At 45.8% G+C, this 282,424-nt stretch overlaps 2 protein-coding genes and 1 long non-coding RNA gene across 8 annotated transcripts; 2 read left to right on the top strand and 1 right to left on the bottom strand.

Annotated features, from left to right (window-relative positions):
• Positions 1–24,457: 24,457 nt before the first annotated feature.
• On the bottom strand, positions 24,458–129,560 carry LOC144931564 (drebrin-like protein). 3 transcript variants are annotated; one of them, XM_078855539.1, is made up of 16 exons: positions 129,392–129,560; positions 111,110–111,165; positions 82,048–82,160; positions 79,371–79,445; positions 67,076–67,222; positions 65,988–66,065; positions 60,598–60,749; positions 51,821–51,875; positions 50,376–50,450; positions 48,783–48,891; positions 46,732–46,824; positions 36,239–36,618; positions 35,802–35,991; positions 34,779–34,888; positions 27,947–28,103; positions 24,458–26,347 (listed from the first exon to the last, which is right to left on the bottom strand). In XM_078855539.1, exons 1-16 carry the CDS (start codon positions 129,472–129,474, stop codon positions 26,208–26,210), a joined length of 2,013 nt encoding a protein of 670 aa, XP_078711665.1. In that variant the 5' UTR covers positions 129,475–129,560; the 3' UTR covers positions 24,458–26,207. The 3 variants fall into 3 exon arrangements, with proteins under 3 accessions (XP_078711665.1, XP_078711664.1, XP_078711666.1); XM_078855538.1 differs by having other exon boundaries at positions 35,802–36,006; XM_078855540.1 differs by lacking the exon at positions 111,110–111,165 and having other exon boundaries at positions 35,802–36,006; positions 129,392–129,532.
• Positions 129,561–148,728: 19,168 nt separating this feature from the next.
• On the top strand, positions 148,729–240,967 carry LOC144931566 (rho-related BTB domain-containing protein 2-like). 4 transcript variants are annotated; one of them, XM_078855544.1, is made up of 14 exons: positions 148,729–148,863; positions 172,088–172,198; positions 198,588–198,777; positions 202,506–202,609; positions 216,446–216,631; positions 219,120–219,306; positions 219,806–220,609; positions 222,041–222,277; positions 224,055–224,187; positions 231,323–231,441; positions 234,130–234,280; positions 235,615–235,703; positions 236,949–237,054; positions 237,920–240,967. In XM_078855544.1, exons 3-14 carry the CDS (start codon positions 198,595–198,597, stop codon positions 238,141–238,143), a joined length of 2,523 nt encoding a protein of 840 aa, XP_078711670.1. In that variant the 5' UTR covers positions 148,729–148,863; positions 172,088–172,198; positions 198,588–198,594; the 3' UTR covers positions 238,144–240,967. The 4 variants fall into 4 exon arrangements, with proteins under 4 accessions (XP_078711670.1, XP_078711671.1, XP_078711668.1 ...); XM_078855543.1 differs by lacking the exon at positions 148,729–148,863 and adding an exon at positions 161,308–161,448; XM_078855542.1 differs by lacking the exons at positions 148,729–148,863; positions 172,088–172,198 and adding an exon at positions 161,196–161,448.
• A 25,414-nt stretch (positions 240,968–266,381) lies between these two features.
• On the top strand, positions 266,382–277,270 carry LOC144931292 (uncharacterized). The gene is made up of 6 exons (XR_013636552.1): positions 266,382–266,533; positions 267,901–268,009; positions 271,748–271,845; positions 273,512–273,583; positions 274,185–274,323; positions 274,560–277,270. It is a non-coding gene; the product is annotated as an uncharacterized LOC144931292 (long non-coding RNA).
• Positions 277,271–282,424: the final 5,154 nt, after the last annotated feature.

A 282,424-nucleotide genomic window follows, 5' to 3' on the forward strand; every position in this document is an offset into this window, starting at 1 on the left:
TTTTCTCCTACAACATCAGAGTGCAGCGCCATATTAAATACGCACTACAATGACAATAGTTTAAAGCGATTTGAAGCATGGGGGGGGGGGGCAGAGCTTTGTGACGTCATATTTGAGGGGGGGTCTGACTTTTGTGACGCCGTGTGACGAAGGGGAGGGGGTCAAAATCGTTCAAAATCGCGTGACGTCATTTATGGACGGCCCCTAAAAAAAAATTCGGGACTTCTGTTCGTATGTATGTTGAACTTCTTTTGCACCGTTCCGTACGTAGCCAGCTGTACCAATCGGAGGTTTATCTCTTCAAGAGCAACCAAACGCTGGGAATGCTCCGTGCATGATGATTGAGCGGGCGTCTTAAGGACCGTGTTGTTCGTCACGTCTCGGATAGTGATTGACCTCTAATAGGGGCAGTCCATAAATGACGTCACACACCTAGGGGGTGGAGGGGGGTCAGACATTTGTGACGATGTGTGACGAGGGAGAGGAGGGGGGGGGTTTGAGAAATGTGACGTCACGTAAATATGCGCAACTTTAAATACATATAAACAATATAATTGTTATAACACTAATTTTGATTAATTTTAATTATTAACTATTTGATTATTTAAATTTGCTAAGGTCACCTTTTATTTATTCCATGAAGGAGCAGTTTGCTTCTCCATGGGAGAATTGAGAAGCATACATTTTTTATTTTTTTCAATGATTGTTATGAAACATTTTGATTCTAATGATTCTACCAGGGCTTTTCATTCTGTGGAATGAATATGTGATTGTTATAATTGTACTCTCCATTTTGCTTCGTTCTACTACAAAGGTTCAAGTATTTTTTTTTATAGTTATAATTACTTTTAATATTTTATAATTATAAGATAATTTCAATATAATATTCTGAACATCTGCAGTTTTAGTTAGACGTTGAATATTTTATAGTGAATTTGATGCTAAATTCCAGCTTTCCAACGCCTCCTTTTTAATACATGTTTCTCCTACAACATCAGAGTGCAGCGCTATATTAAAAACGCACTACAATGACAATAGTTCAAAGCGATTTGAAGCATGTTTTATTTTCAAAATGGAAATATGGTTTTGGGGGGGGGGGGTGGCAGAGCTTTGTGACGTCATATTTTTGGGGGGTCTGACTCTTTGTGACGCCGTGTGACGAGGGGGGGAGGGGGGTCAAAAATCGGCCCAAATCGCGTGACGTCATTTATGGACGGCCCCATACCACACCTGAGCGCAGCCTCAGACTTTAATAGCCGCTCCGTTGTTTTCAAGAACTGAACACCAAACCCTTGGCCAATTCGCGGCCAGGCGGTTGCGTTCTTGAAAATCGCCGCGATCCGCAAAACTCAGAAGGCAAATGGGGAAAACTCGAGGGGGGTGTCTGGTTCACGGTTCGTGATACGACACCCAACCACTCCTTGTGTGTTATGTTACCCTACATGAACCCAACACATGAATCAATACAAAAATGCGAGTAATATCAATCTTGATTTGAAGCTTTCGTGACTGCAGGAATCCATACTCTTTGGTTCTTTCGGTAAAGTCACGTAGGTAGAAATAAACATTTTAATTTTAGAAAGAAACTTTTTTATTTTATTTCTAACTACGTGACTTTACCGAAAGAACCGAAGAGTACGAGTAATATCTACCGAGTGTTAAATACAACTTGGGACGGTAAATTAGAGTTAGAATGTCAAACATTACGCAGTGCACAGTACAGCGTGGTCCAGATGTCTTGTGCCCCCCCCCCCCCCCCATTTAATTATCTACTTTTTTAAAAGGTTTATTTAAAACATAAATGAATATGCAAAGGAAGAACATGTTAGGGGTCAATTAATTGGGGGTCGCAAGGACGAAAAATCATTGCGTGGCTGAACCTCACTGCCTCCTGACTGGAGGCTGGGAACACCGCGTGGCCTGGAGACCCGCGATGGGCCACTTGGGAGAGACGAGATGGAGACGAGACGGAGATGAAACGGGGACCAGACGCAGACGAGACGGCGCCGCGTGTTGTTCTTCCCCGACAGCAGCATCATCGCGAGCAGTGCAGTTGCGATGCATCACATGATTACAGGAATCTCGCGGTCAACCGCGAATGGTTGAGCCGCAGGGGCACGATCGGCAGCAGCAGCATCGCCAATAAAAGTGAGCGATGATGCGAATGGTCAAAGCAGAATATGGGCCCAAGTTTGAATCCTAGTTGAGTACGGATCAGATTTAGAGTAACGGCGTTCATTCTTCACTCTCGATGTGGGATTAGTGGGGGGGTTTGGATGGGGGGTGGTGGGGGGAGATTCCAACTTGCATCAAACGGCGCCCCCCCCCCCCCCCCGATCATTTAACCAGCAGCGTTCAGCGCCTTGTATTTGTTCTATACTTGATGCACAGAAAACGCCGAAGACGAAATCACCCGTCAGATCTCGGAAGCTTCATTTACTCCTTCTTCTTCGTATGGCTGATGTTGAGCAACATCCGTGATGTGACACTGAGGTGTTCGAGCCAGATGGTTGCGTCAGGAGTCTAGCGGAGCAGTGCGTCGGATGTCACGACACCACCTTCGTATTTGTTTTTTTTATGAATCAAGGCACTCGAGTCGCTATAGCTCGTGTCGCCATGTGTTTCTGCGTGAATACATTTTCGGTTTTTATTCTCCGTTTGTGCACCATCCAGAGTCCACGTCTGCCAGTGTTTGTGCGCGGATGCGGCACGGCCCGGTTGTGGCCCTGTGTCGCACGAGATGGAAGATCGCGAACGATCTTCCATTGGGTCTTTCACGAGGAGGGTGTTTTGTGACTTCTTGTGAACTCCGTTTTCGGATTTCCGAGCGCAGTCACCGGGGTTTTGAAGTTGCATTTTCCAAAAGGGCTTTGCTGTTCGACTTCAAGTGGCGGCGGTTCATCTTTTATCCTCCCACCCCATGTTTTTGCACTCCAGCAATGGGTTTGATAACTGGTTATAGGGGCACCTATAGTTGTCTCTTTGTAAGCACTGAGGAACGTTGCATGTGCGTACCATAAAATTATTTCGCACCGTACGTAGCCGACCGTGCTAATTGGAGGTGCGGGGGAAGGACAACGATCTGAATATAAATCTTGATCGAAAGGTGCATCGCTCCAGTGGCTTCCGAATATGGGAAGGAAGAAGAGCGTTCCAGACGGCCGCAGAAGCGCATCTGCAAGCGCGCGATGGCAGTGACCGCCGTCTGTGTTCGATGGCCAGCAGCCAAAAACAGCCGCTGCCGTGAGGATAGCCGGATTTAGATTTTAACGCAAAGCCTGGAACCCGCATCACCCTCGCATGAGCCCCGTGGCGAATACAACTACACGGTTCTATAGAGTGATTGTGTCCACCGCCAATTAGCATTTGTCCCATTTCGGCCCTGTCTCTCTCTCTCTCTATGCCAAACTAGGCATGCCTGAACAGAAGGGCTGTGAATTTTTCACGAGGGCTGTGCATGCAACACGCAAGGCAGACCCGTGCCGTTATCGATGAAGAAAGGCCATTGATTATATATTTTTTTATTTTAAGGCCGCAGTCTTGTTGACGAGTGTGTTGAGTTTTCGTTGTTGTTGTTGTTGTTACTATCCTCAATGACTAATTAACCACAACAATTCTCATAAATAAGTCAGCCATCAGCTGGTGATGCTGAGTAAGGCAAAGTGGTAAATTGAGAGGAACGTGGCAGCTGACTTCATCACGGTGGTTACCTTCAAGCGCTGTCGAAATTCTGCCTTGATTTCTCCTTGTCGCTGTAAAGATGAAATGCTGGGATTAAAATTAAATCTAATTTTTAGTGTCTGGCCATGGTGGTAAAAGTATCGGCGGCTAAACGCTATCGGAGAGCAATTCCTGGGAGAAGCATGGGTGGTGACGCTTCCTCCTTCGAACAAAATGTTTTACGGATTATGTCCGGAAAGGAAACTATGGCTATTTTAAGACGACAAGGGCTTAATTTCACGCATGTTTGTTTCGTCTCGAACCATTGTCTTCTACTAAACCATCTCGAGCGTTAACATATCGCTTTGCAGATCTCAAAAATTGGTGCGTGTGTAAGGGGCCGTCCATAAATGACGTCACGCACCTAGCGGGGGGGGGGGGGGGGTCAGACATTTGTGACAATGTGTGACGAGGGGGGGGGGGGGTTGAGAAATGTGTTTGCGTCACTTCAAAATGCACAACTTTAAATAGAGAATTGTTATAACAACACTAATTGTTATAACAACACTCCTACAACATCAGAGTGCAGCGCCACATTAAATACGCACTACAATGACAATAGTTTAAAGCGATTTGAAGCATGTTTTATTTTCAAAATGGAAATATGGTTTTGGGGGGGGGGGGGGCAGAGCTTTGTGACGTCATATTTGAGGGGGGGGGGTCTGACTTTTTGTGACGCTGTGTGACGAGGGGGGGGGGGACAAAAATCGTCCAAAATCGTGTGACGTCATTTATGGACGGCCCCTAGAAAGAAGCCAGCTTTTCTGACCTTCTGTAAGATCCTACAAAGGAAGCAGTTCCCACACAGCCAGTGATATATACCGTGGCAAAGATGGAGAATGTTTAGCCATGTTTGCTAACGCCATTTGCACAGCACAGGCATACGCAATGTTTCGTACACGCTGTCAATTGTCGACTTTCGGCACAAGATATAAGGCAGGTCAACATTCACATCAGGATAACATGTACATCCATATTGATTTAAAGATTTCGTAACTGCAGGAATTCATATTCTTGGTTCTTTCGGTAAAGTCACGTAGAAGGGAAACAATAAAATAATAAAAAAACATAAAACAATCAAATTCTCACGACGTTTCGCTGACCGTGGTGCTAACGTTAAGACAAAAACGCCACTTTTTTCAAATTTTCTTGCTGTGGTTTTCACACCTGATGACGATTGCTTGTGTTGCAGTCGAAACGTCGTGACAATTTTATTGTTTTATATTTTTACTAGCAGTAGTACCCGGCGTTGCCCGGGTGAAAAATATATTTCTTAATAACCTTACATATATACACACCCTCACCACTCACCCTCACCATTCACCCTCACCACTCTCCCTCACCACTCTCCCTCACCACTCATCCTCACCAATCACACCCTCACCAATCACCACTCACCACTCACCCTCAACACTCACCCTCACCACTCATCCTCACCAATCACACCCTCACCAATCACCACTCACCACTCACCCTCAACACTCACCCTCATCACTCACCCTCACCACTCACCCTCACCACTCACCCTCACCACTCAACCTCCCCTCACCACTCACTAATCACCACTCACAATCGCCACTCACAACCGCCCTCACCATTATATTTTTGCCCCAGTCAACGCCGGATATTTCCCATTCGTAGCAGTTTATATCAACTCTATAACCAACTTATATTAAACAGGAAGCGCGATCCTAAAGTAATTTACAACCTTCGATTAGTCCTTTGTGCGATTCAAAGAATCGATTCCTGGCATGTTGGGGGTTTACATTTTGAATGATAGAGTTTCATTTTCATTGTTATTTTATTTTTTTATTTTTTCAGGAGTTTTAATTACATTTTTGCCCCGGTCAACGCCGGATATTTCCCGTTCGTAGCAGTTTATATCGACTTTAAGCAACTTATAGTAAACGGGAATCGTCCGAATCTAAAGGAATCTACAACATTCGATTCCTTTGCGCGATTCAGAGATTCGATTCTTGGCGCGTCGGGTTTAAAAGTAATTACACAGTTGTTTTTTCATTGGTATGTAATGTTTGAAAGTTTTCATAAGATTTTAAATGTATTTTCCCCCCGGGCAACGCTGGGTATATCGAGTTTATACCACAAAGTCGTCGCTTGACACGGGTGGGGTGTCGAGGCCTAGTACCGTGCAGAGCCTCCGGCCTCGCCTAGATTGCCCATCCGGCTGAGGCTGGGTACCGGGGCCGTTACGCCCCCCCCCCCACGCGCTACAATAATACTGTGTAATCGCTATAATCTTATTATCTACCGACCCTATAATAGTAATTGCACACATTGTGGTGGGGGGGAGTGAAGAGGACGTGAAACTTTGATGAATTTACCTCAGAGTCGCGTGTTAATGCGTGCGCATATTTTTTAACGGGAATTAAAAATGGCGTCCACCCCGCAGCGAATGTGTCGCTACCCGTTGCCAGGGGCAACCGCCGTCCAATGAAACTGCGTATGGTCCGGCGACACACAGACACACACAGACAGACAGACAGATTTGCGATTTTATATATATAGATTATTTTATTGTTTCCCTTCTATGTGACTTTACCGAAAGAACCAAGAACATGAATATGTACATCCATATTTGGAACTGCAACACCATGTAATGCCTTTCATAAATAGGACTAAATATCATGATACTTTTATAAGCACGGATGTTTTACCTTCTTATCAGAACATTTAGTAATGATGTGGAATGCCCCTAAACAGTGCAAACTATCGGTGTCACTTGATATTACTCCCTTTACTTGCAGCAGTATGTCTCGTTGGGCGTACACAGACTTAATTTTACATGTTGACATTCGGAGTTACTCGATGGAAAACTCATTTAGAGCTGATGTTCATATTGTTTGTTGTCTTCCCCCGTCCTCCGATTAGCACGGTTGGCTACGTACGGTGCGAAAGAAGCTCAACATACACACATTAGTAGAATGACTCATCACAACTTATAGCAATACTGTTTTAAAATTACGTTTTAAGAGCGTTGTGGAAATGATTTCAAGCAACGGCCAATGCCTACTGTGGGCGATATGCACAGAGATTGCCACGACTCGTGCAGCTGATGCAGCCGCAAGGCCCCTTGCAAGATAATATCAAAAGGCCCTGAGCGTGGCCAAGTCCACACCGCATAGCTGAATGCAGTGGCTCTCAACCGCGGGTGCGCGGCGGACCTCTGGAGATATGTGGCAGTCTCAGGGGGTACATGAGGCGATGTTTAACACATTCCTGCGGAGGGAGCTGGTAGGAACGTTGGGTTGCTCGGTCAATGGACAGGGTCAACGGCGGCGTGGTGTATTCCGCAAATATGGCCGACTGTGAGGGCGGGCACAAGCCGGCGTGAGTAGGTTAAACGTTGAGTTTTATAAGGGCACCACGGGGTGACCAGCCCCTCCCCACCCAGCCACACCCCTCCCCACCCAGCCTCACCCCTCCCACCCCCCACCCTTTCCACCCAGCCCCTCCCCACCCGCCCCTCCCAGCCCCTCTGTCTCTGTCTTTTCTCTGCATCTCCACGGGCAGACTGCTCATGGTTCCCAGGGCTGGCTTATCGTTACAGGTCATCCCGAAATCGCTTTCATGTAATTACGAGTTTCAACAGCCATTTACAAGAAATTAACTTCAGACTTCATTCAAACTGATGATAATCTGCGACCACCGCGTGACCTCTGTAACAAAACCGTGATGTTTACACGCAGCTGCACTCGATTAGGTTGGCAGCTCAAGATAACCGGGGTAACAGGGGCATTCCATGGCTATTTGAAGCCCGTCCTGTTAAATTCGACACTTTTTTCAATGCGAGCGAGACCTTTCACTTTGGAAATGACAATTGTTTCCAGATCAGCCAATTGCACACCCACTTCCGAAGTGCGTGCAATTGGGGAAACGCAAAGACCTGTTAATAAACAACATCGACAGCGTAAACGTGGACAGAGACAAAAACAAAGAAAACCCGACGGCAATTAAAAGAACAATATATTATATAATGCTTCCGGTCGACAACAATGGCACTTGTTACGAGAGGGCATTTAGGGGGTGAACCAAGAAAAAGCTTCTGCAGACGCGATTTTGGAGACACAGGATGATGCCACCTGACTTGCGATGGTGGGGTGCGGGGTGGTGTGATGGACGAGGCTTTTCTAAACTAAAAACTATTTATATGTATTTAACAAGGTAAGGCCCTTTTAGAATTTTTCATTCCTTCTTGTATCCCTTCCATAATCTGTCACCTTCAGTAGTTGTCCTTTGGGAAGAATGGGCCCCTTCCGTCACAATGTGGAATTCCCACCACTGATTCGGGGCTCTTGATGGAGATGCGGTAACTTCCCCGTGCTTCTTTAACCTTTGAGACACCTTGACCTCCTCTGCATACGACAGGGCTTTCACAAATATCCAAACACGAGAAGAGCAAGGAATTACTTGGCGGTGTCTTGTTCTCAAAATATTTTCCCCGTTCGTGAAAACGAATGCCTGTCTGCAGTACTGTATATGCATGGGGAGCGGTAGGGTCGCGTTAGCCAGTGCGCTACGAACCCGGCGACTCGAGTGCGATTCTCGCTCACGGCCAGCAACACCAGTGACGATCATCTAAAACCGGTCCAGGGGCTTCCCTTAGGTCGACTCAGCCTCAAAAGAGTACCTGATGTGTAATCATCGGCAGTCGGGAGACAAAGGCGGTCGGGCGTGGTGCTGGACCAACCCACCCCTCGTGTGCAACGTGCAGGCTTTCATAGGCGCTGCGCACTAACAGCATTAACAGCCCCAACAGTTTGTGAAAGCCATACGGTGGATCTTGATATGAATTCGTTTAAATGCAATAACATTGGCATAATAAAGAGTGAGTTTAACGAGTGATCGCAAGAATCCCAATGCGACTGTGCAGTTCTACTTGTGCTCACCCTCTTATTGCCATGACGGCGAAGTAAATAGCCATATTTGACTACGCGAGACATCTGCCCCAGAGAATAAGCTTTTCAATGAGATGCAATTCAGCTCGGTTATTTCTTAACATACGGACACAAATTGCGATGAAAGATGCTAAAAAACGCTAATTTAAGGCTGTTTTCTTGGCGAAGTTTGTTAGTTTTTTCGATTTTAATCATCAATTATTACCAGAAACTTTGTTATTGTTATTAATTGTGTGCATGTTATGAAAGTTTACAATTTATAGAAGCAAAATATCAAAAAAATATCAAAATTGACAAACTGAACAAAACTCTTCTTGGTTCTTTCGGTAAAGTCACGTAGAAGGGAAGTAATAAAATAATAGAAATAAAACATAATAAAATAATTCTCACGACGTTTCGGCCACAACGCAAGCAGCCGTCCTCAGGTGAAGACCAGGTCTGTCGGGGAGACAGCGTCTGAATGAAATAAGCTGGGTTGGAAGGGGGGAAGGGCGCCCTGACAAAATAATTTGCATATCAAGAGGAATTTAGCATATTTATGGGAAATGCAGGTATGTGATTAGTACTACTTGTGAAATGCGTAGTAAATTGAACAAAACTCATTATATTTGCCTGTAGTACCTGGCCTTAACTACTAATCTTAACAGGAACATTAACAATACATTGAGGGTAAAGTTAGCACTTCAGATATCTTCACTGAACAGAAATAATTCAGAACCACCAGGACTTGTCTCACCAGCCAGTAAATGATCATGAGCAAACAAGCTGCGAGAAACAGAAAGAAAACAGAGCGCCAAATCTATTCCAGACTTCACCAAGTCACTTTTATTGAAGAACAAGCGTGCATAAATGTAACAATATGTATGAAATACATGCCTTGGGCACAAACATCCATTTTGTAATTTTTTTTATTGTCTTAATTAACAGCAGAGGTGTTGGAATGTTTTATTTGTAACGTCCGGGCAAATAGGCGTGATTGCGATAGGTGCAAAAACAGGTTTCCTGTGAGAAGAATTAAACAGCTGCTCATTTGGAAAGGTTATCGTGTATTATTTTACTTCTGTTGGTGTAACACATAAATTGGCACCATTGAAGTGTTGCCACCTTGGATGGGACCGATATCTGGTCTGGCCCAAGGACTACTTGCGCAAGCAGTGGCATGAGCGAGCTAATGAAGGGCTGCCCCTTTGATATGTTAGCGAGCACCTGAAGGCCGGCACGGCACACAAGGGGGTGGTGGATGGACAGCACTACGCCCGGCCGCCTTTGTCTCCCTAGTGGCGATGTTTACACACTGCACCAGGTACTCAATTGAGGCTGAGTCGACCTAGGGGAGGCCCAGGACCGGGACCGGTTCAGATATAATCGTCACCGGTGTTGGCCGTGAGAGAATCGAACTCGGGTCGCCGGGTTTCTAGCACAGCGCACTAACCGCTGCTACACTCCACTCCCCATGAAGACACTGATCCCCCGTATAGCCTGAACAGACTGTTGGGGCAAGTGCTGTTAGCGAGCACCTATGAAGGTCGGCACGGCACCTTTTACTCTCACACACACCGTTGCTAAGACACGCGTCCCACATTGGAGCCGTGTCCATGAGTTTATCAGCAAACGATGCCACGGCTCATGCCTTGCTGTCCTACCATTTACAGAGCAAATTCAGAAGAAACTGTAATACAACAGAGCCCTGTTACCCCCCCACCAACCCCGCCCGTTTTTAAATATTTATGAAAAAAACAGTTTCCAAATGCTCTCCCATTCCCAAAGGTGTGCGAATTGACTGCGGTATGGTCACAGAACTCGGCCACTTTGTATCATTGGCACTGGGCCACATTTGTATCTGGCGCTGGGCCACGTTTGTATCATTGGCGCTGCAACATTTCAATCGTTGGTGCTGGGTCAGAGGAAGTCGTCCACGGTTTGCAAGGAAACACGCAATTTGTTCACAAAGCCCTCTCTCTGTTTTCTTCTCAGTTTAATGGGCGACGAATTCGACTTAGTCGAGTTACTTACGATGCATCGGTGGCGGTGGCGGCGGTGGCATCTCTCCAGTGGGAGCGCTAAAACCCACGGCGCCAGCAATGCAAGAGCTTACAGCCGGGGCGCGTAGCGCAGCCACAGCTGGGATTGCGAGGCGACGAGACCACTCTGCAGATGACGACGACGATGACGGTGACAAGAGACCCACGCACGCCTCGATGCGTTGGATGCAATGGCAATAATTGCAAGACAAACACACGCATATTCCACATAGGATTTCAAATGACATTAAAATATTTATGGAGCTAATTGAGTGTTAACGGCAGGTTGTTGTTGTTTTTATTGAGATGTCTCTGGAATGTGATGTGGGGAAAATATTATTTTGATGTTGGTGGCTTCTCCTTTGGCAAGTCAGCAGAATTAACGAGAGCAATACATAAAATGCACGCGTGCTCCCTCAATGCATTCCATTAATCGTATATTTTATATTTATTTCCCTTTAAGTTACAAAACATCACCCCTTCGCTAGGACCCATGTTCTGTGTGGCTAAACAAAACAAAGCGAGAAGGAAAATACCACTCCAGCGAGCACTGAAGCAACAACAAAGGAGAGTTTGAAAAAAACAAATCGAACTTAACCATCCCTACATTTTACGTGAGGTTAATCATATAATGCTCACTTAACCATGCTAATGAAAGCAGTACCCAGGCACAGGCAGTGTGTAAATATCAGAATATATAATGCACCCAAGAAATTCGCATGCTCTTTGGATATTGAGAAGTGATATATTTCTTGTCGCGTGTGTGCATTCCTAGCGAGCCACTGACTCAAGAGGGGGGGGGGACGGAATCGCTTATGGCACGCCGTATTCGACTCTGCGTGCGAGTGATATTGTAAATCCGTGAGGCAGGAAGCTTGAGCTGGCCAGCAAGAGAGTGTTTTAAGTGAACATTCCTGCCAAGTCACAAACGCAAACAAATCGCTCCCTCCAAGTTAGTAGGAGTCTTTGCCAGAAATGCTGTGTCACTAAATATACTAACAACTCGCACGACATTTCAGAGGAGGGGAAACAACACGGTATGTTTATGCTACTTGAAAAGCATAAACATCATGACAAAAGTGATCGCTAATGTACTGGCGGATAACAAAAAACACTCGATGTTTTTTTAGGCCAAGGTTGAACAACATCTTAGTGAGCACAGACTCGCTCCACAGCACTGCAGATACTGTGGTGGAATACGTCTGGGACATATGCACAGGAATTGAAAAAAGCAAGACTTCTGACATTACTCCTGGAGTGTAACTACCACTAACGGATTTTAATGACTTTTGCATTGCAATGAAGATGATTAGTCGCCATTATTATAATAATTGCTGTTGTTGTTACAATAATACAAATGACTGAAATGATCAAAGCCACGGTTGATTTGTGGAGCACAATCGAGTTATAGGGCCAGTTTACACCCTTGGGAATAAGATGCACACACACATATATATAAAGACAGTCGCCATCCGCTGATCTGTCTGTGCACATTAAATTGAAGAAGGACCAGCAGCAAGGACACGCCAGGCTATTGCGACAGGATCAGTGGCTCGATCTTTGCACGATCCACCAACCCCACCCTCTGTACTACAGACGAGTGGCAATCAACAAGCAACTCATACTCTTAGTTCTTTCGGTAAAGTCACGTAGGTAAAAAATGAAATTAAAATTAATAAAAATAAAACAATAAGATCAGCGTCTCGAGAAGCTGTGACTTCTTGTCTCGTTGTCTGTTAAAAATTCTCGAGACGCTGACCTTATTGTTTTATTTTTATTAATTTTAATTTAATTTTTTACCTACGTGACTTTACCGAAAGAACTAAGAGTATGAATCCTTGCAGTCACGAAAGCTTCAAATCTAGAATCAACAAGCAACTGTTCGTTATGGATAAAAAAAAAATCAGACTCGACAACCACACTGCCTTAAAACTATCTATATATCATCATCGGTGACATTTCAAGCAATGGCCCTTCGTCGTAACATTGATGAGCTATGCAGCATTTACGAGTTATGAAGACGAGCCAGTTGGCACGAAACGTCTCAGATTATATTATTTTTCTTTTAAGGTCACAGTGTTGTTGACGACCCTGTCGAGTTGGTTTTGTTGTTGTTGTTAATTGTGTTTGTGCACCACTGCCAACGCACAATCGCCAAATACACCGTTAGATCTGGATGTCAATTTACATAAAAGGCAATAACATTACGTACGTGTATTATTTTTTTTGCACGTGTCTGGCAGTGCACGTTTAATTACAGCTCAACATTTGCTCAGCTGGCGGCGGTGACGAAAGATCGGGTGGGATGAATCTCTTCCACGGACGCATGCCCATTCATCGACGAATGCGGTGCTAAAGCGTCGACATTACTAGCGCCAGACACGGACTCGTGCCCAGTCAAAAGCACAAGAATAAGAGAAATAATGTCATGCTAAGATGAATTAACAAAAAACGCAACAAAGGTACATTTTGGTTTAATTCTAAACCGCTCGCGTACACATGGTTATGACAACAATTTGTTTTAGCCGCAAGGCTTTGTACATTAGCTGGGATATCTTGAGTTTCTGAGATCGACATCATTTACAACTCAAACCATCGTTTCAAAAATACGCCTAAGATGCCATTGCGGTTTTCCACACAAAGTTCATGGAAGGACCTAATTTTAAAGTGTAGTTAAAAAAAATCACCTTTCAGATTACCTTAAGATTTATACACGTCAGAATTTTAGCCCCAGGGGTGTAGGCTTCACCTTCTATTCTAAAAACAAAAGATGGATTACTACAAAGACTTCAACGGTATTGCTGTCACAAACTCCAATGTTTAAAACAACATCTACATCTGTTAAATGGTGAATATTATTCGCCGCTGTACGTGAATCATGAGGTGACAAGTTGGTTGTGAAACGTTACGTTGACAACACATTATGTCTGATAGCAATAACAGCAAATGTGCTATCCATCAATCAAAGGCTTACAAATGCTAGTCACTTAGATGTTCCGAACAAAGTTTTGTTCACTTTCTTTCAAACAAAGTTTAAAATTCCCAATATGTTTTTGTTATATATACTAGCCAGCATTCATCTGTGTATAATGGACATGCAACACCTATCATCGCCACCAAGGCCACAGCCATGGAGTCAACATTGGGGGGGGACCAAATCTTCCAGGGTGTCTGGGGGTCCAAACCCAGAAAAAGATCTAAATTTGAAAACTAATTTCCTGCCTAAAATATTAAAAAATTCACTAAAACATGGGATGGACTTTTTATTTATTTTTTACAATAATGTCTAATAGTGTATTGTATTTAATTGCTCTGTTTTAACTTTTTTACCATTTCTTGTTTCATTGTATGTAATGGCAGAGATTATGGATAAATAAACTACAAACATAACCACAATCATATAAACAGAAATCTATGCGTTGATTTATATGAAGACAAATCCAGATATTGTGGCCAAGGTTTAGCAAATTGTTCTTTTTATTTACATAGCATAGCAATTATTATTTTTATAGCAATATATTGGGGGGGACATTTTGAGCATATTTGAATATATATTATAATTACGCCCTTGATCGCCACCCCCTACATAACAGAAATTGGAAGCTCAGTAAAAACAAAATATGCACTTCTTTAGTGCTGCCTAACGGCGTGTGCGACTTCACGATGATATTGGTCCCGGTCTAGCACGGCGTGTAGAGTTTGTGCTGTTGTTAATTGTAGCCATGTTTTGATGTTACTGAGCCATGTCGCTATTAAAGCAAATCCTTCCAGGATTTGCTTTAATAGCTGGTATTTGTGGTCGTTTCGGGCAATGTGGCCTAGGTAGTAACACTTCCTGCTAATGATGGTCTTCAGCAGTTGCCTGTCAGTGCCCATATCTTGCAGAACTTGTGTATTGGTGGTTTTGGCTGTCCATGGGATTTTCAGCATTCTTCGATACAGCCACATCTCGAAAGCTTCAAGCCTTTTTGTTGTTGTTGTTGTTGTTGTCAATGTCCACGTCTCTACTCCGTACAGCAAAATTGACCAGATGTAGCATTTCAGTGCGCAGTTTCAGTGATGTACTCAAGTTGCGGTCTGCAAGGAGTGTTTTCCATTTAATAAATGCTTGCCTTGCTTGTTCAATTCTGCTCTTGATTTCGACTTCATGGTTCAACTGATCGTCAATGATTACACCAAGGTATTTAAATCGGTGTACTTGTTCCAATTTTTCGCTGCCAAGCTTGATTGTTATTTCGCTTGTAGTTCGGCTGACCTTCATAACCTTTGTTTTCTTTTTATTAATTCGTAAGCCCCATATTTGACTCTCTGTGGCAACCTCGTCCAAGATTTGTTGTAGGTCTTGTTCCGAATCGGCCAGCAGTGCAGTGTCGTCGGCATACCTGATGTTGTTGATGTATTGTCCATTGACTTTAATACCAATGTTTTTATCTGCTAGTGTTCGATCAAAAATCTGCTCCGAGTAGATGTTGAAAAGACTGGGTGAAAGTGGGCAGCCTTGTCGTACACCTTTTTGTATTGGTGTTGGATCTGTCAATTCGTTGTCATATCGGAGTTGGGCTGTTTGCTTCCAATAAAGAGCAATGATGAAGTTGATGTCGTTTTTATCTAGTCCCAGTTGTTTTAATAGAGCAGCTAGTCGGTCGTGGTCGACTGAGTCAAAGGCTTTCTCGTAATCTATGAAGCAGATGTACACTTCTTTCTGATGTTCGTAGCATCGCTGTAGTAGTATCTGTAGACAGAAGATTGCTTTTCTTGTGCCTAGTCCTTTGCAGAAGCCAAACTGTGTGTTCTTCAATGCATTTTCGCATGTGGAGCGTATGCGCTGTTGGATCACCTTCAGGAAGACTTTCAGCACGTGGCTCATCAAGCTTATCAGTCTGTAGTCCTCGCATTTCCGGCTTGTTGCTTTCTTTGGTATGGCCACAAAGATGGATTGTAGCCAGTCGGATGGAATTTTATTGCCATTGTATATTTGATTGTACCAATTAGTCAGTTGTCGTATGTTGTTACTGTCTAATAGTTTGAGCAATTCTACATGGATTGTGTCGGGCCCGCACGCTTTGCCTGACTTAGCTGTTTTGATTGCATGTTCTACTTCTGATGTTAAAATGTGTAGAGCGTCTTTCGACATCTGTTGGTCTTTTTCTGCAGATGTTCTCGCGGCGCCATAGAGCTTGTGTATATAGTTTGTCCAGGTGTCCATTTTTTCCTGTTTATTTAGGATTGGTTGGTTGTTGTCCGCATACAATGTAGCTGTTGAGGCTGGTCTGTAGATGTTACCAGCTTCTTTGAGCTTCTTGTGCAGAGTAAAATTGTCATGTTTTTTAATTAGTTCTTCAATCTCGGCGCATTGTTCTTCCATCCACTTTTCTTTTGCCTGTCGGATTGCTTCTCTGATCTTCTGTTGCATTTGTTTGTACTTCTCCAAGTTGTTATTTTTGTACATTCTTCGTTTGCTCATTAGATCGAGAATACAATGTGTCATCCATCGTTGTTTCTTTTTCGGTGGCTGATGTCCCAGCATGACTTCTGTTGTTTCTGTGATGCATTGTTTGAACGAGCGCCAGTACTCCTGAACATCTGCTGTTTCTGTTGTTATTGAGCGGATGCTATCGTTGAGATGTTGCTGTACTTGTCTTTTATCGGCGCTGTTCTTCAGTTTCTCCAGGTCTGCTCGTCTCGTCTTTGTACATTGTATTGATCGCAATTTGAGTCTTATTGTAGCTGTTACTGGGTTATGATCTGACGATATATCGGCTCCAGGGTAGGTTTTTGCTGTAATCACACTGGAGTTAAACCTGATGTTAATTAGGATATAATCGATTTGGTTCCTGACGATGTTGTTGTCGGAGTCTTGCGGCGAGGTCCACGTGTACAGTCGTCGAGGTGGTAATTGGAACCACGTGTTAGCAATACTGAAACGTTCTTCTTGGCAGAATTGAACCAGTCTGTCGCCTCGTTCATTCCGTGTTCCTAGTCCGTGTTCTCCGACAATGTTCTGCATTCGACCGTGGCCAACCTTGGCGTTGAAGTCGCCGAGGATTATAGTGATGTCTTGCTTCTTCAGCGGCTTCAGCGTGTTGGTTAGTTGCTCATAGAACGATTCGATTTCATGATCTTGTTTATCTGCTGTTGGAGCATAAACCTGTAGAATGTTCACGTTGACTTTGTTGCCTGCTAATTGTAGTAGTGCTATTCGTTCTGATACTGGGGTAAAGTTGTTGACTTTATTCGCTAATTTCTTGTGTACTATAAAGGCGACACCGTATGTTTGTTTGGTGTTTTCTTCTCCTCCGGAGCAGAAGATGTAGTGTTCACTCGATATAAACTTTTTTGTTCCAGGCCATTTAGTTTCGCTTAGACCGATTATGTTGATTTTAAGTCGGTCCATTTCTTGTATGACATTGGCTAGTTTTCCTGCTTTAAGTAAACTTCTAACGTTCCAAGTTGCTACTTTGAAAGGGTTCTTTGACACAAGCTCGGAGATTCTTAGCACCCCTGTCCTATTTAAAGGACGCCGATACTCAGGGCCTTTGTTGATTTTGCTTGTCATCATTGAAGTTTTCAAGGGAGAAATAATCCAAGTAGTTTCCCGTTGCTTTCTTGGATCACAATTTATTTGAAAAGGTTATGTGGGGACCTTTCGAAACGGGTTTTGTCTGACGTCTCCACTGAAGTCTTCCCGCCTTGGGTGACCCTTCTGAGAGCACTAGGCTCTCGACGGTATAGCGATCAGCTTCTCAGACGTACACAAACTCTCTCGCCGCATTAAGGCACCGTTTCTCGAGAGAAATATGCACAGAGAGCGCAATTACCTGTCCCTGAACTCCACCTGCGTTCTCGACAGACCCACACACATCACAATCGAGAGCCCTCGACTTGTCCGCCTGGATGCAGTTCCATAATGAACGCGAGACCCGTCGTCCATAAACCCAAGTCCGGATTGTAAATACAAAAATACAGCTCTCATAGACAACAACAGGGGGGCCTTCGCGAGGACTCGACTACGGTTTTACGCAATTCGTGAAAATGTACAAAGCACCCCCCCCCCGATTTAATATCGGTTGAATGCCTCTCCGCACACCGGTCTGGCGGTCAGAGGCAGTCGCGCTCTGCTCGAACTCCAGCGACGCCGCTCAGCCGACGATGATGGGCCAAGGTCTCGGATAGAATTCACCGTTGACGGGGGAATGCAACCCCTTTGGTTGCATTCCCCCGTCAAAGTCAGGCCCCCCCCCTCGAATATGACGTCACAAAGCTCTGCCCCCCCCCCAAATATAAAACATGCTTCAAATCGCTTTAAACTATTGTCATAGTAGTGCGTATTTAATGTGGCGCTGCACTCTGACGTTGTAGGAGAAAAGATGTATTAAACGTCTATTTAATTAAGTAGAACGTGTTGTCTATATTTATTTAAAGTTGCGCATTTTTATGTGACGGCCCCTTACCAGCACATGCACCGGAGTGATTGGTGCGATGTGGTTCCAGTGAAATGAATGCAACCCAAGTAAAGTTCCAGGCGTTGAACAAGACGGCGCGTGTCAGCTCACTCAATATATCAACAGACATCTGGAATTGCCAGATGAGTATTTGCAGTGGAGGTTCGATGCCTCTCAATATAACAGGACCCCGAAGCGTTAGGAATGCGCTATATAAAATGGTTGGGAGGTCTTTTTTTTTACCCGAAGATTGAATAAAGTAGCAAAACCCCCAAATGTGTACGCAACACGCAATGGTTGCGCCTGAGCGCAATGGCGTTTTGTCGTGAGGTCTGCTGGGCGGTTTTTTTCTCTCACGTTCTTTGCTGCTGCGTAAAATCTACGCACTCCGTGAAGAGTTGGCTCACGATGGGCAAGATTCAAACACAACTGATAGAACAGCCTTGGTGGCGAATGGCTGATAAGGCAACATGGGTGGCGGCGTTAACGAGAGAATATCGACTGCAGTGAGCTTTGTGAAAATATTCCGGCGAGATGGGACGAAGCGTAATCATTTACTCGGCAACATCAAAATAACCTTCAGGCGGCGTCTGCCACATTGAGGATATTCGTGGGACGGAGCCAGCGAAGAGAACGACTCGGGGGGGGGGGGGGGGGGACACACACACCTCCAAGCAGATCGGACACACAGAATCCGCAATCAACTCAGTAGATGATGGCAGCTGGCCTCGTGGTGTGTGGCACATCGATTTACGCGTGCGTGCGCACAAAGACCCCCACTCCCCAACAGCCTGTTGGGGCAAGTGTTGTTAGCGAGCACCTATGCAGGCTGGCACGACGAACGAGGGGGTGGGTGGCCAACACCACGCCCGGCCGCCTTTGTCTCCCCAGCGGCGATGTTTACACACCACACCGGCTGTTCATTTGAGGCCAAGTCGACCTAGGGGCAGCCCAGGACCGGTTCAGATAATCGTCACCGGTGTTGGCCGTGAGCGGGAATCGAACTGGGGCCGCTTCCCCCACACACCATGAAACTGACCTCAGCAATCTGCTGTTGAGGGATCACACCCCTTTATAACATAATGCTACAGGCCCCGCACTAGCTTAACCCGGCACTGCCTCCAACCCCCCAATGTGTGCTCTCGGTGTCACCACCACCACCATCTCTGGAAGTCCTTCCCATGGGCACCGACCGCTTGGTTGGTGCTGCTCACTTGAATTCTGGGTTGAGAATCATCGTCCGTTATTCCACGTCCGTGTGGCATCTTGCAGGAGGGCTGTGTGTGTGTGGGGGGGGGTGTGAAACACGTTTCCGTGAGACGACCAAAATGAACGTGGTGGTGGTGTTTGCGTGCAAAGAAATATCCAACCGGCACAGGGGCAAAGGAGATGTTGTTTGTTTGGTAAATTTCCAAGAATCCGAAGTTAATTTCAAAAGTAAAACCCACTAAGCTAAGAAACTTCCCCCCCCCCCAAGGGCGACTCGACTGGCAGACAATTTTCATCGTCGATAGATTGGCAAAAACTTTGCGGCTCTGGACACGTAACTTGACGGGAGTCACTGATGATCAACATATCAAAGGTGTCGCGCACTTGTACAGACATTTCGAAGACACACATACGGTGGTCTTTCCGCTTCGTGCTAAATTGCGACTTGATTTCTCTTTTGGGATGGGGTGGGCGGGGGGGTCTTACGGACACGTGACATTGCCGGGCAACGTGCTGACACTTCGCATTCACATACACTGGGGGTGTTTGCTTGCAAATCAGCATCGCTAGCGTTGAGCTGTCCACTAAAAGCCCAGCTCGTGCACTGTAGGTGACAATTTAAGTGAAGCAATGAAAAAAGATCAGAGATGGCAAAAGATGCGGACTACAAAAACAAACTTTTTTTTTAAAGGACGGAATCCAAACCGTACTTTTATCTTCGGCCTGTGGCATACATGTGTTCCATTGTCACGGCTCACGTGCTGCTCACACCAATGAATGCTGATTCGTGAATAACCTGCCTGCAAGTTCATTAATTACAAATCATTACCCCGCCCCCCGCGAAACGCATCTACTCGCGTCCTCCGACTCGCAAATTAATTCCAAAGCAACTGTCAATTTAATTAAATTGCATATCAATTTGTAAACACATCAGCTCAGAAACTCACCCAGGTCTGGAAGAGCGCTGGCGGACAGTGGGACGATGCAGACGTCCAGAAGAAACAAATCGAGACCCGAAACATGGCACCTCCTGGCTTTGACATTCCTCGAAGACACCGGTAGTGTACCATAACACCAGCATGCCGATGAGCACGCATCCTTCGCGAACGTTCAATTAAAGACCCCCAAGCCACAGCGGTGCGATTGTGGCCATGCAAGCCACACTATGGACCACGCCGTTAACCGCTGTGACCGGCGTTCCTTCAATGTAGCAGGAAAAAACAAATCTACACGAACTCTCTCCTGAAGCCTTCTTGTCGTGGCCGGCAGACCTCGACAATGCCATTTTGCTCCTAAATATATCGCCATACGCAAGAACAGAATTTCAACATGTCAATAAAGCCTTGGAGAGTGTTTACATTGAAAAAAATAAATAACTTGCACCAATTTTCAACCTTTGAACAGAACCAAAAGTACGTATTGGTGTCGAACGAGCATCCACAATGGGCACTAACAGCTTGGCCAATAGTATAACAGTAGGAAAGCTAAGAGAGTGAAAATGAATGGGATGACGAACATTGAACGGCGATGGGACAACAATGTGCCCTCTATGATATGAGACGTTTATAGAACCCAGGGGCTGGTTTTCACCATGTGAATTCGGGTATGTAATACAGTAACTCCCAGAGACTCTAAAGACAAAGACTCCCCCCACCCCGTATAGCCTTAACAGACTGTTGGGGAAAGTGCTGCTAGCGAGCATCTATGAAGGCCGGCACGGCACACGAGAGGGTGGGTGGCCAGCACCACGCCCAGCCGCTTTTGTCTCCCCAGTGGCGGTTTACACACCGCACCAGGTACTCATTTGAGGCTGAGTCGACCTAGGGGAGGCCCAGGACCGGTTCAGATAATCATTACCGGTATTGGCCGTGAGCGGGAATCGAACTCGGGTCGACGGGTTCTTCACGCAGCGCGCTAACCCTGACGCACACAGACTTGGGTTGACCTCTGTCGCCAAGATGGGCAAACACATTTGTGTGTCCTTGAGCTACTGCCAGTGCAGACATCGTTGGTCAACCATCTCCCTGCTCAAGCGCGAGTGGGGGGTCCTGTGGCCCCATCTTGTTCGTGGCACCGACTCAGTGGCTGTGGGAAAAAAATACACATTCCTTTGATGGGGGACAAGGACTGGCGACTTCCCGCTGCGACGCTTATTTTACCGAGTCCTCCCTGGGTGGGGGACGATGATGACCCAAGCTGCTTCTCGACTGGAATGTGGACTCGTGACATTCAGGTTAAAATCCCGCGCTTGGCTCTCCCAGCTGCAGCATACTAAGAGACATCGCCGGCAGGACGTGTTGCCTGTTCTGTGTGGGCTTGTCCAAAAGTCAGGACAAATATGGGGGGTTTCACATTTATTTTTAAACTGCCTTCGAACCTTTTTAAATTGTTTATTTCAAGTTAATATTTTGTCTTTGATCATCATTATTACCGTCTATGTTTCATCTTGCCTTTCAGATGACATTTAAACAATATGAATACAAATTTTACTTAAAGATGAAGGCGTTCAATTAGTTTGTACGAATGCTGAAGGCAGCTGAGATCTTAAAAAAAGGTCCAAAATTAATTACAAAAGAGAATTCATGCATGCATTAATGTTCATGGAAGTCAGTTTGAACATTTGTTTAAAATACATTAAATATCCATGTCATTTGTTAAAATAAATAAATATAACCCTGCTTGTTCTGACTTTTGGGCGACCATGTATATTTTTAATGCGTCACGGGGGAGCAAAAAGAAAAACAAACACATATTTCTACATGACGACGTATACATATATTGCTTTTTAATGAAACATTCCAACGCCTTAATTTTTTTTTATCAAGGAAGATTCTCATTGTGTCAATGACGTTTTAAGGATGGTTCTATGATGTTGGGAAGTTTGGCCATTTTCGTAATGAGCTTGTTGCTACGTTTGCAAAAAAACCCAGAAATGCCTGGAAGAAAGAAATGCAAACAAAAGAAAAGCACGCGAAAACTTTTGCAGAAAAAAAACCTATCTGCTGTACTTCCTCCTCCAGACACATTGACTAAACGGCGACGTGGCTGTCCTGCACACGCTCTCAGTGCAAACTTTCCCAGCTGCTGGGCTCACGAGGAGTGAGCAATATCCAACAGCAGCTTAAATAACTGCCAGACGCTTATCCGAACCACCCAGGGCAGAGACTCACAAAATGCCGTGTGGAATGAGGGTTCAAGAATCGATTCCCTCGCGTTCGCTGTCATCACAAACCGTACAATGCTTATCACTCATGAGTATTGTTAAAAACAAGCCGTGTTCACGACACAGCTAATTAGTGGACTGCATCTGAGAAAGAGCATTCGAAATAATACGCGTATACATGTAGAATGATGGGGTGGAGGAGTTTTGTAGCGGTTCGCGCATTGTGCTACGAATCCCGATACACGAGTTCATTACCTGGCCGTGGCAACCATCAGCGGAGAGCAATATCTGAACTGGTACTGGGTCATCCTTGACCTACCTGCACGAACCAGCGTGGTGAAGTATGGTCAAATAAAACCCATGACTCTCATGGCATGGAGAGGGCTTTATCCAGCAGCGGATTGACAAGGGTAGAAATTATTATTCGTATCATTTACTGATATATAGTTACATGTGTTAGTCTACCCAAACTAATCATTGCCATCAAAGCCCGCTGGAGTTCACATCGAGCATGGGTGTTGGTTGGCTTGGTCTGTTATTTTTGTGTCCTTTATAAAAAATGAGAATCACGGTGGGAAGTAAACAATATAGTTATCCTTTCGAGATGACGACGATGCATTCCATGGGGAAGTGGCTTTCCCATTGCTGGCTCTGAGCATTCAAGAGACGAATTCTATCGCACTGCTGGCCTGAAGTGCGTCGAGACACCTCGACTTGCCTTTGGAATTTCGATTGCAGTGTTTGGAGGATTTACATTTGAAATTCTATCCTCACGTCTCGTGAACAGCCTGGCATCTGTTTCTGGTGCGCCTATCTCAATAAACAAAAATGAATGTTTATTGACTTGATGGGCCTGTCGCATCCCAAAAGACCATTAGCAGGGAACAAAAATAAAAAGATAAAAGTTAATGGATTTGGCATTTACAACACGGTGAGGCATGCACCGTTTCCTGTGTGCCACACGAAAATACAAGTTTCGTAGAAAATCTCCAGAGAGCCTTTAAGGAAGTGTTCACAAAGTTCAGCACGGCTACAAACGACAACGGAAGCCACACAATCGGCTCGAAGAGTGAAAACTATTTCACGTGCAAGCTTCGAGGTCTTTAGAAATTGCCCGGTGTCTAGGCCATGCTGCATATAAAGGAAATAAATTAAATTATAGAAAATACGCCGTTACACAAGCGGACAGAGATAACACAAAGACACACAGAGAAAGACACAAAACAAAATTGCTACATTTTGTTTTCTTAAACTGCCTATTTCTCTCTCTAACATTGACCAGGCTCTCATAGGTCCATTCGATCTTTCTCTCCCTCGGTCGCTTCGGGGTGGATTTCCACACAACTCTCTCTAAAATGTACCAGTCTTGTTGGGTCTTTCATTGACATTCTAATTTCTCTGCTCCAGCAGCTGCCCCAGCAGACCCACCTCTCTCTCTGCCCCCCCCCACCTCTCTTTATTTAAAGCCTCGACACAGGCATTGAGTCTCTGTCTCTCTCTGCTTGTGTGTCTCTCTGTGTCGCCGTGTTTGTGTTTCGTCTCTCTCTCTCAAATTTAGTTCTACCTGATGACCATTGCTTGTGTTGCAATCGAAACATCGTATTCTATTATTTAATTTATTTTCTTTATACGTGACTTTACCGAAAGAACCAACCAACAATTCCTGCAGTCACGAAAGCTTCAAATCAAGTTTCATGCTGCCTATGTCGCAGTGCCAGAAGAAGTGGTCTCGGCGCACAAAGGGGAAAAAACCATCTAAGTCCAGTATCGGGTTTCACACGCACTGCACCATTGAACTGTATTATTAAACACCAGGCATCCTTCGTCTTGTGAATGTTCTCGACGCAACCAAAAGCCAGAATTTCATAGCAAGAAGCGGACTTCACTTGAACCTTGGACACAAATAAAATGTGAGGCTGAATGATGGTCGACAGACGGAACATTGTACAAAAGCCATTGCTTCATTTTCAAAAAAACATACCATTTAAAATGACACACTCGCAATGTTTAGGAATATTAAGTTGGAGTAATACATTCCGGGGTGGTAACATTAACCCTAACAAATGCAAATTGATACATCTTAGAATCTGAGAAGGAAGTCAACTTAATGTGTTGTACATCGTGCATGCTATCGCTATCGGTATATATCGACAATGCGTGGAGGGGGCATGAACCACTGAACCTGGTCAAACGCCACCTGCAGTGAGTGGATGCTGTAGCACGTGAAAAGCGAACGTGTCCTAACATAAAGGCCAGGAAAGTAATCCAACGTCTTTTCCACTGAGAATAACATATTTTATACAACAAGACCACCGCTCTGAACTTCAGTAACCAACAAACAAAACAACGATTCAATCTTAGGAAAACTTTTTTCTGGTGATGTAGGTTCAGAGACCATCAAGCCCAGCACCGTTATTGTAATGGCGAGCGAAGGCATGTCATGGCACGGGCAGCGAGACTTGTCATTCAAGCTACACACCACGCAGCTGAATCGTCCGTCGGTACAATTGGCTGAAATAAACCCAAGGCGTATTGTAATTAGAAATGTATAGTACGGCACAAAATAGCCTTCGCCACAGCCTTGTTCATGCTGCGCCAGTGTTGCTTTTCACATGTCAGTCACCCCACAACGTACGTTCCCAAATGGTAGCCCCCCCCGCCACGCCCCCCCCCCCCATAGATGATCAAGGCCAAATGTAGTGGAAGCTTCTACGGTAGTGATATCCACGCGGCTTGACGGTTAGCCCGATCAACCCCGCAGGTGAGAGGCTACGGAAGGTTCTCGTTGGCAGCTTGCGAGTTGAATTTCCGATTCGTGGGAATCGACTCGGTCCACCACTCCTCTGTGGACAATGAAGTGAGGACCACTCTCTGTGGTTAGAAGTGTTCATCCCACGGAGAAAAAAATGGCCCTCTGCCATGTAAAATGTGCAATTTCGACCACCGGCTTTGATCGATTACCACTGGCCCAATGCTTGTTTGAGCAGGGACATACTTAGACTAAGTCACCGTCGTTGTTGACTGGGCTGTGGCGAGCAACTCGCTGCACTTGGTAACCTGGCGTAACCGCCAGGGGGCTGGGATTTAAACCAGGAACCCGATAGTGACAACGCAGCGCACGTGTGCAATGGGCATTAGCCTCTGAGCCACCTCCCCCCCCCCCGATCCCCCCAATACCTTCTCTCCAAAAGCAAACAAAAAAAATATTTAAATGCATAGTGTTGTTTAATTATTTGGCCATGGAATTCATACAAAGACATCATCAACAATCAGGGCCACTTACGTGAAAACACTTAAAACGGAGTGGGCGTAACACATTTTATATATGAAAGTAAAGTAGAAAAAAAATACCAACACACGAGCCAGAAAGTAATGCCAGGCTCAACAATTAAGAAAACGCAAACCGTAGCGGTGCGCGCCGACACTAGACCCCAAAAACAAGCAAGCGGCAGCCGACAGCGTAAAAATAACACAATTCTCTACTTAACCGCCGTGGAATGTGACGCGTCGGAACGATTTAACACCGGCTTGGATTGCTTGCGACGAACTCGGCTTGCCCGGGGCTCAGACCATGCTTGCATGCCGAGAGCATCGGAGCAGAGTAACAGTTTGGTCGTGGCGGCGTCGTCGTCGTCGCGCCCGTTTACTATTCTAGGTTTCTCATACGCCGACAAAAGCCGACTTAATTGTTTAACTTAGCGTGTGGCCGCCGCGGTGAGGGGGGGAGGGGGGCAGCTCAGTTGAGGAGTTGGACGTAGTTCGCTGGGAAGAGGCCGTAGCGTCCGTCGGGCCCGTAGCCGCGCCACCAGCCCTCGTCGATCTGGTCGATGTGCGTGATGAGGTCATCGGGGTCGAAGGTGATCTCCGTCTCGTCCGCTGTGCGTGAGCGACGGGGAGGCACGGGGAAGGAGACATCACGCGACGAGGGAGACATCCTATCGGGCCACCACTTTCTCTTGTCCCACTATTACGTCGTGCAAATATAAACGCCTCTTCCTTGATTCATGAGAACGATGATGATGATAATAAAAACATATTATAGCCGTTCTCAATCCACTAATGGATGAGGGCCTCCCCATGCAACGTAGGTTTGTTTTGTTTATCATACTTCACCACGCTGGTCAATGCGGGTTGGTGAAGGCGGGGAGGGCAGGACCAGTTCTCACATCACGCGCCACTGATGTTGGCAGTGGCAGGCAGACGAACTGGGGTCGCCGGGTTCATAGCTTGGTGTACTAACCTAACCACCGTATCACCGCTCCATCCAATGAGAACAAATATTTATTCAAGTGACGTAATTCAACTTTGTTGCCATTCTCGAATGAACATTCCCCAGCGAGCGATCTTCTCCCTCCAATGATGGCACTGAGCCAGTATTAAACATTCCACAAGGGCCAGCCTAATTATGGGGATGGAGAGTTGCCACCAGTGGTGACGAATGTGGCAGCAATACCCACTGTGAGCACAGAGACGCCATGGCCGACTTCAATTTCATTTCCGCTGACGCTGCAGCAGAGCGGAATGGTCATCATTTCAATTCCCGTTTGGGTAACACTCAGCACCCCCCCCACTCCCCCCCATCATCTCTACGGGTTGATACGTATGACTATGTGGGAAATCTAAGAGCTTCTTTACATACAGAGAAACGGACGCCAAAGAGAAAAGTGCAGAAATCCAACCACAGGCTCAGGGCTGCCGATGGAAATGGCCACATGCGGAGATGTGACATCTGTGTTTACATACAACTTATAGGAATATGCAGCAAAGGGAGAGAAAAAATAATCCCGAATAATAACTGTCGTATTGCAGATGCCGTCTGCTTCACAGTGGGGGGTTAAAGATCTCAACGACGTTATTTCACGAGAGGGCAGCAGGCCATCGGTGTGTTGCTGGCATCACAGGCAAAATTTGCCAGATTTGAATAATTGCTCGCAAATTACTCAATTGGATAAAAGCACGTGTAAAATCGCCCCCTACTGGTGGATGGGACTCGCCCCTGAAACAAAGCTCCTCCGTGAGAGCTTTGCACCGTAAGATTAGCATGGTTGCCTACGTACGGTGCGAAAGAATTTCGCACATACATACACACAAGAATGGCATGAATACCAAATCTACTGAACTAATACTGACTAAACTAAACACATTTTTATTCTATCAGGCAGCTCATTTTCAGGGGTGACCTGGTCACACATGATATTTCATCGAAGCAACGTATATGATCATCATAACACACGTGCGAGTTTATAGTAGCAGCCAAATAATAGAATCGAAACTCGTGTTGTTTCTAAATGTGGAGGTCGAGCGGGGGCGGTGGGGGAACTGGAGAAACCCGGAGAGAAATCCACACGGGCAGAAAGAGGACACGTAAAACCCCAAATATACAGCAGCAGGCATCGCCAGGGTCTGGGATTCAAACCCATGACCTCCCGCATCAGTGGCTGTGGCGACTAGCGAGGGGGGAGGGCGAGCACGCACCAGCCTGGTAGTCGTAGAGGGCACGGGCGCACTGCCCTTTGCCCTCCAGGTCGTACTGCTCCGTCGGATAGCCGTCGGCAGACTCCTGCTGGTAGCCGTCCTGCTGGTAGGTCGGCTGTTCCTGGTACTGCGAGTAGTAGTAGCCGGACGGGTCCGTCTGCAAAACGCAACGGCGAGAGGGGCGCCATGGGCATAGAATGTTGCGAGCGCTCACACACCTACGTCTGAGCAGACGGGGTAAAGGAATGCTTACCAACGATACACTCAACGTTCAATCTCACAACACATTAGATATGCCAATAGGGTTAAGGCAATAAAGAACCGTGCAATACCGTCGTACGAGCACAGCTCCCTTCGTCAATTCACTGCTGGATGAGGGCCTCCCCATGCCACGCGGGCCGTGGGGAGTTGGCTACGCTGGTCAGTGTAGGTCGATAGGTGTGGAGTAGAGACTTTGGGGCACAATAAAAGTACAGTGCAACAATGGATCTTTGCTGCCGTGCCCTCTGCTGTAGACCGCACTTTCCCACAACCTATGACACCTGTCATGCATGGCGGTTGCTCGTCCAAGCACGATCAACCCAGCTTAGCTTCTTAGTTGTCTATGACCAATTTACCCAGAATGCAACTGATACCATTAGACCTCGGAAGAAATCACAACACGCTTTGCCAAAACCATGAAAGCTACAATGAACCAATTAAAAACCACACCTACCGATGTACACCATGACCCTCTTCCACGGTGACAGTCGTGACAATTAAAGCTTATTCTTGGCCAACTGCTCCTACAGAGCATAAACCATCACGCGAACTCCGGTTATCCTCGTAAGAGCGGCTTTTGGAGAGCAATCGAACGGAGACGGTCACCGCATCTCCCGCTTTCAGATGCGCTTCTGCGGCCATCTGGAATGCTCTTCCTTACGATATTTGGAAACCACTGGAGCCATGCACTTTTAAAACTAGATTGAAAATTCATTTCTTTAGAACTGCCTTTTATGCTTAGTTTGTTGGCCTTCCACGCACCTTCGATTAGCACGGTTGGCTACTTAGGGTGCAAAAAAGTTCAACATACAAACAAGACAAAGAACCCCCGTATAGCCTTAACAGACTGTAGGAGCAAGTGCCGTTGGGGAACACCTTTGAAGGCCGGAACAATACACGAGAGGAAAGATGGCCAGCACCACGCCCGACCGCCTTTGTCTCCCCAGTAGCGATGTTTGCACATCGCACCAGGTACTCATGTGAGGCTGACTTGACCTAGGGGAGGCCCAGGACCGGGTGAGATAAGCGTCATTTGCATTGGCCGTGAACGGCAATCGAACCCAGGATGTCGGGTTCATGGCGCGCTGCGCCATGAACCCGCCATGAACCACTACCCTACCGTTCCCCACACACAGACACGACCTCCTACACCAGCGGCAGGTGGCCACGCTACAACACACGGAGCTCACGGGGATGAGTCGTCGGCGACTGACGTGAGAGCGCCAGGCATGGAAGGCGCTGCTCACGCGACCCATGCGGCACTGCGATGACACTGGTACGTTGTTGCACGTGAGCTGAGCATGTATGTATGTATGCATGATGAACTTGTTTCGCACCTTACGTAGCCAACCGTGCTAATCCGCCAAGCTGCGTCGGTGAAAATGTTTGGGATTAAAAAGATTACCATCCTTGTGCTACTTTAAATCACTTTCGGACCTCTGATTTCCTTTCATAAGCACGCGGAATTCATCGCTCAACTTTGCAGACTAAGTTTATAAAACGTGATTCTTTTACGATGTTAACTAGCTCGGTGCTGTTTTACGCGCAACATTTACTATAGGCGATGTTGTTTTACTACCATTGTTATATTCATTATGCTGCTTGTACCATGCATTTGGACCTTGACTGCATACAATTGTTTTTAAGAAGTTTTGTAACTGTTTTCACTGTATCCAGTTTCCAATTGTGCGACGACGTCCCCATCGGGTGTTTGTCTGTGCCAAAAAATAAACGACCAACCAAACAACCTTTGTACACAACCACTCAAGACCATTTTGCTTTCTTTTAAAACTCGACATCGAATCTACACCTACTGAGGTTGGCGCGGCACGTGCAGGCAGGGGCCAGCAATGCATAGAGCTACCTTGGTCTCACGCGCACGGCTGGCGACGATATCATGGCACGAGCTATTTGCAGAGACGGCAATCAAGACGCCTTTACGGCCAATGTCTGTTCTCAATTTCCTACCCTCCTGCATCCAGCACATTTACTTTGGGCTGCATCGACCTCGGGCAGAGGCCCACCGCACCTTGCCGATCATTCAGATACGAGCCGCAATCGGCGCGTATCATCGGGAATAGAACCCAGGGAGCCGGGAGTTGTGGTTCAACTCACTAACCAGTGGCAAGGGAGGCCCAGTGCTTAAATGTCAGCACCACAGCACCCTTATACCACACACAAAGACAAATATACCCCCCTCCCGCCCCCAACTGCATAGGGACATACAAACTGTTGTGGCAAAGCGCTATCAGCAAGCATGCGTGCAACGCTAGGGGTTTGTGTGGTCAGCACCAAGCCTCACCACCTCTGCCTAACCAGTGCTGATGTTTATACACGGCACCAGGTACTAATGTAAGGCAAAGTCAGCCCAGGTAAGGCCCAGTGCAAGTGCAGATATCACTGGTCACTGACGTGAGTTAGCGGTGTAGTTGGGAATCAAACTCAGGTGAGATGGGGTCTTAGTGCAGTGCACTTAACCACGGCCCCCTCCCCAAGTACACAGATGCACGCACAAACGCGTACGTGAACCTTAGCTTGCTGGCTGCGCCTGAAAGACGCCTCTCCCTGCTATTGTATGCATTGCAAAGTGTTTGGCTTGGCCAAGGCACATGTGTGACTTCAAATGAAATCGGAGCTTATCTTGGTGTGGGAGAAAGCGGGGGGCGGCACGCACTTTATCTTATCACAAGCAAAGGCTTCACTGACTCGCATATCCCTGCAACCGATAGGACGAGACCTTGGATATGGTACACCCTCGTAAAAATATTATTCGCCGATAATGACAGAAACTGATGGTAGGTGAGGCTGATTGCGAGCGTGCCGTTTGACGATAAGGTGAAAACAACAAATGTAAGGCTGTCCTTATGAGATACGAGCCAGAAGCATGGCTCTTAAAACCAATTGTCGTAAACAGGGGGATGTGCGGCTAATCGTGACAACTATGACATCACCCAGCGCGGCAAGCTATGTTTACAACAATCCAATTGTGTCTTTGTTTTATTTTTAAAGATGTTTTGTGAAATGTAAGTCATCTGACGTGTGTCAAAACACACTGAATGGTTGATATTCAAGTACGGCTACAATGCTACGTTTGGAATCTCAGTAATTATAAAGATGTCCAATGTTTGAATATGCTCTCAGTGGGATATTCCTGTATTTAGTTCATTTGGACATCGTTTCAACGTTTTTGTTTTGTTATCGTGCAGTTATTACTACCGCCACACTTCTCTCTCACTCCCTGCTGTCTGCCAGATCTGATTTGCACAGGCGACAGCCAATTTTACGACTTGCTCCTAAAGTACGGCAAAGTCCTCCTAATCGCGTGTTGACACTATAAAATGTTTTTTCTTTAATGGGGTTCATATTCTTGGCTCTTTCGGTAAAGTCACGTAGAAGGAAAATAATACAATAATAAAAACAAAACAATTAAATTCTCACGTTTCGATTGCAACACAAGCAATCATCAGGTGTGAAAACCACCGCAAGAAAATTTGAATAAAAAATAAATTTTTGTTGTGGTTTTCACACCTGATGATGATTGCTTGTGTTGCAATCGAAACGTCGTGAGAATGTAATAGTTTTATTTTTATTATTTTATTATTTCCCTTCTACGTGACTTTACCGAAAGAACCAAGAATATGAATCCCTGCAGTCACGAAAGCTTTAAATCGAAATTTAATGGGGTTGTTTCTTCTATTGGGGAATACTTTGTGCGCAACGCGGAACGCGCAGCGTTATATAACACAGTTTATGAGCGGTCGACGATTAACTACTTTCTTGAGCTGTGCGGCCGAACAATGGGGGAATTCTGGGTTTTCGCGCGGAGTGATACGGTATGCGGCGCGTACTCTCATCTCAACCCTCTGTTCTGCCATGGGATATCTACAGGCTGATTTTATAGCGCAAATGTGCTACAAATTTGCATCGTATATATTCATGCCCTGTAATGTATATACAGTAATTCCTTGCTAAACGTGGCACTTTTCGGGGAGCGCATCTGCCTGCGAGTAGCCATGACCATGTGCATGATAACGTTAATTTTGGGTTAGTACGCGTAAATATTAATGTTTCGTTAACCCACCACCACCCGACGCGTCCAAATAGTAAGGTTTGTCACGTAAACAAAACGTTCCAATGAGTCACGACTTCAGCACACCAGTTGTGTGTTGAAGAGTAAACCCAGAACATTTACAATTCTAGTACGACCTTTCGCTGGCGATTACAACCAGCTTCATCAGGCGATTTTCCAGAATTGTGAAGAAGATTTTCCGTTTCTGTCTTAAACAGAGGAAAGGCGACGTCATCACCGCGAGCCTAACAGGTGCGTATAGACCACGACGATGTGGCTTCAAGGTTGCGCTTGGTCGTGGGCCACTGGGTGCAACTCGGACACCAGTCTCGGTCACCCGCCATCACCCCCCCTCCCCCCACCTCCCCCCGGTCCTCTACACAAGACCCACGCCCGTTTGATCCCCGCTTCACGGTCACGCCCACAATGCTTTCACGCGCCGCTCCAAACGTTCAAGTGGCCTTCCGTCACCTCGCCCTGCGTCGAAACTCCGAGCGCCTCTCTGTGAGGCTTTGAGGCTCCTTTTCTCGTCGCTTGGTTCAAGGGCGGCCCCCCCCAATAACCGCCTTTCGACATCCCCGAGCCACGCGGGGACACGGTGCACTTCACACTCACGCGATCCGATCCCAAAATCGATCTCGAATCGTAATAATTCGTCGCGAAGGTCTACGTACGGTACGTGTTAAATTTACCTCCGACGAAAAGTTTACTGCGGTATTATTTCCCATGTCGAAGAGCAAATCAGATTTTTAAATCCTTTATATTAAGTTTGCTTGCTTGCGTGCTTGCTTGCGTGCTTGCTTGCTTGCTTACGACCGTGCAAATCTTTCGGTCGTTTTTTAACCTACTTCCCGTGATCCAATCGAGCTGACATTTTCCACACAGACTCGTTGTACGAGACAATTAATGTTCGTGAAAAAAAATTCTCAAAATTTTACACTTTTTAGGCAAAAAAAAAATATTTTACATATATTCAAATAGAACTTCTTCTTGGTTCTTTCGGTAAAGTCACGTAGAAGGGAAGTAATAAAATAATAAAAATAAAACATAATAAAACAATTCTCACGACGTTTCGGCCACAACGCAAGCAGCCTGAGGACGGCTGCTTGCGTTGTGGCCGAAACGTCGTGAGAATTGTTTTATTATGTTTTATTTTTATTATTTTATTACTTCCCTTCTACGTGACTTTACCGAAAGAACCAAGAAGATGAATCCCTGCAGTCACGAAAGCTTTAAATCGAAATCAAATAGAACTCATTCATGGCTTTGGCTGAACGTCACAGTATAAGAGCCCAGAGCGTAACCCCTCCACAGGCCGTGGCGGAGTAGCGCAGTTGGTAGCGCCCTCGCTTCCCATGCCAAAGGTCGCGGGATCGATCCCCGCGTCCTCCACAGGCGAATATATTTTTAAATCCTTTATATTAAGTTCGCTGCCACGCATATAAAGGATTTATAGTGAAAAACTTTGTTTTTACGGGTTATACTTATTCGTGTGTCTCTTTCGCCCTGTTGCTTGGTTTCGTATATACTTCCGTTAGTATGTTAGAGACCGCGTGTTATTTATTTACACGCCACTTTGTTGTTTATAAACATAATCGCTCAAGACACGCGCCACTGTTCGGTGTGCACAGCCGCGACAAGCAGATCCCCAACTCTGCCGCACTTGCCGTGGGTGCGAATCAAAATTGCCATGATCTCAGCGCAGTGTGCCAACCACTACACTGCACCACACAAAACAAAGACAACATCAACCCCCCCCAGCCGTATAGCCATATAGACTGCTGGGGCAAGTGCTGTAAGTGAAAACCTATTCAGGCCTGCATGGCACATAAGAATCAGAATATGCTGGAGGAATCTGATGAGCTATTAAGCTCTTTTTCACAGATGTCTAGTAGGGGGCTGGTGTAGCCAGCATCATGCCCAGCCGCCTTTGTCTCCCAAGTGCCGATATCTAGGTACCGGTACTCATTTAAGGCAAACTTCCCCCTCGAGGGAGGTTCCAGAACCAGCTCAGACGTCACTGACGTCATCTGTGGCTGGAAATGAAACTACCGCTCACCACACACAACGATCCCCCGTGTAGCCTGAACAGACTGTTGGGGCAAGTGCTGCTAGCGAGCACCTATGAAGGCCGGCAAGGTACACGAGGGGGTGGGTGGCCAACAACACGCCCGGCCACCTTTGTCTCTGCAATGGTGATGTTTACACACAAGGTACTCATTTGAGGCTGATTCAACCTAGGGGAGGCCCAGGACCGGTTCAGATAATCGTCACCGGTGTTGGCCGTGAGCGGGAATCGAACTCAAGTTGCCGGATTCGTAGCGCAGCAAGCTAAACCGCTACACTACCGCTCCCCATATACACGCGCACACACATTCACACACCCAGACGTTTGCAAAGACAGCCGAGGGACAGCACTTCAAAAAAGGAAAGCAGCACCGCCAGACTGGACAGGCACGCAGGCTTGCGTGGGGCAGCAGGAAGCCAGGTGCGATCCCTGACCTGTGCCGTGTCCTGGCCGGGCTGCTCGACGTGCGCGGGACGCTCCGTGCCGTTGTTGTTGTTGTTGCCGGCCTGGTGCGGGTAGTACGCGTCCGCCGCCGGCTGGTGCTCTGCAGGCGGCACGCAGCGGCGCATCATCCGTACAGCCCTCCACCACGTCCGTGCAGAACCGCCCAGAGCCAGAGGGGCAAAGGGGACTAGTTGCCCCCTGGGTCTCACACAAAAGAGGTGCCCCCCCCTCCCCCCACACACAACGTAGTTGATACTCTTTGGTTCTTTCGTAGGTATAAAATAAAATAAATCACGACGTTTCGGGCGCAACACAAGCGTCCATCATCAGGTGGGAAAGCATGGTCTGCTGCATGCTTTACCGAAATAACCAAAGAGTATAGATTCCTGTAGTCACGAAAGCTTCAAATCAAGATACATGTAGTTTGTTTGTGTTTGTGAATAAGGCCTCCCCCCACCCGCCGTGGCGTTATACCCTGGGGCCTCCATCTCTGGGTCTCCAGGAAACTCTGGGCGGCGCTGGTCACAAACACAAAGTGCAGAAGCTGCTCCCGATGTATGTGTGTGGGGCTGGTATGGGTGGACGTACGTATGTATATTGAACTTGTTTTGCACCAAACAATGCCAACCTTGCTAATCGGAGGTGCAGAGGAAGGACAACAAACTAAACACAAAAAGCAGTTCTAAATAAATTAGTTTTCAATCTAGACGATGATTCAAAATTGCATAGCTCCAGTGGCGTCCTAATATCAGAAGGGCATTCCAGACGGCCGCAGCATGCGCATCTGAAAGCGCACGATGCGGTAACTGTCTTTGTTCGATGGCTCGCCAAAAGCCGTTGCGAGGATGACCTAACTTCGCGTGATGGTTTATGCTCCCTGACTTGCGTGTTTCTATGTGTTTGTGCGCGTGGAAAGCGGCAGCGCAGCGGGTTAGCGTGCTGCGCTACCAATATCGGTGACGTTGCAGCGAGCAGGCTCTGCTTGTGCCGTCAATCAGGCCGCATTCCCTCACCGTCATCCCAGTCGTTGTCGTCAGGCCGCTCCTGCTCTTCCTCCTCGGGCCTCCACAGGGCCTGGGCCTTCTGCAGCACAGCCGCTGTGCCCGTGCGGCCCGCTGGCGACAGTGGCGACGTCTGCGGCGATGCTGGAGGGCCGGCAGCTGGAGGGCCGGCAGCTGGAGGGGCGGCAGCTGCTGGTGTGGCCTGCGATGGGAACACCTGCTCCGGGGTTAACGATCTCACTCCACTTATCTTCCTCGCCTGGTATGCAGGAGGTCGGGGGTTCGACCCTGACACCTGTAGATTTCGTGTTTGCATGTCTCTCTCCCCGTGGTTGTGTTATTGACGAGCATGCCCCAGGCTTTGGCCGTCCGTGCTTGTGCACCCCACTGCCGGTGCAGCACACCGATTTCTCGTTTTGCCATTTCGACTTAACTTTGGTGTCTATTACCTGCTCGTCGTTGATCTGCGGAGCACGTGTCGGCGATGCCTTCTGCTTCAGTGGCTGCTGCTGCGGCTGTTGCTGCTGCTGCGGCTGTTGCTGCGGCGGCTGTTGCTGCTGCTGCGGCAGCTGCTTCTTCGGCTGCGGTGGCGACGGCGGAGGCGACGCCGATATCGACGGTGGCGGGGAAGCCGCCCTCTTCTCTGCCGCCGGGGCCCGGCTCTCGGAGCGACTCTGCCACGGCGGAGACGCAGCAGCAGTAGCAGCAGGAGCCGCCCGGGGAGGGGACGTCTGCCGGGCCGAACGCTCCGGCGACGCCGCTTGCCGTTTGTCGGCCGGTCGGTGCGAGTCCACGTCCGTCGATGCCTCGAACTCAGGAATCTCGAACACTGTGGAAGAAACGGGGCCGGATTAAGAATCGTCGTCTTGAAATGGACAACGGAGTCAGAAGTTTGTTTCCCACCAAGTAAAGCTCATACAGAGCTAAGGAGCTCTTTTTTAAGGGGGCGACTCAGCCAGCAGACGATATAGAAGCATAGAAAGGTTTACACTTGTTATTGAGTCGGAATTCTCGGAGGCACTCTTTGTGAATGAAGCTGTTGGTAAAGTATGTGTTGAGCATACTTTTAATAAAACACTATAACGGTGGTGCAGTGGTCAGCATGCTGAGCTGAGGTGGCTTACTGGCCAGTCAACCGGGACAAGTGATATCTCAATCTGTCACTAACCCGGACTGACCAGCATGGTGAAGGATGGGAAACATAACCCCCATGACCAATGTGGGATGGGGAAGCCTTCATCCAGCAGTGGATTGACAAAGAGCAGTAAATTAGTACCATATATTAACACAGTAACTCGCCTATCTTGGGTAGGGTGCTTAATTCACCAACCAAAAGGTTGCAAATTCAAATTACTGTTAGCAGCCCACACAGATGGTAGTCTTACGGATGAACTGGTCTTCACCACATTAACTTAGAGTAAATTGAAAGGATTTGGCTGCAATACATTTGCACATGATAAGTCACTTCGCTGACCTATCATTTGTGGCCAGGTCGCTTCTGAAAGAGCGCTATATAGCTCAGTGGGGGCCTTACCCGAAAACATTTTAATTGTTTATCGAATACACACTTTTCCACCACTGGCTCACAGCATAGTCCCACGTTCAACTGACAGCACAAAGACGAAATGTCCTCCTGCCATGTCACAGTATCACCTGATCCGTTTACGTAACACCGACTTGCATTGTAAGATTCATATCTGTTAGGGACGTGCTGCTCTCTGGGAGTTCAAGTTCTTGTCCTGAAGAGGGACTGGACTCGGCCAAAAGAACGCGGAATAAAATCATTTGACTCGGGACTGGCAGGCGGAGATGGGCACCACTCATTGTTCACTCCCCGAGAAGGGGGACAACTTGGATTTGAGGAATTGTGGAATTTGCAACTTTGCTGTGAAAGAAGATTTTCACGAGATTGATATTTTGGTGCCACATATTTGCACGAGTTCACGAGCACTAACGGCATACGGGGGGGGGGGGGGGGGGGCCTTCAAACGTTTAAGGCCACAGTCAACAGACAATCGCGTGGCAATTTCATTGCACAGTGCACATTTGTGCTATCGTTGCAGCGCTGCATTTGGGAAACATAACATGAAAGTAAAGTCTTAAAGTCACTTTATCAATCAAAATAATAAATGTGATAAATAGCTGTTAATAGTTTTCACTCGCTGTATATCAAGCATGACTGAAAGACAAACATCATGAAAATAAGCACCCTGTGAGAGGTTAGCCTGCCATAAAAGATCACACCCAAATGTATAAATATCTGCAGGACAATCTGGCTGAACGATGGACGGCAATAATATTTATGCCTGCTCCAAGTCGGTGTATTTGACACCCAGAGTTCAAAGCCTCGAATTCTGATAAATGCAACCAGAAAAACAAGTAGATTTTATTTGACAGATTAGTTCGTCGAATGTGTCGTGTACTAGGTTGTCGAATGTGTGTACCACGATGGCAGAGGTTGGAGCTTTTTTTAATGCTGAACAAAAACTTTCTTTAACCAGGTAAAACCGACCGAGCTACGTAGCTCTTTTTCAGAAGTGACCTGGCCACAAATAATAGCTCAACGAAGTGGCTTATCATGTGCACATTTATAGCAGTCAAATGATCTAAATGCATGTTTCTAAATGTGGGGGGGGAAATCTGAAGACACGGAGAAAAATCCACGTGACCACGGGGAGAACATGTAAACTCAAAATATACAAGTGTCAGGGGGTTGGGATCGTACCCACGACCTCCTGCGTACCAAGCGAGGAGATAACATCTCGCCACCACGGCACCCTATAGATGCGTTTATAGATGTCGCCAGGAGCAGTGGAGTGCTGTCACTGTATTGAAATTGTATTTAGAGAACAGGAGTGAAATTGGAGCATAATTACTACTCGGATGCTCCTGACTGGGATTTTAATAGCTTTTTATTCCGTGAACAAAGCTTAAAAGTTACGTGTTGAATAGGCATGAGGTGCGTGTACGTATCTCCGAGTGAGATTATTGTTTTATGGGTTGCCTCTTCGTAAAAAAAGTAACAAAAATCAGAGGCGGTGTCTCTGTGCTCAATTGAGGCTCAAGCGGTAATCGTCTCCTTTGACAATCTTTTTCCTCGGGCCTCCACAATGTTGACATCCGGCAAAGCGCTTGTCAACTGATTGACTTTGGAGTGATAACCAGAAGACTCGACACCACCGACCGACACTGTAGACTGGGATTGGAAATTGAAAGCTTCCAATTGTGAGTGGACAATTTAAAACAACAGACTGTAAACATTGTTTTACTCAGATGAAAATACAATAGAAACTAAAAAAGCCTCAATGTGAGCACAAAAAATACAAAATTCTGGATCGACTTTAGTTTAGAATTGTTGACAGACCAGTTACATAATAGGAGTTTTTAGGTAAAATTTGTGAAGAAAATGTGTCGTCAAACCCGCCACCACCCTACACAGCTAATTAATAAGGTTTGTAAACAAAACGTGCCAATTCGTTACTAATTCAGTACACCGGTGTGTTGGAGAGTAAACCCACATTTACTATTCGAGTACGACGTTTCATCATTAATTCAACACACCGGTGTGCTGTACTAGTAACGAATTGGCACATTTTGTTCACGTGACAAATCTTACTAATTGGCTGTGTTGGGTAGTGGCAGGCTCAACGACACATTGATATATTTACGCGATCTAACTCAAAAACCTCTATTGTGGATATTGGTCGTGAAAGCCCCACTGCGTGTTAAACCTTACACTCCACAAAACACCGAATAATGCTGAAGTAGAGGACCCTTCTGCCAGCAGTGGCATGAGCAGGCAATTGCAGGACTGCTCCTTTACCTGCTACACGCACTGCATTTGCCTCGTACTTTAGTCCAGGTTACCCTTGCAAAAGAGGTTCATCTCGAAAAGGCCGTCACGTCGTTATGATAATGTTTGTATGCAGAACTTATTTTGCACCATACGGAGCCAAACCGTGCTCATCGGAGGTGCTAATTGGCTGCCAAACCTGCCATCGTTATAAATGTAAAACTGAATTTGTAGCAAAATCTCGCTATTTTAAATTAAACGTGCATAGCTGCTCTGCCCAAGTTAACGAGTCGGCATTTTTGTGGCTGTAAATTCCGCGTCTGGTGTGTGCCTGTCGTGCCGGTCAGTTTATTTGCTTTAAGGTGGTCAAATTAGATATGGCCAAGCAGGAAATCCGCAAATATTGCCGAACAATAAAAACTACCGTTCCTGCCACGCATCCGCCATCCGCCACCAGGCCACGTGTTTCTTTGCTGCTGTCTCTTGATGTGCGACCATCGCTCTCAGATCCTGGCTGCCAGCAAGCTTGGAAATCGGGATAAATCAGCAAGCTTGTCAAATTCTTCGTGACCTTTCAAAAATGTGTGACTTCCACACGGCTTGCACTTCCAAGAGACTTTGCTCATTTGCAACGCCCGCCACCGACCTTGAGAGAAACAGTAAGCTTGAACACGACAAAGGCAAAAGGAAAAGCCGTACAAAGGTAATCAAAAGTAAAACATCTAGCTTAAACTAGATTTTATTTTTATTCCGTTTTTGTACACGGTGTACTTTTACACAGCAATATATACCCAAGGTCTGCTTTGGACACTTATTCACTATTTCCGCTTATGTGTTTGTCTTCTCATCAAGAGAAACTGACGATTATACCCACACATCGGAGGACTGACTCACCCCATCATAATCTCACCATGGTAAAAAATTACCACTTTGTGGAAAATAAACATGCAGACAAAGCGCCTCCTTCACATATCTGTCCCTCCACATAAAACAGTTTCAGCAGCATCGCTTCAACACAAGCACACCCCTGAAATCATTTAAACATAGTGTCTTATCGGCAGTCAGACTTGAACCAACGTTGGCCAACTGCCAGATGCTTGTATGTACGTATGGTGAATTTCTTTCACACAGTACGTACCCAATCAGGCTAATCGGAGGTGTTCATAGGCAAGTAACCACAACAACGTTGATCATCATTCCACACTTTGTGGGAACTCGATGAGAGTCATCTAATGAGACGAGTGACCCTTGCTACAGAACGTGGAATTCCCACAACTGGCTTAGGGAGTCAGTATACGAGACACTGTCCCACAAAGTCCTATTTAAATTGTGGTTTATTATAAGACTGATGACATCCAGAATCAGAATCTTTATTCATCTTGGAGGAGAAATCCAATGAGGTACAATGCTCTTTTTCACAGATTTCCAGAAGGGGCGGCTCAGCAAACTTCAACAACAAAAATAAATTAAGGATACAAGAGTCAGTTAAACAACAATAATAACTTTAATTTTATAGAGTCATTCATGCAAAAAGGATCCCATAACGCTGTAGGTTAATCTATATATATAAAAGGTTAATTTGTGAATGTGTGTCTGTTCCAAAAAATACACTTTTGTATTTTGGGGGGGGGGGGGGGGCGCAATAATGGGTATATTTTGCACGGCAAGTGAGCTGTGACGTCACATCTGTGATGTCACCCGCATGCGGCAGCGTCACGCAGTGTGCCTGCTGACGTCACGCACCCCCCCCACCCTCCGCGTAGGCCGTGCATTAATCCAAGACAAGAATCCAAGTCTCTGGCGAAGCCGGGTAGTAAAGCTAGTTAAATATAAGGACCAAATCCATTATACAGTCACTACCGAAGCAAATGAAAATCCTACGAGCAAGGAAAACAAACACAATTAAGGAATGTCACCAAAACAAAAAGCCCAAACAACAACAAAAAGTTATCACAACAAAGAAACGAGTCCATGAGGTGGTCTACGACTACACCACGTCGCAGACCACAATCCCAACATTCCAACCAAGGCAGGAAACCGTCACAATTGGGGCAGTGGTGGAGAGGCCAAAAAGTTACGACTCATTTAGACCAATCGGTCAAATGTCCAAAAAGTTGTTTTCAGCGTATGCCTGGATGAATAAAAAGACCTTTGGTTCAGATGTGAATAATAACATTATGGAGTTGATTTATCGGATGTGGAGTGGGGAATGTATTCCAGAAAGCTCCTCCACTGATGGTTTTAAGTAGTATTTTTTGGGGCAGAGAGCAGAACCTAGAAAAGATGAACGGAGGAACCCAGGGAGAGGAGTAAACTGAAATCAGAAGGGAAAGATAGGCAGGGGCTAGCACATGAATAATTTTGAAAACAGGAAGTGTGCAATCTTGAGAAAAGTTAAGAGAGTCGCTTAAAAATAAATAAATAAAAGCGAGGAAGTACAAATTGCACGAGTAGGGTAGTCCCTCGGTTAACGTTATTAATCCGTTCCACGAAAAATACTGTTAACCGAAATAACTGTTAATCGAATAAAGGAATTACATGTTATAAGAAAACATTACTGAGTCTGCAAGAGAGCTGTTTCCACTGCCAATATAGAAAACACAATGTAAACAAAGCCAGTCGAAGTATAAACGCTCATAGATGGGCGTCACCGATTGGCTGAGGGCATGGCACAGCCCCACATGCATATAACCTTAATCTAAATTTGAACGTTAGTCGAAACCATGGGGTCCTACTGGAGGCGAAACATTCACCGAAAAACCATTTAACCGATGTCACTGTTAACTGAGGTACATAAATCCCTGCAGATTTGTCAACACCAAAAACGTGCTTTGGCGACTCCCTGCAGGGGTGTCAACTGTGCGAACGCTGGAACCAAACTTCCAAATCCCTCGCGAGTAGCCGTCGGCGGTGAGCACAGCAACCAACAACATATCCAGGCCACGTTCACATCCCATTGCCTGACACTGAAGCTCAGCAATAGAACGCGTACGAGGGGACGTCTACAGGAGAGACGGAGCGATGAGATTGGTCCGTGTCCCGGATTCTAGCTGGAACGTTGCATCGCAGGATCACGAGTGTGGCGGCCGCGGTGCTGGCGGCTTGGGGAGGCCTTCATCCAGCAGTGGAATGATCATGGCCTGATGATGATGAATATAGACATTTAAGAGGTGCCATGGATTGTAAGTTGAATAGTCTGCAGGCAAAATGTATCTGCCAGTGAATCTTAGAACGTGGGAACCCGTTGGCCGACTGTCATGCGCCCTGTTTGTGCAAATGTTTATGCTGCTGATTTGCAAGTGCAATGACGTGTCCCGGAAACGTGGCAAGGCCAGTGAATAAACAATCTCTTATTTTAACCATACGTGGGGGCAATTATGGTTTACGGCAAGCATAGTTCAACATTTGTTTTTGTGAAAGCAATTCGTTGAATAAAAGCGCACCAGATTACACGAATCCCAAGGTTACAAACGTGAAACGTCACAATGTGGGTCAATCGAGGACATGTGTCTGTGTTCATTTGCGCCAGCAAATCTAGCAACGTCTTGGTAGACAACAATGATTCATTTGGACCTAGTGAGTTGGCACAAGAATAAACAAAAGCCTCTCACTTAATTGCCAGACACGACACGTATGTTTGTGTTGGAGAGAGCTGGGAAATGCCCAGAAAAAAAACGTCCAGACCGTTTGACCAATGCAGAATTCTGTATGTCTCCCCGAGAAACATCTGCAAGTCGTCACAGGTCAAATTCACTGCTAGCTAATGAATCACCGATTGGTACAGCGTTGTATGTGAACTCCCTCGCCTGGTATGCAGGAGGTCGTGGTTTTGATCCCAACCCTGACGCCTGCTGCTGTATACTTGGAGTGTTGCATGTCTCTCTCTCTCCGCTTCCCACCTCTATTTGCTCAACAACGTGTACACTGCAGTTAGTCGACCGTGCGGTGGGGGTTAACGCGTCGGTATGCCCAACTCTTCCAAGGCGTGGAAGAATAGGCCAAAACACCATCTGGAGGTGCTCTCTAGAGCTCCCTCTCGTGGAAGCCCTGTCGTCAGTATTAGCATGAGCAGGCAATTGCAGAACTGCCCCATTACGTTCTACTGTACACGTGAGGAGGCGTTGACAGCATTCTGGGTATTTCCCATAAAAGTGTGCAACCTAAACCCCTCACCATTAACTTAGCGTGAATTACAGAACATGTCACTAATCAGAAGCCAGATCATAATCGAGCAGTGCTCATCTATACTGACCATTCTGGGCCAGTGGTAGAAATGTCACTCTCAGTGCAGCCTCATGCTCCTGAGCACAATGGGATAAAGGGGACAAAATCATCCATTGCCATTATGTGAAATTGGCGACCTCGATAATAATGAACCCAGTTTTATAAAGCACCTTTTAAATTGGTATTCTCAAAGTGCTGTACATCAGAGGTAAAAGAACAAACGCTTATAAAAAATTTAAAACACTGACACACCAGTAAAAACCCAATCACAATACAACAAAACCAAAACTAAATAAAAAACAAGCTACGATAAAAACTGGTCAAAATGTCACAATCTCCATGAAACCCATTCAATCAGAGACAAGGCAATGAATGAAATAAAGGTTTTTAGGCTTGATTTAAAAGAAAGGAATAGCGCTCCACAGACTTGCTGCGAAACAACAAAAGGCACGGTCCCCTAGTGTACTACGCCTCAAGCAATCCGCAATCAAGGGAGCGAACATTTGCGGACGAGCACAGCTGTTCCACCTACGTAGCGCGAGCCAAATCAATGAGCGCCAAGACGCGAGAGCCAAAGCGGTCCCAAGCCACGCACGCCACACGGACAGACGACGCATTTGGGGGGCGGTCGACGTCTCACAAACAGAGGGTTTTTGACCCACGTCTGCCAAAACAATCTTTCTCCACAGCAGACGCCCGCCTCTGCCAGAACACCGCGCCGTCTGTGCGTTGGCGCCGCGGCGCGCTGCGTCGGCGGTGCACGCCCTCGCGTGGAGAGGGCACCCTCCTCGGTTACACCGCTGCCTCCCCGAGGGTGTGGTGGCGGGGCGGGCGCTGCCCAGATTACGCGCAGCCTTCACTAAACGGGTTCCCTTTGACTCCGCGATCGGCGGATCGGCTAACTTCGAGGGCTATTCAAACGCGAGGGCTGTGCCCATGGGCGGGCGTGGTGGCAAATAAGATTGGCTGGCAACCCGCGAAAACACCGCATGCCATTTCCATTCTCCCCCCCCCCCGCCATGCCGTGTAGTGATCGTCACTGCCGTACGCTTTATCACGCGGCGAGCGGCTGCGTGGATTTCACGGTGGTCGTGGTGCGGGATTCTCACCGTCAAATCAAAATCAGCAGTACGTTCGGTATCTGCATCATTCTTATAGGCCTTATGTTTCACAGAGGAGTATAGTTTGCCAGTAGTGGCTAATGTTGCAACGTGGTTTTAATCAATGAAACACATTTTATTTAACATATCTCTTTTTCAAATTTGGACATATTTGGAAAAATATGGACACATTTTGCACGAGATGGATGGTTGTGTTCCCTCAACTGCCCGACCGTGTATGCAGGGAATGATTAAAGCGTGCCGTCTGCTCACTTCGCAGCAGATGCCCACATATTCCATAGCAACTTTGTCGTAGACAACTAGAGTCGCTTTCTGTAGACTTCTATCATGGCCAAGAGCCACGAATTTTAAAATTATTTGCAACCAATGCACAAAGAAACCAGTAAGCGAGTGCAGTTTTTCGATTCCCGCAGACCAGAGACCGTTTCTGCAATCGAAATATTTACGTCGCAAAAGAAACTCTAGTGACACGCCAGTAAATGCGTTCCCTTCACTCCCAGGGACTGCCGCACCCGCTGTCCAGCGAATGTCAGAACTGGGCGGTTTTTTTATTGCACCAACTGCCACGGTTCCGCCGTGACGCAACCGCACGCTACGCGCACACACAAAAGCCACCTCTCGAAATTAAAACGTTGCACTTTTCGAAATGCATCGTGGGATGACGCGCGCCTGCCGGGGGTTACAAAACTGGTGACCGACGGATGAGAGTAGGAGGAAAGAGAGGATGAACATCCCCCTGACATTTTGCACAGAAAGAGAAAGGCAGACTTTACAAACAAAGCACTCCTCGACCGAAGTACCAAAGGAAGCGCTAACGTACGGCTGCGATAAGATAGGTTCATCACGCAGACATCCACCAAAAAGTAGTCCCGTGGTGTTTCGCTCAAGACTGTCCACAATTGCGAAGTTGCACCCCTGCTCTTCGTAGGGAGTTACGAGAAAGGATGCCTCTACGACTCAAACTGAGGGAATGGGGCACGCTATCGTACTTAATTTTCTATAATACATATTAACGACTGCAAACCCTTTGCCAATGCAGTGCTGGAACGAACGCTGCGCAATTCGCAACGCGCTGAGGTGTGTATACATTCAGATGTTGTCAGCCCATGATGAATGAGTATTTATACTTGTGGGAGAAAGCCAGAGCACCCGGAGAAAACTCACGCGCGTGAGGGGAGACATACAGATGGAGCAGATGGACATGAGGCCACACTTTGCTGTAACCGCCTTCTCCTGGTTCAGCCAAGGCATGGCACCTCGACGCCCACGGGGAAGGGAGTTTCGCAAGATGGTGCAGTGAGCCACCAACCCTCGCTGCTACCACAGTGCTGGATCACAGGCAGCCACGTGTAGCACGGCCGCCACCACTGCCCGACTTCCTGACAGTGTTTACTATTCCAGTGAGAGGCTCAACACTGAACACCCTCTAAACTGAAGCCCGCTGAGCTATTATCTCTTCTTCAGAAGCGACCCGGCCACAATTGATCACTCAACGAAGCGGCTTATCACGTGGAAATTTTATAGCAGCCGAATGATTTAAATGCGCGATGTTGATTTCTAAATGTGGACGGAAAACCCGGAGGTCCCGGAGAAAAATCCATGCGACTGCGTGAAGAGAGACATGCAAACTCTCAATATACAGGTGTTGGATTTGGGATTGAACCCACGACCTCCTGCATATCAGGCGAGGGAGATAACATCTCTTCATCACCTCCACAACGTACTGCACTCACCGGCCACCAGGTGCAAGAGCGTTGCGTGTGTCTTTTCTGTAGAGGGCAGCTGCGGGCAAGCGAGTGAGTACCTGTAGGAGAGACTTTGCCCGTGCCGCGTGGCGCGCTGCACTCCCAGGCTGGGAGGCTGCCCTCCTTCCGCAGGAACGGGCTCTTCAGTTTCCCTGCGCACAGCACGCACACACAAAGACAAAGATCACCCGTACAACCACACAGAGTGTTGGGGCAAGTGCTGGGCGGGGCAAGTGCTGCTTGCACCTCCGATTAGCACGGTTGGCTACGTACGGTGCAAAAGAAGTTCAACATACATACGTACATAGCAAGTACTTATGAAGGCCTGCAAAGCAAACGCGGGGGCTGTGTGGTAATAAACACGCCCGGCGACCTTTGTCTATCTCCAGTGCTGACGTTTGCACACCGCACCAGGTACTTATTTAAGGCCGAATCGACATAAGGGAGGCACAGGACCGGTACAGATATCTGTTACTGATGGTTGGCTTTGAGAGGGAATAGAATTCAGGTAGCTAGGTTCGTAGCATAGTGCGCTAACCCCTACACGCACACAAACACAACATACATGCCCGGCATTGACTCTTTTGAGTGTGATGGTCTAAAACAAGGCTGTGTGCATTGCACGCGGAGTTTGATGATGCCACGAGACATGCACGGCACGATTAGAGAGCCACAATAATGTCTTCCGCCGTCTATAAAATTAACTTTTTCATTGACTTATTCCTCTCATTTTATTTTCAGTTTGCACCTCCCTATCTGTCTGAGGAGTTTCTCGCCATTCACATGCATTGCTGGAATTGGTTTTGTGAAGATCCCCCTCTTTAGCCTTCTAGACTTTTGTATGTATGTATGTTGAACTTCTTTCGCACCGTATGTAGCCAACTGTGCGGTTAGCGAACACCTATACCAGATATCAATTGAAAGCCGAGTCAACCTAGAGAAGGTCAGACAGGGTTACAATCCTGTCTGTTTAATTTGCTACTGGTGCTATGCATGACTGGGCATTACACTTAGGCCATCTGGTTGTGTAGCACAGTGTGAACTCCTGCTCAACAATTCCACACACACAGACACAAATGCCTCGCTCAGGCGCACAAACATCCACTAATGCCACTCCAGCCCTCCCTAAAGATACACACAATCATGCAAACGATTGAACAGCATTTTCAGGCAGTATATAAATTACACTTAAATTTCGATTTAAAGCTTTCGTGACTGCAGGGATTCATCTTCTTGGTTTTTTCGGTAAAGTCACGTAGAAGGGAAGTAATAAAATTATAAAAATAAAACATAATAAAATATGTTTTATTTTAAATAATAAAAATAAAAAATAATAAAATATGTTTTATTTTTATTATTTTATTACTTCCCTTCTACGTGACTTTACCGAAAGAACCAAGAAAATAGATTACACTTACCCAGGGCGCATCGCAACAAAAGAGTAATACACTTCAACCACCATGGAGCAAGCACTCTACTGGAATAAATGCTATCAGAATAAGGAAGACCAATTTCCCTGTTTAATATGAAGAGAAAATATTAATTTTTACGATAACGAAGTCTCACATTTTCCGAAACGTGAACGCAAATCTCCGGTCATCCTCGCAGCAGCGGCGGCGGCTTTTGGCTGCTGGCCATCGAACGAAGACGCTCACCGCATCGCACGCCTTCAGATGCGCTTCTGCGGCTGTCTGGAACGTTTTTATTTTTCCGTTATTAGGAAGCCACTGGAGCTTTGCACTTTTACATCATCTAGATTGAAAATTCAATTCTTTAGAACTGCTTTTTGTGCAGCGTTTGTTGTCCTTCTCCCGCACATCCGATTAGCACGTTTGGCTACGTATGGTGTGAAAGAAGTTCAACACACATACGTACACAGGCAAAACCCATCACACCTTCCTCCTTCCACTGCATACACCCCCCACAGTGCGACATACATACACCCTACACACGTACAGACCCAAGGCATTCGGGGCACCAGCCGTGCTGCGTATGAGCCGCTTCGCCCGCCGTTCCTTTGCGCTCAGTAAAGAGGCGCTAAAACATTCGTGGATGCTCTCTGGAGTAGCTCGGATTTCCCCCGCGTGGTTGAAGGGGCCCCGGTACTGACCGGGGGAGTAGGGGGTCGGCGTGGTGTGGTCGTACGACATCGCGCGCTCCTTCTGCTTGAAGATCTCGCGCGGGTTCAGCGACCTCTGCTGGATGACCGTGGCTGCTTCCTAACGGAGAGCGGTGCAAGAAAACTAATAAAATGGAAGTAAAACGAGCGTTAGCCACGCAAGCTTGCCCTCTTGGAGGCCAGTGTCTCACACATTCTCCCAGTGAAAACATCACCCAAGCGGGTGCAATTAAACACCTTTGTTGTATTACACATCCTACAACATTCACTCTGTCAAGCTTGCTCTAGCCATGGCTGGAGGTAGCTATAGAGAGCCTTTCTAGAGGGTATTTGGCCTACGCTGGCCAGACATCCTGGAAAAAATCGGGAGAACCCACATTTTACCCTACCACACTTGGGCATCGATTGAACCGCCACTCGGGGAGGTCCGTGCAGCGACCTCTGGATTGCATGCACAGTGCCGCGAACCATCAGCACACCGCACTTGCATTCTGTTCAAATAGAATCCAGAGGGCCTCAGTGCTCACAGAAACCCAGCGAGACAATCATGTGGAATTGACTGTCCTGACCCTGTGGGTGCAAATTCCACATTCCTACTGCGGGCCATGTCTCTTCATTACAATGCCCACGATTGACTCCCCATTGAAGTGATGTTCATTTTCAGGATCATAATCTTTATTTAGGCCGGAGGAATCACTCCATTTCTGGTGACCCCAGAGAGACTGCGGTGGACTGAGCTGGCCCCTGACCGGGATATGAACTCACAACCGTCCCCCGACTTCACCCGGAGTGCTCTTTACCATGGTGCTACCTGGCCAGGTAAGTAACACGTGTGACCAATATCCTTCACTTCACGTTCTGAATTTTAACATCTCAATTGCATTTTATGCCGACGGTATCATACGGAGCATGAGGCCCGTGGGATTAGTGTCACAAAGCGGCATTGTAAGTACAGTCCAATGGCTTCACACAACCCGGATGGAAGGCCATAACCCTACGTGGCAGCAATGTAGTAACAATCACTGATATGTCGCACTGGGTTTTGCTCTTTGTTAGGAATCATTGGCACAACCTTGTGTGCTTCTTACGGCCAGTTTTCTTCTTTCATACGGCTGACGTAGGTGCAGGGCACCGAATAACAATGTCACGTGCAGGTGTGTCAAGCCAGCATATAACCGCGTCAGGGGCAGCTGGAGTGAGTGCATCGCTGCGATGTCTCCTTCGTATTTGTGGATCGGGGCATTGCGTCGTTATACGTTGTTACGGTCCGTTCTGGGGTAGTGATAGGGGTTGGGGTAGCGATTGGCGTAAGTATTTTCTTTCGTATAGCTGATGATGTAGATGCAGAGCAACAACTAACAATGTCACATCCAGCTGGTCAAGCCAGCAGGAGCAGCGGAGTTGTATCGCTGTAAAAATCTTGCCAGTGTGCACGAGGCACTTTACCCCGGGGCGGCTGGGCACCCTCTGCTGTATGCGCCCTGCTACTGCACGCAATCTTCGGTCTTTCAAGTCTAAAGTCAGCTGGGTAAACGTCCTTCTTGGCTCAATATGAAAATACAAACGGGCACAACCACCACTCACGGCTGCTTTCTCCACCGATTCGCTCTTCTTGTAGCCACGGCGCATTCGCTGCTGATAATCGTTCTCCTCTTGCTCCTGCCAGGGAGACACAACAAAGATCCACCGTGAAGCCTAAACAGACTGTTGGGGCAAGCTCTGTTATAGCGAGCAGCACCTATGAAGGCCGGCACGGCACACGAGAGGGGGTGGGTGGCCAGCACCACACCCGACCGCCTTTGTCTCCCTATTGGCGATGTTTACACACCGTGCGAGGTACTCGTTTGAGGCCGGGTCGACCTAGACGAGCCTGAGGACTGGTTTAATCATCACTGTTGTTGGTCGTGAACGGGGAATCAAACTCGGGTGACGTGGTTAGCAGCGCTGAGCGCCAAATCTCTAAGCACCTGCTTTGCAGAGAGACAAAACAAATACAGGAGATTGACACTAACCACAACCTGGTCAATGAGTCTAAACCCCTGGATATGGGACACGCGCATGGCTAAACCAGACAAAGAAAGTAATCATCTAAAACTCCGCTTGTCAAAAAATTGGATTTTCCAATTCTACACGGCGATTGCAGTTTTGTGGCAGCTAATTGAATGCTACGACACTGAATCAGTCCGGGAATTAGGTCACTGTATGCTACTCTCACAGCCTGGAACCGGGAACGTGGCATTTAGCTGCAAATGTTCATGGGAAAAAGTACATTTTGACCAGGTTTCTCATTTAAAGGAGATGCAATCTATTTTTATGGGTTTTCGGATTTGTTAACCGATGGGAAGAAATGGAACTTTGAACACTAAACCAAATGCAAAGGGCACCGAATGGAATTGACAACACTTGTTCGCATGGAGACTCTCTTTTAACGGTGAGGGTTGGAAATTCCAAAATTTAATATTTTTTCTCCTTGTTCGGTGAGGCGATGAAAACAAAACCCCCACTGGCTTTAATTGACTCCGCGGGTCGGCCTTGGCCTTGTTTTATACGGAGGCAAAAAAAACAACAAAAGTGCCGCGAAACAACCATCAAGTCCCGCGCAGGGCAATTTCACATTTGATGTTCAATCACGCCCGGTTCCCCCGCGGTTAAAATTACTCGTCCAAACGCACATTACGATATCACCGCGAGCGAGCGCGCGCGCATGAAACAGAGCGGCGCACTCCAGGGGAATGTTAACGACTGCAAGGACAGCGTGCGCAGTCGGGCACGGAGACACCCTTACGCTGGGACTGTGGGGCGAATGTCGTCGTACGGAACTCCCTCGTATTGAATCTTGCTTCAAGAGCATCCAAAGTTGGTATCGCTCAAATCATTGCACACTCATTTGCAGGGCATCGCTAATCCACGGGGTTGCTTGTAAGAAAGGCAGCAGAGCAAGTTGGCCGACAACCTATCACATGTGCACAGAGGGCTGGATTCATTGCCCCGTCAGTTCACAAGAGTAATGCGTGCGCAACAAGACTCACCCATTTCTGTTTTTCTTTACTTCTGTCCTCTGAATCGGCCTTTTCTTGATATTTCCTGCCGACCACAAGCGCAACCATATTACTCCGCATACACCGCAAGTGTGGCAGTCCCCCTCTTACACACCGTGCTTTTGTTGCACACCGTGTACAAACGTGGACACGTGCATGAGCCCCACGTTTTGTGAATGCACGTTTACGTCAAATGCTGCAAGAGCCAGCCGTTATTTACTAACGTGGACCTTGAAGTGCACGCCACGTCATTTCACTCATGCCGTGGACAGTGGCACTCGTTTAGCCCGTACCGATCGGACCTGCATCTCCCCAAGGTCTAACTTTCAAAGGAGATTGTGTTTACAGTATCTAGAAAAAGGTTTTATGTAAGCAGAAAAATAACTAAACCATATCACAACTGTTTTCCTCAAGGCATGAAAGGGAATAGTGTAAAAGTGGATGCAGTTAGTGATAAATATTGAAGCCGTGGTTTAAAATAAATACAAGTAGTTTACAGGCCTTTGGCAATCCACTGCTGTATTAAGGCCTCTCCATGCCGCATGGCCATGGCGGTTATACCATCATACCTCACTGAACTGTTGCCAGGTGGTGAACTGTGGGGTGCTTTGGAAAGCGGATTTTTTTTTATCATGAAAAGCAACAGAGCAGTGCGGAGTGAAAAAACGGTTTCCCATCGGTGCACGTTCCCGGCTATGACATATAGATAAATTTGCAAGGACATTCACAAAGAAAATGTACAAATGTGGCCAATATGTCAACGTGGAAATAAACCACCAAGATTAAAGTTGTAGTTGTCAGCAAAGATATAAATGAAGCCGAAAGCAAATGATGATCGTAAGTAAAATGAACGCCGCTGAGAAACGAAGACCGTTCACTAAAGGAGTTAAACCTGCACCAAATTCACAGTGGCTGTGTGGGACCTTAACCATTTCCCATTCCGATGCCGTACGTGTATGTACTTGTACGTCATCAGTTTTCCTTCCCATTCCGTTGTAATGACGTGCGTGTATGTGTACATCATTGGAAGAAAAAATAAAAATCTTTATCGGTAAGTCGTCAGGTCGGAAGATGTACCGAGGCTCCTACAAAGCCATGCGGGAGGGCGTGGCATAGTTTGGTGCCAGCTATCGTAGAGTGCGGTTCGTGTGGCTACGGTTCTCTGCGATGAGCGGTGCACGGGACCCACCATGCAAACTGCAGACGTCTTGGAACGGGAAAGGGTGAACAACAACAAGGATTGCTGCTGAAATAACCTAAGCACTGTTAATGTCACGAGCACTTAAAAGATTGCGGTTATCGCTTCGTTACAACTGGCTGTAGTGTGGAACGGTTTTTTAAGTTATTCACAGACATGTCATGTGGACAAAATAATTCCTGTTTTAAAAAGTGACTTTGTGCAACAGGAAGTTGTGACTCTCATCCAGCAGATGGCAGTACAGGGTAAAGAGAGGGTCTTCACTGCATTCGTTTTACTGTCGTTTGTCGTAAATGCAAAAAGTAACACAACAATCATACACATAAGGCACCCCCTCTAAATGTATAAAGCCAGGAGAATGACACTCGAAAAATAGTTTCCAGCCATTGCATTGTCTAATATTGATTTACGTTTGCAATATGTTTGATTCCACACGTGATAGTGTTTTCGTTTTGTTCCGATTTCGATTTACTTCATCGCTGTACTTTCTTTTATTTGTTTTGCCTTTGTAATTTTGATGACATAGATTCTCTTGCAAATGAGACTACGCCGGTTCTCTTGAGTTTTCACCTGGTTAAACAAAACAAACTTGAAACGTGGCCACCCATTAAAGAGCCCTAAGTACAAAGTACATACCACGCACGCACATATCGTTTTACTTCTACAGCATGGTATTAATCAGCAAAGCGGAGCGGTGGTGCAATGGTCAGCGTACTGCACTATGAACCACAGGAACCGGAGTTCAATGCCTGGCCACTGCCACCGAGTACAATCATAAACCGTGGGCCCCGTTTGGTGGCATAGGTCTGCGATTCGTCACGAAGGAGGTAGAGAGTTGGTGGATTCTATTGGATAGCCAACTGTGAAGTACCATTGGAGGCAGCACAGAAAGCGGGCTGCTGCTCTGTATGAATATGCATGGAATCTCTGGTTTCTTGGCACAATCTAAAATAGTAAAAAAAACAAAGTACCACACCGACGGAACTTTTCCAGCAGGGCCCTCTGGGTAAAAGGTAAAGTGAGACTATTGATAAAATAATATTACAAATCTTTAAAATACCATAACTTAGTTGTTGGTATTTGACTTTAATTAAACATAAAGTGAACACGTGCAGTAAGTGCTTTTGTGTAAGTTCGAAAGATGTATTAAAGTGCTAAAATTTTTATTTTTAAGTTGAGTGTTTTAATACCTTTCTAATGCTATTTAGATTACCGTTTCAGCAGTCATTTAGCTACTTTATTTCAAAATCACACGAAGGTGTTCCAAAGAACATGGTCATACGGAACGCGACCATCCACATCGATACCTGGTTATGAATTCCAAACCCACTTCAAAACTCGTTTCGTAAAGTGGTACTGAAAAGTTTCGATGATCATTGCACACTATTATAGCATTGAATAAAAAAAAAATTTCAATAAAATGTATCATCATCCGTTCGTAGACTGGGTGTGGTAGTGCATGCCTGTATTTCAGCACTTCTGATTAGCATGGTTGGCTACGTACGAAATTAGTTCAACGTTATTTAGATTATTTTGCGGCTATAAATGTCCACAAAAGCCATTTTGTCGAGCAATCATTTCTGGTCAGGTCGCTTCTGAAAAATAAGTTAATACCTCAGTGGGCTTTACCTGGTTATATAAAAAAATTGGTTTACTTTTATTAGTAAATGTTTTCAAGTGATTTGTTTACCTTTGTGATACTTTTCACTCCTATCGTGTTTGTGCACTGTGTGTTGTTGTAACGTTCTGACTCGCCCCTACTGGAAATCTGTGAAAAAGAGCTTTATAGCTCATCGGATTCTTCCTGTAAAAATAAATATTCTGCTTCTGAACGTACATACAATATACTTTCGAAGGCAAGATTTTGGTGGAAAACAGGGATTTAAATGCGCCATAAACGTTGGAACTTGCTGTACTGTAAAGTGGCCAGGAGATGGCAGTTGCAGCGAAGGGTTTCATAACCCATCTCAAGAATGTTCTGGGCTGGTCGGTGCTGCTGCAGCGACTGGCGTTTGACTCCCGGTCGCTTTAATCTGCGAGTTAAGACTCCTGGTCGGGGTGTATCCCAACTCATCGTTGTCCCTGAAGTTAACAAAAATGAGTTCCACGCTGTCAAGTCAATGATGAAGACGGTGCACAAGCCATGAGAGTGTGGGGGGGGGGGCAGCCACGTTTGGGAGTTGGTGGCGTGCCGTTCGGGAATGCTTCCCGCTGGGCATTGTTTAGATTACAGACAGGGTACGTGAAAAACAAGCATAGGTTTGACCCTTTCTGGAAATAAAACAGGAGTGAAGATGTTCAAAAGACATCAGGACTGCATTAACCACACATACCTCTGGTAAAACATGCACCCCATATCCAGACACCCATGCCTTGCAAAAGGCATCTATTTGGTGTTTGAACATCCTAACACCTGCTTTATTGCCAGAAAGGGTAAAACCCATTCTTAATTTTCATTATTTTTGAGATATTGGCAAAAAGGTCCCACCGGGTACGTGAAGCTCACCCCCATATTCACCACACACAACAGTTCGCGACTGAACTGTGTTTACAGTGTCCGAGTCCGCGCCACGGAAGGACCAGCGCTCTCTTCGGAGAGTGGAGGCACCACGTCACCTTTGAAAGGCAGCATCGTTCACAACGACGATCAGACCCCAAAGCCAAGGCTCTCACTCTCGTCTTGGTTCATCGACCTGCATCGGTGGAATAATAGATATCTTGTCCAGCGGCGTGCCAAACTTTTTAAGAACACTAAATTACAAATCAAGTTCAGTTCAATCAACGACTGTATACATACAATCACTCGGTAAATAATTTAACTCTTAATTGGTTACCTTCCCCGAGGGTTGTTTTTTATGGCATGAAGGTCATTAAGAATTATATTCTAATCATTTAACAGCCCTGATGGAAAACAGATTTAAATGAGAATTACTTGTTTGTCGCCTTTAGGACCCAAATAATTGTAATTACATGGCTGTTAAGCTTTTTGCGTTAAACTGTGTTTTTTTTTAAAGGCCTAAAACTGTTGCAAAGACTTCTCCAATCAGGTGGAAAAATACTTGACTCACAACCAGAAAGCTGCAATTTAGAATCATGAGCGTTACAGGAATAGTTTTCAATTAAAACAATTGGAGAAGGAAACGAACAGGCCCGTCAACCTACAATGCAAGCAGTGCAGCGTAGTCAAGACAAATATATTGCTGTAGTATGCATGGACCCTCTAGTTTGCTCTCCGCCTTGAAAATCCCGCACTGATCGGTAATATGAAGTTTGGTTAGACAATCTCCGCAACCCACACCATGGGCTGCAGCACTTTGCGTTAAACAGTGGAAATGTGGAGACACTGAAAAAGCAAATGAGTAACACGATTACCCAGACCTGCATTTTAAAATCGTCAGAAATTACCTTAGACAATGTCGAGAACTATCGTGGTGAGGTATCCAAGCCAACCATCTAGAATTAAAAGTCCCCACACATTCCCATCAGCTTGGAAACCCATAATAATACCAAGGATTGGTGAATATTTTGACGGCAACCCTTGCGGATCCACTGTTTACAAGCGGAAACCAATGAACTGCAACGTGAAGTTATACGGTAAGAGGTGTGTATAATTGCTGCTCGCACTTGTTCAACCACCATAAAAAATGTATTGCCAAATTACACAAACTGCAGTGTCATTAATTTGTAAGCGTGGCTCTAAAAAACAAAAGCTGAGTGCTGCTGGATTCCTAGGACTCAAAACCACATTAAAATTACAAGTGGCTCTAGGTCTTGTGATTGATCTGTCCATGATTCTACTATTATTATTATCATAATTCTCATACCTAATATAATCACAATCGCATTGTGAAGGCTGGAAAAAGGCTTCCGCACGACAGCTGACTGGCAAGTCGGGGGTATGTGGATAATGCTCGCCAATGGAGGGCAATCCCAGCGCAGGATTCGTCGAGGACTTTCAGAACCTCCGGGAAAAAAAAAAGCCTCGATGAAAGTCCCACGACCCAACCTTGGGATCGAGTACAAATCTAACGAAAGAGGCACACAGGGGAAAAGCAACCTGGGACCATGCCAATGTCGACAATGAACGCCGGACCACTGACCCGGTTTCAAGCTTATCCTGCAAGCATATGGCCGGCACTGCACCATGCATTGAGATTATTTAGATTATTTTGGTGCTATAAATATCCAAATGATGGGCCACTTTGTTGAGCCATTATTTGTGGCCAGGTTGCTTCTGAAAAATAAGTTAATACCTCAGTGGGCTTTGTCTGGTAGGATGGGGATGGTTCAGTTGTATTTATGTGTTTTGGGTGATTTGTTTACCTTTCTTGTACTTTGCACTCCTAGCGTGTTTGTGTATTGTTTGTTGTTGTAACATTCTCAGTATTAATACATATTCTGAACCGCATCGGAGCATCACACGGCAGGTCTGGCCATGTCCTGAACGGATGGAGAGGTTGAGAATTGCCCACTCTGGGAATGCAGTCACCAGTCCTCAAACCGTACCCGAAGCTGTGTAAGTACGCCACTGCCAGCTGCAGCTGCCGGTATAATACCTACTATAATCACCCAGGAATGTCCTTAACGCTCGTGACGTCACTCCACATCGAACAGCCCCCCTCATTAATATTCATGAGCAGGTGACGTCAGTCAACATTGAACAGCCCCCTCATCAATATTCATGATCAGGTAACGTCCTCTAAATGGACACCCCTCCCCCCCCCGCATTATTATTACCTCCAATAATGAGCCAATAATGTCTGTGTGCATCGCTCGTGACGTCACTCCACGTCGACCAGCCCCACTCATTAATAATCATGAGCAGGTCACGCAACTCCACATCGAACAGCCCCCCTCGTTAATAATCATTATAAAATGACGTCCTCCAAATGGACACCCCCCTCCCCCCATTCATAATAATTAGCGGGTGACGTCACTCCACATGGGGGGGGCGAGGCGCCTCCTCCCCCCTCCTCGGCGTCAACTTACAACCCTCACTACAAAGGCAGAAGCCTCTAGCCACACAATCTCCGTAACGCTGTTGAGACATCAAAGTAAAAAGGACGTCATGATGAACACGGGATAATAACCTGAAAATGAAATAGGTCTGTGTCACCGCGCCCTTACAAATTGCACACGAATGGATGCAATGAATATCACGTCGCGGTCGGCTTTTAGCTTGCAAGTTTCAGATTTACTGCAATACACCCGTCCGTCCTTGGACGGGCAAAAGGCGAGTTATCATATAAATCACCACGGTACTCCCAAGCAAAGGTCCAGCTCCTCTCAGGAAGGGGGGGGGGGGGTGTGCCCAGTAGAACTATTATATGGAGGGGGGGGGCACCCCGTTACACTGATATACCACCAAGGGGAGAGTGAGCTGGGGTGTAGTGGGGGGGGGGCAAAGGGACGTGTGAAGGCACAGGATCCAGCCCACCCCTAGCGCCAGCACCGAGAACTCCTGAAGCCTTCCGCTGATTTGCCAACCTTGACACAAACACGTGACCGTTGATGGAAAATCTCCGTACCATATGAAAGGAATAAGAAACGCTGGAGCGTACAAGTCTCTCTCCCTCAGCTGAGGGTTTCGACTGACACGTGGGGATTTTCTTGTTTAAATTCACCTGGTTGAGGGGTTCAAACTCAGCTCAATATTCCCTGTGAGGTCACGTAAACGGGTGCAACTTTGAGAGGTAACCCCGCCACGCCACAGGAACGTGGAATTTCCACAAGATGAGCACCGAGACACTTTGACTTGACATGAGACGCATCAGAAATAATTATAAATTAGTTATTCTGGAAACAAAAAATCAGCCTGCTGTTTAAAAGCCGTACTGCAATTGAAGTGATAAGCCAAAGTGCCTCCCTGCTGAGAGGAGCGTTCTGCACGGCTCATCTCTCTCTGCTGGCAACCCCTAAGCCAATGGGTCGAAATTTCTGCATTCATTAAATAGGTGAAGGCATAGTCTATTTCCAGGGCAAACCCACAGCGCGACAGAACTGTGATACTTGCACTGGCAACGATGCACAACCACAAACAACAAAACCTGACCACACCCGTCAATAACGGTGTCCTTGAGAAGAATCAAAAATATGACGGGCGACGTTTCAGAAAATAGTCCATCCACTCTCCTCCTCCTCCTCAGTCTCTACTATATAAGGGCCACTGCCTGAAACGTCACCTATTGTGTATATAAGATTGTGTATATCCTATTGTGTTAATCACCTATTGTGTATATCCTATTGTGTATATCCTATTATGTCAAACACCTATTGTGTATATCCTATTGTGTATATCATATTGTGTCAATCACCTATTGTGTATATCCTATTGTGTCAATCACCTATTGTGTATATCATATTGTGTATATACTATTGTGTCAATCACCTATTGTGTACATCCTATTGTGTATATCCTATTGTGAATATCCTATTGTGTCAATCACCTATTGTGTATATCCTATTGTGTCAATCACATATTGTGTATATCCTATTGTGTATATACTATTGTGTCAATCACCTATTGTGTCACTCACCTATTGTATATATCCTATTGTGTCAATCACCTATTGTGTATATCCTATTGTGCCAATCACATATTGTGTATATCCTATTGTGTATATACTATTGTGTCAATCACCTATTGTGTCAATCACCTATTGTGTATATCCTATTGTGTCAATCACCTATTGTGTATATCCTATTGTGTATATCCTATTGTGTCAATCACCTATTGTGTATATACTATTGTGTATATCCTATTGTGTAAATCACCTATTGTGTATATCCTATTGTGTCAATCACCTATTGTGTATATCCTATTGTGTATACCCTATTGTGTCAATCACCTACTGTGTATATCCTATTGTGTCAATCACATATTGTGTATATCCTATTGTGTATACCCTATTGTGTCAATCACCTACTGTGTATATCCTATTGTGTCAATCACCTATTGTGTCAATCACCTATTGTGTCAATCACCTATTGTGTCAATCACCTATTGTGTCAATCACCTATTGTGTATATCCTATCCATCCGGAACAGCTCTGAACAAGGGATGCACATTGCAAAGGACTCCGTGCGTCTCCTGACCCCTCCCCTGTCCCCCTCCCCCTCCTTCCTTCCTCTCACCCAACCCCTCCCCCCTCCTCTCCCCCCCTCCTTTCATCCTTTCCTGTGTAACGACAGTTCAATTTTAATGTGCAATTTAATTGAAGGACTGTGTGTTGCCTTGGTGTGGTCTTGGACTGTTTTTGCTGTTGTCTTTCCATCTTGCCAGAAGTTTAGGAATTGGCGCACTTGTGCAATTTGAACTTCTATACTTAATCTATTTTACATATTTATTTTTACTGATTTTATTACCTTTCCTGTTGTCTATGTACGGTGCGAAAGAAGTCCAACATACATACTTTGCATTCCTATTGTGTTTTTGTATCCTTTGTCGTTGTAACTTTCTGACCCCGTGCCCCAACTGGACATCTGTGCAAAAAAGAGCTTCATAGCTCCAGGATAAATCCTGATTTCTCTCTCCTCCCCCCCCCTCCCGTGCGTGCTTCTGGACCCTCACTTGAGCTCGTCGATCTCGCGCGCCTTCTCCAAGAAGCGCCGCTCCCGCTCGCCCGCCTCCTGACGCTCGCGCTCCTGCCGCTCCTCCTCCTCGCGCTTGCGCTGCTCTTCCGCCCGCAGGCGCTCCTCTTCCTTGCGCAGCTTCTCCTCGCGCTGCTCGCAGAGCCGGGAAACAAAACGACCGTGGTCGATCAACTCCCATCGCGTGGCGGTGCCGCGCGCCCCATTGCATCGTCGTGAGAACCCCAGCTCGGAGGAGATGTGGGCAGCGCTGGCCTCCGTTGGTGGTAGCATCGAGCCGGTGATGAATATTCTAGACCGCACGAACCGTAACGTGCGCACTGTCTGCTTCACAGTGGACGTTTAAAAGATCCCGAGACGTCACAAGACAAGAGCAAGCCACGTGCGCCGCAGACACGCTCTAGAATTTACTTAATTCGTAAAAATTATCTGACTAAAATCACTTAATTGGGTAAAACCACAAAGCAACATCGCCCACTGCCGGCGGACTATAGCAGTCTGTGAAGTATGGCACCTTTTTTGAAAGTCTTGGGCTAGAAAAATGGCGTGAAGGCCGAATGTGCCAAGTTATCTTTCAACAAATTATTTGCCCAAAGCACAATGAACCAAAAAAGAAACTGAAATTCGTCAATAAAATACAAATATAATTGTCAAAGTTTCTGGTAACGGCCCTTCTTCATAGCACAGAGAGAGGTCAGAGGGATCGAGTGGATATGGTTTGGAGACAGCCCTTATCACGGTGCGGCCTCATGAGAATTACATTTTCTGATGACCAGATTTTAAACAGGCACAGTAATAGTTACCAAAGAGTAGTTATTTATTATCATTATTATTATTATTTAAAAGATGGGGGAAAGTCTCTCCACGGGGCAGGCAACTGTTGACGTCCCACGAAACGGTACGCATTTTTATTGACCCTGCCGAGATGCCAAAATGGGGTTTTACTCGGAATCCGAACTCGCAAGATTGCAGTAAAAAAAACGCCCATTCATCCAGGAAAACCTCTTTTGTTTTTTTCAGAAGTGTCCCCCTGCAGTGGGATCTTGTCGCCAAATCCTTTGCGGGAAAAACGTTTTGTTCTGTGGGAAGGAAGCCAGGTAAGGTAGCTGAGGGGGAAAAAAATCCACGTACACAAGACAATGACTCGAAAGGATTTCCACAGATGAGTTGTTATCCCACTATCTCTACTGTTGTCGCTTGGCCACCTTTCAGCTCAAGCGGGTTAGAGGGGTTACACAGCGCCCAATAAAATCTGCGTGATTCGCCATCCATTTACCTTGACGGATAACGGATTACAAGGCACGAACCATCACGCGCCTCATCAACTGGGAAACCAAGTTAACAATGGCCACTTGTTGTTCACCAGGAATGCCTCACCGAGTGAAGACTTACAGTGCCATGTGACGCCACCTGTTTTGGAGTGTGTTAAGGATTTCATCAGCACATATTGATTTTGGCTTTGGGTGTTAAATAATGTATAATCTACTACCGTTTTCCAGAAAAAGCAGGCAGACTGGTTAAGCTTCAACAAAATGTAAATGAAAGTCGAAGTGAATTAAACATATTGCTATTTACAGCGTTAAAACTTTAACAAAAGTGATATTGCTGTCACGGTGATGCTATGGGGACGTGGCGGTGAACAGGCGAGCACACTCCGCTGCAGTCCAAGCACAGCGCCTGTCTGAAGCTGGTTTGGATTCCTCAGAATAAGACTTTCTGGGACCAAAAACCGAGCACTGTGTACGATCATTGATGTTCTATTTGTCTAAAGGTTGAGCCTCGTGTTTTAATTCATGACATCATGAGTATCACAAATGGGCACGTATGTATTCATCATGCACAAAGACAAATTTCCCCTGTATAGCCTTAACAGACTTTCGGGGCAAGTGCCTGAGCGAGCACCTATAAAGGCTGGCACAGCATACAAGGTGGGTGGACAACATCACGCACTGCTGCCTTTGTCTCCCCAGTGGCGATGTTTACACACCACACCAGGTGCTCAATTGAGGCTGAGTCGACCTAGGGGAGGCCCAGAACCGGTTCAGATAATCGTCACCGGTGTTGGCCGTGAGCGGGAAGCGAACTTGGGTCGCTGGGTTAGTAGTGCAGTGGGCTCACCACGAAGCCACCAACCCCCCTTATGTACGTATACAAAGGCATAGATTCCCGGTATAGCCTTAACAGACTGTTGGGGCAAGTGCGGTTAGCGAGCACCTACGAAGGCCGGCACGGCACACGAAGGGGTGAGAGTGGCCAACACCACAAACGCACGAACACACAAACGCACGCACGCACATGAGATCACAGCACTTTACCCTCTCTGGGGGGAAAATAAACAAGTTTTTGTAGCTAAAATAAAACGTTATAAATTATATTTCTCGTAGCGGCTTTTGGCTGAAAGTGAGGAAGGTGGGGAGCGGGGAGGCGCGTGTGTGTGCGTGTGCACGTGTGCACGTGTGCACGTGTGCGCGTCTTTGAGGCGTTTGACAGTGGGGAGCGGCAGTGTAGCGGGCAGCGCACTGCGCTACAAACCCAGCGACCCGAGTTCGATACCCGCTCGTGGCCAACACCGGTGATGATTATTTGAAAAGGTCCTGGGCTTCCCCTAGCTCGCCTCAGCCTCACACTAGTAGCTGGTGCGATGTGCAAACGTCACCACTGTGGAGACAAAGGCGTGGTGCTGGCCACCCACCCCCTCGTGTACCGTTCCGGCCTTCATAGGTGCTCGCTAACGGCACTTGCCCCAACAGTCTGTTAAGGCTACACGGGGGTGGGTGGGGGGGGGAGTCTTTGTCTTTGTAACGAGGCGTCTGACCTACAGCTGCCTCATCGCCGCCGGGCTCCATCAACGCGGGCGATTTAACGCGTCGTCGACTCAAAACGCCTCCCCCGTCGCTCACACGCGGCCCCCCCCCCCCGCTCCGTTATTTATTTGTGTTACCGCCGGGCTGCTCAAAAGGCGCATGGCCAATTCTGGGCCAGAATGTTAAACCGGTGGAGCAACACCGGCACAGCGTCCTCATCGGTGCCGCCCTACCGACAAAGAGGTCGTCGTCTGTCCCATCGAATGGGCGATAAGGCGCGACACGTTTCAGCAGCCATGAAGAAGGCTGCTGTCTCTGGTGTAGGCCAATCGGCTTCAAAGACAATGCCCATATAGTATCAGAGGTTGTTTGTTTGCATGTTCACCACAAGTACTGTGTGGTTAATGCAGGACTTGATTCCTTGCAAAAAGGAATCTATTCGGTGTTGGAAAATCTGAACACAACTCCTGTTTTATTGCCAAAAAGAATAAACACTTATTCTTATTTTTCGCACTTTTCTTCTGTTGGCAGCTCCGAGCCACTGGTGGCAATTGCACATTCCCACGACGGAAGTCAGTCTCCGTAAGTCAAACCACTTCTGGACGACCTAGAGAGCAGCAGCGACGATGGGCCGAGTCAACCAAAGGGCTGTAAGGGTTAAACAGCTTAACTGTTACGTATGTTTGTTTGCATGTATGTACGTTGCACTTATTTTAGCCAACCGTGCTAATCAGAGGTGAAAGGAAAGGAGAACTAGACGCAAAGAGCAGTGCTAAAGAAATGAGTTTTCAATCTAGATTTTAAAAAGTGTACAGCTCCAGTGGCTCCCTAATAAAATCGAACTGAGCAGTTGGAAACTAAGTTGTTGGCATTTTAAGCACTTGCGTCTGAGAAAGATGCTGGGAATTTGGCGTTACAACAGAATAAGAAAATAAAAATAAGTAATAATTTACATTAGCAAGGGGCATCCGTAGATCCCAATGCGCCACCACGTGTGGAAAGCAGGAAATAAACAAAACCTGCAGGGTAAACGGCCATAACCAGCAGGGAGGGGGGGGTAAAGGCCAATCTAGAGAGGTGAGTTTTCAAGACAGACTTAAACAACAGCTCTCACAACTCTTATTGTCTTGTTAGCAAAGGCAAAGCGTTGTGCCATAATCTGGAAGCTCCACAGTGGTCAAAGCCTGATCACCACCTCAGGAACAGAACCTTGACCTCGGAGTCGTTAGGAGAAACTAAACGATAAAATAAAACTATTTTATTTTACCAGGTAAGGCCGACTGAGCTAGAAGTGACCTGGTCACAATTGATAGCTCAACGAAGTGGCCTACGTGTGGAAATTTACAGCAGCCAAATACTCTAAACACGTTTCTCATGAATTTTCTTCTAAATTTCCACGTTATAAGCCACTTAGTTCAAGAAAGATCCAGAAGTGATGGTGGCAGGCAAGTGTTGTAGATATGAATGAGCCAAGAGTGGGTCGCGCTGGCTTGGGAAACGACGCAGGATGGGGGAAGGGCCGTTTGCTGAGACAGGCACGAGTCCAGAGACCAAGGGAAAGGCCTAATAGCAGCTGGCAGGAGACAGTCAGGGCAGGTCTTATGGAGGTCGCTTATGTGTCTCTGACTGCGCAACAGCTGCGGGATCTGGGAGACGATAGAAAAGCACCGGGCGAGGTGTGGTGGGGCATCGACGGCCATGGTCCGGATGACGTCGTGGTCACGGAGCCATTTTTACACCGGGAAATCACCACATGTCAACCATCTTCAGTTCTCGTGGTGTTTTCAGAAACCCTCAAGCAAAATTTGAAAATGTTTACAATATTTTCCCCTTCGCTCTTTTCTGGTTCACTGAAACCGAGCCGACGAAGCCAAACGGACGCTTGAAAATAAATGGCTCAATACTGCCATTGACACGGGCGTTATTTTTTTACGGCAGCGCTTCTGAGCGTACAGCGTGATGCAGACTTTCCAGTGAAAGCTGTCGAGTTGACATGAATTGGTAAAGTTTTTGCATTTAACCTTAATTGAATCTTTCACCCCACGGAACTGTACACGCGGCAGCTCTCCAAGCGAATCGCTACAGCGCACACGCGCACACACGCGCACACACAATAAATACAAATCTAACGTATTTATTGCTTCAATGTGCAGTTAATAATTTTCCCAGTGAAGTTACACATCGGGGGGCGGCAGGGGAAACCGATACGTTTCTTACTTGAGTTTTTAATGAAAAAGAAAAGAGGGCACCGAGGTTTTGCTAGGAACCGGCAAGCTTTTTTTTTACAGACTTCTCGTCTCAGTGGGAGATGTCACTTCTGGCTATGAAACGAATCTCCCTACCTACTGCGATTTGACTTCACGAGGATGTAACGAAGGAACGCCTCCTTCGTTGCGTTTTGTGCTGCTCATTAGCGCAGCACATCATCGTCGTCGTCATCAACGCGGACGGTGACATCGACGGGCCCTTATAAGGGAACACTCAAACAAACGTGGCTACTCAACTTCCCCCCCACCCCCGCACGCCATACACGGAAGAAGCAGGAGTTCCTGGAACCGTTACGTACCTCTGCCCTCGCCCAGAAGCCGTCGTTTTTCACCCGTTTGATCTCCACAGCAGCATTGGTCTTCTGATAAACAGAGCCCTGAAATTCGATACAACAGAAGCACATTGATAAATAGCAAAGCCATCCCACCATTGATTTCCATTCGTCAATGTGCATTGCCCCTCATGGTAAAACAACATCACGTTGCCTCCGTAGTGCTGGATTGAAAGCATGAAGTTACCATACTGGGAATAAAACCACAAGAACACTGTGAACTTTGGCACGAGGCGATGTTGATGGCTGTGCCTTTTCCAACATAGCATTAATCATTTATTTATTCCTATTATTTCCTGGAATGGTTTTACATACTAATGGCGTGGGTGCTATAGTGTAATGGATTTATCACACTGGACTTGATAGCCAGAGGTCGATTTCACGTCACGGTAGGACAAACAATCCACCCTCCCCCCCCAATGCCTCTGTCCATCGGCAGTTCGCGTTTGGTGGGGTAAAGTTTGGGGATGTCCATCTCTTCGAAGACGTTAGAATGGCTCTCTAGAGCTCCATCTAGCGGAGGTCCTTCTGCTAGCGGTCGCGTGAGTGAGCTATTGCAGGGCTGCACCTTTAACCTTTACGCATATAAATGCAAATAATCGCAAATAGGACGAGCAAAGCAATGAGAAATCAACCTCTTGGTCTCTTAATATACGGTACGTATTCGGACAACCGCCCAGGGCCTTGCAGACCACCGGTTGGGAAACACTGCATTGGGCACTCAGTGAGAAAGCTGCGATGGATGGGGCACGTATGTATGTATGTTGAACTTCTTTCGCACCCTATAGTGGGCAACCGTGCTAATCAGGGGTGCGTGTGCAGGGAGGAGGAAGGCAGGTTAGCAAGACGACGGCCACGGGAGTGGCACCCAGAGGTCACTGACCAATGGGAAGAGCTTAATGCAGACATTGTTGATTTTAGAGTCAAAGCGTATCTTGGCAGTCAGGTGTCAACTGTGCAACAGATAAGATAATCTGGCAGAAGGAAGGAAGCGACGACAGCGTAGGGTCGTTAAGACTTGTTGACATCGATTTAGAAATGTTAAAACGCCTTACCACGGGCTTCCGAGGCGCATTGTCCACGAAGCAGGAGTTCTCCTGCTGGAGGCCGAAGGTGACGCCGGCTGCTTTGCCCACCTTCTCCATGATCACCTCTGGCTCCACGTCCTCCTCCGCGCGAGCGTTTATCGTCACGTGAGCCCCCTGTGTGACGAGCATACACACACGCGTGCGCGCAATCATAGGTGGTTCCTGTGCAGCAGCACACACGCACAATCACGTGGGGCTCCCTGCAGAGCAGCACACACACACAATCACGTGGGGCTCCCTGCAGAGCAGCACACACACACAATCACGTGGGGCTCCCTGCAGAGCAGAACAAAAACACACACACACGAGCAATCAGGGGGGGGCTCCTGTACTGCAACGCACACACACGCAATCACGTGGGGCCCCTATAAGGCAAAAGTAAATGCTCACGACGGAACATGGGATAACTAAGTCAGGCATGCACAGTTGGAAAGCAGACTGTGTAAGATGTCGAACGCACCTCCAATTACCATGGTTGGCTACGTACGGTGAAAAAGGAGTTCAACAAACATACACACATATACGAATGAGTACATGGGTTCCACCATGAATTACTATGATTTAATGATAACTCCCACGCCCTCCTAAACCATAGTAACATACTGTGGAATTAATTTACTGTGCATAGTATACTTGAATTTAGGCACGCCGTTTGGAAGCAAGTGCCAGTGTGCTTATATCCAGTATCTACTGCAGTGACGTAACGATTCAGGAAATGGTCATGGTTGATAGCAGCGCACACAGAACCATGGGACTTGCGCCTATTTAAGTATGTTGAACTTCTTTCGCACCATACGTAGCCAACCGCGCTAATCGGATGTGCGGGAGAAGGACAACAAGCTAAACACAAAAAGCAGTTTGAAAGAAATTAGTTTTAAATCTTGATTTAAAAGTGCATAGCTCCAGTGGCTTCCTAACATCGCAAGGAAGAACGTTCCAGATGGCCGCAGAAGCGCATCCGAAAGCATGCGCCGATGCGGTGAACGTCTTTGTTCGATGGCGAGCCAAAAGCCGCTGCTGCGAGGGTGACCGGAGTTCGCGCGCCGATGTTTTTTTGCTCCTTAGCTGTAGAATGCGATTGGCAGAGTCCACGAGCCAGTGTCACCGTGCTTAGTGAGGTAGGCCTCACTAGCTCGCTCACGAAAGGAGGCAGTACACATCAATACCCCGCTTTAGATCGGCTCGCGTTCCTGAAAGGTGCGATGGCGAATATTGAAACGACGTCAATCAAAGCGATTTGACAGGGTAAGGTGGTGGAGGCGAAGGCTGAGAGGTGACGGACACGAGAAAGGACAGACGATGATGTCAGCGACGTTAAGTGTGGGTTGGTTGAGGCGGCGGGAATCGGGTGTTACACAGAGCGATGACGTATTTGCAAAGCGACATAAATTCGGGGTGTTCCTGTATCCGTGGTATTACTGTATTTGTATCCGAGTTTTAGTGTATCCGAGTAAACAAGCACTCCTGACTTACGACAACACGGTAGAGGAAGATTTTACTCTGTTTTGATGTAAACGTATGGGGCGGTTGATTCCAGTTGAAGGGTTCAGTTGGGTAAATACTATTAAAGCAGCGATGAAGGACGAAAGGGGGAAATGTACGGGAGTAGATATAACTACTTTGGATATATTGCAGATTAGGGAGAGTTATTTCAAGGGTATGAGGCGGATGTTATACTTTGGTGATAGAGTTATTTTTGTACACGTGTAATTAAATACCACTGAGCTGCAATACGTTTTTTTTTATTGTTCAGAGTTACAAGAACCTGGGCCAAAATGCAAAAACTTGACAAATGGTTGTGAATTATAATAATTATAATGTTGATTATTTTCGGACAGTATTTAAACAGGGATTATATTGCATTTCACATCCAAGCTACAGTGACAAAAGATGTATTATCTTGTCATTGACATGGAAAATAACTGCTAACCAATAGCGGAACACATCAGTGAAGAGAATCCGACTTGTGCGCAGCATTTTAAAATGAAATTGATAAAAAAAATAAACCTCAACCATACAAACGTACATTTTTAGTGTTCACAAAAAACCAGCCGTGTGTGCAAATGCACTGTTAACTTGGAAATAACATAAATGAACAATAACGACCACGTTCAATAAAAAAAACTATCTCTGCACATTTTAAAGGGAATCATTCAAGTAAATGCAAAACGCGAAACAGAGAGGGAACTTGCAATCATCCCAAAGTATGAATCATGCCCTGGGTCACACACAAAGGCACACACGCAGTCAACACTCAATCACGTTGCCATTTTTAATAACAGCTTTTTGAAATTACAAAAACATGATCGCTGTGTGTGCACGAAGCCATTCATCTAAACGACATCAGCACACGGGGCGGTTGTTTTCACGACGTGGGCTTGGCAGCACTTTCTCGTCGCGCCGTTTCATCGATTCTTTTCTCATGCCACTGCTGGCCAAAGGGCCTCTCTCTACTCGAGGGAACAGAGGGGGTGTGTTTTGGCCTACTCTTCCACACAGGCCGGACGTCTTGGAAGAGGTGGGAGTGTTCACACTTTACCCGACCGGTGTACCAATGTGTGCTTCTCGGTGGACAGAGAAGCAGGGGGCGATTTAAGAAACGTTCCCATTGTGCCGGGACAACGACACTAACCGACGACCTATGGAGTGCCAGCGTATTAACCGCACCACGGCAGCATCCGTTTATTTTTTCTTTCTATTTCGAAATAGTTATGGTTTCAACCATCATCGGGATTCATCCACATATCATCTTACAAAGATGAACAGCTGCCGTCGGCAAACACCCTTTCAATTTGCATCGACCCGCTGGTGAATTTTTAGTCAAGCCCTTGGGATTTAGGCCGCCAGAAAACAAGGCCACTTTCTCTGGCACCAATGCCATGAAATTCTATTCTTGGAGACAGGATTTGTGGCCAAAATTGGTGGCCAAATTTTTTGCTCAAAACAAGTTAGATTATATATATTTATTTAATATCACCAGGATAGTTGTATTGCTCAGCCAATGATGTCTCAAAATCTAATCATAAATCCAGGTCTGGCTGGTTTGAAAAATAAGTATAACCCGTAAAAACAAAGTTTTTCACTATAAATCCTTTATATGCGTGGCAGCGAACTTAATATAAAGGATTTAAAAATATATTCGCCTGTGGAGGACGCGGGGATCGATCCCGCGACCTTTGGCATGGGAAGCGAGGGCGCTACCAACTGCGCTACTCCGCCACGGCCTGTGGAGGGGTTACGCTCTGGGCTCTTACACTGTGACGTTCAGCCAAAGCCATGAATGAGTTCTATTTGAATATATGTAAAATATTTTTTTTTGCCTAAAAAGTGTAACATTTTGGGAATTTTTTTTCACGAACATTAATTGTCTCGCACAACGAGTCTGTGTGGAAAATGTCAGCTCGATTGGATTACGGGAAGTGGGTTAAAAAACGACCGAAAGATTTGCACGGTCGTAAGCAAGCAAGCAAGCACGCAAGCAAGCACGCAAGCAAGCAAGCGAACTTAATATAAAGGATTTAAAAAGCAGCAGTTGTTGAGAAGACAAAAAGAGCCTTGCACAGGCTTGAGAAACATTTATTTCACTCAATTTGGCATGTTTTAGAATTATGATGTTTTTACTTTGCTGTTATAGTGAACCGTATAAACTGCATTTTTTCAGATAACCCCCTTTAAATGCTAATATGCATTGAGGCACTTTATTCCGTCATCCGTAGGAATATTTAATGCAAACCAAAAAAATAATAATTTCTGATTCAGTTTCGGAATTATGCCAGAAGCCGGAAATCGAAGCCCTCCTCTAAAAGCTGGCATACCGAATACAAATTTCAAACTGTGCAGTAAGCACGTGTGCCTACCACTTAATGGACTTGCTCTAAACGTTTATTAATTACCAGTTTCCTGCTGCCTGCCCAAATTTAATTAAACTCAATGTCTCTCTTTTTTTTTACCTGGGTAAGAACCAAAGCGAGATAGATTCACTTTCTCTTCAAAGGAAGATCGAGAGTAAGTAGACAAACAGAAAGATTAATAGTTTTCCATGCGTAGATATCACGTAACAATCAAGATGCTAGAGAACATTATTGAAGTAACACTTTGCGTGAAAAGCGCTCAAATCACGACGGAGTTCCAATTAGAGCTAGGGGTTGATTCAACCCATCATTAAAGTGCGATAATTTAAATTATAACTATTTTGTGGGAAGCCAGATGTCTGTAAACAATCGACAAAATGCAGTGTTCGTTAACGAGAATGATGATGCAGCATTTGCAGTCTGCCACTTCTCCATCACTACCAATGCTGTCAATAATATTTTTTGGATAACCATGGCCACATGTGCTCAAGTGTCTCCGACCTAAAACAATGCAGCGATAGTGCCAATAACACAATTGGTGGCAATGCCGCAAAAGGGCTCAAGACGATGTACGCCAACAAAAAGGTTCCAATGTTCTTCGCAGACAGCACAATTAAATGAGTCCCAATCTAAATTGCCAGGCAGCTCATGGATAAAAAGACTAAACCAAAAACCCCATCAAGCTCCCACTAAGTGGCTAAGTGGCGACCACACTGAAAGCAACGGTGCAATAAATGCCCAACCGCTCTCTTGGCCTGATTTAATTTCGTGGACCGACCTCTGGTGGGGTTTGCCGCGCCAGTGTATGAAGGGCGGTGGCGGCACCACGCACAGGACTCGAGTGGCCTCCGCACAAGAGGGCATTGCGCGAGCCACGGGCTACAGCCTCAGCCGCAGCGAGGTTTGACGGCAGAGAATCTCCAGGCCCGCAAGGGTGGCCCCATCTGGCCCTTTATTTCCTATTGTCTTTGGGTAGAGGTGCATGAAATTATTATCATGATCATTATTATTTGTTCAATCTTCTTCGCTTACGTGAAGCGCACTTTGCTAGATGGCAGCGCTTGACACCGTGGTCATTTTATAACTGTGAACGTTTCCACTCAGAGCGTTTTGTAACATTTAATTACCAAGTGGTCTCTTTTTTTTCCTATTGCATTTTGCTGATTTCCTTTTCGTGTTTTATTTTCAAATTTGCAGATTGCGATATGCAAAACATTATTACCCAAAAACGATCTTTAAACTTGAAAACAGAACAGTGTTTATTATAATTGGTGTAATAAAAAATGGCACTTGTTATAGTTGGACTGGTACAAAAAAAGTATAACCAATTAATACATCTATCAACTTAGGTCTGAGCTTCGAAATACTTTTTGTTAGTAGGGCCCTGCATATGAGATATTTGCTAATATCGTAATGATTTGTTTGCATGTGAAAGAGGAAAACTAGAAAACTCAGAGAAGACTGAAAACATCCGGACAATGCTCGCCAGTGAAGCCAGCTGCATCTGGGAATTGAACTCGGGTCGCCGGGCTCACAGCACGGTGTGCTAACCACTGCACCACCGCTCCTTCCACCAACTACGTATGTTCCATGCATGTTGAGAACAATGTAAGAATCACGGCGACTATAAAGCAAAGGAACATATGTCAGCAGTTTAACAACGCCTTCTTAATTCAATTGTTTTTTAATAAAAAGAGCTTTCTTTGCGCAGCTAGAAAATGCTGGGCAAAAGAAAATGTGAACTGGAAATGGAAACTTGATTACACGTGATTGATTGTCAAGGGCTTGGCAGCAATCACCGATTCTCTTTTATTTCAAACATCCACAGGCTAAATCACCGAGTAGGAATTTCACAGCATCCGATTGGAAGAAAAATAAATGACTCAACTAACATACATTACAAAATTCATGCTCCTTCATCTCACCCATCAACATCGTCAGGCACGATCTATCCACTGCTGGCTTGCTAAGGGGGTTTCCTGCTTTCAGAACGCGGGATGTGGGGGCAGCCACCATTGTCAATAGGGGCCCAAAAGCAATCGATCGCAAAAAAGTAGTGGATTATGATTTTTGGTTGATTACTCGCCTTAATGGACGGATGGTCTCAGATCCAATTGGCAGTACCGCCAACAACAATACAGTAGAACCCCTCTCACAAAACCGGTCACTGAGTGATTTTGTCATTAAGCGATTATAGGAAATACATGTTAAAGGCTTAATTCGTTCCGATAGCATCGAAAGTTAAACATTTTCACACAAAAACTACTTTATAATATTTTAAAAGTGAAAATGAATACATAAAGATACTAACAACATTATAAAGACGTAATGTGAATTAATATTTACTGGACCTGCAACAGCCCGTCGTTAACAGGGGATTGATCTTCTTGGTTCTTTCGGTAAAGTCACGTAGAAGGGAAATAATAAAATAATAAAAACAAAACATAATAAAATTCTCACGACGTTTCGGCCACAACGCAAGCAGCCATCCTCAAGTGAAGAACAGGGCTGTCGGAAAGACAGCGTCTGAATGAACACCACCAAGCTTGGCAGCGTATATTTAAGCTGGGTTAGAGGAGGAGAAATTTAATAGGGGATTGGTCGGTAAGCGAACACATTGGGCTCTATGGAGGCACTACACTACTATACACTACACTATTATACACTATACTATACACTACACTATTATACACTATACTATACACTACACATTGGGCTCTATGGAGGCCCATCGTTAAGCGAATTGTCATTAACAGGGGTGGTCGTTAAGAGGGGTTCTACTCTATCATGGTCATCATCATCATCACCACCACCATCGGCCATGTGCCACATATTGCAACACAAGAACCGAATGCAAATGTAACCACCACAACTTCTAGTGGCAAACAGTCCAGTTTCCAAAAAACCATGCTGTCAGATGCCTGCTGCTCCAGAGCTAAGGCTCCTCCTGGCTGGAATCCTAACGCAAACCAGACTCACCACCACAACTAACGTACTCCGCAGGAATGTCGACCCTTCAACAATGAATCAGGGTACTGACTAAGGGGCCGTTGGTTGGAAAGGGCCTGGTGCCAAAGAGGCTTTGCAGGCAGATGGCCAGGCAGCCTGCAATGTTGTTCACACATTTGAATGCATCGCTACATGGAAACCAATAAAGACACTCAACCGACAGCTATAAATACACTGCATAAACGCTCCCGCTGCCAGCGGCACATTGCAGGTGATCTTTATTACGCCAATCTCAAAATGCCGCCAGCATCATCAGTTGAGATGATGGACTCAAACAGGGCTGAGAAAAAAAAATCTCAATTTGGTTTACGAAGTCTCCACTCCTTCATTTCCCCCAAGCAGCTCGCGTTGCGTGCACTACGGCGTACACCACATTGCACCACACGATTCCTGTATCATCCGTAGGAAGTGTTATGAGAGTGGGGAAACGCTCGTTTGCACGGCTGTGCATTTAAGCTGCAGTCATCGCAGATTTCCCGCTGCTGGCATGCGAACCTGCCGTGACACACACAGAGGGGCATAATCCTTGACCTTGCGACGACCTCGCGTGATTTAAGTGCGTGGGCTGACGTCACGCGCACGGCCGACGACGTCACGTTCAATGCTGCGGACGAGCGATAACTGGGGATGTTTGGCGCCTACACAAATAGGTGTGCGCCGGCGTGCATTGTGTTCTTACTGCGGAGCAACACACCACACACAATTCTGCACGCGCACATTCCACTCTGAACGCTGCTGCCGCTGCCATGGTGGCATTGTTCGCACACAACGCTGGACTTGCAATCCAGAGGTCGCCGGTTCGATCTCCCAGCACGGCAGTTGAAAGAACGGTGAAAGTTTCATAAATCCTGCCCCCCCCCCCAGCACCTCTGTCCACACGGCAATATAAATTATTACACCACAGTTAAGTCTATTTGGTAGGTGGTGGGGTAATGTTTGGCCGAGGTGGAAGAGTTGGTCAAAATACCCTGTCCTAGAGGGGTACTCTAGAGCTCCCCAAGTTGAGGCCCTTCCACCAGCAGTGGCACAAGCAGGCTATTGCAGGGCTGCCCCTTTACCACTTTTACATTCCATGCTAGGGTGTGGTTTTCAGGACCCTTATTAGCCCCAAGTGAACTCGGTGAGCATCCCCGCCCCCGTGACCTTTGGTAGACTTTTAAAAGGCTCCAGTTCCCTCATTATGATTATTAGAACCATGTTGTATTTATTTGCTTCGAGGTGGCCAAGTGGCCGAAGGGATTTTTCACAATGCACTGAGCGATCGATCCCTGCTCGCCTGCATTCAAATCCAAACAGCCAGATCGTTGTACGGCACAGAAAGAGAGAATAAGAAGAACAATTGTACATTCTTATTCACTGCTGGATCCAGTGCTGGATGTTGATTGACCATGATGCTACTTTTTTTCATTTAATTTAAAATATTTTAACAATTAAATGTATCCATAATACAGGTTTTTCTTTTTGGGTGAGATCGCGTAAATATATAAAAGTGTCGTTAAACCCGCCAGCACTCGACACAGCTCATTAGTAAGGTTTGTCACGGAAACAGAACATGCCAATTTGTTACTAGTACAGCACACCGGTGTGCTGGGAGAGAAAAGCCACACCATTTACAATTTGAGTAAAATATTTCACCAGTAATTACAACTAGCTTCATCAGGCAACAGCCAGATGTGTGGAGAAATCCTCCCGTTTCGTTCCTTAAATATGAAGTTCAAAGAAGGATGAATGGAAATGTGGTGGATACACACTTCGGAGGCCAGTTAGCAGCAGCAGCAGCTGATGCTGGGCAAGCGAGCGTGACTGATGTGCCTCCAGGAATCATTCTGTGGCATCATCTTCCAGGGCGCACTGTGATCACCGAGAACTGACCAATACAACGTATAACGACGCAATGCCCCGATCTACAAAACATGAAGGAGACATCACGGCGATAGAACTCCGCTGCTCCCGACGCGGTCATCTGGGCTTGACCACCCAAATGTGAATTTGTAGTCATTGCTCTGTATCTGCATCAGCAGCCGTACGAGAGAAGAGATCTTCCAGGGTCGTTCCCTGGCGTAAGGCGAGAGTTCGCTAAAGGCGTCGCGAACCTCTTGTGCCACGGCACAAGTAGCGCAATTCGATTACGACCGGTAGAGTGCATAACAAGTTTGTTGTTTTTTTGTCTCTCCCCGAGTTGGTGACAACTGTGCTACTACATCAGTCACGTCAAGAGACAATTAATCCATTGAGAATGACCCAAGTAAGATTATTTTCACCGTAATAATTCAACAAAAGAATTCCAATTTCCTTTTTGTTCATATTTTTTCTTACCCAGTAGGGGGAGCACTTTCCAATGCACTCTTCAATAACATTTCCGTACGACAGTGGGGTTTTTTTTCTTCTTCTTCTTCTTCTTCTTCTCAGAGCTGGGATTTAGCCAAATCAAGTGCTAAAATAGCAAATTTAATCCGATGGGGTTTTCTGTGCAGTCATTGGTGACTGGGCCGCGACAATCAACTCGCAACGCTTGAGAACCTGGTCTCACCGCGCAAGGTGCCTGGATTGAACACCCAGGATTCTCAGTGTTGCTGGCTCAGCTCCCTGACCTCTGAGCCACCCAGCCCACATTCTATCTGGGATATTATCTGAAACTCCCTCCAGGCGGAAGATCCTCACGATGGGAAACGACCGTATATACAATAACAGGGCAAAATAACACTTCCCGTGCCTCTCGTTAAGCTGCTTTTTTTACAATCATAATGTTATAATAATCATAATAATGTGGCCTTGCAAGAAGACTTGCAATTGGAAGATGAAATCAAATCCCAGTGCCCTGGACTCAACCCATTACCCCCCCCTCCAGAGTTGATAAAAAACTATCACCACACGTTGTGAAAAGTCAACAGTAGTTGCCGTCCTACGGAGATACTGCCTCCTGCCATAGGCGCATGGAATTTTCACGATTGGTCATCAGAGCCAGGGGACACTTGTGACTTTTTTACTCTGGGGGGGGAGGGGGTGAGGGCAAAGATCCACGACAATTAAATTTTGATCCGCGCTTAATTAACTTGATTTTTTTAAAGAAAAAATAACACACCAAGTTTAAAATATACCCGGTTCACGTTTTTGCACAAAGGGCTTTAAATATCGGCTGACCTTTAAAGCTCATCGCGACGTAAAAAAAAAAAATTCGACCTTTAAAACTTGTGGAGCAGATTGCATGGAAATCTGTTATATATATACCCTTTCACAACAAGCAATTATCCCCATTAAATATAATTGGCTTAAAAGAAAAAAAGAAATTATACGTTACTTATCATTAAATATGTAATAATACAAGTGCAATTATTCTGTATTGTCAAATTAACGAGCAAAAATCATGCACATACCAAGAAAATGTACCTAATTGCTTCCGTAATATTATCCAGATCTTAAACGGGCTCTCTTAAATTCACTCCAAAACATTTCAAAATACCATGGCCTCATTAAAAACAATGATGGGTTCATGCAAGAACAGCGCTAGATGATGCCGCATAAATAAACAAAATATTGCACACGCTGCCAACACACAGCTCTCTCATGCGGTTCACATTCACCACTGCATCCGATAAGCCAGAGAAATGATAAGCCACTCCCGTTTAATTATAATCCAATGCACATGGTCGGTCCTAATGATCTTAATCAATGTTTGACGCAGAAAGTAAAACAATGAGAGCAAACACATACTAAGCACACTGTAAACTCATTACTGAGTGACCTGATTTATATGTATGTGCAGACTTGCTCATCCAATTGTAACATGGAGGGGAAAATTAATAAAATAACTCTCCGACCGACCGTACTTCCAATGTAATGCTTCCTCTATATATGCCTATAAATAAATCACCCAAATTGCACCCCATCTTGTCAAATCTCGGAATCCATGCCTGGTTGAGCCTGGATTGCGCTTCAATGGGTGGCCGCTATGCATAATAGGCATTATAGACTCAACGTGGTTGGAGGAAGCGGTTCAGTGCAGCAAATTGAATTGCTGTACTATATTTCTGTGCTCCCAATCGATGGCCCCTCCGCTTTTGCTCACCTGCACTTGCCAGTGCGATGAAGCATGGTAAAATAACCCAAGTTGTACGTGCACAAGAATATGTGTTGGTCTTATCTTATTCTACATTATTATGGATGGCCTTTGATCAAGGCGTTAAACATCATTTAAAAAAAAGTGTAGAAACAAATACATTATTTGGATGAGGAATGGGTGGACAACGATGGAGGGCGTGTAGGGGTTAGGGGAGGGAAGGAGTGGAGGGGAGGGAGGGAAGAGAATGGGCAATGGAGAAGAGGTGAGGCTTTGAGAGATGATCGGAAGGAGGTTACGTCTGTGCCTCCAGCTCAGAGGGCCCATCGCAGTTATTCGTGACAGGGGGGAATGAGCGTGCAGAGTACGTGGCACTGCAGTCAGAAGCGATGTTTCTTCGATGGATTTCAAGACATCCCAAGAAAAAAGTGTACACGGAAGAACACCCCCAATGGGAATTAATAATAAATATTGTCATTTCTTACCTAGAAATGCCTCACTGGCTCTTAAGACTTTATTTTCAGAAGGGTCCTGCATTGAGATATTTGGCCAATTAAATTATCGAGCATTTGGAATGTGGGAGAACCCGGAGAAAATCCATGCGCACGAAGGGATTTACACTCAAGCATTATCATCTCCCAGGGCCACCTCACGAAGCTCCACGCCTGCTTTAATGACCAGGCAAGGCCTGGTGGGCACACATCCAAGAACCAAGCAGGCTTAAAAGCTTGCTTGGCTTCCACGGTGCGATAAAAATCGCAACGCATGCACAGTTATTTTCTCCCATTGAGCACACGCAACACTCGCTCGATCGTACGGGGGACGCAAGGAGCAGTTAAACGGTTCGTTTACGAGCAACGTGTGGGGAAATTTGAACGAAATTATTTAGCGCGTGTCGTGTCGGGCACGGCGAGACCTGACCGTGTCCGTCCTGTGCTCGCCGGGCTGCATTGGATTACGAACCAATAGGTTTTAAGGTCGCGCCCGTTACACACAAAAGTGCAAGCCACAAATGAACCGCAATACCTCGCTGATCTTGTCAAGAAGCATAAACCATCACTCCAATTTGGTGATCCTCGCAGGGCCTTTAGGCTAACGACTGAACAAAGACGTTCCTCGCATCGCACACTTTCAGACGCGCTTCTGCTGGGGTCTGGAACGCTCTTCCCTTCTGACACTAGGAAGCCACTGGAGCTATGCCCTTTTAAATCATTTAGTTTGAAAACTAATTTCTTTAGAACTGCTTTGATGTTTAATTTGTTGTACTACCTACACACCTCCGATGAGCTCGGTTGGCTACGTACGATGCAAAAGAAGTTCAACATACATACATACAAAAGCCTACCTTGAAGAAGTTGCCCACGGAGTTGACGTGGTTAGCACAAGTGCCCTTCCTCCCATCGCTGACTCCCTCTCCGATCTGCCAGTTGGCAAAACGGCAACAGGAAGGAGGCAATTACTCAAGATGAAAACACAGAGAGGGCGCCCAGGGTCACGGTAATGAGCCACAGAAGCAAGGAATCTGCTGAAAACGCCCGCTTTTTCCTGGGATCATCCACAATTACTGTTATTATTTGGCTTTCACGAGCATGCAAAAATGTATCTCTTGATATAAGAATATAAGAAACGATTTTACCCTTTCTGGCAATAACACAGGTGTTAAGATGTTAACTCACCAAACTGAAACCTTTTGCAAAGAATGTCTGCATTACCCACATATACTTGTGGTGAACATGCAAACAAAAAAAACATGCTCTGATATTATATGCATTGTCTTTGAAACTGCATTATTGAGGTCAAATACGACGCGTTGGAGATTACAGAACAATAATTCGGTAAACCCCGACTCAGTGACCCAAATATTCACATGTCTGTAACGATATCGCTGCCACCAGCACAATGAATTAATAAACGCACTTAAGTTATTCACGACACGGGGCTAAGAGCTGTCAAGAGGTATGCAGCTGAGAAGTTCACATGGGGATATCATTCTACCGCATGAAAACACGAGAAAATACTGCAAATAATCATTTAGAGCCCTCGGCCCATCTACTGCTAGACTAAGTGGTAATTTGTTTGACTATTCTTTACCCAGTGCAGGTTATTAAGTAGAGGCCCAGGACCGGTTCAGTTTGATTACTCGCTACCACCGATGTCAGCCATGGCTAGGTGTTGAACCCGGGTCGCTGTGGTTCATAGTGCAGTGTGTGAATCCGCTACGCCACTGCAACACGCCAAAACAACATACAGCAATAGCCCGGTTTACGTCAGGGATGCTTTCCTGAAAGGTGCGACAATGAATATCGAAACGACGTCAACCAAAGCGATTTACAGGGTAGGTTGCGGAGGCGAAGGCTGAGCGGCGACAGATAACGAGAAAGGACGCATGATGACGCTGTCAGCGACCTAAGTGTCGTTTGAGGCAATGCAAATCAGGTCGTGGTGTTAATAATAAAGTGACGACGTGTTTGCAAAACGCCGTAAAAGGGTGGCATGCCATTGGTGGTGGGGGGAGGACTGCAACCTGCCACCTTTGTCTCTCCAACAATGGTGCTGGCGACTCATCCATACCTTGTACCCATTTGAGGTGGAGGCAACCTAGTAGAGACCCTATTTATAGATTGTGCTCCGTGATGTTTGCTCACGTTATGGGCGCAATATAATTGCCAATAACATTATTATTAGTTTTACATGACGAGCACTGCCCGCCCATTTACATGGGATACACGGCCGGGGTGAAGGGTGGGTGTGGGGGGGAGGTAGGCGTGACGTTAACGCCATTACGGGGATATGTGCGGTGACATCACCTGTGCGTCAGCCAGCCAGCCAAATTTTTTTCTAATACAGTATGACAAGCGATAAAAGATGCCAATGACACTGGTGTTGCGCACGACCAGGTATCAAACACAGATCTCTGGGGTCACATCTCAATGTGTTGCCCATTTCAATGCCACTTATTACAAATATGACTCCCAACCATTACCTGTACGGTGTTGCTGCAAGTGATGCTAACGATCGCCGAGTGAGACTGCATGAGAGGGGGTTTGTGGTCAGCACCCCATGCCACACTGCCCTTGCCTACCCAGTGTCATGTGAGGCCTTAACGCACAACACAAGGTACTCACTCGAGGCCGACTCGACCAAGGGCCAGCCCAAGCCAGTTTCTGTTTACAATTGCCTACTATGAGAATGAGTTTTTCCCCTTTCATCTGGCAACTAAACAGGTGTTAAGTTGTTAAAACACCAAACTGAAACCTTTTACAAGGATACATGTCTGCATTAATCACAATACTTGTGGTCAAAATGCATTGTCCTTGAAACTGATTGGTCCACACTAGAGACAGCTTTTTTTTGAGCCTCGTCTCAAATGGTGTGAGGTCAAAAGGCGTACAGCAATCAGTTTCAAAGACAATGCATATATTATCAGTGTTTTTTGTTTGAATTTTGACCACAAGCATTGTGGTTAATGCAGACATGATTCGTTGTAAAAAGTTTCAGGTTGGTGTTTTAACAACTTAACACCTGTTTTGTTGCTAGATAAAACAGGAAAACTCCTTCTCATATTTAGGTACTGGCAAAGGAGGGCCCATGATGTAAATTGCCAACTACTCGTGTTGTGCATGGCGAGGAATTGAATGTGGGTCACTGTGACTGTACAACAGTGCGTGAACCACAAGCTTCATTGCACGGTGGCGAGATGTTAACTAACTCGCCTGGTATACAGGAGGTCGTGGGTTCGATCCTGAACCTGATGCCTGCTGTTTGTTTGGATTTAGCATGTTCTCCCCGTAGTCGTGCGGATTGTTCTCCGGGTCCTCCGGTTTTTTCCTCCCCATTTAGAAACATGTGTTTAGAGTATTTGGCTGCAATAGATTTCCACATGATAAGCCACTTCGTTGCGTAACCCTTTGTGGCCAGGTCACTCCACAGCTCAGTGGGCCTAACCTGGTAAAATAAAGATAGTTTAGTTTAGTTTAAACTGCGCATACTGTCGAGTAGACGCACACACTCGGACCACTCACCCAATTGATGAGGACGTATTTGCAGAGGCCAGCCTTTGAGTCTTTAACCTTGCAGAAGGCGTACATCACCTTGCCGCTATTGAGCTCCTCCACCATCTCCTCCAGACCGTTTGCTGCGCACGGCAAACCAACAGACATGTGTTTTCACTTACCACGTGCGTGTTCACAGACAATATTACGATCCGGAATTATAATTTTTTTGGGTCAGCCAATGTAACTAACTGGCCAAATGTGTGTCGTTAAGACCCTGCATCACCTGGGACGGCCAAACAAATTAAATTGTCACGTGATGGACAAGCGTTGAACGGACCAAGTACGATTGTTTCGCTGGAATCTACGCCAAGCATGGCAAGATTCAAGAAGTCGGGAAATAAAAACAAATCCAGGAAGTGAAACAACATGTTTTTTGGAACAACACAACAACACCAAACTATTCGAGTCAACACGGTGACTCACGACAAAAAGATTTTAGTTTTTTGTAAATGCTCTGTGTGATAACAACAAACTGTTATTTATGTAGACGTGAATTCACTTTTTGGACGGGTGGCATCATAGCATAGCTCAAAAGACGAGGCTTGCGAATTTAAATTCCAGTCAGAAGGAGACTCTGCTCATCATTCTGTCAGTTATTAAAATTATAACGGCTTTGTGAGAAGTTAACAGTGGACATCAATGGAGGGACTGTCGCCAGCCATGGGAAGATGTAATTTTTCCCCAGGGACACAAGCTAGGATGTATAAATGTATGCTGGACCTCTTTTGCACCGTACGTAGCCAACCGTGCTAATTGGAGCTGCGGATGAGTACCACCCAATATTTATTTGAGTACGGATATTTTTTTGTTTACTTCAAACTTTAACACACTTTCATGTTAATAAAGCTGCATTGCACCCATGACTCTGAGTCAGGCTCAATGAAACTCACGACTCCCATTCCCAGTCGGCAGAGCATCTTCACACGGCAAAAGAACAATTCGTCTCTAGGTTGGACATTTATCAATTTCTTTTTGCTGTGCAGAAAAGCAACTGGGAGGAAGACGCGGCAATACTGCCGCACGATCTTTTATTAATTTATCTTAGAAATTCCACAACCGAGCGTTCGTGTATCCTGAGCCGATGGTATTGGTCTGCGTGACACAACACAGGGTTTCTGGGGAGTTCCACAAGTTAGGTAACGTCACGGCAGAGGTCGCAATCGGGTACCCGATACCCGTACCCTACCCGATACCCAGCTACCCGTACCCAGCCGGGTACGGGTACCCGTTTGCGACCCTGGTGCGGCCGGGTACGGGTACGGGTAGGCCGTGAGTCACTGGTGAGTATCCGTTTGTCACTCATTTCCCAACGTCTTGTCTCTTCTCACAATTCAAGTTCCTAGAATCAACCCACCCGCGCCTGCAACATGGCTTCATCCCAGAGGTCGCAATCGGGTACCCGATACCCGTACCCTACCCGTACCCGGCCGGGTACGGGTAGGGTATGGGTACGGCCGGGTACGGGTACGGCCGGGTACGGGTACGGGTACCCGTTTGCGACCCTGGTGCGGCCGGGTACGGGTACGGGTAAGGAATCAAAACCCGTTTGCGACCTTTGCCTCACGGTCAATATTTCAAAACCACCCTAACAATTCATAATAAAGGTTTTTGGGTTAGATTGCATAAGTATAAATGTGTCGTAACCCTCCACCACCCGACACAGCCAGTAAGGGATTTGTCACGTAAACAACGAGGCAATTAGTTACTACTTGATCCCACCAGTGTGTTGGAGAGTAAATCCACAAAATGTACAATTTAACATCCAGCATTATCAGGCGATTTTCCAGAATAGTGAAGCAATCTACCTGCTCCCGGTCTTAAATAAAGCAATATGACGTCATCACTGACCCTAACAATACACATAACAAACGGAGATATAATATTGACAGCAATTATCTAGAACTCTGAGAAAATTTGGCTCACGTATTGAAAAAGTCAATTGTTTTGACAAAAAAATAAAAAGTGAACTGAATGCACCATCTCCATCCCAGCGTGGCTGGGGAAAGTCAGTTCATCCGTGTCCGCCCGGCACAGTGGTATTTTAGGAGGCATTCGGAGGACTAAAATGTGAATTTCCATTCCCTCAGAGATTCTGGCACAAAAGGCCAGGGAGGCATTCCATAGCTGATGGATCGATGGCAAAACAATCAACGATATGTGGGGGGGAAATACTGCCATTAATCTTGCATGCGTGGTTGATACAGTTGCTTAAAACAGAGAAATAAACAACACAGATAATAAATAATATACAAAACCAAAAACGCCGCAATTTCTGGTGTAAAGAAAATAAGACATTTAATTTAAACATAGTAATGTTTGTAATAAAAGATATGTGACAATAGCTTAATCGTGATTTGCGACTAACAGTAGCACATGCCGGATGCCGAAACAGAAATCGTTGCTATCTAAGGGTTACGTTTAAAATAACATATATAAACAAGTTTTTTTTTGCAAAAGATGAACGTTCGAGTAAACAGCGATTACGTGCGACGATAGATCGTCGCTGGGTTGATAAAAGAGAGAAAAAAAACGTTTTGGACGAGGTCATGTTTATTTCATTTAACGTTTATATAATCTGAGACTTGGGTCAGCAAATGTCAGAGTGGGGCCTTCTGTAATAACACGCTACGTGCCCCGGTCGTCGTCGGCCTGAATGCAAATACGAGGCAGTGGAAATGTGCACGCGATTAGCTGCCATAAATCCCAACGGAGGGAATTGCTGTCACGATTTTCTTAAGTGTGCTCAAACGAACAAGAAAGAGACGTCTTAGTGAATTTTACTGGGTCAAAAGCTATGACGCAAATACGCATTTCCCCTCCTGCCTGCTGCCCTCTGTCCACAGACATCAAAGCTCACTGCCCCAATGCTGTTAAATCCCACTGCATCGCCACGCCTCTCTCACTGGAGGTCTTTTCTCTCACTTTCTGACGACGTAATCACGAAAATCACTTGAGCTCTTGACATATAAATCAGTGACACATTTTACACAATCCGCACCACTGTTGTGTTTTTGAGTTTGTAAAGCTACACAGTGTGCACACAAACATATATAAACAATAAATCAAGTGTTACATGGCTTTATAAGTGGTACACTCAAATTGGTATCACTTCATAGGCAATCTACAGTTTGTTTTCACATGATGATACTGGCCAAATGATAGGAATGTGGCACTTCCAGCAATGGTCTAGGCCTACCAAGAGATGAGCACTTCTGACACTGAGGTAGGGAGACACTTTGACGTTTGACGAGCCATGAATATCAAACAGTGCACAGTTATAGCAAGCTGACAAGCGACTCTACAAAGGACGCTTCGCTTTAGTTGTTGGGGGAAGGGGTCGCAGGTCTAGAGGTGAACACACAAAACACGAGCAGTGGCACAGACGCATATGCACGCCAGGCACGCCTTATCAAACCCTTACACAGCATGACACAATTAAACAAGAATATATTTTTTTTGTTAAGAATTCATTTACAATCTTACCAGAAAGCTTTACAGATCTGGGCACTGATATTGGTGAGCTGCATGGTAAGTTTTTGGAGTGACTAGTCCAGGGGGTTTTGAGACTTTGCCAAGAAGTAGTCTTGTTCTAGATTTGAAGCTTTCGTGACTGCAAGGCTTCATATTCTTAGGTTTTTCAGTAAAGTCACGTAGGTAAAAAATTAAAATTAATAAAAGTAAAATAAAAATAAAGTGATTTTTATTTTATTTTACTTTTATTAATTTAAATTTTTTACCTACGTGACTTTACCGAAAAACCTAAGAATAAGTAGTCTTGTGACCAAACATTCTGAAGCGGCAACCTACGGAAGATTAGTCCTGAGGCTCACCAAGACTTTTCAAACCGTACAAAGAAATAGCAGAATTATACAAATTTGCTGCATACACAAACACGCGCACACGGTCACCTACATCTTCATTCTGCTGTGTTTAGGAGTGGGGAGACTTTTTTTTACACGCTGAACAAAATACTACTGTACACTGTTTAGACTATGTCTGTAAATCCCGCCCGTGAAATGTGTTCACCCACGACGTGGAGTGGAAAGAAAACATTCTCTGCTGGACTCCGCCCAGAGATTCCACCTCCACCATTGAACAGCTTCAGGAATCTCCACAGCACTGTGTGGGGGTAATTTCCTCCAAAGTTTAGAACCGAGAACATGTAAATCAGGAGTAAGCAGTAGAATAAAAGTGAGCTGAAATCAGAGGTCGCAACCGGGTACCCGATACCCGTACCCTACCCGATACCCGGCTACCCGTACCCGGCTGGGTATGGGTACCCGTTTGCGACCCTGGTGCGGCCGGGTACGGGTAGGCCGTGAGTCACTGGTGAGTAACCGTTTATCACTCATTTCCCAACGTCTTGTCTCTTCTCACAATTCAAGTTCCTAGAATCAACCCACCCGCGTCTGCAACATGGCTTCATCCCAGAGGTCGCAATCGGGTACCCGATACCCGTACCCTACCCGATAGCCAGCCGGGTATGGGTAGCCGGGTATCGGGTAGGGTACGGGTACGGGTACCCGTTTTCGACCCTGGTGCGGCTGGGTACGGGTAAGGAATCAAAACCCGTTTGCGACCTCTGGCTGAAATGCCACACTAAACAAAATTAAGTGAAGGTGAAACCGTGCATTTACTGACTAACGCCACTGCTGTCGGAGACGCCTACGCTAGAGGGAGTTCTGGAGAACAATTGGCTTACTCTTCCAAGCCAAACATCTTGGAAGAGGTGGGAGTACCCATGCTTTACCCCCCCATCTGTGAAAACTACAGCTTCATAGCTCATCGGATTCCTCCAGTATAAATACAAATTCAGATTCTGACCTGTGCCGTAACAACTTCTGCTGCTGGGTGGACAGAGGCTGGGGTGGGAGGAGGATTTGAGAAACCTTGCTGCATTGTTTCAACTGCAGCGCCGCGCCGCGAGGATTGAACCAGTGGAACCTCTCGATTCCAAATCCAGTGTGCTCGCCAATTCAGCACGGCGGCAAAAACAGTAAAGGAATTAAATTCGGCAAACGGAATTGCTCACAAGTGTGTGTCACGTATGAAATCTAAATGTGCACCCTGTTTGCATTTTAAAGGTTCAACGTGCACGAGCCCCAACCTTCTGCCCTTCCCAGATGCCAGGAGTCCTGAGTTCAGGCTTCGGCCTACGCAATGTCTGTGCCTTTTACCGGGGCTCTTATCAACTAAAAAAAAACATTTAAAAAAAGTTCAACCTGGACACGTACAGCTTACGGTGGTTATGATCAGAAGCAAATGACAGTTGGGCCTTTTTTTAATGAAGGCGGATAACGAGAGCGCGTTGGTATTCGTCTTGATGGGCGGCTGCACAAGGCCGTTTGATTTCCAGCATTGTTGCTTCGCACCGAGGTGCACTTGAGATGTTGCACAATCATCAAAACCTCTTGACTTAAAAAAAGCTGAGATTCTCAACGAGCCCGTATATCCGCATGGTTTACCAAATGAACGTGGTAATTTTGCATGTGCTCGGTGTGACATTGTCATGGGTGGATATCTTGAGGTAATTTAGCTGATATTTTGGAAACACATACACACGTACACACTTTGTTGTGAAAAAGTAGCACCAGGAATATTTTTTTTTAATTAAGTTTAAACATTTGTACAACAAAAAATTCACGCAATTACTTCACTATTTAATTGATGAAAAACAAATTTTTAACGAATGATAAATGGTTTTACATATAACACCATGGAGTAATAAAACTATCAACTTCTGATTTATCCTATTATAAGAGATGCTACCACGGTGTAATGGTCAGCACACTGGACTTGCAATCCAGAGGTTGCCGGTTCCGTCTCCCAGCGGGGGAGTTGAACCAACGTTCACAATTTGTTTAATCCTGGCTCTGCCAGTGGGTAATGCAGGGGGAAGGACAACAAACTAAACACAAAAAGCAGTTCTAAATAAATGAGTTTTCAATATAAATTTAAAAGTGCATAGCTCCAGTGGCTTCCTAGTATTGGAAGGCAAGAGCATTCCAGACGGCCGCAGAAGCGTATCTGAACGCGTGCGATGGACCAATGAAAATGCAAGCAGGGTGCATTAGGGTTACATGCCATTCCTACAAGTGCTCTCATATCCTCCTTCAATCTACCCACTGACTTGTACCTCCGCCTTGTCCCGGTCTTGGCAGCAATCACCTACTTTGTATATTAAAAGTATTGTACAGGATATACAGGAATAGTGTGTGTATGGATTGTTGTGTGTATCAGGAGCAGTTGCCATAGAGATCAATCCTGGTGACCCTGGCTCAATTCCTGGGCGTGGACGACAACCCCGTCGATAATTGGAATCTAAAACCTTGCCTAGGCCTCCCCAAAGTGAAATGAACCTAAAATGAGCAATGGGTGTGCGGCGCATTAACATTAGCGGTGGGAAGACAAAGGCGGTCAGGTAAAATACTGGAGAAACCACGATCTGCACGCCGACAATACTTTTGTCCTTTTCGTGTTTGTGCAGACATCTGTGCAACTATGGTAACAGCACCCAAAAAGTTATTGTTTATTGTTTAAACGAGCACAGCTCCATAAAAATATATTGCCAAGCCCCCCAGGGCTCTACGATCTTACTAACAAAGTGCATGGTAAAGCTTTCACTCGGAAACAGAGGTTGTTTTGTATACAGCTGCATAAATCAACATCACAATGCAAATCATAAACACTGGAATGCAAACAAGAAAACTACCTGCCCTGCGACCATGCACTCCCTTCATGGGCGACCAAGCCCTTGAGAATCCAAGATTGCATTTGCAACCAGATATGAGTTTCCATGCGCAAAAAAAAACATATTTTTTGCGGCAAACAATTGTGAATGTGCTTGCATATCCGTGCTTCCAAAATACGATTGCTATTAGAGAGTGGCATTAAGATCGGATGCTCGCAATCACACGACGCTACGTGAAAAGCCCATGCAGCTGCGCGCAGTAACTACATTTATCAGCTCGGTGGGGTACGACAACAATCGGTCAAGTGGGCCCCCCCAATATTGTATTTGTCTCACACGATCGCACCAAGGCTATTATATATCCCGGCTCCTCTTTCCTAAATCACATCGTTACGCTCACGGTCTCGAACATTTAACGCTGTAGGGACGCTCCGTCTTCGCAAAATCAGTTGTTGTTCTTTTACACTGTTGTTGAAAAATCTCTCATGGTGGTTATCAAGGGGGTCCCCCCAACTCGTAGCTTTGTCCACGGGGGGGGGGCAAGGCACCCCCTGCCTGCCCCCACGCTGGCAATGCTGCTGAGCCCATGTGAATGCGGTTGGAACTATGTCTCTCCACGTAAATAAATACATGTTTTAGTGCAACAGTCAGTCAATTGGCTTTGCAAAGCATAAGTCTCCAGCAGCGATTGTTTAAGCAAGTTTTAATCAACTGGGTCTTAAAACTTGAGATATGATCTTTTGACCGTTGCAAAACATATATATATACGGTAAATGTGTATTTTCCAGTCATAATGCTGTTATTTGATATATTGAGAACTACAAAGGATCAAGCACCGTGGAGGCGAGGGTTGGCGGATCACACGAATGTTGTGAAACGCCCTTCCCGCGAGCGACAGGGAACCATACCCTGTCTTTCGAGGAGAATGCGATACAGCAAATGTGGACTTCATCTGTTCCATCCATAACGGGATAGAGTGTTGTACCCTCGCATGTGTGTCTTTTCCCCAGGAGCTCCGGTTTTCATCCCACATGTAAACACACTCATTCATTGGCTGAAAACAATCTTAATATCTAGAGGGCAGCAGAGCTTGGGTAACTGTAGTTTCTGGCTCACCACGTGGCCACTGGCTGCTTGTCTGCGGTCCCTCGTGCCTCTGGATTGTTCTCTCTCTCTCTCTTTCTCCAGCGAATACTGTGCCGCGCCTTTACAAGTTGCAATTAAAAACGAATTGAAATTACGGCTCTTGAAATAAGTAAAAATATTCATATAACTTCCCTTGTTAATTAGGCTACAACTACAGGAGCTTATTCAATTCTTCCCCTCCGCCCCCCAAGGATGTATCGTAAGGGCTTTAGGGCTGAAATATAATTCGTGTAGTTTCTGCAGCAGGCATCATTTATTGGTCTAATCGGCTGCAGCAATGTTCTGTGAAGCTCACTGGAATATGCACATCAGGGAAAGATGTTTAAAGCCATAAAGAAGCCAACTTGTCCTGACAACTTTGCCATCCCAGACTGTTATATAATTCATCGCACTCATTTGACGTTATAACTTCGTCAACAGTTATGAGAAACACGGTCATTTACGAAAAACAAATTGAACCAAAACATTTTTGCAATGTGCAAAGAAGCGTGGAGAGGTGATAAGCCTGTAAAAATTACATCGAGTGACAGAAAGAACACCTGGATTCGAGAACATACACGTAAGGCTTCTGACGTTCAAAGTGATGAGAAAGGTAAGTGATCGTGGGCAGAACACGTCGCTAAACTATTTAAAAAACTAAAAAGCAGATTTTTATTTTATTTTACCAGGTAAGGCCCACAGCTATATAGCTCTTTTCAGAAGCTACCTGGTATATCACACATGATAGCTCAACGAAGTGGCTTATCACGTGGAAATTTATAGCAGCCAAAAAAATCTAAAACGCATGTTACTAAATCTGAATGGAGAAAACCAGAGAAAAATCCACGCGGAGAAAGCGATAACATGCAAACTCAAAATATAAAGCAGGCATCAGGGTCGGGATCGAATCGACTACCTCCTGTATACAAGGCGAGGTAGTTAACATCGCCACTGCGTCGTTAGAGAAGGGATGCTGGCCGACGGTCAACAATAATTTTCGATTGAGCCTCGTAAATGGAATGGAACGCATCCATGGAGAGAAATCTAGCCGTGACATCAGTTGGTTTGCTGGTGCCAGGTGGAGTATTAACATCGCAGCATTGTAAATCTATGGGCAGTGGCTCTTGTTGGCCTTCATCCGGCAGTGGCTTGACCATAGCTGATGATAAATGGCTGATGCCAACCTCTTATTGCTGAGTAACAACACAAATAACGAACACGTTTATTACGAGGTGTTGTTTATTCACTGCCATGAGGCAATTCAAAGTACCATGGGAAGGATCGGCCTGGCACACATCGCTCGGGCCGCTGCCGCATGCGAAGGGCCTTTCAACAGACATCCAGCAAACCCTCGCACAGCACCCAGCTGGGCTAACACAGAGAGGGGAGGAATTATAATGTAATGGCCATTAATAATAAAGCACAGGCGGGATATCGCTCAGTCGACGCAACAGGAGGGCCCCCAATTCATGAGATCATGGGGTTAATATTTTGGGCACAGTTGGCTCGGCCACCACTCTCATAATCATCATCTCTGTGGGGTGGATAAGCGATCACCTCCCCCTGGTGAGGAGCCACAGCAAAGGGTAGCTGGGCACCTCAACAGGGAGAGAGGTAAACGAGCAAAGGAGCAGCCCTGCAATTGCCTGCTCACGTCACTGCTCCAGAGAGCACCTTCCAGAGGGTAATTTTGTCTATTTTTCCTACACTGGCCAGACATCTTGGAAGAGGTGAGAGTATCAACACTTTACCTCGCCACACATGCGCGCCCTGTTGACTCAACCATGCTGTGGGCCGCCTCCCCCACCGCTGTCTCAACTGCCACGCTGGGAGGTCGAATCGAAACGGAGACGTCTGGATCACAAGTCCAGCGAGCTAATAACCGTCACGCCAATTGCAGCGTCCTAGGAATGATACTCTTAGTTCTTTCGGTAAAGTCACGTAGGTAAAGTGATGCAGCAAATCTGGCTGTGACGGTCCCACCTGATGACGGAGACTTGTGTTGCCTCCGAAACGTCGTGATTTTTATTTTATTAATTTTAATTTCATTTTTTACCTACGTGACTTTACCGAAAGAACTAAGAGTATGAATCCTTGCAGTCACGAAAGCTTCAAATCTAGAAGCGTCCTAGGAAGTCAGCAGAGGTGTTGGCACTGACAGAGTGGTCCCTTCATGGGCTCTGCGCAAAGCTCGCGGGAGCAGTTTCGACATGGGAGAATCGGTGAGGCAACACACCGAGATGGGCTGTCAAGTAAACCTCCGTAACCACCTAGTTTGCAAAAACACGGTGTTTATATGAAGCGTCGACTTCTAAACCGATACATCTATCGGTTACGGAAGATCTTGGCCAATGTGTTGTCACCGGAAGATGGCATTCTATGTAACTCGACCAGAAAAAAAATAATAAATAATCACGAGTGATTGCAGTCCCGAGTTGATTTTTTTCACGAAAAGAGGTAGTTTTTTCATACCAATCTCAGTTTCGCAAAAAAGAGCAACTCCCAACACTGCACAACCTGTGGGTCTACCCCAAAACAGAATATTTATCCCACATTGGGGGTAGCCTGCCAAAGTCAACTCTATAACAAAAAAAAATACCCTTTCCACGTGATTCATGATCCAGCCCCTGTCGATCTCTTATGCCACTCCCATCATGGACGTGTTGCATCCTATCGCCTCTTCTGAAGGTCCTCGAGTGGCCACTGCCCTTCTACTCATTTATTTATTTTCCCGGTAAAACCCACCGAGCTGCGTTTCAGAGGCGACCTGGTCACACATGATAGCTCATCGAAGTGGCTTGTATTATCACATGTTGCAATTTATAGTCGGAGCCAATGAATCTAAACACCGCGTGTTTATAAATGTTTGAGGGCAAAACCGGAGGAACCCAGAGAAAAATCCGCGCGACCACCACGGGGGAGAGAGAACACGCGGACTCCAAATATTCCACAGAAGGCATCGTCAGGCTCCGGGATTGAACCGACGACCTCCTGCATGCCAGGCGAGGGAGATAACTTCTCCCTGCCGACATATTTTATTCTGGCAGTCTAAACGCTTTGTCTCCTGCACCGTAAACCATGCCGCTGAACTTCAAAACTCGTTACCCTCGATTGCGACTGCCTGTTCGTCTACCATTCCCAAGTCCTCCATTGCCGATGGTTATGAGGTTGATAGTAGGGTCTAGACCAGGGGTCGGCAACCAAAATAACAAGAAGAGCCATTTCTTTCCAATTCGGTACAAAATTCAGTATTTCAAGAGCCGCAATGCATCTGAGTACATACTGTACATACGTACATATCGTCAAGAAGCAGCCCGTAAAGAGCCGCATGCGGCTCCGGAGCCGTAGGTTGCCGACCCCTGGTCTAGACCTTCTGTCAGAACCTGTCAACACATGGGAACAGCTGCCTTTCCTCTTTAAAAAAGAGAAACCTCACCACCCGCGGCTGCCTGCCCACCCCCCACCAGACAAAATATCAAGCGCAGCTATCGCCATCCTAGAGTCGGGGGAATACTACCCCATCGCACAAAAGCAAACTTGCATCCATGACTGGCGGGCTGACGTCTCTCCCAACAACGAGCAATGACGCCCGGGGCGTGCCACTGTTTTATTTGGGGCAGAGGACTGGGTGGGGGGCACTGCGCAATCACGCTTTCCAACGACACATTTCCATCTGTTCCTGGAAAATGCTTAACGATAAGTGCAGACGTGATTCAGGACGGGGGAAGGAGGGACAAGATGATGAGACACTGCAAAGGGGGGGGGGGGGTGGCAAGCCACGCGGTGCCTGTCTTACATGTGGGTCGAGTCATATCTGCAGCCACCTGATAATTTTTATCGATTGCTCATTCATGGTATGTCTGTAGATGATTTGGACGTGCCAAACACGAACGATGGTTTATTTTTATTTAATTGATGAGCTCTGATGCGCCTCTGCCGAAATAATGCTTTGCGAACTAGAAATTATGACTTTGATAATAGGATAAGATGACAGTGCAAGGGAGGAAATCTTCAGGCAGAATGAGGCCAACAAAATAGCAGGCAGTGTTTTGGCGTGGAACAAAAGAAGGGGGAAAATATCGTGGATAGTGATTAGCGAGAAATCGCCTCCGGGGAAACAGATTGTTTGGGAGGAGGGGGGGGGGTCAGGGTTCAAATCTTGCCCCCGCCGAGTGACACCGCGGGACATCGTCCAGGCGCCCTGAACACGACGTGAATTGTGGCATCGGCAGGGGGGGGGTGCGAGGGTGGGGGGGCCCAATGCACTTCAGTTGAGCGACTCAAAACGTGAAATGCGAAAATCACAGCACGATAACCAGGCACCGTTATTGAAATTATTGAACGTGTGACTTTACCGAAAAAACCAGAGTATGGCCAATAAAGGGCTATGCTGGGAAGCATGAGGGTAATATGTAAGGAAGATGATTTTTCACACAAACACTGTGCAGTCACAGCCAATGGGGATTAAGTCACTCATAATTAAATCGTCTAATGAGCATTTCCACGGTATATGTGGCAGTCTCCAAGTGTTAACAAACGATTATATTTAACCTGACATTGGGGGAAGAGACTTGCTCACAGTCGGTCATCACTCGGGTTTGTAATTTACTGTACTTTTATTTTACCAGGTAAGACCCACTGAACTGTTTAACTCTTTTTCAGAAAAAAACGATAGCTCAATGAAGTGGCTTGATTCTAAATGGAGGAAAAAACCTGGAGAAAAATCAACACGACCACCTAGAGTCTGCGAGAGCGGGGGCGGAAGATGACTCATCGACTGACAACATGGTAACGACTGGACCGGAAACGACTACGAGTAATGAGAGCATAGCACAAGAGAACACCACAGCAACTGTCACAAGTTCCGCTGCAACAGCAGGCCACAAACAGATGCAGGTATGTGTCTGTGGTTGGAGGAAAGTTACATCACACCATGGGTTGAGGATCCACCAGGGGAAGAAGGGGTGTTTGGGTAAAGAGAGACAGAGGCCTCGCATTGATTACTTTCTGCGAAAGCGATCAAATCAGTCGAATGAAGCACAGCAACTGGACGCAAACCATAGTTTGCAGTGCATCAGTACCACTGTCATGGAGGACGTAAACTCAAGCACCGAAGTAACAACTGAGGTGGAACCAACAACAGGAGTGGAACTCACCCAGCCTCCCAGACCTGCAGTCGAGAGGAGACTACCAGGGCACAGACCGTATGTGAAGTGGCCTGGCGCCAGTGACAAGAAGTTGTGGGAAACAGTGAATACTGACCTTACCTTGACCCTCGAGAAACTTCGAGGCACAGTGGAGAAGAAGTTGGAGAGGATGGGGGACATCATCTATGAGTACGGGGCAGAAAGCTTTGGAGTGCAAGAGGCAAAAGGCGGGAGAAAGGTACCAACCCCACCAGTTTGCAGGAGGCAACAAGAAATCAAGCGCCTCGTTCAAGAAAGGAGACAGCTTAAGAAACAGTGGAAGAAAGCCTCGGAAGTGGAAAAGGAGGGCATAAAGGCACTTCAGGCTGACATCAAAATCCGGTTGGCATCCCTCCGTAGAGCAGAGAACCTACGGAAGCGCAGAAGGAAGAAAGAACAAACTAGAACTCGATTCTATAAAGATCCCTTCAAGTTCCTTAAAAGTCTCTTCACGAAGGAAAACAGTGGAGTTCTAAAAACAACAAAGATAGACCTAGAAGAGCACCTGAGAACAACAAACTTTGACTCAAAGCGACATGAACATCTGGCCATCCCATCAGATATCCCACCCATTGAACCCCCGGAACATCATATTGAGACCAGCCCTCCGACATGGAAAGAGGTGGAAAACACAGTTCGAAGGGCAAGAACAGCATCAGCCCCGGGACCAAATGGAGTCCCGTACAAAGTGTATAAGAACGCACCAGACGTCCTGAAGTTCCTCTGGAGGCTCATGAGAACAGCTTGGCAAAAGAAGATAATACCCAAAGTGTGGCGTAGGGCAGGCGGGGTCCTGATCCCTAAGGAGAAGGATGCAGTGAACATCAGCCAATTCCGCCCAATCTCCTTACTGAATGTCGAGGGTAAAATCTTCTTTAGGATCATTGCCCAGATGATGGCCGAGTACCTGCAAAGGAATGTGTACGTGATACATCTGTACAGAAGGCAGGAATATCAGGGTTCTCTGGCTGCTTGGAACATTCCAGCATGATCTGGCACCAGATCCAAATGAACAAGGTAGAGAAAAGGGACCTCCATGTAGTCTTCCTCGACCTCGCCAATGCATTTGGCTCAGTGCCCCATGAACTCCTGTGGTCTGCCTTCAGATTTTTCCACATACCGGACACCATCACAACCCTGGTGAAGTCATACTTTCAGGATCTGCAGTTCTGCTTCACCACCTCAGAGTTCACCACCTCATGGCAATGCCTGAATGTAGGTATAATGGCGGGATGTACCATTTCTCCATTGGCATTCATAATGGCAATGGAGGTTATCATCAGATCCTCAAAATGGGTTGCTGGTGGACAGCGAGTCGACTCTGGTTTTCGCCTCCCTCCACTCAGAGCCTACATGGACGACATTACAACATTGACCACCACTGTCCCATGCACCAGGAGACTGCTCAGAAAACTCGAGGAGAACATCAGCTGGGCCCGTATGAAGATTAAGCCATCCAAATCACGCAGCATCTCGATTGTGAAGGGAGTACTCTGTGACCTGAAATTCTTCATCGGAGATGACCAAATCCCAACAGTGTCTGAGCAGCCGGCAAAAAGCCTTGGAAGGTGGTATGATGCAAGCCTGAAGGACAAAGACCAGGTGCAACAGCTGCGCAAAGACATCAGTAGTAGCCTACAGTCCATCGACAACACCCAGCTACCTGGAAAGTTAAAGGCCTGGTGTCTGCAGTTTGGTCTCCTACCCCGGGTGTTGTGGCCCCTAGCAGTGTATGAGGTTCCAATCTCAACAGTGGAGAAGATGGAAAGAGGAGTCACGAGCTACTTAAAGAAGTGGCTCGGAGTTCCACGATGCCTTACCACCATAGGCCTCTATGGAGATGGTGTCCTCAAGCTGCCCCTCACCAGTCTAACCGAGGAATTCAAGTGTGCAAAAACCAGGCTCCAGATGACACTGAATGAATCTCGAGACCCAGTGGTGAGCAACAACGCGCCGACCTTGGCAACTAGGCGCAAATGGGGGCCAGGAAAAGCAGTCCAGGAGGCAACAGCAGCCCTCAGACATGCTGACATTGTGGGTCATGTTCAGCAAGGGAGAGGAGGCCTTGGGCTAACTAGCCATGCTGCGTGGAGTAAGGCCACTGCACCAGAGCGGCAGAAGATGGTAGTGCAGGAAGTACGCCATCAGGAGGAGGCTGCAAGGTGGGCCAAGGCAGTCTCTCTTGCCAAACAGGGACAGTGGACTCGATGGGACAGTGTGGAGAAGAGGAAGATCAGCTGGAAGGATCTGTGGGCCATGGAAGCGAGGCGGTTGAGTTTTTCCATCAGAGCAACATATGACGTCCTTCCAACACCAGTTAATCTTCACCAATGGTATGGTGAAGATCCGGACTGTGCCCTCTGTTCCATGCCAGCCAACCTCAGGCACATTCTCACAGGGTGTAAAACAAGCCTCACCCAAGGACGCTACACTTGGCGTCACAACCAAGTCCTTAAAAACCTTGCGTCCGCCCTGGAGGACAAGCGAGCTGCCACCAACTCCCTACCACCCCCCAGCAGCATCACACCCCTTACGGACGACCTTTGTCCGCGAAGGGGCTAAACCACCGAAGAGCGGCTCTACACCAATAGAGCGAGACCAGCTGCGCTTGGCCCGCGACTGGAAAATGCTAGCTGACATTGGCCGGCAACTTGTGTTTCCTCCGGAGATAGCAACCACCACCCTAAGACCTGACATGGTGCTTTGGTCCCGTTCGCTCAAGAAGGTCTTCATCATTGAGCTCACAGTACCCTGGGAGGACTCAGTAGATGAGGCTTATGAGCGAAAACATCTGCGCTATGCCGATCTAGCTGCCGAAGCACGGCATCATGGCTGGAACACAGAAGTCCGACCAGTGGAGGTGGGCTGCAGAGGTTTTGTGGCAATATCTACAACCAGACTGCTTAGAGACCTGGGAATTAAGGGCCAGAGCCAGCGTTCGGCAATCAGAGCTGTATCAGAGGCGGCAGAAGGCAGCAGTCAGTGGCTCTGGATGAAGAGGAAAGACCCCAGCTGGGCCCCAAAGTGAGAGGGCCAGGAGGTATGCAGTCAACAATGCTTGACTCAGGGAGGAGGACACCCCTGCCATGCATAGTCCCATGAGATGTTGGCTATCAACAACAAGGCAACTCCTATGACTAATTGGGAATGGGACGCAAGCGTAGGATTGATCACCCTGTCGCTGGCCGCCTTTGGGGAGGGTGTATAGTATGAAAGGCCGAAACACCCTAGGAACCAAAGGTTCACTACTGACGATGCGCTCCCCAAATTTCACCAGGCTCACTGTTCATGAACTCTTGGAAGTGCTTGCACAAAGGAGAGTAACATCTCATCCTGTGTTCTTTGGAATCTAAATGGAGGAAAAAACCTGGAGAAAAATCCACACGACCACAGGGAGAGAGACACGCGGACTTCAAATAATACAGGCGACAGAGTCGGGTTGGAACCCACGACCTCCTGCATACCAAGTGAGCTAATTAACATCTCGCCACCGCCGGCGCCCAAATTACCTACAACCAATTCACAGCGTGATAAATAGGCACCATAAATATGTTATTAAACCACAGTGTTCGTAAAACTCCCCTCCTTGTATATAACAAGCATAAGGTTTACCATTACAAACAAAAACTGGGATCTCGATTTAGATATTTTATATAATGCACGTAGTAAATACCGAAGCAGGTATTGGTGGGGTTGAATTGCCTCTATTGGCCCTTGAATTTAACATTGAGATATGAACTCTGTAGTCCTGCATTGGTGTCATTTGTCAATGAGCGAGTAGATGGCCCAGTATCAAAACGGTATTACCCAACACAGCGTACAAAGACATAGTCAATACGTTTGGAATGCCCATATCCAGTAAAGCCATGCGATGCAGCCAATTTCAAAATATTATGGTCCAGAATCAACCACATTTCCATTTTAGTGTGATTGGCATCCGAATACAATTACATTCATAGCACTTCTCAGATCGTTGTAAGAGTAACGCGATACAGGGGCTGCAAGCATTGCCAATCCTGGTGTCGCATGCGTTTGATAAGATACCTTCAAGCATCGCTGAACCCGAGTGTTAAAACTCTCACTGGTTTCTACTCAAGGAATCAATTGCTTATGATGCATACCTCCACACGAATGCAATATACACGTAGTTGCCTTAACTGTGAGGATGCTATGCCAATGAAGGTGTCTGTATTTTTATAAGCACTATTAAGTATACAGAGAAGAGTGGCAGTGCAGTGGTTCACCGACTGTGCTCTGAATCGGGCCATTTTTCTTTAACCAGGTAAGGCCCACTGAGCTATATAGTTCTTTTCAGAAGCGACCTGGCCACAAATGATAGCTCAACGAAGTGGCTTATCATGTGGAAATTGATAGCAGCCAAATACTTTAAAACGCAAGTTTCTAAATGTGGAGGGAAAAACTGGAGAACCAGAAGAAAAATCCACGAGACCACGGAGAGAACACGCAAACTCCAAATATATACAGCAGGCGTCAGGGTCGGAATCGAACCCACGACCTCCCGTATACCTGGGGAGGTAGTTAACATCTCGCCACAGTGATGATGATGAGAGAGAGGGGCACGCAAACTCAAAATCTACAGCAGGCGACACAGTGGGGATCGGACCTATGACCTCCCGTATACCAGGCGAGGTAGTTAACATCTCCTAGCCACCATGATGATGAGAGAGACACGCAAACTCCAAATCTACAGCAGGCGACAGTGGGGATCGGAGCTATGACCTCCCGTATACCAGGCGAGGTAGTTAACATCTCCTAGCCACCATGATGATGAGAGAGAGAGACACGCAAACTCCAAATCTACAGCAGGCGACAGGGTGGGGATCGGACCTATGACCTCCCGAATACCTTGCGAGGTAGTTAACATCTCGCCACCGAGGCAAGTTCATTTCCGGCCACGACTAACATAACTGCAGAGTGATGTCCGAAATAATTTTCAGGCCCTCCTTCACCAACCCACTGTTGTGGTGATGTATGATAAAACCCCCTCGATAAACCAACACAGTGTGGGGGCAGGCCTTCATCCAGCAGTGTACTGGCACAGAGCTGGAGATAGATTATATCAAGCAAACACTCTAATTATAGTCCTTACGGAGCAAACACACCCCCTGCAAAACATACCACGCAGGGACAACTTCCAGCAGAGTTTCCGTTTCACGAAAATAATTTTGCATGCAGCGAGCGCCACGCATGCCGTGCGTTCCGCGAAACGCGACGCGCAGCAGAGGAACCAAGGTCACGGCGGCTCACCAATTTCCAGATGCGCAAGTTGGCATTTTGTCGGCGAGAAAAACCACACTTCTGCCTCTGCACCTTTTTACTTGCCCATTGCTACCGGTCGGGTTGCAACGTGACCCCTTGATGGTGTAACCATCAACCGCATCAGAAGATCAATAGGCCGATGCTCACACCTCCTTCGTGAATGGAAAATAGTGGTTGTGGCCATGCAAACGAAGCTATGGATCATATAGTAAACACAGAGACAAATATAAATACAAATATAGACTCTTAGAAATACATATATTCATAGACATACAAAGACATACATTAAAGACAAGCCAAAGTAGTGCAATTGTGGCCATGCACCCACACTTGGTCCATATTTTAAAACCACTGTCCCTCCTTCAACGGAGGGATAGCAAAACTACACAAATTGTCTCTCCGAAGTCCTCTCATGGCGAGGACACCTCGACACTAGAATTCAGCTCCTCAACATATTGTCATGCGCACGAATAGAATGGAATGTTACCTCTTCACTGATATTGCATCCCACGGGATTCTGTGGTGTGTTACATCTCACAGACAAAAGTCAGCGAGGGAACGGTACTGCACTCTTAGAGACCACCTTAGCAAGTCCGTACCACGTCTAATTTGTTTTAAACCTGGATTTCAATGTCGTTTCTTATGTAATTAGGCGAGAACCCACCAAACCTCAATGACTATCTTGAGGAAGATCTGGATGGCCAATTTACTGTGCGAATAGTTCTTACATTTTTGCAGGTCACTAAATTGTGCACGTAAATTTGTTTTAAAATTTGTGATATCTTATAACAGTGGCAAGTAGTAAGCTTACTCGAGTCTGTGAATGATGAGAAAACAGCATCACTATAACAGAAAAATCAGCGCAGGCTCGCAAACCATGAATTTCAAACAACAATCAGAAATACGTACAAAAAGCACTCAACCTCGTGCATTACGCAAAAAATATCAACAGATCCTGAAGAACTGTATTGTGGTCATCTGCATCCTGGTTGGTAGAGGAGCATAACGCAGTTAAATGGGAACTGTTGACTTGTAAACAATGCCCCATGGTTCTTAAAGTCCACTTTATAGCAGTGAATATCTGGTTATTCCACGGCTTCTGCGGGACTTGGTACCGTCCATTCTGTGGAAACCTGTAAAGACGTGATGACCACTGGGTTATGGTGATATCACGTGCCATTAGGCCTCGGCAAGGTAAGGTAATTTACCCTTTTTACCGGGTAAAAGGGTAAAGAGGTAAAGGTGTTGACATGCCAAGGGGTAAGGTAAAGGGTAGGGTAAAGGTAGCGCGAAGTATTACCCGGTAAATACGGTACCTTGTTTACCGCTAAAAGCTCCGTGGAGCAGTCCGTGGCCTCCATTTAATAAGTTATATTTAAAAAAATATAACTTTTTTAAAAACAAACTTTTATGAAATGTACGAGTAATGGCAGAACTCCACGACTCCAGGAAGTGGCCCCGAAGCTTGCCATAACGTAAGAGACCGTGGCCAATTACAGCCAATGTGAGTTGACCGTGGACAAATAGACCAAAGCCCTTCTTCTTCTTTAGTGCTGCCTAACGGCGTGTGCGACTTCACGATGATATTGGTCCCGGTCTAGCACGGCGTGTAGAGTTTGTGCTGTTGTTAATTGTAGCCATGTTTTGATGTTACTGAGCCATGTCGTTTTTGGCCGTCCTGGTCGTTTTTTCCCTTCGATTTTTCCTTCCAGGATTAGCTTTAATAGCTGGTATTTGTGGTCGTTTCGGGCAATGTGGCCTAGGTAGTAACACTTCCTGCTAATGATGGTCTTCAGCAGTTGCCAAAGCCCAAACATAACATAAAAAAATAATGTTTAAAAACAGATATTTGTTATGATAGAATATAGTGTTGTCATCAGTATGACATGAGTATACCAAGTTTGCAGTCTATACCATATTGGGAAGTGGGTTAAAATTGAGTTACAAAATTTGAGGATACAACAACAACAGACAGTGAGTTCAAAGAAAGCGTGTAAAATTGGAATCATCGAGAGTATTCTATATGAATAAAGCGCTCTACCTAGCATTTACCGTTATAAACCTTTTTCATGTTTAGTACCCCAGTAATTACCCTGTAATCGGGTAATTTGTATGGGATAAGGGTAAAAGGTAGGGTAAAGGTAGGCTCGTTGCTTTTTACCTTTTACCTTACCTGCTAAAGGGTAAAAGGTAGGGTAGAGTGATTGTATTGTGGTAAGGTAAAAGGTAGGGTAAAGGTAGGCTCGTTTTTCTTACATTTTAACTTTTACCTTACCTTGCCGAGGCCTACGTGCCATGCAGCAGTGCAGCATTCTGTGCAAAACTGTAAAGACGTGATGACCACCGGGTTACGGTGATATCACGTGCCATGCAGCAGGGCATGATGGGAAGACCCATCGAGTGCTCACAATTACGGATTTCGCTGGACAGAGAGTCCTCGCTTAACACGTGTTCACACAAGGCGCTTTTGCTGTAACACGGTTATTCCATTAGGGAACACTTTGCAACACAGAATATGCCCCCCGTTATAATACGGTTTGTGGGCGGTCGACAAACTACTTCCTTGAGCCGCATGGCTGAGCGATACACGATACAGGATGTGGAATGAAACAGCAGCGCGGCGGCGTACCCTCAGTTATGTGTCCCACCATCTTACTGTGTGTGCGTACATCGTATCTCGCTAAACTTTATCCTCACATTATTTCTTATGGGGAAATTGCTTTCACTGAACGCGTTTTTCGCTTTAATGCGGCACTTTTCAGGAACGCATCTCCCGCGTAAATCGAGGACTCGGCATTTCTGTCTAAACGAGTTTCTCATCTAGTTTGCGATGACCACGAGGTTACCCAGCCACCAACAACGATGGTCAAGGAAACCATACAGTACTTTGACGTCTCAATGTGGGCTGTCATACTTCTAAAAAGTCTTAAACAGAAACCGCGGCTTTAACATCTGGAATGCACCTTCTAGAGCTTAAGACAGGAGAAGGGATGGATAAGCTGCGGTATTGGGAAAAAAACAAAGCAAATGTATAATAACCAGCAGAACTGGTTTTTGCCTATGAAGACCTGAACAAATAAAACAGTGCAATATCAGTGCAATAATTTGAACCTGCACCATCGATTAGCACGGTTAGATACCTATGGTGCGAAAGAAGTTCAACATACATACGTAAAACCGAGAGCAAAGGCAAAGGGTGCAGCCCCGAAATCGCTTGCTCATGCCACTACTGGCAGAAAAGTTCTAGAAAGTCCCTTTGGGCTACTTTGCCATGCCGACCAGACGTCTTGAAAGATGTTTGAGTACCCACGCTGTACCCCAACCACATGTCGATCTGGATTTGGGTTCCGAATGTTCCAAAATAATCCTTAAATACATGTGGAATATCATTGAGAATGAATTTCAATACAATTTTTAAAAAGTACACAAAACTCGTGTTGTGTTGAGCCTACGCATTTAAAAAGTGTCTCTGTTCCGGCTGTGTACCGCTGCTTGTTAAAGTGTCTCCCAGCCACTTCACGCAATGTCAACATGTCGGGTTATGGGAGAAGTGGCCCCGTCAAAAAGGGGTTCCAAAACGGTTTAAAAAATATGTACAAGGCTCGCAACCTCGTCCTCTTTGTCCAATGCCGGGGGTACAATAACAAAAAAACCTACATATGAAAAGGAGGTTTTGTACCTTGGAATCAAACACGTTTATCGAGCTGATGTCAGCGTACCAAAACAACGAGCAGAGCGCGTCTCTGACTCCGGTCCTCGTGATCAGTGATCAGTTTTGTGAACGAAATCAGTGACGAAAAAAATCGTCAAAAAAGTTTGGTTTTCTTTCAGTTTAGTCAAAGGACAACCGAGCGGGCAAAAATCATCAAGCGTGGCGACGACTACGACGACAAAGCAAAGACCAAAGCACGAGCCACTTCGACGAGACACATTTAACCAGCGTGATTGGAGATGCAAGATGCACCCAGCGTTAATCGTACTGCATCATCACAACGAGAGTCATCATGACCCCATGTTACAGACAGGACACATGAGCAGCGCCAATGCATAAACGCTTTCAACCCGAGTTGGAAAGCCTGAAAAACCACGACCGAGGCTGCGCAGGTGCCGCACAACACAAAAGGAACATCTGCCCAGGCAGCCCAGATGCAGGGTTTGTATACACGGTAGAGCATGCCGCTTCATGAGGGGCGGGGATGTTTGGGCATGCTTGCCCAGTTTAACAAATGAAACTCCGCTCCGGTGACTGTGTTTGCATCATGCGCGTAGCCGACGATCCCACGGGCCACACTTTTGCAGGCCCAAACTCGTTACGATGAGGCGAGCAATTCCCACGGCCGCTGTGATCCGCACCGATTATGCGTTGTGACGTCAGGCCTGGATGCGTGCTTGGCGTTATGAGTGGAGCCACAGTGGCGAGATGTTAACCACCTCGCCTGGTGTGGCGAGGTGGTTAGATTTAAAACACATTTCCTTAGAACTGCTTTTTGTGTTTAGTTTGTTGTATATAGTTTAGTGGGCCTTATATTGGTAAAATAAATAAAAAAATACCTTTCACAGGAAAGATAGCTATGATTTACACAGTAGAGTCCATGACGCAAAAGTCTATGTCAGCCAAGATCTGGATGGTAACTTGACAGGGTTGCCGCTTTTGTTTGCAGAGGTTTGCGGTTCGAGCCCAGTGGCCACCCTGGCTAACACTGTCGGGTGTGTCAACCGTAGACACTACGTATCGTCTGCTCCACAATGAACGTGTAAAAGATCCCATGACGTCATCTGCAAACGAGATGGCCGCGTGTGCCGGTGTCGCAGTCCAAATTGCTACATTTAAAACATTACTCGCAAATGACAGTGCAGCCAATTCTCCTATAATGACGCGTGTTTTTTTTCACAACACGAATTGGATAGAATGCGATGAGTGTAATAGGGAACATGTTTTTTATAACACGAATGCAAATTGGATATAACGCCATTGAGTGAACAGAACTAAGTCGCGCGAGTAAGAATAAGCAGGTGTATGGCTGCCTCGGCATGGCATCACACAAGGCGGGATGCCTTGTGTGAATCAATGAAGGTGCGTGTTTTGCGATAATATTGCTAAAGGTTAAACACTGTTTTCATCCTTCAATATCTGCAATCCATTACAACTTAAGCTCACCACGAACTTTCTTACAGCAGGGGCAATGCCCGAGACCGCACCATAAACCCCGTGTGTGACCTTGATAGCGTATGCCACTTTAAAATTGTAACATGTCAACACTGCGAGTGATAAACTAAAGCTGTGAAGACTGTGAACCTTTCACTACGCCAGCCACTATGCTAGCTCGAGAACTGCTCTCCGTCCGTGGTGGCAAGATGTTATCTCCCTCACCTGATATGCAGGAGGTCGTGGGTTCGATCGCGACCCTCACGCCTCGAAATTTGGAGTTTGCATGTTCTCTCTATGGTCACGTGGATTTTTCTCCAGGTCCTCGGCGTTTTCTCTCCACATTTAGAAACATGCGTTTAGATTTTTTGGCTGCTATAAATTTCCACATAAGCCACTTTGTTGAGCTCTCATTTGTTGACCACCTCCGATTAGCACGGTTGGTTATGTACGGTGCAAAAACAGTTCAACATTCATAGATCTATGGCCAGGTCACTTCTGAAAAAGTGCTAATAGCTCAGTGGGCTTTACCTGGTAATTAAAATAGTCTAAAATAGTTTGTCTTTAGTTTAGTTTATTTAAAATAAAACCAGCTCAAGGAGAATGCAGGTGGCGTTTCAGTTACAATAGCGGCTTCCCGTCCACACAGGAAGCCGGTTTCTTGTTTGAGAGCCGCGCAGTGCGGCCAGGAAACCGCATGGCAAAGCCGGACGGCAACTGGCCTCACGCTCTCTGACGGTGAGGCCACAAGCCGCAAATCGCTTCCTGTGGGGGGGCGGCGGTGGCGGCGCACAGACCACGAGAACCACCACCCCACCCTCCCCTGGCTTCCCCCGACCCGGCCACAGAAACCGTCTGCCAAGCGGGACGGCATCAAAACGCGCAGTCGGGCGCCAACTCCTCCTCCCCCGCCTGTGTTCGCTCCGCTTCACGGAGCGCCGTTGTGTCGAGTTACGACGCACGGACGGGCATCGTAATGCGGTGTCGCTCCGAGTAGATTTAGGCGTGCGTGGAATCGCTCCTCGACACAAACACACCACCAATCCTTCGTTATGCAGCACCTTTAACAAAGCTAAAAAAAAAAAGAATGTGATTACCGTGCCTAGTTTGTACATTTCTAATTGGAGACTTGCTATGATCATCTTCGTCAGCAATGATCAACCCACTGCTGGATGGATAAAGCCTCCCGAATGTTGCCGCCATCTCTCACTATGCTGCGTGTGATATTAGGGAGCACTTCGTTCACAAAAATCAATGTAACTATCCATAACGATACGAGCAGTCACATCGGACTCCGAACCGCAAATTAATGAATGAGAACACCTATTGATTGATACATTTAATTCTAATGCTCATGATGTATGCAGTGATTCACGTGTGTGTATTCGTATATTATATGTTCTATGTTATTTATTAACATTAACAATGGAGTTCATATAGCAGTGGTTCTGAATCTTTACTGCAGCCTTGCACACCGTTGGCTCTCAATTGTAAAAAAAAAATGTATGTTAATACATACATAGGTTTTATGAAACACAGTAGTTGCACCTACGTACCCAGCTCAATTTGCGTTTCGATTATTTACCTTCAAAAAAAATGTGGCCATGTCTCGCACCACCCCAGAAAGGGCATCTCGCACCCCCAGAGGATGCGTGCACCCCCAGGTTAAGAAGAAGAACCACCGATCTAGAGGGTCTACATTTACTCGCCCTCATATGGCAGCAGCAGCAGCAACATTCTCAATCTACTCATAACCCACAACCGCGGCAAGTCATTGACAACGAGGTGGGAACACGATTACTGTACCCGCCCCGTGTACAATACATGAAGATCCATTTCTTGAGCCTGATAAAATGTTGGGCCAAGAGCCATTTGAAGACCTGCAGTATCAAGGTCAGCGTAAGTATGTCTATAACAGGCGCAACTAAATTGATTCTAAATTGGCCCAAGGGAGATGCCAACCGGGTTCAAAAATTTACAAAGGCAAACACTCCCCTTATATCCCTAATTTGGGAGAGTGCAGTTATTGAGCACATACTGAGGCAAGCGTGTCACGCACGATGGTAGTGCGGCCAACAACACCGCACCAGGATGTCTTTGTAGCCCCCAGATGTTTACACACTGCGCCAGGTACTTATTTAAAGCCGAGTCAACCTTTGTAAGACACGGGACAGGCTCATGTACCATTCGCTGCCAACGCAAACTGGATTACAGTGCCGTATGCCAACCACTGCGCGGCCACCGTTCCCCCAATGTGCAACGATAAAGACCCCAAAGACAAATATCCCCCGTATAGCCTTAACAGAATGTTGTGGCAAGTGCTGTTAGCGAGCACCTATGAAGGCCGGCATGGCACAACACAACGCTCGGCCGCCTTTGTTTCCCTCGTGGCGATGTTTACACACCGCACCAGGTACTCATTTGAGACCGAGTCGACCTAGGGAAGGCCCAGGACCGGTTCAGAAAATCGTCACTGAATGTTGGCCGTGAGCAGGAATCAAATTCGCGTCGCCGGGTTGGTAGCGCAGCGTGCTAACTTGCTAGACTACCGCTCCCCACACAAACCTATACACACACATGCAACTACACACACACAGACATGCAGCCTTGACTCATGGTAATGAGTCAAGTGATTGTCAATTCTGCATTAGCTTGCGGGATATTTTTACAAGTCTGTTTTCACCGAGGCAGCGGTGCAGTTCAGGCCCACAAGCTGTATAAACACACCGAGAGGAGAATGTGTCTGCACATTCACACTTGCAGCAACGCTAGGAATGTGCAAGTGTTAGGCACCGACCGTATCCTGACATGCACCCACGAGGAGACCTGACAAACAAATATGGCCCCACGCTCCTAATGGCACCTTATTTTCACGTGGTGGCCGCGACTGCTGTTAATTACCATCGCCCCCCCCCCTTCCATGCGTAAGTTTTCAAGGGCGGCGGATGCCTCTTCAGATTTATTCGCTGACCTGTGAATGAAGAAGCAACTCCGTCACGGTTTGTTCGAGACTCTACGTCAAGTCCTGCCGAGACGGGTTGGCTGGGAATGCCGCTGCTCTTTTTTCGCTTACAAACAGCGCACTGGCATTGAAGTACGATGGCTAGCCCTGTCGGATACTGCTTCCAGCAAGACGTTCATTATTTGCTCCATTATCTTTGAAGAATGGAAGAATGTACTGTAATGCCATTCATGACATCTTTTGCAAAATAGATCCGAGGCAAATCGTGACTTAAAGCTTTCGTGACTGCAGGAATTCATATTCTTTGGGTCTTTCGGTAAAGTCACATAGATAGGTTCAAAGAAAATAACAAAAAACTACGACGTTTCGATCGCAACACAAGCGGTCGTGATCATACGTGAATTTACCGAAAGACCCAAAGAATATAGATCCGAGACAATTGCAGTTACGTGGGGAGCAGTTCACTTACTTTTAAAGATGCTGAGGCTCAAATTCAGGTTAGTTTAACCATCTTTATTGCTCCAGGCTCAACAAAGCAAGTACCACTTTGTTCAAAGTCAACAGTGGTTGTCACATTCATGACTACTGGGCGACTGCCATGGTAATGCGGAAATTCCACCATTCGCTCAAGACGGCAAACAGAGGACGAGCACCGCCCATGTTTACTTGAGCATGGAAATACTTAAAACGAGGTAAATTGGCCCACAGTGCCCGACTCTTGCAAACTATGCCAAGGCGTATTTAATATCCACGTTACAGCTTACTGCACCCGTTACATTATATTATCATCATCATCAGCCATGATCGATGCATTGCTGGATGAAGGTCTCCCCATGCCATCGCCATCGCTCATGGCCCCACGATACAACCGTCCATCGAGCAACTGCACGCAATTTAACGCCTCCGTCTCCCTGTGGCGGACGTCCTCTTAAACGCATTCCCCTCCTTTGGCTGCCACACCTTCGTTATTCTCACCCCGCCGGCTAACGTCCCTTTGAGCGACGCTTCCTGCCCATGCCCCACTCACCTTTCTTGGGCACTACGTTAATTATCTACAGACGTTACCCAACAGCTCTGTGGGAAACCTGTCAACCCCATGTAGACTGGCTCGGTGAAGAGCGTGCCATTTGAACGTATTGGCGGTACACCGGTGCAGCATAACACACCGGTCCTCAGAAAAAAGGTGTGACGAAGTCGCTGTTGCCCTCGAGTGAGCCGCAGACTCTCCATCAGAAGTTGCCCTAGATTCAGCAGCTGCTTTACCATTCGGATGTGTGACACCATGAGTCGTAATTTTTATATGCAAGAAATTGTTCCGGAAACCCATTGAGGAACCGTCCAACCAAGTCTATGGCAGGAGGCAAATCTGCCTGTGCAACATGGAGCCAATCGTCATCAGGCTGGGTGCTATATGGCAACAGACTGTGAAGCTTAGTGCTCAGCTGCACGTAACAATCATCTTCCGACTGCTTCAACATCACGAGAACTGATTTTGACGCATTTTCTTACCGGGGTTGCGAATCGGGGGAAAATAAAGTTATTGCAAAATTGTTCTTTTTTTATACTGCGCACCACCGGTGTACCGCCAATACGTCCAATTGTAATTTGGCAACAGGCCGCATAATTTACATTTAGATATTTTACATATCAATGTAAAACGAAAAACAAATAAAACGGCACTTTGCATATTACGATAGCAGTGGACTATTTTTGTTGTAATGAGCATGTCCCGAGCAGCACATTCATATGGAACCGTTCAGCTGAGCTAAGCAAATGCACACTGCACCTTGGCTTCTCTCTCGAGCAGCAAACATTCACGCACTGCAAAACATTTGTAAGGCACACACGGTGCTACTACAAAGCTTGAGAAATACCGTCGCAAAACTTGACACCAAACGCCCTAGAGCAACACAATTTCAGTTGTACAAACGTGAAAGTGGTTCCTTTTGTGTCCTCAATGCCAACTTAAATATTTTTTTAAAATCAACATATAAATGTAGACAATCGTTTCTACGGTCATTGATGACCGGGCTGAGATCATCAACTCACTACACTTGCATAACTATTCTTCAGTCATGCGTGGCGGTCTTAGAATGAAAACTCCGAATTTCAACAGCGCTGGCTCAATTCCCTGACAAGGGAATAATCCCCACGCAACAGCCACTCACCAAGCTTATTCTGACAGTGTCAGCCCCATGAGCCACAGCACCTCACCCACACCTCGAATGAGCAATGCACTTTTTCTAATAATAATAATAAAGCGTAGCTCAGTTTGCCCAGGATCTATATAGCTGGAATGCTGTGCGGACCTAAATGGCCGAAGGAGTCGCATCGTGGTGTGGATGTTGTGCTGAAACGTTTGCGTCAAATCTGAACTCTCATTCTGGTCAGGGAAACTCAGTGTCTCCCGAGCTGTTTCACGTCTGATGCACGTGGCAGCCCCCACACATCACTCAGTGCGCTTCCAGTCACGGACGCTGTGGAAAATCAGTGGGGGGCTTTACCTGGTTAGAAATAAAAACAAATGAAAAAAACCCCGACAAGGCAAATCTGACGTAGGCCAGAACATTCTATTTCTCTGCCCGCCCCGCCTTGTATGTCGTGCGAAAAGATCGTTCTCTTGAGTGTCAAATCCTTACCTCCGCACATAACCAGCTTGAGGTCATTTGTATTCCCTTCATAACTGAAGAGAGCCCTACAACGAAAGAGACAAGACAAGGCACGCGCCATTAATGGACCATTAATGATGCATGGAAATTGGCTTTGACATTTACAGCAAAAGTTAACGAGGCATCGAGCAGTAATCAAATCAAACAATGTAAATATTGCACCTCAATTAAACCAGCGACAAAAGCAATTGAACACCCGAGCTGTGACTTGTTACGGCAACCCTAGAAGCATCAACCGCTTGTGACAGACAGCATCGTTAAAGTCCACTTGTAACAGTTACAAACAGGGGGCCCTGGGCAGTGCTGTGCTGTTAGTACTGTGCGAGGAACTTCCTTACTCCTCTTCATCCCCTATGGGACATAAGGCTACAAGTGCTGTGCCAGTATGCCGTCTCATATGATTGTGTTAGAACGTGAAAAGCTAAACACACACACAGGCCCAATTTGGCTCCGGCCACAAACCGATGTCGCTTATCGTCAATTTAGTCACGGCTCAAGTTGCGTTTTTTGAGTGAATCCTTGAACGCTGATGTAAAAAAAATATTCCATTTTTTATCTTACATTTATTTTCAATTTAAAATCAGTTTAGTTGCGGCAGCCATTAAATTATGTATCACAAGTAATGTTGGTGCCAAATGTTGGTAGATTTTGCGAGTCATCGGGAGATCGTAATCTTGTACAACATTAGAGTACCATAATGATAATTATAGTGATAAAGTAACAATTACATAGTAAAAGTGTAGCATTATTTAACTGGCCAATACAAGCTTTGCTTGGGAAGCAAGAGGGTAATATGAATAGAAGATGATTTTTCACACAAGCACTGTGCAGTCACAGCCAATGGGGATTAAGTCACTCATAATTAAATCGTCTAATGAACATTTCCATGCAACCTGACATTGGGGAAACAGACTCGCTCACAGCAAGTCATCACTCGGGTTTGTAATTTACTGTACTTTTATTTTACTAAGTAAGGCCCACTGAGCTATGTAGCTCTTTTTTCAGAAGCAACCTGGCCACATAATGATAGCTCAACAAAGCGGCTTATCACGTGGAAATTTCTAGCAGCCATTACACTCTAAACGCGTGTTGTCGATTCTAAATTTGGAGGGAAAACCCGGAGGACCCGGGGGAAAAGCCACGTGACCACGGGAAGAGCAAGCGAACTCCAAATAGAGAGGCGTCCGTGTTGGGATCGAACCCACGACCTCCTGTATACCAGATAAGGTAGTTAACATCTCATCACCGTGGCCGTCCATTACAATCTGCAATCACCCAACTCATCGTGGATTAATGGTGGTGCCCAGATACACCGTTTCGTCACGGGGACAGGTCTGGCTATTTTGAGAATTGGTCCTTTGGGAGCAGGTCTAGACGTTAAAATAGCATAAGCATTCTTTCCTGTACTGTACTCCATTGATGGAAATGAAATGTATCGTGTGAAGTGCACATGTGGTTGGAAGACAATTCAACGGTTTGGTTGTTTTGGGTCTTTTTTCCTCCTTTTAAAGCTTTCAAAGTAAGAACATATACAACGTTTGCCGCAGCTGTTGGATGTCTAGGGACTGAAGCAATGTGAGACCGGGGATTTTTAGCTTTGCCCGTCAAAATTATGTCCTGTTTTTAGTTACTTAACACCAGGCTTGACAACCGTTTACCGTCAAACATCACAACTTTAATTCAAACACATTTTTCCAATATCTGGTAAAATTGCACGGATATCGTTTGCAGGAAAAAACTTGATCATTTACATTCGCAAAAAATTGGACAGCAAAACAATGATTGCAAAGTTAATTGCGGCACTATTGCTCACAATATCACCACCTCACTACGGAAGTTGAGAGTTCAAGTCCAAACCCCATCATTCCTCCTGGGTCGACAAAGTGAGTACTCATTAAATGTGGAAGGACAGTAGGAGTTGTTTAAAGGCAAGACCAGTCCCCATCAAAATAATAGAAAAAAACGACTGTGCCCACTGCTCGCGTACTGCGGTTTGAGATGCGGTCCAATGTAGATGCGATATCCATCTCCAAATTGCAGTTTTTACATCATGTGAAATTTGCAAGAGGCTCAGGACCGCCCTATGGTGATAAGCGCTGCCCATTGCTTGGTGAGCGTGGAAGACAATTTAGATCAATTATGTTCCTGTGTGCTATTGTGGATAACTTGAATTGCATCAGTAGATTGAGAATGGTCGGTAACTACAGTAAGATGGCAACACTAGAACATGACAGCTGAAATAGGCATCGCACAAGCACCACATAAATGTGATAAATGTAAAATCTTATTACCCAGAGCATAAATGCCAATTTAAAAACGTATATATTATTTTAGGGTTGAAGCAGTGACGTATTGGCTGGCACAACTGCACTATCAACCCAGAGACATAAATTTGCTTCCCAAACAAGGCCAAAGTCAGTGACAAACTGATATTGCTCTCCGAATATTGTTATAAACGTTATATGTGTATTATCATGTGCATCCACGAATCACGGCGAGGTCAATGTTCCATTAAGTGTGTTGGGCAATGTACACAATATACAGAGACAAATGTAACAATGTTCACCTTAGTTACTTTAGAGAAAATGAGATAGATGGGGGGAAGAAAAAGGACAGCCCAAGCCGGTGTAAGCCGGCTCAATAATCGAGTTTTTTCTTTTCATGATTCTCTTCCGGTTGAATGCAAAAGAATGAATGCATTCATTCACACACAAAAAAAACAACAGGTGCATGTATAAAACACATGACTGCATTCACATCCAATAAACCTATGGATGGGAAAATAACAACACTGCGGAAACACCAAATGCTGCCAATGAAAATACATTTCCCAATGTAAAAAACAAATGATCGCAAAAGCATCAAAGCCTCCACAGTTCGAAAAGTTTTCTTGGCAAAACCGGCGAAGAAGAGACACTGCTGCACACAACAAGGACACTGTTGAAGCAGGGATTTAAGTTGACGGTTTAAGGGCTCTCATTGACTGGTCTTAACCCACGTGATGGAACGAGCCCCATGCTTGCCAGGCTTCCACCCCCAACAAGAATCGACCCAGAACTGCCTCCTCCCGAGCGAGCCGGGTGTTGAACCGGCCGTAGCGGCTGCTACGAACAGATCGCTGCCTTCACCACCCTCATATAAAGCTGGTTTCCAACGTCAACACAAACCGAGCACAGCAATGGCTGACCCCTCCGCCTCCGCTGCTGCCCATGACACTGCTTGGCATCGTGGCCTGCTGCGGGAGTTAGCCACAATCATCGGATGCCGTTCGACTGAACGCCTAATCGACGGGATGCTCAGAAACCGTACTTGCAGGGTGAACACCTCGCTGGTGAACACAGCTGCAAGAGATGTATGAAGAATAGCCTACTCCCTCAATGCTCGGTAACCAGTACCGTCACTATTTAATATTCACATATAAGTGACCTGCCATGTACATCGTCTCGCAAGTTCATATATGCAGATGCTGCATAGGTTACAAACCTCAAGAATATTGTAAATAGTCTAAGAGATAATTATCTAACTTTATTGGAGACATATTTCCGTTCACGGAGACTCCGACCACATCCCTCCAAAATCACAAGCGCTTCCCACTTGAACAACCGTGCAGCAGAAGCCACCCTTGATGTGTCCTTCTGTGGTAGCCCAGTGCACTATGACCCCATTCCAAGATATCGCGGGGTCATCATGGACAGAAGCCGAACCTTCAAGCCCCACATGAAACAGATCTATGAAAAGCTTAAAATTAAGAATCGGCCTGCTGCACAAACTTGCAGGAACGACCCGGGGGGGCACCTCAGCTGATGCACCGCGAACTGCCACCACCCTATTCTTGGTTCTTTCGGTAAAGTCACGTAGAAGGGAAACAATAAAATAATTAAAAGATTAAAACATTTTTAGAAGGGAAACAATAAAATAATAAAAAGAAAAAAAATTATTTTATTGTTTCCCTTCTACGTGACTTTACCGAAAGAACCAAGAATATGAATCCCTGCAGTCACGAAAGCTTTAAATCAAAATGCCGCCACCCTCTCGCTGATCTACGTGGTGGCACAGTCACTGCGCTTCCAGCTTGGTCCGCAAGCTCGAACACAAAAACTGCTACACGCACAATTAAATAACGCAATCCGCCTCGTAACGGGAACACTGCAACCGACACCAATCCCCCTGCTTCCTGTTCTGACACCTGCCGCAGGTTTGTCTCCAGCGATCAGCCACTGCTGTTGCCCAAGTTTCGTTGACATTAGTTAAATGTAGATTTGAAGCTTTCGTGACTGCAAGGATTCATATTCTTAGGTTTTTTCGGTAAAGTCACCATGTAGGTAAAACATCAAAATAAAATAAAAAATCACGACGTTTCGGAGGCAACACAAGTCTCCGTCATCAGGTGGGACCGTCACAGCCAGATTAGCTGCCTCACTTGATGCAGCTAATCTGGCTGTGACGGTCCCACCTGATGATTATTAATTTTGATGTTTTACCTACGTGACTTTACCGAAAAAACCTAAGAATATTAGTTAAATGCATTCAAGTATTATTTCGGCCAATCATGAAGCCACAGCGAGGCCTATCGGAAAGACAAACACAGACAACTCTTCATACCCATGACAAAAGGTCAAGAAGTCAACATGCCCACTCATATGGCCAGCGACACATATCTCGCCTTTGTTTCCGTCTGGCACAATCTGGAACTACTGTGGAGTTCACACCTGTGGCATTCAAGGGTCTACTCATACAGTATATCCATCCTGTGCTAGGTCTTCCCAAATGCTCGTCTCTGCCCCTGTTTGTGAAAACAAACGTGCTTGTGGCTCGCATTATGCACGTGACTGACTTGGGCCAAGAGGTGCGTCGCTTAGCGTGCATGCCATTGGTCCATGGCAGGAATTGTGTTTGACCAAAGTAATAAATAACGTCAGTGTCCAAATATAGACACCACACTAAAATAAAATGGAGAAGTTCTAGAGAAAACACAACCTTATAATTCAAAGCCTCTCCAACCAATCTCAATTCATCAATACAATATTTGTACTCTCTCCTGCCACATTACAACACAATTCAATTTGGTTTTAGAGCAACATGAAAACAAAGAGTGGTCTGGCTTGCCGGTTTGCTAATGTGTGCTCATGCTCTCGAGCGTACGTTCAGTCTAGCCACAGGCAGAATCAATACCACATGGCTGGTGTGTGTAGTTAACAAATATTTTCCGAACGCATTTGACTATGGAAAAAAAATCATCCTTAAGCAATGCGCTAAAAAAAGACCAGGGCCTTTGGAATGTATTTTTTTTTAAAGGCTCTAGAAGGAAATATTCCGTGAATTCCTATTTCTAGCGATCACCATACTTTGCGTAAACTGCAATGCCAAGCTCATGAAGAGACCAGCATTCACAGAGACCAGGAAATATACCCAGAAAATGAGCGGTAAGAAATATAACTTCACTCTTAAAGATCGATCTCCATGCCCAATGTCGTTTGTAAGTCACAGAAATAACTCATTGCAGACAGGCAACTTGGAAGAAAGTGCAATTTTTCAAGAGCACTACTTTAACACAGGGCTCCTTAAATATGGACTCATGCAGTAAACCACTGTAATCTGTGCACTCCTTCAACAGAGGAGGAAAACTAAAATGGCACGAATGTTCTCCTGCAGTCTTCTCGTAGCTGGCAGGCCTCGACTTTGGCATTTAGTTCATGAACATATTGCTGCTACCATCATGCACAAGAACAGAATAAGGATCCTTAAACATAAGTTTTCAACAAGAACCATTCCAATATTTTTCTCGTTCCATTATCAGCCACAATCAGATGCATTCTACAGGGTGAGCATGAAGTCCCTTTGCATGAAATCTGTTCTCCAGTGCATTATGCCCTAGCAATTGCAGAAATACTTGAATCAGGAAATAAGTGGACCACGAACTGCGAGAGGATATGATTCGATGTGGCCGTCCTGAAGCCCAGACCTGACACACAACACGTGACAATAATTCCCTTTGGGAGGTAATTAGTATCACACGTTGTGGGGAATTAATCAATGAGAATAACCTGACACTTAATATTGGCAATGTTGGGAAACTCAAAACAGCTGTGCGGAACTGCTTTTGTACGGAGTAGGCAGCCATTTACTTTGAAGAATCTGTCGAGGACAAGTTGGGCACGAGTGTCCAGCTGTGCGCTCAGAATGGAGGGCCACACAAGGAGGTTACCCCCTTTTTAATAGGACGCCACGGTGGCGAGATGTTAACTACCTCGCCTGGTATACAGGAGGTCACGGGTTTGATCCCAACCCTGACGCCTGTATATTTGGAGTTTGCATGTTTTCCCCGTGGATTTTTATCCGGGTCCTTCGGTTTTTCCCCTCCACATTTAGAAACATGCGTTTCAAAGTATTTGACTGCTAGAAATTTCCACGCAATAAGCCACTTTGTTGAGCTATCATTTGTGGCCAGATCGCTTCTGAAAAAGCTATGTATATCTAACTCAGTGGGCCTTACCTGGTAAAATAAAAACATTATTGTATTTTAGTTTCATCCAAAGGCACACTTTGTGGCCACCCTGTAGAATAAAGAGTTGTCGCCAATCGGCGACATAAAACTATTTAAGTACTGGAGTTTTGAGGAGATAAACCACGTGAAATTGTAAAGAACTAAGAAGACCTGTGGGCGGCGACATTGATGTATAAAATATGTAACCAGCTTTGTTAAATATATTGTATTGATGATCAGTTTAGGGTCGTTTTAATAAACGTACCCATGAGAAGTTTATGCAGTTTTAAAAGCGTTACTTATTAACCTGGAGAGAGCGGTGATAGGGCAACAAAATAGATGTTTGCCTAAATTCCAGTGTCATTCAATTGGACGATAGAAATATCGATAACTTCAATGTTTGAGTATTTCAAACAATCAAAGCAGCACTGTTTGGGAGGCCCTCGTCTGAAAACAAAAGTTATACATGACAGTATGATCGAATATCAAGCGCCACAACAAGTTAAAGATAGCGTCTAAAAACAAACCGCTCGTTTACTCTGCGATCCACCTCTACAAGACTGTTGCCTGCAATCCTGAAAAGGAAGGACTTTTGTTTTTAAAATCAGAATGTTATTGCCATGCAGTCCACAGCTTCCTTGCTCGCAGCAGTCCCCAACGCGGAATTGTATTGCTGCCCAGGTGACAAACTGACCCTGACTACGCCCATTGCTCGGCTCAAAGGAAGTCCGCCATGTCTGTATTTAATGTTTGTATCGCTGGCACAAGTCTCTCCATTTCAGAATCCTGCATTTTTTAATTTTCTTCTTCCAAAAACTTGTGGCCAAGCGCAATACTCTGCCTTGCCGACAGCGTACAGGACGGGGAAAGCCATAAACAACATATATATTTCATATATGCGTCAGTATCCTTTGCTTAACAATGTGAAAGAGCACTGAGATTGTGTTATACCGAGAACAAAGTTGACGCCAGTTATGTATATAGCCAGTTACTATGTTTGCAGAGCATATTATTATTAGTATTTTAAAGCGAGGTGATCCCTGTAGCTCTTCCGCTCTTGACAACCATCGCCAAGAGCCCTGGGCATTAACGCCGAACCCTAAGAACCCTAACGGTGCCATAGCCTGGCTCTAAGCTTCGAACATTCAAACTAAACCATAATAACCTGTAAGGGCCTTAAACTGGCTGTCTGAGCCTTGGTAAATAAAACAAAAATGTCGACCGTCTGCTGTAGACCCAAAAATACCGCAGGAGGGTGCCATCGACTTTCTGGTGGCACACACAACTTGTGACTACCGCTTTGGTACCAGATGGGTTATGGACACACCGGGATACGAGCGGTAATATTATTGTGGAACCACAGGGTCTTTAACGTCGCCGGTACGGTAGAAGGCCGAGGAGGAACCTGGTCGCTGCCACAATGCTTGGCCCTTTGCGAGAGCCGGATGCAAGGGGGTTAAAGCTCCGAGCTCGACAAGAGGGCCACGCAGGGCATTGTTACAACGTGTGATGATGCACCACACCACCACTCGCTTTGTTAGGCCACCGAGATCTGCTGTTGTCATGAACACAATTATCAACAAGTGAAATGGCAACGCAGTGATGTGCTACGGACCCCTGAAGCTAAACAACAACCAGCATCTTCAAGACACTTCAGTGAAAGAGAGGACGATCTAAAGCTTTTCGTTAGAATACTTAAGAGTAGCTCTCGGATGGCAGGGGCTGACTGCACAAGACTCGCAGGATCTAACAGAGAGAAGCAATGGCGAGTGTGTGGTGATGGCATCGGCGGCATGAACAGCATCAGGCCTTGGGTCAAATACAACTGTTACGATGGCATTTGTGATGAATTTCAATTGCAACGTAATATAATTGTATTTTTAGCTAACAATGCTGTTCTACTACTGTAACTAATCACAATTGACCACAGGTCTGAACTGCTTTTGGCCACGATGACCTCTTGACCTTTAAAAATCTAATTCATTGCAGCGTCTAGCTATTCTCCTTATTTATCCACCGAATGTTGGCCGTTAATAAAAGTAAATTCCATTTGGTAGTATAACAATAATGCATAAACACTATGTATATAGACTCAAAAGCTGTCTGTCCATGTGTGGGGTGTATGGCTTGCTTATGAAAGTCAGACAATGGGTTTGGCGCAGACAATTCTTGGGAGGTTAAGGGTGGAATAAATGATAAAGTGTTTGTGTGGCCAAGGTTGAAGGGGATGAGAGGAACGGCAGCTGAAATATAAGCACTTAATCGTGAAGAATTACCACTGAAGAATTATCAATCGTACAAATCACATTCTAAATGTACAGTGCCTGAATGTTCTATCAGAAACAGGGTACAGTTTTCCTATAATGCTAATATGTAAGGATATCAACAGCAGCAAAGCGTGATGTTAAACATGTGCATGCGTACACACGCCATTAATGGGCATGGCCCCTTAATGCAATGCAATGGGATAATGTAATTGTCCAATAAAATGTTACGGTCTCATTGCACTGTGCTGAAAAAAATACATCCACCAATCCATTAGTAAACCTCACTCAATGTGCAGAATGGAAAATGTTGAGAGCTGGGGGGGGGGGGGGAATCACACATACGATTGATAAAACATTTGGCACTGATTTTCGGATCAAGCAGCATTATGGCTAACGTCACAATGCAGCCTTGGGAAGGCCATTGACTGCAACAGACAGCCTCAATCCGAAAACAGGCATTTTACAGACAGTTGTGTAAAAGACTCGAGGCGGGGGCAGCGTCAACAATGAGCGTGCACTTTTCTGCTGTCTCAGCAAGTGTGTGGGCCAAATAGGTCACGGCAAAAGCACGCAAAGCGCTGCACGTGTCTCTGGATGTGCAGCGCTGCAGCGGGCCCGACTTTCCACCTCGGCCCTTCCTTTGGTCGTCTCACGTGAAATAATACGATGCCACTCGAGCGTGCGGGAGAACGTGGGGAATTACTTGGCTTCGAGACGTTGGAGGCTAAAATCTAAGTTGCCAACACAAATTGGATTGGGCCGAGCTCTCAGATAGACAGCTTATATTTTTAAGTGGGTGAGGGCGCATTTAGACTAGAAGGCACTTTGTTAAGGAGGGGGAGCCCGGGCTGTAAAGACAAATAAAATACAAAGGGTAATTCCACAGGATAATTACGCGCAAGCTATAAGAAAAGCTTAAAACGAAATAAATCAAAATAGGTGAAATATTAACACGAAACAAATATCGTGTACGGTACAGCCTTGACAGGTATAACAATGCATTTGCTCTCAATCTGCAGTCCACTTCCTCATAAAACACCGATTGACAACAGGCTGACGATTCCAACAAGAACAGCAAAAAAAATCCAGCAGCCAAATTGTTCCAGAGTTTTGAAGCGTCACCGGATGAAGGGAAGAACTCTCCACATGCGGTGTTACTGCACCGCTCCAGATCATATAAAGACGCTCCGGAGAGTGAGACGCACCACAAAACTTGCGCCCGGTGCGGTCACGAACGACTCCCGTTTACACGGTGGTCGACAATATGACTCCTGCCCCCCCCCCACTGTTCATTTCTATGCAAAGTTTCCACTGTCCAGTTGATATCAAGGAACCGCTCTTGTCGGTCTCAAAGCTCGAAATTTAACCGCTTGTTGCTTCACAGCAACAGTTACCAGGGCTGTTCTTTCAATAGGTAATACATTTAATTGGGTGAATACCTAATTAAATAAAAGGGACATTTGACTGTACCCATTTCTCAACCGGTCTTGATACTTGTGACATGTGGACACTTTTACAAGAACACCTGCTCTGGCTTGGTTGGCCTGTCTACAATCCATGCTGGCTTTAACCGGGCAGAATTGTCTGAAGAGCTCCCAGCTTCTTGAAAGATCTAGACACATTCTGATAAGTGGGCTCCTCTGGCAGGCACAAATGCGTAAGCTGGGTCCTGTAGGCTCACATTCACAGCCACCACATGCCTAAGCATTCTTGAGATGGCCCGATTAGGTAGAAATAATTGGAGCAGAGTGGACTTGGCTATGGCTGGTACCAGTGGTGTGTAAAGACTGGCCTCTGTAGAAGGGACTGGTGAAATACGCTACTGGGGAGTTGGTGGCAGCTGCCTTGCACTAACAACTGGGGAGCGGTAGTGTAGAGGTTAGCAAGGTGAGCTCCAAACCGGGTGACCAGAGTTCGATTCCCGCTCACGGCCAACACCAGTGGCAATTATCTGAACCAGTCTTAGGCCTCCCCTAGTTTGACTCGGCTTCAAAAAAGAACTTGGTGCGGTGTGTGCTGATGGCTTCCTTTCGATACATTTAATTTTCTCTATGCAAGCCACCCACTTTTATTGAGCACATCAAATTCGATTCATTCTGGGGTCGAAATAATGAATTTTCTACTTTTGAGTGCAAATAAAAGTGTGCGCATTGAGAAGCTCGTTGTTTACCTAATTGTTTTTCTTCTCCACGGACCCATTTTTTCTCAGCACGCCAACACAATGCTGATTGCCGCAAAGCGTCGTGCTAATCCAAAAATATCACATTCCCATATGTACCACTTCAACTGAGGTATTATGCGCCGACACTCACCGATGTGGAAACATCTGTAATTAAACGGCAAAGTATCGCGATGAAACTAAAACGGATAATGATAGTGCTTAACGTGCATTAAAAAAATTATTTCGATCCCTGCTGTTGGAATAGAAAATAAAAAAGTAGAATTCACGGATGGTTGTAAAACCTTATTAAGAAAATAGAAATAAAATAGCATTATGCTGGAAACCGCTATGGTAACAACTCTCTACTTGATTAGCACGGTTGGCTACGTACGGTGCGAAACAAGTTCTACATACAGACTACAATACTTGCAAACGGAAACTGGTAATTTGAAATCTGGGTTTGAGTTCCTGCTGCCCATCAACCTCTCTCTGGGGGTTCGGTAAATGAACACCACCAATGCGCAAGGTCTATTGCATCTGTCCTATGCGGATCTAAGTAATCGATTCCCCCTAAAAATGACTTCATCACAACTGTCAGCCGAGTAATCGACAAATTGCCCCAACTCTAGAAACATTTCCAAGCATTTTGGCTCCCACCCCCTTAGGCACCAACCCCAATCCTGACTGGCTGTGGCATTTCACAACTTCAACCCGAGTGAACCTCGCATCGTACCCCCCGACGTGCCAGTCGAGGCTTCAAAATGTGACACCGTTTCATTACGTGAAGGGAGTATGGGCTGGTACCCAGCTTGTGTACATGATAAGAAACTTCATTTTTCGTAAACGGGTCAGGCTTGATTCATGCAGGAGCCATTATCCGTTCTCCTCGGGGTGTGCGGCTGGAATGTCCACTGGATCCCTACGTTAATTTAAAATACGTTTTCCGACCCAGTTTAATAAACATTCCATGGCTGTTACCAGTGTAATATGCATCTGGTACAAATGCACAATGATGACTAGATGCGGTCAAGGGATTGTCAACCATGTGATGTATGCTCATGACCTGGTGATTGATGCTTATTCTCGAGAATTTGGAGAATCTGCTGCTGAACAAGCAAGTCAAGTGCCTGTGTGTGTCAATGCATGTATACGTGGTGCCCGTATCCAAGGCTTGCAGTGGTCTGTATTTGCACGGTCCGTATTCTGACCCCCCCAACAGAGAAACATTGAGCGTTTTACGTCTCCTCACGTTCATGCGTTTTCTCCAGGGAACTCCACCATTCAATCAAATCAATCGATATTTATTTTACGTGCCAATATTGCCCTCAACATAGTAGGCATTGGTGCACATTACAGTGAGACGGTAATGGTACACAGGGTGTAGAGCAACAGGAATTTTAAAAAAGAAAGCCGTCAGGACTTCAGCGTCTAGCATTCATTCAAAACGAATTTGTAACACAATTCAAAGCGGGACTGCCCTGAATATTTCTTGAGACTCACCAGGCTTTCCTGGAATTTTTTTTATAATATCATCATAATTTGTACATGCAGCACATGTTTTTTTTTTATCTTCGATGGCAAGCAGGGTAGGAGAAGAGGGGGATGAGAAAAACAGTGGTGATGCAGGGGTCGTGGCAAGAGACAATTCAGCTCATGCTAATTTGCTTATGGCAGTCATGTCATTCATAAACACGCGTGGTGGGCGCATGCCTTGGGAGTAGAGCATTCCCATCTCCTGAGCCAGTTGTGGAAAATACATATTCCTAGGGCAGCATCCCATCGTCTATTCATAGGACATACTGTTGAGATTCCAGTGTAGCCTGGTCAAGATGGTGAGCCGTGCTGAACCCATAGGAATTCATACTCTTGGGTCTTTCGGTCAATACACATGAATAAAAAATAATAGATCACGATGTTTCGATCGCAACACAAGCAATCGTCTTCAGGTGAGAGAGAGAAAGCTGCTGAGACAAGGTCTTATATAGGCCTGATGCACCCTTCTCAGGACAGGCTAATCTCTCACAGTACAAAGGCCACTGCCCCAGCCTCCGTTGGTTGGACCATCTCTAGCTCCACCCACCTACCTTGATGCACCCATCTCTGGCCTATACAAGACATTGTCTCAGAAGCGTTCTCTCTCTCTCTCACCTGAAGATGATTGCTTGTGTTGCGATCGAAACGTCGTGATCTATTATTTTTTATTTACGTGACTTGCCCGAAAGACCCAAGAGTATGAACTGAGCTGTAGCCTAGGAGGACTGTAATAGACACGATCAAGAATTCCCTTTATTAATCCGGTAGAGGCTTGCTAAGTATCAAGACTTTTTCCAATAAGAGTTCAGCATTGGGATGTTTGGCCACTTCCATCGTGTGTACTTGCATGTGGGAGAGAAACCAGAGCGCCCAGAGAAAACCATTCCACAGGAGTAGGGAACATTCAAATCTCCACTAAAGATTCAAGAATCAATTGCTGTACTGTAATTTCCTGGAAACCTCACAAACCCAAGCCTACAAAGCCTGGAAGCCCCAGGCAGTCTCCCATCCAAGTACTAACCAGGTTTCAAGCCTTGCTTAGCTTCAGAGATCCAAAGGCAATCATGTGTATTTAGGGTGTTGTTTTAAATTAAATGTAGTCGAATATTCTTACTGAACCCTCTCAATCCCACTGGTGGTGGTTCTTTTCACCATACTTCACCATTCTGGCAAGTACGTATTGCTGAAAGGTGAGAGGTTCACCTCCAGTTGAGATATCACTCGTCAACGGTGCTAGCCATGGGCAGGAGATGATCTCAGGTCAAAGTGCAGAGCAGTAACCACTGTACCACCAATCCACCCCTCGATATATATGCGTACAGTATTACTCCTGCATATGAAGAACATGTCCCATAGCAGTGGCAAAACTTTTTCAGGAAGGGCCTCCTTTGGGATATTTGGCCATTTCCTTGACTATTATATTTTTGTACGGCAGGAAACCGGAGTGTCCAGAGAAAGACTCGCACATATACGGGCAGAGAACAATTAAACTGTGCCGCATTCATGGCCTGTAATATTAATCGAGCATGCCGAGCGAATACAGATCACCTGAAATGCTGTATAATAAATGCCTAATGCATGTACACGTGTCCTCATGTGCATCATTGCATTGTTGCTCACAGTCTTTGCAATAGAACTAATCATGCTTCAGGTATATATATAGATACTGCACACACCACAGTTGCGTAGTATGCATGACCTTGTGTGTTAACCCTGGTTAAAGACCTGATAGAATAGTGGTTAGCGCACAGTTTGATTCCTGGCGAAGGCTAACATGCGTGTTGATAATCTGAATCGGTCTTGGGCCGCCCCTTAAGTTTGTCTGAGCCTTAAATGAGCACCTAGCGTGGTGTATAAACATCAACACTGGAGATATGAAGGCGGGCCGGACATGGTGCCGGCAACACCACGCCAGTGGCAGGCCTTCATAGGCGCTCGCTAACAGCCTGCGTAGGCTATAAGGGGGATCTCTGTCTTTGGTAAACTCGGTGGCGCAATGGCTGGTAGCACAGGTGGTGAAGCATCTGCAAGGGATCTCACACAGTCCGTTAACCTATAACACCTGGGCCTGCCCCATGGCCTTCTGCCAGCGAGGCTTCGGCACTTCACCATGCAGCCTCAAAGTGCACCTAGCCTGGCACGAACGCTGTGCTGACGTCAACGCCACTTAACGACGGGTCTTGTCAATAATCTGGTGCTCGTTAAGTTTGCATTAGCAACCATTGGATATCCACTGCTGGATGAAGGCCTTCTCACGCCATCGCCATCCCTCCAGTGCTGCTGACACGTCTCACTCCTGCAGATGAACCGATCTCATCGCTCCATCTCTTATCTAAACTAACTGTTTATTTTACCAAGTAAGGTCCACTGACCTATATCGTGCCTTTTCAGAAGCGACCTGGCCTCAAATGATAGCTCAAGGAAGTGGACTACCATGTGGAAACACTATAAACGCATGTAGTTTCAAAACGTGGAAGGAAAAACCAGAGGACCCGGAGAAAAATCCTCGTGACCACGGGGAGGACGTGCAAACTCTAAATATGCAGGCGCCAGGGTCGGAATAGAACCCACGACCCTCCTCCATACCAGGCGAGGTAGTTAACATCTCGCCACTGTGGCAAAAAGGCCATCCCTATGCGTGCCCCACCATCCGTATATGCTTTAATACAATACACTAAGAGTTATTCATGGAGTGGAATAAGTTCAACATACATACGAGAGAGCCTGGCTGGGAGCATATGTCACAATATCCACCGGGCATGACATAGCAAGCGTAAGTTTACGCGTGAGCACATACAGCAGTGTTTGCGTGTAGAATTATTGAGTAACATGGTTACTGGCAACAATTGCCAGGGAGTCCAATTACCATTTGGCTACACTGAGAAATACAGCAAGAACAGGAACACTTCCGTCGAGTGTCCACTATCTATGTTTATCTATATTATGGTGTTGTATAAAGGTGTGTGTGTGTATATTGTGGACTGCCAGGGCAGTAAGACACTCCACCCACTCGAAAATTATTCATAAAAGCAACTGTAAAAATATAGTCACGCTGTGAGCACCATGCCCTATTAACCAACGCTGCTAACATCGCCACCGTCACTCACAAACATAAACCAATCACATTAATTGATGGATACTTTAATATCATTCCCTGCTAATGGAATACATTACGACTGCACCATTCTTCCATTATAATACATATTTGTCAACATGGTGGATCCACTCTGAAATATCAGAGGGCCCTCGTACCAAGGTTTGGATACTAGGAAAAAAAAATCGTGGTTTTTTCCATGCGTGTTGTTTTGTGTCGATTTGACTCTTAGTTGACACAAAAATGTAATCTTCACCTTCATCACGCGGTGAGTTAAGGTGACATATCTGTCGAGAAAACAACTCACGCTGGCATCTTAAGTGGAGCACACCCAGTTGCTACCTCGATGTGCAGGACTGATGTTCATCAACGAACACATTCAGGTTGATTGGTGATCGAGCACTCACTGGTTCCCTTGGTCGCCTACTTATCACTATTCTATTGCTACTACCAGGCTGTCGTCTCATCCACACTTGTGTTTAACCACCACACTGCAGCTCACAACAACTCACTCACTCACCCACCCACTGCTCACCAACTGCTCACCACACTGCAGGTCACAACTCACCCACTCACTTCTCACCACACTGCAGGTCACAACTCACTCACCCACTCACTTCTCACCACACTGCAGGTCACAACTCACTCACCCACTCACCGCTCACCACACTGCAGGTCACAACTCACTCACCCACTCACTGCTCACCACACTGCAGGTCACAACTCACTCACCCACTCACTGCTCACCACACTGCAGGTCACAACTCACTCACTCACCCACTCACCGCTCACCACACTGCAGGTCACAACTCACTCACCCACTCACTGCTCACCACACTGCAGGTCATAACTCACTCACCCACTCACCGCTCACCACACTGCAGGTCACAACTCACTCACCCACTCACCGCTCACCACACTGCAGGTCACAACTCACTCACTCACCCACTCACTGCTCACCACACTGCAGGTCACAACTCACTCACTCACCCACTCACTGCTCACCACACTGCAGGTCACAACTCACTCACCCACTCACTGCTCACCACACTGCAGGTCACAACTCACTCACTCACCCACTCACTGCTCACCACACTGCAGGTCACAACTCACTCACTCACCCACTCACTCCTCACCACACTGCAGGTCACAACTCACTCACTCACCCACTCACTTCTCACCACACTGCAGGTCACAACTCACTCACTCACTGCTCACCACACTGCAGGTCACAACTCACTCACTCACCGCTCACCACACTGCAATTCACAACTCACTCACCCACCCACTCACCGCTCACCACACTGCAGGTCACAGCAACTCACTCACCCACTCACTGCTCACCACACTGCAGGTCACAACTCACCCACTCACTGCTCACCACACTGCAGGTCACAACTCACTCACCCACTCACTCACTCACCCACCTCTCACCACACTGCAGGTCACAACTCATCCACCCACTCACCCACTCACTGCTCACCACACTGCAGGACACAACCGCTGGTCTTTCTGCTTCTTCTCTTACACAGCTCCACTTTGGAATTCCCTCCCCCATGTTATCTCTACCCCCCGGCCCCCATCTAGTTCTTAGCGTAATAGAACCCTAGCTCCAAGCAACAACAAGTACAACATCTTAAATCTACTGCAACTTCCATAGTGCTTTGTGTTGCTGGTCGGCCGCTTTGAATTGTTGGGCCTATCGGGACCCTGTGGCTTGGCCGTGATTTTAAACGAAATCACCTTTTCACGTGGCGGTTAAGTCAACACGAACGCCGCTCGTGACTCCAGCCGACAGGCAGAGCAGCCAGGGCAGGAAGGGCAGCAGAGCAGCAGGGCAGCTAGGGCAGCAGGGCAGCTAGGGCAGCAGGGCAGCAGGGCAGCTAGGGCAGCAGGGCAGCTAGGGCAGCAGGGCATGAAGGGTAGCATAGCAGCAGGGCAGCCAGGGCAGCAGGGCAGCTAGGTACAACAAGCGAGGTGGGGCAGCAGCAGCAGCAGAGTTTCTGGTTTGGCAGGAAGCAGAAGCCACCACGGTGTGGGCAGCTGCTGCTGCTGCAGCCTCTGCCCCACCACCACCATCACCACCGTGGTGTGTACTGCCTGCCGTGGTGGCTGCGTGTAGAGTGGCGTGTGATGTGTGATGCAGTGCGGAGTGCTGTGATGTGTGGGTGTAGTGTGGAGTGGTGTGTGCTGTGTAGCGTGGTGTTGCGTTGCGGTGTGATGTACTAATGCGTGCAGTACAAGGAGCGGTGGGACGCTTGGTGTGAGGGCAGTCGTGCGTGCCGTGATTCGTGGCGTGCTGTGTGGGTCGTGATGGGCTTAGTGTGGGGGGCGGGATGGGATCTGTAGTCGATGTTGCGTCCTGTGGTTGCGTGGTCGCCAGCTGCCGTGCAGGTGCGATGGTGGACGCCCGTGGGGCGATGCGCGTTGCCGTGTAGCGTGGTGTAGTGTAGCGTGGTGTAGTGTAGTGTAGCGTGGTGTGGTGTAGTGTATCGTGGTGTAGTGTATTGTGGTGATGTGTAGCGTGGTGTAGTGTAGTGTGGTGTAGTGTAGTGTGGTGTAGTGTAGCGTGGTGTAGTGTAGCGTGGTGTAGTGTGGTGCATCGCTCCGCGTTCTACCGACACTCGGCCCGCGTCTGGCCAGCGACACAACAACAGCAGCAGCAGCAGCCACCACCGCCGAGCTACGCCAGAGAGAGACGGCCACCGCTCACCAGCTGGTGGACGACTTCTCGCTGCACACATCCTCGTAGGCCGCGAGCAGAGCGGTGCGGTTCTTGTCGAGGTTGAGCGCCATGACCGCCGCCTTCTTACTCCTCCTGCCGCTGCTCCTCCTCCTGCTGCCGCTGCTGCTGCTGCACCTCTCCCCCACGCCTCTCTCGCGACTCTCACCCCGCCGCCTCCTCCTCCCCCCCACTCGCACGGCGTCACCACCACCACAGCCAGCAGCACCTCCAGCACCTCCAGCACCACCACCAGCACGACCAATAGCACTACGAGCACAACCACTACCACCACCAGCAGCAGCACCAGCAGCACCACCAGCACCACCACCAGCACTACCCCCACAACCACCACCACCACCAGCACCACCCCAACCAGCACCAGCACCACCACCAGCACCACCACAACCAGCACCACCCCAACCAGCACCACCAGCACCAGCAGCACCACCAGCAGCACCACCACCAGCACTACCCCCACAACCACCAGCACCACCACAACCAGCACCACCCCAACCAGCACCACCAGCACCAGCAGCACCACCAGCAGCACCACCACCAGCACTACCCCCACAACCACCAGCAGCAGCACCAGCAGCACCACCAGCACCACCACCAGCACTACCCCCACAACCACCAGCACCACCACCAGCACCACTCCAACCACCACCAGCACCACCACCAGCACCACCACCAGCACCACCCCAACCAGCACCACCACCAGCACCACCACCAGCACCACCAGCACCAGCAGCACCACCAGCAGCACCACCAGCAGCACCACCACCAGCACTACCCCCACAACCACCAGCACCACCACCACCAGCACCACCCCAACCAGCACCAGCACCACCACCAGCACCACCACCACCCCAACCAGCACCACCACCACCAGCACCACCACTACCAGCAGCAGCAGCAGCACCACGGGGCGGAATTCTCTGCTCCCTTCTCCTGGGCGGGGTTCCCAAAGCGGTGCCCCGCCTGGGGGTGGGGTTGACGTCACAGATTCCACCCAGACCCGCCTTCTTTGTGACGTCACCGTTTTATTTTCTCTCCACGTTGGTGGGTTTCTGTTGACAGGGGGCTCCTCGACTTACGAACGAGTTGGGTTCCAGAGGACTGTGCGTAAGTCGATTTGCTCGTAAGTCCAACTTTACTCCCGTCGATTCCAAACATGTTGTACGGCGTGTACACCAAACACGGGGAATGGCGTTCAAAGTTGTATAATCTCCTGTAGACGTAGATGCCACTGGTTCTTTACTTTCTTCAGAAGTAGATGCCACTGGTTCTTCACGTTCTGCAGATGTAGATGCCACTAGTTCTGAACTTTCTGCAGAAGTAGATGCCACTGATTCTTAACTTTCTGCAGAAGTAGATGCCACTGGTTCTTAACTTTCTGCAGACGTAGATGCCACTGATTCTTCACGTTCTGCAGATGTAGATGCCACTGGTTCTTAACTTTCTGCAGAAGTAGATGCCACTGGTTCTTAACTTTCTGCAGATGTAGATGCCACTGATTCTTCACGTTCTGCAGATGTAGATGCCACTGGTTCTTAACTTTCTGCAGAAGTAGATGCCACTGATTCTTTACGTTCTGCAGATGTAGATGCCACTGGTTCTTCACGTTCTGCAGATGTAGATGCCACTGGTTCTTCACGTTCTGCAGATGTAGATGCCACTGGTTCTTCACGTTCTGCAGATGTAGATGCCACTGGTTCTTCGCATTCTGCAGAAGTAGATGCCACTGGTTCTTCACGTTCTGCAGAAGTAGATGCCACTGGTTCTTCACGTTCTGCATATGTAGATGCCACTGGTTCTTAACTTTCTGCAGAAGTAGATGTCACTGGTTCTTCACGTTCTGCAGAAGTATATGCCATTCAGACGCTGTCTCCCCGACATACCTGGTCTTCACCTGAGGACGGCTGCTTGCGTTGTGGCCGAAACGTCGTGATAATTATTTTATTATGTTTTATTTTTATTATTTTATTACTTCCCTTCTACGTGACTTTATCGAAAGAACCAAGAAGATAGATGCCACTGGTTCTTCACTTTCTGCAGATGTAGATGCCACTGGTTCTTCACGTTCTGCAGAAGTAGATGCCACTGGTTCTTCAGGTTCTGCAGATGTAGATGCCACCACTGCCATCTATTGCGCGACGGTTGAACTTACGACTCTCGGTCTGAACAGCCAACTGGACATACGGAAAGGTTTGTTCGTATCTCTGAAAGTTTGTAAGTCTAAAGTTCGTAAGTAGAGGAGTCCCTGTATGTGATTTTTTTTTATTTGTATTATGTACGGTCCAACCCAGGGGTCGGTAACTAAAAATAACAAGAAGATAACACATTTTAGCGTTTCAAATTCGGTAAACAATTTTTCATATTTCAAGAGCCGCAATTGCACGTGGTGAATACGAGCGCGGTCGTCCTTAATAAATCAAGTTACGAAGCGCTCCTTAAAGAAGCCGCACGCGGCTTCCGGAGCCGCAGGTTTACCGGCCCCTGGGCTAACCTATTGCTACCCAAAAAATTCGCTCGATGCCGTTTGAATCCAATCACATGCGGCTATTACGGTCGGACGTCAGGCGACATTGTGTGCGCTGTGTCCTCGTCCGGTTTTGCTTTGTGTGGCAGTTTTTTTGGAAAGCATCTACTACCGCATAAAACGAGGGAAATTTGTATATGCTGTATAACACAACCAAAACAAAAAGCCGTTTAGAACGAGTTTGCTGCACATATAGAAATGTCAGTATGTCGATCAACAAGTAGCTTGATGTATATGGTGAGGTAAAAGTACCTATTGTTTCTAAGACGTCTTTGTCAGCGTGGAAGAGTAGACCAAATACCAGCTAGAGCTCCCTCTAGCGGTGGCCTTTGCACCAGCAGTGGTGTGAGCAAGTAATTCCAGGGCTCTTGCGCCTTCTAACTGAGAAACCTTATACTGCCGTGCGGTTTGTTGTTACGTTTATCCGTGACAATCACTGCATTCATGACTAAAATTCCGCTGCAAATGTCTACAAGCTCCTGACTTACAGAACCTGTCAACTATTCGGAAAACGGTTACCGGCTGGGTGGGGAGGGTGGGGAGGGGCTGGTTGGGGAGGGTGGGGCTGGGTGGGGAGGGTGGGGCTGGGTGGGGAGGGGATGGTCACCCCGTGGTGCCCTTATACAACTCAACGTTTAACCTACTCACGCCGGCTTGTGCCCGCCCTCACAGTCGGGCATATTTGCGGAATACACCACGCCGCCGTTGACCCTGGCCATTGACCGAGCAACCCAACCTTCCTACCAGCTCCCTCCGCAGGAATGTGTTGGACGTTAGAATACGGGCGCATTGGTGCCTTTACTTGTTTTTTAGCACATGTCTCCGTACATGCAAATAACCAAACAACGTAGCAAAATAATACTGACAAAATGCACCCACATATCTGTCTCTCCACATTGAAAACTAAAAGTGTTTCTTACACAACCCCATCAGCCGCACGGCCTTCTGGGAGTGCGTAATATTTAGCACCAAACTCTGGACCGGTTTCGACGGACAGTGTCTCATCAGTGTCTCATCAAGAGTGTCAGGCTTGCTTGAGTCAATGCGGGTGGACTACTGCTCTTACTTACAGGCAAGGAGCATCTCTCTTTACGAGTCCGGGTTCAACAGCACAATAATCATGAGGCTCGTTGTCGAGAATATAAATGCCGAAATAAATCATCAGACAATTTCTCCTTGTCTGCTAATTATTTGCAAAGAGACATTGCTGATTTATTGCATTTATATGCAGTACAGTGCTCCAAAAGGACGTGAACGCTTATTTAAAGCTGCACATTATGCGGGCTCCCTCGAGGGACCGGCTTGTCAGCTTCTCTTTAATGTCGATGCATTCCTTCATCGCCACCGTGCACCTCCTAGGCGTGATGTCAGAAGCTGACACGCGCGGATGTGGTTGTTTTTTTGTAGGGGGCGTCCATAAATGACGTCACGCAATTTTGGACGATTTTTGACCCCCCCCCCTCGTCACACGGCGTCACAAAAAGTCTGACCCCCCCCCTCAAATATGACGTCACAAAGCTCTGCCCCCCCAAAACCATATTTCCATTTTGAAAATAAAACATGCTTCAAATCGCTTTAAACTATTGTCATTGTAGTGCGTATTTAATGTGGCGCTGCACTCTGATGTTGTAGGAGAAAACATTTATTAAAAAGTATATTTAATAAAGTAGAACGTTTTGTCTATATTTATTTAAAGTTGCGCATTTTGATGCGAATTGGAAAGGCCTGCGTGCACTGTACACGTCGTTTCCATGAAGTAATATCAGAAATTGCTTCAACTATGGAAATAAAAAAAGCCCTATTGTTCACTGTGTCCTTCAACATTCGTTTTGAAATAAAGAAGGGAAATCGTGCATTTAGTGATTCTCTAGCACTTTCTAAAATGTATTTATCCTCAGAGGTATTTTATTATGAGTGTGTTTTACCTGCCCTGGCAAATGGATTGTAAGCGTGGATCGGACACACAGACAATGAACAAAGCGAAGTGTGCAAAGATGGAAAGTGTGCAAACATTAAAACGTGTTCAGACAAGCGTGGAGATGCGATGCTTTATTTATTTCGAAAAACAATTGGCAAAATGTGAATGTAATGAATAACAAATATGTACGTGTGGCTTTAATTCTAGCGTTTGTTATTTCATATTTTGCCAGGATGTGAAAGGAAAATAAAATGAACAATAACATCGTACACAAATATTTTGCAAATGGATGATGCGATTATCGTGCATGTTATACCGAACTATATATTTGTAAGATTGCCATATTGTGACAAACCGAGTTAATATAGGATTAGGCATTCCTATTAGCACTGCATTTGAAAAGAAAAATGTGATTAGGCATCGAGTTAGCAGTAGGCCAGGGTTATAAACAGTGTATATATACACATTACACGTGACAATAACATTACACGCATAAAATGCATATTTTTTTTTATCAGTAAATGCACACGCCTTCTGAATATTTACACATTCTGGTGGGAGCAGGAGCGCAGTGGTCAAGCACGCGGCATTACGAGCCCATAATCATGAGTTTCATTTTGAGACAAGCGATTTATGACCCAGTCCTGGGCCCCACCTCCTTCAACCCGCAATGACCAGCGTGGTGAGGTATTGCCAAACAACTTCTATTCCCAACTCAGAATACGGAGACCTTTATTCAGCAGTGGATTGTCAAAGGTATATAAAGAGTATATATACATCCATAATACAGTTTTTTTGGGTTAGATCGCGTACATATATAAATGCGTCGTTAAACCCGCCACCACTCGACACAGCCAATTAGTAAGGTTTGTCACATAAACAGAACATGCCAATTAGTTACTATTACAGCACACCGGTGTATCTCCAAAGCCACAATGTTGTGGCTACCGTAATTGGCATGTTCGCGCAAACCCTACGTGTTAAACTGAATATATATACACACACTCTGTAGCTTGCTTTAAGCTGTGTTAGTTTTTCACGAAGCACTTAGACACCAATGCCGTGGGAAACTAAAAACAACGCTTTGCCAAAGGAGCGGAATATTTCGTGCTGGAGACCGTGGAGGGAATAAATACGTGTTCATTTCATCAGCACCTTCCAATGCTTTTTGTAAAGCACGTGCTTTTCGTGTTTGTTAAAGGAGATTTTTCAAGTAAAATAAAAGTAGAAAAATATTCAACTGGTTAGAGAAGCGTCGAGTTTAATTGAAAAATGCCCCCGAGCCAAGAATTTAGTTTTTATTTTAAGGTTTAAAAGCATCACCACATTATGAAAGTAATAAAAAAATAATTCCATTATTATCAGCCGCTGACACTGTATTCACTGTTTTTGATGTGTAGAAATACATATTCTGATTAAATATTCTGTATGTATGAATAAATATTAGTGTAAATATATATTCTGATTTATTCCTTGCAGATTTGCGTTTGCCAAAGAGATTACAGAGGCACCTCATTAAATAATGGTGGAGAATTCGTTTTCCCAAAAGGTTGACATGCCCACTAGAATAATATCAGTCACTACTATCGTGTGTTTGTTGTAACCGTCTGATCCAACCCTACTGGGCATCTGTGAAAATAGCTTTATAGCTCATCGGATTCTCCAGTAAAAAATATATACTTTTGAACAATTCTTATTCTGACAGCTGAATTAAGGGGCTGCCCACGATGTCTCCATCGTCCATGGCTCAGGCCTGCCGTGGGACAAAAGCTGCAAAGTGTGCAAAGAAACATGGGGAGATGCATTCGTGGAATGCATCAAGAGGAACACGTACAAATGCAAATTTAGAGACATATTTTGCGAACAAAAACAGTATGTGGACTTCGGTAGAATGCATTGCTATAAGGAATGATGGCCGTTGAATGAGACTGGTTTACAGAATCGCAGCCAATGGATGGGCACACCCTGGAGATTACGCCCATCGATGAGATGGGGTGACGAGATCATTTGTTGTGCAAGGAGTACGAGGAGAGGGTGAGGGATGGCTGCAGTGTTTGGAGGCCTTCATCCAGCATTTGACGGGCAATGGCTAATGACGGTCTGTCATTTGTAGTTATAATTTAAAGTTGCAAGTATAGTATTACTTCTTGCAAGTGAGTTGTGGTGATTTCGAAAATATGATTAAAATATTAACACTGTGGGAAGTCAGCAGTGTGGTGGTTTTGTGAAAATGGCTCCCACCATAGAAACGTGGAATGTCCATCACTGACTCAGAGCCCCCGATAGAACGGCCTAATACTAGCTAGAGCATGGAGACACCTTGACGTTTACGACATCATCCAAAGTTGTGTCAATGGCAGGGATATCACAATATTTAGTGTGTCACTCAACCGAGATCAAATCAATTTGTAAGTCCTATTTACTCTGTAACATGTGCATTATACCCGACGGGCTTTGTAACCACTCAGTGGGAAGTCGTCCTTCTGCGGTCGAAAGAGTAACCGAGCACCACCTGCCATTCATCGCAGCACGGAAGCACTTTTAACAATTACAATCGTTAATATCGCGTACAAAAAACATGTGCAAAATGTTTGCCGTGATGGACTTCTGGTGCGACAATAGAAACAATCTCATCCTATTCAGATTTACATAGCGCCTTATTCCAAAGCCTCATTCCAAGGCTCTGTAGAGAAATTATACAATTGAACGTAAGGTGACAGTGGTTTAGATAACGAGTGTGGTTGTTAAAAGTGATGGTAGTCAGGAGGATAGGTGGGAGTGGTTAGGAGCGTTTGGGGGTAGTGATAGGGGTGGGGGTTGGGTGGTGATCGGGGTTGGAGTAGTGATAGGTTTAGGGGTAGTGACAGGGTTAGGGGTAGTGACATGGATTGAGATAGGCCTGGTCGTAGCTGAGGGGCCGGAGCAGTAGGATCGGCTGGTGAGATGAGATGTGGGTTGTTTTAAGGGAGGAACGGAAGCAGGTTATTGATGTCTTGATGTGCAGTGGGGAGTTTGTTGAAGGGGAGCGGTTTTTTTAAAATCTCCCCGCCTTTTCCAAGATGTTTAGCCAGGGTGAACGAGAAGGTCTAATAATCTCTAGAGGCGGGCTCGATAGAGATCCCTGGAGTGGAGGCCCTTCCGCCAGAAGTGAGTAATTGCAGGGCCGCGCCTTTAACTTTTACGTTTTCCATTTGCTTAGACATGCAAAGTGCCACGAAACCCCGCCTGTCAATAAATACAGTTGCCAACGAAGATGTCAGCGCCAGGCAAATGGGGCTATTATTATAATTCTTTATCGCCTTGCTGCCAAATCATCGATTACAAGCGGAGACACGAAACTCATCTCTTGCAACAACAACAAACGTCACGTGGACAACGCAGGCGTTCAAGTGCCCTCCTGTCCACCGCCACCCGCCATGTACAAAGTGTCGGCTCAGTGAGGTTGGCCGATGCTCGTCATCTTTGCCGGGTTTAAATTTGTTTGCGTGCAGAGCTGCGCGGTGGGGGGGGTGAAATGCGGTTTGGTTTTGGGAATCCAGTTTCTCTGGTTTTACCAATCGGTCGCAATCTGAATTCGTTGCTGCAGAGTTTTTTGCGCTAACGGGTTTATCTGGCTGCTGTTGCACGAGCTGAATAGACACCCTGCCCTGCGTGTTTTACTCTCGTTCAGTCGACGTTTTTATTGTCCTGGCTTTTCAGTTCGACATCAAACGGGCAAAGACGCGATCAGTGTTCTTGGTTGTGCTCAAGCATGGGTGTTGTTCATCTCAATTGAGATTTTTTTTTGCTGCGATAAATTTCCACGTGATAACCAAGTTTGTTGCGCTATTATTTGTGGCCAGGTCGCTTCTGAAAAGAAGTTTATTTCCTCAGTAGGTTTTACTTGGTATAATAAAAAAAGAACTTGTTTAGTTTTATTTGTTTATATTTTTAAGTGATTTGTTTATCTTTCCTATACTTTGGACTCCTATCGTGTGTTTGTATTGTTTGTCGTAACGTTCTGATCCCGTGCCCCTACTGCACATCTGTGAAAAAAAGCTTTATAGCTCATCGGATTCCTCCAGTCTAAACAAATTTTCTAATTCTAAATGAGCAGTATCGCAAATTCCACCTTCGTATGATCGGAAATGAGTATATCTCCATAAAACAACCACTCCTGACTTGTTTTCAAGGGGTGTAGCTTCACCAGGTGACGCTCACTTTCGCTGATAACACTATGTAACACGATTTTTGTCCCTGGGTAGTAAGTGTTATTTTTTAATTACTTATGCCTAAAAAGTATAGAAAATTACTATTATTCCCCACAAACTTTGCTTCTGTGACCAGGACTTTATGTGAAGGAATGACACAAATGCACACGTTTGTTTTATCATTGAAAATAAGTACATTTCAAAATATCACTGTCCTGGTTACAAAAACAAAGTTTGTAGGGAATAATAGCCATTTTCTGTACTTTTGAGGCATAAACAATTAGGAAATAACACTTACCACCCAGAAACACTTTTTTTTACACAGTGTAATAATGGTCATGCCACTGATGATTGGGGGCTAAGTTGAACCCTGGCCAGGATTGGAACTGATACTCTAGAACCCTTTTGCTTTATCAGCTGACCTATATTCCATCCGTAGGCATCAATTAAGTGGCATATCCGCATTTGCAGATGGAATTGTGGCAGTAAATTAAACACCCATCAATTTAATGCGAATTATCCTGTCATGCGTTTAGTGATGTGATATACTTTAATAGCGTTCATTAGTTTGGCGCAAATTTGTCATCATCATCATCATCATTGTAACCTGTCACGATCAATCAACTGCTGGATAAAAACCTCACCAGGCGATCACCCTCTCACACAATCTTACGATGCAATCTTCTACCTCGCTGCTACCCACGAGTTGATTTAATTGCTCCGTCGCCCGCCCACGAACGTCCTCGATGATGTGTTTAGTTGTTCGGCTCGAAAGAAAGCTGTCTCTGGTGTGGACCAATCAGTTTCAAGACCAATGCATATATTATCAGAGTATGTTTCTTGTTTGCATTTTGACCACAAGCATTGCGGTTAATGCAGACATTAATCTTTGTAAAAGGCTTCAATTTGGTGTTTTAACATCTTAACACCTGTTTTGTTGCCAGAAAAAAGGGGAAAACCTATTCTCATATTTTGGTACTGGCAAAGGAGGTCCCATGATGTCTGCTTCGTGTTTGTGGATATGTGTCGTTTGCCATGTACAGCGCACTGTTTGGGTGGATAGGTACTGGGGAAGAATTTAAGGAAGATGGCATGGGCAGAGTTGGGGGTGGGGGCACTGGGGGGCAACCTCCCCCCCCCCCCCCCCCAGACTGGGCACATTTATTAATTTCTTTTCAGTATTCTTTGGGTCTTTCGGTAAAGTCACGTAGATGGTTCAAAGAAAATAACAAAAAAACTACGACGTTTCGATCACAACACAATCATCATCAGGAGGAAAGCTGCTGAATGCAGACTGTTATTTTCAGTAGTTCACAATAATGATTGTAAAAATAAATAATTAAATACAACCACGATTCATAATGTGAGGGACTAAGCGAACCCCAGCCCAGCACCCCACCCCCAAACATAGAGGTCAAACGCTGCCTATTGAACCGCTGGTCGTTGTTTCAACTGCCAACAACCAGGAGACCCAATCGGACCGGCAACCTCCGTCAGCATTGCGTTGCAGCTCATAAATTGATAATGCATATCGGGGTACGGTAGTCAATAAAAGCAGCACCACACACGACCTTTTACAGTTGGAGTACACGGGGAATAATGTAAATCTATCGTGTGGGTGGGGTGGCAGGGTTAGGTTTAGGGTTTAGTTTAGCTCTCCCACGTGTCAATCTTGATTTGCAGCTTTCGTGACTGCAGGAATCCACACTCTTTGGTTCTTTCGGTAAAGTCACGTAGGTAGAAATAAAATGAAACAAATCACGACGTTTTTTTGTGGGCAGAGTTTATCCTGCCGTGATGTCTGACGTTCTGCTCCATGACCTTACTCAGCAACTGAGTCAGTTCCTCAAAACAATTGTTTTACAACATGTACAGCGAAATGTCACAAACGTGAAAATAAACGTGGTACAAACAGAAAACACATCCGAGCTATACAGGATGAATACAAATGCCTACACAGTAGCAAGGGTGGAGCTTCAGGCTGAGAATTAAGAACCAAACCAGTTACTCTAGCTAGAATTTAAAGAATGTTGGGTTTTTTTTTCTTTCTGAGGAACATATGTTCACTAAATTTGGCATGCTATGCGATTATAAATTAGATTAAGCAGTTATGCAACATGGGGCAAAAGCGAGCACGTAAACGTGGAACAATTAGTACAGGAAATGTCACTGAAGTAAAAAAATACGTTGTTACAGGCATGTACAGCTTGTCTAACATGTATGATACATTAGCTATTTTGACCACGTCTATTTTTTCTCTGTAATTGTACCACTAAATAATGTGCAGGATGGTCCAGATGTCTTGTGGCTCCAAATTAATCGACCCCTAACATTGTTTTTCCTCTTTGCTTATTGATTTCTGTTTTAAATCAACCTTACTCGAAAAAAATATATAGGTTGTATAGAATGAAACGGCAGTCACAAGACATCTGGACCCCGCTGCACAACTTTGAGGTTACACGGCTTTGAGAAATCCCCTTTTGCATCACAGCATGTCAAGGAAATGTCCCTTGTGAGAAGACAACATCGCATGCTGCGTGAGATCAATTCAACATGCCTCTTACATCCAAGAGTAGAAGTCGGCCTTTCATGCTACGTCAAGAATATATGTTTTTAACAATCAAAAGATATAGATTTATTACATTTTATCTTGCCAGTTGGTACTCTTGGGATGCCATCAGAATGTTTCGAGTTCAAATGCCAATTGGGGGACATCTCAGCCAACAACACCTCTAGGGTCGATAAAATAAGTACCACTTTCAAGGCAATGGTGGTTATCCTATGGATTGACCATCATCATCGCAAAAGTCAGTTATGAATCATATTGGCAGAGAAAGCCTTCCTGTTGAGGGGGGGGGGGTATTGGTGAAGGTTCTGCACAGATTCCACTCACAACAAAATCAGAACAATTAGCTTATCTTCGGCCACTTTGCAGGTCCATGCCTAAAACTCTTGACCAATGCCTGGGTGGCTACCCATCCAAGTCATAACCAAGCTCGCGTCTCTGATCATATTCCAAGATACGATGAGACGCATTCAGGGTGGTTTGGTTGTAAGGCAATTTTGCACATCGTGGTTAATTTGCCTTGGCACAGTTAGTGGGAACTAATGAAGGCCGTGCGCTTTTTTTCAGCCGAATTAAGGGCCCGCAGCAATGAGGCGTTGCACAGCAAAGCACAGTACAAGGTGGTCCAGATGTCTTGTGACCCCCCCCCCCACCCCGATTGATAGACCCCTAACATTTTATCCCCCATTTGCACATTCATTTTTGTTTTAGCTAAACCTTACTAAAAAAATATATATGAAGTTTTAGATAATTAAGTTTGGGGTCACGAGGCATCTGGACCACTCTGTCCAGGCTAATTTGGCCAACCTGGTATGGACTGCCACCTCGTGGAGCCAAGCGGCCTGTGCACAAACAAAGTTCCTGTAGGAAGAAGCGGTCCGCACCGCCAGGACGCGTGGCTCTTCGAAGCCCTCTCGTGGCTGGCAGAGCCCGACATTGGCATTTGATTCCCCCGCACACACATTGCTATCGCACGCAACACGAGAATGCTTCATGCACACACGAACTTCACACATCACAGAGCAAGTTGTTCTTCATTGTAAGGCACGCGGCCCACTGACGACTACCTCTCCCCCCCACCTACAACACACACCAAGTGAAAACACCTCCATCATCATCACGCCAATGTTTTCAAATGTGACGGCCCTCACACTGATGATGTCTTAACGGCGAAAGTGCCCCCTCCTCCCCCCACTCTGGAAATTAGTGAAGAACAATGCCCTAGAGTAACATCATTGTCCAGGTGCATTTTAAAGATGCGTTTCGTAATTAATGCATTTGTAAAAACATTTCGTTGGCGTCTAATGGTTTCAATCTTTAAAAAAAACGTTTTAAGAGCTTGCCAACAAATACGTGAAGTGTGCGGTATTTGTGTGAGGCTATCAAACGTTCCGGTTTGGCAGGGACAATCCAGATACTCTTTGGTTCTTTCGGTAAAGTCACGTAGGTGAAAAAAATTAATTAATAAACCTAGAAAATGAAAATAACTAAATTTAGTTATTTTCATTTTCTAGTGTGACAATGTTCTTATTCCCCATTGTTTGTACCGCAGAGGTGGCAAACCCTAGTCCCAAAATCAGACGTGATAATATGAAATCGTTCATACTCTTTGGTGCTTTTGATAAAGTCACGTAGTTAGAAATAATATAAAATAAAACAAATCACGACGTTTCGATCGCAACACAAGCGGTAGTCATCAGGCTAATGACGACCGCTTGTGTTGCGATCGACACGTCGTGATTTGTTTTAATTTATTTCTAACTACGTGACTTTACCGAAAGAACCAAAGAGTATGTATTCCTGCAGTGACGAAAGCTTCAAATCAAGATTAAATCGTTTATTCACACACTCACTGTCAAGTGAGTCAGAGCAGCCGAAACGCCGCGGCCGCGTAACATCATTTCAGAAATACATGATTTCATAATATATATCGGGGAAATGTGGTAAGGGCTACAGATGGGATGCACCCGCCATACGGACAGGGTTACCATTGGAGTGGATTTGGCTATGTAACAGTGAGCGTGGCTGAAGGAGGGAGGGGGCCGTCGGCTAGCCATGTGTCCTGGTTGAGCCTCCAAGAAAGTCGGTCGTCTTCTTACTTAGACATACCAAACGTGATGATCAACTTGAAAGGTGAATAAGACATTAAACAATTGGCAATAATGCAGCGGCAAGCTAGTTAGACTGTTAGACTAATAGTTGTAAGTTTGCGATTTCAAATCTTAGTTGTGGGTCATTGCAGGTTATCATCTCTCCGGCAAATATACAATGAGTAGCACATCATGAGAAGTTACTATTAGTCATCTTATGAAGTGACAGTTTTTCTGTCACGGAAATGTGGAATTTCCAGCAAATGGCTCAGGGCCACCAATTGAGTTGATCACTATCTCACTGCTTGTTTGAGCAAGCGCTTGATAACTTCATGTTAATTAAATTGTCATACTCTGGGATAAATTGGTGAATATTTGTTATCTGTTACGCAACACATTGTCTTATCGGGGTTGACTCGATCTCCAATCATCGCCCCAGTGCTGGTAGAATGAACACCGTTCTGTGTGACGCATACAGTAGTAGCTGCTCTCTGAGTAGCCTGAATCTTAGCACGGTAACGTGGCATTCCCTTCACTTCCTCAGCACCCACACCAGAGCTGAGCACTGCCCAGTGCTCATCATAACGTGGAAACAGAGACCCAGAAAGTCGAAAGTCATCTCAGTATTTGTTGAACTAGCCTGACCCTCCTCATGAGACCCAGAAGGCCAAAACCAGTCAAGTGCTGAGTTGCTAAAACAAATGCCTCTGTATAATATTGCTCTGGAAAGCCAATACTATAAAATATTGATATTGAATATAAAATGTCCATTAATATGTGGAGACAGAATGGATTTCTGTTGGCTTTATACATTTCGTGCTTCGATAAAAAAAACGTTGCAGGAGATTAACAAAAAATCAGTACAGCATGAGCGGTGTCGTGCTTAATGAACAGGAGCAATGATCTAAATTTAACTTGCCCTCGTACAATTACATAACGTGTGACGTGAAGTCAGGGCGCACACTTTGTGATTAACTGCGGCGATGAAAGCGTATTTAACGCGTGTTTAAGGGAAACTGAGTGTACATTAAGGCAAGGCCAATAATTATAATGTACCACCAGGAAGGGAAAAAAAACATTTCCATTTGCTATCATTAACAATGTGCCTACCGAACAAGCACATAGGCATTTGTGGTAAGGAATACGAAAATGGTTTTATTGTCATTAAACGGGTGACCTCTGCATTCTAAGTCCAGTGTGCGAACCAATGCAAACAATGATACCAACTGCGGCTGTTATGCACAAAAAATATAAATGCGTATACTGTATAGGTGTATTTTTAGAAATAATGTGTGGTGTTTCTTCCCAATGTTATTCCCAGAGCGTTATTCTTGTCACGTGGCAAATCATTAATTTGTAATGTTCGCAGAGCATTGCGACCCCGTGTGTCTGAGAATGGATGTGCAAGAGATTTTCAAGGAACTCATGAAAAACCCTTCAAACACGATGGATTTCCTTGAAATGGACCACTGGTCTGACTCTTCATGGAAATGCATAAACTGGTCTGAGCTGGTCTGAAAGCAAGTCCAGGAGAAAAAAGCACGCTTCATTCGAGACCCAAAATATTGCACCTCTCGGCTTTGACATACCTCGAAGACACCAGTGGTGTTACCTTCATGAACCGAAAATTAAAGGCGCATCTTCGATTAGCACGGTTTATACTCTTTGGTTCTTTCGGTAAAATCACTTAGGTATAAAATAAATTTAATCACGACGTACCTATATAGCCTCTTGCTGTAACAGCAGCCCTTTTGCCCACTTCAGCAATTGTTTCTTGCTGTGGTTGTCCCACCTGATGACGGACGCTTGTGTTGCGCCCGAAACGTCGTGATTTAATTTATTTTATTTTATACCTACGTGACTTTACCGAAAGAACCAAAGAGTATGGATCCCTGCAGTCACGAAAACTTAAAAATTTAGATTAGTTCGGCATACATACATACATGCAACCCAAACTATGGACCACACGGTAAACCACTGCAGTATGCGCTCCTTTAACGGAGGAAAAGCAAAACTCCGCGAACTCTCCCCAGAAGCCCTTTTGTGACCAGCAAACCTCGACATTGACATTTAGCTCCTGAACATGTTACCACCATACGCAAAGCGTAGAGAGAAAATGAACGTGAACAGGACACGTTGCTTGAGCGATTGATGGCCAGAGGTCAGGAATACTGACAGTGTGGTAGCCGAGGATTGAAACACGTCCGCGATGACATCCACCGAGGAGATAGAGTGTTGAAATCAGCTCGTGGGCAGGTGCCAGGTGAATTATTGTCACGTCGTGGGATCATTTACGTTGGCAAGCGGCTTGGGGAAGCGTTCGCCCAGAAGAGGATTTACCATGTTCTTGGTTCTTTCCGTAAAGTCACGTAGATAGAAAACAAAAATCTAATTTAAAAGCAAAAAAACCCACGACGTTTCGATCGCAACACAAGCGGTCTTCTTCTTCTCTCCATCTGAAGAAGACCGCTTGTGTTGAAGTCATGGGTTTTTTGCTTTTGCTTTTAATTTAGATTTTTTTTTCTATCTACGTGGCTTTATCGAAAGAACCAAGAATATTAATTCCTGCAGTCACGAAAGATGTAAGTCTAGGATTTACCATCACTGATGATGATGGTGGTAAAGCTCATTCTGCAGGGAATTACTGACGTATCCAGTTGTGGACCCGTGAAAGCAGGGTGTGTACTTAAAGTTTCGTGTGAACACTGCACGGGTGACGTGTATTGTGTGAGGCACGGAGAGGGCATCGGATTAAATCAACGAAGCACACAATGTAATTGGTATTGACCAAACACCCTACAAATTACTCAATTGGGATTGAGCAGAGCGGCATTGTCGCTTCTGTAAAACCGCTGGCAGGGCCGTCCTTTTTCTTTCGTGTGGCAACAGCTACAATTTCACATTTAGACGTAAAAGGTTTCGTGACTGCAGGAATTAATATTCTTGGTTCTTTCGGTAAAGTCACGTAGGTAGAAAACAAAAAAAGCAAAAACTAAATTTAGTTTTTGTTTTCTATCCACGTGACTTCACCGAAAGATCTAAGAATACAATTTCACATTCAGGCGGCCAAGCCAGGAGATAACCGCGTCAGGCGTATCGCTTTGATGTCTCCTTCGTTTTTTGTGGATTGGGCATTGCGTCGTTATACGTTGTATGGCCTGTTCCGGATGCTACCGGAGAGTTTTAAATTTTCCATTTGTGCATCAGGTATTCGCATCTGCCACGGTTTGTGCGAATGCGGTGTAAGGTGGGGACCGTGGGCTTCGTGGAAGATCAAACCCAGTGATCTTCTGCGTTGGCTCTGTCACGAGATATTTGTGATTTCTTTAAAACTCCATTCAGCTCCATTCAGCTTCATCGGGATGGAACTCGCATTGTTGAAGGTTAAGTGCATGGGTCCATTCTGCAAATGAGTCCTGAATAAGAGTCTTTAAAATAGTGTGGCTTTCCTGGCTGCAAGTGTAAATAAATAAAATCAGCATTCCAGCAAATTGTTTGAAATGAGACGTAAAAGTCATGGGAATGAGGCAAAATGTCTGCTTATTTATTGAGATGAGGGCAGTTTAATTGTGTTTACTTCAAGCTTAAGTGGCTGCTGTCAACGGTCTTTGAGCATTGTTCTAAAATACCCCAGTGCCATCATTACATAAACACAGCTTGGAAGGTTAACACTGCCTGATGAGAAAACATGAGCATACATAAGCAGACATCTGTTCTTTGTATCCATGTATAAACACAAATATGTTTAGTTAGCCTATTTGTTTTTCGGACCAATATCATCAAGCCACGTATGTTTAAGCAAGAAAACTATTGATGACTTTTGACATTCTGGGCCTAATCATCAGAGTCTGGTTTGTTAAACAGCAACTGCTGCTGGACTATCAGATGTTATTGGCAAGAGTACTTCACATACAGTAAACTACGGGACCCAAAATAGCAACACTGTATTATAACATTAACTAATTGAACGCGTCTCGTTACACAAACACTGTCTTATATTCCCCTTAACGGCAGTGCTGTGTTGTTTATGCTGTAATAAAATCATACTGTCTTTGATATCGAGTGTAATCTATGCTCAGTGTTTATTTGCTACGCGCAAAAACTATTTTAGCCAGTCATCCAACTAGCCTGCGAGGGAGGACCATGATGCATCAGCACTAAGAATAACATCGGAGTGATCTGTACGGAGGAACAGGCAATAACGGAACAGAACGTGCAGACAAAAATAATGTGTAAACGACAACATTTTTTTACGATATTAACAAGATCAACAACAGCTGCGTGCAACCAAAAACAAGGCTCCAGCGAATTTAAGCAGCAACCGTCACGGGAACGCGGGAAGTTAACAGCGAACGGGTTAAGCAATATTTGTGTACAACACCAATTTTTGTCAATTTATTTCTCATCAATTTTACATTGTCATGTTTACATTTGACTTAGCTTCATCGTGTGAACAAGTGTGAACGTACACGTAAATATGTGCATGTGGATGCATTTTACATATATTTTAATGTTACATATGCTCGAGGCGTGTGTGAACACGTGCCCATGCTCAACATTTCATAAACTAAGCTCATATACAGTTGTGCCATGCTTTCCAATATATTAGAAGGAAAAAAAATAGGCCGTAGCCATGCCGTAGATAATATTATCCCTAGCAGTGGCTTGGCAAGTGTCTGCACTGCATTTTATGAAGAAGAAAAAAATGATGTATCGTTGAACGTAGGGTACGATAACTCTATATTAAGGGAAATGTGTTCGCTTTCCACTCCTGCTACCAAAGAGAAAGGGGGTCAACTTTAGTTGGTGGTGAAAGTTTGTTGAGAGCCTTTTACTTCAACTCCCATTCATTAATTTAGAGTATTTGGCTGCTATACATTTCCACATGATCAGCCACTTCGTTGGGCGATGATTTGTGATCGCCAGGTCGCTTCTGAAAAAGAGCAACATAGCTCAGTGGGCCTTACCTGGTAAAATTAAAAAAAATAGTTAAATAGTTTATAATATAGTGTGTACAATATCACTGGCCTTCAATGCAAACCCATATAACTACAATGAGTGTAAGGGATGTGGTCTGGAATTCCTTTCTGCGAGCCATCTATACTGTCCAGAACTGGATCAGATATTTTTTTCATAATAAGCAACACAATAATAATCCTCTTTTCTCAATGATATCCATGCCCCACTGTTTAATACAGTGTCTAAAATTGCAGTTTGCATTTACTGTAAATATAAATCCAAATTCGATGTAGACCGATGAAGTAATCCCCACAGCTAAATTCATAAGCTCAAGGTAAGTAGGCTAGTTGGGAGGATTGTTGTTGGTGTTAGTCAAGATTCATTGCGGGCCCGTGCCCTTGTGTTCCAATTTGTAGCGACTTTGCTGTGCTCACCGTCCTTGTGCGGAACTCGCCATCCATCGAAAAAGCGAAGATGCGGAAGGCTTCAACCATGTGTGACCTCCAGCGCTGCGCTCAAAATTAGCGGCGTTTCAGCAGAATTAAAATCTGCGCCCTCGCATTGTGCCTGCCCCCAGGGTCATCTCCACCGGGGTTTAACCGATGAGCCATTGACGTCACGAGTTGGTTGGATACCAAGCCACCTGCTGTGCGCTAAAGAGCTCTGAGATGCAAAAGCAGCAATAAATCCCTCCGATAGGAATAAAACGGATGCTCATGTTGGCCACGTGCACAGACAGGCGTTCACCCTGATTACTGCGTTGTTTTTGTTGTTGTTAAACTCAAGAGTGCTCAGACATGTGCAAGATGCAATCCTGGTTGGTCATCAACTTTGGTCAGCTCTGGGCATTATCTTTTCTGGATTATTAAACACGTGACGACAATTATAGATTTGAAGCTTTCGTGACTGCAAGGATTCATACTCTTAGTTATTTCGGTAAAGTCACGTAGGTAAAAAAATGAAATAAAAATTGATAAAAATTAAATAATAAAGTCACGACGTTTCGGAGGCAACACAAGTCTCCGTCATCAGGTGGGACCGTCACAGCCAGATTTGCTGCATCAAGTGAGGGAGGGATTCAAGATGCAAGCTCTTAAATACCAGTGACTTTACCGAAAGAACTAAGAGTACGTGACGACAAGCTTCTGGGCAACTCTTCACGAACACCTTTAACGTAACGGAGCCATCTTTGCCGGTAAATAAAAAAAAATATCGCTTGTATTCTATTTAATAAACATGAATAATCAATGTCCTTGTTTGTGATGCGGGATGGCAAACATCATGCTACGCTGGGCACGTAGGGGAAGTGAGTCACGTCTTAGAGTGGAGCTGATGACTCAGGCATGTGTGTGTCGAGATGAGTTATTTGTGGTTGAACGAGCAAAGAATTGACGGAACAATCAAACGAGTGATGGGAAAAACTTGCAATGTCCAGCTGAGCTACAGCCCTTGCAACTACTGTCGTGTTTAATTCGAGAATTACGGTACACGGAAATGCGATATATTAAACAGCCATACATGTTTTACTGTGTTTACTGTAATTTGTGATGACGATCGCAGACTTACTGCGAGCATTACAATGTCACTGAGCGTTGTACAATTTGGCTTTCAGAAGTGGCTCGTGAAACACGACCTTGAAAGGTCGAGAGTGAGGGATTAGCAGCAGGTAGCAGCAGCAAGGGGCACGTGCTGTTTTTTTTAACTAAAAAAAACCCCGCACGCAGACACACACACACGTGGGTTTTGTTATGACCCTATTAATCCCCTGACCACCACACCTGCTAAACAGAACAGCACAGATGTCACGTAGGCCGGTGTTGGTACAGGCTGGCCTTCGTTTCACGTTAATGTCTAAACTGCCAAATCTGCAGGTGAGATAACACTGTGGCGTGGTCATTGAAAAGAAACACACAAATGCAGAGTAAAAACACGTTACAGACGTACTCTTTGGTTCTTTCGGTAAATTCACGTAGGCGAAAAAATAAGAATAAAAAGAAAAAAATAGAAATAACTAAATTAAATCACGACGTTTCGGAAGCAACACAAGCAAATTGTTTCTTGTTGTGGTTGTCCCACCTGATAACGGAAGCTTGTGTTGCTTCCGAAACATCGTGATTTAATTTAGTTATGTCTATTTATTATTTTTATTCTTATTCTTATTTTTTTTACCTACATGACTTTACCGAAAGATCCAGAGTATGGATCCTTGCAGTCACGAAAACTTCAAATCTAGAACGTTCCAGACGTGTGTGTTTTTTGTGTGACTTTATATCCTTCAGTATGCATATTCTTTTTCACATATATACAATGTCTGTATATACAGTGACATTAATGTATAGATACCCCACCAAATAAATACATATTGAGAGATGTCATACAAAGGAAACAACATTTTTACTCAAATACTCAACGTGTCTACTACGACCAATCTCAAATCGCTCGTTAAATTACGCATCACTTTCCTGATACATTTTGTCCAACATAGCCAGTCTGATTTGCTCACAACATTCAATGAAGAAAGAGGGTAATTAGAAATCAGTATGGTATATACTGTATATATATGTGGATCGCTCTGTAGACGCAATACAGTTCATATATTGATCATAGTGGGCATACACTATATGGGAGTTCTAAACATGTTTTACTGGGTCTGTTTGCTCAGTTATTAAGACTCCAAATTTCGATTCCCATCACTCATCTGTTCATCTAAAGCCCTCTGTCGATCCACCGCTGGATGAAAGCCTCCCGTAGCCGTGTGGGTCACTTCGCTGGGCAGTGGAGGGCAGCTTGGACCGGGTCAGACGTTGCTCACCAATTTGCGTTCGCAGTGGGCACAACTCAAACTCAGGTTGGCTTGAAACCAGTGGTTCTTAACCTTCACCGCAGCATTGCCCCCCTTTGGTTCTTAATCGTTAACAAATGTACAATATTTCGATTTAAAGCTTTCGTGACTGCAGGGATTCATCTTCTTGGTTCTTTCGGTTAAGTCACGTAGAAGGGAAGTAATAAAATAATAAAAATAAAACATAATAAAATAATTATCACGACGTTTCGGCTACAACGCAAGCAGCCGTCTTCAGGTGAAGAATGAGACACTGCCAAGCTTGGAGTTTATATATAAGCTGGGTTGGAGGTGGAAGAAGAGCGCCTTAACATACTTATAACATTCCCTCCGTTTGTTAATGCTACCCCCTACCCCCTCCCTTTGATGCTGCTAATCCTGCATAATGCATGGGCATAATATGACTTTGAAACCCCCCCGCCCACCTCCTACGCATTTCCCATGAATATGCTAAATTCCTCTTGATATGCACATTCTTTTGTTAAGGCGCTCTTCTTCCACCTCCAACCCAGCTTATATATAAGCTCCAAGCTTGGCAGTGTCTCATTCTTCACCTGAAGACGGCTGCTTGCGTTGTAGCCGAAACGTCGTGATAATTATTTTATTATGTTTTATTTGTATTATTTTATTACTTCCCTTCTACGTGACTTTACCGAAAGAACCAAGAAAATGTACAATACTCTTTGTTTTTTTCGGTAAAGTCACGTAGCTATAAAATAAAATAAATCACGACGTTTCGGACGCTTGTGTTGCGCCCGAAACGTGATTTATTTTATTTTATACCTACGTGACTTTACCGAAAGAACCAAAGAGTATGGATTCATTCAGTCACGAAAGCTTCAAATAAAAAATGTACAATGTTAATTGCTACATAGGGTTTGATTAAACAAAGTAAGTTGTTAAATTTCGATCTAAAGCTTTTGTGACTGCATGGATTCATATTCTTGGTTCTTTCGGTAAAGTCACGTAGAAGGGAAGTAATAAAATAATAAAAATAAAACATAATAAAATAATTACCTGCAATCATTGGAAGGACGTAATAAACCATTTCGGATCTTAACTGATTGTTGTTCACGTTTACGGTGACTTTCAGACCGCAGTCCACTCACTGGCATTGAATGTGTATCTTGTGTTCTCCACAGGGAATGCATTATTTTTATCCGCTGCGGGTCTCCTGACACCGCTCTCCCATTGACATGTTTCATTGCTTCTGCATACTATTAACATTCCCTCCCTTTGTTAATGCTACCCCCTACCCCCTCCCTTTGATGCTGCTAATCCTGCATAATGCATGGGCATAATATGACTTTGAAACCCCCCCGCCCACCTCCTACGCATTTCCCATGAATATGCTAAATTCCTCTTGATATGCACATTCTTTTGTTAAGGCGCTCTTCTTCCACCTCCAACCCAGCTTATATATAAGCTCCAAGCTTGGCAGTGTCTCATTCTTCACCTGAAGACGGCTGCTTGCGTTGTAGCCGAAACGTCGTGATAATTATTTTATTATGTTTTATTTTTATTATTTTATTACTTCCCTTCTACGTGACTTTACCGAAAGAACCAAGAAAATGTACAATACTCTTTGTTTTTTTCGGTAAAGTCACGTAGCTATAAAATAAAATAAATCACGACGTTTCGGACGCTTGTGTTGCGCCCGAAACGTGATTTATTTTATTTTATACCTACGTGACTTTACCGAAAGAACCAAAGAGTATGGATTCATTCAGTCACGAAAGCTTCAAATAAAAAATGTACAATGTTAATTGCTACATAGGGTTTGATTAAACAAAGTAAGTTGTTAAATTTCGATCTAAAGCTTTTGTGACTGCATGGATTCATATTCTTGGTTCTTTCGGTAAAGTCACGTAGAAGGGAAGTAATAAAATAATAAAAATAAAACATAATAAAATAATTACCTGCAATCATTGGAAGGACGTAATAAACCATTTCGGATCTTAACTGATTGTTGTTCACGTTTACGGTGACTTTCAGACCGCAGTCCACTCACTGGCATTGAATGTGTATCTTGTGTTCTCCACAGGGAATGCATTATTTTTATCCGCTGCGGGTCTCCTGACATCGCTCTCCCATTGACATGTTTCATTGCTTCTGCATACTATTAACATTCCCTCCCTTTGTTAATGCTACCCACTACCCCCCTCCCTTTGATGCTGCTAATCCTGCATAATGCATGGGCATAATATGACTTTGAAACCCCCCCGCCCACCCTCCTACGCATTTCCCATGAATATGCTAAATTCCTCTTGATATGCACATTCTTTTGTTAAGGCGCTCTTCTTCCACCTCCAACCCAGTTTATATATAAGCTCCAAGCTTGGCAGTGTCTCATTCTTCACCTGAAGACGGCTGCTTGCGTTGTAGCCGAAACATCGTGATAATTATTAAATGATGTTTTATTTTTATTATTTTATTACTTCCCTTCTACGTGACTTTACCGAAAGAACCAAAAAAATAAGTTGTACTTACGTGCCCTTGCTTAATTTGTGTTTTCGATTATTTAGCTTCTGAAACAAAAAACGTGGTCATGTCTCGCACCCCCAGAAAGGGCATCTCGCACCCCCAGGGAATGCGTGTCCCCCAGGTTAAGAAAAAACATTGACTTGAACCACCGCACCCCGTGGTTGACATACTTACGCGGTTGACTTGCCAAATGAATCAAATATCGACGGGCTCTCCTCCTCTGGCTAACAAACAATCATTTTGATGGTGTTTAGTCGAACCAAACAGTGCTGCGCCCACTTTATAGAACGTGTGGTAATGGTGTTATGGCCAAGATATTTCTCACCCACCTCGCGTTTAGCTAACTCGGAACACCTCATACGCACGTTTGCACTGCAGTAGCCTTGTGATAGTATGAGTGAGTATATACTGTATATTTGAATATTAGGAGACTATGGAAACACGTGGAAAGTATTGAGGCTGAGTCATTATTTATACATACAAGACTGCTAGGAAGAGAACACGCGCACTGTCGCTTGAATATTTACGTGTGCAGAGGTAAAACTATACCACGGTGCACGCTTGCACAGATGAATAGTATCCTGCTGACATGCTGCAGCTTGTGGATGGAGCTGTGTGTCACAATACTCTGTGATGTACATGCATTATAAAGACGCGAGCAAAAATATCGAACACCCGGTCAAACGCATGAAATGCTGGCGGTGACATTTTACGGTATTTTTGTGCATGTCAGCTTTGTTCCCAATTCAATTTCAAAATGCCACACATTGGTATCAGCATCCCCCGCTGTGAATATTTAATCAATGCAGATTGCTCTGTTTCTGGGGTGTGGCTCTGTGAGCAATGAATAACACAGTACTATACAAATAAATTATCCCATTCACTGCAGAGCAGAAATTCCTCTTATCCGCGATCCTACGACCCGCGAATCCGATCATCCATAGGAGCCATCATCATCATGATCACGATACATGGGCAGAGAGTCCGGAGGTATCCACTGCGCATTTCGTCATTTGTTGTTTCCACTTTCCTCTGTCTTGTGCCAATATGCTCAAGTAGTGGCCACATCTTTCTGGCACCAATCTCTGTCGACGTCAAGCCATTCTCCGTTAGCTCTTCCTCTCTTTCAGATACCTTACATTTTTCTGGACAACACACTTTAAATGTTGCTGTTGTTGTCCATCCTGTATATATGTGTGCCGTAGGGTACACAAAACTTTTATAAGCACCCCATTTTCTTCCTATCATCCGCGTCTTTCCAACCTGAATCGCATAACAACTGTTGTCAAATTTTGACTTAAAGCTTTCGTGACTGCAGGAATTCATATTATTTGGGTATTTCGGTAAAGTCACGTAGATAGAACAATACAATAATAAAAAAATTAAATTAAAATAAACTGAATACAAAATAATTAAACATATCACGACGTTTCGATCGCAACACAAGCAATCGTCATCACCTGCTTTTTTTATATTAACTTAATTTTCATTCTTATTATTTGTTATTGTATTGTTCTATCTACTTGACTTCACCAAAAGACCCAAAGAATATGAACTGCTGTTATATTTAAGTATTTTTTTACGAATAATTGGAGCCATGCTGCAAATGATTCCCGAGTGATTCCTGTTATCCACAACATTTCTCTGATAAGTGGAGTCAATTTGCAGATAAGATGATCAACGACGTGTTTCCACCACATCACCACGGGCAGGAGGAGGTCTAACTCTATCAGCCAATTCGTTGAAAGGCAGGCAACAATAATCTGCATCGGTCTGTTGGCTGCTTATGTAATGACATTAACACAGCAAACACATAAATGTAAAAACAACTGCCTTATGTAATCCTGCATTTCATGTTTTGTTTATACGGCACAACACTCTGAACTATAGCCGCTATATACCGTACGCTGTAGAAACAATACCTAGTATAATCACCTAGGAATGTCTGTCCTTAACGCTCGTGACGTCACTCCACATCGACCAGCCCCCCTCATTAATATTCATGAGCAGGTGACGTCCTCCAAATGGACACCCCCCCCCCCCACCCTATTCTTAGGTTTTTTCCGGTAAAGTCACGTAGGTAAAAAAATAAAATAAAAATTAATAAAAGTAAAATAAAAAATAAAATAAAAATCACAACGTTTCGGAGGCAACACAAGCTTCCGTCTTCAGGTGGAACCGTCACAGCACGATTGCTGTTTCAAGTAAGAGAAATTCCAAGAAAACAGTCCTTGTATATATACTGGTTGAGGGTGGGAGGAGCCAAGGCAGGATATTATTATTGTGGGGTTCGGTGCGGCTGAAGCACGCTGCTAGGAATGAGCCTTTGTTGTGTAGAGCGGGTGACGTCACTCAATATGGAGGACTTTCCCTTCACTAATAATCATGCGTAAGTGACGTCACTCCACATCGAACAGCCACCCTCATTAATAATCATGAGCAAGTGACGTCACTCCTCATGGAGGGCCCGAGGCGCCTCCTCCCCACTCCCCGGTGTCAACTTACAACCCTCACTACAAAGGCAGAACCCTCACGTCACGAGATCTCCGTAACGCTGTTGAGACATCAAAGTAAAAAGGACGTCATGATGAACAAGGGATTATAACCTGAAAATGAAATAGGTCTGTGTCACCGCTCCCTTACAAAATGCACACGCTTTAATGTAGTTAATATCACGTCGCGGTCTGCTTTTTGCTTGCAAGTTTCAGATTTACTGCAATACACCCGCCCTTGGACGGGCAAAAGGCTAGTTTTCATATAAATCGTTTCACCAAGTTGTTGGGGTAGTACATCTTTATGTAATAACGTGATAACCACGATAGCTCATGCATATGACCAAATCACGCGGAATGCATCCTATCTTGTTTGAGAACTCGCAAGCTAAGCAGGAGTTGAGCTTGCATAGTTCTTGGATGGGGCAACCACAAAGCATAACAGGTGTTCTAGAATCTGGGCCTACGTTATGGGTAGCAGAATAGAAACAAAACCCCCAGTATATTATTGTACTACACTTCTACGCTCCCTCATCTCTGTTTCCCCATTTTAGAAACCCACAGTAAACCAAAGTTCAGAAGCCCTTATCCAGCAGTTGATTTACATCGGACTGCACGTGTACAATAGGCTACCAGATTTATTTGTGCTATTGCTATGGAAATCAATATCGTGACGTAAGTGTTTTTCCACATACAAAACGTGGTATATATTAAAATTAATTATGCATAATACCAGAGTGGTTTCACTATACGTGTGTAGTGACATAGAATGAGCTATGTAGCAGCATAGCGCTGGCTGCTGGCGGGGAAGGGAATCTGCAGCTTACAGCAGCCCTGACGTCAGCAGGCCACGTGATACACCAGAGGGGATATCTGGGGGAAAGTTTACAGAAGGGGCACGTGGGGAGAGCCCTGGAACCCGCTGGTAGGTTCTAGAGAGGGGGCGTGGCCGGGGCAGAGCGAGGCCACGCTGGGAGCATGAAAGGGGGCCCTGAGTGAGAGCTCGGGGCTGTCATTTGGAGTGGGATCCCCGTCGTGCTGTTGAAGATCGTCGCCGTTGTCGCTGTCGTCTCGTCGCCATCGTCGCTGTCGTCTTCACTCGATATTGCGCTGCTAGACGGTAGTTGGCTGTCTCGGTTCAGCGCCGTTGGTGTTAGACGGCTAGTATTGTGTATAGGCGAGCAACCCACGTAGAGTTGTGTATAAGCGAGCGACAGAAGAGTGTGTACCAGCGTACGGTGTGTGTTGTGCAAAGGGTGCTCAGTTAAATAAAATAAGTGCCTCTAAGTGTTAGCGTCTCCGAGTTAGTCACTACACGTGTTTAGGGGCTGTCCATAAATGACGTCACGCGATTTTGGCCGATTTTTGACCCCCCCCTCCCCCCCTCGTCACACGGCGTCACAACAAGTCAGACCCAGAGGCGTAGCTAGGGGGGGCAGGGGGGTACATATGTCCCCGGGCGCCAAGGTAAAGGGGCGCCAAAATGAATCTTACAACGTTACATTATAACTTATTGCGGTGGGCGCGTCAGCCTGAAACGACTGCACAAATCTGCACCTCAACCTAAAAGTTCATATATCCCGCCACACACAGCCTACATGTCATGTAATTACATTTTGGTACGCGCGCCTATTAAGAACTTACATGGAAGAACGTCCCAAACAACAGACAGGCGCAGTCTTTCAGCCTTAGTCACTGGCCTGTGTTTTGGTGGTGGAAACTACGACGGCCTATTTTTAGTTCTTATTAGTGACACCACGCTCTAGAGTCTAGGCGGCTGCAGCAGCCGGAGCAGCCCACGCACGTCAACATAGCGTGGCCTTCATTTAGCAGCACAATGTTATGACAATGCTGCTGTGATGACTGGGCATATCCGGCCTTCAACAACGAATATGTGACAAAAATCACAGAGCATTGTTTGTCAACTGTGACAACCACAGCTTAAACTTAGCAGGAGTACACTCAGCTAAACAGGATCCACTTGTCGTCACATTTTTTGGAACATTTGAAAGTATATATTTGTTTTTCTCTCGTTCAACAATTCGTTGGGAAGAGTTAAAAACAGCTGTGCACATCACAGTAAAGCGGTAGTCTGAAACACGCTGGAGTGCACGATCAGAAGCTGTTAAAGCTATCTATGAAGGACTGGATGAACTAGTAGGGCTGCTAGACAAATTATCGGAGGACGTAACTATGACGCCTGAAACCAGAAGTGATGCAGAACAGTTACAGGCATGCGTATTAAAATTTTACTTCATAGTTTTATTGCATTTCTGGAATGTCATTCTTGGAAAAATTGATCGTGTTCAGAAGCGCTTACAGGATCCTACTATGAATTTCAAGGAAGCAGCAACTGATCTTGAATCTTTGGAGCATGAATTTGTCAAGCTTCGTGATGATTTGAGCCAAGTTGCTGTAGAAAACGCCAAAACAAGATGCACAGCCTGGGGGATCGATGTGGACAGAAGAATTAGGCGACGTCGGAAGATGCCAGGATAACTGGCAAGAGATGCAGAACTTTCAGCAGAAGAAGAAATTGTGCGCGTTATGAAGAGCGTATTTTATCGACTTCAACAGGAGATGTCAACACGGTTTTTACGACTAAAAAAAGACCTGAACACAAAATTTGGATTTCTGCTGGACGTCAAAACTCTTCTATCCGACACAGATGTCGATGCAATTCGTCTAAATTGCACAGATTTTGGAAATTTCTATGACACCGACATCAATGGCCACGAACTTTTCACAGAAATTGGAGATTGCAAAATGCTGCTCAGTAACCGGAATGAAGTTCTACCAAAAACTCCTTTGGATCTTCTTGGTTTCATTGTGTTTTATGGAGACGACATATTTCCGAATTTGCGAATTTCACTGCAAATGTTATTAACAATAGCAGTTTCAATTGCAAGCTGTGAGTGGTCGTTCAGCAAATTGAAACTTATTTTGTCGTATTTGCGTGCTTCAGTGGGACAAGATCGTCTGAGCGATCTTGCTCTTCTTAGCGTTGAAAGAGAAACATTGGAAAATACAGATTTTGATTACGTGATTGACCAGTTTGCGACAGTGAAATCAAGAAAAATTAATCTTTTGTAGACTATGTCAACCAGTCTACGACAGTGACTGAGTGAGCCATGTAATATAATTTCTATAAATTTGCTTCTTTAAATACAATGTTTCATTAAAATTTAAATTGTTACTCCTTATTCGATGTAATAGGAAAATGTGATTAAACGGGGGGGGGGGGGGGGGGCGCCAATTTTATAGTTCGTCTCCGGGCGCAAAATATCCGAACTACGCCTTTGGTCAGACCCCCCTCAAATATGACGTCACAAAGCTCTGCCCCACCCCCAAAAAAAATATATTTCCATTTTGAAAATAAAACATGCTTCAAATCACTTTAAACTATTGTCATTGTAGTGCGTATTTAATGTGGCGCTGTACTCTGATATTGTAGGAGAAAACATTTATTAAAAAGGAGGCGTTGGAAAGCTGAAATTTTGCATAAAATTAACTTTAAAATATTGAACGTCTAACTAAAACTGCAGATGTTCAGAATATGATATTGAAATTATCTTATAATTATAAAATATTAAAAGTAAGTATAACTATAAAAAAATACTTGAAACTTTGTAGTAGAACGAAGAAAAATGGAGAGTACAATTATAACAATCACATATTCATTTCACAGAATGAAAAGCCCTGGTAGAATCATTAGAATCAAAATGTTTAATAACAATCATTATTTTTTTTTACAAAATTGATGCTTCTCCATTCTCCCATGGAGAAGCAAAATGCTCCTTCATGGAATTAATAAAAGGTGACCTTAGTAAATTAAAATATAAAAATAGTTAATAATTAAAATTAATCAAAATTTGTTGTTATAACAATTCTATTTAATTAATATTGATTTAAAGTTGCGCATTTTGATGTGACGTCACATTTCTCAAACCCTCCCTCCCCCCATCGTCACACATCGTCACAAATGTCTGACCCCCCTCCCCCCCTAGGTACGTGACGTCATTTATGGACGGCCCCTGAGAACACTTGTACATGTGTTGTGTTGTAGCTAAATGTCAGTTTTAACCAGGTTGCATTTCCTCGAGAAACCTAGAAACAAATGCAAGAAACCATATCTTCCAAATTAAACACATTATTGGGTGATATTGCATTGGCATTGGTGCGCAAGCACAACCAACTAACATCTCAATACATCCGTCAATGACTCCGTGGCTTTAAAAGGAAAATATATCACAGGTGACGTTTCTGGCAGTGGTCCTTCTTTAATAGCACACGTGCTTAGCATTAACGTAACATTCACAGAGAGCTGTGTGTGTATGATCATTGGTGGGGGATCAGTAAGTGTGGAGTGGTTAGCGCACGTACTGGCCGATTTAATCCGGCGACCTGAGTTCGATTCCTGCTCATGACCAATAATAGTGGCGAATATGTAAATCGGTCCAGGGCTCAAGTCGATTCAGTCTCAAATGATTACCTGGTGTGGTATAAAAGCAAAAGAACCTGGGAGACAAAGACGGCCGGACGTGGTGTTGGCCACCGCCCCACCCTCGTATGCGGTGCCGGCCTTCATAGGTGCTCGCTAATAACACTTACCCCAACAGTCTGTTAAAGGCTACACAGCGGATCTTCGTCTTTGTGTGTATACTGAGGCTGTGTAAGTAAATAAATTCAGTGTGTTAGGGTATATGTGCCATGCTGGAGCATGAAAGGCACTGGCACAAGTGGTATGAATAAGGGCTGTTGCCCGAAACGTCGCCAATTACTACATATATAGTTACCCTTATTGAACAATATATTTGGTTATATCTCCAAAATTAAACAATAACATGTAAACTGTAGATAGAGAAAAAAAACTCCAACTGCAATTGGTCAAATATCTCAGGCAGGGACTATGCTGAAAACATCCCCCATCCTGTGACAAGGCAGTGCTTCACCCTGTCAGGCAGAAAGGTACATACACGTGTTCTGCAGTCCCTTGTTTACGCCGCTTCTATCGAATTGCTGTAGAAGATACAACATATTGTGGAACGCTTTGATGTCGTCTGCCGGCCGAGTTGCCCTAGAAAAGTAGCCTCTTAGCTCAGTGGGCTTGACTGGGGAAAATACACTTCGGTAATATATTCTAAGCGAACACTCCAAAGTATGCACCGATGTAATACGCTGCTGTTTTATGCAATGTAATCTTATAACAATGAAAAGCAAATGACAGGTGTATCTTTGAAGATATTCAATCGCGCTAAATATGCCCACAGTATACAACCACATTGTATGGACCTCCACATGTACACTACACACATGCACATCACAACATCAATTATAAATGCACTTCATGATACGTTTTATATGCTGCCCTATCTATGCATTGGAAGAAACACACTCCACTTTATTATTAAGCAAGTTATGAATTTTTTTTGCTTAAGTTTATGAGAAGAATACTACAAAAAATACTCCAGTATTGAGTAAACGTGTCTGATTTTTTTGCCATTTGTGCAATATTGTAAATTTAAAAAAAACCCACACTCGGACATCACAACAGCATCACAACACTCTATCTTTCTCAAAGTCAAATAGCACCAAACTCCTTATTCCAGGAGCTCGCCTTGCCTGCCAGCTAAATACAACAGCCAATGGGGAGTGCGGGACTCAACAACCCAGAGCATTTTCTCTCTCTCTCTCCCCTTACCCCTATCAACCACACGGGCGAAAATCTCTCTCCTGCCAGCCAGCCAGCACAACAGCCAAGCCCTGCCCCCCACACACGCACACGCACCGACACACACACACGCACTGACACACACCGTTGATAAGAACAATGCTGCATGGCATGCGAGTGTGTCACTCGCATGCACAGCGCTCGTGGTGACGGAGCGCGCGGGGCAGGGAACAGCCCGGACCATTCAAGGGGGGCTGCTGGTGGTGGTGCAGCAGCAGCAGCCATCCAGAGGTAAGAAAGAACGCATTGTTGTGTTAGTAGTAGGCGCGTGTGTTGCCTTAGAACCAACACAGCGAGGGAAGGAATGAACACCTTCCTTCACGTTCAATAGCCACACGCGCAGACGCAGCGGTGACAAGCCACGCGTGCGCACATCGTAACGCCGCTGTGGCAAGACGCAGCGGTCTCGCTGCAAATATGCACACGGCCAGTTCGGAGTGGTGGTGATGCCGCTGTTGTCGTGTGCCCCCTGAGTAAGTGCGGCAAGGACAAGGCCGGCCACACTGTAGCCAGTCGATGTAACATTCGCTCTCTCTCTCACACACACACAGTGTGTGTGTGTGAGAGAGAGAGAGCGAGGTGTGTAGTTGAGTGTGCCGAGTGTCAATGCGTGCAGCGGTGTGGTTGGTGGTCGCTTGCCAAAGCGCGTCCGTGCCTCCCATCGTGCTTGAGGGGGGGGTTGCGGTGTGGATGGGATGCCGCTACCAGCGTCGGGGATGAAAAAGGCGCTTTGGTGCAGTGTGCCGCTCATTCGCAGGACGTGCGTGTGGACACACACACGGGCGCGCGCAATACTGTAGAGTCTTGGACGATTGCCGAGAGAATGCAGTGAACTGTGGATTTGACCACATCTTGGAATAATCACAAAGTCACAACCCTGGTGAGCCCCCCAAACCCCCACCCCCCCCGCTCGTTGGGTTAGAACAGCAGCCGCCGGACAAGCCGTGGGTCTCCGTGTGGGCACGCGTGTGTCGTGTGTGTGTACCTGTGTGTGTGTACCTGTGTGTGTCTGTCTGTGTGTGTGTCTGTGTGTGCGCGTGTTTGTGTGCGCGTGTGTGTGTGTGCGCGTGTGTCTATGTGCGTGTGTCTGTGGGTGTGTGTCTGTGTGTACGTGTGTCTGTCTGTGTGCGCGTGTGTCTGTGTGCATGTGTCTGTGTGTGCGTGTGTCTGTCTGTGTGTCTCTGTGTGTGTGTGCATGTGTCTGTGTGCGCGTGTGTCTGTGTGTGTGTGCGTGTGTCTGTCTGTGTGCGCGTGTGTCTGTGTGTGCGTGTGTGTGCGCGTGTCTGTGTGCGTGTGTCTGTGCGCGTGTCTGTGTGCGTGTGTCTGTGTGTGTGTGTGCATGTGTCTGTGTGTGTCCGCGTGTGTCTGTGTGTGTGCGCGCGTGTGTCTGTGTGCGCGCGTGTGTGTGTCTGTGTGTGCGCGTGTCTGTGTGTGCGTGTGTCTGTCTGTGTGCGCGTGTGTCTGTGTGTGTGTGCGCGTGTGTCTGTGTGCGTGTGTCTGTGTGTGTGCATGTGTCTGTGTGTGTCCGCGTGTGTCTGTGTGTGTGCGCGCGTGTGTCTGTCTGTGTGCGTGTGTCTGTCTGTGTGCGCGTGTGTCTGTGTGTGTGTGCGCGTGTGTCTGTGTGCGTGTGTCTGTGTGTGTGTGTGTGTGCATGTGTCTGTGTGTGTGCGCGTGTGTCTGTGTGTGTGTGCGCGTGTGTCTGTGTGCGTGTGTCTGTGTGTGTGCATGTGTCTGTGTGTGTCCGCGTGTGTCTGTGTGTGTGCGCGCGTGTGTCTGTGTGTGTGTGCGTGTGTCTGTCTGTGTGCGCGTGTGTCTGTGTGTGCGTGTGTTTGTCTGTGCGCGCGCGTGTCTGTGTGTGTGTCTGTGTGTGTGTGCGCGTGTCTGTGTGTGTGTGCGCGTGCGTGTGTGTCTGTCTGTGTGCGCGTGTGTCTGTGTGTGTGTGCGTGTGTGTCTGTGTGTGCGCGTGTGTCTGTGTGTGTGTGTCTGTGTGTGTGCGCGTGTGTCTGTGTGCGCGTGTGTCTGTGTGTGTGTGTCTGTCTGTGTGTGCATGTGTCTGTATGCGCGTGTGTCTGTGTGTGTGTGTGCGTGTGTCTGTGTGTGTGCGCGTGTGTCTGTGTGCGCGTGTGTCTGTGTGTGTGTGTCTGTCTGTGTGTGCATGTGTCTGTGTGTGTGTGCGTGTGTCTGTCTGTGTGCGCGTGTGTCTGTGTGTGTGCGCGTGTGTCTGTGTGTGCGTGTGTGTGTGCAAGTGTGTCTGTGTCTGTGTGCGCGTGTGTCTGTGTGTGTGCGCGTGTGTCTGTGTGTGCGTGTGTGTGTGCAAGTGTGTCTGTGTCTGTGTGCGCGTGTGTCTGTGTGTGTGCGCGTGTGTCTGTGTGTGCGTGTGTGTGTGCAAGTGTGTCTGTGTGCGCGTGTGTCTGTGTGTGTGCGCGTGTGTCTGTGTGTGCGTGTGTGTTTGCAAGTGTGTCTGTGTCTGTGTGCGCGTGTGTCTGTGTGTGTGCGCGTGTGTCTGTGTGTGCGTGTGTGTGTGCAAGTGTGTCTGTGTCTGTGTGCGCGTGTGTCTGTGTGTGTGTGCGCGTATGTCTGTGTGTGTGTGCAAGTCGTCCCCTTTCATCCGCAACACTTTCCAAGTGGTGACGCTCTCCAACCGTGCCCATCTGCGTGTCTACGCAGAGGGAGGAGGCATTGTTATTATGAGTTCTGTGCATTGTTGTCAGTAACAAACAAAAAAAAACCCAACAACTTGCAAACGCGTAATTGTACACGTGCTTGTGTAGCACAGTGCAATATTATGATCATCAATCATCAGCCATGGTCAATCCACTGCTGGATGAATCCCACCGTCGCCGCCACATCCTCTCGCGTTATCGCGATGCAATAATGATCCACCTGGCGCCCGCACTCTGAGTTGCTTTCACCGCTCCGTCTCCACGCAGCACGTCCCCTCCCTGGACGCGTTCCACTCCTCGTCTGCCATTCCGTTGGCAGTGCGCTTGCCCATAGGGTGTGTTACATGGTAACGTGTCCCTCGATCTGGAGACGGGGCTCTGCTCAGTTTCACTTCGCTCGCCAGCCTGGAAGACGTAATTAACCCATTCCGATTCATAATTGACGTGCGTATGCCGAGTCAGCTGATTTCATGCAATGACCGGCGATCATTGTGCGGCGCTGAAGCGAAATCAAATTGAGGGTCAATGATTGCCCCATCGGTAATTGTTCGGGGAGCTGCTTCGGTGGCATGGTCAGCAAGACACCGGAGTTGCTATCCGGAGGTCGCCGGTTCGATCTCCAGATATTTGTTTAATCTCCCCGGCTCTGTCGACCCCAGGGTATGATTTTATACACCACAGTTAATAGGCAGGTCGCCTTTCGTGGAGTAAAGAGTGGGTTCTATCACCGCTTCTAAGACGTCTGGCCAGCATTGGAAGAGTAGGCCAAGTACCATCGAGAGGGCCTCTTTAGAGCACCGTTCAGTGGAGGCCCTTCTGCCAGCAGTGGCTGGAGGACGCAATTGCAGGGCTGCCCGGTTTTACATTTTCACATTCACTGGGACGTTATGGGGTTTAAGTACTTGGTAGGGAAATGTAGCCATAGGGTTACATATAACTGTAGCCACACTACTTGTGGTACAGTGGCTATAATGTGTTGTGTTGTCAACATATAGGACATTACTGCAGGTAGTAAACATATTGAGCTTGTTCTAAAGACACTGAATTATGTATGCGAACATTAGCATGGTGCTTTTAATGTAAATATCTGGTTATGCACAGTGGTTCTGTACCATAGATTTATGACTTTACAATAAGTACTTTGACTCGCAACGTAGCAGAGGGGTGAATTGACAGTTTATGTCCCTTACAGTCACGAAAGCTTCAAATCTAGAAGTAATGGAATATTTAAATACGTAATTTAATGCTCTGGTTTCTTGCCACATGTACAAAACTTAAAAAAGGAGTGGGCCCACAATGAAAATGCAGGGCCCTGATGAAAAATATCTCGACTTTCATGATTTTCTGGATTAATAAATTATATTACTAACTTATGTCTTATTTCACAATTTTATCCAAATTATTTGGTGACACTGCGTTGACAGTGGTTGACAATCACAATGAGAAATCAACTCCACATTCGTCAATAACGGTTTCTTGAAAAGATAAAGTATAAAACCACGATATTTTAGGCAATGGCTGTTCATAGCACACAACTCCTCTGACTTCTATGTGCCGTGAAGAAGCTCACTGACCAAAGCTTAGCTTAATATGTATTTTACATTTTAAGGCAATTTTATATAGAATGCGTTATCCGCATCGGGTCAGGAGACCAGAACATCCTTTCAGAACTCCTCTTCTTTCCATTATTTGGAAGCTACTGGAGCTATGCACTTTTACATCTAGATAGAAAATTAATTTCTTTATAACTGGTTGGCTTCATACGGTGCGGAAGAAGTTCAACATACGTACCGAGCAGTGCGTCACCTCATGTTAGAAAACAGTCCCTGGAAGAAGACATCACAGAACTTATAATTAAATATCTTCAAGTGACTTCTTATCCACATTCGGTGCCAGCGCTTTCCCACCTGCCCAGCTGCAGTGTGTCATGGACGTATTGGCCGTAGACTGTTGCAGCATAACACATCGGTCCTCCCGTAAAACAGTCCAAAAATCAAAATTTGAACTGACATTCGTGTTCCGACTGCTTCGACATCACGAGAACTGATTTTGAGGCACCACGATTTCCTGACCGGGGTTGCAAATTGCGGGAAACTTTATAATTATTGCGAATACAGTAAAACCTTGGATTGCGAGTAACTTGGTCTGCGAGTGTTTTGCAAGACGAGCAATTTTTTTAAATAAATATTAATTTGATAAACGAGCGATGTCTTGCAATACGAGTAGTATGTGTATACGCTTTGTCTGCCGAGCATCACGTGATCACAACTGATATACGAGTGCTTTGATATACGAGCGCTTTGGATTACAAACACGTTTCCAGAACGAATTATGCTCGCAATCTAAGGTTTTACGTACGTTTAAATGTTCAGTGCAGGACAATCCAATTCGGCTCAATTAAATGTGCAACCATATTTCTTATGAAGTTTTTTCTGTGCACGTCATTGGTGACTGGGCTGAACCCACCAACTTATTACGCTTGATAACCTGCTTTTGTTATGGGTGGTTGCCAGGACCTCAGTGGTGCCACATGAGCCGTCTAACCTCTGAGCCACCTTCAAATAAATTAAACTTGAGTTCTACATTATTATTTGTACAAAATATTTCAGCACATGCGTTACTTATTTTCAAAACGTAAACAAATCTTATTCGGAGCAAATCCCACAGGAACCTTTCGATACTGCAGCTGCTGGGAATATTGAACGTGATCATACTGTCTCTATATGTGTTTCCACTGGGAAATCAGTCTGACTTGAGCCCTTTGATGTGTTTTTCGTTTGTACTTGGAGTTGTTGGGCAATGTCTAACATTTCGCTCCACATGCTGGGAGCTTGTATGGACATCGTCCGACACCTCCGATTAGCACCGTTGTATGCATGCATGTTAGGTAGCCAACCGTGCTTATCGGAGATTGGCTACGTACGGTGCGAAAGAAGTGCAAATACATACATTGTGGCAAACAACACAATGTCTAAAATACAGTAGTGCCCCACAGTGCAACCGCAAACACCTACGCAGCAGAATTGCTCACTATATTTTTCTGTCTGGAAACGGTTTTATGTAAATTCTTTGTTTCCATCCACATTTCGATGGAGAAAACATCCTCATATTTTCTCTTTGTCAATCACTTACGTGTATAACCTTCATAACTGCATATTGAGTTAGAATAATTTTGTTCAAAACTATATTTTGCACACAATGGACTCTCACGTTGCGTGGCTACATGCCGCAGCACCAATAGGTCTCTGCCTATGCACAATAAAACACATACAGACACACAATGGGACCCATATGGTTAATACACAAACTCGCACCTCTGATTAGTACTGTTGCGAAAGAAGTTCAACGTACATACATGGCTGATTATTTATGATTTCTTGCGACACATTTTTACCCAGGAAAGCCTCACCCAGGAGTCCCACGACTGTTTTTCAGGAGGGTCCCACCAAGTTTTTGCTGGAGGGGTGGGCGATGATTTCTACGTGTATTCCAATCCAGTCATTAGTGGGAAAGTTTTTGATCAAAATGCGGACCATGATGCCAGCACACAATGTAGGCACTCTTGCGAATGACATCACGGGATCTTTATCATCCACTCTGAAGCAGACTGCGCGTAGAATTTCCACTATTAATGCATCCGCAGTATTAATCAGGGCGGCCGTTGGATTCCAACCGTGAACTTCTGCAATAAGCGGCGAACGTGGTACCGCTGGGCCACGTCGCCGACCACGTTTCTACGAATTTATTTCATTGCGTCGGTGATCATTGACAGCTGGCGTTTAGCAAAGCAGTCTGGTTAACGTTCACTTTTATGCATGTCACAGTTTGCGCTATGGTCCAGGAGGGCTCGTGGGGAGTGAATAACAGGCTGTTGATTACAACCCGCATCACCAGCGTATAACAATAATAATAATACTCTCCGGCTAAATGCTTCACCGGACATCCCAGCCTGCGCTCATTGGTTATTGTCGGAGCTCGCGCGCACGGAGGGAGTGTGGTGGATATGGCCTCGCTCTTGTTTTTTGTTGTTGTTGTTGTCGTCGTTGTAGTTTGTGCGTACAGCGAGGCCCAGACTTTCCGGTCAGGTGTGCGGTGTAAATTAAATGCGGCAGCTGCCGGAGGCCCGCCTGTTATTTACTGCCTGCAACGGATTAATTCTGCGCATGCTCGACGCGATGTCCTTTGACCTACGCTGCACCACCAGACCCGATGGGTGTTTTGTGCGGGGCTTTAGAGCAATTGCTGAGGCCATCCAGACCGTGGCTTTGGCTGCTGCTGCTGCGAGTCAACAGACCGTTTAGCCCGTCAGCAGGTTAATGCGACTGTAAAAATGATTATAATATAATATTTTTCTAACCTCAGAGCTCTTCCTCTGCAATGGGTGCGACAAATTCACGCAAGCTCGGAACTCCACCCCGGCCTTCAGTGCCGAGGCCATATAGCCACAGCGGTCCGAGTTAACTTACGTTTCCGTGGTGGCGAGATGTTAACTCCCTCGCCTGGTACGCAGGAAGGTCGTGGGTTCGATCCCGACTCTGATGCCTGTGTATTTGGAGTTTGCGTGTTCTTCCTGTGGTCGCATGGATTTTTCTCCGGGTTCTCTGGTTTTTCCCTCCACATTTAGAATCAACGCGTGTTTAGAGTGTTTGGCTGCGATACATTTCCACGTGATAGGCCACTTAGTTGAGCTATCATTTGTGGCCAGGTCGCTTCTGAAAAAGAGCTACAAAGCTCAGTGGGCCTTACCTGGTCAAATAAAACATAGCTTTTTAGTTTTTATGATGATGTTGATCATATAGCAAGGGGATTCATCCACCGCTGTCTAATTATATTTTCCATATACCTGCATACGGAAGTGAAATCTAAAAATGCAGTAAATTGTATAAGTATATGCCGTACATGTTTATGAGCAATACTGTCGATACAGCGTAGTTGCCACCGTGTGGCCGTGTAGTGTGACCTCGTTTAAAGGTGGGCAGATGCAACTCGGCACTGGGCGGTGGGTGGTGTTCCGTGGTTTTACTGGCTGGATTCAAAGCACCTCATGCCCTCACGTGCCCTGTTGGCCTTCAATAGGAACTCACGGACAGAATTTGTTCGAGCTAAGGGATTAAGGCAACTGCTTTGCCAAGTGGTGAATCGTCCAATTTCCTTGGGAGCCGATGGCCCCAATTCCACGTGCTGCGCAGTTGTGAATACGAGCAATTAACAAAGTGCAGCCGCTGATAATCGCTGGATGGCAAAGTCTCTGTGATATAGTTCACAAGGGGTACGCCATTGTGCGCCATGGCCCCATGCTAATATTGAATGTGGAACTGTATTACTGAATGCTGTTAACCAAATAGTCGTAGAAAACCGCTCTCGACGGATCTCAGAAGACACGCAGCTGGACAGGAGACTGCCACGCATGTCAAGGCTGTCATAGGCTGGTCGGTTCAACTTTGTCAACATCCGCTGTTGTAATGTACTCTGCTCCAAGGTCTATGCTGCCTGCCTAATTCTGTTTCGTAACAAGGGTTTGGACTCCATACGAAACAGAATTAAATAATCGGTGTATAGTATTGAATTGTCTATGCAAGTAATACAACGTGCATGGGTGTCGCCACGGTGACGAGATGTTAACGAACTCGCCTGGCATACAGGAGGTCGTGGGTTCAATCCAGACCCTGATGCCTGTATATTTGCAGTTTGCATGTGTCTCTCCTTGGTCGTGTGGATTTTTCTCCGGACCCTCCGGTTTTCTGTCCACATTTATAAACATGCGTTTAGAGTAATTTGGCTGCTATAAATTTCCACACGATGACAAGCCACTTAGTTGCGCTATCACTTGTGGCCAGGTCGCTTCTGCACAAAAAAAGAGCAATTTATCTCAGTGGGTCTTACCTGGCAAAATAAAAAAAATCGTTTAGTGTCTCTTCTACAGGATACTTTTTGAAAGAAAGGACTTTTTTTTTCTGCTGAACATTGTGACCCGACAGCTTGGAAGCAATATTCAATCAATGTCGGCTCACCACCCCCACCCCCCTGCATGCAAAGGTCGCTGAGAAACCCCAATTAAAGCAATCGGCTGTCGGAGCTCATTGAAAAGCCTCTAAAGCCCCGCACAAACTCGAGCTCACCGCGTGTGTCACACACGTGGGCTCCCACTGTTTCCAAGGCTTCCTAAGGCTTCGGTGTTCATCAAACATGTGTCATTTGTTTCCTATTCTTCTCATTTTTGTTGACTTCCCCATTGCTTCGCTCCAATACACCGCCGGCCTCTGGTGAAGTGATACTTTGTGAGCGCGGCCTCGGAATATAAAATGAACGCTCGGCATCTAAACGTGTATATTTAATCAAACTTAATTTGGAGCTTTCGTGACTGCAGGAATTACTCTTTGGTTCTTTCGGTAAAGTCAAGTATAAAGATAAAATAATAAATTAAATACTAGCATACGACGTTTCGATTGCAACACAAGCAATCATCAGGTATAAATGAAATAGAAACACAAATCTAGTATACTTAGAAATGTAATGTAATACAACAGACAGTCGGATAACATAACAGTCAACACCCTACCTGGTTGAATACGTTCTTCCTGAGAATGCTCAATTTGAGAGAGAGATAAAACACAGAACCAGAGACATATAGACAGACATATAAGCAGACAGATATCACAGAGATACATAGAGAGAGAGAGAGAGACAAACATAGGCACATAATATAAAGTGCACGGGAGCAATGCGAGCTGTGGAGTGGTGGTTTGGTTCGTGCAAGTAGGCTGCGATCTCGTTTTGGCAGCCGATGTCAAGAAATTATCGTCGTGCACAACACCAGTGGCATTTGGTAAGTTGGTCTCCTCTAGGTTGACTCAAACTGAAATGAGTGCCTGGTGTAGTGTATAAAGCATCGGTACTGGGAGAGAGACGGACGACGTTGTTGATCTCCTCCCTTGTGTATCTTTGGAGCCTTAATTGGTGTTTGCTGACAACACTTTTTCCACCAGTTCAAGGTTGAATTGGGGTCATCTTTAAAATGTATTACGTATTCGTTGCTTTTTTTTGTATATAACTACGGTATTATATGCAAACTGTATGTCGTGTATGAAGTGTAATTATGCAAATTGGAATTGTGAATGCTTTGTGTATTTGGTGACAAGATGATGAATGAAGCAACATACTCTACAGGTGTACATTCAAGTAATATATGTTGATGTACCGGTAAAATATTGACGTTTGGCCACATGTGCTAGATTAATAAATCGCCAAGTATCTGCATAGTTTCATGAATAAAACCAATACTGTACGTTGTACATTATATTTTGCAAGTAGACAGCTGGAATCGGTATCTTGTCGCTCTGGAGCAGTTGTGCATGTTTTACTTGGACAAAAAACAATGTTCTCTGGAAGTAAATAAACACAGGTACACTGTGTATTGTGTTCGGTATGGCACACCTTCAATCAGGATTTGCATTGTTGCTATTCGTCACCTTTATATATAAGACTTTTCACCATTCCCTATCTGGGTTTCAACAATGTGACTCCACTGAATATTTAACCACCGTCACCAAGACACAAGCCCTCTCGGTTGCCTTTTCTGAGAAATCTAACCGAGGTGAAATGCTGCTGCTGTACATGCAGACCTTCTGCATGACACGGTATGTTATTATCTGCACAGTGTGCTCTACAATTGGCTTTGTATAGCGTAAAAATGCTTTGGAGGCACACGCTCGTAACACAGCGATTTAAAGTCGAGTCTTTTGGCTGAAACGGAGATGGAGAAATTACTTTTATGAGCCATTAAGCAGGTGGACAATGATGTGCTTCTATAGTCAGAACAGCAAGTAGGTTGGTCGAATTATTTTTTGTCTTTTTCTCAAAACTTTACTCGTCCATGCTGCATGTATGTTGAACTCCTTTTGCACCGTACGTAGCCAACCCTTATAAACCGGAGGTGCTAACGGTGTTAAGTCCTGAGGTCAAGTATCGATTTGGATCTCTCTTAAAGCAGTTGCAACCCTCGTTGATAGAGAACGGCTTACGGAAGTGGATATCACAGAGTTACCTCTGAGATCCCTTAAAGTGACTTCTGCTCCCCACATTAGGGGACAGCACTTTCCCACCCGCCGTGGCACCGATAGTAATCATTCAGAGGTGGAATCATGGTAAATTAAGTGCAGAGCCAAATATAATGTGCTGCTTTTTTGTGTGCAATCATCGGTTACCAGGCTGAAACCATCAACTCACTCCACTTGAGAACCTGGCTGCCTGGATTCGAACCCAGGATCTCAGCTGTGCCAGCTCAGTGCTCTGACATCTGAGGCACCTGGAAACCTCAGGTTGGTGGAATTTTTATATTTCCCTTGGGAGATTAAAATCTCCAAACAGGAGTCTCATGTTATATATTCTGGATAAGCAAGAAGGAGCACTCCTGGCAGATGTCGCAATCGGGTACCCGATACCCGTACCCTACCCGATACCCGGCTACCCGTACCCGGCCGGGTACGGGTACCCGTTTGCGACCCTGGTGCGGCCGGGTACGGGTACGGGTAGGCCGTGAGTCACTGGTGAGTAACCGTTTGTCACTCATTTCTCAACGTCTTGTCTCTTCTCACAATTCAAGTTCCTAGAATCAACCCACCCGCGCCTGCAACATGGCTTCATCTCAGAGGTCGCAATTGGGTACCCGATACCCGTACCCTATACCCGGCTACCCGTACCCGGCCGGGTATCGGGTACCCGTACCCTACCCGGCCGGGTTACGGGTACGGGTACCCGTTTGCGACCCTGGTGCGGCCGGGTACGGGTATGGGTAAGGAATCAAAACCCGTTTGCGACCTCTGACTCCTGGGTTAAAAAAAATCTAATTATTCTCAAAGTTATTAGTAACAAGCTTATTATGAATGTAGGGTGGAATTCCGAGGACTGGATTGTCAGCAGGGTGCAACAAATTATACAGGGTCTCCTCTACTTACGAACGAGTTAGTTTCCAGAGGTCTGTTCATCAGTCGATTTTTTCGAAAGTACAATTTTACTCCTGTCCATTCCAAACGTGTTGTACGGCCTGTACATTAAACACGGGAAATGGCTTTTAAAAGTTGTATCATCTCCTGTAGATGTAGATATCACTGGTTCTTCATGTTCTGCAGATGTAGATGCCACCACCGCCATCTATTGCGCTGTGCTTGAACTCACGACTCTCGGTCCAAACAGGCAACTGGACATACAGACGGGTTTCTTCGTATCCCTGAAAATTCGTAAGTTGAATGTTCGTACATAGAGGAGTCTCTGTATTGTACTGCCCTGAAGGAAGAGCTGTGCAGCTCAACGGGCTTCACTCAGCAAATAAACGTCAGCTTCTGAACGTCGTCTTCTCTCCTCGCTTTCACCAACCCGCGCTGACCAGCATGGTGAAGTATGGTCAAGTAACCCTCATGATCCGCATGGATTGGGAGAACCATAATCCAGCAGTGGATTGACCGTTCAGGCCATACGTGTGTACATGCGTTACGGTTTAGGCCACAGTAATAGGTTTTTACCCTTTTATCTGGCACCAAAACTGACACCTTTATACAAGGGATCATGTTTGTAATAACCACAACACAAGCAGTCAAAATGCAAACAAAAAGAGACAACTCTGATAATGATATGCACTGTCCTTGAAGTTGATTGGTCCACACCCAAGACGGCTTTTCATAGAGCCTAGTCTCCACTGGTGTTGGACCAGATGACGCCAAAAGGCGTCTTTTTGTTTGCATTTTGATTGCTTGTGTTGTGGTTATTGCAAACATGATCCCTTGTATAAAGGTGTCAGTTTTGGTGCCAGATAAAAGGGTAAAAACCTATTACTATATCTTGCTACTGGCAAAGGAGGTCTCGTAATGGTTTAGGCCACATTAAGACGTTGGTGATGGCGCTGAAATGTATTTCCTTGGCAATTTGCCACATTTCTGGCGACGGAGAGACACCAGAACATTTTGAGCCAAAAAAATCAAACACAAAAGGGACATTCTCTGACACTTTATGTCGTCGCAAAGTGATGCAGTTTAATAACAAATGGGCTACTGGAGTGGCGTGGGTGTTCAGGTAATTGTGGCTTGAGTGCTAATGTGATAGTGATGCTATACAGTGGAGTATAATCATTTGTGATTTTTGAATAGAAAAAATAAATGGTTGATTGTGCTACACAATGCTTTTTTCCCCGCACCTCCAATTAGCACGGTTGGCTACGTACGGTGCGAAATAATTTCAACATGCATACATTTAAACAAAACACGTTGCTGATGTTGTCTGTTACAACCACATCATCATGTTTTCAGACTTCCCGGACGGCTGCGTTGTTCGCGTATGTACGTTGAACTTCTTTCGCACCGTACGTAGCCAACCGCGCTGATTCGGAGGTGCGATGGGAAGAGGCTCGCAGCAGATCAACTGTGGTGGAACGTTGCGAACTCTTGCAGTTGTTAGTTTTCCCATCGTTCCGTTCAAGTTCATTTATTAGGTATAGCCCTGTGAGCCATTTGGCTCGGGCGCACGATTTCGAATCGAAGTAGGGGTCCTTTATTCATTCATTATTAATGCGCACACACACACGTACACACACACGTACACACACATACGTACACACGCACACACACACACGTACACTGTAAACAACAGGGGTCTAAATTTGCCACAGCTGCTGGTGGTGGTGGAGAGCGTCTATAATTGTGACCATGGTGACCGATGCCAAAACATGTTCGAGTGATGGTTCAGCGATTTCTGCCTCAACAGGGTCATTTCAGGGCACACTACACACACACACCACACACAACACACCACACACACACACCACGCACACCACACACCACCACACACACACACTCTCTTTTTGCCCCATTCACTTGCAGCGGTACATTTGGCCAGCAAACCCTGCGCTGTTTATCCTGTCACACACACAACCCTTAAATCGGTCACCCCGTTACTACGCAAAAATTGTACGGACGGTACATGCATGTTGAACTTCTTACGCACCGTACGTGGCCAACCGTTGCTAGTCGGAGGTGCCGGTGGGAGGGAGGGAAGGGGACAAATCCCGTGATAGCAAAACGAGAGACTTTTGCGAGCCACACATGCAGCCACAACAGAAGGCCCGGTATAGCGTTAGCCGCCTGTGTTTAGAGATTGGCATTGAAATGGCTGCAGGGTTTTGGTAGTACATGTTGTTTATGTCGTTTATTGTGAAAATTTCTGTCACAGTTCCTATGATCACTGTTTCATTGCTTTCATGGCTTTATTTTGGTGATTTCGAGAAGTTTTTTGGTTTGGCCATGTTTGTTTGTTGTAGTACGGAGTTAGACTGATGGCCTTAATCAAAGTTGTCTTGTGGTTGTTGTTGTTGTTTGACTTGCATCCCACTGGGATTTTTGCACAGCGTTGGTGTACGGTGCTTTTTCTGCAATATTTTGCTGTCTTTTCTTGGATTTTCTGTTTGCACTCAGTCACATATTCACTTTAAGATGTTTTCTTGTTCATGTTTATTGTTTGTTGCGGTTTCACCCGATTCAAGAGCCGAATGGCTCACAGGACTATACCTAATCAATGAACTTGAACTTGAAAAGACAAATGTGTGCACAGTACGTGTCTATGGCCAAAGCGTTGTTAGCCGTACTGAAGTTTGCCAAATAATTCATTCATATTTTGGAGGATGTAACCACCTCGAATGTATATCCTCGACAAGAGAAACCCGGACAGTATCAGTCACCGGGATAGCTTAAAATATATACCGTACGGTTTGTATATTTACAGTGTATTTAGCAGACGGCATTAAAATATTAATGGTTTGAGCTGTGACGTTCACACGCAATTGCCCGTTCACGCGAATGAAGGTCGTGATGATGACACGGAGTCGTTAAGAGTCCACTTGGTTAGTGCTGTACGTCACGGAGATCTGGTTGGTAATTTCTGAGAGACATTTATCCGGTTTGCCGGAGGAATCGATGAAAATCTCACGTTCTGTTCTGCCATCATTAGTTTTGTCACACCGGGGTGCAAGCTGCACAAGCGAAATCTTAGTAAAAAAAATTGCCTTGAATTGCACAATGATCTAAGGTGATCAGTTCAAACTGAGCTCAGCTATGACCAAAAAACAAGGTCTCTTTATCACTCGCAGGAGACATTGTAACCTTTGCTTACACGTTGGTGAAGATCAAGTGATACACACTTTCACAATTTGCTGACATCTCTGCCAGATGAGCAATCGTGGTAATAATCAAGGGGGTGGGACGGTGGTGCAGCGGTTAGCACACTGCAGTCGTATCCTGCACGACTACGGACCAGCGTGGTGAAGTATGGTCAAAACAATCTTCCAGCCGACATGTCGTGGGGATGCCGTCGTCCAGCAGTGGATTGACAAAGGTTAAATGATTGGAACCTCATTTGCCAGTAAAAAATATGATAATTGTTTTTTTACCCTTCTATCTGGCAACAAAACTGACACCTTTTTTTACAAGGAGTCATGTTTGCATAGACCACAATACCTGCAGTCATAATGCAAAAAAAACCACAACTCTGATAATGTATGCACTGTCCTTGAAGTTGATTGGTCCACACCCGAGACAGCTTTCCTTAGAGCCTAGTCTCACATGGGTTGGACCAGATGACGCCAAAAGGCGCACAACTCAAAGACAATGCACCATCAGAGTATGAGAGCTCGGGGTAAGCATTTACACCATTGGAACCTCATTTGCCAGTAAAACATATGATAATTGTTTTTTTACCCTTCTATCTGGCAACAAAACTGACACCTTTTTTTACAAGGAGTCATGTTTGCATAGACCACAATACCTGCAGTCATAATGCAAAAAAAAACACAACTCTGATAATGTATGCACTGTCCTTGAAGTTGATTGGTCCACACCCGAGACAGCTTTCCTTAGAGCCTAGTCTCACATGGGTTGGACCAGATGACGCCAAAAGGCGCACAACTCAAAGACAATGCACCATCAGAGTATGAGAGCTCGGGGTAAGCATTTACACCATTGGAACCTCATTTGCCAGTAAAACATATGATAATTGTTTTTTTACCCTTCTATCTGCCAATAAAACTGACACCTTTTTTACAAGGAGTCATGTTTGCATAGACCACAATACCTGCAGTCATAATGCAAACAAAAAACACAACTCTGATAATGTATGCACTGTCCTTGAAGTTGATTGGTCCACACCCGAGACAGCTTTCCTTAGAGCCTAGTCTCACATGGGTTGGACCAGATTTTTTACAGGCAAATGAGGTTCCAATGGTGTAAATGCTTACCCCGAGCTCTCATACTCTGATGGTGCATTGTCTTTGAGTTGTGCGCCTTTTGGCGTCATCTGGTCCAACCCATGTGAGACTAGGCTCTAAGGAAAGCTGTCTCGGGTGTGGACCAATCAACTACAAGGACAGTGCATACATTATCAGAGTTGTGTTTTTTGTTTGCATTATGACTGCAGGTATTGTGGTCTATGCAAACATGACTCCTTGTAAAAAAGGTGTCAGTTTTGTTGCCAGATAGAAGGGTAAAAAACAATTATCAAAGGTTAAATGTTATCACTTTAATTATCCCAGTCATTTTGGAAATAACCAGAACGTTAAGGATAACGTAGTGCATTAACACATTCCTGCGGAGGGAGCTGGTAGGAACGTTGGGTTGCTCCGTCAAAGGCCAGGGTCAACGGCGGCGTGGTGTATTCCGCAAATATGGCCGACTGTGAGGGCGGGCACAAGCCGGCGTGAGTAGGTTAAACGTTGAGTTTTATAAGGGCACCACGGGGTGACCAGCCCCTTCCCACCCAGCGCCACCACTCCCACCCCCCACCCAGCCCCTCCCCACCCTCCCCTCCCCACCCAGCCCCTCCCCTCCCCACCCAGCCCCTCCCTGCACGACAGACGGACACAATAATCCCCTGTGGGCTGGTGTAACCAGAGGTTCCGACCAGTATGATATATAAGTATACACACTGCCTTCTGGTTTCAATACCGTATCCAGTTTCTAGATCCAAGAATAGGAGTTGCATTTAGGTTATAGAGACTCGCTTTGCGGTGCCGAGTTTGAGTCATATTATACCCAATTCACAGCCAGGTGCTCACATGGTGAGTTTTTGTTGTTTCTCACAATATTGTATTAAACGACCTCCAATTAAGTCAAGTGGGGTTCACAGATTGTTGGGCGAGTGGGCCTCGAGAGAGTGTTGCTCATAACGTCTGCCTTTAGAGCTCAGGAATAAACCACTCACTTTCACGTGCGAATCAAATGCGGTAGTCGTACCGTCGTTTGTGTTTAGCTTGAGTAACCCTTAGGCATAACTGCCGCAGGCATTTTTCTTCTTTCGTACAGCAGCAGGGCTACACTTGTATTATTCGTGTTACTCTTTGGTTCTTTCGGTAAAGTCACGTAGAAAGAAAATAGATTAAATAATAATAGAATACGACGTTTCGATTGCAACACAAGCAACCATAATCAGGTAAGAATGAATGAGAAAACAAACATAGTAAACTTAGAAATATAATGCAATACAACACAGAGAGTCGGATAACACAACAGTCAACACCCTACCTGGTTGATTACGTTCTTCCAAAGATTGCTAAATTTGAGAGAGAGACAAAACATAGACACGGAGACACACAGACAGACACAAGCAGAGAGAGACTCACACAGAGACAGAGAAAGAGACACACAACATAGACACACAGTTGTCTCTCTGTGCTTGTATCTGTCTGTGTGTCTGTGTTTTGTCTCTCTCAAATTTAGCAATCTTTGGAAGAACGTAATCAACCAGGTAGGGTGTTGACTGTTGTGTTATCCGACTCTCGGTGTTGTATTGCAATTATATTTATAAATTTACTATGTTTGTTTTCTCATTCATTCTTACCTGATGATGGTTGCTTGTGTTGCAATCGAAACGTCGTATTCTATTATTTAATTTGTGAGGTCATCTTGAATTTGGCTGAAGTCTGACAAGGATTCGTGGATTGTAGAACATTTCAACTATCAATACATGTATCTCCATTTGTCTCTACACTTAAATATACGTTACATAAAAAAGGTCATCAGCCACTGGGGTTTTCAGACAAATGTTATCCAGCAGCATTTATTTTAAGCAAGCAAACTCTGAACCAGTTATGACCTTCAGGGTCTCGTCATCATCATCAGTCTATACTCTCTGGTTCATTCGGTAAAGTCACTTAGATAGAAAACAATAATAAAAGAAAACACGACGTTTCAGTCGCAACACAAGCGGCCGTCTTCAGGTGAGAAGACGACCGCTATCTACGTGACTTTACCGAAAGAACCAGAGAGTATGAATTACTGCAGTCACGAAAGCTTCAAATCAAGATTGAATCATCAGTCTAGCTTGCTAAAGAAATGCAGGTGGGTTGTCACGTGTCGTTGGTGAGTGTACCCCCATCTTCAAAGCTGAGTCCTCTTCAAGAACGAAAAGAACTCTGTACCAAATTTGTTTTTATTATGTTACGTCAAGTAAAGAATAAAAAAGCAGATGTCGCCTATCTCTCAGCCCTGGTGGGCTCCATGTGGTGAACGTTTAAAGGAAGCACACATTTCAAAATCAATAAAAAAATTAATGTTTCGAGATAAATTTGCCCATGTTACTACAGTATGTATGTGATGTAAAGTAGCCATTGAGGAATCACCGTAACATGCTGTAATTAACAAGAGCAAACCAACGTGTGTCATGCCTCAAATTCCAAATCAGAATTTTACCCAAAATTTACATGTCAAATAATTTAATGGCATCTTCCTCATAACCATGTCTTAGTGAGCTGTATGTGAAAATAAGAGAGCCTTTACTGAGTTTGAATAAAAGGCAACAATGAAATACTAGAATATAATTGTTGCTGACGTGATACCAAAAATACACATAACTGCCATATAGTATTCCGCTATCGGAATAAGTAAATGCCTTAACCGAGAGAAAATATGTTTTTGTTGACAAGCCTTCGAGGTCAATGTTTTATATTATACTCTGATGGTATGGTACGGGTGCGTACAATGTTCGATAGTGCCAGTTGTGCTTCATTGTGGACTCGGAACTGATTTTCGTGCCCTCAGCACCCAGTTGGTTACACAGGCCTCAGGTTGGATACACAATGGCTTACTGATGACAGTTTATACAATTGTGCAAAAAAAAATGTCGCACGGTTGCCAGCGGTAAAGTGTGAATATTGCTCCTCTGTTGACTGAAGGCAATATCGTTTCCTTTCAGACGGCCTATTTTCTACGGACAATGACAGTCATGCAGCGCAGCTGTGCACTGTCGAGCTATTGTTGGTAAGCAGAATTATACGACCGTCATGGACTATATTTATTTATTATTTTATAGAGTGTAGGTAATCCACATGAGCACATACCTTACAATGAGGTTGAGAGTTAGAATCCAGATTGGGGTCAACACAACCCATCCCCCTGTCGTTGGTGAAATGAGTGGCAATTTGTGGAATATCAAAATTGGTCAGCCTATTACGTGACTGATTTCCAAGGAAATGTGGTATTTTCACCACAGTCAGAGATGGGCACCATCTCATTATTCGATTGAGCAAGGAGGCAGTAACTTATTCTACAACTGCTGTCTATTTTGTTGTTTTTTATTTCTAAGCAGCAACCGTTTCTGTAATGTATAGTACATTCCTAGGATGTGCTCCCAATTTTCAGATTCAATTGAAAATCAAGTCTAGATACAACATTTTGTACGATCCAAAAGTATTTTATATTTTTGAAGCGACATAAGTTACGTGACAACGGTTCTGCATTTTTCCCGCCAGAAAAATTGTCATGTTGTACTTTCTTAAACTGTCGTAAAAATTTCTAAATGGGGAAATATGAAACTCATCCCTTCTGCATCCATTGTAAATCAGCCTCTAAGCTTGCTTTAAAAATCTCATGCTCCAACTGGGCCATAATTCCCAAAATGATGATCCGATTTAAAAGAGATTTCAGCTCAAATATGTGTTGCTATTAGAGACTTCAATTACAAAGTTATGGCCAATTTGATCAAAGGAGTTAGCTAAAACTTGGGAAACAAAAACTAGCGCTTGGCTTTTACATTTTACTGGCCGCGATACGCACGTCTCATCTGGGCCTAGGGTTGGACTGCATTTCCATCTTAACACTTTCCCGTTCCGAGACATCTGCAAGATGCAGGGTGGGTAGTGTCCCGTTCACTGTTGAATCTCGGAACGCGCAAGTGGTTCAGGGTTAATTTTATTTCGAGAGGCATTGTTTAAGAGATTGTACTCACCACAGAGAACTGTAGCAACACGACCGCACTCTGAGATAGTTGGCACTAAACTGTGCCACACGCCCTCCCGCACGGCCTTGTGGGAGCCTCCGCACCGAGGAAGTTATTTTGTTTTACATTTTATTCCGATTCTGCAATCGGAAGAAAAACTGATGCCGTACATGTACGTCATCCGAACGGGAAAGGGTTAAACATTAAAAAACATATTTGTTAGGCTTCAGAATGTTTTGTATTTGAGAACGTTAATTTGGAGCTGAGTGGAAGTGCTGCATACGTGGCATATTTTTAACGTTTGTTTTTCACTTTAACCTTGAAGGGTTTTGTGCAGCTGAACGAGCGCAAAGAGTCACGGCAGAATGCCTGCCGTGTGTTCGAGTAACCTTGTGGAACGCTGCCATGAATAAGATCGACTAATCACGAAACTCGTTGTCTGTGCCCCCATACGGAAACAACAACAGCAGCAGCAGCAGGTTCACCTTCACAAGACTCCCAGTGTAGGCCAGGCACTTGCCCAATCGGGTAAAAGTCATTTTAAGCGAATAGAGCATGTAATGAAGTTACTTTAAAGCCTCTCTAAAATGTTTGTGTTGCTTTTGTAATTGGGCTATAAATGGGTATTTCTCTCATTCCAAGCCGTAAAATATGTTAATTTGCTGAATAATGTTTACTTGGAACTGTTTGCACCATGCCAATAATATTGCAAGCCACCATAAAAATAAAAAAACAACATTACACCGTTCAGCCTTAGTCAAACGGTAACTTCATTGTGAAGTACATCTGAAAAACAAGCGGTGGTGCTCATCTTCATTCGCTGACCAGATTTCCCTCGCTTTATGCGGGTTCGGTTTGTGCGATTTCAAAAATTTCACTCTGTGCCGTTTGAATTCCCTCAGCATTCGGCTTTGTGGTCGGACGTGGGACAACATTGTATTTGTGTGTACCGTACTCGTTACTGGGCAGGCAGCTATCTCGTATGGATTCGCCTTGTGTTCCCTTGTTTTAGAATGCTTCTACAACTGCATAGAGCGAGCAAAACCTGTACTGCACAGTGGTTAAGGTGCTGTAATGTTGCTGGGAAGAGACTGGTACTGAATTTTAATCTTTGGTCTACAAGTCTCCAACATTAATGTCCTGATGGAAGGAAATAGAAATTAAGAGAGCTCCATCTTCTAAGCAGGTTTTCCCAATACTTGCAGATTAAAGGGCGCCACATTGGCGCGATGTTAACTGCCTCGCCTGGTATGCAGGGGATTGTGGGTTTGATCCAGACCCTGCTTGTCTTGTCTTCAGCTATCCTCGATCCGAGGGTTGGCCGCACCATGGGCAATCCTTCGCTACTGACTTCTATTTGGAGTTTGCGTGTTGTCTTGGTAGTTGCGTGGATTTTTTTCTGGGTCCTCGGGTTTTTGCCTCCACATTTAGAAACATGCTTTTAGATTATTTGGCTGCTATGAATTTCCACATGATATAAATCCACAGAACCACGGGGAGAACATGCAAACCCCAAATATACAGGTGGCAGGGTCGGGATAGAACCCACGGTCTCCTGTATACCAGGCGAGGTAGTTAACATCTCGCCACCTGCGGCACCCATGCATGCACAAAGTGCCAAGCAATGTGGAAGCAGGTGTTCAAGCGGATCAGATTGAATAAACTGGTGCTGCTCTCGAGGAATTGAAGCTCGCCGTTTCTGAAGAGCGACGATTTTTTTGGAAATCGCCGTGCCAGAAGAATAGCGGTGTTAGTTCATCGATGGGGCATCGGCTGCAGCCGGCGTCAATCACATTTCAGCCTCGTGGCGTTGACTTAATCGAGGTCAGGAATATGTGAACAGACAAAAAACCAAGGTCGATGAATTTATTACTGCGTTGATATCAGATTTGAATGCCGATCGTTGCCCACTCTTAGCGTACATCGCCCGTTTTAATCGTAGCTCCATATAAAATCACCCGTTAGTTTTAGTCACCTTTGTCGGCCTGTTTTATTTTAACAATCGTGCCGTTTATTGCCGTGAAAGCCGCTCGCCCCCATTGCAACCCATTGCTTTTAAGCACAACCTTCCCAATGGGGTAATGTATACGAATGGATTTTCCTGTAAGGTTAAATCAAGGATGTAATTGATTGGCTGCCTGATGATAGTTGAGGGGTTTATTTTTCCCAATGGGAAGGTCACAGCAATAGGGTGCGTTCGTATTTTCAGTCAAAATTGGCTACAATTTTCCATTGGCTGCCTGTGTAGTACACTACTACGGTAGTCACTGGATTATAAGACGCTTCGGAAATTAAGACGCACCCCAAAACTGTGCTCAGTGTCACAAATCTGCTAACGTACACGCGCACACACATATAATAGACTATGAGCCACAACCCATCACTTTTGCTTTACCATACAGGGGAAATTTGTATTTATCTCATAATTCGGAGAATGCAGTACCAATTATAAATTGCTGCACATGCGACAAAGCACCACATTTTGCACTCAAGGGGGGTAGCCACAACTATTGATGTAACTGCCGTGCCCACGTCACTCACCACTATGATCATTTCCACAGGGGTGCCACGGTGGCGAGATGTTATCTGCCTCGCCTGGTATGCAGGAATCGTGGGTCCAGTCTCAACCCTGACGCCTGCTGTATATTTGGAGTTTGCATGCTGTCCCCGTGTTGGCGTGTATTTTTCTCCGCGCCCTCCGCTTTTTCCCTCCACATTTAGAAACGTGCGCTTAATAGTATTTGGCTGTTATAAATTTACACATGGTACGCCATTTCGTTGAGCTTTCATTTGTGGCCAGGGTGCTTCTGAAAAAGAGCTATGTAGTTCAGTGGGGCTTATCTGCTAAAATAAATAAAAATTCTTCATAGTTTAGTTGGTCCTCATATTCTCACTTCATCGGTAGTAACAACCTCTGACTTAGCAGCCTGGTTGTCAGTTTTCAAATTCATCCATTCCTTAACTGCGCTGAATCCACTCACTATCCTGAAAAGGCTGAACGTGTAGTCCTTTCACCTTTTAACACCAACAAAGAAGCTGGTTGCGGAGATGGAGCTGAGACATCGGCCTGTTTGCAGGTGCGAGATGAATTGTTGCATCACGAGATTGGAATAGTGGCAATGGCTTGGAGAGGTCTTTATTCAGCAGTGGATAGATCGTGGCTGACAATGATGATGATGAACTTGGTTTCATTGGCCAAGGTCAAGAAGTCATTGTAGCGAGTGTGGTTGATGCTGCTGCATGTCACCATTGATTTCATTTCTTCTGGTAGATCACCCTCCTGCTGTCGAGTGGACGATTGACCTCTGAGGTCTCCTCTCACAGCGCCCGTTCACCTGGCTTGGGGTCTACGCCTTGCCAACTCGGGGACGCGATTCGATTCAACAATCTGTTCATATGTGTCCCGTTTTTATTTTCTCTTTCGCGCCATTTCATTTGTACAGTGGTGTTGTTACTAGCCTAAATTTACGACCATTAACATATAATTCGCGTTACGCAAACATGTATTGCACTTTGTGCGCACGTATCGTTCGCCTACAAAAAAAATCAACGTTGATCAATTAATCAATGCGTCTTTCACTCATTTGGCACCCAGCCTTATCCGTCTGGTACAGACGCCCTACCCATCTGCACACACGCCCTCCCCCATCCCTAAATATGGTCTGTTGGGCTTTCAATGTATTCTGCCATCTCCCCGTGGTGTTGTGTATCCTATTTATTTGACAGCATAGTGTATTTATATAGAAAGTAATTCCTTTTCAGCGGGGCTTAATTGCTCATGGAATATATTCCGAGGCCCATAAACCCGCCTGTCACGCTCCTGACTGTCGAGGTTGAGTGGGTTGGAGCCGGGGTTGGTGGCAGGAGGAAAATATTTTCCAGGCCTCAGCCCTGGACTGCTCCGGCTCTGCTTTTCAGCCTCTTTCGCACCTTTGAGTTGTTCCCATAAATAATATCCCAAATGGAAATTTTGGCCATTAACAAAAAAAACTACACATGAATGTTAAACAATTAATTCATAACTCTCCCAACATGATGACAAAATATTTTCCCAAATGTGCTTTGTGAAAGAGATAATACATCTGTGTGAGCTTGTTTCCAAAAAATCACATGAATGAATCGTAAGTATTTTAGTTTTCACTGATTCCCCTTTTCTAGTGCCTAGTCTCACAATAACAAACGTAAGAACATTTAATCGTTCATTGCTAACTATTCTATAATTTGATCTTGGAAATATATATATATTAATGCACATCTGTATGAAATTCATTTGAGTTTTTGTAACAATCTCATTCGGCCGCTGCTCCAGACCTCTGATTTGCACCCGCACCTCCGATTAGCGCGGTTGGCTACGTACGGTGCGAAAGAAGTTCAACATACATACAGGCTTCATTCCACACCCAGAGCAGCCTTGCAAAAATAAATTAGCCAACTTTTTTCACGAACAAACCAATGAATGCAAACTGCAGAATAGGCGTGGACATGACAGTTTAGTTGGCACAGCCATCTTTCGTAAAACATGTGTATCTGCTCTGCCTACAGTCTGGAGTTATTCTAATTATACATGCATCTGGCTTTGGGATCAATTGGAATTTTGAACTTCATCCCCACTTCATAGTTCAGGTGTCCTCGTTGATTCAAAGGTCGGCAATCATGTTCCTCGACTCATCACGATGACACCGATTTAAAATACTCACGCTTAGTGACTATTATTTTGACGTCATCTGCCCGCACCCACCCCACTCTTCTGCTCGCGTTCTTTCCTTCGGAGCAGCCGTCTGGAATGTGGAAAATAATTAACTGCCTGACTTTCCCATTGAGTGTGCTGCCAACACCGTTTTTATCTTATCCGCGCCACTTTCGGCCCTCATTTATTCATCATCGGAACTCAGTGATGGATGGCGACAGCAAATTTGCCGGCAAAAAAGGGTCCTCCATAAACATTCTATCGCACAAGTTTCGAATTTCATTCAGAGTTCAGATACATGTGTGCAGCATCGGAGACCCTTGAATGTCGCAGGGGGGGTTACGTTCTTGGAAAGTGCCACGAAAGCCAAAAATCGTGATATTCCATAGCTTGGGCCTTACCTAAATAATGGGGTTTCGGAACACGGCAACCAGAGACGTAATAATTGAAATAATGACTGTACTGTATGCCAAATGAACTAAAAACAAAAAAATAATTTAAATAAATATGTAAAAACCCGATGCAAAAATGTTTTCTTAGACAATAACTCGTAGTATAAATACTGTACTTACCGATGATGATGATGATCCAACGTGTGTGTGTGTGTGTTTGGCCGCGAGTGTGGAGCGGTAGTGCAACGGTTAGCGCCCTGTGCTACAAACTAGGGCTGAACGATTAATCGATTTCAAATTGAAATCGCAATTTGAAACAATGCGATTAGCAAATCGCAAAGGCTGCGATTTTTTGCTATTTAAAAAGTCCTATTACTTTGTTATTGGAATTGTTTCATTATTATAACTTTATTTATTTAACTTAACAATTGTTCTATGTTTGATTTTCTATTTCAATTTTTTTTATAAATACATGTTGGAAGCAATTCAATATTTTAAATTCTCATCCTTGCATTGGAATATATAGAGCAGTTCATATTTTGATGGTATCATGTGGTAATGCTCCATCACATGTTTTAAATCTATTACACAGTGAATATTGAACTGAAGCTTGACTTAGAAAAATTTAATCGCAAATCAAATCGCAATCACACTATCTGTCAGAAAAATCGCAATTAGATATTTTTCCAAAATCGTTCAGCCCTACTACAAACCCGACCACCCCAGTCCGATGACTGCTCACACCCAACACCAGGACCGATTATTAATTATCTGAATCGGTCTTGGGCCTCTGCTAGGTCGCCTCAGCCTCAAATGCGTGCCTGGTGCAATGTGCAAACATCTTCACTGGGCAGACAAAGGCGGCCGTGCGTGGTGCTGTCCACCCACCCCCTCGTGTGCCACAGTGCCGGCCTTCATAGATGCTGCTCGCTAGCAGCAATTGCCACTACAGTCTGTTACAGGCTTCACGGTGGGGGGGGGGGGGGGTCTTTGTCCGCTAGATGCTTGCACGGCAAAGGTTGAGGTGCCACTGACTGCCTCGCGTCCCCCGCCTGCCCGGCACCACGGTATCAGCCACACGACACCGTCACTCGAGAGTGATTCCTCCGTGTACACCCACGAAGGGACAAAACGAAGCCCCGCGAGAACTAAACCGCTTTACAGAGGAGAGAGGTTTCCCGCGATAGGTTGAACCCGCGAACGGTTAACCCGCGCTATTCAAGGGTCTCCTGATTGTGTACAATTTCAGAATGAAAACTACAAAAGTCAGACATAGTTTGTCTTCACAAACTTTAATCTGGGCGCATTGTCCCGTAAGATATCTTCACTACAGCGGGGATATATCCGATTATTTATGTAATCGGTTGCTCTACTGATTATCTCTTCCATTACTAATCAGAAAACATGAAAATTGTTCCGGGGGAAAAAAAAGTCTCGGCCTCTATTTCCAAGTGTACTGCTGTACGGGAGGTGATGGGTGAATTAGACGGGGCTTGCTGATGTCATCGGCATCATTAACCGTGCCACGCTGGACGTGGCTTGTCGGGGGTTGCCCACCTTCAGGAGGTAGGATGTTGGGGTGGCCACTATTTTGAAAGCGGCCCGAGTAATCAACATCGGAGTAGTTTATATATCTGATTGTACCTTAACATTAATGCCAAAGGCCCCTGCTACAGTCGCTCACTGGATAGCCATCGGACGAAGACGGCTACCGCTTCTGCGGCCGTCTGGAATGCTCTCCCTTCCGATATTAGGAAGACACTGGGGCTAGGCACTTTTAAATCTAGATTGAAAACTCATTTTTTTGGAACTGCTTTTTGTATTTCGTTTGTTGTCCTTCCCCCACACCTCCGATGATCAGGGTTAGCTACATACGGTGCAAAAGAAGTTTAACATACGTACATACATACATACGTGCTACACCCCTAAATGCCTGTAATATTGTCCCATGGTTGTTTGCAAGCTATTTGGCTGCGGATCTTGAACGTAACTTTCCCTTCCCAGTCTCGGTCTGGGCCCTCTGTGCTGTGCCTTTGAACATTAAGCTGCGGGAAATAACGGATGCTCTTTTTCCCCCGAGCAGTGAGGTAACCAATTCCACATCATGAATCGGCAGGACAGCATCTGTGTAAAGTGTACAGTAATCTTGAGACCATCTTATGTTTCTCCCGAATGGCCTTCACTGTGCTGCGGTCAAACACTTGACCGGTGCGGTGAAATACGGTCAATCAACTTTGCTTGGACGGTGTAGGGAGACCCTCATCCAGCAGTGGATTCACAAAGGGGCTGAACTTTACGGTATTGTTGTATGGTGGGATTGTTGAGTCTAGGTCTCTAGGAGGATTATGGTTTTGGGCTTGGGCAACATGTAAGTGTAAGGTGACGATGTAACGTTCACGATTATGATGTAACGCTTCGGGGTGGTGAGGGGTGCGTTTGTGTGGCGTTCTTTTTTTATCTTCCTGGAGATGACTGCGGAGCCGCTCGTCCATCCGTTGTTAAACAATCTGTTGATTTCTCGCGCGTCCTAAGCACTAACAGCTGCTCAGTCATCCTGCAATTCAATCCGCCGATTTCCAGCAGACTTAGCGGCGAAGGAGTTAAAGGTTTTGATTGGTTTCTTTTAAATTCCAGCTGTCAGCCGAGCAGACAAGGTCACAGTGACATCAACGCCGTGTGCACCAGCATAGAAAATTCAGGCACGTCGCCGTCGCAACGACATGCGCAGATACGACACCGTATTTTGCACACGTTGTGACGTTGTGACGTTCACTCTCCCGTGAATCTAGTGACATTGCAGCTCGAGATATATATGCTATTGTCGCTTCTCTTAATGAATGGCAATACCTCGCCGATCTCGTCTAGTGAGCATAAACCATCACGCGAACTCCGGTCCTCATCGCCGCATCGCGCGATTTCAGATGCGCTTCTGCGGCCGTCTGGAATGCTCCTCCTTCCGATATCAGGAAGCCACATGGAGCTGTGCACTTTTAAATCATCCAGATTGAAAACCCGTTTCTTTCGAACTGCTTTTTTCGTGTGGAAGTTTGCTGTCCTTCCCCCGCACCTCCGGTGAGCACGGTGCAAAAGAAAGTTCAACATATACGTACAATTACAAGTAAGTACAATCACGGTGCCATGCCGCTGTGGTCGGGCATTACCTACGGTGGATATGCTGGGACGGGCAATGCGCTTGGAACAAAAACACAAGCAGCTGTGACCTCCGCACAGGTAAACGCGTTCACAGATGCCGCTGTTGGGGTGTTCAGAAATCTGAATATTTATACTGGAGGAATCCGATGAGCTATAAAGCTCTTTGTCACAGATGTCCAATAGGTTTCACAGATGTCAGCGGTGGCAAGATTGTGCGGGGCGTGCTATATATGTTTTCAAAGCCAGCTCTCTACGGACAGAAAGTGATAAATGGTTTTGTTGTTGACGGGATGCGTAGCAAGCAATTGTGTGCAGAGATGGGGGGCATTGTTGTTGTGCTGAGCGTTCTGCGATGCCAAGGAACTGTGAGGTCAGCAGCTGAAGCCTCTTAAGAGCCCTGCCCGAGTGGAATTTCTGTTGAATTTAGTCGACGCACAGACCTTTAATGGGGTGGAGCTGTGCCTTCTCATTGGCTGTGCGTGCATAGATACAGCATGCACACCGTGTACAACATGTGCTTGTATAGAGGGGAGCAGTAGCGCACTGCGCTACAAGCCCAGGGAGCCGGGTTCAATTCCTGTTCACGGCCAACACCGGTGACGATTATCTGAACCGATCCTGGGCCTCCCCTAGGTCGACCCAGCCTCAAATGAGTACCTGGTGTGGTGTGCAAACATCGCCACTGTATGTATTTCGAACTTCTTTCGCACCGTACGTAGCCCACCGTGCTAATTGTGGTGCTGGCCACCCACCCCCTTCGTGTAGTGTTACGGATATACGGGGGGATCTTTGTGTCTCTGTGTGGATGGTACGAATAACTCGGTCGAAGCGGAGTTTGGTCTGTTCGTGTTGTGCGGGTCTCGTTTGTTGTGTCCATCGCCCACTCGGTGTTGTTTATGAATGTCGTTGTTTGGTCTGCGACCGCTTCCCGACTGAGTGATTATCTCGGGACGGTGAAACCTTTGATCTGGCGCATCGAGGTGCACCGCGTATGGGAGGCGCGCTATAAATAAATAATCAATGATGGACGTACATTTTTTATCGCAAGTATGTCTGCATTTAAAACATAGGGAAGAAGTGTGTTACCTTGTCATAAAATGCGATGAAGTAGTATTTTACATCGCTAGCACGTTTGAGAAGGAAACATCGCGTTTGTCCGATTCAGAGATTGCACGCAACTCCCAGAGATGCATAGATTCACAGATGTACAAAGTGACACATTAAAGACAAGCCACAGTTCACTGACACCCACGGGACTTCTGCGGAGGACAAGAACATTAGGCGCGTGCAGGCTCCCCCTACTTTTGTCCCTTAGGGGCCGTCCATAAATGACGTCACGCAATTTTGGACGATTTTCGACCCCCCTCCTCCTTCGTCACACGGCGTCACAAAAAATCAGACGCCTCTTCAAATATGACGTCACAAAGCTCTGCCCCCCCCCCCAAAAAAAAACATGCTTCAAATCGCTTTAAACTATTGTCATTGTAGTGGGTATTTAATGTGGCGCTGTACTCTGATGTTGTAGGAGAAAACATTTATTTAAAAATGTATTTAATTAAGTAGAACGTGTTGTCTATACTGTATTTAAAGTTGCGCATTTTGATGTGACGTCACATTTCTCAAACTCTCCCCCATCGTCACACATCGTCACAAATGTCTGACTGCCCCCCCAGGTGCGTGACGTCATTTATGGACGGCCCCCTATCCCTTATTCTTCCCTCCCTATATAATAATAACCGACGCCCTCCCGCTCCTCATAGTCCCCACGTGTGTGGGGCAGTGAGCCCAATTCCCCCCCCCCCCCCGTCTATGGACCCAGGAGTATTGAGGCCGGACTGAGGCCTGCGGGGTTGTTATACCCCCGTACCAGCCCCCCCCCCCCCCCCCTGGTGCGGTCTGTGCATTGTACAGGGACTCCTCTACTTGCGAACGAGTTACGTTCCAGATGTCTGTTCGTTAGTCGATGTGTTCGTAAGTCCAACTTTACTCGATTCCAAACGTGTTGTACGGCGTGTACACTAAACACGGGGAATGGATTTAAAAGTTGTATAATTTCCTGTAAATGTAGATGCCACTGGTTCTTCACGTTCTGCAGATGTAGATGCCACCACCGCCATCTTATGCGGGGCAGTTGAACTGACGACTCTCGGTCCAAACAGGCAACTGGACATACGGACAGGTTTGTTCGTATCTCTGAAAGTTCGTAAGTGGAGGAGTCCCTTATCATGTTATTGAACTCTGGGGGCTTTCTCAGTCATCAAATGAATAGTTTGCAGTATTGTGCCTGCCGAATATATTGTGTGCGCATCTCAATTGTTCTATTAGATGAGTTCAATAGACTGTGTTGGTTGTCTGGGTTGGTGATGGGGGTGGGAGAGGGGGGGATGAGGGATGACCTTGTCTGGGAATCTAACTCATATCACAGTGCATTCACCACGGCTTCACCGATCCATCCCACACGTTCATAACGTTGGTGCTGAAAAGAGAGCATGACTATTAATGGGTTAAGTCAACATTGTATGTTTTGTATATAACATGAAGGGGTTATGGACATTCTAGCCAATGACTAAGTGGAAAAGTATCACAGCTTAAGCACAAGCACTCATCTCGGTTAGTGGCCCTGTACCACCCGCGAATAATCCACATCAGCACGATGGGGGCCAGTTCATCCATGGGGCAAGGACAGCTCCCTACCTGCACAGCGCTGTGTTTATCGACCCCAGTGGGATGAGAAACAGAGTTGACCCTTGACTGGGATTTGAAAGCGGAACCTTCTGCTGCGTAGGTGTTCGCGATTGCACACTGCGCTACGAACCCGGTTGAGCGAGTTCGATACCTGCTCACGGCCAACACCAGCGACAATTATCTGAATCAGTTCTGGGCCTCCCCTAGGTTGCCTCAGCCTCAAATGAGTACCTGGTGCGATGTGTAAACATCGCCTCTGGAGAGACAAGGACGGCAGGCCGTCGTGCTGGCCACCCACCGTCGCGTGTGCCTTGCCGGTCTTCATAGGTGCTAATCGCTAACAGCACTTGCCCCAAAAGTTTGTTGAGGCTATATGGGAAATATTTGTCTTTGTCTTTGCTGTGTCGCTCGCTAATGTGTTTTCCGCGTCGTACCTCGTGTTTTTTTTTGGCACGATGTCCAACACATCGCTCCGTGTGCCTGGAGCACCAATCTGGAGCTGAACTTGATTTGGAAATTGACAATTTAGTTCCTGAAAAGAATTCCAGTACATCGAGCAAAATGTCAGACATCATGCTGAACAACACGCGGTCCGAACCAAGAACACATCAGAGAGCTTAACCTTCTAAATTTTTCTCGTACAGTAGTTATCTGTAATCTATCCCTCCAGCCTTCTTAGTTAAGTTCTTCAATCATTTAGCGTAGTTAATATGCAGTGGTTGTTTCGACAATGGCATCAGCGAATCTGCGATGGTTCGTAGCATTGGCGAGGCTATTCACAGCGACATTACGTTATATATTTTTCAACAAGGGCATGAGCATAAATCGAGAACGTAAATATTATTTTCACAGATTTAATAACACCCAACAGCTCGTTAAACATTTGCACCAATTGCGAGTGTCACCCGTATTGAAACACTCATGGCGTTCTTGTCGGGACATCACTGAAGGTCGAGTGGGTCAACAGAGGGGGACGGGAAAAAAAAATGCGACGCCAATGCTGTCACATTTGTGACTGATAAATAAAGGTGACCATACATTGAGCGCACGTCACAACGATTAGAATTCATGTGTGTGGGCATATTAGGCTCGCAATTAGACTCCTCCATTGTGCCTGGCCAAGCGCAGTGTACCGTACTCGTGGCAATTACGTCTCGTTAGGGTGCCATACTTGCGTTGAGTTACAGTGGTGACCACATTAAAAGCTCCGGCAAAAAAACTCTGAACAAGAACCCGCATCTAACGAGCTCGCGTTGGGGCCCTTGGCGAAGGTTTGCGTCCGGCACAGAGAAGGCCACGTTTGGTGGCTTGTGAATACATCATCATCGTGTAACAGTCCTCCATAGGGACCGTCCATAAATGACGTCACGCGATTGTGGACGATTTTTGACCCCCCCCCCCGTCGTCACACGGCGTCACAAAAAGTCAGAACCCCCCCTCAAATATGACGTCACAAAGCTCTGCCCCCCCCCCCAAATAATAATAAAACATGCTTCAAATCGCTTTAAACTATTGTCATTGTAGTGCGTATTTAATGTGGCGCGGCAATCTGATGTTGTAGGAGAAAACATTTATTAAACAGTCTATTTAATTAAGTAAAACGTGTTGTCTATATTTATTTAAAGTTGCGCATTTTGATGTGACGTCACATTTCTCAAACCCCCCCTTGTCACACATCGTCACAAATGTCTGACCCCCCCCCCCCTAGGTGCGTGACGTCATTTATGGACGGCCCCATAATGCATGCCTGTCAACCCCTTCTCAGTGCCTACCTTATTCCAGACCAATTCAGACCTTATTTGTCATCCCACGCCCTTATAAATCGACGATCATCTTACAAAATCCCATCACAAGGGAGAAACAATTTCCCTGCACAAGAAATGGGTAGACCGTATGGGGATGACAACTTTGATAATGACCCCCCCCCCAACAACATGGGCATTCCCCTACCCTCTATACCCACTGACGTCAATCCCTGCAACGAGTTGGCCGGGAGTAGGCGAGCGGTGGGGCAGTGGTTAGCGCGCTGCGCTACAAACCTGCTGACCTAGGTTCAATTCCTGCTCACGGCCAACACCGGTGACGATTATCTGAACCGGTCCTGGGCCTCCCCTAGGTCGACTCAGCCTCAAAAGAGTACCTGGTGCGGTGTGTAGTAAACATCGCCACTGGGGAGACAAAGACGGCCGGGCGTGGTGCTGGCCACCCACCCCCTCGTGTGCCGTGCCGGCTTTCATAGGTGCCCACTAACAGCACTTGCACCCAACAGTCTGTTCAGGCTATACGGGCGATCTTTGTCTTTGTGGCTGGAGATGAGGGGAGGGAATGGGATAAGAGGACCGTGGGGATAGGAGGGGAGGGACGAGAGGAGAGAGCTGTGGATGAAGGAGGGAGCTGTGTGTGGAATAAAAGTACTATAACAGCTACAATCGTGTGCACGAGCCACTTAATATTGCAGAGCTATGAGATGGCACCGGGGTTGCAGTACAGCAAGTTGGATGCTGACCTATATCTTTAGATCTTTGACGAGAGTGTCGGGGTGATGTCCTGGGTTCTCCAGTTTTCTCTCACATCCACGAATATTGTAACACCCATTTGTACTTTCATTGGCCGTGCACCTCAAGCTCTTAATACAGCTTTTCCAGAAAAGCGTATTCAAGGAAACATTACACGGCTAACAAACACGGGCCAGCAAGCACGACGCACCCCTAACGCAGTGTGCAGTCGACTTTAATTCAGCACGTTGCGTTTTTTCTCGGGAAGTATTTAATTAGCGACGGTCATGGCAGCGATTGCGTCCGGCACTCGGCAGGGGTGGCAGCAGCAGCCTCCGAGGCCGGCGTGAGGCCCACGGGGCTCGCCTCGTGGCGGTGCTTGTGGTGGGCACGCCACAGTCCGGCAGGGCTGGGACGCCGAGTCGCTGTTTTGGGTAAAACAAAGATGTAGGAGAGCCTTCAATGAATGTAGTTTGTTTTCGGTGGGGTAAGTCTCTCGTAGCAACATAACTCAGGTCTCAGTACGTTATGTGATATGCATACCTGTCAACTTCTGATTAGTGACTATCTTATTACAGACCAATTCAGACCTCATTGGTCACGCTGTGCCCCTTATACATCTGAACGTGCATCCTACAGTCCCATCACAAGGGAGAAACACAAACAAATAGACAACAATTATGTTTTTTTGCCCGTATTGAAACGGCTGTATGCCATATGGCCCTGAAAGCTCAATTTCCCTGTACAAGAATACGGGTAAACTGTGTGTGTTGACAGCTATTATGGGTATGTGCCCACGTACCGTGCACTGACCATGCCAGTGCACGGTACACGAGCCTGGTGCAAAATAAATCCTATTAGACAATACTAATTCGATGGCTAATCAATACATTTAGCTGAACGATGAGTGAAGAATTCAATCTATTGTGTGAGCAAGCATGGCAACTGGATAGGTTGGTAAGGAAAACAGCACCACCTAAGCTTGCTGGAAATATTTTTGATATATATTTTAAATATCTGCCAAGTTCACTTCTAGTTGGAGTACATGACGTAAAAAAAGATTGGCTTTGTATCACTTCAAAATAGATGTAGGGGCACACGCCTGTCATACAGCGACTTGGAATTACTGTTGTTGTGTTTGAGATGCTCAGGAGCTGGGAAATGATGTGCTTCTTATATAGTCTGTACAGCAAGTAGGTCGGTGGAATTAGGGGTTGTCTATAAATGACGTCACGCGATTTTGGACGATTTTTCTCCCCCCCCCCCCCCCCTAGTCACACGGCGTCACAAAAAGTCAGACCACCCCCCCTCAAATATGACGTCACAAAAATATAAACATGCTTCAAATCGCTTTAAACTATTGTCATTGTAGTGCGTATTTAATGTGGCGCTGTACTCTGATGTTGTAGGAGAAAACATTTATTAAAAAGTATATTTAATTAAGTAAAACGTGTTGTCTATATTATTTAAAGTTGCGCATTTTGATGTGACATCACATTTCTCAACCCCCCCCCCCCCCTCGTCACACATCGTCACAAATGTCTGACCCCCCCCCCCCCCTAGGTGCGTGACGTTATTTATGGACGGCCCCTTATACATTTTTGCCGTTTCCCAAAATGTTATCCTGATCGGTGCCATGAATAATCCATTCAGATCTCTTGCAGAGCAGTAGCACCCGTTGTGTTCGTGAAAGCAGATACCACAGAACTAGCTCTGAGATCCCTTCAAGAGACCTCTGTTTTTGACACTTGGGGCAGCAATTTCCCCAGTGGTCCTGCCAGATGAGATTAATGTTCGTAGCATGACAGTCAAATCGATTTTTTTTATACCAAGAGGTAGAATTTTGCCATATTAATTGCAGAACCAAATTGAATGTGATGATATTATTGGTTCTTTCGGTAAAGTCACGTAGATAGAAAATAAAATAAAAGGTAATACAATTATATAAAAAAGGAAAATAATAAAAGCAAAAAAACCCACAGGTGGGTTTTTTGCTTTGATTATTTTAAATTTATTTTTATTTATTTTAATTTAATTTAATTTGATTTAATTTATTTTTTTTTGATTTTTATTGTATTTTCTATCTACGTGACTTTACCGAAAGAACCAAGACTATGAATTCCTGCAGTCGCGAAAGTTTTAAGTCAAAATTAAATGTGATGATTTTTCGTGTGCACACTCATTGGTTTCCTGGCGCTGAGACCATGAACTCGTTAAACTTGAGAATGCGGTTTAACCAAAGGTCGCTGTCCTGATTGAGACCGAGGATCTCCGCGGCACGAGCTCAGCGCTCTGACCTCTGAGCCACCCATGAGCATGGCACGCACAGCGTTGCATGCGACACATTGTGAATAATGCCCGTGAGCATCCGTGAACCCCTTTTGTCTTTTAATCTCAGTCTGTCATGGTTTATTTACACACGCAGCAACAGCCCTACACGCGGAAGCCTATCAGCTGGAGCAGATGGTCTGTCGCTATAATACGGGGTTGACTCACTGCCATTTCCACCGATTTTAGGCATTTAGTTGACATCCAAAAATTCAGAAAATTTACCGATTATGCCGTCACACGAGTACAATGATGCCATGACTCGTTAAATTGTAGAGTTGAGTGTACACCGGTAATTTTATTGTTTTGTATGTTTATAATTGTTGTCGCTAATTTTGCGATATCACATTTATTTGCAATACTGTCAACGTATGAATGCAGAGAAAATGGCAATTCTCATGACTCGGGAATTGGAGGATGACAGCACAGCCCGATTTTAATATCTGTTGATTCAATAAGCCTGCCTTAACACAACCACATAACCGTTGACTACAGCGCGTTTACTGAAAGTATGTACAGTATTAACAGATGTGTGTGTATATTCTTGTTATTTTATCCTTAATGGCTGGTTACATCACATGAATTGAAAAGCCAGTCTTTGATGGCCAGACTTTCACCTGGCTACACCTGAGATTGCTGAGAACTAGGATTAATCTGTGGTCACAAGTTGATATTTGTACTCAAGTATCAGTGATGCTGGCTCAGTATTGTGACCCGCATTCAATTCGGGGATATTTAGCCACCACAAGCACCAGAGTTATTGATTTGCAGGAATTAAAGTCACTGGCTTAGAAGTGAAGGATGCAACCACCCCGATGAAATAGCGTGTTATGTGTTCTGTAAATAAATAGTAAGTAGTTATTGTCGTCGTTGTTGTATGTATGTGTGTATGTATGTTGAAGTTCTTTCGCATTGTACGTAGCCAACCGTGCTAATCGGAGGTGTGGGGAGAACAATTTGCAGGGAATTTGAACAATTTGCAGAGAATCTTTCAATGTTGGAAAACTTGGACCGTGACGTTGGCACACAAATGGCCCACTCTTGAGAATGACGTCACGGTATCTCGAACACCCACTGTGTATTTCTGCTTTTAAAACACCCATAGAAATATCCCGGGCAGCAATATTAGCAATATTATTTGAAGGAAAAATCATCATATTAGCATTCCCAAAGATTAATGAGTTTACAAGAATATATTTGGCACACACAACCAAACTTGATAACTTTCAATATTTGACAGTAATCTGGACCACAGAAATGTGCAATTTCCATCCAAATGGAGATGAGTGCCACCCCACTGCTGATGTGGCAGTGACACACTTTGCACTTCAAACAGCGCACTAGGAATTAACGACAATGCTGGCAAGCACCACGAAACCGAGGTCACAAATTACAGATCAACAACTATTCGTGGGCAAAGTGGCATTGTTCGACAATCCTGAAAAAGGGCATTGGGCACATTCTCAAAGGCTCGACGAAGGAAACTCTGGAAGGAGAGGATGCTGGGCAAAGAAGCCAAGGGACAGAAAAAGAAAACTGCTCTATGACAAACTATAAGGAAGGGGTGCGACTGTACAGTGAAACGAAGAAGAAAGCCCAAGATCGGACAGACGATCGAGGGAGCTTGAGCCAAAGACCTGCCAGTTGGCGGTGGCATAAAGGTGACGTTCAAAGTCATTCACATTACTATTGTTCGTTTTGCTGCATCGGTTTGTTGCAGAGGACCCATGATGGACTACGAACGTCCCAACGTTGAGACCATCAAGTGCGTGCTGGTGGGGGACAACGCCGTGGGTAAGACGCGCCTCATCTGCGCGCGGGCCTGCAACGCGACGCTCACGCAGTACCAGCTGCTGGCCACGCACGTGCCCACCGTCTGGGCCATCGACCACTACCGCGTGTGCCAGGAGGTGAGCCGCCGCCCCACGCGGACAACCTCACTCGATGTTCGTCACGCTAACCTCCGATTAGCACGGTTGGCTACACACAAAGATCCCCCGTATAGATTTAACAGACTGTTGGGGCAAGTGCTATTAGCGAGCGCCTATGAAGGCCTGCACGGCACACGAGGGGGTGGGTGGCCAGCACCACGCCAGGTCACCTTCGTCTCCCTAGTGGCGATGTTTACACATCGCACCAGGTACTCATTTGAGGCTGAGTCAACCTAGGGGAGGCCCAGGACCGGTTCAGATAATCGTCACAGGTGTTGGCCGTGAGCGGGAATCGATCTCGGGTCGCCGGGTTCATGATGCAGCACGCTAACCGTTACACTACCGCTCCTCACAAACATACACATTCGTACATCATCAACCTTGGTCAATCCACTGTTGGATGAAGGCCTTTCGAAGCCGCTGACATCTCTCACGATCCTGAGATTCAAAACTCCACCAAACACCTGCTCCTGAGCTAATATCACCGCTCAACCTCCGTGACGGACACTCTTGAGTGTTCTACGTTCCGTCGCCGCCACTCCATCATTAGCCTTTGCCCAGCCGCCATCATCAAATGTTCATTTATACATTCCCCTGCTGCTCGGTGAGGCCTTCATCCAGCATTGGATTAATTATAAATTCAATGATGATGATATTCTGATGATATTCTTCTGTGATAAGACACTGTCAGTGATGTGGTGAGTTATATTGTTGCTGTACACTTGTGTACAATAAGTCCTGGATTAATTAATTATGAAAAATTAACATTTTGCTGTGGGCTTGTGGTGATGTTAATGTGCCTCTACGCTCAACCAAGTATCGGGTTGTCAATGCACTTCATAATGGTAAGTTAGTATATTGTACAGAAGCTTTGCATGGGTTTAGATGTGGTTGGATTGCGTATTTTGTTAAACTAAGCACAGAGTAGAAGTGAACTCGCACATTGACCACCAGGAGGGGCTAATGATGATTATAGTACAGGTTTCCCCACTTTACGCAGGTTCAGTTTGTGCAATTTCGTGTACAGTCTGTTCTGTAACGCGGTACTAGTTGCGTTCCTGAAGAACGCTGCATTATGGAAAAATCTCGTTTCATAAATTATATATAATAGAGGGCAAAGCAGAGTCCGTGATAACACGTGAGATGCGTACGCAGCCTGAACAAAGACTGAGGTGTGTGGGTAGCATCTAGAAGCATCCAGCAGCATCCCACGTTGTGTGATTCTACGCCGAGGCAGTCGCACAACCGCTTATTCTTAGTCGCGCGACGCAGTTCTGTGAACTCAATCGCGTTACATCCAATTCGCGTTATGAAAACACGCGTTGTAGGAAAACAGACTGTATATGTGGCCAGCTTATTTCTCCCCACAATTCGCTAAATATGCAGTTTCAATTCACTCACGTGCGGCTATTTGTTCGGACGTGGGACAACATTTCGTGTGTGCTGTACGCGCTACTCGGTAGGCCGCTCTCACGCGCGGTTTCATTTTGCGTGGCCCTTTTTATGTAACGCACGTAACACATGAAGCGAGGAGAAAACCTGTAACGTCCTTCATAACCAACGGGGGCAAACCAGCCAAGATGGCCGCCACACATTTGAAACCATTCGGGTTGGACAGCAGCACGATGATGATGATGATGGAGGGGGGGGGGGTCTTCATATTTGTGTATTGTCGGGGGCCGCACATCAGGGGCCGCACGAAAGGCCACCAGAGGCCGGTAGTGACCCGCAGGGCCTACAATGCAGAACGCTGGTTTATCTCATCACTTTCCCTCATCACATTCTCTCTCATCACTTTAGCTCAGCACTTTCCCTCTCTCTCGATGCAGTAGTCGTGTAGAGTTTGAGATGCGCTTCGCGGATAGCCAAAATCGCGGATAGCAAGCTCGTAAGTAACGAGGGATTAGTGTACAATATACAGCTTTCTTGCTGTGCTGCCATCTCCAGTACTCCTCATAGCCCTGAAGGTTCAGAGTTTCACAGACATTGTATTATTTTGTACATATTTACAAACCCTGCACATTGAAGGACAGCAGGATCACCATAGTTGAAGACGTAGGCAGTTTTTTGTAATTTATTTTCAAGTGTGAGATTTAAGTCATCTCATTTTTCCATATGAATACTTTCATTTTATATCGTGTTAGTCATTGCTAATAGCATCCCATAAGGCTGTACATTAATTATATATGAGGACCAAATCCCATACACATCTACGACCAAGCAAATGAAAACCCTACTACTTAAGCAAACTTAAAAATGAATACACAAATTACGAAATGGCACCAAAACAAGAGGCAATGGACTAATACTCCAGCCGCCTCAAATTATACAGTGCCCTATGCTAGTGCCGCACTAAATTACTGATTTGTAGCAGGTATTGACCCAATGGCTCTGAATTATGTGTGAGCATGCCAAGCGCTCTGCTTAGCATGTATGTTCACAAATGGGTTTATAGAGTGTCCGTGTCAATGTGTGCTCGCGTGTGTGTGCGTGCGCGTGTAAGTGGGTTGATATTCACGTTGCATATACAGTACACACATCTGTAGTTGAACAGGTAGATGTGCACGTGCCTATGTGTTTGGGGAAAGACGTGCATATACAGTGAGGGAATTAAAGCTTTCGTGACTGCAGGAATTAATATTCTTTGGGTGGTTCGGTAAAGTCACCTAGATCGGTTCAAAGAAAAGAACCAATCTACGTGACTTTGCAGAAAGACCCAAAGAACACCTATAGTGTACTCATCCACGTGTACATGCACATGCACATGCAGTTGGAAAGGGTGTGCATGCACACGTGGATGAGTACACTATAGGTGTTCTTTGGGTCTTTCGGTAAAGTCACGTAGATTGGTTCTTTTCTTTGAACCTATCTAGGTGACTTTACCGAACGACCCAAAGAATATTAATTCCTGCAGTCACGAAAGCTTCAAGTCAAGATTCATACCATAGGTGTTTGCGTGCATGTGTATGTGCATCGACGAGTCTGTTTTTTTTCATAATTTAATGATCGGTATCAGTTGTAGAATGAAGAGGTTATTTTCTAAAGCAGGGCTGTAGAATTAATTCTGCACACCCCATGAGTTTTACTATTTCGTGTCGGAGAATTCAGCAGATGCCCGAATTTTCAAGGTCACTCCAGACTGCTTTTACACCACATACAAGAACGTCGCAGGCTCTGCAGGAGTAAGACACGTGAACATTCTTCACACTTAACCAGTCGAAGTTCTGCAAACTGTAACACGTGTGTATCTTAAGTAAAATAACAAAATTTGAAGCAAAACGTTATTGTTTTTTTGTGTTTGTGTCATATGGTTGCTTCTCTGTATTGGTAGTTTTGAGCCAATGGTGGCAAGGCCACGTTCCTATGGCAGGGACGAGTCCTGTCACTTGAACATTCACTCGAGACATCCCACCAATTGCTGCAAGCCATACCCGGGGTCGTGTAAACTAAAACTAAACTAAACGATGTTTTACTTTACTCGGTAGGGCCCACTGAGCGATAAAGCACTTTTCCAGAAGCGACCTGGCCACAAATTATACATCAACGAAGTGGCTCATCACGTGGAAATTTACAGCGGCCAAATACTCCTAAAGTGCACGTATCTAAACACGTCACCACCCGTGTGCTTTGTGTAAGTCAACGCTCGTACAATGAACGTCGATGCGGCAGCGTACGATGACCGAACGCGCCCCTTCTGGTTCGTGCAGGTGCTGGAGCGCTCACGGGATGTCGTGGACGAAGTCAACGTGTCCCTGCGCCTGTGGGACACGTTTGGAGATCACCACAAAGACCGGCGCTTTGCTTACGGGAGGTAATTTCGTCGGCCCCTTCTCTTCATTGTGGTGTCTGCGGCATTCGCAATCCGTCCAAGTTGCTCTCGGCCATTCGATTGTGCTCTTCCGCATACACGACTGTCTTCCGTCTACATGCATAGTCTCGTTGTACAAAAGTGGCTCCGGGGTGGATGAATAATGAAAGTGTGCTGGCGATACCCGAATCGCAGGTGTGATTGACAGATCACGCGGAGATTGCCATCCGTCCAATCAGAAACAGCCGCCGGAGAGATTTTGACTGGTCCGAGTCGCGTTTGAGTGGCATTCTCCCCTCTTATATGTGGGGTTTAATCAAGGGCCAGAGCATCTTTCAAAACAGTCATGGAGGACCGATAACGCCTCGCTGGGTAAAACAAGTGCGTCATTAATTGTATTATGATCATACGCTAATTATGTTTGCCGTCAGCAAAGAGTTTTATTATGATGCCCAAGGTGCTTTGTACTTAAATTTATTGCTCGAGCAGGAATAGCTGTGCTGCTTTACTTGTTCATAGCACAGGCCACTGAGCGAATTGGAACTCGCAAAAAATAACGATGCCCATTTGCTCTGAAGGGTATTTAACTGCTGGACCATGCATCAATGCGGTACAGAATAACCAACGTCTAGTTGTCACACACCGCTTTGCATGAAATAATGTTCACATGAGTGAAATAAATGTGCTTTCTAGGAAGTGTAATTTCCTGTTTCGAGAGTGTTCGACCTTTCTGACAAGCACTGCATTAGTCGTGCTTGGTGGTCCTGTCATGTCGACTGTGTGCATGCCGAGGTTTGGATACACAGCGCAGATTCAGATTCACTTTCATGGGTACATTTTCTCGGCATGAGCTCTGAAAGCCTGCGTACTGGGCAGATGTATTTTGTCGTTGGTTTATAATCAACTGCAACATCTGAGACGTGAATTCTTGGGTCTTTCGGTAAAGTCACGTAGATAGGTTCAAAGAAAATAACAAAATAATAACAAAAAACTACTGAAGAATATAACAAAAAATAACTCAAAACTCCTGTAGTTTCTTGTTATTTTTTGTTATTTTCTTTGAACCTATCAACGTGACTTTACCGAAAGACGCACGAATATGAATTCCTGCAGTCACGAAAGCTTTAAGTCAAGATCTGAGACGTGACTTACGTTGCAATGAAGTTGTCCTGCACAAGAAAGTCGAGCTCGTGCTGGCGAGAAGCGTGGTTTGTGAATGAACTTCTCCTCATGCGGGTCTCAAGGCAGCACCACGTACGGCTTGAATATGGTACCGGTTTCTCTCGCGTTCTGCAGTCGTAGATGCATTCCAAAAAACAAGGTGCATACGAAGTGAAACCCCACGAAACAGATGCACATCCGATTAGCACGGATGGCTATGTATGGTGCGAAAGAAGTTCAACATGCATGCATACACGCTTACCGTGTAGGGCGTACGGTACACACAGTGTTGTGCTACGTCTGACCACATAGCCGCATGTAGAGTGAATTTAAATCGCATATGGAGAATTTTGGATAGAAATAGGTGAGCAGTATATATGCAAAATCTCACGAAGTGAGGAAAACCTGTAATTTGTCATATGCATTGCCTTTAGAAAGGGCCACCAGTGTTTATATCTGGATGTACTTTAACGCTTGAAAATGTTGAATCATTTCAATTTTGCAGAGGAATACTTTATCTGAATTCTTGGCGTCAGTCTCAAAATTCCATTTTAACAGGAAATGTTGACTCGACTCTTTTTTGATAAATTACCATGAATATATTCCCAACACCATGGAAATGAGAATTCCAACAACTGATTGCAAATTTCATGCATCCATTATCACCGTTAATTCCCAGGAGATATTACACATTGTGACGTTACACATTGACACTGGAAATTCATTGCGACACCATTTCACTGCAATCAATTCCCTTCATATATTCTATCTATATATAAAAGGGACATATGTGAATATGTGTGTCTGTTCGAAATGTTTAGCATACTTCCCAACATGCAACAAACTTGAAATTTGGCATGTGGGTATCTTCCAGACGATACACAATGCAAAAAGTATAAAAATATACTTTTGTATTTGGGGGGGGGGGGGGGCGCACGCAATAATGGATATATTTTGCACAGCAAATGAGCGGTGATGTCACATCTGTGATGTCACCCGCATGCGGCAGCGTTACGCAGTGTGCCTGCTGACGTCACGCATCCCCGCCCCCACCATCCGCGTAGGCCGTGTATTAATCCAAGACAAGAATCCAAGTCTCGGGCAAAGCCGGGTAGTGAAGCTAGTTTAACATCTAATTGGCCTATTGCCATTACTTGCTTCTCCTTGCATGCCAGATCTGGGTATTTGTTTTAAAACTGGTTTGTGACTAACTTAAATATTTTTTTTAAAATTTGCTTAAGCACGTGTAAAAAATGTATTAGTCAACGTGATATCATGGCCTCGCGGTTCTGTCCAAGTGTTTGTATTTGGGCTATGGTACCAGCCTCGGACAGGTGACCTCCCAGAGCAAAACACAGCTGATGTCGGCGTTATGGGAATCAGAGGGCAGTGCAGCACAATCCATTGTTGTTCTGCACATTCAAGTTCAAGTTAATTTATTAGGTATAGCCCTGTGCGCCATTCGGCTCTTGAATCGGGTGCAACCACAACAAACAAAAAACAAAAAAATGAACAAGAAAACATCTTAAAGTGAATATGTGACTATGTGCAAACAGAAAATCCAAGAAAAGACAGCAAAATATTGCAGAAAAAGCACCGTACACCAACGCTGTGTGCAAAAATCCCAGTGGGATGCAAGTCAAATAACAACAACAACCACAAGACAACTTAGATTAAGGCCATCAGTCTTACTCCGTACTATAATAAACAAACATGGCCAAACCAAAAAACTTTTCGAAATCACCAAAATAAAGCCATGAAAGCAATGTAACAGTGATCATAGGAACTGTGACGAAATTTTCACAATAAACGACATAAACAACATGTACCACCAAAACCCTGCAGCCACAGCTGCACGAACCTGCACTGACCATCGCGGTGAAGCATGGTCAAACAACTTTCGCCGCCTGCAAGGCCCTCATCCAGGGGTGGATTGACAAAACAGGCTGTATACGTTAAGTGTATATACTGAGGATGCAACATTTACATTTCTAAAACCTGCCTTGTGTGACACTCAGGGTGACCTGCTTCTGCTACAGCAATGAAGCGGCATCGCATAGATAGAATGCGCCCTGGGTCTCGTGCTTTATGAGGATTTGATCAAATGCTGGGTGTGGTGACGCATGCCTGTAATTCTACGCATTGTGGCCGGCATTGGTGGATCTTGTGGATTTCACCACTTTGCTGTGAAACTCCCCGCCTCCACAGGGCTTTGAGGTGGCCAGCTAGTACAGAAAATGGGTTACTGACCTGCCTCTACAGATTTTGAGCGTTATCGCTCGCAATGCGTGCTTTTTTTTCATCCAGGTCGTCTCAGACGCAGAACGCTTTTCGAAATTGGCTAAATATCCCAACGCAGGAGGATATTTCTAAATAATAAAAAAAGAATGACGATCATTGTTTTCCAGAATAAATAAAATACATTATTATATGTGTCTGATGGTATTGAAGGTTCAGTCATTTAATCACCAGTGCACACAAGGCTGACTTTGTTATTCAGCTAGAGCCGCGACGCTCAACCGAATAATCTAATTTCACGATCTAACCCAAAAAAAACTCAATTATGAATGATATTGGTCGTGAAATCCTACGTGTTAAACCGAATAAGTTGATTTGCCAACGGAAGTGTAATCGAACGCTCTCTTTGTGGCCGATTACTCGAGCCCCTTTAAAAATTAGCGGCCGCCCCCACATCCTGCCTTCTTGAAGGCAGGAAACCCCCCTGCAGGCCACCGCAGCTGATGATGGCGATACCATCGCCAAGCCCCACTCATCATCCTCCTGTCCGATAGCACATGTCGGAACAGAGGTGAGGTTTTGTTTTCTCCAACTGTTTTTCGTGTTATAGGAAGAGGCGAGTAAATTGCACCTATAATCAGTAAAACAGCCGATGATTTAAACAATCGGATAGCACCGCTCCAGAGTTGACGTCAACATTTTTCTCTCGGTGGATGGCGTGCTCTTGCTATTCCAAGCAGAAATTAACAGGAAAAACATGCCGAAAGCAGAATCGTGCATTTCGTGACCGGGGCAATGCACCACAGCAAAATAGATGACGGGCGCTACTCAACCAGACTCTCAGACGGCCTGTCCTTGAGATAACCTCGTGTGCCGTGGGAGGTGCCAAACGCAAGCAGCATGGTCATCAGTTTACCGCGCACGTGCTTTGCCTGCAGCAACAAAAAAAAATAATTGAACACATTGTTAGCGTTTTTGAGTCGGTGCGCGCATGTGCACGCACGCGCATAAACACTGCCAGCGCGTGGAGTCGCACAATGTCAGATGCGCACGTGGACAGGCATGCGAAATATTAATGAAAGCACAAACCCATGCCCTCCCATCATCTTGTCCGTGGCCAGATGTCACAATTGCCGGCTTCACACTTGAATACAGGTGGCCAATATTGTGACCTAAATTCTTTATTTTTCGGGATTGATCTAAAACTGTTCTTAACGCTCGGCTGGAATCAACTTCGGTTCTCGCATTCATCGTTTTTCGTTTATCCTCAGATTCATTGCAGCGTGTTAAGTCATATTTTTATTTTTTTGACTAACAACCGTTATTCGTATTCGCCTGTTTTGTTTTTTATTGGGCTGTGACTCACAGGCGGAATACGGCAGAGAAATGTGAGTTCAGTCGGAATGCTCATCCTTTTGTACCAGTAAAATGGGGTTAGAAGTTTGTAAGACGTGAAAAACAAAATGGAGAGACTGGCTTCTACCATACGAATGTGAAATGTCCACAGTTGGCTCAGGCCCAATTGAGATTTGTACTCCCCCACGCACATTTTAACTGGAATAAACACTTTAAATTACGTGTTAACTGGAACTTGTGTCATAACTCTAGAATAGACTTGAGTAGCTGGGCTGTGCCTACGTAATTTTTTTTATCATATTTGTGCCTTTTCTCTGGGTACCCTGATTTTTATACCTCGCACTTCCGTTATCGGGTCAAGCAAAACCCTCCTAAAGAAGACTGGAGACTCAGTGAGGATTTCCTGGCTATATGCAGGACATTTTTGCATATATGTTTTTTTATATTTAAATATATAACAATTTTTTATTATGTTTTAAGAACAATCCTAGTTTACTAATTGCATCGCAACAGCTTTTTCAACACTACAGTGTCTACAATGATTTAGTGTCAATAAACACCAATGTGTGCAAAAAAGAGAAAATATATATTTGGCCGCTGAAAAACACATTCCTGCGGAGGGAGCTGGTAGGAACGTTGGGTTGCTCGGTCAATGGCCAGGGTCAACGGCGGCGTGGTGTATTCCGCAAATATGGCCGACTGTGAGGGCGGGCACAAGCCGGCGTGAGTTGGTTAAACGTTGAGTTTTATAAGGGCACCACGGGGTGACCAGCCCCTCCCCACCCAGCCCCACCCCTCCCACCCCCCACCCAGCCCCATCCTCCCCACCCAGCCCCTCCCCACCCTTCCCACCCAGCCCCTCCCCACCCTCCCCTCTCCACCCAGCCCCACCCCTCCCATTTTTTGATGCACGACGGACGGACAGAATAATCCCCTGTGGGCTGGTGTAACCAGGAGGTTCCTACCAGTATAAACGGTTGAAACTTTCCTTAATTTATCTAGGAAAGCCGAAGGAAATCTGACACGAAATTCAGGACAGTCCTACTTGGGATATTTGGAAAATGCCTTAATTACGGTATTACTGTGTTCACTGGTGAGAAATCTGCAGCATCTGGAGAAACCCGATACGTATGAGGTTATAACTCTCAAAAATCGATACAGATAGGTGAGCAACCTATTTTCTGTCATACCGACCACGTCATAGCTCTACAGTTTGGGAGTTTCGCACGAACGCACGCGGAGATATCCGCGCAAATCCACCAAACTCGCCTCCAAAGCGACGACTTAGTGGTATGAAACTATGAATCACCACGTCTGGTCAAGCTTTCCCCCGCATAAAGACGATTTCCAGGGATAGAATAATTTTTTGCACGGTTGGCTATGTACGATGCGAAAGAAGTTCAACGTACATACAAACGTACGCACGTTTAACCTCTATTTATAACAACACTCGATGAGAGCCGTGACTTTGCGGCGCGCGCTTGCTCCCGTTATCCCCGTTGATTCTAAAATGGATTTTGATCAAATCTTGAAGGTGAACGTTCCTCGAGAAGACGTGGCCATTGGCCAGCAACGCTTGGCAACGGGTGGCTCTCTGTCATCGAGCCAAACATTGGGAGCTCAAGGGCACTCGCTGAATTCCGCCGAGTGGACGATTTCGTTCACATTGAGCCGTCTGTGCAACGTCCATTCATGTTGTCACTATTTGCCGCGTCGCTTCATTGCCATGCATGGCAAGCACTTGAATAAACGCGTGCGGTTACATTTAGTGCGCTGGGGAAAATGTGGATTGATGTTACCTCTGCTGCTTCTAATTTCTATTTTGAAATATACGATAATATGTGCCTGAGCTCGTCATTAGTACGCATTATACACGTGGAATATGCTGCTGTGTCACGTGTGCAATCAGGCGCTGATTGACTGTCCCCAAAAACCGTCGCTCTAAGATTCACCCAGCGTTGTGCTTTCCATTACCTATGAAATCACATCGGACACTAATCGGGATTACTCTGCCCATAATAACCCAAGCTATTATCATGAAAAAAATTACGCAGGCAGACTGCTATGCGAGATTGTTGTGCTATTAATGGAAAGTTTTAAAGATAAAATTTTCATTGAAACTTAACCTAACGACTTCAGGCTCAGAGGCTGCACTGTTGCTTTAGCACTTGGCTGCTGATCTGAGAGTGGGCTCAACTCAGATCATCATTTTCCTCTGGGTAGATGAGTACCAGTTGGTTGGAACGGTTTTTGTCGTATATGTGGAATATAAATCGCTGTCTCGGAAACCGTCATCCGAGGTGTTCACTGCCCAATGCTTATTTGAGCATGTGGATCCTAATGTAATCATCATCATCATCAGCTATGATCAATCCACTGCTGGAAGGCCTCCCCAGGCCGTTTCCATCCCTCGTGGTTCTTCAATGCAACAATCCCCCAACAACCTGCACACGAGCCAATTGCACCTGTCATAAAATTGAAATTCACGCGATACTTACTATGTTCAGAATACAAAATAATGTATGCATTGAGAAGGCAGTCACTTACACATGGGAGAGAAAAGTCATACGGACACGCTGTGCGACTGCAGTGCCCTTGGCCGATGGGTCCGATGCATCATCGGGGCGCGCAATCGCTGCCACCTTCACGTGTCCCTCGCGTACCCGAGAGCAAGCGCGCGCTGCATCAACGCGCCGCACGCACGATCAAGCCGAGTCGGCGTGAGAAGACGCACGGAACAAACAAACACGACGAAGACCCCCCCCCCCCCCCCGTGTAGCCTGTGACAGACTGTTGGGGCAAGTGCTGTTAGCGAGCAGCACCTATGGAGGCCGGCACTGTGGCACACACGAGGGCGTGGGTGGCCAGCACCACGCCCCCAGGAGCGATGTTTACCACACACCGCACCAGGCACTAATTTGAGGCTGAGTCGACCTAGGGGAGGCCCAGACCGGTTCAGGTAATCGTCGCTGGTGTTGGCCGTAAGCGGGGAATCGAACTCGGGTCACCAGTGTTCGTTGCTCGGTGCGCTGACCGCTGCACTACTGCACGTGTGCGCGTGCTGTCGCTTGAACGCACGCCAGGGCTAACATCACGTTCGCGTCGGACCACTTTCCTGGAAGACCATTGTGATCGATCAACAGGAAGCCCTCGGAGCATTCCATTCAATCCGGTGTCCTTTTGGCACCACGGGATGCGGTGTCGCGTGTTTTTCTAAGGGACACGTGGGAGACGGCACAAGGAAGGGAGCGTTGTTATTCTTTTTTTTTCTTGACGGAAGTTGACTATTCCCATTGAGGATTTGGACTGTGACTGCAAACCACAATACATTTGAATGCATACGACAAAGCAGACAGTGCATGCACTGTTGCAATATCCCTGGCACATTCTACCAAAGAACGGTGGGAGTGAAACCACGAAACGCTTACAAACCGGCTTGGTGATAAATGCACGTCGAGTAATTCATTGTTCGGCTGAATGTTAAACAATCTGCCTATTCTTCTTCTTGGTTCTTTCGGTAAAGTCACGTAGAAGAGGAAAAATAAAATAAAAAAATAAAACATTTTTTTATTATTTCCCTTCTACGTGACTTTACCGAAAGAACCAAGAAGATGAATCCCTGCAGTCACGAAAGCTTTAAATCGAAATCTGCTAATTTCTCAGTGACACACGATGTGAATGTGTGTAATCTTTTTTGCTGAGTGACTGAGCCAAATGGCGCTTAAAGACAAATGAACAATTTAACATGATGACAAAGTTGCTTCACTGTACAGGACTCGAATTTGTACCGATTAAACGCATGTGATATTCCACAAAACGTGCTGCGACCCAGAGCGATCATCAGTTCGATTTCATCGCCACGCGCGGCGGCTGAACCAGTGGGGTAAGTTTAATAAAAATCTAAGAATAGGTTTTACTGGTAGGAACCTCCTGGTTACACCAGCCCACAGGGGATGATTGTGTCCGTCCGTCCGTCGTCCATCCAAAAATGGGAGGGGTGGGGCTGGGTGGAGAGGGGAGGGGCTGGGTGAGGAAGGAGGGGCTGGGTAGGGTGGGGAGGGGAGGGTGGGGAGGGGCTGGGTGGGGAGGATGGGGAGGGGCTGGGTGGGGAGGGTGGGGAGGGGCTGGGTGGGGAGGGTGGGGAGGGGCTGGGTGAGGAGGGTGGGGCTGGGTGGGGGTGGGAGGGGTGGGGCTGGGTGGGGAGGGGCTGGTCACCCCGTGGTGCCCTTATAAAATTCAACGTTTAACCTACTCACGCCGGCTTGTGCCCGCCCTCACAGTCGGGCATATTTGCGGAACACACCACGTCGCCGTTGACCCTGGCCATTGACCGAGGAACCCAACGTTCCTACCAGCTCCCTCCGCAGAAATGTGTTACCCTTTCTGACAGGTGTTAAGATGTTAAAACACCAAAAAGAAACCTTTTGTAAGGAATCATGTCTACATTAACAAAATATACGTGTGGTGAACATGCAACAAAAAAAACATGGTCTGGTAGTATGTGCATTGTCTTTGAAACTGATTGGTCCACACCAGAGACAGCTTTCTTTAGAGCCTAGTCTCAAACAGAGTTAGACCAGTGGACGCCAAAGGCGGATGGGTCCGATGCATCATCAGGGCACGCACGTGAGGTCCCATCATGTAGCTGCTCACCCCGAGCTCTCAATGTTCTGAGAGTGGCATTGTCTTCTTGGTTCTTTCGGTAAAGTCACGTAGAAGGGAAGTAATAAAATAATAAAAATAAAACACAATAAAATAATTCTCACGACGTTTCGGCCACAACGCAAGCAGCCGTCCTCAGGTGAAAACCAGTCTCTGTCGCCTCGACGGACCTGGTTTTCACCTGAGGACGGCTGCTTGCGTTGTGGCCGAAACGTCGTGAGAATTATTTTATTGTGTTTTATTTTTATTATTTTATTACTTCCCTTCTACGTGACTTTACCGAAAGAACCAAGAAGATGAATCCCTGCAGTCACGAAAGCTTTAAATCGAAAAGTGGCATTGTCTTTGTGCTGCTCGCCTTTTGGCGTCCTCTGGTCTAACACCGTTTGAGACTAGGCTCTAAAGAAAGCTGTCTCTGGTGTGGACCAATCCATTTCAAAGACAATGCAACATATACTACCAGAGCACTTTTTTAGTTGCATGTTCACCACAAGTACGTGTGGTTAATGGAGACGTGATTCCTTGAAAAAATGTTTCTGTTTGGTGTTTTAACATCTTAACACAACTGTTTTATTGCCAGAAAGGTTAAAAACGATACTTATATTTTGATACTGGCAAGGGAGGTCCCATGATGTTCCTAAAAATCTCTCCGCATTTGTCCACCCAGCGGTGTTAATGGTTACAGCGCAGACGTGGAAGAATTTAGCCAGCGTGGAAAAATACATCAAAACTAAACTTCTAAAGTGAGCTTTATGTATTTATGTTGAACTTCTTTCGCACCGTACGTAGCCAACGGTGCGAATCGGAGGAGTGGTGGGAAGCACAACAAACTAAACGTAAAAAGCAGTTCTAAAGAAATTCGTTTTCAGTCGAGATTTGAAGGTGCATAGCTCCGGTGGCTTCCTAATATCGGAAGGGAGGAATCGTTTCCCACGGCCTTCAGAAGTGCATCTGATAACCGCGCGATGCCGTCACCGTATTCGTTCGATGGTTAGCCAAACGCCGCTGCTGCTGCGAGGATGACCGGGGTTTGCGTGATGATGGTTTTATGCTCGTCGAGCTCTAGAGGGCCCTTCCACCAGCAGTGGCGTTGAGCCAACGATTGCAGGACTGCACCTTTGCCTCTTCGTCTGCTTACGCTGGTGGAACCAGAGAGGAACTGAATGTGCTTTGAAAGTGATTTCAGAGTTTTTTCGAGGAATTTTGTTACCCAATGACCGTTGCTTGAGAGGACTGTTCTGGGGTATATATATCTTTGTTTACGTCAAGGAAGCACAGAGACAGCCCAGCTTTGTCTATTCTTGCAACGTTGGAATACAATCCACATATTGAGTTGCTCCTGCGATGCCATTGAAAGTTTAGACCGATAAGAAACTTAATATGTTGAAGAGGCCCACTTTGTCTTTTTCAATGACAGTTTGAAGTACACTGATTGAACAGACCTTCAAAATGTAACCTTTGAAATGTCTTTACTAGAAATCCAATAGCCTTTAGAAACATTTAATCAATAAAAAATATAATTTTGAAAGTCATCAAAAAAGAAGTCCTTTGTAAGTTACCCACTTTAAAATGAAATTTTTTTTAATATGAGTTTGTGACAGATATTCAGTTGGATTCTGAAGGTTTTCTTTGACTTTGTTGCTGTGAGAACTGTAAATAGAATGCACAGAAAGTCCAAGTGGTAATAAGCGCTCGCCTATTTACACGCGAGGCATGGATAAATGTTAGGGGCGCTGTTGTGGTGAGACGTTAACTCCCTCGCCTGGTATACAGGAGGCCGTGGGTTCGATCCCGACCCTGACGCCTGTATATGTGGAGTTTGCATGTTTTCTCCGTGGTCGCGTGGATTTTTCTCGGTGGGGGGTTTCCCCTCCACATTGAGAAACAACATGCCTTTAGATTATTTGGTGGCTATAAAATGTCCACATGAGCCAGCGGTTTGTATGTGGCACGGCAACAGTAGTGGGCAATGTTGCACTCCCGGTTGTGGGAGCCATTATCTATATTGTCCACTCGCGAACCGAAATCATCGAATCAAATACGGCACAAATTCCTCGGTAATGTTAAGCTTCGGCTTGCAATGCATGCAGTTTAATTCACTACATGCCGAGGCTTTGTTGTAAAGTAACGGTACAGTGTTTATCAGGAGCACATAGAATGCGCCCACTCTTATCAGATCCCAGAAGCTAAGCGGGTTGAGCTTGTACAGTGATTGCGAGTATATCTCGTACAACTGCTTTAAAAAATATTATAAATGCAGGTTTTCAGAAATAAATGAATAGGGAGTACAGGTACAGGTAAAAACGTATATCTCACTTAATTTGATTCAACATAAATATTGATTGTGATACACGCATCGAATTATGCTCAAAAGAGTTGCATTTTTTTTACCATGTTTGCAAATTGCATGAGCATTACCTGTTGTCACAATGAGGTTAACAGAGTAAACGCAACTATACAATGGAACAAACAAGAAACAATAGAAACGAGGCTGTAGAGACAAGAAAGGGTATCCATGCTCAAATCAAATCGCGGCCCTGAGCCTTGACAAGTGAATTGTTGGTCACAACAACTCACTCACCCACCCACTGCTCACCACACTGCAGGTCACAACTCACTCACCCACCCACTCACTGCTCACCACACTGCAGGTCACAACTCACTCACCCACTCAGTGCTCACCACACTGCAGGTCACAACTCACTCACCCACTCACTGCTCACCACACTGCACGTCACAACTCACTCACTCACTGCTCACCACACTGCAGGTCACAACTCACTCACCCACTCAGTGCTCACCACACTACACGTCACAACTCATTCACCCACCCACTCACTGCTCACCACACTGCAGGTCACAACTCACTCACCCACTCACTGCTCACCACACTGCAGGTCACAACTCACTGACTCACCCACTCAGTGCTCACCACACTGCAGGTCACAACTCACTGACTCACCCACTCACTGCTCACCACACTGCAGGTCACAATTCACTCACCCACTCACTCACTGCTCACCACACTGCAGGTAACAACTCACCCACTCACTCACTGCTCACCACACTGCAGATCACAACTCACTCCCCCACCCACTCACTGCTCACCACACTGCAGATCACAACTCACTCACCCACCCACTCACTGCTCACCACACTGCAGATTACAACTCACTCACCCACCCACTCACTGCTCACCACACTGCAGGTAACAACTCACTCACTCACCCACTCACTGCTCACCACACTGCAGGTCACAACTCACTCACCCACTCACTGCTCACCACACTGCAGGTCACAACTCACTCACTCACCCACTCACTGCTCACCACACTGCAGGTAACAACTCACTCTCCCACCCACTCACTGCTCACCACACTGCAGGTAACAACTCACTCACCCACTCACTCACTGCTCACCACACTGCAGATCACAACTCACTCCCCCACCCACTCACTGCTCACCACACTGCAGATCACAACTCACTCACTCACCCACTCACTGCTCACCACACTGCAGGTAACAACTCACTCACTCACCCACTCACTGCTCACCACACTGCAGGTCACAACTCACTCACCCACTCACTGCTCACCACACTGCAGGTAACAACTCACTCTCCCACCCACTCACTGCTCACCACACTGCAGGTCACAATTCACTCACTCACCCACTCACTGCTCACCACACTGCAGGTCACAACTCACTCACCCACTCACTGCTCACCACACTGCAGGTCACAACTCACTCACTCACCCACTCACTGCTCACCACACTGCAGGTCACAACTCACTCTCCCACCCACTCACTGCTCACCACACTGCAGGTCACAACTCACTCTCCCACCCACTCACTGCTCACCACACTGCAGGTCACAACTCACTCTCCCACCCACTCACTGCTCACCACACTGCAGGTCACAACTCACTCACTCACCCACTCACTGCTCACCACACTGCAGGACACAACACTTCTCTATCTGCTTCTTTGCTCGCACTGCTCCACTTTGTAATTTCCTACCACCGTCTGTTTTCCCAAGCTCTTATAATCTGACTCAATTTAAGAAACGTGTTCATTTGTTTAAATCTATTGCATCTTCAATAGTGCCATATGTTGCTGGTCACTTGGTGTACAGAGCCTTTGGGTCTGCAGTCAGCAATCATGATGAAAGAAAGTACACGTACAATGTGTTCAACCAACTCAGTCACAACTTGCTTTTAATTATTTTCTTAAACTGTATAGAATTGTTTATTGTTATGATTCATGATGTGATGATGGCGCTCCGAGTGGAAGATTTGTGCCACAATGTGAACCAAAAATAAGTTCGCTTGGCTTGACTTCACCTCCACGAGAGACCTTGGACCGGCTTCACCTCTGTGACCTCTGGCCCCCTGCATCTGCTTTCCTCGTGCGCTGTGGCAGGTCGGACGTGGTGGTGGTGTGCTTCTCCATCGCCAGCCCCAACTCGCTGCGCCACGTGCGGACCAAGTGGTTCCCCGAGATCAAGCACTTCTGCCCCCGCACGCCCGTGCTGCTCGTCGGATGCCAGCTCGACCTCCGCTACGCCGACCTGGAGGCCGTGAACCGCGCGCGCAGACCGCTCGGCCGGTAAGCCAGGACAGGAGAGGCCAAGCCAGGACCAGGCCACGCCAGGCCAAGCCGCATTGTACTTGCACTTGCACAGCCCTTTGGCAATCCACTGCTGGACGAGGGCCCGACCTGGAGGCTGTAAATCGTGCACGCAGACTGCTCGGCGGTTAAAGCCAGGTGAGGCCAGGCCTGGCCAGGCCAGGTTAGGCCAAGCTGCATTGTACTTTAATTGTTATCACGCAGGAGTCGTACTCATTTTCAACGTGGCCCCAATGTCACGCCTTGCCTCTAACACTCTCTTCCAGTCCAGCCCCTTTATGGTTGGCCGCTGCAGCCCTCCACTGTTGATGATCGTCATCATCTGCAATTTGTGGCTGATGATTCCATGTCATTCCTTTCCATTTGCGTGCCTCTTTCTCCTCTCTGTGTTTTTTGCAGTCGTCCTCTGCTACCTTCCACTAACGGTGCTATTGCTTTATATTTATTCTGTAACACTGAGCATCAGTAATGTCGGAAGAGATGACATCAATGTGGGTTTGTTTACTTCCAAGAAGCCTGAGAATCAGATACGTAAGCTCCAGTGACATGTAGAGGTACAGTCCTTTTTGTCAATCCACTGTTGGATAAGGGCCTCCCCACACCATGCGGGTCGTGGGAGTTATATCACCATACTTGACCATGCTGGTCAGTAATGGTTGGTGAAGGCAAGGAGCATAGATATGGGAGCATCGAAGTATAATACAACTTCGGATTTTGCTCCACTGCCCTCCACCGAAGCTGTATTCGTGCAGCAAAATTAAACTTTGCTTGCCCCTTGGTTACCAATTACAGACACTCGTTATAAAAGAACGCTTCGCTGATCCTGCCTGTAAGTTGCAACAACCTGTTCGAGGTGTTCATTCAGCATTAGCACTGCCTTATGATAGTAATACTGGAGATGACAGGCCAACATTTTATGCAGCGGTCCTTCAATTTGGCTTTTACATATCCTGCCTGTTGTGGGGTGTCTGGTATCTGTGCCTGAGTATTTTGTGTTACCAAACACTCCACCTTCTCAGTCGTGCAAAGAGTGGAGGGTTTCCCATACCTGGGCAGTGTGCTTATGACCAGCTCCGGTTTGACAGCAGAGGTCTCACTCCGAATCATTCGGGGGGCATCTTTTCATTGGCTGCGTAATGATGTGTGGAAACTATCTGGTCTGTTGCTCCGCACGAAGCTTCGGGTCTTCTCAGCCACAGTCATGCCCTCCCTTCTCTATGCTTGTGAAACGTGGACCCCTCTAATGGAACATATGCGCCGGTTAGAAACATTCAGGCAAGGCTGCATTGGCTGGATCATATAGCCCGCATATCCAGCCACAGGTTGCCCAAGCAGCATAGAGGGGGCTAAACGGGCACCACATGTGCTGGAGAAGAGATAGACTGGTCTGGTAGGGAGGATGTGGAGCTGAGTGGACTTGCCGACTACTGGTGCCAGCGGTGTCAAGATCGGCCTCTATGGAGGAGGCTCGTGAAGGAAGCTACTGGGCAGTTGGAGGCAGTCGCCCTCCAGCAACAACGGATGACAGAGGAGCGAAGCTCACAACAATGAAAGGAGCGTGGGGCGGCTAAAATACAGCAAATTGGCACAATAGGGGGTACAGCTGGTGCATCTACCAGTCATCTCAGTCAGCCAACCCATGGCACCTGGGTCTGTCCAGAGACCTCCTGTCTGCAAGCCTTCGACACTTCAAGTGGCCTCAAAGTGCATGTGGCCTGGCACAGGCGCCGTGGTGACGTCACTGTCACTTAGTGGCGAATGGCGGGTATTGGTATTGGTATCTGTTGTTGCGTGTCACTGCATTGGGTGTGTTTGTGTGCTAGTGCGAAATACTTCATCGGGAGCAGGAGTAGTAGTGCAGTGCTTTTCCCACTTTACTACAATCCTGGTGACCCGGTTTCAATTCCTGGATATTAGCCGCAGGTGACATCTGAACCTTTACCTGACCCTACCCCGTGTTATTTCTGTCTATGCCGAGTATCTGGTGTGGTTGTGTCAACGATCAGCATTGGAAAGACATTAGTAGCCGGGCATGCGTAGCGATTGTTACACCGTCCCTTCACGTATCAGGTAAACATTCATACATCATTGCTGATTGTGCGATTAAAGAAGACTTACAGTGGACGCTGACAGCGATATCCGGGAAAGGTGCTTGCTGGCAGTGTTTGCTTTTACATTAAATTCTGCCCAATGGGAGTAACATGAGCACACGTATTCACATGTACACGTGTACACGCGTTTGTGCATGTCTGTGCACGTGCAGCATCTTGAGACGCTGCGTACGGTATAAATCCAGATCGTGTTGCAAATTGCATTGCGTGCATGCTCGCTTCTACAACACAGCCACAGATTTTGGTAGGCAAAACTAAAATGTCAAAAAACGCCATTACTAATTTCTCAACAACGCCGTACAAGGACTGCCTTTTGACCGGGTGACGCTTGGGCGGGTGTGACCGTGACACCGCAGGCTGATCAAGCCGGGCGACATCCTGGCCCCGGAGAGGGGTCGAGAGGTCGCGCGCGAGCTCGGTGTGCCGTACTACGAGACGAGCGTCGTCGCGCAGTTTGGAGTGAAGGACGTCTTCGACAACGCCATCCGCGCCTCCCTGCTCGCCCGCCGCAACCTGCAGTTCTGGAAGGCTCACCTGCGCAAGGTCAGGCCCGGGGCGCTGGAGCAGCACCACCTGTGCACCCTGGCCATGTATTCACCCTCCACCCAGGCCGTGAATTCATCCTCCACCTTGGCCGTTTATCCCATGCAAATGCGTGGGCAGTTTCTCTTCTCCCGAGCTACTCTCGCCTCCCTGCTACGACCAGGCCTACCCCAACCCCTCACCATTACATTCCCCAGAAAATGTACATGGAGTAATATCTGCCCCCTTTACAAAACTGCACTGACCCAGATGCACATAAATATTATCTTTGAGCTACCTTGTTACATAATTCCACACGAGTGCAATATTGGACGTTCAATGGCAGCGCGAAACAAAAAAAACTCTATTGCATTACCCCGCCAATTTGAAATTATTCCGCAAAGTGGCGCATAACGTCTAGGTTTCCCCCTTACCGTGAATGTGGCAGCATTATTCGATTCTTAAAGATGCGCCAAAGTAAACTGCCAAATTGTTCAACCCCCTCGCGTCCGCCCCATAGGTGCAGCGTCCGCGCATGCAGGAGCCGTGCCTTCCGCCCCGGCCCCCACCGCCTCCAATCCGCGTACCGCCGCCACCACCTTGCAGCCCTCTCGGAGACCCGGACCCCTGGGCCACGCTGCTGGGTGACCCCCCCATCTGCTCCGACGTGAGCTTCCTGCTGCAGGAGGGCGAGCGGCTGCACGCTCACCGCGTCTACCTGGCCATCGCCTGCTCCAAATTCCACGACCTCTTCACCATGGACCTGCTCGAGGCCTCCTCTGAGTGCGAGGGCGACCACCACAATAACAACAATCAGGCTGCCGGCGAAACGGACGCCTCCGGCGCCGCAGCCGCTTTTGGTGCGGACGGCCAAGAGAGCGAGCGGCCGGAGATGGACCGAAGTCTTTCGGCGAGCGACAGGGCCGTTTCGAGCAGCGCCGATGGAGATGTCGACCCGAGCAGAGCCGAGCGACCGAGTCGCAACGAGGCGGACATCCCCCCCTCCCCGGAGGAGGAGGAGCATACGGAGCGGCCGCGTCCGGCGGAGGCTACCGAAAAGACGCCGCAGACGCCGGCGGAGAGGCTACAGGCCAGAAGCCACGGGCGAGGGCTCCTCACCAGGGCCCTCAGCCTCAAGGTGTGGAGCAAGGAGCCTCGGGATGAAGCTGGCTGCTGCGGTGGAGGTGGCGGAGGCGTCGGCGGCGGCGTCGGCGGAGGAGGAGGTCACGGCAACGCGGCCGACGAAAACCGCCGGCGGCTTCGAGCGTCCCGCAGCGACGGCAGCATCAAGCTGGGCTCGGCGGCGCAGCAGGGCCTGGGCCAGGTGCGGCGCTCGTTTCGCGAAGAAGGATAGCCACGGAAATAATCAGTGACCAAATGTTTTTCATTTATTTTTATTTGATTTAACGGTGGCTACGGGGAGATGAGAATCGTTAAGCGTGACGACGGCTATGGCTGCTGTGCGATAAACACTGCTGTTTGTGCGGAGACGGAATTAACTATTAGTCTGAGCCTTTAGGTAATTTGAGTTATGTTCTTAAGAGACTGCATTGTACTGAGCAAGAATAATCAAACATGGTAATTGGCTGTACAGAATATGTCTAAACATTTACATACCGAGTTCACTGGCTGGCTGACCTCGTAATATTGGTAGAGAAAAATTTCGCGCCACCTCGCACCAACATTTCATTACTGGAATCGTTTGACTAAGGTTTTGACTGAAAGACCAGGGGCCATGATCGCCGAGACTAAGGCAGCTCGCAGTGGTGGCGGTAATATTAAGCAAACTAAACTAAATGCTTCGGAACACAATCAGCTCAAATGGGACTTCGACTCACGTACGAAATTCGAGTGCACCAAATAATAGCTCTAATTCATATCCAAACAAACACAGAGCGCTAATTCACATAAACAAGCTTATGAATGCTTCTCATCTCTATCTTGTCTGTAGCTCTCTTATCTCAACATCTCACTACGCCTTTGTCCCTTGCCTACACCTCTCTCATGTCACCTCCTCTCTGTCTCATCTGTGTCTCTCTTCTCGCATCTTATTACTTCACAACATGCATGCCATTTCACTACATTTCCATCGCTCGTCTACATCTCTTCTGCCATCCCATGAGGGGCCCCCAAATGGGCCAACACCACCACCACCGCCACCACCGCCACCACCGTGGCTAATCAGCGATGGGCGACGGTAGCCTTCTCACGGCGGCCCACCTGTTCCGTGCTCTCATGTTACCTTTCACAACAACGTGACCCTAAACTTGCACTCCTTCAACGGGGGAGCAGCAAAACGACGCGGGCTCTCTTCCGAAGCCCTCCCGTTGTGTCCAGTAAACCTCGACGTTGACATGTGGCTCAATAATGTTACCACCACAATTGTGCACAGCACTTTAGCGTGTATGTTGAACTTCTTTCGTACCATACATAACTAACCGTGCTAATTGGAGGTTCGAGGAAGGACAGCAAACTAAACACAAAAAGCAGTTTAAAGTAATTAGTTATCAATCTAGATTTAAAAGTGCGTAGCTCCAGTGGCTTCCTAATATCGGAAAAACGTTCCAGACGGCCGCAGAAGCGCATCTGAAAGCGCGCGACGGCCAGCCAAATGCCGCCGCTGCTGCGAGGATGACCGGAGTTAGCGTGACGGTTTACGCTGCTTGATGAGATTAACAAGGTATTGATCGCGGTCCATCTGTGGCAAGCACTTTGTGTGCGCGACGAGCGCTAACCGAGCGATCTCCACGCCCAGGTGGTGGCATCCCGCTCACTCGTGGGCTGGGGCCGCGGCTTCGTCAGCGTGCACCTCGAGTGGGCCGAGGACGCGCGCACGGGCCGCCGGCGGCTCGCCACGGTGGTGACGGCCGACCGCGGGGTGCGCGTGGGCCCCCTGCGCGCTGTGCTGCGCTACCTGTACGCGGGACGCCTCGAGGAGGGCCTGCGCAGGGAGCAGCTCATGCAGATCGCCGCCATCGCCGAGGCTCTCGAGGCAAGGCCCCCGCCAGCCGCATCGTTTCCGCCCCTCGACGCTCGCCTAAACGGGTTCAACGTTCGCCCCGTCAGTCCGTTAGCCGGGGGGCGGAGCGGCGGTACACTGTGTGGGTCACGCGTCGCGCCACGAGCCTGGCGACCCAAGTTCAAATCCCAGCCACGTCTGACGGTGGCGAGTGATATTGTAACCGGTTCTGTTCTCCCACACCGCCCAGTACGAGTTGCGGTATGGTCAAAACCTTCCATTGCCAATTTGTGGTGGGGAGGTCTTCATTCTTTCGTGGGATTGAGAATGGTTGGAATTCATGTTTTATTTTACGTTTACGTGGCAGACGCTGCTGTGGTGTAACGGCAATCCTGAGGGTTCCAGTTCCATTTCCCGGTGTGGCAGTTGAACCAATGGGCCAGGTTCTACAATCCCCCTTCCTCTGTCCACATAGCAGCATAAATGGGTACACAAAATCACTCCGTTGATCGATTTTTTGTTTGTTATTCCTTACCAGCGATGTATCTTGCATTATTAAATTCTGCAAAACATTTCAGTGTTCACTCAGACAATACGGGTATCTATGCTAAATTATTCAGCAAGGAAAGGGGTTTGTGTCCTTGCCAGGATGAGACAGCGGGTAATGACGATCCCTTCACACTGATGTTTCCAGCGCTGTTTGTTAAAGAGAAGCATCCTGCAGGCACTTCGTTGCCGAGCAGCTGGTCAGTGTCTTTTTGTTGATGGCTCCCAACTGTTCGTGATCTACCGAGTCCTCGTCCAAGGTGCTGGATTACAGATGTGTACCATTAAGCCCGCCAGAATGATGGTGAAGACCAATTTATTATATCTTTTGTCTGCAGCTAATATGATTTGGTAATCTCAAAAAGTAAATATAACACCATAACGCATAGTAGTTGAGGCTCTGCAACAAGTGATTGATTACAAATATGTATGACGTTTGAGATGAGTTAATGGGAAGTGTATTCATCACCCTAATTGCAGAGGCTTGTGAAATACACTGTGGTGGCTTATTCAGTAGGTCGGAAACACCTGGGCTTCTTAAATTGCGCGCCACCATTGCCAAGGGAATTAGGTCAGTGGATTAGGCGCCCTTAGTCTGTGAACGTTGTGACGCCGTAGCTACATATGGCCCATTAGTGTCTCGTGTCAACCTCAGAGATGGATCAGGGGCAGGCGTGAGGCTATTGGTGTGGGTGTCAGGGGTGTGACGTTGTCGAGTTAGGAAGAGGTTTTACTCCCATCACGCGTGTGGCCCCAAAGCCTTCACCAATCCCTCTTGATGTCATCGGAGGAGAGGTTCAATAATGAAAATCCATTCGGAGGCTGAATGAATGAGATGCACTGCCAACACTCGTGCCACTTTAACTAATGTGGCGATTGGACACACACACGCCACACCACGTAATGCATTTAGTGCGAGGTTCAATTTCATTTAAGGCCTAGGATGTAGCTCCGTTGCTAGAGCTCAGGCTCCCAGGCGTTAAGTTGATTATTTAATTTACAGCCATGGTCGACGCAGTCTATAATCCCATTTACACTGCTAGGTGGACAGATGCGGGGAGGGGGGGGGGGGTTTAATTAATTTGTTTTCAACTGCCACGTCGGAAGATGGAACCGGCATTGTGACCTCTTCATTGTGAGTCGAAGTGCGCGAGGCATTACACCGCAGCAGCAGCAGCATCCATCAATTCTGCGGTGGCTCTGGCGTGCTTCTGCGCAGGGCGTAACGCCCCGTGTCGCCGTTTTGTCACCCGAATGCCCGCAGGTGTTTGACCTGCGCATGATGGTGGCGAACCTTCTGAACGACGAGGGCTTCATGAACCAAGAGATTACGAAAGCCTTCCACCTCCGTCGCGCAAACCGCATCAAAGAGTTTCTCGCTAAAGGGACGCTGGCAGGTGGGAAAAAAACATCATCCTTCAGCCATTATCGTCAATATCAGATGTCATCATAAATTATGTATTAGCATACATCAAGACATCGTCGTCTTTGATACACATTCTGATACGTGGAGAATCATTTAGAAAATGACTAAGGCTGCTGTAATGCAGGACACTACCGTGGATCTGCACGCAGGATCTAATTTTCGGCCAAAAATTAGGAATTGCTACAGCTGCTTAGAATGCTGTGGTGCCACCATTATTATGATGAGTATTATTATACTGTGTTTCTGAGGAGATCAAGACGATTCAGAATCACGTACAAAAGCACAATTTTAATAATATCTGTTGTGAATAAAGATAATCGAGGAAAGAGTGGTGCAATTACAGAATGTACTACCTCGTTGTTGAGAAGGTTACTCACCTCTGAAGTAGATTTGGAAGACTGAGATTCGCTGACCTTGAAGAATGTATTTGTTTTTTTTAAATAAATGTGAAAAACCAAAGAGAGTGAGATGACTATGAGCACGTGGCAAGGCCAAGGCGGACAGGGGGAAATGTTCTCAGAATTTCGTGCAACAGATAAGAATATATGTTTAAAATTGCTAGTGCATATAACACACATTCATTGTAATTCTTACAACGTTAGGGAATGGCGACACATACTTTGTAATGTCGACAAGCACATCTTGCATTTCATACACTGGATTTCCAAGAAGATTTACGGAACGCAGCTTAATTCATGTCTGTTTGTGGTTGAATTTTAAAACTCGGATTTATTTATGGCATCCTTCCCAGCACGCCCAGAATTCCAGCTCATTTGAGTGACCAATTTTCGAGAGGATTTACTGGAACGTATTTGAGGGGATCAGCCAAATTGAACGGTTGATGTGGGACAATGTTGTGAGGGAACGTACAGCAAATCAGGCGCTCTCGACAGGACGATTGGTATCCGGAATAGGCACAAAGCGGCAGCGTTATAATAAGGTTTCACAATTTCAATAAAAATGTTATATATAAACTATTTTTACGTCTGAGAAAGAGACATTATGAATGTACAAAAACAGCTGATTTGGAAAAAAAAATGTTCAGGTTCACAAAGATGTGATTTCTAGAAAAAAAACTAGCCCCATTATATTTGCAGTGCATGCTCCATATGGGAGGACACATCACTGTGACCTCCACTGTGTCATGGCTGGGCAAATGTCCTTGGACGCAAGAAGACATTTTCACAGCATGGCTATTCTCATTTACACAGCTACTAGTCCATAGATCTGACCCGTTGTTATTACCATTGGACAATCCTAAAGATTGGTAACGTGCATCTGATTGCCTGTTAATATTTCCCAGAATTTGCACACAATTTGGATAAAACTTATTTAATGTGGCTGTCCCAAATTTTGGAACCTATTTTAGTCTCTTTGCATCTTCAATCTGCCATCTGGCTATTTAAATTGACTCCATTAAAATGACTGAGGTTCAAGTGCGAATGCAATTTTATAACATGAATACTATTTACTTTTTTTTAACCCGTGATTATGGAATATGTTGGTGATGTCTGCCGCCCGAGTTACCCTTGAGATTAGAGCTCCTTAGCTCAGTGGGGCTTTACTCGGTTTAAAAAATAGTTAAACAAATTCCACGTGTAACTGCTCGTTCATTCACATTGCTACTTTTCCTGCTGCGATTGGAAATGAGGGGCCAAAATCCCCCCCCCCCCCAAATTGCGTCTTGTATTTACATCGCCACTTTTTCTAATCATCTCTATAGAGGGCTTAAGAGGCTTTGCTATTTTTGTGCAGTCACAATGTCTCTTTTCCAATTACTCTTTTCTTTCTCGTTACAAAATATATTTATGAATAATCTCTTCTCCCCAGGGATGCCCATGCCCCGCTGTTTTGTACGGCACGTTGGGCTGTCATTGCATTTTTAGACGCTGTGGTGTATACATCCAAATTGTATTACAGTACATTGTGAATCTTCCTTAGATAAAATATCCAAATTGCGGTCGTGATCAGACATTTCCACTAGAGGGCGGGAATTCTACATGCACAGGGTGCAAAGGCGAGTTTTGCAGAAGCTTGCACATTGCATCTCAGAAGGAAATTATGCCACAAGCAAACGCTGGGGGCAGGACACGAGCACAGAAATCACATTTACACACTGGTGTACCATCCGCGTGTCTATTTTAGAGTTGGGATAATTAATCGATTGAGTTGATTAATCAAGCAAAGAAACCCATAATCGACTGGAGTACGTATGTGCGGTCGATTACACGGACCCCTTTAAAAAGAGCGAGCACCCTAACATCTCGCCTCCTGAAGGCGGGAAACCCCCGACAAGCCACACCCAGCGTGACGCGGCTGATGATGCCGGTGGCATCGCCAAGCCCCCGGCCATCACCTCCCATCCAGTGGCACACCTGGGAGCCGAAGTTACATTCCCCCCCCCCCCCCAACTATTGCCATGAAATCTGAATAGTCGAGCAATCGGGTAAATCGATTACTTTCTCGGATATCTCAGCTGTAAATGCATTGCATTAACAAGTTGAAAATACATGCATTACAAATGAATACACTGTCAATAACATTGAATGTAAATGTGGTGAATCATTTTAATAACTGCAAATGTTAAAGCACCGCGGTACGTAACATTGCACAGCACTCCGCTCCCCTTACACGCGTCGGTGTGTACCGCGTGCACTTCAGTACCTTGGGCCCATCTTGGACGCATGGCCTCGGGTCTGAGTCGACAATGAGCTTTTCTAAAACCGGTGCGAGGCATGCAGAGGGTGAGAGGGTTTATAAAGAATACCGCCGAGTGCCCTCCAGAGCCCCATGCAATCACATTCACAATGCATCGGCACCCCTCCTCGCCGCCCTCTCTGTTGAGAGCTGCCGATTGCAACCTTGTATGTATGTGTACGTATGTTGAATTTCTTTCGCGCCGTACGTAGCCAACCGTGCTAATCGGAGGTGCGGGGGGAAGGACAACAAACTAAACACAAGAAGCGGTTCTAAATTAAATTAAATTTTCAATCCAGATCATTTTAAGGTGCGTTGCTCCAGTGGCTTCGTAATATCGGAAGGAAGAGCGTTCCAGACGGCCGCAGAAGCGCACCTGAAAGCGCGATGCAGTGACGCAGTTGCCAACTATATAACCTTGGCCTGTAACGTTGAATTGATTCAGTCTATAAGTATCGATTCCGTAGCTCACTATAATGCTTGGAATTGCCATGCATAAGTTCGATGTCTTTCAATGTGTACATGTTGTATGTGATAGGTTCATCTGAGCCCTGTTGCTGCGAAAGGCTGTTACATTCACTTTTCAGTAGCTGGGGTTTCCAGCGAGCTACATTATAATGTATGTGATGTTTCTGTGTTCTATACAGGCACACAGTATATGCACACGGGTTAGCCAGAATTTAGGTTATTATGGAAAGGCTGCCTGAAAAAAAATTATTCATGTTAAAAGACAGTCAAAATAAATTGGCTTGTACAGTTCCTGTCTGAAATAAGCTGAGCGTGAAATGATACAGAATTATGATATCAGTAATATATATTTTTTATTAAAACATATTGAATTTAATTGAAAGGTATTGATGTGCAAAGATATTAACGGCCAAAGGGCTGCAACCTTAAGACCTCATGGCAGGCTGATGCAATCGTTTGAAAGTGCGCTCTGCTTGTGCCATGCATTCCTTAATTCTACAATCATATCACAGATTACTGAGTACGCTGACAAAAATTCACGTGTGTACGTTTTTATGCATTCATATGTTGTACATTGCATTCATTTTCTGAGTCCGTTACTTTCATAAAAAAAATGTATACATATTATGTATTGTAATAATTTTTTTTATAGTTTATAAAATATTAATATGATACAGTACTTACACGGCAAATACTTAACAGGAAGAAGATCGTTGCCTTCTTCACAGTCATGATATCTCGTGAGCCATCTCTGATGGTGACACCGCTCAAACTATTGTAATGTTTTTTTAAGTGTCATTACATTCGAGATATTTAGTTAATGGTAGTTATTAGTTAGCGGATAGATATCAAGTGTTGATTAAATGTAAGTGTTAGGTATTAATTCAAGCTATATGTCATTAAAAAAGAAATTGCTGCAATACGCAATCCCCCATCACCAGGAAGGCTCTCTCCACGTAGCTGGCTGGCAGTGTTGGCTCCACACGTGGCCTTTAGTAAAATCCATCACTGTGGAGCCACTGAGGGCTTGGTGGACCACCAGACTTGCCAAGAGAGGGCGGTTCAGCAAACGTGGACTCCATCTGTTCCATCTGCATGGGACAGAATGTGCATGTGTGGGTTTTTTCCCCGGGTGCTCTGGTTTCCTCCAACATATAAACAAATTGGCTGAAAACATCTTAACACGTAGGCTTTCGCGACCAATATTATTCATAATAAAGGTTTTTGGGTTATCTACTGTGCTCTATTTAAGAGCGGAAGCAGGAATACTTCTTCGGAATTCTGGAAAATCGCCTGATGAAGCTGGTTGCAATGGCCAGCGAAACGTCATATTCAATTGTTAATGTTGTGGGTTTACTGGCCATCACACCGATGTGCTGAACTAATAGCTAATTGGCACGTGTTGTTCACATGACAAACCTTACTCATTGGCTGTGTCAGGTGGTGGTGGGTTAACGACACATTTATATTTATGCAATCTAACCCAAAAATATTTATTATGAATGAAAGCATCTTCACATATTGAGGAACTCAGAGCTTGGGAAATTATTGATGCCAACTCAGCACCTGGCAGCCTTCCCACTCGTCTGTGATTCACCACGCCTCTCTCTTCGAGAGTGAGCGAATAATGTGTGCATTATAAATTGAAACTATTGTTTTTATTATTATTAGACTGACTTTCAAAGGCTTTACTGTGCGACTAAAGTGGCGTTAATTGTCTATTTACATTTGCTAGGAATGTGTAGTTTTTTTTCTGATACCAACATGAATACTGTATAGGATATGGTACGTCAATTAATTAACAGCATACAAATGGCTGGATTGTAAGATTCCCTAACTAGTCGGATTCCTCCGGTCTAAATAAAGGTTCTGAAAATCACACACAGTGTGAGAAAAACTGTTTCATTTTACAAGGCCGCTTTCGAAAGCTCAACATGATTGGCTTGTGAATCTAGCAACCCAGTGGGCCCTTTGTGTCCGGTGTGAATTTGGTGTCGGCTTAGGCTGAAATATCCTTTCACTGCCATTCCTCGAGTGAGAAATAGCAGGACTTTGATGATAACGGACAGCTCATGGCCTCGCGTGACACTGTTCGGTGTCAGGACGCTGCGCCCGTTAAACTATAAACGTGGTTCCCTCGGATTGATGAAACCCTCTCTGTGAGGTTTTTTTTTCCATCTTCTTAAATTGCCATTGCATCATCATTTTCTGTGGAATTAGTACAAATGCGCAACATCCGTTTAGAGCAGTGATTCTGCTCTAAACAGATGTTGCACGCACCCCCTGGGGGTGCGAGATGCCCTTTCTGAGAACCAAAAGGGTGCCGGCTGCAGTCAAGGTTAAGGACCACTGGTTTAGAGCCATTGTGGAGTTGGCATTGGGAAGGAAAAGTGTGCACTTGGTTTATAACGCGAGCGAGCTGAGAGTTGCGTGAAGTGGCTGGTTTTTAGTAGCTGCCGCTGATTTTGTGCAAGTTGCCACTTTCATTTAATGCAGGATTTTTTTTATTGAACTCCAGTCTTCACTCGCGTTGAATGTCTCTTTTACCATATTCACCAATGTTGTCCAAATGCTATTGTCTCCCGTAACATGACACATAGGAGATCTTTATAACAGTAAAGACCGGACAAACGTTACAATTCAAAAGTCTGTTTTTATTATTTTATTTTAATATTGGGCAGTCTCATGTCTTTTCGCAGCCTGAACCAGTTTTGAAAAAGGTTCCACATTGCTATCACAGGGGACAGTGGTTCTTTATATCTAAATATCATTGGCCATCTTTATCCGTCATGTGAAGAAATCAACATTTACAGCGGCGCAGATAGAGTTTTGATATCCAGCATGCGGAATTAACAATTGTCATCCTCCCAATAAGTGATTATAAGTGGTGACTGTGAACAGTCACAGCTAGGCCATCCAACATCGCAACAACAATTACGTAAATGTCTTTTCAACTTGATTTGAAGCACCATTGGAACCTCCTTTGCCAGTAGCAAAATATGAAGAAAAGCTGTCACAGGTGTGGACCAATCAATTTCAAGGACAGTGCATACATTATCAGCGTTGTGTTTTTTGTTTGCATTCTGGCCGCAGGTATTGTGGTCAATGCAAACATGACTCCTTGTAAAAAAGTGTCAGTTTTGTTGCCAGATAAAAGGGTAAAAAAACAATTATCATAGATTCGAAGCTTTCGTGACTGCAGGAATTACTCTTTGGTTCTTTCGGTAAAGTCACGTAGAAAATACAATAATAATAGAATACGACGTTTAGGTGGCAACACAAGCAACCACCATCAGGTAAGAATGAATGATAAAACAAAGACATGGAAACAACACAGGCAGACACACATGCAGAGATAGAAACACACAGACACACCGAGCGTGACACACCAAGGAAACACAGACACGGAAACAACACAGGTAGACACGCATGCAGAGAGACACACACACAAAGACACACCGAGCGTGACACACACCAAGGAAACACAGACACAGAAACAACATAGGCAGACAACATGCAGAGAGACACACACACAAAGACACACACCAAGACTATGCTGTTGCTGTGTCTGTGTTTTATCTTGGTGTGTGTCTCGCTCGTTGTTTCTTTGTGTGTGTCTCTCTCTGTATGTGTGTCTGCCTGTGTTGTTTCTGTGTCTGTGTTTTATCATTCATTCTTACCTGATGATGGTTGCTTGTGTTGCAACCGAAACGTCGTATTCTATTATTATTTTCTTTTATTTTCTACGTGACTTTTCAACATTAGCTTAAACATAAGGTCCAGTTATTTAGCATATGGCGAACTGTATTTGTAGTGGCAGAGTAGATATGAGTTACTTTGTATAATAGTCAAATCCACTTAACGCTATCAATCGATACAACAATGTCCCGATTTGTGCCATTTGTTGTGGTTGTTGCATTTGTTGTTGTTCTGTGGAACAGACGTCACGTTTCGTGTGGAGGATGGAAGCGTGCCAGCACACAAGCCGATCCTCATCTCGAGCTGCGACTGGATGTCGGCCATGTTCGGTGGAACCTTCGTCGAGAGCTCCAACAAAGAGGTGAGGTCCACGCGATCTCCTCCACGTCGTCACCTCCACGTCGTCACCTCCATTGTCATCACCTCCACCTCGTCACCTCCCACTCGTCACCTCCACGTCGTCACCTCCACCTCGTCACCTCCACGTCGTCACCTCCACCTCGTCACCTCCACCTCGTCACCTTCACCTCGTCACCTCCATCTCGTCACCTTCACCTCGTCACCTCCACGTCGTCACCTCCACCTCGTCACCTCCACCTCGTCACCTCCACCTCGTCACCTCCACGTCGTCACCTTCACCTCGTCACCTCCATCTCGTCACCTCCACGTCGTCACCTCCATCTCGTCACCTCCACCTCGTCACCTCCACCTCGTCACCTCCACCTCGTCACCTCCACGTCGTCACCTCCACCTCGTCACCTCCACGTCGTCACCTCCACCTCGTCACCTCCACCTCGTCACCTCCATCTCGTCACCTCCACGTCACCTCCACCTCGTCACCTTCACGTCGTCACCTCCACCTCGTCACCTCCATCTCGTCACCTCCACGTCGTCACCTCCACCTCGTCACCTCCACCTCGTCGTCGTCATTGAGTTCACACTTGGGTTGTCACATTTATCATAAAGAATGCCTTCTCACCAAGTTATTTTATTATTATAAAAAAAATATATAACTCAATCGTCATCGTGATCAACATCAATTGTGATTTAATGGCCATCGCCAAGATCAGTGTCATCACCATCATCCTTATAAGCACTGGTGATTGTCGGCATAATGCTCAATTATAATAATCACCATTTCCCTTCAAAATCATTGTTGTCATCTTGAAAATTGACATCCACAAAATCCACCAGGATCACCGTGTGGGTCACCTTTCAATATAAATGGGGGCAAAACAACTTTAATGGCATCATGTTAACTCTGACATTTGAAATCTGCTCTTGCATTTAAAATGTCCATTGCGAAGCTGAATTCTGTGCCATACGAATCTATTCTCACTGACACAAGCAAAGACACACTACCCGTCTTAACACATTATTCTTTGTCTAACCATCAAACAAAGACCGTCACTGCATCGTGTGCTTTCAGATGCGCTTTTGCGGCGGTCTCGAACACTCTTCATTGTGATATTAGGAAGCCACTGGAGCTTTGCAATTTTAAATCCAGATTTAAAAGTAATTTCTCTAGGACCGCTTTTTGTGTTTAGTTTGTTGTCCTTCGACCCGCACCTAAGATTAGAACGGTTGGCTACGAACGGTGCGAAAGAAGATCAACATACATACATACATATCCAGAATCAGGGACAAAACTAGGACTGTCCCACTTCAGTCCCATCAGCCTCACGAGTAACCTGCCACGACCGGTAGTCCATTACACCTTCAGGGTCTCCGTTCTCTCTCACAACGCCTCAAAATTACGGGTCCTGAAAACAGCCACGATGATGGCTCCACCCCCGCTTCCCAGGGGGAGGCCTGCTAAACGCAGCGCTTAACAATGGCTACGTTTTCACGTGAGAGCAACTTGCAATAACATCATGGGATCGCACGTCCTGCAAGATCTTCAAAGCGCTTGCAGTTGCTTAATTATGTAACGGCATCTTTTAATTCCCGCAGGTTACTGGAACGACCTTTCATCTTTCCCAGGGTTAAGTGCTTAAACATTTGAGATTATTCACAGGCTGCCAGAGTCGCCATTTTAATCTCTGCTGATAACTTCTGTACCCTGGGATTTTGGGGTGGTGAGGGCAAGTGTGGCCAAAGGTCACGTGCCCTATGCCCACTAAGACGAATGTGCAAATGGAAAGCTTTTTAAAGTTAAATTTCGATTTAAAGCTTTCGTGACTGCAGGCATTCATCTTCTTGGTTATTTCGGTAAAGTCACGTAGAAGGGAAGACGCTGTCTCCCCGACAAACCTGGTCTTCACCTGAGGACGGCTGCTTGCGTTGTGGCCGAAACGTCGTGAGAATTATTTTATTATGTTTTATTTTAATTATTTTATTCCTTCCCTTCTAGTTGACTTTACCGAAAGAACCAAGAAGACTTTTTAAAGTTATTATTCATTATATGTTTTCTTTATCGGACCATCTGAGCATCTAAACCCCGGCTTACCGAGCAAAGCCAATTGTGCATTTTACAAATGTGTGGTCGTTTTAAGTTACAGTCACTTATTTTTAGTGCATGGATATTTAATTACAAATGTTATCAGAGTAGTGTCATGGGGTGAAGAATCAACCTCTTGGAATCGCTTCAGTCAGCAGCGTGTCATGCCAGGTCAGGGAAGGGCCCTGGTACTTGATATCTCAGAACAACATTTCATTTCCCTTTAATAGGACTCACGTGAAAACGTAGCCATTGCTAAGTGCTGCTGCTTTTAGCAGGCCTCCCCCCTGGGAAGCGGGGGAGGAGGGGGAGCCATCATGGAGCATCGGACGATGCTCCTGCACGTTCTTTAAAGAACGTTTATTTAAATGAAAGTTACCCGTTGGATATCACCATCATCATCAGCCATGGTCAATCCACTGCTGGATTATAGCCTTCCCCAAGCTGCCGCCATCTCTCAACAATCCCACAATGCAGCATGGTGATATGAAATAGATAATAATAATAATCATAACAAAACAATAAGAACCCCAGTATTAAACGTACAATACATGGTCGTCAAACTAACCGTGTTGACCGTATCCCTGCCGCGTGATCTATTCTCCACAGGTTTATTTCCCTGGCACAAGCCGAGCGTGTCTGCAGGCGTTGCTCGAGTACCTGTACACTGGCCAATTCACAGCCAACTCACACCTGGATCCCATTGAGCTCATCGCTCTGGGCAACCAGCTGTGTCTCCCACGTCTCGTGGCGCTCACAGGTATCCTTGACCAACCTTCCCTGCCCTTGCGTCGTCGTGAGGTCTGGTGCATGCTTGCTCGGGTTGCCGTGATGTGGCATCGCTATGAATGCGTATGTACGTACGTACGTACGTTGAACTTCTTTCGTACCGTACGTAGTCAACCATGCTAATCGGAGGTGTGACCGTGGTGATCGGAGGTACGATGTAAGGTGCACGTTCGTCGAATCGTCCGTGATGCTAAATATCGTGACGTTATAATTATATTTGCTCGTTATATATATTTTAAATACGTTCTTTCCCGGTGAAATATTTGCGAAATTATAATCGCAAGTAATCTGCAGCATGGCGATTATGTGAGGTCGATCATTTTCGCAGTTCCTCGGCTTAATTACTGCTTTTGTAATGTGCGTTACAGGTTGTGGAGTTGCGATGATTATAGGTCTTATGGCAGGCTTAAGTTGAGTGAACTGAAGTGGAAGACATTCTAAGTAATCCGAATTTCTAGATACAATCACAACAGCGTGAAAACAATGCAGGAAAATGTGAGCACAATTACAAACCTATGGGAAACTGATTTCGCGATTATCAGATTCTGAAATATGATTATGTATTATATCATAGTAAATTATATCGTGAAAACCCCAATGCATACCAAGTAGGCCCTCATAGCCATACAGCAACACTCTCCTAAGGCTCCATCTCTCTGACTCTTGCAATTTCAGTCGAATACATAACAGTGTTTTATGCTACGAAAAGGCAGTCATAGAAAGGCAATATATACAGAGAAGCAGACCAGTGAAACGTCTCTTGATTTGGCTTTGATCCGAGAGTGCTGAAGATAATAGTGAAGTTTTTGGCATATGACAAATCTCATTGTGATTTTTTTGTTGTTGTATGATATCGAAACTGGATTAGCACATCATGGAAAATCCTGAAGATTAAAATCCCATTTTGACCGCGTAATAATATTGAATGCAGATTTGAGAAGCACATAAAGAGCAGCTCTGCAATATTCAAACAACGAATAGTGCAGCCTGAAAATGGGTCCTGAAACGGTTGTACAGTGTGGATTTACTGCACTGGTTTTTGCGGTTGTGCAGCATGGGCTCTCTTATGCGTTTTCGGGTCGTACCGCGAATTGTTCGGCACGACTTCCGACGTTTTGCTCCACGCGCCGGGAACTTCACTTGAGTTCCAAGCTCCCAGCAAGTGCAGCGAAACGACGTCAGTGTGTCGTGTCGGACGACATGACATGGCAGAATCTGACGGCACGTCGGACAGTTACGAGTTGACTGTGTTGCTGCGGCGGCGCTAAAATGCAGACCGTTCATGGGGCTGTGCTTGGCGTGCAGAGCAGCATGCGGTTCAAGAGCTGCGGAGGGCCATGGAACGCGGCGCTGACATCGACGGAGAGTGTCTTGTCTACCTGGAGTTGGCCCAGGTAAACATGATGGTACCAACCAATTGGTTTTTTTACCAGGTAAGGCTCTACTGAGCTATGTATCTCCTTTTTAGAAGCGACCTGGCTGTCACAAATGATAGCTCAACGAAGTGGCTTATCACGTGGACATTGATAGCAGCAGCCAAATACTCTAAACCTGAATGTGGAGAGAAAATCCGGAGTACTTTGAGAAAATTAAATCATGCCCATGGGAAGAGAGAACATGCAAACTCCAAATTTACAGACGTCAGGGTCGGGATAAAACCCACGACCTCCTGCATACCAGGCGAGGGAGTTAACATCACGCCACCAGGTGCATGCAGCGTGCAGTGGCTTCATTTGCACAAACAGAACAAATAAATGGGAATTGTGGTGCATGTCCAAACAGCCCGTTAGCCTGCGTGACTTTGTCGTGGTTACATAGGGCCCTATGAGCAGTATTGGTAGCATTGCACACCCATATAATACAAAGAGGTGCCGATGTAAGGGGCCATCACTGCACGCAGGTTTCTAACAAGACATATGGGCACTCTTTCAATATTCTCCTCTCTTACGCATTTTTTTCCAGCACATCAAGCAGAACTTTAAACGTGTATTGGCTTAAAATCTCAATTAGGGCCGCTCTGAAAAAAGTCACGAATGCCATGTGAGACTTTTTATATGGACAGATTTAAAAGTTCAAAGCAGAGATCATTTTTAATCATTAATAATGTTAACGTATCAAGACACACGACCATTTTTGTAGGAATCACACAACTGGGTACAAATGCTAAATTACCGACGATATTAAATTATCCATAAGTGGATTTTGCAGACCAATCGTCGCTCTCATTGGGACTGTGGCGCTGTGTATATATTCGCGATTGTGCCGTACAGCTCTCCATCGTGTTGTCGAGTCATACCGTGTGTTTTTTGGCATGACATCTGACGTTTTGCTCCGCGTGTTGCCCGGGGCTTCTTCAGTTCCCGATGTAGAATCTCCCTGCGCGTGATGCGAAAAGTTGGACGAGTAGTTCCTGCCGTAGAACATTATTTGGCACGCGGTGCAAAACGTCGGACAGCTGGCCTACGACACGCGGTACAGACCCGACAAACACAGACAGGGCGACTTTACTCTGCACTTTGCTCTGATGATTTTCTGACACTGACGAAGTTGAGTACAGGAGAGCGTTGTCTGCATGCAGGTGGCTCTGCTCGCTACATGCAGCTGCATCTGACTCATGATCCTCGCCCCGCTCCCCACAGTTCCACAATGCGGATCAGCTGGCCGCCTGGTGTCTGCACCACATCTGCACCAACTATAACAGCGTCTGCCGCAAGTACCCAAAAGAGATGCGGGCCATGAGTCCAGGTGAATGTGTGCATGAAGTCCTTATTTATTAGTATATTGAGGTTATTAATGTATGCATATATGTTGAACTTCTTTCGCACTGTGTGTAGCCAACCGTGCTAACCGAAGGTAAAGACAGAATTAAGGAAATTGTTACGGGATGTATGGAATATATCAAATGTTTTCCACTGCACAGGACTGTTGAGTTCGTAGTATTAGTATAGCGAGACTCTCACCTTCCATCTGAAATATCATAGCGAGATTATTGTGATTCAAAATAGCAGAAGCTATGACGGTGACTTTAAACGATGTAAATGGTGGTCTTCATCATCATACAATAGACCGAATCTCAAATTGTCTCCATGCTAAAATGAACATGGAGCTCATCTCCTTCGGAGGCCCAGAGTACGACAATAATTAGCATCACAATATGTAGGTCACACCGCATCCTATGGAAATAAAAGCAAATGCTTTGTCCTGAATAGCAGGCATTATGATGTGTTCGGAAAAAAAATCGGGTTAAACTGAAACATCTAAAAAATTAGGCCTGGATATGAAATGTCAGACGGTCCAAAAACTCATTTTGTTTTAAAATGGCGTAAAAATACGGCGGCACATGCAGTGATGTCACACAGTTGGTGTCACATTATATTGGGGTGACGTCGCTTTTGTTGTTACTTTAACAATCTAAAATCCACACAAAGAACTGAAATTGTCCTTGAAAGTGGAAAACGTGAAATTTCAAAACGTGAAACACTAATGCGTGTTCATAACGGAATTTGTTCTCAACGTTGGGATGGCGTACACGTACATTGTCCTGTTCTCGGGCAACGTATGCCCTCGTTCCTGACTCCAAATCTCTGGCTTTGTCGTTCCCCGTCACCAGAGAACCTGCTGTATTTTGAGCTGCATCGCTGGCCACCGGTCTGGTACCTGAAGGAGGAGGACCACTACCAGCGCGCTCGCAAGGAGGAGGAGATGGACGGCTACATGACCAGCAAGCGGCAGAACGCCCGACGCTGGTGGTCGCTGAGCCCCCAGCCTCCGTCGTCTCCGTCCACCTCGGCGTCGACGTCGGCCTCCCCTTCGACGTCCGCGTCCGCGTTGTGATGCGCCGAGACCGGAGCCAACGGAGGCCCCTTTGGACCCTGGCCGACGCCGACGGGGGCCCCGGTGGTTAGGACCTCGGGTCGAGCGACGCTCCAGCTGCGAGGGCGAGGCAGTGAGCTTGTGACGAGAGCTGAAGCGCTCCATAGCTCGGCGATAAACGCGCGGGCTTCTCTGCATAGATGAGGGGTGCAATGAGATACCCATATCGAAGTTGAATCCAGGTGTTATTTGGATGGTGTTTTTTTATCTTCTATCTGGCCGATTGTACACGACGCTAACATTTGATTTATGCCTGTGTTCCTGAAGATCTGCGCCCATAGGGATACATCATGTATCGCTGTGTGCGATTTACTGCAAAAGTGCCCACGTTTCGTGGGCCTAATGGCAAAGCTGTCGCTGGCCAACGGCATCCCAGATAACTCTATAGTTTCTCCAATGCTTACTCAAGGCCAAACAGAGGCCGGTGGCTTAAGGGTAAGGTGCCGAGTGTTGAATTGATCGCTGTGTTGCTAGCATGGCGCATTGATATCAGTATGCCACTCTAATGCAGCTGTAGGAGCTAAGTGGCATTTGATCGAGTTTTGTCCTATTTCACTATCCACTGCTAGTCAGGTGAATTACATTCCGCATTTCATGTTCGTGAATCTCCACCGTCATCTTTGCGGCAGTAAAGAGAGGGAGGGTGAGTCTACCTCCAGTTAATTTAACGTCACTTCACTGTGTTGTTGAAAAGGTTTCCATATCACGATGGACTATGGGTCTCACCTTGTGCACAGTCATCACAACTAAAGTGACCCATCAGCCACTTTGTCTGCTTCAACACCATGAAGTCACTCATTTAATAAGCAGCTATCATTTGAAGATAAATATATATCTAAACATATGAGACGCACAAAGAAAAACTTCAAATAATTTTGAATGCAAACAATATTTCAACATACATGAACTATCCCTGCTATTTTCTTGTACATTTTGCTAATTACCATATATATGCTCATAACAATGTGGCTACACACAGTCTCATCGTCACCACACATACAGCAGCACTCGATATGCTGTACAACCCTCCTGCATCAAACCGTATCTTCGTTCTCTGGTACAAATAATAATATGGACCCACAGATCTATTTTGTCCCCCGTGTTAACGATGCGTTTCATGGTCTTGAGACATTCTCTGCTGGCCTGTAGTTGTTTTTGAAGCGAAAAATAGCTGAGAATGATTTCCAATTCAAAACAGGGCCCCCTCTATTAACCGTGTGCCGCCCCTTACGAATGTGCTTCACTCACGCGGATGCTGCAGTGGTCGACGGTGCCAGGGGCATGGGCGAGGGATGCCCCCCCCCCCCCTCATAATAATCCCCAATACCCAATCGCTACATAAAGCAATTCGCATGAACACCTCCGCCTAATCCTGCGGTGGCCACCCAAGAGCATCAAAAGCAGGACGTGTGTGTGTGACCTGTTAAAGCGTATTTTCGTCATCTCTCCGGGCGACATTTACAAAGTGTTGCTGAATCGTGTGCGCACATCAGTGACAGCAGTATAAACCTGCAGATCCATCCAAGACGATCTGTGAGTATTGTCAACTTTGGTTTTCACTTCAATGCGATTCATTTTTTTTGGTCTTACAAATGAGAAAATACGGTATGCTATCGCAATCTATTCATAATTGTAGTGTACTACTACAACTATGTTTATGTATCGTGTGTGTAAAGTATATACGTGAGCATAACTGTACACTAATGTACGGTGTGCGTATATACATATATTAATATGTAAAGTATGTATGTAATTTATAGACTCATACATACAAATACATGTATTATATGTACAGTATCTAGTGATACGTATTTTTGGTTTATTTAATGTGTATGACTGAACAAAATTCGTGTTTCAAATAACTAATAACGCGATTTTGGCTTAAGAAAATGTAGAAAAGGGCACCTGTAAAGAACACTCTCAAAAGTAACTCGTGCAAAGTTGTACATGAGAAGCACGCTGCTGTGTGAAATCACCACTAGTGTGACATTTCATAAACAAATTAAAGTTAACGCTGTTTACTTTGGTTAAGCACTGTGTTTATGTTGTAATGTTATTACCAGTAAATAGAAAAAAACCACTCAGTCTACTGAATTCCACAAATTGAAAAACGTTGCAGGTTTGGTGTCAAGCTTAAGTGGAGCAAATGCATCTACTTAAAATAAACAAAAAATGCTCGATTAAAAGTGTAGATTAATCAAACCCATTTTGCTTTTCCTGCCGTGTGAATATCTTTAAGAGCATGTGCTGTCCAAATGATGAATACACACGGCACTGTATACGTTTAACTTCCGTGGCTTTCACATAATTGATCAATTTACGTTAAATCGTGTGTCAGTGTTTTCGACGAGGAGTAGTGGTAGGGTTGGCTGCAATGTGGCGATACCTCGACACATCGTCGTACGATAGAAGGTCCACAAAAATAGTATCGTCCGTTCTGCTAAATATCGTTATATCGTGATTATCGTTAACCATTGTAATTTGCTTAATATTGTATTTACCAAATAACAAACGTAGTAATTAAAGTGTGTAAATAAATCGCTGTTATACATTACTGCTTTGTAAAAGTTTTTCGGAAGATTTGACGGCATGGCGATTATATGACGTCAATTGTGCAGTCCTAAATGTATGCGTATCTTCGTGTTTCTGTCAGTACGTGCGTTATAAGCATCACAAATTGCAAAGAAAATAAGACCGGTAGCAGGCTTACGTCGAGTGAGCTGCAGCTGAAGAACGTTTAAGTGGTTTTCATGTGTGCAAGAAGTCCGGAAAAGCACAGTAACAATACAATAACGATGCTAAATACAATTACGAGGATATAGGACACTGAATATCGCGATAATCGTCATATCGTCAAATTGATACGATATCGTATCTGCGTGAAAGAATACATTAAGGCTTTCGTGACTGCAGGGATTTAAATGCTATGTTCTTTCGGTAAAGTCACGTAGAAGGGAAATAAGAAAATAAGAAAAATAAAACATAATAAAATAATTTATTTTTAAATAATAAAAATAATTAATAATAAAACGGAATTTTTTTATTTTGTTTTATTTCCCTTCTACGTGACTTTACCGAAAAAAACAAGAATATGCTGAACTGTGTGTTTCCACCTTTTCATTTTACACGATCACAACTTGTAGTGTGTCCCTTATTTCATAATAATTGTAAGAGAAAATCAAATGGAAATCAAACATTAGGATTCCATTAACATGTGGAAAATACACCTGCTGTAGAAAACCAGTCAAATATCTATGTAAATTAATATTGTCGCAGTAAGATTAAAGTGTAGTGCTTTTGTTTAATGTATCTGTATTGTTTACCCCAAACACCATCATATTTAACAAACATATCCAGGAGTAACATGTTAAATGTGTATTAAATTAATGTGAATATAATTGAAAACATTCATATACCTATATGGACATACTGTGCATATGTATATATTAAATATGTATATAAATGTGCGCGCTTATGCTGCGATTGTACATATGTATTGTTGATATTTATCCACACATATAATATGCAGACGATGTCGCCACATCCGATATAGATCAACTGCGTTACATGCCGTACCGATGCAGTGTTACGCATTTATGAACGGCATGTTTTCTCTAGTCAAAAGTACACACGTAACAGAATAAGAACGTGAGCACGCGAAGACACGATTTTCTTGCCAGGATTTGTTTGCGCGCCACCCGTGACCAATTCTTTCTCCGAATGATCATTAGGAATATGACATCAGCGCGACAGGGGAGGTCGAAAACAGAGAGTCAAGAGGGCCAGTAAGCGATGGGTAACGCGAGTGTGAGAACAATCCCATTCATGGATGTTCAGGTACATCCACAAGTGAATTCGCGAGTTGAGGGTCTGCCGAGGCTTGGCACAGTCACCCTCTACTACGATACACTTAAATCTTGACTTAAAGCTTTCGTGACTGCAGGAATTCATATTCTTTGGGTCTTTCGGTAAAGTCACGTAGATATTATTTCCCTTCTACTTGACTTTACCGAAAGAACTAAGAATATGAATCCCTGCAGTCACGAAAGCTTTAAATCATTTTTTTGTTATTTTCTTTGAACCTATCTACGTGACTTTACCGAAAGACCCAAATAACGCAATACACTTGTCCCAGCAGCCAACACTTATAGGCTCGTCACTGAAGCTTCGCTTTGGAGTCAACGCCACTGCTGGGTGATGAACCCGATAATTCCAGAACATTCCATCCAGGAGTTACCAACAAGTATATAGTTGCGCGTGCGAAGTGTGGCGGAATGCATTGTAATGCTGAAGCACCACTCTCACAAAGAGTCCACGACATTTTTGTCTGCATAGCAAATCAGGCTCTCAGCAGAGTCGATGCTCTCCAGAATTCAGGCATCGATTGGCCTACTGCTTCTGTCATTGTTCATTCCATCCACTTGTCAATTTTAACCACAATTCATAATTTACTCTTGTATTGTCCAGATTGTAAAACTCTCTGGAAATTAAGATGCACCTCAAACATTTTTCTCGGTGTCAATAAAGTTGCATGAATCTGGTCACACACACATATACTCGATTATAAGACGCAGCCCCAATTTTTGATTTAAAATATAGGGAAATGGGAGTGCTTGTCACGTAATATGGAGGGTGTCCCCATCTCTGTCATGATACAATAATTCAAGTGAAATCGTTGCCTCCTCTTGGTAGACTAATTCCCCAGGTCACTCTTGTAAATGAGACTATCCTGATTTCTTGAGTGCCCATCTGGTTAAACAAAATAAACTTGAACCTTGCACTTGATCATCCATATAGTGGTCAAATCTTGGAAAATATACTGCATGCAAGTAGCAGGATTATGCTCGTATTTACTATTAAATCTGACCTAAAAATGCACTTACAGGTTACACAATTTTGACAAGTCTCAAAACATTGAAACACCCTCTTATTTACGAATATAAACATGCATCGCGCTGACCTTTGTTTAAATATGCAATTGGAAGTTTTAAGCACTTTCAATGAAATTCAATCGGAATAGCTTTGTGGTTCATTTCAAATAGAGTTAGTTACAAACGTATTAACAAAGTGAGCTTGCACGTAAATATTTTGCGTGCATCGTTTTCGTTCGCGTGCGGTTTGTACACTGGCCGGGGCATTGTTCAACTATTGCGGTGGAAACACTCGACGCTTGTCGGCTAAACCCAGTGTTTCGCATTTGACACGGTGGCTAGACGTTTAAAGAGCTCGACTGGTATACAAGAGGCCGTGGGTTCGATCCCGACCATGGCGCCTGTATGATTGGAGTTTGCTTGTTTCTCCCAGTGGTCGCGTGGAATTATCTCCAAATCGTCCGGGGTTTTCCCACCCCATTTAGAATCAACACTCGTTTAGAGTTTTTGGCTGAAATACATTTCCACATGATAAGCCACTTGGTTGAGCTATCGTTTATGATAGCCAGGTCGCTTCTGAAAAAGGGCTATACAGCTCAGTGGGCCTTACGTGGTAAAATAAATAAGAGGTCATAGTTTTAATAGTTTATAGTTTCACCGATTTGCACACAGATAAAAGTAATATCAGCTCACAGAAAAAATACGGAACATATCCACGCGCGTTGCTTCATAGTTTGCGTCAACGCGTGGCAATGCACTGAGCATGAGGGTGCACTGCGAAACCCGCTTGCCAAAATAACCATATGAACATATTTTGATTTAAAGCTTTCGTGACTGCAGGAATTTATAGTCTTGGTTCTTTCGGTAAAGTCACGTAGAAGGGAAATAAAAAAAAATGTAAAAATGAGAATTTGATTGTTTTATATTTTTTTAATTTCCCTTTTACGTGACTTTACCGAAAGAACCAATAATTTATGAACATATTTAGTTTATATCGTGGATTCGCTCACGTACTCGCATAATTATAATTCAAGCTCAGCCGCAGTTCCTTGCTGGTGGTTACGGATCGAGCTCTTTGCTCTGATCATCGTGGTTTTCGGCGGCACTGGCTCCAGGTCGGAGTGGGGGGGGGGGGGAGAGCCGTGGGTTGGGGGGGGGCACCACCACCAGAGTGGTTCACTACTAAAGGGAGTGAACTCGGGGGGGGGCGAGAGGACTTGCACACCCCCCTCCCACCAGCCCCAGCTCTCGATGGGAAATATTCTCTCAACTTTGTTGCACTGTTATTATTACCACCACGGATTTCTTTTCTTTTTAGTATCGCTACTTTATTATACGTTCATGTATGTATTTGTTTTTACTTTCGTAGCTTGCATTGATAATGTTTTTTTTTCGTTATACCAAAGCAATGCTAACCGTTAAATAGAACTTCAAAAGACGGGTTTTTGCAACTTTGTTGTTGAAAGAGTAAGAACTAGGCCCTGCAAATTAAATGGATGTTTTGGTCATAAAATGTTAATGTTGCACTGTGTCAATATTGAATCAGAGTTAATTTTACGATCTATTTGAGAAGAGAAAGGAAATTGAGTTTCTCGAGATGTGGTGTTATCATTTTGTCATTGTATAATGAATACGATAGATGCAAACAATATACAAATGTGTGTCGCACTATATATAGGTAGCTCTGTACATTAAACCGCTACCATAGGATTCTATATGAACTGCTTAAACACAATTACTTGAACTTTCATAACGAATTAAAAATTCATTTTTTCCACTTATGAAACAAGCATGACATGTACCTCAAACCGTTCGAAATTAACATTTCGCACTTTAGCGGTGTGATGCGCATTTCGTGTAGTCGTAGGAGTGAAGTGACACGTCTCGAAGAGGGGTTTGGTGCACTCCGAAAAGCAACCTCACCGTATCATATTCGTGCGTGGAAGTGTGCGCGCCATTGTGGCATCAGCACCCCTTTGTCGCCAAGCATTACTCTGCATCTGACAGCACAGTGTTTATTGTTCTAGACGTTCAATCGTGCTTCATCGGGATAAAATAGACTAGAGCTCGCTGATGATGTAGCTGTGTGAACATATATGTGTGGGGTCTATCGATGAGTCGTCGTGAGCAACCGTTCGTGTGAAAAACCCAGTTATCCCGAAACTTTTTACTTTTGTTGTGCGTACTAGTTGTACGCGCTTTTTTTCTTCAACCGAAAATATTTTTTCGTTCACGGTTTAGATGTAAAAAAAAATGTACGCATCTTATTAACTACACCAATACCGTTTTGATAGAACTATTTGTTGTCGGTAATGCTGCGTTCGGTTGCCAGTGGTGCACAATTAACAAAAATACAACTCACCGTTCGTCAATGCCACTGTGGACTTAAAAGAAGAAACTATACAATCGATGACGTTTTGCCAGATGGAGTATTGCCAGAGGGGGTATTGCCAGAGGGAGTATCGTCAGTGTTATTGACGACTGTGTTGAATTATTTTGCTTACACTGCTTGATGCTGCTTCACCAATGCCTTTATCATTTCATCATTATTTGCCACGTATCCTACTGGGCTCTGCGGTGGTGAGATGTTAACTTCCTCGCCTGGTATGGAGGAGGTCGTGGGTTCGATTTCTACCCTGACGCCTGCTGCTGTATATTTGGAGTTTGCGTGTCTCTCTCCTCGTGCTCGCGTGGATTTTGCTCCGGGTCCTCCGGTTTTTCCCTCCACATTCAGAAACACGCGTTTAGATTATTTGGCTGCAATACATTTCCACGTGATGAGCCACTTTGTTGAGCTATCATTTGTGGCCAGGTTACTTCTGAAAAAGAGCTCTACAGCTCAGTTGACCTGACCTCGTAACATACAAAATAGATGGATACTTTTTGTATTAAAAAGCAACACCCGACAAAAGGCAAATGTCACGTAATGCTTCGGCATTTATCAATACCGTATAATAAATTGCTTCTGTTTTATTAATACGGGCACAATTCAAACAACTTTAAATATATCCACTGCGATCACACAGTCACAGCGCTCTCAGACTGCAGGAAGACGAAGTGTAGCAGTTACGCTTGAAACATTACAACAGTTCAGCGTTTGAAAAGCAATTCCAACTTTTGCCTTTTTATTAATTTATACTTTTATATTTTGTGTGAACATCCCAAATGAACATAACATATGTCTTTTTTTTCTTTCACAGAAGATAAGCATTACGTTTGGAACGTTACATCTTTTGTCGATACGGTTTTACTTCCTTACGTGTTCTGGTATGAACGGCTAGATTTGTTGTAAAAGAGTAATATTTTTGTCTTGAATTTAATTCAAAAGGAAACATTATTTAAATAAATCGAGAACATGTTTTATGCACGGGATATACACGCATGTCTATGGTACCTACACATATACAGTACATTTTATGTGGGCAGTATACTCAAGTGCAGCTATGGCTTTGTATTGTAGCGCTTACGCCGAACCAGTTGAGTGACATTATATTGTTATCGGCTGCATAACGCTGTGTGGAAACTGTGTGGTTATTCTCCACCAAAATTATGCCCTCTCTTCTCATTGCTTGCGAGATGTGGACCCACTTACAAGAACACCTGCACCTGCTTGAAACATTCAGGTCAGTGCCTGCGGTCTATGCTGGATTTAAATAAACTGGACTACGTGGGAAATTCGCAGTAACTTGGAAAATCTGGGCACAATCTCATCAGAGTCCATCTGAGAGACAAGAATGCATTGGTCGAGTCATGTAGCCCTACATGCCCAGTCACCTCATGACCAAGCAGCTTCCGTTTGGCCATTTAGAGGGGGCTCAACAGGCACAGCAGGAGCTTGAGAAGATATGGGTTGATGTGGTACATGAGGACCGAGCCCTAAGTAAACTTGCCGAAAACTGGTAACAGCGGTGCCAAGATCGGCCTCTGTGTAGAAGGATAGTGAAGGACGCTTCTGGGCAGTTATAGGTATCGCTATCTCGATACATTGTGAGTATAAACACATGATATGTTAAATATAAAAAGCATATTGGAAGATACATGCCAAGTAAAGGGCTGTCTTAAAGAGAGAAGCATTTTACGAGCATATTTTGATTGCTGTAAACAGTATACAATGTACATCCTGCATTATTGATTATGTAATTGCCAGAGTGGATCAGTGCCGATGCCTCTGTATCAATGTGTTTCGCTCGGTTCCACTTGCTTCTGGATCAGAAAGGGAATGTGCATGCCACAACAACTTTTCCAGTTTTATTTAATTGAACACGTAGGGGTTCGCGACCAATATGATTCATAATAAAAAAAATGTTGGGTTAGATCGTTATCCCACCACCACCCGACATAGCCATTCAGTTCAGGTTTTTCACGTGAACAAGACGTGCCAATTAGCTATTAATTCAGCACATCGGGCGTGATGGCGAGTAAAACCACAAAATAAAAAAAATGTACAAGGTCAATTGGCTGTACACAAGAAAAGATTCTCATTTCAATGCTTTGGATATCTCTGGGCACAGTATCGGCAGGTATCGACAAATAAATAACTGCAAGCTGTTTTAGTCACGGTTGATTTTTCCACGAGAGAGGCTTGAGTGGCACACTGTGCTGCCGAGGCAACGGATATCCACAATGGCAATCACGAATCTTCACGATTGATTGAAAACGGTATTCCTTTCGTATCCTAAACGTGCAGTTTTAAGACACCGCAGTTGCTCACGCAAGTTTGGAGGAAGTGCTTAGGGTATGCAGTGTGTGTGTGTGTACGTCCAAACAGTTTGTGTATATCCATAATAGAGGGTTTTGGGATAGATCGCGTAAATATATAAATGTGTCGTTAAAACCCGCCACCACCCGACACAGCCGACTAGTAAGGGGTTGTCACGTAAACAGAACGTCAATTCGTTACTAGTACAGCACACCAGTGTGTTGGAAAGCCAGGCCACAACATTTACAATTTGAGTACGACGTTTCGCCAGTAATTACAACTAGCTTCATCAATAATTACTTGGCTCTCCAACACACCGGTGTGCTGTACTACTGACGAATTGGCCACGTTCTGTTTACGTAACAACCCTTACTAGTTGGCTGTGTCGGGTGGTGGCGGGATTTTAACGACGCGTTTATATATTTACGCGATCTAACACAAAAACCTCTATCATGGATGATATTGGTCGCGAAAGCCTGCAACGTGTTAAGTTTGAGTCTACGCGTGTGAGGTGGAAAGAGCCGTGGTGCGTGCACTGCAATACAAACCCCGTAATTCGGTTCTCATTTCTGGCCATGCACTCCGGTGCCAGTCACTCGATGAATCTGGCCCTCTCCAAGGTAAACTGTCAACACGAGCACCTGGGAGACAAAGGCGGCCGTGTGTTTGCGGCGCTGACCATAACGAACCCCCCCCCCCTCGTGTGCCATGCTAGCCTTAATAGGTGCTTGCTGAGCAGCACCTGCCCAGACAGTCTATACGGCCACATTGTTGATCTTTGACGTGTATATTACATATTTGAATTATGTGCATACATATACATAGCTTATACATTATATATATATGAAACAGATGATGCAAAAGCACAAATATCGATATGGGGATATAATGTAAATGTTATATTGTGGACGGAGTTTCATGGAATTTTAAAATGGCCGATAAGTGGTAGAATGTCTGTGTGCATTTTAAGCTTCGACACTTTAGGGTCCTCACTCTAAAGAATGTATTCGCTGAATATGAATGTAGACAATTAGGACCAATAAGGGTGTCTTTGTTCTTGTAGATTTGCACTTTAAAAAAAAAGTCGTTCAATGTTGACCAGTGATATATGTCAGTGCGTGTTAGCAATGCGTTAGGTGCTTGTCAAACCGAAAGGAACATTTGAAGAATTCAACGTTGACCAAGCGGGGCCGTAACTATCACACCGTGTTGTCATATGCCACTCAGAGTCTCTCGCGTAACGCCCGTTCCCAGGGCCGCTACGACTCGTTCACCGCAGTCGACAGCGTGTTACGGTGACGGTGGGAATGCTCCTCCTGCCCACGACTCTCATAGCGGTTTGCCGATGGCGCCACTTGTATGACCAGCGGTCGTCTCTGTGTCGTCCTCCTCGTGCAGTCATGTCGCTGTGTACAACTTTGGACGTCGCTGTGTTTTTAGGTGGCGGTGGCTGTCCGATTATGTCCCTGTGTTGTGCTGCTGCTATACAAGTGGATGAGTTCCTGTGTTAATAAATATTGCATTGGACGGGGGGGGTTTTCATACATGGTTCATTTAGTGACTTCTTTTGCTCTTTGAAATATTCCATTACGTGACAATATGTTATACGAAGGAAGGTCAGTTGGCTGAAATGTCAAAAGCTTATTACCCCCCGCTCTCCCCCCCCCCAATTTTCATTTGATATGACTGTCAAAGAAGCGGCAATGGTAGCACGTTTCTGTTAAAGCATTTTACAAATAACTTAAGGTTAAATTTCGATTTGAAGCTTTCGTGACTGCAGGGATTCTACTTAAGGTTAATGGTTATTTTTGATTTGGCCGACTGACAAGGGCTCTATAGTTGTAACATAAATGGTGTAAAAATACAGATACATTTTGAAACAATTTGATGAACTACATCAACGAGATAATTATCTGCGATTGTTAAATACTTTGTTATATTTTTAATGGTTAAGGATGTCACACAGTAGCATAAACGCAAATAATAGCGTCTTTAATTACACTGGTCAACAAAAAAAAAACATTTTTTCTGGCCTGGACTTTTGCAGCTGTTTTAGACTAATTTCAGGGTGCTGATTCCAAATCTGATCTCAGATTTGCTCTATCACATCATTTTTATGCTATCGGCATACCCCATTTTCATTGATTTTACCCGAAATTAACTCTGTCACTTATGATGCAAGTTGTTGCGAGTCAGTGACTGCTTTAGTGATAAAATATGGTGCTGTATTTTTAGGATAGTGTGTTTATAATATCATTTTATGTAGATATCCACATTTATTTAATATTTTTCTTCTGCCGTTTTTATTGAAAATGCAATATTTGATATCTCAAAAACCTGATGTGATAGACACAAACTGATGCCAGATTTGGAATCAGCACCCCAAAATTACCTTAAAACCGTTGGAATACCTTATGTCAGAAAAAGTGTGTTGACCAGTGAAATTATATAGAACTTCTCGTATGCTGCCACTACATCCAAATGTTCACCCAGTATCGGGCACATGATAGGACCCGGTCTGTAGCCCTGGCGACCCAGTCAACATGGAACATTCGGACAACGTTGCAAGTTTCATTCGGGAGGTCCTCGATGGTATATAGCTCCTCCAGTCAACAGCGCTCACGTTGCGCCCCTGGCAGATTCTTTGTGAATCCTGCTGAACACCAACCACCACAAACTGTAGAGGAACTACATAGTCACGTCACTTTTGGAGGTGTGGTCTTAATTGCAAATGATTTATTTCTAAGATTGAGAAGAAAAAAAACGAAGCCCTAATTTATTTCACATTCAGACGCTGTCTTTCCGACAGCCCTGTTCTTCACATGAGGACGGCTGCTTGCGTTGTGGCCAAAACGTCGTGAGAATTGTATTTTATTATGTAAAATTTTTATTATTTTATTATTTCCCTTCTACGTGACTTTACCGAAAGAACCAAGAAGATGAAGTCCTAATTCTTGTAGTCATTTCAAAGGACGTTGCTTCTACTTCTAAGCCAGTGTCGTGGGTATACCATTGAAGAAACGAGTTGAGCATAATGCATTAGTTGCCATGGCTCTATAATGTTTTGTTTGTTATATACGTGTTTTCATAAAATGGAACTTGACACCTCAGAAAGGAGTCTAACTTGACTTGAGAGCGATGTAAAAATGAGAACCCGGCAGAAAGGCGTTGAGGTTGGCTCAATGTGCCAGAGACACCCCCGAATCCGGGTGCTCATTCTAGTGATCAGCTGTGCCGCACCAGGAGTGGAACACGAGGTCAAATATACATGCACTGCCTTTATCTCCGACAGAGGATAGATTGATGGCCAAGTTGTGGATGTCCAATGAACGAACTTTTCTTTTTTACCAGGTAAGGCCCACCGGACTATATACAGGAGAATACCTTGCACTTTCGTCTGGTTAGGGAGCAGAGCATGGACGAATGTCAAAGCAGAGCCTTTGTTTAGCTTGAAATGTATTTTGGCCAGCGAAAATCGTACATTAAAGTAACTACAGTGAGGGAAAAAAGTATTTGATCCCCTGCTGATTTTGTACGTTTGCCCACTGACAAAGAAATGATCAGTCTATAATTTTAATGGTAGGTTTATTTGAACAGTGAGAGACAGAATAAAAACAAAATCCAGAAAAACGCATGTCAAAAATGTAATGAATTTATTTGCATTTTAATGAGGGAAATAAGTATTTGACCCCCTATCAATCAGAAAGATTTCTAGCTCCCAGGTGTCTTTAATACAGGTAAGGAGCACACTCTTAAAGGGAGTGCTCCTAATCTCAGCTTGTTACCTGTATAAAAGACACCTGTTCACAGAAGCAATCAATCAATCAGATTCCAAACTCTCCACCATGGCCAAGACCAAAGAGCTCTCCAAGGATGTCAGGGACAGGATTGTAGACCTACACAAGGCTGGAATGGGCTACAAGACCATCGCCAAGCAGCTTGGTGAGAAGGTGACAACAGTTGGGATTATTCGCAAATGGAAGAAACACAAAAGAACTGTCAATCTCCCTCGGCCTGGGGCTCCATGCAAGATCTCACCTCGTGGAGTTGCAATGATCATGCGAACGGTGAGGAATCAGCCCAGAACTACACGGGAGGATATTGTCAATGATCTCAAGGCAGCTGGGACCATAGTCACCAAGAAAACAGTTGGTAACACACTACGCCGTGAAGGACTTAAATCCTGCAGCGCCCGCAAGATCCCTCTGTTCAAGAAAGCACATATACATGCCAGTCTGAAGTTTGCCAATGAACATCTGAATGATTCAGAGGACAACTGGGTGAAAGTGTTGTGATCAGATGAGACCAAAATGGAGCTCTTTGGCATCAACTCAACTCGCCGTGTTTGGAGAAGGAATGCTGCCTATGACCCCAAGAACACCATCCCCACCGTCAATCATGGAGGTGGAAACATTATGCTTTGGGGGTGTTTTTCTGCCAAGAGGACAGGACAACTTCACCGCATCAAAGGGACGATGGACGGGGCCATGTACCGTCAAATCTTGGGTGAGAACCTACTTCCCTCAGCCAGGGCATTGAAAATGGGTCGTGGATGGGTATTCCAGCATGACAATGACCCAAAACACACGGCCAAGGCAACAAAGGAGTGGCTCAAGAAGAAGCACATTAAGGCCTAGCCAGTCTCCAGACCTTAATCCCATAGAAAATATGTGGAGGGAGCTGAAGGTTCGAGTTGCCAAACGTCAGCCTCGAAACCTTAATGACTTGGAGAAGATCTGCAAAGAGGAGTGGGACAAAATCCCTCCTGAGATGTGCAAACCTAGTGGCCAACTACAAGAAACGTCTGACCTCTGTGATTGCCAACAAGGGTTTTGCCACCAAGTACTAAGTCATGTTTTGCAGAGGGATCAAATACTTATTTCCCTCATTAAAATGCCAATCAATTTATAACATTTTTGACATGCGTTTTTCTGGATTTTTTGTTGTTATTCTGTTTCTCACTGTTCAAATAAACCTACCATTAAAATTATAGACTGATCATTTCTTTGTCAGTGGGCAAACGTACAAAATCAGCAGGGGATCAAATACTTTTTTCCCCCACTGTATATAACACATGCGTGCGAAACCTAAATAAACAGAAATAAAAGAAAAATAAACAATATTTCAACAAAAATAAATAAACAAAATTATAACTTGAAATATATACACTGTAGTATTATACTGTTATCACAAAAAACAACTATGAATTGTTTACAGTGTAATCACAGAAATAACTACAGTATTCACATATGAATAAACACACAAATATAAGAGATGCTCACTGAACGACTTCTATTCAAAAACTAAACGAAAAAGATGGCGCGTGGCGCGGACGTCATGGAAGGTTTGGGATGAAATCAGACGAAAGAGGAAAGCGCGTGGACGAAATTTGAAATGTGGTTATAATTTAAAACGGCCGAAAGAGCAAAGCGACGAAAGTCAAGGTATCGCTGTAGCTATTTTTTAGAAGCGACCTGGCCACCAATGATAGCTCAATGAAGTGGCTTATTACGTGACAATTTATAGCAGCCACATACTCCTAACGCATTATTCAAAATGTGGAGGGAAAAACCGGAGGACCCGGAGAAAAATCCACGCAACCACGAAGAGGACATGCAAACTCAAAATATTCAGGCATCATGGTTGAATCCGCGACCTCCTGTATACCAGGTGAGGTTGTTAACATCTCGCCACTGTGGCGCCCTCAAAATCCCCACTGCCTGGCAAATTGGGAAGGTCCCCACTGTCTCGCACAACGGAGAGAGCACTTCTATTTCTTATGAGAAAGATTGGGTACGAAATGAAATAAATAATTCGTACACATTGGTCAATCCATGATTTTTGCTAAATCTACGCATGCCACCACTGAACCGTGGGCAGACCAGCAGTGGCAAAGGACACTGGTTCACGTCGGCCGAGCGCAATCGCGAGTTGCCATTGGAATGGGGCCGTCCATAAATGACGTCACGCACCTGGGGGGAGGGGGGGTTCAGACATTTGTGACGATGTGTGACGAGGGGGGGGGTTGAGAAATGTGACGTCACATCAAAATTCGCAACTTTAAATAAATATAGACAACGTTCTACTTAATTAAATCGACTTTTTAATAAATGTTTTCTCCTACAACATCAGAGTGCAGCGCCACATTAAATACGCACTACAATGACAATAGTTTAAAGCGATTTGAAGCATGTTTTATATTTTTGTGGGGGGGGGGGGCAGAGCTTTGTGACGTCATATTTGAGGGGGTCTGACTTTTTGTGACGCCGTGTGACGAGGGGGGGGGGGTAAAAAACGTACCAAAATCGCGTGACGTCATGTATGGACGGCCCCAAAGTCGCCCGATCACGAGACAAGAATTCACCGCTGAACATATTGTGGAAGTCGGTGGAGAAGCCGAAGAGGACACGTAAAACAGCGGTAATGAGATCATCGCAATAAGCTATAGAGGAGCTTAAGGAGTTGAAAAGCTGACGCGAGCCAGCAGCGGAGCTGTTTAAAGGAGATCTGGCGAGTCGCTGTTGTTGAGAAGTGAACGTATCGCGAGTCGTTGGAGAATAAATCGGGATAAGTACGACTCGAGGAGAAGATCCACAGAGAGGAGATAATTCCTCCGCCACCAAACTGTGCCAATCCAGTCACACGTCATCATCAACACGAGCTAATAACTTTATAACCACACGTCCGTGGACTTATCATCACGGTGAAAATTATCTGTCCATTTGTCACATGACAATGAGCGTTTCTGTAGCTGTATGCACACCCACGAGGAGATCGCGTCGACGCTGTCGTAGTTCAGCGCCGATCGCACCGCTGCTGCTGTGCTGTCATTATCAGCACGCGACTGTCATTGTCGGCACGGGGTCCATCACTCATCAGCTGCCGCTGCCGGCGTGTGGCTGAGAAGGGGGGGGGCAGAGGGGGAGTTGTGTGGAATTCCTGCCCATGGGGGACGGTCGAGCTGGACACTGGACTGCTTAACAAACAATCACGGAGCGTTGAGTGGAATTACTGAATGGACTTATAAACATCTTCTTGGTTCTTTCGGTAAAGTCACGTAGAAGTGAAATAATAAAATAATAAAAATAAAACATTATTTTTTTGTTTTATTTTTTTTATTTTATTATTTCCCTTCTACGTGACTTTACCGAAAGAACCAAGAAGATGAATCCCTGCAGTCACGAAAGCTTTAAATCGAAATTATAAACAAGCATGGTAGAAAGCAAATTTAGTAAAATTTGGAAGTGTAATGCAATGTAACACAGAGAGTCGGTTAGCATACAGTTAACGCATAGCCTGGTTGATTACGTTGTTCCAAAGATTGCTAAATTAGAAGTTAAGTGTGAAACATAACCACAGCAAACCCTCCCCGTAGAGGTGGTTCAAACTAGATTCGAAGCTTTCGTGACTGCAGGAATTAATATTCTTTGGGTCTTTCGGGAAAGTCACGGAGAAAAAAATTACATTAACTAATAATAGAATACGACGTTTCGATGGCAACACAAGCAACCATCATCAGGTACAAATGAATGAGGAAACAAACATAGTAAACTTGGAAATATGATGCAATACAACACAGAGAGTCGGCCAACAAAACAGTCAACACCCCACCTGGTTGATGACGTTCTTCCAAAGATTGCTAAATTTGAGAGGGACAAAACATAGACACGGAGACACACAGACACACACTCAAGCAGAGAGAGACTCACACAGAGACAAACAGAGAGCGACACACACATAGGCACACAGAGAGACTCTGTGTCGAGGCCTTAAATAGAGAGAAGGGGGGGGCAGAGGGGAAGTTGCGTGGAATTCTTGCCCATGGTGGACAGACGAGCTGGACACTTGACTGCTAAACAAACATGCACGAAGCGTTAATTTATTTCTTTTTACGTGACATTACCGAAAGAACCAAAGTGTAATGTTAGAATTGCCGTTATAATACTGTAAATGCCTTTTATAATGCTGTTAAATTGTTATGATGAATATGAGGCCTAGTTAACAAAGAAGCCTGCCACTTGCATTATTGTGAATGTTATCTGTAGTTGAATAAGTCGAGCCAGACTTGTGCCCATGTAACTTTAATGCTTTCTTGAGAGCAAGGATAAAGAAGTATCTCATCCACAGTTCAGTGTCATATGCAGCACTAAATATTTAGGCTGCAGTATAGTGATTACATAAAGCGACCTAATTTAACACAGTAGCTTATTCTCTTGTTGTACAGCTATTCAGTGCTAATGTAGGTGCCTGGTCTATCTAGGACCTATTGTTGAGATTCATGTTATCTAAGACAATGTGACGATGCTGCAGTGTTCATTCATGTATTGATATTGCAAGTATTAACAGGTGGTGTATTTTGTGCTGTGTTTTTGCATCAATTTTACCTCGTTCTATTCATGAAATACTTTGGAGTTGGATGCTCACCCTGGCTCTGAAGGTTTATTGAATGCAAGGTTAACTACTCAGATAGTGGTGCAATGCAGAGCACAGCGAGGCCGAGACAATTACCCTGAATGATCTGGCCTTGTAGGCTGCTGCTACAATCGCCTCCTAATGTGCATGTACTTCTCATTAAACTCATACACGTGCACTTACATATTTTCATACATTACAGTATACACATTGTTTACAGTACTATACTTACACACATACCTGACACATTAAGCACTGCACGTGCTTCACATACACAAACATGTTCTATACGTTTGTTGTGTCTCAATCCATTTGTCCTGGTGAGGGTTGCGGCAGCAGCATTTTGAGTAGGGAGGTACAGACCTCCCTTTCCCTGGCGACAGACTCTAGCTCTTCTTGGGGAATTACCAGGCATTCCCAGCCCAGCCGAGCAACATAATCCCGCCAGCGTGTCCTGGGCCGGCCCCTGCGTCTTCGCCCAGTGGGACGTGCCCGGTAGAGTTCCAGGGAGAGTCCTTACCAGGTGCCCTAACCACCTCAACTGGCTATTCTTGATCCTGAGGTGCACCGGCTTGACTCTGAGGCTCTCCCTAATTACCCAGATCCTCACCCGATCAGGAGAGCCCGGCAACCCTGCAGAGAAACCTCATTTCGGCCCCTTGTACCCACGATCTCATCCTTTCAGTCACTACCAAAAGCTCATGACCATAGGTGAGGGTGAGAATGTAGTCGACCTGTAAACTGAGAACTTTGTTCGAGAACTCAGCTCCTGCTTCACTATCATGTAATGGTACAGCGCCCGCAACACTGCGGACACAGCACTGATCCGCTGGCCAATCTCCCGCTCTCACTTTCCATACCCTCACCTGGATAGAACAATCCACCGTCTCCCAGGAGTGAACCATAACCTCAGATTTGGAGGTGCTGATCTTCATCCCAGATGCTTCACACTCGGCATCAAACCGGTCAAGTGCATGCTGGAAATCACTGACTGACGAGGCAAAGAGGACATCATCTTAAAAAAAGCAACAACGCCACCTCCATGCCCCATACTGGATACTCTCCATACCTTGGTTGCTCTCTTGATATCCTCTCCATCAAAATCATAAACAGGAGTGGAGACAAGCTGCACCCTTGGAGGAGACCAACACAAAAGCGACACTGGTACATCATACTCCCGCAGCACCTCCCACAAGACATTGCGGGGTACACGGTCAAATACTTTCTCCAAGTCTGTAAAGCAAAGGTAGACTGGAGAAGCATACTTCCATGACCCCTTAAATATCTGTAAGACGGAAAGGAGCTGATCCATTATTCCATGACCATGATGGAATCCGCATTGTTCCTCCTGAATCTGAGGCTTGACCATCGGGCGGAGCCTTCTTTCCAGCACTCCGGCATAGGCTTTACTTGGGTCGCTGAGGAGTTTGATCTTTCTGTAGTTGGAGCACACTCTCTGGTCCCCTTTCTTAAAAATGGGAACCACAACCCCAGTTTTCCAATCCATAGGTACTGTACCCGCATTCCATACATTGTGTGGTGTGTTAACCGCGACACTCCTACACTGTCCAGCAATTTCAACAACTCTGGGCGAATCTCGTCCACCCCAGCAGCTTTTCCGCAATGAAGGCCCTAGACCGCTGTAGCAACTTCATCAGCCGTGATAGATGCGACCTCCCCAGCTATTTCTATGGCTGCCTCCTGAGAGGAGGGCATGTCCACTGGGTTGAGGAGCTCCTCAAAGTGTCCCTTCCACCTCTCGACTATCTCTTTAGTTGAGGTCAATGTTGCGCCACCCTTACTGAAAAGAGTCTGGGCCATGTCCCGTCGACCCCTCCTGATTTTCCAGAACATCATTGAGGCTGCCCGGTAGTCCCTCTCCATGGCCTCTCCAAACTCCTCCCACGCCCGGGCTTTCACTTCAGCAACTGCTACCGCTACCACCCTCTTGGCAAGCTGTTACCTTTCAATTGAGTTGGAAGACCCTTTTCCAAGCACTCGGAAAGCCTCCATCTTTGACTTTACAGTTTCTCTAACCACTGGTGAACATCAACGGATCCTAGGGTTGCTGCCATGACAGGCACCAACTGCCTTTAGGCCACAGCTTTTTGTAGCTGCATCTACAATCAAGATCCTCAACATCGTCCACTCGGACTCAATGATGACCTCCCCTGGAGGGCAGGATAAGTTTTCCCGGAGGTGGCCACAGAAATCTTTCTGCACTGGGTCTTGCCAGATGTTCCAAGAAACCCACACTATTCGTTTGGGCCTTCCACATCTATCTGGTCGGCGCCCCAAGTGTCGGATCCAACTTACCACAAGTTGACAGCTCTGCCCCTCTCTTCACCTGAGTGTCTAGAACATATGGCCTTAGATCCGGTGATACAACTATAAAGTCAATCGTTGAGCTTTGGCCCAGGGTGCTCTGGTACAAGTACACTTATGAGTAGCCTTGTGTTTGAACCTAGTGTTTGTTATTGGCATTCCGTGGCTAGCGCAGAATTCCAATAACATCTCACTGCATTTGTGCTGGTGGGTGGCTGCCTCAAATTGCCAGCGGCATCCTGTGTGGGGCCTCACCTGTGGAGGCGTCTGTGCTGGGGGGTGGCTGCCCCAGGTTGCCAGTGGTATCTTTCATTGCGTTCACCTGTGGCATGCGGTTTCTCGATGCCAAAGGCACTGCTAGGCCTGTCGGTGTGGGTGTCACTCGTGGTGCCTTCGTCTTATGTTATGGGCCCCACTACCCCAGGCGTTATCTTCGCTGTGAATACCGTCACCATTGTCATGGACATTACTACCCTGTCGCCGTGCCATCGTTGTACGATTCGAGTGTCTTCATCAGTGCTGTGCTAGGCTGCATGACTATACTAAATGTCTGCGCTCTAGCTAGCAAGGCTTTACTACTTATTCTTTTTCTCGACCACAAGTGTGACCCAGTTCTGTCTGATTGAGACATGGCACAACAGCCAGGACTTTTTCCTGCTGAACCAAGTAGCTGGCTCTGATGATAACATAGTTGAAAAGGCGCATCTTTCTGGTCAAAGTGGCACTCACCGGCATCCATCATCCTAATTTTAATTAAACCCCCTCACATACTCTGGCTTTTAATTCCTTTGAATGTTTGGCCGTTAAGGTAACATGCACAGTGCCTTTTAATAATAATTTTAAATTATCGCTCACCAAAATCTAATGCCATATTTTTTACGAAATTTTCTGATTTATTGTTATCTGTATATCCTACTTACAATCGGACATTACTCTTAGCTTATTTTAATATTCATGTTGATTCTCTGAACTGTTCCTCTGCGAAGGAATTTTTTGCTCTTCTGGATTGTGTTGGTTTCTCCCAACATGTAAACTTTTCCACTCACAATCTTGGTCATACTGTAGTGGTGTTATTTCACGCGGAAAACCTATTTTCTCCTGTGTCACTTTATTCGTACAGAACTCCTCGCGTTCAACACCACATGTCTCTGTCGCAATTCCTCCTCTTGTACTGATCGTCTGCTATGCCCTGCTTGCTCTCTCACCCTCATGTTCACCTTCTGAAGCGCTCGCTCGTCACCGTGGCATGCGCGATGACCACCACAGCCACGTGACTTTTGTTTCGTGTTGCGCGCGGTGCTTGTAGCGCCACAGCGCGTGGATTTGTAGCGTTCATTTTCATTTGTTTGCTGGTGACTGTGTATTTCGAATCGAAATCGCCTCCAGTGCTGTAGCTGCTGGCGGCAATAAAAGTTGTTTAAAAGTCAAAAAGTATCTCGCTCCGCTAGCCTGCTACGTTGCCCTCTGCCAGCTTCTCCACTGCCAGCCTCTCACTATACACTATGCTAGATTCTCCACTACACTCCACTAGATTCTCCACTGCTAGCCTCTTACTATACACTCCGCTAGCTTCTCTGTTGCTAGCCTTATCTCCCTCACACTTAGAATTCCGCTAGCCTCTCTACTAGTAGAAGGCGGCCAACGAGTCATCGTCGAGGGCCGTCGGCAGGGCCCGCAACGCCTCGTGCTCCGACCAGTCGATGGAGCAATATGCTGTTTCAAAGCGGTAATGAAATGCGGTTCAGTCGCCCTCGGTTACGGAGAATGCGTGGACCTGTGGCAACCGGCGTAATGGAGCTGTACAGACCGTCGGCTAAGTAGATGTCGAGTCTAACGCGGCCGCTGTAATGGCAGGTCCCGTGCCTGCTCGCTCGGACGCGGTCGGCATTGTTGAAGCGATATGAAGAGTAGTCGCATTCGTCGCCATCTCGGTAGATGTTGTCCGGCCTGCCGCTATCAGCATGTTGAACAAGTACGTAACTGCTTCCAGCGTGGTCTCCAAATGTGCCTCAACATTCCGCTAACTCCGTCTCGTTGCGCTGGCTGGAGTTTCCTTACGCTCACTCACTTGTGCCTAAGGCAACCTGTCCTCTGGTTCCGCCGGCTGAGCAACATTCTCGGGGGCCGTAGCAGGGATAACCTCCCATTTGTTCACATCGTCGGAAGAGTCGACAGGTAAGTTCTTTCTCTTAGCCTTCTTTACCACTTCGTCACCAAATGTAATGGTGTTATTTCACATGGACAAATGTTTGGCCCTTAAGGTAACGTGCACAGTGCCTTTTAATCATTATTTTAATTTATCGCCCACCAAAATCGAATGCCATATTTTTTACAAAATTTTCTGATTTATTGTCATCTTTATATCCTACTTACAATCGGATATTACTCGTAGTACAGTTAGTCCTCTACTTACGATGGAGATGCGTTACGACGATCCCATCGTAAGTTTAAAATATCGTAAGTCGAAGATGGCCGAGCCTACCCAGGAGTCTTAAAGAATGGTGATTATTTAGCAAAACAGAGCAATTTACAGCACCGTATTGCATAAACTATATATTGTATTTATTTATTAATTACAATACTGTATTGCACAGTAAAATGTAAAGTAAAAAAGGTACATTCTTAGCCTACCTATATGAACTGCAATTTAATAGCAGGTTTTTTCAGGAAACAATCCTATCTGCTATAAAAACTTTTAACATGCATTGAACGTATCGTATCATGGTAACCCTAACATGAAATCACTAAAGCTACGTATCATACATGCATTGAGCGTATCGTAACGTATTATATTGTACTGTATTCACCAAGATTCGTATGCTGCTGCGTTTGCCTGCCACGCGAAATGTAAAATATTTAACAATTTTGTCATATCACTATCGCCATCGTAAGATCGAAATATCGTAAGTCGGACCATCGTAACTCGGGGACTATCTGTATATTTTAATATTAATGTTGATTCTCCGAACTATTCCTCTGCGAAGGAATTTTTTGCCCTTCTGGATTGTGTTGGTTTCTCCCAACATGTAAACTTTTCCACTCAGAATTTTGGTCATACTGTAGTGGTGTTATTTCACGCGGAAAGCTTCTTCTTTTCTCCTGTCACTTTATTCGTGCAGAACTCCTCGCGTTCAACACCACATGTCTCTGTCACAACTCTTCCTCTTGTACCGCTCGTCTTGTGTGCCCTGCTCGCTCTCTCACCTTCATGTTCACCTTCTGAAGTTCTCGCTCGTCACCGTGGCGTGCGCGATGACCACCACAGCTACGTGACTTTTGTTTCGTGTTGCGCACGGTGCTTGTAGCGCCACAGCGCGTGGATTTGTAGCGTTCATTTTCATTTGTTTGCTGGTGACTGTGTATTTCGAATCGAAATCGCCTCCAGTGCTGTAGCTGCTGGCGGCAATAAAAGTTGTTTAAAAGTCAAAAAGTATCTCGCTCCGCTAGCCTGCTACGTTGCCCTCTGCCAGCTTCTCCACTGCCAGCCTCTCACTATACACTATGCTAGATTCTCCACTACACTCCACTAGATTCTCCACTGCTAGCCTCTTACTATACACTCCGCTAGCTTCTCTGTTGCTAGCCTTATCTCCCTCACACTTAGAATTCCGCTAGCCTCTCTACTAGTAGAAGGCGGCCAACGAGTCATCGTCGAGGGCCGTCGGCAGGGCCCGCAACGCCTCGTGCTCCGACCAGTCGATGGAGCAATACGCTGTTTCAAAGCGGTAATGAAATGCGGTTCAGTCGCCTTCGGTTGCAGAGAATGCGTGGACCTGTAGCAACCGGCGTAATGGAGCTGTACAGACCGTCGGCTAAGTAGATGTCGAGTCTAATGCGGCCGCTGTAATGGCAGGTCCCGTGCCTGCTCGCTCGGACGCGGTCGGCATTGTTGAAGCGATGTGAAGAGTAGTCGCATTCGTCGCCATCTCGGTAGATGTTATCTGGCCTGCCGCTATCAGCATGTTGAACAAGTACGTAACTGCTGCCAGCGTGGTCTCCAAATGTGCCTCAACATTCCGCTAACTCCGTCTCGTTGCGCTGGCTGGAGTTTCCTTACGCTCACTCACTTGCGCCAAAGGCAGCCTGTCCTCTGGTTCCGCCGGCTGAGCACCATTCTCGGGGGCCATAGCAGGGATAACCTCCTCTTCGTTCACATCGTCGGAAGAGTCGACAGGTAAGTTCTTTCTCTTAGCCTTCTTTACCACTTCGACACCAAATGTAATGGTGTTATTTCACATGGACAAATGTTTGGCCCTTAAGGTAACGTGCACAGTGCCTTTAATCATTATTTTAATTTATCGCCCACCAAAATCGAATGCCATATTTTTTACAAAATTTTCTGATTTATTGTCATCTTTATATCATACTTACAATCGGATATTACTCGTAGTACAGGTAGTCCTCTACTTACGATCGAGATGTGTTACGACGACCCCATCGTAAGTTAAAAATATCATAAGTCGAAGATGGCCGAGCCTACCCAGGAGTTTTAAAGAATGGTGATTATTTAGCAAAACAGAGCAATTTACAGTACCGTACTGTATAAACTATATACTATATGTATTTATTAATTACAATACTGTATTGCACAGTAAAATGTAAAGTAAAAAAGGTACATTCTTAGCCTACCTATTATGAACTGCAATTTAATAGCAGGTTTTTTTCGGAAACAATCCTATCCGCTATAAAAACTTTTAACATGTGTAGGGGTGTTACGGAGGAGCTGTATGTGTAGGGGTGTTAGAGAGAGAGCCGTTATGCATGGCAGCTTATGGGAAACAAACACAGTGGGCGGGGCTACGTGAGTGCACGGGGGGGGGGGTGCTCTCAACGACGTCCGCACCAGGCAGCCCGGGGCCCCACCCCTCAGCGGGGGTGGAGTATAAAGGGGGATGTGTCAGAGGGCTCAGGGCAGAATGTTTAAGTAAACTCTTGAAGACCGAAGACTGCCTAGCTAGAGCCCTGGACTCCCCTGGGACGCCGCCCTTGTCAGGGCCGCGCAGGACCGAGCCAGCGGCGTGGTCCCGTGAACCAGAGCCAGGACTCTGGGACTCCGGGTACCGTAGCCCGACTGACCAGTGTCAGGCCAGACAGCCTCCCCTAGCCCAGTAATTGGAGGATTAGGAGGCAGGCTAGGGGTAGCTAGCCGTGTGTTCCCAGCTATCCGGGTGAGGGGGCCGATACCCCCTTCAGTACTGTATGTCCCCAGTGACTGTTGTGAAATAAATACGTGTGCCTCTACTCGGGTGTCCACGCGTCCTCAACGGTACTACACATGCATTGAACGTATCGTATCATGGTAACCCTAAAATGAAATCACTAAAGATACGCATCATACATGCATTGAGCGTATTGTAACGTATCATATTGTACTATACTCACCAAGATTCGTATGCTTGCCTGCCACGCGAAATGTAAAATATTTAACAATTTTGTCGTATCGCTATCGCCATCGTAAGATCTAAATATCGTAAGTCGGACCATCGTAACTCGGGGACTATCTGTATATTTTAATATTCATATTGATTCTCCGAACTATTCCTCTGCGAAGGAATTTTTTGCCCTTCTGGATTGTGTTGGTTTCTCCCAACATGTAAACTTTTCCACTCACAATCTTGGTCATACTGTAGGTGTTATTTCACGCGGAAAACTTCCTATTTTCTCCCGTGTCACTTTATTCGTACAGAACTCTTCGCGTTCAACACCACGCGTCTCTATCGCAACTCCTCCTCTTGTACTGCTCGTCTGCTATGCTCCGCTCGTTCTCTCTCGCTCTGCTAGCCTGCTACATTGCCCTTTGCCAGCTTCTCCACTGCCAGCCTCTCACTATACACTCTGCTAGCTTCTCCACTGCTAGCCTCTATACACTCTGCTAGCTTCCCCACTACTAGCCTCTCAATATACACTCTGCTAGTTTCTCTGTTGCGAGCCTAATCACACCCATACTTAGGATTCCGCTAGCTTACTATACACTCTGCTGGCTTCTCTACTGCTAGCCTGTCTACCCTCACTCCTCCAACCTCGCCCGTGCCTCTAGCGGGGGATCAGCCAACACCGCTGGAGAGGACGAGGTGTGGAGAGCGGGGTCTCGGACTTCTCTTTAATTCACTCTTGTCTTCACTCCAACCAACTCAACCCCTCAGCCTCACACATTCCTCTTTTATCCCCCTCCTCATTAAGTGCCCCCAGATGGCCCCCATTAAGCCGGCGTCCTCCCCATGCCTCACGCACGTGTTCTCCCCCTTATTGCCACTATCTCTCACCTCCGTGGCGCCTACTCGCGTTTGCCTTTGCAGCCAGCCAATCACTGCCTCTTTCCATAATTGCTGGCATCTCTCTGTCTGCTGTCACCCAGGCCACCCGCCTGCACCTGCTTATCCTTAGCTGACCTCACTGTCTGCAACCCCGTACATAATGCAACTGCTGTTTGCAAACCCTGCACGCGTTACGCCACTACAATGTTGTCTGGTTTGCCCACATCAAGTTTAAATTTGTACAATGTTGCTGTATCTGATCACTTTGTCATTCTTTTTTTAACTTGATTCGCCACTTTCTTTGAACAGAATCACGCGTACTATTAAATATAGGAATTTTGCCGAGTCAATTTGGTCATCCTTATCCTCAGATTTTCAGTTTATTTGGAAGACAAGGTTCTTTTGTATAATTCAATACTTTCCAATACTCTTGACTCTTAGTGCCACTTATCTGCACTCCTTAAACATTTTGGATAAAGCTTGAGCCTAGATGGAGGGATACACGTCTGGATATTCATCTTCAGGTCTGGAAGCAACATCAGTATATATATTGGGGTGCATTAAACTCGGCAAGGTCTGCATTCTTTACGCTCATTAAGGATGGTTTTAGAAACCAATGCACATTTTCTCTACAGTTGATCAAATATTAAAATCTAATTCTAAATCAATCTCACCTGGTTCCATCATAACATGTAATACTATTCTTGATTTGTTTAATTCCAAAATTGATTCCATTAGGAAAACAAATTAATTGCCCCTCCACTCCTGAGTAACATAAAAAAAACTTCATATTTGTTCTGGTTTTCCTTTGACTGCATCACACTTCTTTGACGTTGCCTTCAAAGTAAAACCTACAACTTGTTCCCTCGATCCCATTCAAACTTGTGGTGGTATCAGAGTTTCCACGTCATTTGTACCCTGGTTGTGTCTATAATGAGTGAATCACTTAGCACCTGTGTGGTACACTGTGATTTTAAATTGTCTACCCTTATTCCATTACTTAAGAAACCAATCCGAACCCCTGAAAGTCTATAAAATTATAAACTCAATGTACAGAATTGATTCTGCTTCTCACATATAAGGCCTTGAATGGGTTGGCTCCTAAATAGCTCACTGATCTGCTCAAGTTTTATATACCACTGCGAAAACATAGATCAGCTGATTCTGGTCTCTACTCGTCATTTCAAAGGCAAGACTGTGATGATGTTGTTGTTCTGTGGGAGACGCAGAGCCATCTGCAGCCAGGCTCCGCGATTGTGGAATCCCCTTCCTCGGTCCTCCGTTAGGGATTCCAAGTCTGTATCACTTTTTAAATCACGTCTTCTCACCTATTTGCACTTGAAGACTTTTTCCTGGAACTTAAGATTTAAAATACAAATGTATTGTCTCATTGGATTGCTCTAATATTATTATGCGTTTTCATCATATTTTATAATTTTAGTAGAATTTCGAGAGTAGTAATTGCTATTCTATTATCATCTTTATATTTCGCAAATATTTTATCTGTACTTGTGAGTGTAGTTCTAGTTTTATGTAAAGCGTTTTGAGAAACTTCAATATGAGAGGCGCTTTATAAAATAGAGGTTATTAATAATTTTTCAATCTACAGATTTTGGTGTACTGCAAAAGAGACAAGAATGGCACATCTTCCTGTAAAGTTAACAAAGCAAGACATTTGTACAGAAACCGAAGATCACGAGTATCTTCCTATGCGGGGCCTGGAGACCTTCGTATACTATAGTGTTAAATGGGTGCTTGGAGAAAAGTATTCGGAGATGGCCACTGAGAAGGTAAAGTCAATCTCATTGTGTTCTTTTAGTTTTTCAGAAATGTTTAGACTGTATGTGAGGCATCAAGAAGCTGATCCTGGTATTTGTTCTAAACGATTGAAAGGTTTAAAATATTTTTCTCTACATCTTTTTACAGAGTTCCTTTATAATCACGTAAGTGCCTGTTGAGATCAAACAATCTTTTTAAAGAGCTCGTGAGTCCAAATACATATCAACAGAGATCCCAGAGGGTAAAGTGTCAAAAAATGCATTAAAAATAAAATTACGATTGCTGCACCACAACGGCTATCACCCTCACCAAGCGATCCCCATCCCTACGCTCCCTTGTGCTATTCCTTTTCCTGCGGTCTGTTTCCCACGTTTTCTGTTTCCTGTGCTGTTCTGTTTGCTTGAGGGCATCTCGGCCTGCTTCTCCTGCCAAGCCTTGGCCGCTTCGAGAGATGTGGCAGTCTTGAGTCCTGTCGTGTCTTTCGAACAGAGTTAATGCCCGTTGCATTCCATTGCCCCTAAAGCGAAACATCCTCTATGATCTGATAATTTGCACATCCAAGGAGTGTGGATTTACAAACGCCTCCAGTTCGCTGACTCATTAACCTTTGCTTTTCGAGGATTTCACTGTCTTGCTGATTAAACGGCATTGGGATCTTGATCATTTAAAGAAAAGTTTCACTCTCACACACCACATCATTTCTACAGCGGATGTGGTAACATGTAACCCACGTTCTCATTGGCTGTGTGACCTACTTCTCTCGGTGCCCATGTAACATACCAAACACACACCATGACAGCTGGGTCAGATCAGTGTAGCCTCTCCTAGGTCACTCGTCGCCCGTAGTCCAGTGATAGGGCATGCTAGTTCAGAGGCCGTACCTCCCCAGGCAGTGAGTAAAAAGGACTGCTGCCCTTTGTGGAAGACTGTTATTGTTACCGTTATTGGAATTAACGCGTTGCCTCTACAAGTCGTCTCCACTCTCCGTGAATCCACTACACATGCAAGCAAGTTACACAACTGATCGCTTGGGGTGTTGACCCGGCTGTTATTAAAATCTCCGGGTTGCAAAAGAAACGTAACCGTCAATTTCATGGCTTCACGGGGAGTACGTTCAACCACCCACATGGCAAAAACCTAAGGGCGAAATTGTTATCATCCCATTGCAATGAAATCTGACCTCCTCACACACAGGATAAGGAATTGCGTTTATAGGGCGCTTAAATGCCTCGGCCACTCAAATCGCCTTACATCAGTGGCAGCAGTCCCTGTGTGGCACAAGGTGTAAACCGAACACGCTTTCGAAAATATGTAAGTTACAGAACTAGGTTGAATCATGAGGCCACACGTGCACTGCAGCTGTAATTGTCTTCAGCAGGTATCTGCCATACAGTGCCCAAATGAGACCGGGGGCATAAACCTCGCTCTGAGCGTTCTGAAGAAAGTACTGGGCCTCAATTCGGTGTTCGTGCCATCCTCGCACCAAGGTATGTACATTAGCCTGCATGCTATTCGTTACATACATCGTGCTTGATTCCATGAAGGTAGAGTGTAGATCCTCCCCCCCTCCCCGCCATTCTACTCAGGACGAGACACAAAGACCAAAGCTCGGCTGCATTCTGAATTGAAAACTTAATTCTTTAGAACTGATTTTTAGTTTCGTTGTCCTTCCCTCCTCACCTCCGATTAGCACGGTTGGCTACGTACGGTGTGAAGCAGTGATGTGCGGTGAGGTCAATGGCTGGAGAGGCACTGGCTCGTGTCAGAGCCAGATTCACACACTGAGGGGGGCGTGGCCTCACGTAGGGGGCGTGTCCTCACTGAGGGGGGCGTGTTAGACACGTCCCCCTCAGTGAGGCAGATGTGATAGCTGCCTCCCCTGGTGCTTTTTCATTGCAGTTTCATGACGAGACCAGCGAGCCAAAATATCTTTATACACATACGTGAAATAAGTTACCTGGAGTATGGAAGGCATGGACATGAAATGAAGGGGTCTACAAACATTACATTGGTGACATACTGAGATAGTAACAGGCATGCGCTTTTTCCCACGCTCCATCCAGTTACTGAGGGGTTGCGCAATCAGAGGGGAGGCGGAGCTCGTCGCTGCCTCACCTCTCATCTTTTCCTGTATTTGCAGCGGAGCTGCGCAAATTTGGCGATTTTGACTATAAAAATGATTGGAATCGTACAGAAATTACATTTATAACACAGATCAGTGGAAAAATTTTAATATTAATTTTAGTTGATTATTCTTTTTTTTTACTTTTACTTTTCGTAACAGCTATTTTCATTGGAGTATGACAGGTGAGGCTCTGCCTCCCCTGCCTCCCCTGACCACACGTCCCTGGTGTGAAGGCAGTTCAACATACATAATAACACCATAAACAGCACAGCTTAATGTCGAGTGTTAGCAAGGAATGCCTAATCCTGAATGACAAGGTGCACCAGGGCAAGTGTTAAACAATAACGAAACACCACAACAACATTTGCCGAGGGTCAGCCATAGTCTGAACAAAAACATTGCTCAGGATTAATTTAATATCGCAAAATAATTGCATCTCGCAATCGCCAAGTAGGAAGCGCGGACAAGCTGGGAAAGCTGCCAGGCAGCGATTTGGCACCAACAAATTGCTCTAAAGCCCTGCCTGACTCTCCGCATTTATCTCCCTGGGCTGTGGGCAAGGGAGAACGGAGGGGAAAATGCATGGGGCTTGAGCGTCTGAGCGGCCACCCGACGCTGTCGCTCCGATATCGAACAACATCCCACACACTCGAAGCTCGAGTCTGGCTTAAAGGAGTTTCACTGCAAGAAGTTTTGCGCGCCCTCTCAGAGAGACGTGAATCGCACGGCGAACTGTGTGCTTCAACGAGAGCAGAACTGCGAAGAAATCGCAGATCATGCCGATATTGGCCAATTCAAATTAAGGGGGTGTGTCGCATCATTTCTCGATCCCTTGATTTGAACCGCGTATTGTATACAACCAGAATATGCTCAATCGCGGCTATGATAACAGCGGACATTAGCACAACATCGGATTATAAGTGTAATAAGTGAGCGCCATACCCTGCATAATTGAGGGGTTACACTTTACATACTGTCATACAGTCCACGCCTTATCAGTAGTAGGTTTCTATCTGGGGGGAAGGGTAATGGGCGGAGCTAGCATGGAAGCCTCTGGAACGTTCTCAAAGGTTCCTAGAGGGGTGTGGACAGAGGCGGGGCTTAGCCTCGCAAAAGCGAATATAAGCAGGGGGTAGCGGAAGGCTCTGGGTCGGTGGTAGAAGATCGAAGAGGAGCTCCCCGTCGCTGCTGCCCCGCCATCTCCACCAGCCACGTGGCGGCTCGACCTCCAGCCGCTCAGCCGCTCCCCAGCGCGTCGCCAGTCAGCGGTGCGGTTGACAGTGGGGTGAGCGCCACGTGGCGCGGGGCAAGCGCAGTTATGCCGGAGAGCAACAGCGGCGTCCGCGGGAACGAGTGGAGTAGTGACTGTGCAAGAACCGTTAATAAATATTACATAAAGTTCTGCCATGTCGGAGCCACTTATTACATACTAGCGGGAAGCACCCGGGGTTGCCGGGGGAAAAAATAATTTCAAAACTTCTCAAAATTAAAAACACAACATATACAAATGAAAAGAAAACTTAGATCATTACCTCATTAATTAAAATAAAACCCAACGCGCGGTGGAAATAAAAACTTACGCTCGCGTGCCAAGATTCGATTCTTTAACTCGAGTAAAGGAATCGAAGGTTGTAGATTTATTTAGAATCGGCCTATTCCCGTTTAATCGATACCACAAACGCTCACCAGATATCGATTTTCGCCAGTCCTGTATGCGGGTTGACGCCACACACTTCATGGTGATTCCCCCCCTCCCCCCCCAAAATTCAAAAGTAAATTTTTTAACGTTTTATATTGTGTACAGTATGGGAGCTAGCCACATGGCAAATGTAAAGTTTGTAGTCTAGTATATTATTTCCCCCCCCCCAGCCGCGCATTTGTGCGGGATACAGGGCCTACGCGGAGGGTTTGGGGGGGGGATGCATGACGTCAGCAGGCACACTGCGTAACGCTGCCGCATGCGGGTGACATGACAGAGATGTGACGTCACAGCTCACTTGCCGTGCAAAATATATCCATTATTGCCCCCCCAAAAAAAAAAATACTTTTTTATAATGTTTGCATGGTGTACAGTCTGGAAAGTACCTGCATGCCAAATTTCAAGTTTGTTGCATGTCGGCAAGTATGCTAAACATTTTGAATAGACACACATTCACAAAAATCATTTTTTATATATATAGCAAAAGATGTAGCAATGTAAATGGGCTGTGTACATTTACCCCCAGAGCAGGAGAGGGCTGCGGGTTGTTCTAGGATCCCCTGGGACCCCTTCCAATAGGAGGGGGCTACGGGGTGTCCTGGGATCCCCCAGAGCCCCCTCTGGAACTCTCTGGAAGGTAGGCGGAGCCAGGGGCTGACACATCGGTGCTGTGTATAAAAGCCCGACCCCTGGAAGGGTCCGGGGCCAGTCCAAGACAGAAGCCAGAAGACCAGCTAGCTAGAACCTTGGGACCCCTAGCCCCGCTGCCCTTGTAAGGGCCGAGACTCTGTGGGCCAGTGGTCGGGACCCGCACCTTGGCTGGGTCGGGTCAGTGCAGCCTCCCCTAGGGCACTCGTAGCCGGAGGACCCAGAGCCGTAGCCCCGTGATAGGGCACGCTAGCCCGGAGGCAGTACCTCCCCAGGCAGTAGTTAGAAGGGCCATTGCCCTGTGTAAGGACTGGGCTGTACTGCAGTGTTTGTATTGAATTAAAGTGTTGCCTCCAAGATTCGTCTTCAACTTCCATAAAACCCACTACACATAAGTATAAAAAATTACATTTTCAAACGGCGATTTAACACAGCACTTTGATCGACTATATGAACAAACTACTCATAAAAGGTTATGTAAAAATCGCATATTAATACTGTTGTTTTGTGTCTGTGAGCCATGGAATTAAACGTAAGATATAATCGTACATTTTCAAGAAGGCTGCCTGATCGACTTGGAGCTTATATAGTTGATCCACAATGACCATATATAGGCAAAGACATGCCCCCTCGGATAACGCCACGCCAACTTCCATATATGGGCAAATCTCTGATCAGTAGTTTCGTCGGGGGTGTACGATCTTATCGGATGACAGCGCCAACCACTAACCCTGTGTGTGGTCTCTTTTGCAGGTGCTCTTGAAGTTGCCAATGCGGTGTATTATCGTGACATCGTAACTTACACTGAGATAGATGAAATCAAAGCATACTTTTTAAAAGCACAATTAAAGGTAAAATGCGGCAAACATTCTATGTTATGTAAAAAAATAGAGATTTGTTTATCTTACCTATAAACGTCATTCTTTGTCTGTCTGTGTGTCTGTGTGGACGAAACATGCGAAGGATTTGGCTCGTAAACCGTGGGGTTGAAGTTTAAAAAAAGTAGCCAGGTACCACGCCATAAGCCCCGCGGTGAGCCAGCGCTACTCGATTTTCGCATCCGTTAACTTTACAGTAGTTAAATTATCAATCTAGTGCTATTTATTATTTATTTCCATACACCACTCAGTACGCGCCAAAGCACGCATTTGCGCATGCGCGACAAAGCCGTGGTTGCCCCGAGTAATGCACACGCTGTAATCATAGCAGGTACCACCACAGTCAGTATGCACTGCTGTAATCATAGCTGGTACCACCACAGTCAGTATGCACTGCTGTAATCATAGTAAGGTTCGTTACAACACAGTACACAACATCCGTGGTATGATCCCATCTGTAAAGGATGTGATTTCTGATATGAAATATCCGGGTGTCTACAAACTTAGTTGTGGCTGCGGCAGCAGTTACATTGGGGAAATGAAACGACATGTCTCGGACCGCGTTCGCGAACACAAGGCAGATCTGAGACACGGTAGGCCCAATATCTCTGCCGTTGCTGATCATTGTTTTAATAGAGTGGACTCACACGAAATTGACTTTTACAAGACGAAGGTACTCTGCCAACCCACTATTAGAGATTTTGTCATGAAGCCATCCAGATATATAAACACAGACACAACTGCAACTGAGAAGATGGGTACAAACTGAGCAATCATTGGAAGGACGTTATTAACCAGCTAAAGTCTTAACTGACTGTGATGTTTCCATTCTACCTGCCTATGTCAGCTGTTATTTCTGACTCTCTGTGTCTTTCTCTCTGTGCATCTCTCTCCGATCTCTACTCCAGTGACCCGGGTGCTGCCACGGGGTCCACTTTCTGCCCCCCTCCCCCCTCTCTCTCCCCCCCTGCAGCCGATCTCTCCAGTGCTGCTGCGGGGTCCACTTTCTGCCCCGCCCCCTCTCTCCCCCCGCCCCCTCTCTCCCCCCGCCCCCTCTCCCCCCCCCCGCCCCCTCTCTCCCCCCGCCCTACTGCCGAGGCCTATTTTACCTCGTGCCACGGCAGATCTCTCGCCTACTTCGGCAGTTTTTTTTCTTGCTGTGGCTGTCCCACCTGATGCCGATTGCTAGTAAACGATCAAAACGTCGTGATCTATGATTTTTATACCTACGTGACTTCACCAAAAGAACCAAAGAACATGGATTCCTGCAGTCACGAACGCTTCAAATCAAGATTAATATTAAATGTAAACCGTTGTGGGGATCGGAACTCACATCTGTGTCGTCATCAACTGAGCCTAATGCGCTACTCGGCCATCATGCAATGCTGTGTGGATTTATATGCTGGGTAAATAGGACTATATCTCTCAGATGTTGTACAGAAACAATGGGTAATACTTTATTCTTGAGGTTAGACAGTCACAGGCAGAGGCTGGACTTGGACAGGTTTTAAGCTAGGTGGAAGACTGGTATAATTCCTGTAGGCGTATGCTTTTTTGTAACCCTAATTACACTGAATAGTAAGTAATGTTTGAATCCACAAACATTGTTTCACAATTTGTTTTTCCCTTTTGTTATCAGTCAGCGGTCCTTATTCTGGACTGCAGGAATGAAAATGAGGCCTTCTGGAAGCAAGCTTGCAAATTAGTGAAGGTAAATAGTCGTGTAAAAGTAGATCGCGCACCGACTGTTACAAACTCACTCGTATTGTGACGGTCAGACAATGCATTTTCGTGTTAACATAAGGTACTGTAACTCGGTAAAATCAGTGACTGAAAGTTTTGGTAATGCAAACAGTGATTATACCAAGACCGAATAGTGATTCTGCCAATATTCAAATAAAGAGAATCTAATCATATCCTTATCTATACTATCTGATACAATACTCCCATTATCTGTGCCCATAAATACCTATTTATTCCTGTGGATTAAAGGTTAATTTGCACTGATAAATTTGGATAATAGGATCTGCCACTCCAGTCCGCTGCATCGCCCCAGATAAGAGGAGTTTCACTGCATTCGTTACAATACGACCACGGTATGGTACACGATGGACTTTTATTCAAAATAATATCATGGCATCTTGCAAGTATATTTACCACGAAGGCCCATTTTCTGAAATGTCACCTATTGTATATTTTTCTCATTTAAGGCATTGCTATTGACGAATGTCTTTATATATTTTTTTTATGTTAAGTGCGCTTGTTGCACCAACTGCCAAAGCAGCATCACCAAATAATACATTACATTACAGGATTACCAAGTCCTTCCCTTGCTGCTGATGGCATGGGTTCCAGTGAGAGACAATGTTGCCCCTCCATTGCATGCCTTCCTGGATGGAGGTCTCGAGGTCATTGTGCTGCAAAGCTTTCAACATCTCCTGCGCCCCAACGGTAAATATAATCCACTGTAACGCAGTCGGGTGGATTGGTGGTGATCCAAATGAGTACGTGGTAAGGTGTGCCAACAGTTCAGGGATAAAGGTGACCAATAATATGTTGTTACTACCCATACCACCCTTCACATTTTCTGTGCTCGCCTTAAAACATGATTTGTTTTGCTTGTTTGCCTGCCTGTGCAAGCTGTACGGATAAATCAGTGGAGGTATTTTATCCTTGTGGTTGTACAGAAGACGGAGCCGCTCTGCTTCTCGGCATCACGGCAGACGCACATGGCCGAACTGTGCTCCAGAGTCAGTTTGAGGGTATCACTCGCTGCATATGGGGGCCCCCACCAAACCACGGCGCTCGCGTCGTGGCCAAACTGCTGCAACACCTGGACAGCCACAACGGGCCGAGCGTGGGCCCCGTGGAGCTGTACCAAAGCAGTTCTGTAAACGGCAACAAGATTCGGCGTGAAGAGGCACGGGCGATTTCTACTTTAAATAAATGACTAAATACGGGGGGGCTGGCGGGTGATCCCCGTTATTGGCCAGGGTTAGGGACTGGAAAGTTGCTACTTATGTAGTGCTCGACATGATACGACAGCTTCTTGCTTTTCTCTCCCACTTTATTTCGCTAATACCGATCAACATTCCTCCAGCTAACACCAATCAACATTCCTTCCGCGCGCTCTCCGCTCGCTCGCCGCGTTCCACCAGCCTCGCTCGCTCCCCATCTCTCCTCCGTCGACTATCTTCTCCACTCTCTCGATCACAGTTCAGCCGCTCTTTATCGGCTCTCCCGTCACACTCCTCCGTATCTTTATCAGCTTCTCTGCCACACTCCAGCCGCTCTCTGTTGGCTTCGCCGTCACACTCCAGCTGCTTCTGCTGGCTTCTCCATTGCTATTCATATTCTTAGGTTTTCGGTAAAGTCACTTAGATAAAAAATTAAAATTAATAAAAGTAAAATACACACACTAGTTTTCCTACTTTAAGTTTTACCACACATATTTGGCAAATCTAGAATTAATCCCAGCAATGTAACAAAAGTGCTGTTTTATCTGCATAACAAGGGCTCAGTCCCATTCACAGCAGCCGCACCTTTACATCAACCGCACCTTAACAACTCTTAGAATCTCCCAGTTCAACCATTCTACACAACAAAGACTCATTCCTGGCAGCGTTTTCAGCCACACCACCTCTACATAACAAAAGGCTCACTCCCATTTACACGCACCTTTACATCAGCCGCACCTAGTTTACACAACAAAGGCTCATTCCTAACAGCGTGCTTCAGCCGCACCGAACCTCACAAAAATAATATTCAGGGCCCACCTTGGCTCCTCCCACCCTCAACCAGTATATATACAGGGACTGTTTTTTTGGGAATTTCTCTTACTTGATAAAGCTGTCGTGCTGTGACAGTTCCACCTAAAGACGGAAGCTTGTGTTGCCTCCGAAACGTCGTGATTTTTATTTTATTTTCATTTTACTTTTATTAAAAAAAAATTATCTACGAGACTTTACCGAAAAAAACCCTAAGAATATGAATCCTTGCAGTCACGAAAGCTTCAAATCTAGAATTCTCCATTGCTACCCTATACTTCTCCACTGCTACCCTATACTTCTCCACTGCTACCCTATACTTCTCCACTGCTACCCTATACTTCTCCACTGCTACCCTATACTTCTCCACTGCGTTTGGCTCCGCTGCTTCAGCTCCAATATCCTTTTCCTCCCAGGCGTGAACTCCCGTCCGCTTCAAAACCCCCTCTCTTTATCCCCAAGCCAATTAATCTCCAATCAATCGGTGGCATCCCCCGCGACGCCCGTCGCCCCCTAGCCCCCGCTGGCACCTGCCATGTTTTCCCAGACAATGCGGCGCCACTTAGCGACCACAACAACTTCCCGGCCAATCAGCGCCCTCCGTCCTTAATTGCTCCCTGCCACCTGTTACCGTCCTCAGACAGCGTGGCATCACATCTCGACAATAACTCCCAGTCAATCAGCGCCCTGTGTCCTTAATCGCCCCCTACCCGTCTCTGGCCTCCTCACGCCTAGCAAGAATACCAACCTCGACCTCGTTTGCTCCCACTGTACTCTGTGCGCGTGTACGCCCACTCCAGCATGTGGCGCGTATCTCAGGCACTACACTTATAACGAAACGATGTATAAACGGGAAATTTCCCCCCCGTAAGAATGAGAAAAGGGGGGGGGGGGATAGGGACCGTAAGAGCGTAAACATTGCCTATGCGACGCAAAGCGGGGCAATTTCTCCCATAAGAGACAATGGAATAAGGTAAGGATAAGCACCGTAACTTTGGGAATGTTGCGTTTCATACCTAGCAACCAAACTACCTGTATTATGCTGTACAGTACAATGCACACATTTATAACTAATTCTGATTTCAAGGACCTTTAAACAGCATTTATACTTTCCAAACACTTAATTGAAAACCATTTTTGAGCATTTCGAAGCAGCCCTCTACATTTTAAAAGAAAAAATATTTGTGACATTTTAAAGCAATAACTAACAGAAAACCAGTTTTTAGTGTAAAAAAAGCACATAATCTTAAACAGCATTTTTGAAATGTTACCTTAACCCATCATTTTTATGATCTCACCTTGAGGAGTGGATGAGTAGAGGCAGCAGACAGGATGCTGGGGATAGATCCTAAGATGGCAGCGCACGAGCGAACCACAAGCTGTAGGTTTTCTATACTAAAGGTGAACCGAGTCGAAAACGTCGTGTAACATCATAAGTATGGGGAAATTATACATTGGATTCCCGAAAAGTGCGAAACAACAGATGTCGCGGCGGCGTATTCCACGGATCTCCTTGCACGTCAACTTTTTTCTGTACAAGATAAAGGTTAACGGTACAGCCCTGCAAATTATTTCTTACGACGGTTGGAAGCTGGTTCGTTAAGTGCGGGTGTTTGTAAGTCGACGACTGCCTGTACTCTGAATAAAGTATGTGTACTACATTGTACTCCACAACGGCATGCGAATTTTCATTCCACAGAGAGATGTATTGATGGAACATTGAGCAACATTATACGTACAGTACTGTGTTAATATATTTCACCATTCACTAAATTGTAATAATAAATATAATGTTCAATGTTAATAAATATTTAATTAGAACACGACTCAGTATCTAAATGTGTATCACACAGGGCGCCGACAGACCTAGACGTTAATGGGTTTCTGGGGTATTGAACTCAAATTTGCAATCGGCCGTCGGCGGCTGTCAAACAGGGCAGTGGCCGGAATGGGTTGCGTAATTGTCAACTGCTCACCGGATTGGCCACCAGGGAGCGAGAGGCGTGGAATGATGGTAGGGGGCGAGGGTTAGAGAGAGGGAGGTGGCGAAAGGGGAGTGACTGGGGCAGATTGTTTCAGAAAGATGGAGAATGTTTGATAGAATGGTGGAATTGGTATGAGAGGAGAACACAGAGGAGGGTGGGCTGCTCTCAGAAGAGAAAGTGCTGTGCGACGAGGAAGCTGGGAAAATATGCCATTACACTTTTTTTCCTGGTAAGGCCCACTGAGCTACATAGCTCTTTTTCAGAAGGGACCTGGCCACAAATCATAGCTCAACGAAGTGGCTTATCATGTGAAAATGTATAGCAGCCAAATACTCTAAATGCGTGATGTTGATTGTAAATGTGGAGGAAACACCGGAGGATCCGAAGAAAAATCCACGTGATCGCGAAGAGAACATGCAGACTCCAAATATACAGGCCACTTTGCAAGTACAATATCTTCTTCGCAGTTGCGAATAGGACATGCGTGTTGGGCTTCATGAAATGCAAGTTAAAATAGTGGACATCTTGATCTTTCCTCTTGACAGATTTGCAGCCGACATAGTATCAATAACTTTTACACATTTCAGCACTCGTTTCGTGTCTTTCAAACACTGCATGACTGAAGTTTTTAGCATATTTATGGTAAACATTTGTTTTATCAGCGAGATTTGGGTGAGCACAACACAATTGACACCACATTTCTATTCACTCAGGCTTAGTATTCAGCTGCGGGACTTTATTAAAGTCATTTTTTATAAAATGTTTGTTTCTTTGAATGCCGATTTAGTTTTAACTTTCTTTAGAGAAGGATATATACAAAACAAATCACCCAATTTACTTTGCTTTTTTTAAAGCCACAAACCTAAAGTCATAGAAAAAAATAATTTTATGGACGTGCATGTGACAATCATTTCTGTAACGGGAATGGTAATTTTTTTTATTAGCTAACAAGAATAGCAGTGTATTTAAGTAGACCTAAAACAACATTCGCTATTACAGTAAATGCAAAAATGAGTACGTTTTCCCAATTTCGACAAAGTAAATAAATCAGACATTAATGGGGAAGGATACTTACCCTCAGCAAGTGGTGGTACGCTCCTTCGCGTCTATTAAAACAACAATGAAGTACTACAATATTTAATGTTTTAGCATCACGCATGGGTACCTGCTTACGAGTTACGTGAACTCCATGAATGCAGGGTTTCCCAAACTCCAGTCCTCACGACCCCCCCTCACCACCACGCAACGTCTTTCCGCGTTCACCAATTTACTCCGCCGTTAAAAATTGTTTTACTCGTTCTGTGCTGCACGTGTAGTGGTGGTATTGACGTGCGCCGACTGTGACAGTGATGGATCACGGGGCGGCGCGGGGTGCGGGGTTGGGCACGCGTTGTGGGCGTGGTGTGGACGCGCGCGCCAGGAGTGACAGATGACGAGGCGGCGCGGAGTGAGTGGTGAGGCACGATGAGATGTGGGAAAAGAGGATCGTAGCCAGCGCCCGGCGATTGGTCGAATAAGTGGGTGCTCGCAGCGACGTCCGCAGGTGGGGTATAAAGGGGGACGCGCGAGAGCACTCGGGGAGAGTTACCCAGTTGAAGACCCGAAGACGGAGCTGAAGACCTAGTGAAGCCGAGTAGCTCAGTGGCGTTAGTCGCCGAGTAGCTAAGTGGATGTTGGTCATCCGAGTAGCTCAGTGGCGTTAGTCGCCGAGTAGCTAAGTGGATGTTGGTCATCCGAGTAGCTCAGTGGGCGTTAGTCGCCAAGTAGCTAAGTGGGTGTTTGTCACCCGAGTACTAAGTGGATGTTGGTCATCCGAGTAGCTCAGTGGCGTTAGTCGCCAAGTAGCTAAGAGGATGTTGGTCATCCGAGTAGCTCAGTGGGCGTTAGTCGCCAAGTAGCTAAGTGGGTGTTTGTCACCCGAGTACTAAGTGGATGTTGGTCATCCGAGTAACTCAGTGGGCGTTAGTCGCCAAGTAGCTAAGTGGGTGTTTGTCACCCGAGTACTAAGTGGATGTTGGTCATCCGAGTAGCTCAGTGGGCGTTAGTCGCCAAGTAGCTAAGTGGGTGTTTGTCACCCGAGATACAAAGTAGGTGTTAGTCACCTGTAACCAAGTTTGATAAAATAAAGAGTGTGTTACCCGTGAAGTCGTCTCCCGTGGAGTTACTACATTACAACTGGCGTCAGAAGTAAACCTGTCTTCAAGAAGTATGGACACAAGGAAGACTACCCGTACCCACGAGCGAGGTCGGGATGACGACGGCGTACCGGGGACACCGACCTCGGGAGTAGAGGACGAGGAGTTGCCGCCGATGCAGCACTTCGCGGTGATGGCCGACGCTCCGCTTGCCTCCGACACCGGCCTCCAGGACGCGCACGCCCGCTTGGCGGAGTTGCTACTCGCCGCCGCCGCTGTCTTGGCCGACATCTCCGTTCCGGCGAGCGGAAAAACGGCTGCGGGGGTCGTGGAGGAAGCGACGGTGGAGGATTCCCGCCAAAGGGCGCTTCGCGCCAAAAGCCTGGAAGTTGCCGCCGTTTTTGGGGGGCCGCCACCGATTGGCGGGAAAGACGGACGCCACGTGGCCGGACACCTCCGCGCAGCGCAGCCCACGTCATCGGCGCGCGCCGGAGCCCTCCATTTTGCGCCTGACAACCGAGCCGACATTTTACACAACTCCAGCGGAGCGCGGGAAAATCTCTCCGACGTCGACGACGATCGGGTCCTCCAGCAAAGATTGCCCGCGCTGTCGGCGTTCAAGGCGGATGGGGGCGACTGGGGAGCCTTCCAACGAAGGTTCCTCGCTCATCAGGAGATGTCGGGGTGGTCCGACACCACTGCCCTGCGTGCGTTGCCAGCGATGCTTGACGACGACGCGCTTGCAGCCTTCACATCTGCTGCAAGGTCGTCCCGCTCTACGCTCCAGGCCGCACTACACCTGATGGCGAAGGTGTTCGGGCCGCCCTCCACGTGCCGCCACCAGTTCTACGATCGGCGGAAGGTGGCTGGGGAAACGACGCTAGCCTACCGCACGGCACTGCTCGCCTTGGCGGACGCGGCTTTTCCCCGCATGGATAAGGAGGGGAAGGACGCCATGGTGACGGAGCAGCTGCTGGTGTTGGCCCACGAGTTGGGGGTCCCCATCAACGTGGCAGACGAGATGGAGATCTGCTCCCTGGCGATCGCCACGAGCATTCACGCGTACGAGGTCCTCAAACGCAAGCCGGGGGTCGTCTGCAAATGGCCGGGGAATGCGGCACTGGCCGCCACGATCGCCGAATCTCAGCCAGCTGCGGTGCAGGAGCGGGGCTTCGCTGCATCGTGTCCGGGGGAGTGGAGAACGGGAGGTCGTTCGCCCACACGTTCGCCCCGCAAGCTGGAGCAACCGAAACCTACGACGTCCGTCGTCTGCTACAACTGCGGCCTTCGGGGTCACGTCGCAGCCGGGTGCCGGGCCCCGCGTCCGCGCGCCGCAGGACCACGTCGGGACGACGACCAGGGCCACAAGTCATCCCAACAAAACCCGGTGCCTCGGGCTTGACGGCTGCTGACCGTCGAGAGCCTGAACCCCGGGGCACGCACGAGTCCTCGATGCCTGGCCGATGTCTTCCTGAACCGCCGGCACCACCGGACGTTCAACCGCGTCTGGTGCCGTACGACGGACCGGCAAGGCGGACTCGGGCTAGGTCTCAACAATTTTCATGAGGACGGTTTTTTTGTGCTCTACACCGAGCTCGCCCGGTGTTCCCCTCTGCCGGGGTAATGTCCCGTTGTAGGGACGCTCGGAAGAAAAGGGGACACTGCACGAGTCGAAAGAAAAAAAAAAAATTTCCATTTATTTTTTTTGTATACACATTGCTATTGTCACTCGCCGGTTTGTATATATTGTTCTATTGTCGCGGTGGCATTGGTTGAGGGTTGCAGATGGTGGTGTTCGCGTCGTGTTGTGTTGTTAGCTTAGTTGTTGTTCTTGTTGTTGTGTTGTGTTACGGGGCACACAGGGAGGGTTTGTATATTTTTGTAGCAGCCGGGGCGGCTGCGAGCTATGTGGTAGGGGGTGATGTAGTGGTGGTATTGACGTGCGCCGACTGTGACAGTGATGGATCACGGGGCGGCGCGGGGTGCGGGGTTGGGCACGCGTTGTGGGCGTGGTGTGGACGCGCGCGCCAGGAGTGACAGATGACGAGGCGGCGCGGAGTGAGTGGTGAGGCACGATGAGATGTGGGAAAAGAGGATCGTAGCCAGCGCCCGGCGATTGGTCGAATAAGTGGGTGCTCGCAGCGACGTCCGCAGGTGGGGTATAAAGGGGGACGCGCGAGAGCACTCGGGGAGAGTTACCCAGTTGAAGACCCGAAGACGGAGCTGAAGACCTAGTGAAGCCGAGTAGCTCAGTGGCGTTAGTCGCCGAGTAGCTAAGTGGATGTTGGTCATCCGAGTAGCTCAGTGGCGTTAGTCGCCGAGTAGCTAAGTGGATGTTGGTCATCCGAGTAGCTCAGTGGGCGTTAGTCGCCAAGTAGCTAAGTGGGTGTTTGTCACCCGAGTACTAAGTGGATGTTGGTCATCCGAGTAACTCAGTGGGCGTTAGTCGCCAAGTAGCTAAGTGGGTGTTTGTCACCCGAGTACTAAGTGGATGTTGGTCATCCGAGTAGCTCAGTGGGCGTTAGTCGCCAAGTAGCTAAGAGGATGTTGGTCATCCGAGTAGCTCAGTGGGCGTTAGTCGCCAAGTAGCTAAGTGGGTGTTTGTCACCCGAGTACTAAGTGGATGTTGGTCATCCGAGTAACTCAGTGGGCGTTAGTCGCCAAG

Source organism: Lampetra fluviatilis, chromosome 4 (assembly GCF_964198595.1).
Source record: "Lampetra fluviatilis chromosome 4, kcLamFluv1.1, whole genome shotgun sequence".
In the NCBI taxonomy this organism is placed as follows: Eukaryota; Metazoa; Chordata; class Hyperoartia; order Petromyzontiformes; family Petromyzontidae; genus Lampetra; species Lampetra fluviatilis.

Bases quoted from the DNA above. Each gene is read 5' to 3' on its own strand.
- LOC144931564 (XM_078855538.1), bottom strand. From the start codon at position 129,474: ATGGCGCTCAACCTCGACAAGAACCGCACCGCTCTGCTCGCGGCCTAC. The intron at 66,066-67,075 runs GTAAGGCGTTTT...ATCGAATTTCAG, and splicing joins ATGCGCCTCGGAAGCCCGTG to GGCTCTGTTTATCAGAAGAC. The intron at 36,007-36,238 runs GTAATAGACACC...ACCCCGGAGCAG, and splicing joins CGCAGATCAACGACGAGCAG to GTGTTCCCATCGCAGGCCAC.
- LOC144931566 (XM_078855542.1), top strand. From the start codon at position 161,324: ATGGCATGCGAGTGTGTCACTCGCATGCACAGCGCTCGTGGTGACGGA. The intron at 161,449-198,587 runs GTAAGAAAGAAC...GGTTTGTTGCAG, and splicing joins GCAGCAGCAGCCATCCAGAG to AGGACCCATGATGGACTACG. The intron at 198,778-202,505 runs GTGAGCCGCCGC...TGGTTCGTGCAG, and splicing joins ACTACCGCGTGTGCCAGGAG to GTGCTGGAGCGCTCACGGGA.